At 40.8% G+C, this 269,638-nt stretch overlaps 3 protein-coding genes across 4 annotated transcripts; 1 reads left to right on the top strand and 2 right to left on the bottom strand.

The window, feature by feature from the left end:
• Window positions 1-48,782: 48,782 nt before the first annotated feature.
• On the top strand, window positions 48,783-91,308 carry LOC115373173 (uncharacterized). The gene is made up of 8 exons (XM_030071452.1): window positions 48,783-49,107; window positions 62,486-63,303; window positions 74,134-74,295; window positions 79,689-79,857; window positions 83,793-83,932; window positions 85,841-85,962; window positions 88,395-88,499; window positions 89,755-91,308. The coding sequence occupies exons 1-7, from the start codon at window positions 49,029-49,031 to the stop codon at window positions 88,489-88,491; spliced, it is 1,587 nt and encodes a 528-aa protein (XP_029927312.1). The 5' UTR covers window positions 48,783-49,028; the 3' UTR covers window positions 88,492-88,499; window positions 89,755-91,308.
• Window positions 91,309-99,218: 7,910 nt separating this feature from the next.
• prkg2l (protein kinase cGMP-dependent 2, like) lies at window positions 99,219-126,020 on the bottom strand. 2 transcript variants are annotated; one of them, XM_030070622.1, is made up of 20 exons: window positions 125,915-125,996; window positions 125,177-125,195; window positions 124,558-124,926; window positions 122,118-122,284; window positions 121,026-121,139; window positions 118,660-118,765; window positions 117,543-117,606; window positions 117,329-117,406; window positions 117,145-117,239; window positions 116,460-116,528; window positions 114,407-114,505; window positions 108,351-108,498; window positions 107,581-107,717; window positions 104,278-104,367; window positions 103,188-103,329; window positions 102,944-103,107; window positions 102,596-102,718; window positions 101,347-101,409; window positions 99,620-99,686; window positions 99,219-99,314 (listed from the first exon to the last, which is right to left on the bottom strand). In XM_030070622.1, exons 1-20 carry the CDS (start codon window positions 125,994-125,996, stop codon window positions 99,219-99,221), a joined length of 2,292 nt encoding a protein of 763 aa, XP_029926482.1. The 2 variants fall into 2 exon arrangements, with proteins under 2 accessions (XP_029926482.1, XP_029926481.1); XM_030070621.1 differs by lacking the exon at window positions 125,177-125,195 and having other exon boundaries at window positions 125,899-126,020.
• Window positions 126,021-136,175: 10,155 nt separating this feature from the next.
• col13a1 (collagen, type XIII, alpha 1) lies at window positions 136,176-255,162 on the bottom strand. Its single transcript, XM_030069933.1, is given in 39 exon segments — window positions 136,176-136,599; window positions 136,727-136,765; window positions 142,163-142,249; window positions 146,463-146,498; window positions 147,358-147,411; window positions 147,505-147,558; window positions 151,258-151,344; window positions 151,504-151,530; window positions 152,027-152,077; window positions 152,206-152,247; window positions 153,208-153,342; window positions 153,931-153,975; window positions 154,403-154,456; window positions 154,586-154,609; window positions 154,714-154,722; window positions 154,724-154,771; window positions 154,930-154,965; window positions 155,128-155,154; window positions 155,336-155,422; window positions 163,549-163,575; window positions 166,156-166,200; window positions 166,799-166,825; window positions 167,467-167,483; window positions 167,564-167,615; window positions 169,130-169,222; window positions 172,572-172,613; window positions 175,415-175,441; window positions 176,305-176,331; window positions 176,441-176,467; window positions 178,678-178,704; window positions 178,997-179,023; window positions 179,663-179,698; window positions 182,270-182,320; window positions 185,423-185,449; window positions 188,226-188,261; window positions 193,905-193,931; window positions 199,104-199,111; window positions 247,437-247,506; window positions 254,477-255,162. Coding segments are annotated over 39 exon segments (1,947 nt in total). The 5' UTR covers window positions 254,786-255,162; the 3' UTR covers window positions 136,176-136,596.
• Window positions 255,163-269,638: the final 14,476 nt, after the last annotated feature.

The following is a 269,638-nucleotide window of genomic DNA, read 5'->3' as shown; positions in this document are numbered from 1 at the left end:
AAAAAAAAAAAAAAAAAGCTCTGATTACAGTGAAATGGCTGCTATAGGGCCAACATCACCACATGAATCAAATGTGGCTCAATTGAATCCACAAGAGTCTCAGCTTTCCAGTCAAAGCCAGTTGATGCAGCTCCAACACTGTTTAGGCCCCAGTCTGCACAAACACACCATTTTACAACAGGCCACAAGAACACATGTGGGACTGCAGGCTTTGGGGCCCAAACTGCATGGGATTAGCAGAAGGTGGGCATGTCTGCAAAGTGGAGAGCCGTGCTGCCCAGAGAACCCATTTTCATTCAGACATCTAGAGGTCAGAGGTCAAGGGACCTTGCTGGAAATGCCAGATTTTCCCTCACAAAAATTTAGTCTAACTTTGGAACAATATTTAATCCTCTTGCTTACAATCTAGCATGACATGCTTGGTACCAACAAATTCCTCTCATAGGAGGCCAATATCTTACTTTAAATCAATTCAGTTATGAAAACAATTGAAAAATCTTAAAAAAAAAATAAAAAATCCCGATGCATAAGTAAATTCTTTCTTCTTCTTCTTCTTCTTCTTCTCTTCTTCTTCTTCTTCTTCTTCTTCTTCTTCTTCTTCTTCTTCTTCTTATTATTATTATTATTTTACCACACCTAATATATACTATGAAATATATATAAAATATATATACATACTATAATAATATATACTATACAAATATAAAACATAAAAAATATAAAACATTAACATTAAAACATGTTATGAGTGAAAATGAATTAATATGTCCCTGGTAATGAAAAATAACATATTGTTCAGTTATCCCATTCTTTTGTGCCTGGCTGTATGTTAATTATTTCCCATTCAAACACAAGCTGCAGTGGCTCAGTGAGAGCCTGACAAGCCTGTTAGCTGTGTTCTGTGAAACAGCAAAGGCTGCATGATGTTGCCTCATCACTTGTAGAAAACACTAGCAGATGGGATAGGCTTAATCAAGACTAATCGCCACTTTCACGTATTGCAACCCTAAAAAGCAACTCTAAATCAACATTTAACCTCACAAACACTGTTATTATGATGTTAATTACCTCTGGGGATCTGAACTTTGACATGTAATCAATATAATCTGTCAGCTAAAAGCCAAAGCGTTGCATTACCTGGGGGAAAACTGATGTGCTTCACAGCTTGTAGCCTGCTGCTGAAGTTTGACTGGTGAGTTTTCCACCTGGCCGTCCTGTGCTCTGGTCAATAAATCCTAAACAAGGACACAGCACATCAAAAACACATCATGTACAGATTAATCTATAATGCATTTAAAGTTCATTACTTTTTATCTGTAGAAGTTGATGCCATGATATGGGTCACTGATGCACGATACCACAGAAATCACAAGTTTGGACAGACCTGATTGAATTTATTCTTCTCACTCTCTTTAAGACATCGTGTTCAAAAGCTGTATGTTGAAATGCTTGAAATTAGTTTCTTAGATGACACCAATGTGGCCGAGAAGGACATTTTTTGTCTCACAAATGTCATAAGTGTAACTTCTGCTGTGGGCCACCTACTCTCTTCTCATTGGCCATCTGAGTCATCTTCTCTGTACTATAATCAATCCCTGTGGCCTTCTCAGTCGCTAAAACCAAAGACTCTCTATACCAGTGGTCCCCAAACTACGGCCCGCGGGCCGGATACGGCCCGCCTCCACATTTGGCCCGGCCCCCTGAACAATACCAGAGACCCATTATGATTTTTTTTTTCAGTCTGGCCACGCGATCAAGACTAATACACGCATAGAACGTGACAAGCCTACTGGAACCTACAAAAGGATTATAAGGAAGGAACACAGGAACTTAGAGAGACTGCTCATATGAGTCATTTAAGCAGTGGCGGTTCTGCCTATGTTGCCGCTCTAGGCGAAATTACTGGCTTGCGCCCTTTCATGTTACTAATCCAACCCCCCCCGCCCCCGCGGCACCAGTCGGGCGCGGCACCGGGGCAGCATCAGTCGGCATCAGGCGAGCCGGCACTGGCCGGCATTAAGCCGCTCACCTGTCAGATCCGGCAGACCAGACCGGCCCGCCTGATGCCGACTGATGGTACCCCGGTGCCACGGCATGTGCGAGTCAGTATGGTAGTCTAGAAAACTGGCGATTTTTTTTCTCGTGCGCCCCCAAGTAGATTGCGCCCTGGCCCACACTGTCCATAGCAAAAACCGTCCCTGCATTTAAGTAAGAGATTCTGCTCTGACAACTAAGCTGAACTTTTACCTGTTAAGATTGTGCACGGCACAACAGAAAGTTAATGTTCCATGGACTTTTTTTTCTGTGAAGAACCCAGAGAGGGTTATTTGGTTATTATTTATTTCATAAATAGTGCTATTTATTTCCTGACTTTTTTTCTGTGAAGAACCCAGAGAGGGTTATTTGATTTTTATTGATTTCATAAATAGTGTAATTTATTTCATTAGTAGTGTTATTATTTATTTCCTGACTTTTTTTTTCTGTGAAGATCCCGGAAAGGGTTATTAATATTTGGTTAAGTGTGGCTTTCTGGAAAACATTAAATGTTTACGTTTAGGCACCCCTGTGATCGTCACACTTTTTCTGTTACAAACTGACCCCGGCCCCCCATCAGAGAAGGGAAAAGTTATATGGCCCTCACAGGAAAAAGTTTGGGGACCCCTGCTCTATACAGAAGAAGCTGCAGTACAAGCTGCTCCAGTGGTAAGAAATGGTATCACCTCCAGTCTCCCAAGTAGGAACTAGAAATTGAACACGTTTAAAAAAAGCCAAGGATATTGCACTGTTGAACAGATAAATGATTGCACAATTAAGTAGTTAAATAATTAATGGCAGTGATGACACTCTGGGCTAATCCCATTTCTTATTTTCACCCCTACCCCTACCCCTCTTTTTCGAGTGCCACTTGCCCCTTGCAACAAGGTTACAAGGGGTAGGGGTTGAAATACTCCCCTATGAAATGGGATAACTCTTCATCCACGGAAACGTCATCATTAGTCATCAGTGCCATCTTTTTGCGGTTGTCTATAGTGAATCAGAAGAATGTAAGATGTCTCCGCTGTGTGCCGTGCCGCCGATAAGAACGCCCCTCAGCCGTTGTAAAATCACTGTAACCCACGGCTTCTCGGGGCTTATTGTTTATATTCGACGCCTGGGAGCGTCAGTGAATCAGCTTGAGGTATGAATGATAGACCGTAAACAAGTTTGTTGTAGTTAGCCCAACGTTAGCCCAAACCCATCAAGAGCACTGATGAAACTCAACTACATGGCACAAATTCTCCATGCTCTCTGTGAGCATCAGAGCCACAAGAACCATCAGAATGGCAAAGATCAGAAGAGTAATCTGTCTTTACTTTTTGATGCACCTTTTTTTATTATTATTTCCAAATTTCTGGTTAAAAGAATCTAGGCTGAACTCTCTGCTCTCCTCCTTTCCAGACAAAAAGTTATTGTTTCTAAAAAAGTACTCACTAACTTTCTGAGTGCATTTCAAATGAGCTACTTTTTACTTTTACTTCTGTAGATTTTTACAGCAGAGCATTCATTTCTACTTCAGTAAAATATCATCACACTAACAATAAAAACTAACACTTGAGTAGCAGTTTGTGGTTGTCTTTCCATCACTGTTTAAAAGTAACCAAATGTGTGCAGACAGGCTGTGGACCTGATGGGCCTGAGCCAATGTCCCAAATCAACAAGCTGTTTCTGACTGTGATGTGAGTCGCCTGTTGTGTCCTCAAGCAAACCAGCTGGGCATAACAGAACTGCTGCTTCTGCTATTTTGTGTTGGCCTGCTCAAAGTGTACATACCACCAGAAAAAATAAAAGCAATCTCTGTAACAGACATACACTCACCTGTGGCCTTGGTCTCAAAAAGTGGTGATGAACTGAGAAACAGCAGCAGCTCTGTGACCAAATGTTTCCCGACTGAACACCTTACAGACAGAGCTGGGCATTTATATTACACAACAGCATGGTGAATGAGGAAGTGAAACCTAACGGACTCCTCTGAATGGCTCTTTGCTACGAGGGATGGGAGCCAAGCCCAAATTCCACTTCTTGCCTGACGACAGTTCCAAGGCTCATCCGGTTGCAAGAACTCCACTCCTTCTCTAAAAGGAAAGTGTAGGCCAGCGGAATTCAAGTTCAAAGTGTCTTTATCCATCATTTTGTCATTTTATTATTTACAGCGATGTGTACAAACATTTCCAACATAAGAAAGAAGGACAACTGGGTCTCTGAAGTTCCTTTCAGGTTTACATACAAAATTTCTTAAATTTCGAAATTTCTAATCTCTCACCATTTTTTTTTTTTTTTTTTTTTGTGATAAACCCAATATTTATGGTGTCAGTTTTAGTCTCCCCCAGCAAAAAACTCAGTCAAGCCAGACAACATGTGCTACGGCTAAATGAAAATATTTGTTCAATAATAAACCTGTATTCTGGCCTCCACTTTTAAATAATTATATTTATCTAGAAAAACATATTTTATCGAGTATAATATATATAATATTATATATATTATATAATATACAACATCATAACTTCACATTATTTGGCTTTTAACTTTCTTTCCTACAGGTGAAGCATTTAACTTGAACAGCTGCTGAACTGATTTGGTTTTGTATTACATACTTGACATGTCTGTGCATGCATGTGTGTGTATATATATATATATATATCTATATATATATATATGTATATATATATATATATATATATATATATAATACACATATATATTATATCTGTTGTAAATTCTCTAGGTCTGTTTGTCTAAATAAAACAAAAAAGTAAAAATCTTGAACTCAGTTCTTTAAATATCAGGCCTTGTGAAATTATTATTTGATTTAGAAAATGAACTAAGAATGAATGAAACTTATAACATGATCAACTGATTAATCACAACATGATTTGCTTTGAGGTTATTTAACTTATAAAATGGACTGAAAATGAATTTTTTAACCTAGTTATTTAACCTAAAGACAAATTATGATTAACTGAATAATTCAACATGTAGCAGTGACATACAGTAGATACAGTGTTATAATTGGTCATATAGTTCAATATGTCTTGTATTATCCAATGTATTATATAGTTCAGGACAGCTTGAACCGCTAGCAGAGGACAGATAAGCAGGAAACAGATGTACTTTCTCTATCTTGTTAGTTCGGTCTGCTGCATTAGATACACGCCCAGTCAGACGTCGCGCTACACTTTTTCGTTGTCTGTCATTTTGACTGACAGGGTCATAAAAATCCCGTCATAATCTATTTGTACCAGTCACTTTAATTTTTAAATGATAAGGACATATTCAATAGCATTCATTTTCATTCATTTTTAATTAATATTCAGCTCCAAAGTTAGCTGAACAGAAATCCAAACCATATCTTTTTAAAGAAACTTCTGCCCACTCAACTGCCGCGACGTTTGAATGCGGCAAATTTCATCATATAACATATATATATTATTTGAAATATTAACTATCTATTGCCATTCCAAGCTCATCGCCATTTATTCTTATTAAACCCTGCAATTAAACTAAATCCGCCTTGATTATTTTGCTTTCTATGGTTGTAGAATTGTCAGAATTGTGTAATGACTGAGTGATTTCGCACACCATCGGAAAGCTCCGGTTCTCTGCTCTCAGAAACCGTCTCATTTTTTTCGGTCGCACCATGGTTCAGGACTCTTCTGTGATTGGACGGTTGAAGTGTCAGTAGTCCTAAGGAGTTACCGTAATGGCACTGTATATAGGCGCAAAGCTCCGTTTCTCCGGTTTTCAGACGTTTTTTTTAAGTTTCTGTGTGTCATAAACGGTCTAGGAGATAAAGATATGTAGAGTAGGCATGCCGAATCCGTCGGCGCGACATCATCGGTTTAAGAGACATCTTTGCTGTCTTCCCCGAGCTTCATGAACCTGCGGTCTATCCTGTGGGCTGCAGTGCGTCACTGAAAGCTGACGAGGCTCACTTTGGACGGTACTGGAGCGCCTCACTGTCAACACCCAAGTCCCGCCCCCGCCCCTACTTCTGATTGGCTAGGAGGCCTATGTTAGTGTGTTGAGAACGAAAGCTGCGCTTCTATTGGATCCAGAGATATGTCTGTTAGATAAAGCTGGGCGAACCCAGATTTTTTTTCGCAGTCACACCGGTAAGCCGGAGAACTGCACTGCACCGGACTGCTATCAGCTCTGTCATTGCCACCAAGTGGTCAGGGGTGTGAACTGCAATCTGTCAAAATGACAGATGGCCTTCAGATTTTCCGTCACCGTTTAAAAAAACCGTCAATGACGGAAAATATTCGGTTAAGCGACCTCTGCGCCCAGTCAACATTCACCACACTCACACATTCTAGGAACAAGGCGTGGACAGTGGTTGGCCTGTCCCTGTCCTGGTAACTGGCCAGTTATTCTTGGTTTGTCTAGGTCCAACCTCTGTACGGGGCAGGCCCAGCCCAAGAAGATAAATGTGCATGATTTCCTAATATCGGTGCTCATTTTTTTGACAGAGATCCTGCGACAGCTCTGTCACTCTGAGCCCAGCGCTGCCTTACTTATATGTGACCAAATAAATTTTATCTGAGAGCTGAAGATTGACTGCGGTTTGTTCTTGGGCTTTCAACCAAAGAATCGGGAGCTAATAACAGTAAATGCAAAGGGCAGGGCAGGAACAGCGGTGCACAAACAGAAAGTCGTCTGTAGAGCAGACCGTTCCATTTCAGAGACGCTACGTTCAGCCCTCTTGGTCAACCAAGGACCTGGCCTCTGTAGACTGTGTTCTTGTAACAAAATTAAGGTGTTACTGAACTATAAGATTTTGATTCCCGGCCCACCACACAATGAGAAGCACGGATGTATGTTTAAATAAATAAGTTTTTTTTTATTATTTCTAGAAAGACACTTTAAAATGCAGTTGCTATTGCTGAATTAATATTAAAAACAGTCAGTTCAATGAAATATGCTGTCCAGTCCCAGTCAAGGCAGCCACTTCAACAACAAAGTTTAGGATACCAAACAGTCCAGTTCAGTTTGATGCTCTGGTTTTCCTTAGCGCCCTGGTTGTCAGCCGGAAGGCGTCCAGCAGGGCTCATACACTGCAGTCCGATCCACTGATCCAGTGCCAGGACGCAGCCTGCCGCTGTAGGACGAGAAGAGTAGAATCAGCGCCCAGCTGCCCCGCTGCCGGCAAGATCTTGGCCTCTAAGTTTAGCCACTTCCCTTCAAATGATAATGTAATGCCCATCAATCCAATCATGCCACCACAGCTGCTGCCTGCCGTCACCCGGCCGGACACCCTCAACACACAGGAAAAAATTAACTCAGCACACACTCTGCTCATACAGAGGGACTCCTAGAAGCGCAAGTCCAGTCATGACTAGGGTTGGGTATTGGTTGGGTTTATCCGATACCGGTGCCTAATCGGTATTCTTTAAACGGATCCGGTGCTTAAACGGTTCTCGAACCGGTACTCAAAAAAAAAGAAAACGCACACGCTTTGTCAAAAAACAACCGTTTATTTCCAGGGCCAATTGGACCACATATTAACTTAAATATTTAAACATATAAATACAAGTAGCTAGTGTTGCAAAAGGGGTGGAAGGTTTCCGGTAAATTTCCGGAAAGTTTCTCTGAAATTCCCATGGGAAGTTCGCTCTGGAATATTGGAAATTTTCAGAAGATTTTTCCAATTTTTCCAAAAATTCCCGGGAAAATTCGGCTCGGGAATTTTGGGTTTTTTTTTTTCTTGTCATCAATTTGAATGAGGTTTTTTAAAACGTTTCCATGGAAATTTAAGCTTTTAAGAAATTAAGAAATTTCATTTTTGTTGTTGTTAACTTAAGGTGAATGGGGCAAAATAAACAATAATCAATAAAATGAATGTCAACATCAATATCACCATTTTGGAAATGGAAACCCTAATGTCCTGAACTCAGGACTCACCTCTAAAGACCACAATGCCAGCATACTGTAAAATCATCATCCCCATACCCAAGTGTGTGAAATAAAACTTAATATAAAACTTATAATATAAACAGTCAACTTTGCATTTTGGTGGAAACAAATATGTTGCATGATTCAATGCAAATTCAACTGTCCACCATGATTCACATATGCAAATAATTTCGAGCACATTTGATCATCATCAATCAGTAGCCTATACTCCACTAGGCTACAGCACTTCCACTGAGACAGACGATCATCACATCAGCATCACGATTCAATTTCCTGCATTTCTATGCATTTAATGGGTAGTTTGAACCACTTCATATGCACACCTTAACAATAGTGCTGCACACAGTCCTATGCCTGAATTAATAGCCTACACCTCTTACTAACGCTGTATAACTGCTGGTCGTTACATTAATATCCTACAACAGAACAGACATAGGATTATATAAAGAGAAACGGGTGATACCATTAATATCTTATTTATTTACATAAACGCCCCGATGGATCAGGTTAATTTTATTTGAACAACAGATTTCCCGAGCATTTATATGGGCTTTGCAAACTTCAATTCACATGATAAAAATTAATCCATGGACCACCAAAGTAACGTTTGACTGTTTAATTAAATCAACTTAAAATTACTCCAGTAATTGCTCCAGTAATTGCTCCAGTACGGTACAGGCACTCATGAACGAGCACATACACGGTCACGCACGCAGTGTGCAAACGTGGATACAACATACATCATGCCGTCCTGCTTCCGCAAATTGTTTATTGCGCGCAGTGCGATTAACTGCGAATCGCAGCATTGCACAATCAATAATCAGCTGATAATAATCAACCAGATCCGTCAGACCTGACCTGGGTGCCACACACTCCGTGCGGTGCTGGCCGGCACCGAGCAGGCACCGCTCCGCCAAATTTCACTATGTTCCAGCCAGGGGAGCTGATGTCACCACCAGGGGAGTTGTGCTCCCTTTTGCTCCCCCTTATTTCGCACACTGGTTATGCCAATATTCACGACAGTTGAGTCAGCTGGGGAAAATTCCCAAAAATTCCTGGAAATACATTAATGTAACATGTTTGCATGCATATCTGCTTATAACAACCAAAATGTTTATTATGTATATGTATATGACCGGGTGAATGCAGTGAATATAATTCCCGAAAATTCCCCCCAAATTCCTGTTAATTCCCGTTAATTTCCGAAAATTCCCATGGAAATTTTCCAACTTCCAACTTCCAATTTCCAACTTTGAAAATTCCGGAAATTTTGCAACACTACAAGTAGCATATGGAAATAATAAACTCGTGCCATTTTTGCGCAGCCGCGGGGGAGGTGGGATTACAGTCGGGCTGCACGGCCTGGTCGGGAATGTCTCGCGGCCCGGTACCGGTTCGCGGACCGGTGGTTGGGGACCACTGATGTAGATCAAACAGGGTGCATTGTTCGGCTTTTAAATGAACTCCATGTGTCGCCAGATATATCATTAAATTCGACGTGTTACCTCCATTGCATGTGTGGCGGCACTAACCCAGTGGTGCAGGAGGGTAATGCAGCCTGGGCCTGACTCCTCCCTTGTCTCAGCCCCATTAATTAGAGCCAGGAAATATAAGGCACCTGTTGGCCTTTGTTCTTTTCTTGCCTGCTTCATGCCCTGTCCCTCCTGTGGCTGCAAGTTTGTTTGCACAGGTACAGTATGTGCCTGACATAGTTTTTGTGGATTCATTACCTGTATGTTACACCATCTTAATTTAACATGTTAAATTGTTGAATGTGTGATGTGTTGGCTGACCAGGTTCGAGGAGATTTCCCTCCTGCTCTCTGCCCCCCACCCCATTTAAAGCATAGACCTCAAGGTGGTGAGTAGGGTTCCTCCTCACGATTTCAGCAAATGGTCAAGTGAGCTGAGTTAACTGTGGTTTCCCCCCTCTTAGGTCCTCCTGCCATGTTGACTACTGCTGCTTTGCCTTTTTGTCTTAGCTCCTTTTTTTCTTTTCATTTACTGTTTTGCTTCACTTTATTTGTGTATTAATTTGTCTTTGTTATGCCCAAATGCGTTGTCATTTATTTGCCCATTTATTTCGCAGCTGGGATACTTGGTTATTTGTTTTGAATTGCTTTTCTGTGAGTTCTTTATTTTAGGAGTGGAGTGCCATATTGCTGAGAGGCTAGGCACCTGTGGTGAGGTCCCTTCACTTTTGTGTGTGAGTAGTTGCACTCGGACACCATAGACTGCACCATTGTTTTGTGTGAGGATTGCTGTGTTTGCTGTGCTGCTGTGTTGCTGTGCCCACTGGTGAGTAGCGGTAGCACCCCTAGGCACCCCTCTGTGTAGTCTGCCTCTGAATAAGTGGCCTCTGCTCAGTTTTCTACCCTTTGGTTTCCTTTAAGTTGGGCTGAGTTTTAGCTTTTGAAATTGTCTTTTGGAATTTATATTCAGGCCTTTTTTGTATCTAATGTAATAAAGTAATTTATCAATTGTCATTTGTGGTGCTGTTTTTACTATTTTTCCCTTTTCTGCAGCTCCAGCCCCTGCCTTTTGCTTTGATTATTTTGCTTTTCAATTAACGTTCTTTACATTATGACTACTTGCCTCTGCCTCCTAATTGGGAACGAACCTGAGTGTCCTACAGTATTAACTGGGGTGAAATTCCCCAGGTGGCGTTGTCTGGCTTTCTATTTTTCCCTTATTGCCATAATAACGTCTAACATCCCAACCTACCCTCGTACTTTTGCCACACATGACATTGCTTTAAGGCATCTGTTGCATGTTGCAGAGTCTGCATCCTCCTTAGACGTGAAATGTAGCCAAACCTTGGAGTGTTTGCCTTCGGCATCTTTATTGATCCTCTCACTATCAGTTCTGATCAACAAGTGTGTGGAGTAGCGGCACTGACGTCACGTTCAACAACCGCAAGTTGACGTCAGACCACCAAGGGGCGGCGCCGAAATTTTCGTTCTTATTCGGTCTCGTTACTACCGTTTACATCCGAACCGGTGCCTATTGGCACCGCGTTTCGGTACCAACCCTAGTCGCAACCCGAGGAGACAGAAGCAACCCATCCACACAGTTCAGCTCCTGCAGGTATCTGGCGTTTCAGTTATATGGAGTGGGAGGAACAACCGGTGATTGCAATCACTGATGCGATGAGGTTCAGGTGTGTCCAATTGAACCTGACTGCAGTCCGCAGATTGGGGTTGGGCTAAATGTGGGCGGAGCTAAACGTTTGACTCCGTGAGGTGACTACAGTTAGCAGGTCGGAGTTGGGCTAAATGTGGGCGGAGCTAAATGTTTGACTCCGCCTGGGCGCCATCTGGTTAGGTATTAGGGAATCTATTAGGAAGCACTGGCACGTGTACTAATATGTTCTTTTCTCTTTTTTTACAGGTAACCTCGACCATCAAGGAGCTTACAGGTAAGTACTTAGTGTTTTCATTTTTCTTTTTTTCTTTTAGGGTTGAATATATGGATGGAGAGGGAGAGGAGCGGATGGATCCCTGGGAGGTAATAAGGTAGGTGTTTATTTTCTTTGTATAGAGTAGAAAAGAGAGACTAGAAGGCCAACTGTGTTCCTGAGTCCAGAAGAACAACAAGTAAAACAGGTAAGTGTAAAAAAGGTAAGAAAGGTAAGAATAATAAAATATAAGTGCTAAAATCCATACAGAATAATACAAGAAAAATATAAATATAGAACATAGAATAAAAGAATAAAAAGGTCGGGAAACAGTAAATTGGCTATAGTCTCATGTATCCTTATTCTCTCTCATTAAGGCCCATGGGATAAAAAGTGTTTAATTTGTGCATCCATTTCCTTTCCTCCCACAGTCTCTTCCTCAACGTCCAGTGGGCCCCCTTCTCCAAACCCACTATTTGGAGATTTTCCTGACCATGAAGCCGGAAATGTGTATAAAGTGTAGTGGGTTTAATTGGTTTTGGGTTAGGTGCAGGTGCTGTTTGAGCCTATCCCTCAATGTGTTTTTTGTTTGTCCAATGTATAACTGATGACAGTGTTTGCATACAATGGAATAAATGAGGTTTTTTGTTTCTAGGCTGAAATCCTGCGAGATGGGGGCCTGCCGGTTGGTGAGTGGATTTTTAATTATTTTTAATTTCATAAAATGGGACAATAATCTGTCCTTGTTTGTTTTGGGGAGTGCTGCTCTGACTAAGACATTCTGTAGATTTTTGTTTTTGCGATATGCCGCTATTAGATGGTGGTCCTGAAAAGCGGGTTCCACCCTCTGGAGTTCCTGAAATTGATCCTGGACTGTTCTACGCAGGGTAAGGGCTGTGGTGAGTACATCATTACAAGGGGAATCGCATTGTATTATGGGGTTCCCCTGGGGCATCCACATTTAATTGCAAACCTCTGTTTTAATGTTTCTCAGGAAAGTCCGGCTATATCCCCTGCTCCTCAGAGCTGAAAAAAGGGTGAGTGTAGCCTTTTCCACATCCAGCTCCTCCGTGCATATCCTCCTGAATCGGAGGAGTTGGGATTTGATAATCCCTTTAAAAGTGTGGCGCGGATGGTAAGAGGTCTTATGCAATAGAGCATGTGTATCCGTTGGTTTAAAATGTACTCGTGTGCCCAGGCCTCGTGTGCCATCAGCTTTGAGTCTGATGTATACCTCTGTGTCTAAAAACGTGATCTTTTCTTTTTGCAGATCGTGTTTTAAAGATATGGAGGCATGGTGAGTATTCAGTTCATAAATACAGCAAAATCCTTTTCAGAATGTGTCCAGATACCAAAAATGTCGTCTAAATATCGCAGGTAAATCAAAGGCTTTTTGGGGCATTTAGGGAAGGCTGTGCGCTCCCATTCAGCCATATAAATGTTGGCATAAGCCGGGGCAAATTTTTTGCCCATGGCTGTCCCATGCACCTGAAGGTAGCACTTCTCATTGAAAATGAAGTCATTACAGGTAAGTCCCAAGCGTAAGAGTTCCATTAACCATGTCTGGTCTTTTAGGGTCCGGGAATTGAGACAGAAGCTGTTTAACTGCAGCCAGGCCCTGCTCAGTATCAATATTGGTATATAGGGCCTCCACATCCACTGAAAAAATGAAGGAATCCTGGGGGAGGGTAATTGATTTTAATGTCTCCACAAAAGCTATAGGTGTCCTTCACATAGGAGGGGTGTTTTTGAGACAGAGGATTTAAAAAGAAATCAATATTCAGCCACCTGGCATGATTCACTCCCGCAGTCGGATACTATGGGCCTTCCCGCCGGCACCCGATGGGGCACTGTCCATGAGGCCGGATCCTTATGGATTTTTGGCAGTAGATAAAACTGCCTTTGTCTGGGAGGGTCATCTCCATACAGGTAAGTACGTTGTTTTGCTGTAATATATTTCTTTTGATATAAGTGTCTATAATTCCTCTTATTTTCTCCTGCGTTTTCATGTAGATTGGGGTGTCCAGGGGGAGGTAATGATGTCTCTTCTGCAGCTGTCTAGCCTTCCAGTATGTAATCTGCCTTGTCTAAAATACAAATTTTAGACCCTTTATCGGCTGGTTTTATGATTATATCCTGGTTGTCTTTCAGCTGTTTCAAGGCTTGTCTCTCCTCCCTGCTGAGGTTGCTTTTAGGGAACCTAAAGTTTGTGGTATTTTCCAGCGCTGTCCTGTTTTGGGCCATAAAAAGCCTGAGGGGCTCCGAAACCTCCTCCTCCCCGGCTCCCACGTAGAGGCCAGTGTAAATGGTTGTCTGTCTGATCTTTCCTTGTATTGAAAATGTTCAATTAATTTGAGGCGGCGATGAAACCAGTGTAGATCCCTCTGCAAATGCTGTTTGTCCACTTTGGTGGGTGTAGGAATGAAGAGGAGCCCTTTTTCCAGGACGGAGGCCTCCTCCACTGTCAACCTAAAAGTGAGTGACAAATTCAGGATATGCTCTGCGACGGAGAGGGGGTGACCGTTTGTCTTCCCCCCTCCTTAGTTTAACTGAGCCGTCCACGAATCCAGCATGAGAGTGGCTGTCGCTGTCGTCCAATTGTACTCTGTCCTTTTGCAGAGCAAAATCTTGCCTCCGGGATGCCTTTCCAATACACTGGTAAGTATTATTGCAAAAATGATATTCACTTGTGTGGCCAGATCTTTAACTATGTGAGTCTGGTTGGTTGGAGACCTGAATTAAAGGGATGAATATCTCTGCATGGGGAATGCCCTTTTTGCCTGTTTTACCATAGATCTAAAATTTTTTTCAATTGTCAGGATCTTTTGGGTGCTGAGACAATTTGTTCAAACCCACGGAAACCACTAGTTTCTGGACCTCTAGATATGGGGAAAGTTTAGAAAAAATGTTCGTCATATGATCCACCTTTGCCCCCGGGAAGCTATCAATCTGGAGGGTCTCCATCTGGTAGGTGGAAATGCGGGCCAGATTGGAGTCCCCTACTATAAGAATGGGTTTCCCAAGGGGTTAATTCCCAATCCATATTTTTTCTAATGTATTTAATGTCTGTGGGGCCGTTGAGGGGAAGTTCCTGGGGTAGTAGGTGTTTCCAGGACCGTCTCTGAAGGCTCCACCCCCAATTGCTCCCTTATATTTTCAGGTGTGGCATTGGGTCCCGGCTCGGGTGTGGGCGGGGCCAACGAGGGCAGGTCCTGGGAAAAGACCACCACATTGGTCCTTCGGGGAGGTGAGTGCTTCTCCTCCACAGCCTCATTCATACTATTTTCCCTACTAGATTCACTAAACTCTATTTCAAAATTGCAGGTCACGTGATGTGTGTATGGGGGGACCCCAAGGGGGCCCTCGTCACCCTGTGGGGCGTGGACTTGAACTGGGATCTCCAATACTCTTCCAGGGTGTGAAATCCGGTCCAGGGCCCCGTCCAAGTCACGGGCCGGAACTTGGCCCTGGTTAGGGTTAGGGCCTGGGAGGGGGGCTGGTTAGGGTGAGGGCCTGGGGAAGGAGGTGGGTTAGGGTTAGGAGGGGGGGGGGGGTTAGGGTTAGGAAGGGGAGTGAGGTTAGGGTTAGGGATGGGGGAAAGGGGGTGGTTAAGGTTAGGGATGGGGGGGAGGTTAGGGTTAGGAGTAAGGATGAGGGTAGGGTTAGGGATTAGGTTGGGGTTGGGGGTCAAGGTCGGGTCCATGATGTGATCTCCCAAGTTGCTCGGAGAAACTGATGCGGCTCCAAGGGCAAACTGAGACCCGGTCCAGGGAATAGATTTTCCCCTCCAGGTGGAGGAAAGTGTGGGGCTCCCAAAGGGGGGAACTCCATCTCCCCAAGAGAGGGGCCGACGCCCCTGTCGAGGTCTCAGGCTGTAACATCGAGGTAAGTGTAGTGATGGTATCTGGCTGTAGCCTTTTCCTATATCTAGCTTTTCCATAAGCAATTGCTTTCTCCATAGCGATCCGGTCAAACACTGGTAGGGTGTGTATTAGATTTGCCAGCACACCATCGTAATGTTGGCGTAATATCTGTAGGTTCTTATACAGCCAATCATCTGTGTTACAGGCCACTTTTTGTAGTGTGACCGGATTGGGTGAAGCGGGTTTGATGAAGGTTGTGAGTTTTTAGCCTGTTTCATCATCCCTATAGGAGCGATGCCCGTGGTCTCGGCCCGAGAGACAACCTGAGAGTGGTGAATTGCCTGCAATAATTTGAAATAAAGTTTTTCCGTTTTAAACGGGTTTGTATTGTGGTCCTGGCCATTTATTGTGTCTTTTTCTTTCCTTCTAGGTGGTCCATGAGACTGTGGATTCCGACGTAGGTAAGTATATTGATTATGGTACTCCATATTCCTTCCAGGGGCCACAAAAGTGTAAAAAAGATACAAAAAATAGAATTCCCTATCTAAAATACAACAAGGAACAAAATGGAGGGGGGGGGGGGGGGGGGGGGGGGGGGGAAGTTGGAAAAGGTCTTTTCAATAAATAAGGGGTGTCTTTCATACCATATAGGGGGAGCCAGCCTCCAGTCTCAAAATAGTGCAATCCTGATACAACTTTCTCTCTATAAAATGATCTGTATTTCCCTCTATATTGTTTGAATGTGTACAGGTGTCTACAGCTGCCTGGACCAGAGTCCGAATGGCCGCAGTGTAGGGCTTGTGGCACTTCAGGTAAGTAAATCAATCAACCAAATCACACACAAGGTCAAAATGACCCCCACATGCCAATCAAGAAATTCTGATAGGAAACAAACACACAGCAAAAATAGGTGCAGCCCACAGCAAACCAGTTGTATAAATATATATATATATATGGGGATTTGTGCATATAGGGGCTTCCTGACATGCTAAGGAGGCCAAGTGCTAAGTATTAAGAGCTGTAAGTGCTTTTAAAGCTCTGAGAGCCAGACCCCCACCCTTAGAGGGGGGGGGGCCTATGACAGCTAGGGCAACCTGATCACATGTATGTTTAGGGGAAAAAAGTAACAAAGGCCCAGGGGTTCCAGGTGGAAAAAACCACCAAAAAACACAAAAGATAAAAAAAGGCCTAAGGTCGAACCACTTTAGGTTCTAGATGCGAAAGTCGTATGTAAAATAAAAGACACCCAAATCGGGTTTTTTTAAAAAATAAAAGGGTTAAAAAGAAGTTTTAAAAGAGAAAGAGCTCCTAACGTTTCGGCAGCACTCTGCCTTCTTCAGAGGAGAGAAACGTTTGACTCCGTGAGGTGACTACAGTTAGCAGGTCGGAGTGGGCTAAATGTGGGCGGAGCTAAATGTTGACTCCGCCTGGGGGCCATTGGTTAGGGTTAAGGTTAGGGTTAGGGTTAGGTGAAGGGTTAAGGTTGGGTTAGGGGAACAATACATGTGATATTCATGCACACTCCATCTCAATTTCGGTAGTACGAGCAGCTTTGGTTGTGAGTTTTCGCGTGAAAAGGCCCTGACCACGTCCGTTACTGAACTGCCAAAACCCTGAAGAACAACCCGCCTTGACTGAGGTTCAGGGTTAGTGTGAAACCATGTGGCCAAACCTGGCGCCCGGGTACTGGATTCAGGAACTGTCAGTTCCTGTTAAGTTTAGGTTTAGGGTTCGGGTGAGGTGTAATTTAAAAAGGTTAAGGAGGTTAAGTTTAGGTGTAATCTCTAGGAGGTTAAGTTTAGGTTTAAGGTTAGGGTGAGGTATAATTTAAAGGTTAAGGTTAGAGTTAGGTTAAGTTTAGGTATAAATTCTAAGAGGTTAAGTTTAGGTCAGGGTAAGGGTGAGGTGTATTTAAAAAGGTTAAGGGGTTAAGTTTAGGTATAAACCCTAGGAGGTTAAGTTTAGGTTTCGTGTTAGGATGAGGTGTAAAAAAAAAAAAAATTTAGAGAGTATGTATAGAAATAGGGAAGAAGGGAAGAAGGAGATTTGTGTGCTGGACTCCCGGTACTGGGCCTCCAGACCTTCTCCTGTTTCCTCCTCTTTCCTTGTTGGTCTTTTCTCCTTTTTCCTAAGGGGGAGGTTTTGGGTTTTGGATTTTGTTTCCTTTGTGTGTGGTTGGTCTTGGACTCCGGTACTGGGCTTCCAGATTCTCCTTGTGTTTTTTTTTGTTGTTTTATTTAACGGTATTTTTCATTTAATCCCCTGGGTAGATTGTGTCCAGTTTCGTATCCATTCTTTTTCTGCTCTTTTTCTCTGTTGTATTGTCCAGTTAGGGTTAGCAACCTCTTACGGTCACTTGAGCAAGTGGGCGGAGTCAAATGTTTAGCTCCACCCACGTAAAGACACTCCTCGATCTGCGGACTGCAGTAGGGCTTACTCGGTGTGTCCGTCTGCAGCAAGCGCCTTTGTTTACGGTTTATGATCACAGGTAAACCAGGGGCCTATTTCATGAAACCTAGATTAGGCTTTAAGCCTGGATTTAGCAGCTATCCTGTTAATTTAGCCAGGATTAGGGATTAATGGGTTTCATGAAAGGTGGATTATCTTGCGAGATTAACCTGGCCAGTAAACCTGGCTATAATGAGCCTGAACTCGGTTTCATGAAAGTAATCCCACCTTAATTACCATGGAAACTTAGCCTAAGCCTTAGCCTGCTCCGGACCAGGCTAGAAGTCAAGCTTAAATTAATCCAGTGCCTGTTGTTCAACTTTGTGAAATTACTATTAGTCATGACTCCAATCGTAAACCAATGACTTTGTTAATTCAACACCTGTTAGTATATGGACTAATTTCAAATTATGCTACATTCAAATAAAATGAAAATAAAAGCATTAAGATATAATCAATTTAATTATATTACTCTAACAGTGTGTGACCATGAATCATAGTTGTTTCACAATGGCTCATGTGATATAATCATTGTCACTCTCAGTCTCTCATAATTATGGAAATACACATTTAATTGGTATTGCCATGCAATCGGGACATTGCACGGCACTGCAGATAGATAGAGTGATAGAGCGCATATAATAGGCCTATAGCATTGGAGATTAGTAGGTTGACAACTGCTTAGCCTATATATTTATGGACTAAATAATAATAATATAAATAGGCTAATATATATATTTTTGGACGACTTATGCATTAAGTTTGTCGCCAACACTTTGCCACGCTGTCTCCCTTGCTTTAATTGCTTTTACGTTTTTTTTTTTTTTTTCGCTTTTATTAGATCAAAGTCAAGCCAAGTACATGAATTATAAAGGCAACACACATTTTTCAGTAGAGACGTTGCTGTAAATACACTTAAGTATAAAAATAACAAAAAAGAAACAATGATTTACAGTGAACAACAAATAACAATGTGGAGAAAGGAACGAAAAAAACAAAAAACTTCAGGGTCTGTAAATGTGAGATGTCTAAGTAATTTCTGATTTGTGATTTTTGAGTTTTAAACAGTAGTTAAATGTGATTTAATTTTTTTATTAAAAATAAAAGTTTATGCATAAAGATTATGTTGTAGTTTTTTATTTATTAAGAAGGTATAAGATAAACAACTGTGGCATTTTTCCATCGTACATAAATCAAAGATATAGGGGAAAAAGGTAAGGAAATATAAAATCAATGTTAGTGCAGAATCCCAAAGTACTTCAGTAAAAGGCAAGAGCAGATTAAAGCAGATAGCAAATAGGTAGGCTACAACGAAAGAAATGAAAAATAAATGAATTAATAAATAAATAAATATAAAATAAGTGAATATAGATTTCATTGCCTTTACGGTTAATAACCTCCTTTACTTCCTCATATGCTTGTATTAGGCGCTGAGTCTCATCCAGACTGATGACGCAGCCCTCTGCTTCGCTTTGATTGGTCACGTTCAAGGAATCTACGATCGACCGGCATGGTCTTTTGAAGGGAGGCGTGATCGCGCACCAGCCTGGCTTTCACAATCCAGACTCGCTAAAGCTCCTTCTCAGCCTGACTTGGCTTTAGTGGAACGGAATAAACCAGGCTGTGCGGGGCAGGCTTTAGCAAGCCTGGATTTGGCTTATATCCTGGCTTATTTAATCCACCTTTCGTGAAATAGGCCCCCAGGCTGTGCGGGGCAGGCTTTAGTAAGCCTAGATTTGGCTTATATCCTGGTTTATTTAATTCACCCTTCGTGGAATAGGCCCTAGTCCAACACTTCCACAACACACGATGATAATAGCGCACAGCAACAATAAATAATCAATCTTTGTCCATCGCTTTGCAGCGCACAGCAATCAAACCATAATAAACAAATCATTTAATATGAGGTTACCTAGGGCCTATTTCACGAAAGGTGGATTAAATAAGCCAGGGATATAAGCCATATCTAGGCCCTCTAAAGCCTGCCCCGCACAGCCTGGTTTATTCCGTTCCACTAAAGCCAAGTCAGGCTGAGAAGGAGCAACTTTAGCGAGTCACGATTGCATGGCAATACCAATTAAATGTGTATTTCCATAATTATGAGAGACTGAGAGTGACAATGATTATATCACATGAGCCACTGTGAAACAACTATGATTCATGGTCACACACTTTAAGAGTAATATAATTAAATTGATTATATCTTAATGCTTTTATTTTAATTTTATTTGAATGTATAATCATTTGAAATTAGTCCATATACTAACAGGTGTTGACTTAACAAAGTCATTGGTTTACGATTGGAGTCATTGATTAATAGTAATTTGACAAAGGTGAACAACAGGGCACTGGATTAATTTAAGCTTGACTTCTAGCCTGGTCCGGAGCAGACTAAGGTTTAGGCTAAGTTTCCATGGTAATTAAGGTGGGATTACTTTCATGAAACCGAGTTCAGGCTCATTATAACCAGGTTTACTGGCCAGGTTAATCTCGCAAGATAATCCACTTTTCATGAAACCCATTAATAACTAATCCTGGCTAGACTAAGACAGGATAGCTGCTAAATCCAGGCTTAAAGCCTAATCCACCTTTCGTGAAATAGGCCCCTGATCATACGAATAAAACCCAAAAGGCAGTGTTATTCTTTTAAGCTTAGTGCAGGCACTGACTTTTGATTTTTATTATATCATTCATGGGCTGACATTTGATAGTTTTTGCAAAGATGAAGGTGTTTAGTAATTACAGGCCTAAACATCAATGCTGCACCCAAGCAGAACGAGCAGCGGTCCAGTCAGACCCCCTGTGCTTTAATCCTGACACCGTCCTGACCCATAACTTTTCCAGTGAAAAGCTGATTAGTTTGTAAAAACACAGACTGTGTATCTGACACTTGTTTCAGCAGGCTCTGGGTTCAGTTTGTCTTGTTTTATATTTACCTCGTCTGTAATTTCTGACACACATCAGAGCACAATCAAACTCAAATTCATTTTTCCACCGCAGCACAGAACCTGAAACTCTCAAACCCGCAGGAATAATTAATGTGAATTTGAACCGTTGAACTGTCTTTGTTACAATTGGCCTTATAGTTCAATGTGTCTTGTATTATCCAATGTATTATATAGTTCAGGACAGCTTGACCGCTAGCAGAGGACGATAAAGCAGGAAACAGATGTACTTTCTCTATTGTTAGTTCGGTCTGCTGCATTAGATACACGCCAAGTCAACATTCACACACAAGCATCACACATTCTAGGAACGAGGCGTGGACAGTGGTTGGCCTGTCCATGTCCGGGTAACTGGCCAGTTATTCTCGGTTGTGTCTAGGTCCAACCTCTGTACGGGGCAGGCCCAGCCCAAGAACATAAATGTGCATGATTTCCTAATATCGGTGCTCATTTTCTGACAGATCCTGCGACAGCTCTGTCACTCTGAGCCCAGCGCTGCCTTACTTTATATGTGACCAAATAAATATTTTATCTGAGAGCTGAAGATTGACTGCGGTTTGTTCTTGGGCTTTCAACCAAAGAATCGGGTGCTAACATCATGAGTTTTTATTTTTGAGTTTTTATTTTTTATTTTTTTTTTTTTCATTTTTGCTTTCAACTCAGTGTAGTTTCAGTTAGTTTAGTTTGTCTTGTTTGAAGATGTTTAGTTTAGTCTGACATTTGATAGTTTTTGCAAAGATGAAGGTGTTTAGTAATTACAGGCCTAAACATCAACGCTGCACCCGAGCAGAACGAGCAGCGGTCCAATCAGACCCCCTGTGCTTTAATCCTGACACCATCCTGACCCATAACCTTTACAGTGAAAAGCTGATTAGTTTGTAAAAACACAGACACATGCGTTTTCTTTTTCATGACTTTTTTCATGACTATTTACATTGTAGATTCTAACAGAAGGAATCAAAACTATGAATGAACACATGTGGAGTTATGTACTTAACAAAAAAAAGGTGAAATAACTGAAAACATGTTTTATATTCTAGTTTCTTCAAAATAGCCACCCTTTGCTCTGATTACTGCTTTGCACACTCTTGGCATTCTCTCCATGAGCTTCAAGAGGTAGTCACCTGAAATGGTTTTCCAACAGTCTTGAAGGAGTTCCCAGAGGTGTTTAGCACTTGTTGGCCCCTTTGCCTTCACTCTGCGGTCCAGCTCACCCCAAACCATCTGGATTGGGTTCAGGTCCGGTGACTGTGGAGGCCAGGTCATCTGCCGCAGCACTCCATCACTCTCCTTCTTGGTCAAATAGCCCTTACACAGCCTGGAGGTGTGTTTGGGCTCATTGTCCTGTTGAAAAATAAATGATCGTCCAACTAAACGCAAACCGGATGGGATGGCATGTCGCTGCAGGATGCTGTGGTAGCCATGCTGGTTCAGTGTGCCTTCACTTTTGAATAAATCCCCAACAGTGTCACCAGCAAAACACCCCCACACCATCACACCTCCTCCTCCATGCTTCACAGTGGGAACCAGGCATGGAATCCATCCGTTCACCTTTTCTGCATCTCACAAAGACACTGTGTATATATATATATATATGTATATATATATATATATATATATATATATATATATATATATATATATATATATATATATATATATATATATATATATATATATATATATATATGTACAGTACAGGCCAAAAGTTTGGACACATCTTCTCATTCAATGCGTTTTCTTTATTTTCATGGCTATTTACATTGTAGATTCTCACTGAAGGAATCAAAACTATGAATGAACACATGTGGAGTTATGTACTTAACAAAAAAATGTGAAATAACTGAAAACATGTTTTATATTCTAGTTTCTTCAAAACAGCCACCCTTTGCTGATTACTGCTTTGCACACTCTTGGCATTCTCTCGATGAGCTTCAAGAGGTTGTCACCTGAAATGGTTTTCACTTCACAGGTGTGCCTTATCAGGGTTAATTAGTGGAATTTCTTGCTTTATCAATGGGGTTGGGACCATCAGTTGTGTTGTGCAGAAGTCAGGTTACTACACAGCTGACAGCCCTATTGGACAACTGTTAAAATTCATATTATGGCAAGAACCAATCAGCTAACTAAAGAAAAACGAGTGGCCATCATTACTTTAAGAAATGAAGGTCAGTCAGTCCGGAAAATTGCAAAAACTTTAAATGTGTCCCCAAATGGAGTCGCAAAAACCATCAAGCGCTACAACGAAACTGGCGCACATGAGGACCGACCCAGGAAAGGAAGACCAAGAGTCACCTCTGCTTCTGAGGACATCCGAGTCACCAGCCTCAGAAATGGCAAGTTAACAGCAGCTCAGATCAGAGACCAGATAAATGCCACACAGAGTTCTAGCAGCAGACCCATCTCTAGAACAACTGTTAACAGGAGACTGCGCCAATCAGGCCTTCATGGTTAAATAGCTGCTAGGAAACCACTGCTAAGGAGAGGCAACAAGCAGAAGAGATTTGTTTGGGCCAAGAAACACAAGGAATCAGTAGGAAGGAACCAGTGGAAATCTGTGCTTTGGTCTGATGAGTCCAAATTTGAGATCTTTGGTTCCAATATATATATATATATATATATATATATATATATATATATATACCTACTTTGATGGACTGTAGTAGAAATAGAACAGTGAGCAAAGAAATTTGGTTAGATGATTATTGCCTTTAATAGCATTATTTAAAACATATGAACATGTCCAAAGACATGCAGTTTAGGTGAATTGGAGATACTAAATTGCCCCTTGGTGTGAATGTGTGTGACTGTCATTGTTTGTCTGTCTGCCCTGCGATGGACTGGTGACCTGTCCAGGGTGTTTCCCAGCCTTCCGCCCAGTGAGCGCTGGGATAGGCTCCAGCAGCCCCCTGAGACCCTTGTGAGGATAAGCGGTTTGGAAAATGAATGAATGAATGAATGAACATGCTGAGGGCTCAATACTGTACAGCAAGTTTCAAAGGAGCGTAAGAGAGAAAGAGGGAGGTGGTACAGTAGTGCCAGACAGCCCCCACCACACCAAATTTTTTTTGTCGTAACAAACATATAAAAAAAACCTGTTGGGAACAAAATCATCAATTACTAAATGAATAGTTAAACATTACATTACACTGCCATCTACTGATAAAACCAAGGAAATGCAATCTTCCAAGTCCACAGCAAATGGCCCATTGACCATAATTTATTCCAGGATACTGTCACCGGTGTAATGTAAACAGTATGCACCCTGTCTCCCATATTGAGGAATGCTGAGGACCTTAACTGTAAGCTTGTGCGTAATAGGTTGCATTAGTTACAACTTTAATAAGGGCTTTTTTCTATGCATCTTACATGTGTTCCACAACACATTTTTTTTACAGAGTTGACCACAAGGTGGAAGAATTTAACAAGAAACGGCATAGTTGAAAGCTGTCTGAAAACCCCATGAACTACACCACTGAATCTTTATTGTAATTTAAAAAATCACAAAATGTCATTCTCACCATATCAAGTGGTTCAAATCAGTATTGGTAACAAGAGCAAATCTCTGCCAAGGGCTTTACATCAGAGCACCACTGCTCTAATCTGTTGTTATTACAAGACCAGGACTAGAGCAGTCAGTCGATCGATAGAAAGAGACATTATGACCTTGAACAAGTTTTTGTTTTTGTTTCTTCATAAAACCATTTTATTGTAGTGCTCTCTTCCATTCACCTGTGAACTGAGTTGTCTTCATGCCTTGACCTATAAGCTTTGGGAAAGACTTCAGTTCAATTTCCCGAATATGGACTGACACTTTCCTCTATGTTATGGTAACTGGCATTTAATTTTAAATATATAATGTTTTTGACAGAAATCAACTGATTTTGCTCAGTTATCAAAGGGGTAAATGTCATAAATGTGCAAGGCACTGTCATTGTCAGGACATCAAATACTGATGTTTTGTCACACCCGTCTGCATCTGATACTGACACCAGAGGGTGCGACACACCAGGCTGCTTCACTTTTACCATGTGTTGGTCACATGGTTGGATTTAGGCATAAACACCACTTGGTTAAGGTTAGGGAAAGGTTAGGTTAAGCAACAAAACCTGAAAACTGCACACGTTCTTGGTCACGCAGGGATGGGCTTGCTCAAAGACCATTCCTGCGTGGTTCTAAAAACGGGAATTGAACCTGCATACTGCTTGGAGGTTGTGTGCCTTATACGCTCACTAACCATGCCTTGTAATCCTGCCAACCACTCCAACCACCTGCCTACCCTGACTTTCAGTCTTTACACCACGTCACCATCCCCTGCATCTCATACTTACACCAAAGGGCACCACTGGCTTCTAATGGGTGCCTTATGCATCTGTATCAAACGTCAAAGGGTTCTCTCTTTGGTATCAGTTGCTGAGATTTGACAGGGCTCCTAGCCACATACTGATTTTCACAACCTTACTAAAGACTAAAAGAAGCGTGTCTTTCAGTCTTTCATATTAACAGTGTTTTCACCACCCACGCCTTCGAGCAGAGACAAACATGCTTTCTTGTTTGACTCTTAGACAATAGCAGTACTGTATTTGGGTGAAGTCGTGGTCATGTGGCTCAGCTCTACAATATATCCTTCTGGAGCATCACAGCTATCTGTCTTACACAACAAAGACCATCTATAAATGACATTAATACTCTTCCTTCACACATGGCATCCCAGGTGTGTTGGCCCTTAAAAAGTCTTAAAATATCCAACATTTATTTTTACAAAAGAGATTAAACTGAATTATATTTGAATTAATGGGGTCTTAATTCCAGCCCAACATCTTATGTGATTTACCCATCAATCTCTTTTATTCAGATTAGTCAAGTCAAGTCCCTAAATGTACTGAACTTTATAATCACCCATCATATTTACTGGAAGAGAGAAATCCTACAAAAACTATGGCGAAAAAAATAATGGGTCATTTTAAGAGACACTTACAACACTTATAGTAACTTATAACAGTTCATAGAATCATCTAGTTAATAATACTTACCTACTGCTTACATCTGCACTAAACCAAATATCTAATACTGACCTGACATGCTTATGTGAAAAAGAAGAAGATGATTTGTCCAAAAAAGACAGGAAAAAATCTTAAATTTCATTCAATTTTGTCTTAAAAAGGCTTTAAATTAGACTCTTGTTACTTGTTAAACACCCTGAGTTTGTATTAACATAATTTAGTTTCCTGTGTATGTAAAAATCATTGAATCCAGAATAAGAGATTTGAAGTCAGGATGTTTTAATGTGTCAAAAGCCTGAAGCTGAGCTGATCATATTTTTCTTTTCTTTCTTTTCTTTTTTTGAGTACAGAGTAGGCCTGGCTTTAAACTGCTGAGTCTACAGCAAGATGGAGGCAGGTACAGATTCTTTACCAGATATGTTGTCCATCCTGGTGCAGGAGCATGTCGCTGATAGGCTCTGGACTTCAGCTCAGCCGTCCTGCTCCAACCTAATTTTCTCCACTTTCCTCCATCAGGCTACTGAAAATCAACAAAGGAAACAGATTTTCCAGGTCAAGAGTCTACACATCTTTATAGCCTGGCTATGTGCACGCACGCACGCACGCACACACACACACACACACACACAAACACAAGACCTAGCCTGGTTCTACAGAACATACACAATATAAATGTTCATGCCTGTATGGTTTACAAGACAAAAACGGCTGAATGGTTGATGTATTACTTCCATAAATACAGGTGGACATGTGTATTCAAGGCACTCATACCTATGTACACTCAGTATATGGGGATAATAAAAAGGGTCATGTTATAGAGTATACACAGCATACACTTTATACACTATAAAGTGGTGGAAAGAAACATTGGACCTCGTGGTGTGATTTACCTATTTATCTTAAGTTTCTGCTGAATAGGCCACAGATGTTTGTTTCCCCAAGAGACCATAATGGGAATAAGTCATAGGGCTTCAGGGCTTCAAAAAAAAAAAAAAAATCTTGATGGGGGAACTTCACCTCCACTGAGATTATTATTTTTTGATATGTTTTTTGATGAGTGTTTTTTCCTGCTTATTACACAGCTTGTATAGTGGTCTACATACCAGTGTAATTTCTTTGTAATAAAAGCAAAGAAATTACGATAAAACCTTTTTTCAAGGGTGGGCAGATTTCAAGGCTGCAGAAGTAGGTAAGTTAGCCTACGACATGCAGGCAGCTAGCTAGGAGAGTGCGCAGTCTGCAGAGCATGGAGCTGTGCAGTCAGGGTGTGTCCATGTCCACTTTTGCTATTTTAACGGTGGAAAAAAGGCTGGCTGCTCAAGGCGCCTGGTTCAAAAGGGTTGCACTGAGTCTCTTCATTAGTCATAGGTGTGTTTTGGGTGTAACATGCAATAAACCAATCAGAGTGCTGCCTCCCATTCCCTTTAAAAGCCAGGTGCGCTGACACCTTGGTGGACTGCTATTAAAATAGCGCATAAGAAAGAAGGCTTCTCGCAAAGGAGACAGATTTCCTGACTTCTCTCTGTGTACACAGCTAGCTTGCTGACCCACAACACACAGCAGCAAGACTCCCTGTGGTGAAGCACATTAATGTGGAATGAACAGGTACAGTGATCTTATGGGAGAATAACCTTTACAGCACAATGCTTCAGGTGATCAATTAAGTATTCAGTATAATATTAAATAAGATATTTGTAGATTGAGCTGTACAGTTTTAATGAAACCGTCAAATGAACTAAATAAATAACTAATCAATCAGCCAGCACCAACATCAACATCAACATCAACATCAACACAACCAAACATAAAATCCAAGAATAATTTTTCAAAAAATATTGTAATGATTGTATTTTAATATTGGATACTGATTTTAACTGATCCTAGATATTCAGAGTAGATACTCATCATACAAACATTGTAGCCGTTACAGATGACGACAGATGTCATGTCAGCTTTAATTTTTGTGCTCTATTAACAGGATTACATATACTCAGAAAGGTCTGCTGCTTGTGCTCGTGAAGTGATTTGTGCTCGAGTACTTAAAGGGATATTTCACCCATTTTGAAAATGTTATGAAAAATGATATTATTAAAATGATATTACTTCACTTCCCTCTAGGTGTTATGTAGGGTAGTAGTGATGAGTGGTTGGATATGCTAATGTAGTGTAAGTTCCTCTCTGATCTCAACTGGGCAGCAGAGATTTTGCTCGAGTCTTTCAAGCTTGCAATGAAACTAGACTCTCTCTGTCTTAAAGGGATAGTTCACCCATTTTGAAAACCATGATCTTTTTCTAACCTTAACCAAGTTGTTAGAAACTGCAAACTTATTGCCCTTTATCTTCACAAGGGAAAACCAAGTGTTGGTCCAGTGTATTGCTGGAGTACCTCCTACTTTATAATTAGAGGCCTGGAGAAGGACCTCCCTCTTTTCTTTGTCTCCTGATAGTGTTTGTAGGTGTTTTCCGTGTGTCTTTTGAGTAACCTTCAATGTAAGTAGCACTTCCTTTTTAATTTATGGGCATTATTATGTCTCTAAGAATTGGCATGAAGTCGTTTCGATCTAAATTGTTATGTGATATTATTATGATGAAGTACATGTTTGGCCAAGTATTATTTGAAACACTTACGGTACTGTAATTTGCAGATATTTAAGATAATTTAAAGGCTGAATTTGTTATTTGTTTGGGAAAAATCGGATAATTTGTTTTTACGCTATGATTAGAACTGGGGCATTCATCAGGGCAATAAACATCAACACTGACAACATAAAATAAACTGGACATCTGCGTGCTGCCCTTGTTTCCTGGTGGTTTGTGGCTCCAGTCCGAACCTTAAATCCATAACACAAGTAGTTTTGGTGGCTAACGAGCTCATGTTTGTCAGCTAAAGATGTAGCATAGACACTCTTGTGGGTCTTATTAGAGGGCAGGAACAATCAACCTATGTGGCCGTATGGACTGGAGGACTGTTTAGAGTGCTGGACACTGGCTGGAGGCTGCAAATGCTAACTGTTAGCCTCCTGCCATTGAGGTGGACTTCCCCCCAGCTAATACTCTTAAAAAGAACTGGCTAAACTACTCAGTAATGATAACAGGAAGACAGCATCTCTTCTGTCCTACATAACAGCTAGGGAGGAAATGAAAAAAATCACATTTTTCGAATGAGTTAAGGATCCCTTTAAAGAGCTAACCAAAGAAGAGTTTCACTAAAATGGCTTTCCATGGAGAATTTTTGTGTGCCTATCTATCTATCTATCTATCTATCTATCTATCTATCTATCTATCTATCCAGACGATAAAGATATATTTTATGTTTTCCTATTTCTCATATTGCTGTTGTGACATGGAGAAACAAAGCCAAAATCTTTGCATGAAATCAGCAGGAAAGAAAGGAAATGAAGGGAAATCAAGGTCCTGGTCTTCTCAATGAGCCTTTGAATGATCCTGCTGTTGGCTGAGGAGAGAAGCATGCCCAGGTTATCACTGGGGTTATCACTGAGACTGTGCTGCATGTAAACATATGGAAATGACCCATTAACCCACTTCCTCCATCCAAGCTGCTTCTGCTGTTTTCTTTGTAGATTAAAGTGACAACTTCTCTGGCATCTGTATTGTGAAAAGACTCCATTAGCTAAGTTCAGAGATGAAGTGGAGGCTAAGCCACCTCCTTTTCTTTTGTGGAGGAGTATTAGTTGCCCTATAGACTGATGCAAATCTTGTATAAATCAGCTAAAATTTAATTAACCTTAGTATGAAACAGTATGTATAATGGATGTCAAATATTACAAAGTAGGCCTAGGAAAAAATGATGAGGAAAGTAGCAAGATACTAGTAAAATATATAAGAAAATGAGCTGAATTAAACAAGAAGGCAAAACAGCAAAAAAAAAAAAAAAAAAAATCACGAAAACAAAACTGTTAATTGTTATATCGATGTAGTTCAATTTAATTACAAGAGAATAACCACAGAATTATCTACTATTTTGTAAAAAAAAAAAAAAAAAAAAGAAAAGAAAGAAAAGAAAAAGAAGAAGAGGAAGAAGACACTTGTAAGAAAAAAAAAACAAGAATATTACAAAAAAACAAAAATGAAAGCCTCATTGTTCATGCCTGTTCATCTTGTTGGAGCAGAAATCCAAGACAACAATATACAAGAAGTGACTTGTCTGGTGCTTTGTTGTGGACACATCAAGGTTTGTCGGCTCTGGTCATAAATCCCCAGGCTGACACAGAGCTGCTGCCACACACACGGGCTAAGAACAGGCCTCCAGAGTCTGACACTGACAAGCTCCAATGACAGGGCAGAGTGTTCGTGTGGCCGAGGACTGATTCACCATGCAGTGGAATGAGCTGAGGCTGTATGATAAAATGCTGCATAAGAGAAAAGCCACAAATAATAAAAACAGCTCTTTATCTTAAAAAAAAAAAAAAATACAGGCATTGCATCCTCCAAAAAATTCAGATTACTCATATTTTTCAGTAATGTTTTTTGCAAGAGTAGGTGTTGCGTGTTGCATGTGGAAGTGAGTGGATTAAGGCAGTTATTTTTCAGAGTGTTAGCTGGGGGGAAGTCCTTCTCAGTGGCAGGAGGCTAACAGTTAGCATTTGGAGCGTCCAGCCAGTATCCAGCACTCACATAACTTATTTATCTATATATCAGGTCAGGCAGTGTACTGAGCCTGTTGTTATTTTGTTACTGTATTTTATTTTCGCTATTCTCAATTTCTATTTCCCTTTTTATTGACTGTTTTTATTGTTTTAAATTGTCTCTTGTTGCTTTTAATGTCTCTGTAAAGCACTTTGAATTACCTTGTGTTGAATTGTGCTATACAAATAAACTTGCCTTGCCTTGCCTTGCCTATCAATACATGGGTGAACTATCCATTTAATAGTGAATGGTTGAGATACACTGGTGGGATAGAAGGTCAGACAAAATAATTCTTCTGCCTTGCAAGGAGTTTGACCTGAAGAGTGGACTGGAGGAAAGTCCTTAATGGTGAATTTTACATTTTTATTATTTATTTTAATATTTTCAAGGACCTTCAAAATAATATGTTTCAGATTGTTGAAGAGTCACATTCCTTGGGTGCAACTTTGACTGAGGAGGAAAACTGTATCTGTGTAATAAGTTGTTATCACTGTAGAAGCCTGGCAAGGTGATCATCACTTGTGGCAGTCGCAGGTTAAGAATGCAAGAATGTCAAAGAGACAAAGGAGAAACATCATGAGCCACAAAACCTGCTGGAATCACACGGGTTTGACTGATATGGGTGAGAAGTGGACAACACTGTGCCACGCCTCACGTTGAATACAAGGCCATCACTGGTGAACTGTTACACTGGCCTAATCTCAATGTATAATGCAACAAAGGAGCCAGAAATTACAGTCAAGACAGCAGTGGATTGTGTTATAAACACAGTAGCTCCTGGTGCTATCAGCGCTGCATTCTTAAAAAACCCTAACTGACACTCTTGTAAACATGATGAGGCCAAATTATAGGTTAAGAATGTGGGAGGTTTTCCAACACAGGAAGTTTTCCACGTAACAGACTAAGTTAATAAATTCATTCTTATCATGTATACTGCTTACACAGTGGAACTAATCTCCCTAATGTGAAATCAAGTTGAACATGACTCCCGGAGTTCACGCAAAGGGCAGGACTGGATCTAAACTGGAACTGGTTTCTTCAATCTGTGATCGTTTTAGGGGACTAAAATCATAAAATAATGCATCATTGTCAAAAGAATGTAAGCTACCTGAGGTTTCGGTAAATATGAAACATGTTATTCCACTTGACACACTACTATGTAATAAAGGAATAGCTATTAGGCAGGGCCTGATGGAGCCACTGTCTCGTCCTGAATGCTTGACTCCCCATGAGCAGCAGCAGCCACCATCATCACATTTCAGCAGTCCTTTCTCTTTAACCTGCTTTTGTAGATTTATCTTTTCATACACTGATTTATGGAATCAGATTGGTGCCAAAAAGATCAATCAAAACTTCCTCAGTGTCAAGCAAAAACAGAGCTTTGAGATAGAAAAAAAAAACACCGAAGTAAAAAATGTCATCTCAAAAGTAAAACTTAGAACTTATTTACTAATTTATTATTGTCCTTACATTTTTAATAATACATCCTTTAATTTCCAACTCCCCCTGCTTCGTCCAAAATTCATTAACTTATCTTTTAATGTCCCTTTAAGAGAATGTCTCCTACAATTAAACTGATACCACTAATTATGAAGTAATATGATTAATTCTGAATTTAGGTTATTAAGATTGATGTGACAGAGTGGGTAAACTGCACACCACAAAAAAAGTACGGCACAGTGATTTACACTTTGGTTTACCCACCACAATATTCCTGGTTATGATCATAGAAATAGAAATGGGAAATCATTCCATTTCTGTGGTTATTACACAGAGTTATGAATTCACTTAGCCAGGGCTGCTTGTGAAAAGTGAAAAAAAACAAACAAACATATTGTATACAGCAGTCTATGTGTCACATATAAGTAATTCCAAACAACCTACTAGAGCACGTGCAAGAAAGAACAGGACAAGACATCTGCAGGAATAAGTTGGCATAGGATTTGTTCTGGATTGGTGACTCTGTCAATCATCTGGAAAGATGCCAGGGGAAAACAATGCAAGCACTATAAGCTCTTTAGTCATCACGTCTGACAAAAGTTTCAGCACACCTGATACTGTATGTTTGCTTTGCCCCGACACCATTGTAAGAGGCACAAAGCTCAGTTTATTAAAAGCAGCTGGAATGCCTTATGATAACAGAGACAGTAATTGAGTTACTGAGGTCACTGTGCATTTGGAAATAGACGGACACCTCCCCTCCTAACCCCCTCGCTGACCTCATTCCTGTAAATTCCATGCAAACATGTTGGAGTCATGTCAGCGCCTCAAAATAGTGCAAAATGACTGCTTTCATTAGGGCTGGGACAAAAATACAAATAAGCAGTCTTGCGAGTAAAGATGATGACATGTCACAATGACTCAGTGAGGCACGATGAGCTCAACAACCATGCTGGCTCAGCCATGCATTTTGAAGGTTAGTACAAATATCAGTAGACTTGTATTGAAGCTGCCAGTATGTTATATTTTATTTAAAGATTGGCTGTGTTGAAATTTGACAATTTTTATGCCTAAAAAATGGAACAATAGATTCCTATTGTCAGGGTTGAAAAGTTTTTGAAACAACATAAACATCATTATGGGACATTAATGCTCTGTTCTGACACCTAGACAATAGAAATCATTTTAGGGTTAGCGTTCTTTGCCAAAATAGTTCACCACTTTTAAAAAAATTGCTATTATTTCTGCTAAAAACAGCTGGAATGTAAAGTTGTGGCTAGCTTCCTCTTTTCCTCCTGCACCTGCCAGCCACCGTAGTGTCAGAAGACCAACAGCTCTACTGTAAATGTTTTTTGCTCCATTTCAGGCTGTAAATTCTGCTACACACCATCAAACTATTTTTTTATTGTGTCATAACTCTGCCTTCATGAGGCTCATCCTGCGGCCTACACTCAGTCCCTGCTGGATCCTTGTGCCATACATGGTTTGTCAGTGTGCCGTCAGTCCAGTCTGTTATGCCTGTCGAGTCTGCTGGTTAGATGTTTCCCTGCCCGTCTCACATTGTGTTTCCTCCGCCTTAGTTGCCAGTTCAAGCCCCCCTGTCTGCTCACGCTCCCAAGAAACCATCCTGCTGGACCGGACCCCTCACTACCACACCTCAGTACTCCCACTCCATTCTGTCACAGCTTTACAGTAAAGCTACTAGGCTTGTCCTTACCTCCTGCCTCAGTGTCTGCATTTGGGTTCAGCCAGCAATCATGTCACTGTTAGCTGGGGGGAAGTCCACCTCAATGGCAGGAGGCTAACAGTTAGCATTTGGAGCATCCAGCCAGTATCCAGCAACAATGAGAGGAAGAGAGCACCACTACTGTCCTACATAATAGGTAGGTGGGGAAGTGAAATGATATCACATTTTTCAAAACGGGTGAACTATTTCTTTAAAGCAAGCTTGGCACACATGGCATGCATTTTTGCCTTTAAATGAATAATCATACAAAAGATTTTTGCCCAATAGAACAAAAATTAGAATAGAATAGAATAGAACAATAGAATTTCACACCAGATTTCCCAGACCTTAGCCAGAGGTGAATGGTAATAAAAGTCCACAATGACCAAACACTATATCAACCTAGCCCCTGTTACAACCACCACTGCCACCGAGTGAAAAACCTCCAATACAGTGTGAAGGAACTGCCCTAATTGAGTTTGGAAAGAAAATACAAAGATGCTTGGAAATGAAGATGACTGGTTACGACGAGGGAGTTGAATGGGACAAATCAAAACATTTTAACAACCTTCCAGTCTGATCCTCCCTCCACCAGTAGCAAATTGCCCTAAATGGGGTTATTCTTAGGCTAGTCGGCTGTCAGAGCCTTTTATGTCCATCCAGTAATTGTCAGAGAGCACTCCCGAGGAAATCACTCGTACTCTAGTTGGCAGATAGGATCACGGATGTTGCCTCTTTCCCTTTGCCCTCTAAACGTGAGAAGGAAAAGCACTAGAACAACAAAACGTTAGCCATGATGAAACCCTCAGATGTCTCTGTGTATTTGTATGGATTACACAGAGCGTTTGAGGGAAGTGGGTGGGGTACAGCGCTGTGAGTGTGTTTATGTATGTGGGGGTTTTAGAATTAGACTAATATAAAGTTTTGGGCCGATATTGATGATACCGGCCATATGAAAATCCTCCCTTTTTAAAATGCAGTCTGTAAAACTTGCAGCCAATCCTGAAAGAGACATTTTCAAGTCGGAAATTTTGGGAAATGTTTGGAATTACATTTTTTGGATCAGATTTGATGATATTTTATGTCACCTCTGAAAACAAAATGAAAGACACTGATCTATTTTGTCTAAGGAACTGACAGACAGAAACTTCAACCAAATTTGTCAACCTCCACTAAACCAATCAGAATCAAGGAGGCATTCCTGGGTTTACTGTGGGAAAAATGGCGGCAAACGGAACGGGTATGATCCCATTGTTCCCAACACATCCACAGGATTACAAAAACAAAGATAAAATAGAAAAAGCTTGGCATAATATTGCAGCGATTCATCCCCAAATGAACCCATTGGACAGCCCCTGTAGACTTACTGCTCAGATCTGATTTCAGGTGTTGGTTTTCCATTCCTCCCCAAGCAACGCTGACATCAAATGTGACTTCCAGGAAGATCAGGAAACAACAAGCATGGAACACAGTGGCCCGAGAGTTCAGTATAGTACAACATCACATGAAAATAGACAAAACACAAGCAAATTAAGAACACATCTTCATCAATTTGACAGCACAATACAGAAATACAACACAGTACAGAAACATGCAGCAATTATACCAAAGAGAAGTGTTTCCAGATGACAGTTAGAAATGATGAACATGACTGGTTGCTGTAAACAGTGACCAAAGTAGTTTCTTAACCCTGAAAATGAATTCTCAATTGAAGAAGAATGTTGATAGCAGCTAAAAACACTGGCAGGCTAATGTTAACGTTGGCTAGCTACTGGCTAGCTCTGTTCAGGGTGTCAGTCTCTGTGGATATGTAAATATGTATGTATATCAACTCATTGTCATGTTCAAGAAACCAGTTTGAGATGATCTGAGTTTTGTGACATGGCACATTATCCTGCTGGAAGTAGCCATCAGAGGATGACACACTGTGGGCAGAAGAGGATGGACGAGGTCAGCAGCAGCACTCCAGGCTGTTGGTACTAAGGCCGCGTTCAGACTGCAGCGAATCTGATTTAAATCAGATTCCTTCTCAAATCTGATTTTTAGGGCTGACTGTCCACACTGTTTTTAGCAAGTGTCCAAATCAGATCTGACTCTGTTCAGACTGGGTCACATCATTGACTGATCTGACAGGTTGCTGTAGCAACGACGTTGGGGCGGAGGCGTCATCCAGCGCATGTAGTGTAGAGTAGAGTGACGTCACGGACAGTCAAAACCGATCTGAGTGTTTGGAGCTGTTCAGACTCAGACGCATCTGTCCAAATGTGATCTGAAACTACCTCCCGAATGTGGTTTCGATCAGATTTGCAAAAATCGGATTTCGATTTGTGATTGACTGTTCAGACTACAAAAGAGCCATCCAGTTTCAATCTGGATGGGCTAAAAATCAGATTTAGGCTGGTAGTCTGAACCTAACCCTAACCCAAGTCCCAACTCTGTCCCTACTCTGTCCCACACCATCACAACACCAGCAGCAGCCTGAACCGCTGATCCAAAGCAGGACAGATCTACGCTGTCATGTGGTTTACACCAAATCCTGTCCCCACCATCCGAGTGTCACAGCAGAAATCGAGACTGATCAGACCGGGCAGTGTTTTCCAGTCTTCTCTTGTCCGGTTCTGGTGTTCTCAGTTTCCTGTTGTGAGCTGACAGGAGGTCTTCTGCTGCTGCAGCCCGTCTGCTCCAGGTCGTCATGTTGAGCCTTCAGAGATGATCTTCTGCCACCTCAGTGGCCTCTTCAGTTCCTGTGCCTTTCTATCAGCTCCAACCAGTCTGGCCATCCTCCTGTGACCTCTGGCATCAACAAGGCAGTTTGGACCAGAGAACTGTCGCTCACTGGTATTTTCTCTTTTCGTGTGTATGCAGATATGTATTAATATACATTGTATATATATACAATTTCCCTGCCACTGCTTGTTCCATATGACCCAACTCTATGAAATTGTGATTGGGGGAACAAAATGACTTGGACGGGTGGAGTTTGTGATTGCGAATGTATCACAGACTGTCACAAATCAAACTACAGCACAATGCTCTCTCCTGCGATGGAAAAACGGTTAGAAAAAACAAGCCTATAATGGAATGAATCACTTTCACAATCCAACCCAGATGTGCCTGTATTATTTTATCAGCTCCAGAGGTATTAATTCAAGAGAACACAGCCCTTTGCAGAGACACATGGTTTTCCTATCCTCAAATCTTCTCCCCGACTAATAATTTCAGCAGCCAGGCCAAGACACACAGCCTCTGAGTCGTCTCCAAACAAGACGGACTTGGTGATCTCTCTGAAGTCGAGGTTCTCAGGAACATGATGAACTCTGACAATATATGGAACCTCAACCCTGGATGGCTCACTCACGACCAGCCAAGTCATACATCATTTACTTAAACCAATTTTGCCGTGAACAACACCCTCGTTTTATCTCAGGGCCTGAGCTGATATAAAGGGTGGAGATGCACAGTGAAAGCACACCCTCGCTAAAATGGAAACAGCAGTATGATGCCTTCACTGACAGGAGGTTTGGAAAAGTGAGCAGCTACTTGTTGTATTTGTGAATGCTCATGTTGCAGATGCTCTGGAAGGTCACCTCATCAACACTCATCAATTTTATACATTTTGAACTTGCAGTAAGGCATGGGTAGTGATGCATTACATGAGTAAAATTTTTTATTACTTATTACTCTTCCTCAAGTCATTTTTGCTACTTGTAATCTACTCTTTTGCTCATTACATTTGACCAACTAGGTTGCATCACTGTTGTTTCCCCCTTTGTGATGTTTTAAGGCCGACAAGACGAACGGTTTTAGAATGCTGCAGAGAAAAGTTGCAGCGTCTCAGCTAGAATCAAGCTGCTTAATCACGTAGCTGTTTCTCATGTGGTCAGTGGCAGGTGTCTGGTTTTACAGTGTGTTATAGTGTGTGTCTGGACGTTAGATGCAAGGTCCGACTGCAGAATCTCCCTCTTGTAAATTTCTGATAATACGGCATTCACAGTGCATCCTGAGGGACGTTACTACTTTTGAAGAGGAAGAAACCACATTTCCTCCACGGGGAACACCAAACAAGAGGTGTGTTCATTTTGCTGAGTTTGAAAACAATAAACGCCATGTTGGTGAAGGGGGGTGAAAACCTGCAGCCTCTCGGCCCTCCATGGCACATGTCTGGGCACCCCTGCTGTAGGCTGTGACGTTTCAAGTGACTAGCATAAATAATACAGTGGTGGAAAAAAGTTTTCGGACACCCCATGCATTTGTGAAATATTGCATTAAGAATCACTCTTAGGTCTTCAAGTACAATTTCCTTTAGTACAGTCACTAGCCAAAATACTAAACAAATCCTAAAAAACCCATTAAAAACTTAAAATGATTGGTTCCATAAAAATACAGAAGAAATTTTGAGTATTGGGTCATTTTGGTACCAGTGATGAAGGTCGTTCTTTTTATTAAAAGACACAATTTTGTTGTCAAGCTTGGTGTCTATATAAAGCCAGCACATTTGAAAGTTCTTCAGACACAAAAATGGCTAAAACAAGGAACCTAACGCAGGAAACACGCCTGAAGATAAAGATTCTCAGCCACCAGATAGCCAGGAAGTGCAGATGCAGTCCTTCAGCAGTTGGATCCACTCTGCAGAAATACAGACGAACCAACAGCTTGGAAGACAAACCAAGATCTGGGCGTCCAAAGGTTTCTTCAGCAAGAAATGACCGCATCCTGATCCTGCATGTACAGGCAAAACCACCGAATGACATCACAGTAGCTTCAGCAGCAGTGGTCAAACCAAACTGGTGTCCACTGTTCCACCCGCACTGTACGTGGCCGACTTTTAGATCATGGCTTAAGGTCCTACAAGGCTATCAAGAAGCCCCTGATCAAGTAGAGACAGAGGCTAGCCCGGCGTCGTCGGGCCCAGGCACACAAGAACTGGAGAACCAGGAAACTGGAAGAAATTCTGTGGTCAGAAGAATTTGTCAAGAATTTAGTTTTGTTAGTTTTTCTTGTAAACAATAAACAACAAATATAATTTGTATTTGTTTGTGTCTGTCTAATGCAGCCACACCTTTGAAACACAAAAAAGATTTTTTCCACAAATATTTCATGATAATATTTGAGATTGTGCTAGGGTGTCCGAAAACTTTTTTCCACCACTGTATGTTGTTTCTGAAAAAGACGTTTGAGTTTAACATGGCTCAGAACTTTGCTGCTCCTTTCCTGGAATCTGTTGCCTTTGGAGCTGCTGCTGTTAAAAACAAACTTACTCACACACCGCTGCATGATGGGACGCCGGGTCACGCAGGTTCACACATGCATGAGAGGGACATGCTTTCCACCTGCTCGGCGAGTGCAGTAGCCTCTACAACTTTTCCCAACCCATGTGGTGGGACGATGCCATCTGCTTCCTTGGATTTCTGTTGAAGATTGATTTTCTCTTGTTTTCTTGCCTGTTCGGTCATGGTGGCTTTGCTGATCGTGCTTGCTTCCAGGTTCTACACATCACTTCCTGTGAGGACTTTGCCCCAGAAACCTATCCAGATGTGAGGTTTTCCCCCCAGCCAAAGCGAGGGGATTTTTAATTGACTTACATTCATTCTCTCCGGCTTTTCCCTCCTGTCAGCCACAACCGACTTATGCCTTAACCCTAACCCAAACCTTGGCTTCTAAAGCAAAATGACCAGCCAAAATGAAAAGGATCCCTTTGCTTTAATGGGGAAAAAATTGCCTACCAGTCACCTTAGCCTAAAACCCCTCATAAACTAGCTTTCAGAATTGTACTATATCATTTGGCAGTACAAAGTAGCAAAATGGTCTTGTAATTACGTGCATGTGTTTATGGACATATATTTATATGGACACGCTGTAGATTATTACTTCCCCATGAAATGACCTCACATGACTTCTACTTCCTGTAAAACAGAGCATCTTAAACATGGTGACATCATCCTTAACTAGTGGCTATAACTTAAACGTTCAACCATAAAACCCTCACAAATCTTTAAACATCCTCTCTTATCCGACTTCATCCCTTCAATAAAAACTGTGTTTCTCTCCCAAACTGAGATCCTGCTGGTTTGCACTTACGAATCATCCTTCCCTGCACCGTGTCCCACCCAAACTTCCTGTTTCAGCAGGAAATACATAGAATCAAGAAAGTAACCCTGCGTTCCAAATCGCATACTTATACTTTTTACTTTTAGTATGTACTGCAGCTGCCCTTACGAAGTATGTAGTTTAGTATGTATTGGGACATACTAATTATTTTTTTCCCTACTAAATAGTATGGTAGTATGAGTATTGGAACGCAGGGTAAGAGTCCATTTCATCCGGTCTTTAGAAGTTTAATTAAAATTCAGAGAAGAATATCTTATTTTATTTCTTGTCTTGCCACAAAATGTACACTTTATTAATCCCACAAGGGGAAATTCCAATTTAAGTTACATCCCGTCCAAGAGACACCAAAAGACATGACAAATACAGGGTTACAGGATCAGGAGAAAAAGGAGCATTTCTATCTCTTGTTTTTACATTAATTCATTCTCAGTATCAAGGAGAGGTTGGGAGGCAAGAAAAGGCGTTTGCCTCCAAATGAGCTCTGTAAAAGCCATAACTCCTCTTGACTGACATCTGAAGTTGCAGGTGGTCATCACTGAGAAACACTGCGTCGTATCTTTCTTTCTTTAAACTCTCCCAGTGCCCTCGGTTACCCCGGCTCCTGCTCTCTGTCTAGCTCACAGTGGCTCACGTTGCATCACATTGTCCTGACAAGCTACTCAGATAAGACAGTTTGAGCGCTCCTTTACTCAAAAAACAACACTTATAGGGCGAAGTTCACCCATGCTGATAAATTTGATATTATTTCACTCCCTCCAGCTGTTGTGTAGGACAGTAGTGGTGCTAGCTTCCTCTCATTGTTACTGAGTGCTGGATACTGGCTGGATGCTCCAAACCATCGCTATTGAGATGGACCTCTCCCACTAACCATTCGTAAAAATAATCATAAAAATAATGTAGAGGCTTTTTTTTGTCTTGCCTAGTGCAGATTTAATGACTGCTGTCACACAGTAACATCAGTGTGGAACGAGGAATCTGTAGCTATCTTGGGACATTTTGTTACGAAACAGCAACATTTCTCAGGATATAGTTTTTTTTTTTTTTTGAGCTATGTTGGAAGGAGACCATTCAAGGCGATACAATAATCAGGAGGTGTGGATTTCAGGAACTTTTTCTTTGTATATTTTACAAATCAGTTTCATGCTGCGCAGCATATATCTCCAGCTTTACATAACTGTAAAACACAAGCGCATTCGGGCCGCGGGTTTAGCCAAAAGTAACAGAAAAAGCAGGTACAACCCCACTGGAGACAGAGGAGTGCTCTGTGAGACGCCTGGGTGTTTTTAATACTTGAGTCAACCTGATCCTCGTGATGTAATGCGCTTCAATCAAAGCAGCCTGAGAAAACAATGACTGCATGTGTCTTCCCTGCCCAAACCTGCAAACTGTTGATCTCCTCCATTGTGAACTAGCCTTCGATGCCTCTTCCAAGCGCCGATGACATTCCTTAGATGACAGAGATGACTTATATGAAACTCCATATGACAATTCAAATTCCTGAGCACTCATTTGTATGTTAACACCTCAGGATTTATGGAAACTCTGTACATCTCTGATGCGAGAGGCAGTGCAAGGTATATTGATCTTGAGGTTAAATCAATAAAATCTCCTTATCTCTGGTACTGAAGTTCACCTGGGCTACAAATACAATGTACATATGATATACTGCAGGTATGCTATGAGGAACATTTGTGTTTCTTCATACTCTCATTTTCCTCATCTGTTATACAGTATATTACATATATCCTGATAAGTTTCTTTTTTAGCCTTTGAAAACATTATATATCAAATGAACAAAACAAACAAACAAAAAACACTGTTTTTTCCCATTACAATATTTACGTGCACCACATTTTAGTGAATGCTACTTATTTTATGCTATTTCAAACCCCTTAAGATGGCAAAGCAACTATCAGTATCTGAAGTGACTGCTCTTATTCACATCCAACATCAACAAAACCATATTGTCAATAAAAAAAAAAAGTCAACTCTATATCAGTGCAAACAAACTGTGGTTACCCTGAACAAAGTCATATTTGTGTTGGCACAGACGCTCGTATTTACATCCCATTATCCGACTTGTGACTATGTCCCCAGCTGGGACCAGAGACACTCTGTGTTTTCATGTGTTAGCGGTATCACAGAAAAGAGATGTCAGGGACATGGGAACGACTGGCTTCCTGCTCTCTCATCAGGACAGTTTCTCCAAGACAAGACTGTAGGTGTGATTTGTCCCAACATCCCAAAGTTTAGAAGGGATAGATGTGAAGGCTGTTGTAAACCCCAAATTTTAGCTGGACATCATTATATCATGCCACAAGTTGTTGGTACTATTTATTCTTAAAGGGCAGGTTTGGCACATTTCAACTCAGCCAATGTTAATATATTGATTCCCATCATTTCTAATCATACACTGCAAAAACTCACTGCTGTCTTTATCTCAGGAAAAAAAAGTCTTGGAATTATCCACTTAAAGTTGCAAATTGTGATTTCTCATGGGCTTTTATTTAATATTTATGATAGAACATTGCATTGTTTGTATATAAACCATTCTTCTGCAAGCTCAGCTAAGCTACAGTTCTCTAGTTTGTTCTCTGTGGACGCTTTGCAAATGTTTGGGAGGTACTGTGGCATTCCAAAGCAAGTCAGTGTAGTTGTTCAAAATTTGTTCTGAACAAATATAAAAATGAAATAGACATGGGGCGAGAGTGCTGTGGGTTTATAGACATTTATAGCTGGTTTTGAGAAGCTTAAAGTAAGGATCCTTAAACAATGGTATTTGCTTGACCATGTGAGTTTAACCCTCCTATTCTGTTCATTTTGGGCTAACACTCATGAGGTTCCCGGTCACATGTGACCGGTAACATTGTATTTGATTTTAAATCCACTATGATACATATTATCACCTAATGTTGTGTTAGATCTTTTTATTAACTTCTGCTCTTGTGAAATGACAAGTTTTGAACTTCTATTTGCTATGTGTGTGCTGTAGGCCTAATTTACCTGAGATCATACCATTCGTTTTTTTAGGGAAAAAAACATTATATAGATATTATTTTGACTATAACAAATACTCAGATGAAACATATTGTAGTATTTATCACAGAGTACTTCATTTCAATGTTTTCCAAGGACACTGTTTTGAACCATTTCAATTTTCTAAATAGTGGCAAAAAAATAGCATCTTTTGTGTTCCCGTCAGCATTGACCACTATGATTTAGTTAGTCATCCTCATGACATTTTCACATGGAAGCTGACCTGTAAAGCCTCTGCCTCCTGTAAAGCCTGTACTGGCTCCTCCCCTGCTGGTCACTGTTAGGTCAAAGATGTAATCCAGAGCCTCACAGTATTTATCCTATAGCGCCACCTGACAGGTGTTGGCAGTTCCCGTGGTAGGTTCCCGTGGGGGTTGCCATGGAAGCCAAAAAGGGGCAAAGTTGTGAGTATCTGTGTGTGGCTGTGTCCATGTGTGTTTGTGTGTGTCTGTGTGTGTGTGCCTGCGCAAAGACACCTACATGTTGGGGTGGGAAAGAAGTGTGAGAGATACTTTCCCCTGGGTGTTGCCATGGAAGCCAGAAAGGGGTATAAGGTGTGTGTGTGTGTGGTGTGTGTGTGTGTGTGTGTGTGTGTGTGTGTGTGTGTTGTGTGTGCCTGCTCAAAGACACCTACATGTTGGGGTGTGGGAAAGAAGTGTGAGAGATACTTTCCCTGGGTGTTGCATGGAAGCCAGAAAGGGTATAAGGTGTGTGCGTGTGTGGTGTGTGTGTGTGTGTGCCTGCTCAAAGACACCTACATGTTGGGGTGTGGGAAAGAAGTGTGAGAGATATTTTCCCTGGGGGTTGCCATGGAAGCCACAAAAGGGGTATAAGGTGTGTGTGCGTGTGTGTGTGTGTGTGTGTGTGTGTGTGTGGTGTGTGTGTGTGTGCCTGCTCAAAGACACCTACATGTTGGGGTGTGGGAAAGAAGTGTGAGAGATACTTTCCCCTGGGTGTTGCCATGGAAGCCAGAAAGGGTTATAAGATGTGTGTGTGCGTGTGTGTGTGTGTGTGTGTGTGTGTGCGTGTGTGTGTGTGTGTATGATAAATCATCATGCTGCGCCCTCTTCTTCGCAGTGGTATAATGTCACCCGGCTGGAGAATTAGCGCTACCTATTGCTGACCTCGATGAACCAACTCCAAATATTCACATTTTATTTTGCCGATTTTCTGAAAATTCGGTTAAAATTTGCGATATATTTGGATGGAAAACCGATTAGTGTGCCACACTGTAGGTTGAATATGGGAGTGGGAGTGGTGACAAAGTGGTAGTGCTACACCAGAAAATAGATCCTTGTTTTTGGATACCAGCTGGTTGAAGAGAGCAATGACTTTAACTTAAACTGTTGCTGTTGTGCATCTTTCAGAACAAATTGTCAGCGCTGTGTTGCCACTCAAAATGGTGTCAGTTCACTTTGGAGCAGTGCACTCCCAGACAAGCTCCTGTACTTGCAACAAGGAAGAATTTAATGCACCAAACTTGGTGGATGCATTATGTTCACATGGAGCAACAAATACCACCATATGGGTGAGAATCCAATAATCACTTAGTAATACTGGACTGCGTTGTTTTCAAGTCAACCTCCAGGCAGAGAAAGGTTTGTTTATCATTAACTGTGTTGTCTGCCATTTTGAGGTGACATATGGGTATTTGGATATTTTGGAATTCAGGCTGAGCTTTCAGATCTATGTCATTTTGAGGTGGAGTTCCAGCTTAGTCAGATTTCACCTTGTTCCATATTCAGTGCTATGTAGGACCATAAATGATGGAATCAGCATTTTAATATGGCCTAAATACTACCTATCCTATAACACTCACCATGCTGCCAATGCTGTTTGAATTTGTGAATGACTAAAAGATCCAATATCTGTACAAATATCATATTCAAGGAAGCAATACTCATTATGTATATCCTCTTTAACTGACAGCTCCCTGACAGTGTTAGACCCCTAGTATTCACTGGCATGGATTTAATAAGAAATTTCCTTTCAAACAAAAGTGACAAATACACATTTTTCCATATGTTAGGTGTATTAAGCCTGCTGTGTTTCTGACTCATGTGAATAGAAAAAAACACATTCACATTCCCTCTAGTGTTTTGAGCTTGCTGTGAATAGCAGCTTCCTGCGGCTGAATAAGTGGAGGGATGCAGCCTCTAAATGGCTGAATATTAGTAGAACAGGGTAGAGCTTGGCGGTTGGGGGGTGGGGTGGGGGGGGGTGGGGGTGGGGGGGGTGGGGGGGGGGGGGGGAGTCTCAGGTTCAATCCCAGCTCCCTGCCCTGCTGAAGTGTCTTGGAGCAAGACACTGAACCCCTGCCTGCTTGCTCTCTAGATCAAAGCACCAGCTAAATACAAACCTGTGCAATGTGCCACATGAATGACCCCTGCTGCTGTTAGAGTAGAGGTGTGACATATTCTTTATCTAGCCTTTGTCACTTTATCAGTCCTAACCCCCCTTCCACACGCACACACACACACACCCACACACACACACCAACAATTTATCACCAACAATTTACCACCAAAACGCTCAAACAAGCTGATGCAATGAGCAAAGCCTGGATTTCTTGTGAAAAGCGTGAGCTGATGACTGGCAAGATGCTACGTGAAGGACAAACACACACACGGGTTACAGTAAACCTTTACACACAACCCCTGAGCAAAACGCTATAAAAGCATTTTGCTTGTTTTGGCAAGTTGCCATGCACGTTCGGATTCATATTGAGAGAGAGAGAGAGAGAGAGAGAGAGAGAGAGAGAGAGAGAGAGAGAGAGAGAGAGAGAGAGCACTCATTGTGACTGAGCTGTGGCCACTGTGTGGGTGTGTCTGAATTCCATTACCTTGCTTTGTTTTTCCAGTTAGCAAAGGAAAAACATGAGAAAGACTTGCTGGAGAAAAAAGCCAAGTAGGATGATATCCAATAAAGGGTCAATATTTGGGAGTAATTTGACCATTAAATAACATCAGCAACAGAAGTGCACACAGGAAAGTCCTCCAGTGTCTATCCTGTTATTGCTGATTTCAGTGGCGTGGAAGTATATTCTGATCATGGGAAAATCTGACAGTTTTTATTCATTTTTAAGTTGATTTTCAGGCTGTGTGTGATATCTAAAATCAAGAGTCATAGGCAATAAAATATGCCACTGCAGATTGTGAAATCTTTATCAAGGCGGGCCGGATCATCTGATGCATGCTTCTGTGGTATTTCCTGGCTTGTGAGACTTAATAATGAAAGACAGCATTGCTCACTCCTCTCCACCCCTCTCTCTGCACTGAGGACTAGATGTGTTTTCAATGATACTGCAGCAGCTGAACACACGAGGTGGATGGTCCTTCCCATACACTGCTTTCTATGCCGCTGGGTGGAGATGGAAAAACTGGTCAATCCTCAAGTGATGCTCAGTTTCTGCCTGGGATTTAGTGGAGGGTAAACCCACCTGAACTCACCACCCCACCAATACCACTACCATTTGAGGCTGACAGGTATCTAGGATTTCAATTCATGTAATATGCCATACACTATACTGTATAAGGCATAGGAGGATCGGTGATTTTACCACTAGCATTGCCAATTTGCAGTCAGTTGATAGGTGTTTTGAATTATTGCAAAAAAAACGTCTCCCCATGACTTTCCATGGAGCTGCTCTCAGTACAAACATGCATTTATAAAGAGATTCTCAAAATCATGCATAGAGATTGCAGTTTAAACTAGATTTACTCCCAGAATACCCACAAATCTGATGTCTTTTTATTAAGGAGCTCAATATCAGGAATCATCCCTCTCAGAGAAAAAAAAAAAAATAGTATTCCAGTATTAGGCTATGTGTTGCTGTTCCAGTGACGATTGTTTGGAGGTGTCAGTGTTGATTAGGGAGTCATTTGTCCACTCATAGTAGTGCTGATGTGGTTTTGGGACAGCTGCTGAAAACTAAGTGTTAAAGTAAATATGATGGCTGTGGTAGAGAGTCTGGCATGGGGTAGGGGAATGTATGGGAACTCATTTCCAAAAGATACCAAGACTTATCCCAAAGGTGCTTCAATAGTTACCCAAAAGTACCCCAATGTATCTGAACATGCCCCAACGGTGACCCAAAGAGCCCCCGAAGGACTTAGTACCCCAGAAGTACCGCCAAATGCAAAAAAATGTAGGATATGTAGGAGTTAGAGAACTCATTTTTTTATACAAGCAACATACACATCTCTGCTACAAATGAACACTTTAACTTTGTTTCTAGAACCTACCATTTCCGTGGAATTTCACCCTAAGTGGAAGAAGAGAAATGTTACAATTAACCCCACCTGTGGGGTTAATTGTAACGAAGCGAGTCTTAGTTGTAACACTTATAGAAAGGTTTGGTTTAACACAGTTTAATACAATTCATCTACATTCTACTGGGGGATACTGATTGTGTAGGCCATCAGTGGCGTAGTGGAGTCCCCCCCCCCCGCGGTGCAGGGGGCCCCCCGGGGTGAGGGGCCCTCAATATTAGTGTAACTTTGCAAATTTCGCAGTTAAAAATGCACTGGAAATGGCTCCAAAAGCATGAAATATCAGCTTTTTACACACTTTTTTCTGAGGGGGTGTGGAGGTTCAAGCTTGCAGGGTGGGCCCCGAAAACTCAGGTATGCCACTGTGGGCTATCTATCAATAATAATGACGGACTGATGACGAATTAATGACGAAAAAAATACTTTTATTCTATATATATATATATTAATATATATATATATATATATATATACTTTTTTTTTTTTTTTTTTTTTTTTTTTTTTTTTTAAGGAACAGTCATAATATTGACTATTGCTCTTATCAGGAACACAGTCACTAAACTCCCTCTCTCTCCAGAGGTCATGGCCCCAATCTGGCGTTTTCCTCTTGGAAACTGGAAAGTGAATGAGAGTGATAATTGTAATTAGTATTTATATTTATGTATTCTGGACCTTTATCTTGAATTGTATTTATATGTAGGTATGTATCTATATATCTATATAATATATATATATATAGTATATTTATTTATTTAGACTCCTCCATGATGACAGAGGCTCAACGTTATATCCAACACACCACATGCTCCACCTTGTGCGCACCACGCGCGTGCACGGACGCACGCACGCACAGCTACACTAGTAGCTACGTTACTCTATGTTAGGACAAATATGCAGTTGTTTATTGCGGCTTAGTTGTAACACTGCGTTACAACCAACCCCACTGTGTAGTCACTGGTCTCAAACCTGTCTAGCACTCACTATGAGTTAGATAAATGTTTTGAATCAGTGCTATGTTTTAGGCAACATGATGCTTAATACGTTGATGTAAGATTGGATTCGGTAATGCACACACATAGTTCAGTAGTCAAAAAATTATAAGGGTAAAGAAATTCACTTACATGGTGGTAAAACACACTTGTGCACATATCTCCTCCAAAATGCAGCCAATTCCCCCCAAAATTCGCGCTGGCCTCTCTTATGATTATGTGATGAAATAACCAGAAGCACTTGCCGGTTGACCTTGTGCAACTACCTTAAAAGTCCGTGTTAAAACTAACCCCGCGTTAGGTTTAACCCCGCGCTCCCCTACCCCAAAATGCTCAAACAGTTAGGGTTCCGAAGATACCCCGGAGTACCCCATAACTCTCAGCTACCCAAAAGGACCCCAATTGCTCTAACAGTTACCCCAAAAGTATTCAAAAGTGCCCCAAACTGCTTGAACACTTTAGAGTAACACTTGGAGCACTTAGACGTACTTTCAGATGATTCGTAGGAGCCACATGCGGAGTATTTTTTTGTATTTTCTACATTAACATTGTCATTTTTTTGCTGTGGTAGTGGTTGTTTTCACCAAAGGGAAATCATAGTTTGCCATCCTCCTTACATGCCTTAACATCCAGGTGGCTGCTTCACTGTCCGTCTGCGTCCCCTCCTTTGCCTTTATCTCTTCCCTGCTCAGCTGTGGTCTCTCCTCCTTCCCCTCACATGCGCCTCCAGGCTGAGCTCAAATCTCAGCCAGTCCTCTTCTAGGGCTTTTCCCTCCCCCTTCTCTCTGCCCCCCCATCCCTCCTCCTCCTTCTCCTTCTCCTTTCCTCTCCAATCCCTCCTCTTCTTATGACAGTGAATGCTGCCCGTGGAGCCCGGCCCCCTTTACTCTCCTCAGCTGGAGGAATCAGATACATTCACACACACTCTCTCTGTCTCTCACATACTCACACATGCACACACTTCAAGGCAGCAGTCCCTAAACAGAGCGGCAGGCAAGGAAACAGGCATCATGACCCTATTTGAGGACACCGTCTACGCTGTCATGTCCAACTTTAGCGTCTACCACTGAAAAAGCTCAATCGACAACGGAATGAGGAGCCTCTAAGGAAGGTTTTTTTTTTTGTTTTTTTTTTTTCCTTTTTCCTCCACAAAGGTCTAAATTAACTTTCCCGAACACAAGGGATTTTTTTTTTATCACCACCATGAGTGTGAAGAAGAAAAAGGCAGCTCTGGTCTTCAGCTGGCAGAAGTCTCTCTCCATCCTGGCTCCTTGGAGGAAAGGTAAAGTCACCCTTTTCTGTCTCTGTTCACGGTGGCGTCTTGTCCTGAACAGCCTGTCCTTATCACTAACTTGTAATTAAAGCGTCTGCTGGGGTGGCTGTGAGATGAGACAGAGCTATCATTTGGGTCCTCAGGTGTTTTATTTTTAACACATCAAGCGCTCTCTTGGAAGCCCCCCAAATCTTTCATCAGCAGACAAATCCTCTCATCACATCCTATAGGTGGTAAACAGCCGTTTATTTGCTCGGCATCTGCAGGGCATTTGTCTCAGCAAACAGAGGGCTGATTGGCGGTGTGTGTGCCTCTCTGTTGCGCTGACAGACTGACAGTTTGTCTGATCGGTGGATAAATCTTGCGGAGAACACCGACTTGTTTTGCTGTGAATCTGCAGGTGCACTCATGAGAAGTGCAGGTTGGCGCATATGGCTCCAATTCGCCTCTTCACAGTCTATTCAGTACGAGCTTAATTGGGTTCCCAGACAGCAGATTTTACTTTGTTGCTAAAGGGCAATAAAGTGAGCCATGCAAACATTCGGCAGTCAACGTTTTAAGACCTTATTCTCCATCTGCTGCGAGTGCTGATGATGAAATTTTAACCAGGATTTTTATTTTACGGCCTGGTACAAATTGCACTGAAAAAGCAGTTTAATGAAAACCAAGGTTTGTAAAAAAAAAAAAAAAAAAAAAAACTTCACAGGAGGATTCTGTGCTGTGGTTACCGCTAAGAAACAGAGCAGTTATTTACATACACCCTCCTTCAAGCGTCTACTGTAACAGGAGAGCAAGACAGCCTATCAGCTTACAAAGGATAAGGACAGAAGGGTGATTTCATACAACAATGCAATTCAAAGCCTTGACTAATTGTCATACAGTGGCGGTGCTATCTTGTATTCTGCTTGACAACAATAGCCAGGAAAAGCCTAATGTTAAATCAGGTAATGGTAAATACAGTGTCGTAAGGCTCAGTCTAGAAAAATAGGCTTTAATGTGAAGTTAAATTACAGGCGTGTCGCAAAAATTAATGTTATCACAGGCATATAATGTAATAACTTGCCATAATTTCATCCGTCGTCTATCAAAATACCTCATAAATGTTTTAGAACACCATCATGCACATTTCTGATAATGCGATTTGTAATTATTACGATACCAGTTAGAAGACATTACATGACATTATCTTTTGTGTTTATTACATTATCACTCTTGTATATACCCTTTCATTTCAGAATTTATGGGTCCAGTTCAGGGGTTATTGAAGTGGGCTCCATGGGTATCCCTGGAGGGGTTTCCAGGGGGTCCTCAGTGAAATAAGGAGTAGTTTAATTTAACTATAATTTCACGCTCTATTAATTGTTACCATAGAAAATGAAAAAACATGCATGGGTGATCATTTTAACATTATGTTTTCATCTCTTCACTTTGAACCTGTATGCCAGTGTTCAAGTGGGACATCACAACAAATGAATAGTGAACTCAAAGCAGTGTATCTCCAGGGTCTTAAGGTGAAAACCACTTGAAATCGAGTTGTACGAAGTCAACCTGTGGGGTTCGGAATGCGCAAGAGTCCGAAAACCTGTGGTCTAGTTGAGGAGTGCGGGTATGTTTGAATTTCAAAGCTATACATAAGAGAGTCATTCACATTCTCATGTCTCCTCTATAATCCTTGGCTTCAGGTTCCTCTGCATTCCACGTAGCCTTGGTCAGATATCAGTGTCAGCTTATGTACAGTACGCCCCTCCACACCTGCCGCGCAGCAAATCCTCCAGCCACTTTGTTATGGGAGGGATGATAAATCTGCTCATTGTTGTGGCTGCGAAGGAGCCCCTTAGCCCCGCTTGACAGCAGTCACGTTGTTCTCCACCATACTCGGAGTGGGAAGAAGAGGGCCATTGTATAGATAACACTTACATTGTGTACAGTACAGCGGGGAGCAGTTTTCTATCGGCGTGCTCTTGTGTATCCTTGTTGTTATTCGATCGCCGTTTAGGTTTCAGGAGGTTGTCTGGGGAACTGAGCTGGGATGAAATAACACCAAACTCTCCCTGGTAAAGGGAGAGAACAATGGGAAAAAAAAACATTGCGGGATGAAACTCAATGTTCTTTACTTGATGAGACCGCAGAAAACCATGAAAAGGGGCTAGAAAAGTGTGAGAAATGACCCCGCCTTGCTCGATAACCAGATTTTCTCTTTAAACAAATTGTGACTAATACCCAGAAATATGCAATACTGAGCTAAGGTTCAGTGGAATTCGGTGATAGACAGGATTACCTTGTGGATTACGATGATCAGATGTGATTCAGACACCAGGAATTTTGACGTGAGGAGATATGATATGTATCATATGTATACAAGAGGGAAAAATATTTCGCTCTCTGTCTGACCTGACCTGGAAAACTGTGATAATGATGTTGCTGCTAGTGTGCTTTGGCTCGCCTGCATCATTTTTAACCCCTAGAATTCCTTTGAATGGTTTTTAATTTTTTTTTTTTTTTTACTTTTATTTTTTGGCTAAATATTTTGATCAGTTTTTTGTATTTCCTGGTAATTTTCTGGTATTTATATGATTAAATGATCAAATATTGAATGATCATAATTATATTTTTTTTGTTATTTATTTATTTATTAGTGATCTATCTATCCATATTGGCAAATTTCACACTTTTCCCATATTTTAATGGTAGCCTAATTGTTTTTGCAAATTTTTTTTTTTTTTTTTTTTTTTACTTTTTCGCAAATTTTCGGACAACTTCCTTGTTATTTTCATTTATTTATTTATTTATCTATCTATCTATTTAATTCGTAATGTGGAGGTAATTTTCCTGTATTTTTTTTTTTAAAAAGAATAATTTCTTGAGAAATGAAGTGAATTTGCCTGGATTTCAAAGGATTAAAGGTAGGCAATTTCATAGCTTAATCATGCTATTTTGGTTAATGAGGGTGGCATTCCAAGGGTGCTGTCACACCTGCAGTTTGTTTCCTTGGATCTGAGTCACAGTGGAAAGGCTTCATTTGGCGGCATTTTTCTATCTGGTTAGTTCACACTGACGTTGCCCAATTACTAGCAAACTAGGTCTTGTAAACAAAGTCCTGTTGACTCTCAAGTAGCTTTGTTTCACTGCACAGAGTTTTGGCTAACGTCTCTGATGTTCATGCCCCCCAGCAACATGTGAGGAGACAGCAGAATGGGAGCACAGTCTGCGCTTCATTTTGCTATGCTAGACCTTTCCAAAAGGACCTGCAGGCTGTCTGATGCCGCCAACTTTCTCCTTGTGCGGACAACCCCTGCATTTTGGGGTCATTTGAAAGGCACTGTCCGAACAAACAAGATGCCTGTAAAAAACCTACCCTGCAGGTGCTGGGTATTTGCAGTGTCTAGCTGAAAACAGTTGTAGGCAACAGGCTCCTTTTGGCCATATGTGCTTTATTTGGAGGGGTGGGAAGTCAAACTGCAAACTGTCAGAGGAAATTAGCCCCAAGGAGTCTTGACTTAAGTTACAGCGCTCCTGCAACATTCTTGCCTTATCCTAATGGTGTCTGATAGGAGGGACTGGAGTTGGGGCCCCATGTTAACTCACGTTGATAAAGGAAGGGAGTCTGGGAAGCATCCTTGGGTTGATGACGCCACGGTCAAGGAAGAGTGTGGAAACAGAGTGAAGATGCCAGTCAGGCGATGTGTGAGAGACGTATTGCTTTTCCTGGGTTTTGGGGGACGGGGACGGGGGAGAGCTTGGAGACTGGGAGAAGGTGCACAGCGGTATGTCCCACCTCATCACACATCTGGTCTGTGTCACCTGAGCTGTCCTGGCACCTTAGGGCACGAGAAAATGATGCTGCTTTGTTTCGCAGTCTTTGCAGAGCCTGTAAGTGCTGGTTGTGGGGATTTAATGTATAGGTCATTGGTGTCAGTTTTGGGCATGTGCTCAACAGTAATAAGATAAAATAACTACTTTTTGCTATGAATTTGTAACAGCATCCATTAACCATATCATTAAATTTACACCTAACCTGGCGAAAAATGCCCTTATCCACATAGAAGATCATTAAAAAAAAGGGTATTCACTGCATGTAATCACTTTAGCCACCACTCCAGTGTTGGCAAGTCCTGGTAGTCTTAATTATTCTCTAATCATTTCTACCAGATATTTTAGCTGGAAGCCAACTGGTGTTTTATCATACAATTCCACATTTTTTGGACTGCTGAGAAACTGAATTAGCGTGAGAAATACCGAAATATGGTTAGGGATCACTGGGCCACCTCTTTGCCACCATTCAAAATTTTCTGCTGGGGTCTCAGAGAACCAGTGGTCTGTCTTGACCAATGACCACCCAGAGTGCTAACAGAGAGCTGACATACCCATAATCCACTGTGGCCATAAAAATAGCCGGCTTGTCACGACCCTGTTTACAACCGCCTCCGCTCAAGATCTAAGGGGCCAACCTGAGCCAACAGTTTGGCCCCAAGGCTTAACACATGCCTCGGCTCCAGCGCCTCAGGACCTCCCAAAACCTGTCTTTTGCATTAAGACACGGCCAGGTGACACACACACCTGCTGCGGAGATGACGCCTAGATTGGAAAATGCAGAGTAAAGGCTGGTCTTTTTTTTTTTTTTTTTTACAGATCTAAAAATCTAGTGAGGACTGGATAACAGGTGCTGATGCTCAGAAATGGAAGAAAAAAAACACTCCACATACGAAGATCAAATGCAAAGGTTCTGTTTGATCGCAAATCTGAACAAGAAAGTGAACAAGTGCAAGCCCAACATGAAATATAGGTGCTCATGAAGGGTTAAAAATCTGGGTTTCAGATTTTGTCTTCCTTCCATTTGTCAGTTCAGCCGCTTTGTGCATCCATTTTCTTGTCATGTTCCACATATAAATCATATTTGTTGTTGGGAACCCGACCATGAAGGAGAAAGCAGGGCTGGAATGTGGAGGTCTGCATGCAGGTAGCAAATCCTCCAGGGCAGTTTTTTATGCACAAGGTTGACACAAGGCACACACACCGACACTGACCACGTAGAACTCCCTTTTATCCCCAGAACAGACTGATTTTTTCAAGAGTTAGACTCAACAAAGTACTGGGATGCTCCTCAGGGATCCATGGTGAACTGATATCGTCACTCAGTTCCCTTTTTTTTGATAGTACTTTCCATTCCGCCTTAGCCTAAAGAGCTCTGGTTTCAAAGGCCTGAGATCTGAATTGAACTACAGTCATTGTTTTTTTTTCCTTATTCCAAAAAAAGACAATATTCCTACTAAGCTGTTTACATGGCGTAATGAAAATGAATACTGCACTATATTCCTGTTTACATGCTGCAGTGCATACTCAACCATGCGAACACAGCCTCCCTTGTTCAACCACTTTATTGCCAAAGGTAGGTGTTGCAATATTTGCACATATTCCAAAACCTGTTGATATCCAAATCTTCTGTAATGTTTAAAAGTAGGTGTGTTTCTCCATCCGACCAGAAATGTGGGCTATTCTTTTGTGAGTGCATCTTGAACCCAGCTTTGCAAGCTGTTGGCTAGTTTCAGAATTTCCCTGGTTGGGATCAATAAAGTATATTCTATCTATCTATCTATCTATCTATCTATTGATGTGTTTAGAATGTACAGAAATGACAGCCTCGTGTTGCGGATTGAGGCAAAAACCCCAGATGAGACTCACTATTGGAATGTGCTGTATGCATGACCAAAGAATGCTCCTAAAACCCAAATAATATCACTATATACCACATTTTAAATCGAAAATGCCACATTAGGAAAAGGCCTTATTAGGAATATCTAAACAGAATATGCTGTTTACATGATCCATATCAAATTCAGAATATTGTCATATTCAGAATAATAGTGGAAAATTGCTGTGGCATGTAAACGTACTGATTGCCATGTTCCTGGAAGCATATGACAAAGGCAAGACTACTACTGGGATTAAGTGGCCTAAGTTGAGCCAAGAACACCCATCTGCCCCAAGTTTTTGCAACTAAGGGTTGTGTGTTCTGAGTCGTCCTTCTGCACATCAGTGTGGCGCTGAGCTGCTGTTTGCATACTTGGGCCCACCTGTTAGCTTGAACAAATTTTGCTCTTCACAGCCGTTCAGCTGGCTGGCTGTGTTTTGTTTGTGGCACTGTGCTTGGATAGAATGTTAATAGACACTAGTGTTGACAATCCGAGGACGGCTGTTTCTGAGATGTGCCTGGTACTGACAAACATACCACAAGTCTTTGAAACAAGGTCACTTGATTTCTTTCCAAAACATTACCTATTTAAAATCAAATCAAATAATAAACAACCTCAAAAAAGTCAAAAATTGTATGAAAGAAATCAAAGATGAAAATAAATGGGTTTCAGTATCACACATCTTGCCCAGTCTAACATTTAGTATAAGAGTGACTGAACTTCTTGACCCTGCCTATGTGCTTTACGCCTATGCTTTATTTATATGTGACTCACTGCCTCGAGGAGTGAGCTGTTTGCACAAACAGATTTAATGCAGTGCCCAGTGAGTGCGTGTTTGCATGCGTGTCTTCACTCTAAGCACCCACTGGTCTCTGTTAACCCCACGATGCAGGCTATGTTTTCCCTCTGTGAGGGAGTGTGGGCCTTCCAGGCAGCTTAAGGCTTTGTTCTCACAGTGCAGAGCCAAGCTGCAGGCATCTGACAGGGCAGCAGGGCAATCCACCGACTTTACTAAAACACTCCCAGTCCTGAAAACACTGAGGAAATACTTTGGCTCACTCAAACTACAATACTAGCAGTGCATGGAATGTGAAATTAATATAATGGGAAGTGGCTAAAGGTCATTTTTAGACAGAAAGGAGGCTTAGGATGAGTCCGGGGGCTGGGGGTGGGGGTGGGGGTTGGGATAGACTCTCAGTAATTATATGTTGTGGGGTTTAGTCAGGCATAGAGACTGGAAATAGGCTGACTCAGCCGGTGTAGACAATTACAGGATAGAATATCTGTTTGTGTTTTTGGGATGGATGAGGACAGCTGGATCAGGCTGACACCTGTACGGCTGATGGTGATTGCATGGAAGGGATTGCAGGGAGGGACGGAGATTGTATCACAATAGCGAGAAGTCAGATTACACGGCTGAGTTGGCGAAGTGACTTCAGCGTGTAATTAAAGTCAACCTAGTCTCCTTCTATTGTCTGCTTACAATTCATAGGCGCAGGCAGTCATTGAAAAAAAAAAACAAAAAAACAAAAGTGGAAGACTAGATAAGCCAGTGTGGAATGGAGAGGGGAGTGAAAACTGACGGCTGAAGTCCAGTCCCCCAAGAGACAATCTGTTGTTATTCTGCTTGTGCTGCACCTGATCTGTAACAGTTCCAGATTTTTCACATTCCCTTCAGTTTCCACGTTCCTGGTTTGTGGAACAAAATTCTTGGGGTGTTGTGTCACTGGAAATAGATCGGCTTCCTCTTAATGGTGTTAATTGAGAAAAGATGACCTGGACTTCGAGACACGGTTAAAATGGCTTCTACAGACTTACAGCACATGGCAGCCTTCCTCCCAGCAACCAAATCAGAACAGACAGTTTGGTTTGATATGAGTCAAGGAAGTTAAGCTATGAAGGATTAGAGTCCAGTTTCAGCTAATTTCATTAGCTCATAGTCAGTCGTGACATGAAGTGTGAATGAAAACTGAACGAAAATTAACAAAATGAAAAAAACAAACAAAAACAAACCAAATGACACCTTCTGTCAAACTGAAGATTCTCAAAGTCTTATTGATTATAAAATGGCATAAATATCTGAAAAGAATCACTTCCATACACACAGTAAAATAATGGTTCTAAAATGTTTCTATGAAAGACTGTGGTCCCACGAACAACCAAACAACAAAAAACATTTGAAAAAATGTTCTTAAGGGAACTTTTTTGGTGAAAGTTCTTGAAACTTTAACTAATCCAAAAGTTATGATTCTTCAGAGAACTTTTTGAAAGTGTCATTGACGATTCCTGAGTTGATGAAGAATCACAGTCTGAAAGGGTCCGTTTGCAATCAGAAATAGTTCTCCATAGCACCAGTTGACACCTTTAATTTTCCTTTAAGAAGTGAGACTTAACTGTTAATGTACCTTTTCCTCTTCTGTGTTCTTGGAAGAGCCATTGCTGCTTCCTTAAAGACCTGTTTTTGTATGCCTCTTTCAGGCACCTTGGAACCGTTTAAGTAATGTTAATGTTAAGAATGAGCACGTTTACATGCACACCTTATTCCTGTATTAACCCGGAATATTCGCAATATTCCGGTTGCGCACGTGTCATGTAAACACGCACCGAACCCGATTAAGGTCATATTCCGGTTGGAGAGAATTCCCGAATAAGCCCCCTGGAATATTCCTGTTCCAACCGGAATATTGGGGCATGTAACCACCTTAGTCGGAAAACTCCCCGAACCGGAATATTCAGTCACGACTGCGCATGCTCGATTCTGTAGCGTCTTTGTTGCTATGGTTACCTGCAAGCGGGGGAAAACGGCAGGGCGAACAGCAGCAAGAGCCAGGAGACTGCAGGTCCGCCTTCAGCTAATGAAAGACTTAAATATCACGGAGGATATCGATGGGGAAAACATAGAAATAGCGACAGAAGAAAAAGAAGAAGAAGAAGACAAGGAAGAAGACTTCTTCGTCTGTTTTTTCCGGCAGACCAGACGCCTATACGCGTACTGCTGCCCCCTGCAGGCTGAGTGTCGCATTACGTCAGAGAGTGGAATACGCCGAAACACGGGGGCATGCCAAGTAACATGTAAACGGAATATTCCAGTTGCCGCGGCGCAGTTACCTTAGCCGGAATATTGAGCCGAACCGGAATATGGTGTGCATGTAAACGTACTCAATGATGGTCTGGAGGGGTCTTTGTGGAACCAGAAAAAGCTTTCCTATGGCATCACTCTGAAGAACTATTCTGAGTTCCAGTTGGCACCTATGTTTTTCTGAATGTAAAGGGTTATTGCCTGAGTTTATAACTTCCCTGCTAAAGTTACTGCAGGCAAAAGTAGGTATGATGGACCAAAAAAAAAACAAAAAAACAACTCCTATCCATTTCATATCCGGTTAAGACTGCCACTGACCTACATTTTGTTGTTAGTATTTTCCTCCAACACACGCATCTGTTATATTCATACTCCTGGCAAGGGTACTTGCCAGTATATTACATTACTGAGATTCCAGGGTGCCTGGTGAGTTGCTGTTTGATCTCTTTGGTAAGGAAAGTCAGGTCTCCAGGTTGTTAATTGAAAATCTCAGCGGATTTAGGATGCAGATTGCCCTCTATTCATAAAAAATGACCCCTCATTCTCAGTGTCCCATAACTGGGTCATGGTAAGATGCTCACTACAGCTTCATTTTGATCTGTGGTTAACAGCAGGATACTTTCAGATGTCAACAACTTTAAAGTGCAGTTAATGACACCATAAAGTGAAACAGCCATAAATAATCTGCCATGTAATTTTACAGTTTACTTGCCTGCAAGTCTAGCTTAGTTTGCACTAATGCTGGTAAGACAGGAAGGAATCTAGTTCAGCATAGTCAATCATAATATTTAATGGTGCTTATGCCACAACAAGTCAAAAAGCCTAATGGGGCCTTTTTAATTGACACCAGAAAGGGTAGTCCATTGCTGAAAACCTGGTAAAGTGTTTGCCATTAAATACATTTATCTGTAAAAAGTAAATAGATATTTCTACATAATATTTTTGTGTTTTCATGCCTGACTCCATTGGGCTTTATAACCTACTTTAGCTGCAGTGTACCAAAACGTTAAAAATGTTTAAATTACTATGCAATTGTTTTTGTGCTGTAGGTTATCAGTGTTTTTCTTTAACCCCTTAATTCTTTTATCTGCAGCCACTGTGTGAAATACAGCAGTTCACATTACACTGACACTGATAACACACCTCAATACACACTAACTTGATACAGCCAATTATGAGATTATCAGGTCCTACTGCTGGAGGTGGAGTACATGGGCTTATGTTCTACAAAAATTTGATAGAGGCAGACCTGCTCTGGGGGCAGAGATAATCTCACTGGTTGAGTTAAACCTCAGTGGGGCAAACCAAAAGAACCACCACTTTTTCAAGAACAAGTAGCACATACACTGATGGCCAATTCCAGAAACCATACTGATAGCCAGTTGACATGAAATCATGAAATTATAAATTAATCAGCACATTTGGCTGCAAAACATTGCCAGCAACTGAATGATTTCTGTCATTGTGATATGGTTTTTGTAGTTAATTAAAAAAAAAAAAAAATAACATGGGAAATTCAAGATGAAACAATGAGAGACAATGCTGATACATGGAGCATGGCTTGCAGTGTTTCTCTCTGAGTTTCACAACTGCTGTTTATATGGCTCAGTCAGCAAAGCCTTTACATCATATTGAGGCTCTGAGTGGCTTCAGAGGCATTGCTCAAGAGACAGAAAAGAATGACTCTGGCCACCTTAGCTATAAACACGCATTTTGTCATTCACTGGATGTAGTGAGGGCATTGGGAAGAACAATGGAGCCTTAACGGTGACAAAGTTGCTCTGTTACTCAAGCCACTGTGGAAAAGGTTGAATGCACAATACATTTTCCCCAGCATTCAGCAAAAACAGGAAATGGTTTCTCTAGCCTCTGCAGAAAAAGAGGTTTTTTTTTTTTTTTTTTTTTTTTTAGAACAGACCGCTTAAGTTGAACCATTTGGGCTTTTTCCTCCATATGTAGCATCAGCGGCATGAGACAACCCCTTAACAACACAGTGTCATCACATCCAAGCATAAAAGAAAATAAAGAAGTAGTAGTGTCTGGATGCAATGATGGATTGCAATCTTACAAAATGACACCTGCAAATTGATTTAATTTTTTTTTAAATTAAAAATGCTGCTTTTTAGCTGCATTTTTCCTCAGCAGAAATAATAGCTTCTCTCTTGACCAAAACTGATCTTCATCACATGCGCTGCTTAATATGGACTCATGACCTGGGTTCTACAATAGTCTGCAGTTTTATCTTTGGTAAGCATAAGTGCTTTCAAAACGGTGTATGTGCGTATACTTTGAGCTTTTGCAAAAATGTTGAAGTCTTTGAAATTGCCTTGCACCACTCTGGGAAAACAGATGGCTTGTTTAGAATGGGAAGAGACCTGGTCCAAAACCTTTAGAGGCTGATATGACCCAATCAGCTGCCCTGCTATCAGTGTTTTGGCAGAGCTGCTTTTCTATCCACCACCAGTGTTATCACAGCAGCCTTTTTTTTTTTTTTTTTTGGTGGGAAAACATGGGTGTGCCACTGTTTTGATGAGTGTTATTGACCTTGAAATCAAAACAAGAGATTTTGTCTGGGAAGAGTCTGCTGTACACAAACAGGAGATTATACATCACGACAGGTGATTTGATTTATTTGCAATCACATCAATAGCAAGCACTGTTTGATTTGTATTGGTCCCAATCAAAGATAGACTGGACCCAATCACTGGATGGCAACTTGATAAACAGTTGTATAAAGTTGCATCAAAGTGGTTTGATCTAACTGGTCCTGGTTGCACTATTTCCGTCCAATCAGATGGTGGGAGCTGACATCCTGTCCATGTTTCTTGCTAATTACTTCTGAATCATTCATCATTCAGTCCCTGCCTCCACCCTTCCAATCACAACATCCCTCTGCCTCTTTTAAACCATGGGGAAGGAATGCCACGGTGATTGTCCATGTACATCAGCGCCCCAACCACAGCTCTTTCACACTCTGCTTTCCCTTTGCTTTGCCAACTATCAATATCCAAAAGACTTTTCACGTCCATTCAAATTCTCCCAACATGCTTTTCAGAAAATTCCCCTCAAAGGACTCCCCTTTTCTAAAGTTCCCCTCAGGAGAGGATAAAAGCGTCGGATTTACAACTTCAAAGAACTTTTAATCTCATATTTGCCTTGGCAAGATCTCCAATTCACCCGGCAGGAAGTCGCCAAACCTCCTCTATTGTTGAGGTGTGATCTAACAGTCAGGAATTATATTATTCCAAAAAGCCTGTGCTTAGCCAGTGTTTAATTTGCAGCATTAGACTACACAAATAAAACAACCCAAGCTTAATCAGAACCCCAGCATGCCCCAAAGGGAAAGAGAGAAAACCATCAGCAGTTTGTTCTCTTGAAATTTAAAAGTTTGGGAAAGAAAAGAATCTTTGATTGACAGCGAGACATATCAAATTGCCTATGGAGAGAAAGCGGAGAGGACACATATGACTGCTCCCTGTAATAGTATTAACTGGAGCTCCAGATTAAAGCTGGACAGTCAGGTAGGGGACACTGACAGAATGTATGGGTCCTGTGTTATTTGAGTTGAAGAATGCAGGACTGTATAAAAACAACTTCTCAGGTTCCGCTCATGCATATTCTGCTGTGACTACATGTATATTTTGACAGTGCATCCATGACCTTCATGGTCAAAGGGACTGAACATAAAACTGTGAGTTCCTTTGAACAAAAACACCATCATCCCACTTGTGCACTGCGTAATGGCATAGTTGAAATACCTGAGCTGCTACAGTCCTCAGTTTTGGTCTTAAAGGACCATAACAGTGATTCTGCATGTTTAATATCCACAAAATAGATATACTGTACTTCAAGTTTCTGCTGATCTTTTGATCTTTTCCTCAAGCATTCATACTGTAGAACTCCATTCATCCATTCCTTCCACTAAGATATGGAAATGAACTTTCAAGATCACACACTTTCTTCACACCAGTATTCCAGCACAGTAATAAAGTTGTCCGCATTATTTTTCCTAAAAGCAGCAGCACTGTTGTGTTTTGATTGGGCAGAGAGAAGAGTCTCTCTGCAGTAAAATAGTTCCCATTGAAATGTTTGCTTTACACAGCCAGTGGTTTATGAATGGTGATGACTTTGTCGGCCGCAGAAGTAGAACATTATAAGATGTTTCAACCAAAAACTCACATTTAAAACTGAATGATTTTGATTATATGTTGTGAAATCTTGAGCACCCCTGCATGATTTGCAAAATGGTTTGTTGCGATGTAAAATGTGGCTAAATTGTAGTAAATGGGTCAAAGATTCAAAATCACTGGTATGGTCCTTTAACTTTTCCTACTTGTAGGAAACATAACCTTGAAATTAATGGTGTTAATATATCAAACAGATATGATTTAATATGGCAGTTTTTTAAATGCCTTCAGTCTAATAAATAATCTCTGCCTCTCTGGCAGGCATAAGCAACACTTGAACTCTGGCTTGAGCTCAGGTATTTCAAGAGCTTTCATTTCACTTGAGGTAATTAAGAAAAATGTGACTGTTGCAGAAATATTACAAACTGACAGCCCTGGTGAAGTACACAAAAATCTAAGTAATTTTATATTTTTTTCTCTGCCTTTCACAGGGAAAGGGGACATGGTGGTGGACAGTGAGGTTGTCCTAACCAAAATGAAGCTCTTCAACAACTTTCACGAGACGCTCCTGATGGCCGACGATTCTGCGTCCACCATCTCCATGGTGTCGGTTTCTGAGCAGGACATCTCAGAGCCTGTCAAAGCCTCCAAGGTGAATTCCAACGTTGACAACATGTCTGGACAGCCTCTGATGGAGTCAAGCTCAGACTACCTGTCAGCCATCTTCTCGGACTCTCAGCTGCCCAGGCTGTACAAATTTGAGTCAGAGGACTCTGGAGTGGAGCTGCCCAGTGGAGCCAACTCACCGTCCACCCCAACAGGCTCTGAACAGAGCTTTGTGGTTCACAGCCGAGAGTCCTCCTGTGACTCCTGCAACTTGAACTCTGATCCTACCATTATGCCTGAGACACTAATCACACATGAACAGAGCTCTGAGATCAAACAGGCCTCAGCGGATAGCACTCTGATTGCAACTGTGGACACTCAGGAGAATGTTCCTTTAACATCAGAGGAACTCAGCTCCTCAGTTAAGAGGGTAGACTTGCACATAACTGAGGATATGGATATGGACCATTGCAGAGCTTTTGGAAGCCAAACTGAAAAAGATGAAGAGAAGTCTGAGCAGCTTGAGGAGAGTAATGATGTGACTGAAAGGGTCTACTCCGAAGATACGAGGCCTAGGAGCCAGTCCTCAACTGAAGCCTGTGATGACATGACAGGCCATGAGTTTGAGCAGAGGCCTTTAAGGAAGAGCACCACGAGTGACAGTCTTGAGGAGTACATGGAGGAATGCTGTAGGCTCAGTGAGGTAAGAGGAACATCATATCCAATCCCGTTTACTTCAAAATTTTCATATCCAACATATCAGCACTCAGGAACACAGATACTGCCTAAATGGGATAGTTGCCCATTTCTTGTAAAGTGATGTGAAGTCCACCTCAGTGGCAGGAGGCTAACAGTTAGCATTTGGAGCATCAAGTCAGTATCCAGCACTCAGTAACAATGACAGGAAGACAGAGCCACTACTGTCCTACAGAACAGCTGGGGGGAAGTGAAGTAATATCACATTTTCCAAAATGGGTAAACATTGACTTTTGATCATCAATCAAATCATAGATGTAGTCATGTTGAATTTAACATTAAGTGTAATTCTAATTACTGATACAAATTCTAATTCTAATTCAAGGTAATTCAGGAACAATAATACCAAAAAGTGCTATTTAGCTCCAACACCATACTGAAAAATCTAATTGTTAGCATCATAGTGCTTAAAATGATTGTTGAATAAGAATTATTACACAGTGTTATTTAGGTTTCCTCCAGACTTAAGAAAAGCCCTTTTGGGTGAACACACTAGTTTACATCCTCTGTTATTTTCGCTCTAATTTTAAACCCTTCCCAGCCTCTGTGTCACCAAGTAATTATCTCACTACAAGTTAAATAAGGATCTCTGAGTCAATATATTTTCCTGAGTGTGTCTCAGAGTGTACTTAAAAGTGGAGATCCTTCTTTTTGTGGATATTCTCTCTTTGACCTTTTGCTTTGACCTCTTCCTGTCCCACAGGCGTGACAAAAAGCAACTATATTCATTCATAAGGACCCGCAGTGGCGTGTTTTCTATTGAGAGCTTGCCAATAAGGCCTGCGGTTTCATTCATGCTACAGCACAAAAAGGAGGCATCTCTTTTTCATGTCCAGAATGAGAATACAAAGTGTGCTCTACTAGGAGAGCACCTGACAGCTGTGGAGGCTGCAAAGTCATAATCACCTATTTGATATCCTGAAAACATCATAGTCAAGCCTCAAGTCTGTCTTTCATTACATGCAGCTATTAGGCTGGGAATTTGATACAGCCTTAAGTTTTTTCCACATGAATGCCTGGTGTTGTTTTAGATTTCAGGGGGAGAAATAGTTTAGTTTTATTGGGTAAATCATACTAACAAAATGGCTAATACACCTTACAAGCACTGATGTGGCTCCCAGAAAGAAAAAACAATTTTAAGAGATTTACAAAGAGTAAATTCCCTGATTTGTAACACTGTTCTATTTGATCGCCATTTTGAATCAGTTTGAAGTGAGGGAGATGAAGGGCGAAACTATTAAACTTGTGTGTGTCAAAAAAGCATGAACCTTTTCAAAGTAAGGATGATATCCCACATTCTAAGCTGTAGGTTTGAAAACACACAAATGAAGGTGTTAGCCCAGGGCTACGTGTGGTTTTAGACAGGTGAGAACACCAATTCTGTTGCAGACAACACAAACAAATCGTATTTCTCATGAAAGGCTGGGATATGGTCCAAGTCCAAGAGAACCACAGTACACTTTATTACAAGTGAGAACATGATCTGACCTAATTACAGTAGTGCAACCAAGATGCTAATGCTGTGAAAATAATGGACAAACATTATAACAATGAGGTGAAAGCCTCTGTAGAAATATGGTCTGGTGACAACATTTCATGATATTTTTTGAAACATAAAAATACATAGCTCCACAGTTTGACGTTGTTGCTCCACTGTTCCAATCCTGTAATTAATATGTGCTGTTGTCTGCAGCTGACTTTCAGAGTTTTCTCGTAAAATTTCTATCCAATAGATCAATGAGCTCTTTGATCACACGCCACGTGTTTACGGATTTTGGTTTGCTCAAAGAGCCACATGAATATTAACCAGAGCTAATGAAAAATACACCAAAGCAGAAACTTCATGCCTAAATCAGACCAAAGCAAGCAATCTGAGCAAGCAAACTAAGGCAAAAAAAGATATCAGTCAGTCAATGAACCAATCAATCCACATTTAGTTGTGATACCCAAGAGACATCCAAAGCAACAGTACAGATTTGATAGATTCTTTAACCTTACATCACAGCATTCGAGGTGGTCAGGCTCCTCAAACAAATGCGAGGCTGTACTTCAAAGCTTCTGATATCTCAACACATCCTTCCCATCTCTCCCTCAAAGACCTTTCACAACAATGTCAAGTTCAAAGGCCTTGCTAAAGACAAGGCTTTTATTATTGCCGGCCGGCAGATCATACAAAGTGAAACATGCGAGCCAGCTACATGCGGGCAGAGGTGGTAATGGGGAGAGGGCATGCGTTACAGTGTAGAGCAGCTTTCTCATGGGCCCGCATGTCATGCAGCACCTGTTCATCTGCGCTGAGTGACTGTGAAGATTTCTGTGGTGATACTGTCGCCGACTGCTGGCCCCTCTCTCATCTGGGCCCTCCCTGTTTTCCAAGTTCCAAACTTGGCGGCCTACCTGGACGCATCAAACAGGTGTCAAATAGCTCAAATTACTCACATATTTATCTAGATAAAGGCCCTTTGATAGGTCCTTGGGGCCCCTGTGAAGTGATGGCGGGTGGCAGAGGTTTTTAGGGGGCCCACCATAGCTGGGTTTAGGGGTACAGTGCTGACAGGCAATTAGGTGCTATGGCCCTCACAGTCATCATCTTAGCTTGTCACCACAGCTAATAATATAATTCCTTTGGCTGTTAAATGGGACTCAGTAGTCCAGGGAAGAGACATTTGGGAAAGGACCTTTTTCTCCTGCCTCAAATTTGTGAACATCGAGGACTCTTTGTCTCTTTTTTCTCTGCAACTCTTTTCCTCTTTCTCAACGTGGAGTACAGTTTTTGACAGCAAGATGTACACAAGGTGGTGCAGTACCCGGTTTGCCTCTGTTACTATGACAAGAAAATGCAAACACTGTCAGTAGGCATAAAATACAACATGGGGGAATTCCATCATCGTTGCAGGCCTCAAGCTTCAGATGCGGAGGTGTAGTCAGTGATTTCATAGCAACTGCATTTCTAACATCAGGGAGAAACGCTGATCATATGGACCTGTTTAGCTGCGTGTCTGATCTCACACTCGGCATCCATACTGGGGAAACCACCGGGAATTCAAAGCATACTTTCCTCATCAGCATTACAGTGTGAAATATGGCGCAATTAAAACACAAAGCCTGGATGCTGGCTGTCTCTGGTTTACTTGAATTCCTCAGCTGGAGAACATAAATAGCATTAATGTGCATCAACTATGCCTCTTGAAGAGATTATTCAATTTGGTTGGCGTTTGAAGTGCTTTATCTGGCGGACACCACAGGACAGTTTTCATGGTTGAAGCCTGCTGGAGAATTAAAAAACATCAGAGAAACTGTCTTTCAAGTGACTATAGTGTTAATTTTGTTGATTAAAACTAGGACTTAAAATATTTGTTAACTTACTTCTTCCTGGATGAAAACAAGGATAAAACTATCCAAAAATTAACCTTTGTTAACAAAAAGGAACCCGCAGTGAGGAAATATAATTGTGTTTCCGTCAGCAAATAAGAAACAACAGAAACAAAAATGCCAGATACAGATGAATTAAAACACAGCTTCTGACCTCAGTTGGGAGGAGAAGAGATATATAGGTAAACTTTACTTTTAATATGACAGTATAAAAAGCTAGCTGAATTTAAAAAAAAAAAAAAAAAAATCATACAAGAATATAATAATGAAAGTAGATCAGTCTATGAGTAAAGGTAACTAAACACTAGATTTAGAATAAAACTTTTGACTAAAACCACCTGAAGTTTTTGTTGACAAAAGCTGGACTAAAATTATCAGATAATGTCACAGAATCTACAATGCATTTAAATCAAAAGACTAAATATAGACTGTTGTCCCATTTGGACAGGGGATTAGTTTTACAGGGGACGTCGGGTAATTTGGTATATCAAAGGTCTTGGCTATTTTGCAGAGGACCTTATTGATTCTTTCAGAGAAAATGACCCTTTTCCACCTTTCGTCACAAACGTGCAACTAACGTGCCTTTGCCAGTGCTGACTGCTCTGACACTCTGTTGTTATGGACGTATCAAAAAAGTCTCACTGATTGAACTGGCAGAGGTAGCCAAACAAAACCAACAAGTTATACTGCCTGTTGGGAGTCTGTCTTGACAAAAATGAAGAATGTGAATGTGAAGAATGAATGTGAAGAGAGCCCGATCCTGCAAGTTGTTTTGATGGATGGCTGTACTGACGGTTTCAGGTAGCTGCGCCCAGCTCTTTAATATTGGGAAGAGATTCTAATCCTGGGTGCATGAAATCACAGACTGTGTGTCGGTAATTAAAACGCGAGCGTCGCTTTGAAAACTAATAGCATCCAAGTAGGGCTCATGTGCGATGTGTCAGAAGAGGGAAACTGGAAACACAGCATGCCTCAGTCACCGCTGACCCACTTCTCTGTTCACGTTACCATCCCAAAACACCTTTCATGTCCAAGCGAAGGCAAGGCAAACGAACTAATCCAGGCACGTACCGTTCCTCCCTGAGTGCTTTGAAAGATATAGGAGCTCTATCTTCCCCTCACTCCACAGATTGTGTTGAAAAAAAAAATGGGGTCAGGATGGGAGAACCAGCATATGTGAACTGCTCGTACCTTTTCCCCCTATCTGGATTCACAACCCACATCTGGTGCCTCATTCCTTTCCAACACTGTCATGTTTAGGAAAGTATTTTGGATGCAGCCGAGATGATGGAAACATCATCAAGTGAGGGCCAGAAGAGGCCTCAGTTTTCCACAGTGATCTTGGGTGTTATTGCTTTATCAGGCTCATATTTACAATGATTTGGTATGATAAGGGAGAAAAATGCAATGATAAAGCCTTAGTGAAGGAATTCACAACTGTTTTTGATATTGCCTCATTTTTCACAGCATGGCTTCTTTATTTATTTTGAGAAAACATCCTCGTTAATGGCCATGGTAAATAAATTGCTCTGTCTCACATGCTCACAACTCCCACTATCACATTCCAAAGGATATGATAAAAGCAACAAGAGAATGGGAAAATCGAGACGCCATTAAGTTTTTACTACTAAAAGTCAGTCTTTGTAAAATGGTGGTAGTCTTACATCACGCATTATACAGTGTGCTCCACTGTTAGCATGGAGCTACTGATCAGGACTATGTTGAGTGATATAAATAGGATGCAGGAGCTAATGATGTAGCAGGGCACACACGGATGACTTTGATATTTTTTTCATTATTAAAAGGGATTGAAAACAGTACAACATGCACACATTGTTAACTTCTTAACTGATATCCCCAACAACTATGACCATTTAAAAAGTCGTAGTTGCACCTTATGCTTTGAGGCAGCTTTTATTAATCAATGGTGGAAAGAGGACTACAATTGGCATGTAGAAGTACTGTCACTCTGCTGATACACTATATTACCAAAAGTATTCGCTCACCTGCCTTTACTCATACTATGAACTGAAGTGCCATCCCATTCCTAACCCATAGAGTTCAATATGATGTCGGTCCACCTTTTGCAGCTATTACAGCTTCAACTCTTCTGGGAAGACTGTCCACAAGGTTGAGGAGAGTGTTTATAGGAATTTTTGACCATTCTTCCAAAAGCGCATTGGTGAGGTCACACACTGATGTTGGTCGAGAAGGCCTGGCTCTCAGTCTCCGCTCTAATTCATCCCAAAGGTGTTCTATCGGGTTCAGGTCAGGACTCTGTGCAGGCCAGTCAAGTTCATCCACACCAGACTCTGTCATCCATGTCTTTATGGACCTTGCTTTGTGCACTGGTGCACAGTCATGTTGGAAGAGGAAGGGGCCCGCTCCAAACTGTTCCCACAAGGTTGGGAGCATGGAATTGTCCAAAATGTTTTGGTATCCTGAAGCATTCAAAGTTCCTTTCACTGGAACTAAGGGGCCAAGCCCAGCTCCTGAAAAACAACCCCACACCATAATTCCTCCTCCACCAAATTTCACAGTCGGCACAATGCAGTCTGAAATGTACCGTTCTCCTGGCAACCTCCAAACCCAGACTCGTCCATCAGATTGCCAGATGGAAAAGTGTGATTCATCACTCCAGAGAACGCGTCTCCACTGCTTTAGAGGCCAGTGGCGGCGTGCTTTACACCATTGCATCCGACGCTTTGCATTGCACTTGGTGATGTGTGGCTTGGCTGCAGCTGCTCGGCCATGGAAACCCATTCCATGAAGCTCTCTGCGTACTGTACTTGGGCTAATCTGAAGGTCACATGAAGTTTGTAGCTCTGTAGCAATTGACTGTGCAGAAAGTCGGCGACCTCTTTGCACTATGCGCTTCAGCATCCGCTGACCCCTCTCCGTCACTTTACGTGGCCTACCACTTCATGGCTGAGTTGCTGTTGTTCCCAAACGCTTCCATTTTGTTATAATAGAGCTGACAGTTGACTGTGGAATATTTAGGAGCGAGGAAATTTCACGACTGGATTTGTTGCACAGGTGGCATCCTATGACAGTTCCACGCTGGAATTCACTGAGCTCCTGAGAGCGGCCCATTCTTTCACAAATGTCTTGTTTCACAGTCTGCATGCCTGAGTGCTTGATTTTATACACCTGTGGCCAGGCCAAGTGATTAGGACACCTGATTCTGATCATTTGAATGGGTGAGCGAATACTTTTGGTAATATAGTGTATTTGACTGCAGTAGAAGTAGAAGTACTGTTCCTCTGCTGGTATCTGACTGCAGTAGAAGTAGAAGTAGCACAGTAAAAATCTACTGCAGTAAAAGTCCAAAGTGTCTCATTTAAAATGTGCTGGGAGTAGAAGTGACTCAGCTCCTTTTTCTAAACAGTAACTGTGTTAGCTGGGATCTTTTCCATGCAGTTAGAAAAGGAGGAGAGAACACGCTGCAAACTACATGCTTTTAAAGGGGCATTACACTCAACTGAAGTGAGGACCCTCTAGACTCAGCTGACACATGTGGAATAAGCACATAATTATTATGGTTGAGTCTACATGGTTCTCATCACCAGACCAACTCATTTATATTTTCCCCATTTTTTCCCATGCTTTTCCCCATTTTTTGCCAGCTGAAAAATGTTCATAGTAAAAAAAAAAAAAAAAAAAAACGCAAATAAAATAATAACAAACCAACAAAGAAGAGGCAGGTTCCTCTTCTCATCTTTGCTGACGGAGCTTTTATTGTGAAAGGTTCCACAATCTGTCATTGGTCATTTGTTCTCTGTAATGGATCGGATTTAAAATCGTGTGAAGCACAACACTCAAGAAAAAAAGTGCTTCAGTTAAAGTGAAATTATTGACTTAAAAAAATACTTTAAAAAGTACAAGTACACAGAAAAGCCATTTAACTAAGGAGAAATAAACTGATGGAAAGGACTTCCCCATCCCCTTTATGGATGAGTTAACAAATGAGCTAATCTCCCAGCAGCTTTCTGTAGTCTTTGTGTGAGACACATAGTCTTTCTCTTCTCTGTCCCTAAAACCATTCCCACACATAACACATTGTTGTCCCTTGACTCACAGGGACAGAGGAAATGCAGAGGAAGGCACGCAGGGTGTGTGTGTGTTTGTGTCTGTTTGCCTTTTTCAAAATTGGTTTTTGCACGTAAATAGGGGGTATTCCTGGATCCCAATCACTCTTTCCGTCCCTGGATCCCTCATCATGATCTCTGGGGGCCATGGATAAGATCAGCCCATAGCCTGCTAACATAACCGTCCTGGCCGGGAAGGCCTCTAATTACAGGCTGTCTCATATACCCCTCCCCATGACCGACTAGCCCAAATGAAGAGAGGGTCATATCCGGGATGGAATACCCCTCCTTATCTTAATAAGCCACCGGTAAACTAGTCCAGATCTAGTCGCTGGAGACTGATGATTCACCAGGTGAGGAACCCCACGTGCTAGAAATTTGATCTTAAGTTATGGTCCATGTGGTCCCCCACCTCAGATGATGTGACACAGTTTGACTGAGCTCATATGTATTACAGTTATCAAGAATGCCTTCAGCCATTATTATTCCTGGCCTAGATCCAGTGGAGAGTTTTAATGTCCCATGATCGAAATGCATTTGCAAAGGCCTGTCTTTCTTGCAGTTGCTGTTGTTGATTGAAAATTAACACAAATTACATCCTAGAGATATGGAATAAATAATCTGTGTTTAGTTCAGAAATGGAGCAAGTTTGGGGTCTTTTTGCTCAATGAAGTTCAACATTTCTAGACATATTTCTAAGAATAGTTGCCCAGTTAGAAGTAACTGAACTTATGACAAGGTTTGTTTTGATTTACAGTAGAGGCTAATTAACTTCAAATGTATTATGAATGAAAGTGTGAAAGAAAGCACTGGGCTGTAAAAGCTGTCATGTGGGAACTGGTTCAAGGTCAAGCTCATGTGTGAACCACAGAGGGCTTCTCCATCAGAGGAAATGAGTGATGTCAGTCTTCCACTCTGTTATGGCTTGTGTCCCATTGTTTGGCCAGCATTTTCATCCCAGGTCCCAGTTCCCTGACTGGAGTTTCACCGTCAGCAGCATGGGAAAGGGGCTTTGGAGGGGCGGGAAAAGACCCCGACCTGAGCTCACATCCTGCTTTTGTTGGGACACTTTTAGGAATGTTGACTATTATATAAATATTTGCTCAAAATTTCCTTTTCGTACTTCTGAAAAATGTGAACATCTGCGCCTCCTGGGCAAGCGGTGGCACGCCACAGCAAACAGATGCACACACACACACACACACACACACACACACACACACACACACACACACACACACACACACACACACACACACACACTGAGTTCTAAACTCTGGTTCCGAAGCCACTTCAACTTTGTTTTACACAGTTGCAAATATTTTATCTAAATCCAAAATGACTGCAACAACACTCCTCTCAGTACCATAGATCATGTATCTTTGTGTTGAAATACCTTCATTGCAGAGTCAGATTCAGTAGGAAGACTTGTGACGCTGTGGGCACTCCTGATATATTCCACAGTTTTGTTACTGCATTTTGGATACAAAGGTTAACTGAAAAAGATCCTGTGTGGACTCTAAATGTTACATTTTTCTCCAAAATATAATAATAAAACTGTGGAATACATTATGAGGGGCCATAGTGTTGTGAATAGTGGGGGGAATCACTGGGAAACAGGTGATACAATACTTTCAGGATATTTTACAGGCAGTTCTGCAATATGCAATGTATTGTAAAATCAGCTATTACACATTACAATATCTGTAACCAAAGAGGAAAAAATACCCTGGAAAATACAAAATATTTTTCTAGTAAGCATTAATCAGCCGTTTCTTTCAGCGTTTTAATCTGCACACTGACCGCAACATGAACATGACAGAACAGCTGCAGTTTAAATAACCTAAAGCAGGAAACAAATAACGTCTGTAGGAAGTAATATGTGCACCTGTGCAAATGAATTTGAAAACTCAGATATCCATATTGCCACAAGTAAATTGATAACGCATCACAAGAGGAAGCACATTTTGCATTGGTCCAGCCATCTGATCAACTTTTTTTGATACTCAGCACTTAAACAAAAGATGGGTAGATGTCTTTTCTGCCATGGGAACATGGCCAATAAGACTCAAAATAATTAATCAAATACAGCAACTACAACTAAATACTCATACAATGATCCTGATCATTAACTTGACCTCCTGATGAGGTCAAGTTAACTGCGTCACCCATAATGCTTTTTATTTCATATGCCTTCTGGACAAGTTAGCATGAATTTATTGAGAGACAAGCTGCCTGTGGCAATGGAATTCTTTTGCATGTTTTCATGTGGATTTGAAGCAGTAAAACTGACTTGAAGTTATGTGGTTCACATACAGCAGTGCTTTGGAAGCTGTAAAATATCCTGATAAGAACAGTCCAGCGTGTTAATGTGCAGAACACAGTAGATCATTCCTGACAGGTTACATCACCTGACATAAGAGTTCTGGTGGTTTTTTAACCTGTGTTTACCCAAAGATGACTAAGCATCTTTTCCAACATGCAATAAACCCCCTGCCTTATATTTACATATTTGTAGTGGCCTGCTTTTGGCCCTGGAGCAGCTGTACTGCAGTGTCTGCAGATCAAGCTGGGGACTGATGATTGTCAGTAGAGGAGAAGAGACTGCTGCTCTCAGTTCAGACAGAATGAAATGTCTCCATTGAATGATGGGTGCGATAAAAAAGAACAAAAAAAAAAACATACCACACAACAAATACAACAACGTACAAAGACATACAAAAAATGGCAGTCAAGTTTTCAGGAACAGAGGTATAGTCATCTGACATTTAAACTATTGGGGTAAAGGCAAAAAAATGTACAAATATGTTCAATAACTAGGGTTTCAGTTTATACTAATGCTCCTTGGTGCGTCAGGCTTATATATAGTTGGAAAGAGTCACTTACATGTAACCAAGTTACATACAAGTAATTCATGTGAACTTCCTTAAATATTTACAAGCACTTAAAATTGATAATTATTTGTAAATTGTTAACATAGAGTTATGATCATATTTGTAAGTAGGTGGAATATGTACCTGTTGGAATGATAATCTTCTAAATATCTATTAATGCCGTGTATGTTATTTGTTAAGGTGCTTTATTATACGCGTTTTATTGTTGTATGATGACTTAAATGTTTCAGAGCCTTCTCCACCCTGACCAGATAACATTTTGGCATAACATTGAATTTATTTTAATGTCGGACATGCTTTGCCAAGAAAACCAGCTTTCAAAACCCGTGTGGTTTGAAAGCCAACTCAAAGGAGAACATATGACTGCTGATTTGTGGCTGTTTATTGTCTTGACTAACTTGACTAACCTTCTCGGTTGTCCAGGTCCAGCAGGCGAGCTCCAACCCGCTGGGCTCAGGCCTGGGCTACCTGGAGCACATCTGCCAGCTCATCGAGAAGATCGGCCAGCTTCAGGAGGCCAACCTCCGGCTGCAGAGGCACATCTGTGGCCTGCAGAAGGACAGCAGGATGACCAAGACCAAAGAGGTGTGTGACGGCTAAAATAGCATCTCTCTCTATCTCTCTCACCCCCTCCCCCACCCCCCTCTCTCTCTCTCTCATGTGGGTGGGTCTGCCTTTAGAGCAGTCACGCAGTGGTACTACCAGCTTGCCAGGGAAAAGACAACAGCAGCAACATGAACAGGCTATGGGATACTGCAGATAAAAAGGAGAAAATACACCATAAAATCACAGTAATAACATCAAGAGACTGGTCCCAATTCCCAGAATAAGCCTTCATAGCAAGGAATATAAACTTTGAAAAGAAAATATATTCATAATGTTCAGCCAAAACGTAAAGACAAAGTACCAGTAATCCGTCTAATACAATACTGAACCAGGTTCTGCCAGAGACAATACAGACCGAGCAACTGAGGAGCGTGAACACTCTCATAAACTAAAAGGAATTTTCACACACTTTTCCACTTCAACGGAGCTTTGGTTATTAAATGTGCTTATTTTGTTGCTGAAGAACATGTGCAAAACATCTATTATTATACATTGGTTTTGTATAAGCACTGCGACAAATTGAGCTTTCTTGAGAGACTGTATGTCCATTATCTTGTTCCTCAGATTTTCTGCTGAGGGGGTTTGACTTTCTGTCGCTGGCGGTCTTTTCTTTGTCTGTCCAGCCATCCACGTTTCTTATCACTGCTCATGCTAACTATCCAGTTCTTCTTCTATTCATCCCAAAGAAACACATTATTCCCTGCGTGTCAGAGGGTTTTCCTTGGAAAACCTACCAGCCAGCAGGTGTTCAGCACTGCAAATGGGAAAGCTGTCATGAACCTGGCAGAGGCCGAATCTCTTTTGAGTTGGAAAGAAAAGCAAATGTCACGAATGTAGACTAGCTATTTATTCAAAAAAAGGGCAACAATTCATCAAAGTGCACCTGTTAATTAGATAAAAAATGAAATGCAGTTTTTATTAAGAACCTATATCCATTTCTGTCTGAAGTCTTGATAGCACTTTAGAGGACTCGATGGACTTAGAGTAAATAAAGTGCTATCTTCTGCCAACGAGTTGTATTCATTTGTCCTATTACAAATTATTAGGATGGATCAAAATGCTGTTAAAACTGTCTTCGCAGAGAAATAGATACATATTACTACGACCCAGATTTTGATAGTGTAGACAAACTCTGGGCCACAATCGTCTGACCCATTTTCTTTGGCAGAGAACAATACCATTTAGTAAAACTGAAGTAATAAACACAAAGAGAATGCTTTATAGCCCTCTAAAATTAAAAACACGTCCAAAGAACTCTATTTTTAGAATCACATTCACCCACTACACCGGGAAATGCTGCTTGTTGAGTATGCAAAAGTATCGTCAGCAGGGAATTCCAGCACATTTAGCTTTATTATGGTAGCTGGTATTCCAGTAAGTGCTCATAAAAGTGGTTAAAGTTGTCACAGTTAACAATGTGCGTAGGCTATGAAAAAACATCCAGCTTTCTTCAATCACTGATCTCAAACAGGATGACTACCTCGAGTGTTATCGCACTGCTGCAAAGAAAACACTAGTGATGTGATTTCGTAATGTTTTGTCAGAACTCTTGTTTTCTATGCCAGCGTAGTGCCAGGGTAAACCTGTGGGAGGGATTTTCAGCATGTGTGAAAAACAAAAACAAAACTTGATGGTGTTCATGGCTCAAAAGACAAAGTCCAACTTGGGCATTGGGTGCCATCACCTTGGACTCTGCTTTGTCAGTCTTGAGACATTCTACAGGCATCTCTAAATAAGAAGAATGCCATTTTCTTGTTCAAGACCTTGCTGCAATACAGGAAGAGGCTGGGGTGGGGTGGGTTCACAAAGCCTGGATTGAAACTAGTGCTGTAGGTTTGGGCCCGGGGGCCGGAAAAGCTTTCCACTGGAGCAATGGGTGAACCCAGCAGGAATCCAGGACTTCAAAGCCTTCAAAGACACCGAGAACACGAGAGAGCCAGAAAGACAGAAAGAGAGAAGAAAAGGAAGGCTTGATTTCATTCATTTCATTTACATAACGGCCTTTATGAAGTTTATCACTCCTTGTAAGCTTACAGGTTTAAGAAATATTTCCACAGTCACAGCAGGGGGACACTTGGGAGTTGAAAGTACCCAAATCCTGACTCTTGAGGGACGGACCACACCGGCTGCTCTCCCAGGCATTTCGTTCCTTTCCCCCCCTGCTGTCACGTCCTCAATGGCAAAGCCACAAGTGGAGACAAGAGATGACACATCAAAAGCGGGATAGCCCAGCCGGGACAATGTCTGAGGTCTCTGAATGGGCCACACTGACAGCCAGGGCTCCCCGTGCCCCTGACAATGCTGCTCCACCACGAGCACAGCTGGACACACGGATGGCAGAGGACAGACAATAAGCAGTTGCCACCGACTGTATGAGGACCCCCCGTCTACCCACCCCTTCCCCCATTTGTTTTAGAGCTGTCTAATCGTTAGACCACCCGGATGATTCATTTCAATACCATGGATATTAAAAGCAGGGTCAGACCAAGTGAGGCTAAACTGATAAACTGATGAGGCCAAAAGTGAACTCTTAAATATGAAATATGATTTTTAAAAATAGTTTTCATTGATTCTGATAGGTAAGTATTGGCACATAATATTCCATAGTGGCAGACTTAATCCAAAAATAGCTGTGTCAGTGAAAGGGTCAAATTCCATACACTCCAGGAGAGTGTAAATATCCCAGGTTAGGGAAAATTAGAATATACAGTTACTGATGCACTATGGAAACATGTCTTGTTTATCATACACCAGGTGTGGATAAAAGAATATTACATTTTGAGCAACATATTTTTCCCAATATGTAATATTCTTCTTCTTCTTCTTCTTCTTCTTCTTCTTCTTCTTCTTCTTCTTCTTCTTCTTCTTCTTCTTCTTCTTCTTCTTCTTCTTCCCACTTTTGCAAATGCACTATTCTCAAAATTCACCTTGTTTTTCCACCTCCCCCTCTTGCTCTTCTTCTCTTCATCTTCTCATTTGTCTCTTTCACACCCTTCAGTTACTTGGGGACAGGAAGGAGTGGACAGGACATTCCATAGTATTTGTATTCCCCTGAGTGGATGCATAATACCTCTAACTGGCCTATCCCACACTGAGAGGTCAAGGGTCTTTGCTGTAGCGTGGGCACCCCCTCTGAGGCCCTAAATGTGGGCTGCACCTCCTCATGAGGGCTAAGTACACACATGGGCTGGGCCATAATCGGGTTTAGACCTACAGTATATACTATTGCTCAGCATAGTGTATCCTATAGTGTTAGTATGCAGTGCTAGAGCCAAATATCTTCATGGAACATATGGATTATGTCTGTATTCTCATCATGTAATGGCTAAATTTACCAATAGGACAGTTTTTAAGAGCCGTTAACCCACTTAAAAATAAATTCATGTTTCAGGGTTTCATCAGAGATTTTTAATGTCCAATGAGGTTCTAAAGGCTGTTTCAAAGGGTTTTCCATCCAAACACAACACTAAATGATATACATATATATATATATATATTTTAATTCTATTCTGTTTTATTAGTACACAGTATGGGCTATTGGCAGCTGCAGTTAAAAAATATTGGTGTCATCACTGGCCACCAGCAAGGTGTGTGGCCACAGTCAAGCTGGTCAGGGGCTTTGGGAAGAGGTTTTAGAAAAACAAAAACAGCGTGGCAGAGCAAGACTTCAGCTCCTCTCTTCATCGTGCTACACATACCCATGATTTTCTGGAAATATAAACGACCCGTGGTTATGTAACAGAGATGAGAGAGCTGGGGCTTTTGTGTAAATACTGGAGAGGGAAAATTTGTGTATGTGTCTTTGTGTCTTTGTGCATGTGTGTGTGTGTGTGTGTGTGTGTGCAGGCTCACGTGTTGTTTTAGAGGCCGCTTTGCACCTTGCCTGCACTGTAGGTGAAAGGTAACTCCAGAGCAGGGAAGGAGATTATTTTGCAAAAAAAAAAATCAGGAAATGACTTCACCTAATGAGCCACTTGGGTTGCATGTGGAAGCCACACAGGTGGGGTGTGTGTGCATATGAGTGTGTGTATGCACGTGTGTGTTACCCGCTAGTCCATGCTTGAATGTGACAAAAGTTCCTCTTTCAGGCCACACTGTAAATATGATTCCACACAATGAAGCAGGAAAAAACACATCTCATCCCCTGGCTTTCATCTCATCCGCATTACGTTACTGTTGCACATCATGCGTAGTTTGAACTATTATGGGATTTTACGTGGAAGTTGTGCGGCAGTTTCCTTTCAGCTGGGATGAGCGGATGTGGACTTCAATCGGACCTGAAGTGACTCAGTCATTTTTATTGTTCTCTTTCTTTTAGTCCAGGTTCAACTTAAAATACAGAAAGAATAGCCAAAAGATGAACACACACGTGCATAATCTCACTTAATGCAGTGAAAGTCTATAAAAAAAACAACAAAGCAACTCAAGTTTAAAGCACTTAAACACAATCACAACCCAAATATCACAGGTTTTAAACAAACATGGCTGTGACGCTGCCTAGATATGCACAGGGATCATAATACATTGCCTCTGCATCTTTACCAGATGTAGGAGGGCCCTTGCTCCATGGGAGATAAACAGTACAAAGGTCAAGTCTGAATTAAAATATACCTGTAATATTCAAGCCCATATAATTCCTGAGTTGACTTTATTCACACAATGTGAAAATACCACGAGTGAGTGAGTGCTTCAGCCAATCAGCAACTTTATGCCAGCGTTAGATGCTGTCAGTAACTGCTCTTTCACTCACACCACATAAAAATCAGGCCATGACACAAGTTCATTATGGATTTTCAAAAGTCAGTACTGATATTTTCATATGAAAACTCTCCAAAAATTCTTTCATTTATTCTCCCTTTTTTGCTGATTATTATATGTTTTCTCTCTTGTTCTGGTGTGAAAAATACTACTACTAATAATAGTAGTAGTACTAATAGTAGTAGTAGTAGTAGTGGTACTAATGATAAATAAAGAATAATATTCTTGCTAGGGTGGAAAAACCTTTGCAACAATATTTAGATCATGGTACACTAAAACCCTCCATTGAAATCAATACCACTAACACCACTACTCCAGATTATTAATATTATCATAACAAAAACAACTAGTTTTCATCTATGCATGGGATCTGATCAAAAGTTTTATCAGAATCAGTTACCAGCCGGTTGTAGTGTTGATAAATTTTATAATATATATGTCCATAAAAACACTCCATCTTATCCATCACTGAATTGCCAGTGAAAAAAGCCAATAGCAATTGATAATAACATCAGATCAGCAGAAATATATGTCAAGTCATTTCTAAAAACAAATTGTCCGGCCTGCCTGAGGTGAAATGTCAGAAAGCTCATGTGTTGTGTGTTCCCTCCCAGGACTTTTTCCAGCAGCACTGCAGTTGTGGTGCAGCCAGCCTGGCCTTCCACGACGCGCTGAAGAGACACTCCCGAAGTGAGTTTCTGTCATCCAGCGGGACGCTCTCTGACCTGTCCACCATCCCCGAGGTCACCCGCCATCAGCCACCCATCATCTCACCCAGGAGAGGTAACTACTGCTCGCTTGCTGCCATCTTTGGTTATTCGACATCTCAGTCAGTGTGTACTATGACCCTAACCTCGATTCAAACACGGTCATCAGCACCTTATTGACGATGACTCGGTTTACCCTCATGACCACCAGCATTTCAGATTTGCAGAGGTGTGTTCTCTTCTTTCCACTGGAGCTTCCTATGGATAAATCATAGCCATAAAAAAAAATCAAAAAATGGTGAAAACAGGAAGCGCAACAGGACCAAACAGTTCACAATAAACAACAGGGAAAACTTCATTTTTTATTGCAAAGAGGTACATTATCGCTGAAGCATAAGTACATTCATGACCACAGTCAATATTAATAAATGTACATCCTCAAAAAACAATATACACTCGGATGAGAAACGTGGCACATAATCAATAAAACAAAGCCTCTGCACAAAGAACACAACATGCAGCCCAGAACTCAAAAGAAAACACTGTGGCCCCTTTGGTTGAATACTTTCTCCAGAAAACACCCAACTACGATGACCCTCATTTCTGGGCCACTGAAAATGGTCAGCCGGTCCTGGAAAAGTCTCCTCCGCTGGGATGCTGGCTGCTCCTACAGCAGGAAGCACGGTGGAAACATCTCTGAGATACTGTTAAACCCCAGGGACTGAATGAGGAGCAGGACTTATCATGAGGAAAAACCTTTAACAGGGAAAAAACCTGTCGACTGTTTGGGTTTGGAGAGAGAGAGAGAGAGAGAGAAAAAAATACTTATATATGTATACATACATTATATATGTGCTTTAGCTTTTAAAGACTGTTGCTTCATTGATGTTTTTCATTTATTTTCTCATTCAGTTTTTGGTCTATCCAACCCCACTTTTTGTCTATTCACCTCTTTTTTTCCAAGGAAGATCTGTCTGGTGGAAAGATGCCACATTTGTTGTCTGTCTACATACATATTGACTGAGGTCATGAATACACTTATACTTAAGTAAAAACATACTTTTTTTTTGCAAAAAAAAAAAAGTGTTGTTAAATGTAGTGATTCAGTCTTATGTTAGCCATACCTTTTTTCATATTTCACCATTTAGAGATTTCAAGATAATCTGTTTAATGCGATGGAGGCGCGTTGGGAAAGACTTTTCAGGTTTTTCAGCTTCAGGTTCTAACAATGTTTCAAGTTCTACCTCAATTAGTAGTCATTTATTGTGAAAATATAACATACAGCAGCGGTTACTGAGACCTTCCCATATTAACCTGACTATTTCATTACGAGCAGGATCAGCACTTAATAACCGGCTCTCGTGGGACACACACATTCACATATTAATGTTTAAGCATCAATGTTTGTCCAGTTCTTTCCTGAAATGGATCTAATAGGTTTGTTTTAAAAAAGCTTTAGCAGGACTTCAGTTTCACAACCTGACCCTGCGGCGACCCCCAGGTGTGTTTTCCAGCTTCAACGCTTTCCTTGTCATCATACGCCATTCCAGGCGATGTTAGTCACTCGGCAACGCAGTCATCTTCCTAAATGTTATTACTGTTGTGTTTTCGGAGCGGCTCACGTTGCCTGAGGTGGTGGTGGCTGACAGTTTGGTGGTCCCAGGGGGAAGATGAAATTATTACTCGAGTGGGACAAGGGGGGAATTCCTGGCATCCTGCTCATGACGGGAACATATAATGTCCCGTGGACTCTGGAATGTCTTGTTCCTTCCTGTGATGGGCAGGAAACTGGATCTGGAGAAGAGGTTGAAGTCAGGAGAGATGGGGGTCCGGCAGAGGCCCTGCAAAGTGATCGCTCTCCCAATGCTAAGGTCCAACTCAAGATCTTAGAATCACGCTCTCTTGACAGCTTCTCAACTTTTCAGTAGCAACATTTACAGAAACCTGTGGATTACAACCACGTAAAGAGAAGACAGAGAGTATTTATATTCTGGTTTCTGTGTGTGGAGTTGTTGGGAGTTGTTGCTTTCGGTAAAAATAAGGAGGCTCTCCAAAGCAAAAAACACAGATGACACAGAGCATATGAATGAACAACACTCCCTTACATGGCTGAAGCGTATTAAAGGAATAGTTTAATTTAATGCTATTTCCCTTCCCCCCAGCTGTTCTGTAGGACAGTAGTGGTGCTCTCTTCCTCTCATTGTTGCTGAGTGCTGGATACTGGCTGGATGCTCCACATGTTAACTTCTAGCCCCTTGATATTAGCATTAACCCCTTACTGCCTGAATTAATTTACAGTTATTTAAAAACAATAAATTGTTTATGTTTTTGCCTTCAAGCAGATGCTAAATTATTGGCGGTAGAGTGCTTCCGATACAATTCTTGGTATGTGTGAAATATGCATCAACAGCATCAGTGGGATACATGCACCACCTCGACTGCATTAAGACTGGAAGTGGTTTGAGGCGAATTCACGACAGTAGTATACAAGGGGTTAAAGGAATAATTCACTTGAAACTGGGCTGTCTATGTAGTGGAAAGGCACAAATATTTTTGAAATTGCTGTTATCATAACCAGTGGTATTCACGTTGGCTCAAAAGTTAGAAAACCTACAACAACCAGAGCGCAGCAGGCAGATAGCACCGCAATGTGCTGAGCTAGTCCTCAATGGGAATCATAAAAATCATATATTATATGTTTTCACGCTGTAACATTACCGTGTTAGTAACAGAACACTGTCGCTATTGCACTTACACTATGCTCAGAGGTCCATTTCGCCCCACTGACTAAAAAACATGCGGAAGTACAATGTGTAGTTTAATAGAGGCGACAGATGACGGACCTTTGCTGGCAAATGAGCGGCGAGCTCTGGTGCAGGCAACATGGAAGGACGCTAAACATTATTCATTTGCTGTTTGAAATTTGGCAAAGTATTCCCTTGACTAACATTCTTAAAAATAACTTAAAAATAACTAAAAAATAACTGCTTTAACATTTATAACCAAAGTTTGAGTTTAATGATGTGTAGAAGAATTTTTATTGCCCAGTATAAAATGCCAGTTGTATGAAAAAAAAAAAAAAAAAAAAAAAAAAGGTTGAGCACTGGAGGCCTTTGCTTTTTGTTTTTAGTGCAAACTGGTGGCATCCTCCATCTGCTTTTTCACGAATGCACCTCTACCTCAGGACAAATGCTGCTAGGCTGTTCAACAACACGAATGATACCTATTGGGGACCTGACCCACAGTTCACTGCAAAATAATTCACCTGGTTCAACTTAAAAACTTAAGTGCAATTGCTGCCTTAAAAATGTGAGTAAACACAACTTGAAGATATGTTTTGTTTCAACTCAAAAGATTAAGTTATACAAATTTTAAACTAATGATCATTTGTTATTAAAAACTGATTTCCACAATATTGCAACTCATAATTTCAAGTTGAGATACCTTTAAACTGTTTTTATACAAATTACCATTTCATGTTACTTTACTCAGATTTTAATGCAGCAATTGAACTGAAGTTTTCAAGTTAAGTGGACTAAGGTTTGTAATTGTTATTCCTATTCTTGACAAATAATAGTAAGTTTGCCAGTTTCCTTAAACTTCACACTGAATCAACTTACAACTCATCTGCTCAAAAACATAACATTAATATGAACAACACATTTTTACAGGCTCTACTTACAGCCTTCATCTCATCTCCTTCAAATACACATTCACCTGATGATTGATGAGATGCATGCCTAAAGGCCAATGTAAATTAAAACTTTATCACAACACCAGTAAAAATGTCAGAGTGAGACTGTTTGTATTCATGTTAACAAGAATTTTTCAACAGAACATTGAACAAGAAAGCAATGAGTAAGAAAGTAATAACCAGCCAGTCAAAGTGAACTGCTTTATTTCCTGAGACTGTGCTGTACAAGGTTTGTACAAGTTCATTAAACGTTCACAAAACATCCAGTATGACACATTGTAACTGCCTCTCTCGGTCTCTGTGTTCTCCTGCTGCAGATGTGAGGAGTGAAGGTTTATGCCAGCCACTGACTCCAGTACCACTGTGGAGGAGAGGGCTGAACCGGAGGAGTTACACTGAGGGGGAGGTCCGCTTCCTTGGTGACAGCACCGAAGGGCTCTCCATCCCCCAGCGAAGGGTGAGTCATGTTCACATGTTACTAATCTCAAAAAGGCCTGCTGTAAATGAAATGTCAACCAAAAAGAGGAAATTTGACACTCACCCATTAAGATACTCTCCCTCCCAAAGCCAAACAGCTTTCGGTTTTGATCACTAATGTACTCCCTGGTATATGTTTATCACATTCACGGCAAATTTGATCAAATACTCTGATTGTCTGGCATTATTCATTGTTAATTACATAGTCAGAGTATAGCTAGGTGTTAAAAAGTGAGAGATTTGCTAGTAAGAGCAAGGTAGACCAACACTTGTGTGTACATTTATGCAGCAAATTGCAACTCTTTATGTTTAAAATTCATATTTTTTGAAATCCACTTCCTGGTCTGTGGAAAAAGAGCATTGCATTCATGTGCTTTATAACTCAGACACAGAAAGGCTGCAGTCATGAGCTTAATAAGTTAACAAACGTTAGTCGACACTGTTAGGTTTTTCACTGTCTAAACAAAACAGTCATAGCAGAATATAGTGCATTGGGGACTAAACATATCAAACATGACTTTATGTTTGAACTTTTACGCTGCGGTTCACTGAGGTTTTATCAGAACACATTTATTGCCATTCACAGACGTGAGCTGACATTTTGAATTGTCAATCTCGGCCAATTCGAGTTACATGTAGAATCCCGGTTGTTGTACCACTTGGCGGGCTGCTCATGTGCACCTCCTGCTGGGAAACTGGAATGTGTTGCAGTAATCCTGACACCACATGAACAGGGCATGAGGCAGGAGAGAGCGAGAAGGAGACCGACCTCTGTGACGACAAGCCTTGGGTTGTGCTTTCTGTCAGGCATGGAATTTGATATGTGGCATTTAAAACATTTTCTGAATTTCACAACTGACTTTGTGTCTTATCAAAGACTTTCATTCTTATCTGGGAAAAATTTACTTTTGCGCAAACTGTACTGCAAACATTACATGCTGCTTTGGACAACAAGAAATGGATGATATGTCCTTCAGTTTAAAGAAAAATGGCCCAGCAGAGCCAACAAGGACCCACTCAGGTGGTTCTGACAAATGGAAATCAACACCACTGCTGTTCTGGCTGAACTGAATTCATTGCACTGGGTCTTTAAGACTCTCCCCATCCCTACCCTTGACCCAACACACACACACACACACACACACACACACACACTGCACTGACTCACTTAAAGCTGCTCAGTACCTACATCCTCTGACTGCCATCCAAATGGCAAAAAGTAACACAGAAGATATTGTTGTTGTCAGGGAAAAACCCTCCAAAACATCAGCTTTTTTGAATTTTGTATTTTGCTATTTGTGAATTTCGTATTTTGCTATTTTGCACTTATTTTAACTTATTTTAACTTATTTTATCTCATATCTATTTCAACACCAATGTGAATTGCTGTCTGAGTGGAAGTGTGGTTATTGTTTTTATGTTTTGATGAGATACTGGATCTATCTATCTATCTATCTATCTATCTATCTATCTATCTATCTGCCTACCTACCTACCTACCTACCTACCTACCAAGAAAGCAAGCCATGTATTGGCATGACCAACATATATTTTTGAGTATATCCAAAGGGTTTTGAAAGTTCCTCATTGGCATTGTTGAATTAAAGGACCATCCTTCAGGTGAAGTTAAAACAAGAAAATCACATGAATTGGATTTAGGATTAGGATTTCACAAAATTAAATTAGGAACACTATATTTTGTAAAGAATTAACTGTTAGCCACAGATTATTCTCTCATGTATTGATGTGATGTTCTTTTCAATGCTGATTAATTTAAGACATAAGCTTTAAATTTTCACTGATGTCAGAGGAGAAGCTCAGTATTTGGTAAATTATTATTATCATTCGATTATTATTAGATGACCATTCTTTGCTTTCTTTGTGGACAGCTGAGTGAAAATTACACATGGGGCCGAGTCAAAGACCTGGTGAAGAAGACTAAGCTGAGAAACCAGGGCAGGCTGGGACTGACCTCCACCTCGCTGAAGATGTCCTGTCCGCAGCTCTACAGGTGAGCAAACTGCACTACTCAATACAGTATACGACCGCTTTCACTGTTTTAACCACAAAAAAAAAAAAAAAAAAAAAAACTGGCCTGTGGACTAAAATAGTTCCCACCTTTTCAGTTGGTCTTTCATTTGTCCACAATGTGTGAGACATCCTGTGAGAAATGATGCATCTCTTACTGATCAGAGCCCACAGTTTACATTGTCCTTTTTGTAGATGGTCCTTCATGGACCCATGTCTCTACGTTCCATGTCACACATTCAAAGCTCATTGTTAAAGCAATAGAACATGAAAGGCCGTGTGTTATAGTAAATAAAATCATGGCTGTGATCTGGTCACAGGCACAAGCTGAAGGCGATCATCATAGCTGCTGAGTATTCTATTGCTTTTATCTCAAATGAAACACTGAATTAAAGTTTGGATAACCATTTTTAATGCTCCGCCAAAAAATATAGCTTCCAAAGCTAAAACTTGTTTAGCAACATATACCAGTCTGATGTTCAGACATGCAACTTTACATCTTTCACCGCCTGAATGAAACGTTATGAATGTAACATTTGCTGAAAACTGCATGGCTACATGCAGCTACATTAGTCATGGTTTCCCTTTTTAATTTTTAAATGTTTTTTGCTCAATAGCAAAGACATTCCTTGGTTGGTTTTGAAAACAGACCTGGGATAAATTGATGGCTGAGCTGGCCAGTGTCTTTCCTAGGTTTGCAGTATTTCCAATCAGGCCCATAAATTGTATGTTTTTCTACATTCCTATATACAGCCCATCTTTGTTGTACAATCTGAAAAGATTAGGCCTGAACAATAATGTATTCCTTGGTCATTTCCTTGCACGTCACCGCTCAACAATTCAAGGTTATAACTGAATGCTGGAACATGACCAATTCACACATCTACACTTTAGCAAAGCCATTATTTCTTTCATCATCATTGGTTAGTTTGCCTGTTACTGCTCCATGACCTCACACAAGAAAATTACACTCCTTCCTGAAAACTACTGTGTCTTTTCTCAGAAAGAGGAGTTTGATGTCTTTGGCAGCTTGTTGAAATGTGTTTCTTCTCTAAAATAACCAGATTCTTGCCTGTTTAAAAGGAAAAAAAAGATTAACTGCACTTCATCATCATCCATTTTAAATGGATGTCTTGCTTACATCTTTATTATCATTTTAACATAACACTTTAAAAAAACAGACACTTACAACAAAGTCTGCTAGTTCTTCTCAAACAGACACATTTTCTATCTGAATATTTTTATCCAAATGAAAAATATTGAAAAAATCAAACCCTGTTTTTGAGCTCTCAGAAATTAAACCACTTTTGGCAGGTGTCTTTTCTTGCATATACACGGGACAAAATATAATATTATCAATGGGTTACACTGCCCTAACCCTAACCCTAACCCTAACCATTCCTAAAGACCATTAAGAAAAATATTAATGAAGATGTTAATTGCTGTAAAAGTAATACATCATGTTGCTGAAATGGAAAGACATCATCCATCAGAGTCTGGTCACGCTGGTCTAAACAGTGTGAGGAAATGACAAGTTAAAAATCTCTAATCTCTTTCCAAACTCTTTAAAGAAACCCAGATTTTTCTGTCCTCGCCCATACACTGTCTGTGTTTGTGGTGGATGTTGGTGTCTGGTACTTCTGGGCAGAGCTTCAAAGCCACTGCAAAGGAGCTGCTGCTGACCACCCTCATTTGTTGAACAAAACAAAACAAAACTGTCTGAAAGTGAAGGAATGTCAGTTGTTTTACTCCAATGAATTCAATTTAGCATGAGTGCAGAGCAGAGGGAGAAAAAAAGGACTTTGCGGTTATTTTGTGGTGGACAGCGTTGACAACTTTGGTGACTTTGGGCGATGAGCAAACTGTGACAGGTTCCTGGCAAATGCAGTCAGACCTACTCCCTCCATTTTTGTTGGGCAGACAGGCATGTCTCTAGACGAGTTGCGGTATTCCTTTGTTTGAGAGGTTGTAGTACATAGGAATCTGGTGGGAGGTTGCTGGAAAGAACAGTTCTCTCTCTGGCCCTTCAGCATTTTCTTCTATCCCGACTGGGGCTTGGCACCGACCCAGATGGCCAGAGGAGGGGGTTGGACGGTCAGGCCTGAGGTATGCCTGGAGGAGTAGAAGAATTCCCCCAGGGATTTAAACTGCGGTCTGGAGAGATATGGCTGCTGTCCAGGATTCATTAGAAGGAACACTGCCTTCCAGCAGACAAAATCACGCTGGCCTGCCACAGTGGTTATGTCAGCCCAAGATAGAATGACAATAAATGCACTCTCAAACTCTTTTTCTCGACTGGCTATGCTGCTTTGATGCACAATGATCAAAGGGAACCCCTGAAACACAGACTGTCTCCCTGAAACACTGTAGAAGCCCAGTAGCTGTAGCAATAATGGTGTTTCTTATCCTCCACAGGCCTGATCTGGGACCAGTAGAACTTCCTGCCAGAAACAGGAACTCTATGATCGCCTTAGGCCACCAGAGCAAACTGGACTTCCCTTGGCTACAATAACCACAAAGGTAGAGTAATTTTGCTGACCTGTGCCATAAACTGAGGGGTGTTATGACACCCAACATCTATTAAGACTGTGTAAGCTGAATTAAAGCTATGTAGTTAGAACAGAGAACCTGGTACAAGCCGGTGTATTACTTCATTTAAAATAGTTCCTGTGTAATTAAAACAGTGGAAATGGAGTATAGGCTTGTCTGTTACTTGGAGAGTAAAATGTTTCCTTTTGTTTGCCATAAAGCAACAGCCTTTGTGCTGGAAAGCAGTCCGGCAGATTTCCCACCCAACCCAGCCAAAATAACAACAAAAAGCTGTTTAATTTCCTCAAAAAATGGGGAGTGGGACTTATGTGTTGTCTTACCATCACATGGATTAGCAATACAGTGGTCCCTCGTTAATTGCAGGAGTTACATTCTAAAAATAACCCGCAATAGGCGAAATCCGCGAAGTAGTCAGCTTTATTTTTTACAATTATTCTAGATGTTTTAAGGCTGTAAAAGCCCTCACTACACACTTTATACACTTTTCTCAGACAGGCATTAACATTTTCTCACTTTTCTCTCTTGTTTAAACACTCTCAAAGTTCAAACCTTTGTAGAAAAATAAGTCCAGAAAAAAAAAAAAAACATGCAAAATTGCACTAAAAAAATCAGCGAAACTGCGAGGCCGCGAAAGGTGAACCGCGTTATAGCGAGGGACAACTGTATAAATAGCCCTATGTCACTGCATGGCACCAGTACATGCAAACTAACAGATGAAGAAAAGAGCAGCACTCCCGTCATGTGACATTATCAAAACTCATTTGCATACAAAAATGAGAATGGGAAATTCATTCACAGTTAGTCAACATAAACATATTCACACTTATGCAGTTTTTACAATGTTTTGTGACTCATATACCGGCCAACAACAGAATCGATTTATACAATAGTGATCTGCACAACTAGAGAGCAACAGCGTGCCTCACTTAGAGCTGTACTTGGCTTTTGAAAACCAAATAAATACCAAAGTGCTGTTGTGATAAATTGTCTGTCTTTATTGCCTCAAAATATTGCCTTCTTATTAAGGTTTCCATCAAACTTGGGATGTCCGCCCCCTCCGCATGAGACAGACTCGTGCATGAAAAGTTCAGTGCGGAGGTGGAGAGCATTTCAGTGCGACACTGTGATTTACCTCACGTTTATCTGCCGAGCTTCTTCACAAAGGTGAAGAGGCAGCACTTTTTCGAGAGTCTGCCCACACTGAGTGTCTCTGTCTGCTACACAGATATGATCCAGATGGCCTCGCCCGGGAAGAGGAGGACGACACCGTCAAGTTGCACAGAGACTCAAGACTGGAAGAGAAATGGCAGTGAATGACCGCAGATGGTGCGAAAAAGAATGAAGAAAAAGAAAGGATCAACGCGGAGGACTCTTAAAAACGTTCTAATTTGAGGGATGATGTTGCACGTGAGGGAATATTTACTGTAAATTGCAGTGTACATGGAAATTATCCTAAGTCTGATGTTTTTCTTGTTGTTTTTTTTTTTTCAGTGATGCTGATGTTATAAAATTAAGATGGTGACGGCTACTACACAGTATCCAAAACGAGACATTTTTAGAACTGCATTACACATGGTAGCCGTTTTGTTTTGTGCCTTAGATATTGTAATATTCATTCACCTGGTAAAATTGCCTTTATTTTAATATTCATGATTTTTTTTTTTTTTTATACAATTTACACCAGAACAGGTTTCCATTAGAGTGCTGCAAAGTGTAGATAAAACTACACTGACCCAACTAATGTGAAACATGCACATATTTCATACCTGTACCATTACAGGTATGTGTTATCTTGTTAATGTGTTAATGTACTATACACAAGTGGAGGACTGGATTGTACAGTGCCCGTGTGCATGTGTGTGTGTGTGTGTGTGTGTGTATGTTGTGGAACTCAAGTGCATGTTGAGTGCCTGTGGAGTAAGTGTGTTTAACAGTGGAGGAGACAGGCCCTGGTGAATTCCAGTGTTTATGGTTAATACATCATGTTAACGTATGAGTTTAAGATGACACGTCAGATAGCGAGCGCTGCCTCACCGCAGGCTGCCGTCTGATCTTACATAACGTTGGACATACTTCTAATATGTTATCATTTTTCTCCAGATATGAAATTCTCGGCCATCAGTCAAACAGTAGGCTGCCGTAACATTTTCTTTTTTAATTTTCCACCCATAAATGCTGATGATAGGAGGCCGCTGGGAAACATTCATCTTTTGATATTACTAGCAGGTATATTTCACGGCTGAGACGTGCTTTAATGCACACATGTGGAGCAAAGCTTGCGCCTGACAAGTTAAGCATTAAGATTTTTTTTTTCTTGCACACGTTGCATCACTGACATTCTCTTGTCTCACTGCAGACAAGATGCAGGAATCATGAGTTATAATAATCCAGAGAGCGGAGGCTGAGCACCACTCGGTTCAAATTAAAGTAATAATCTACAAAGTTTTCATATGAATGCATCTTTTGATGCTCTCTGTTACTGGCTAATATTTAACATTCATTCAGTTTACAGCCAGTTCATGAAAGCTTTTCCACTTGCTATTTTCTCCATTCACTTCCACAGCAAAACAGCCCCCAAAATAATAGTTTTAGCAGACTAACATGTGTGAAAAAAGGGAATTATGTCAATATAAAAAAACACAAGTTCTGGTACCCATTTTTTTTAATATATATATATAGGCTAATTACAATTATTTGTTACAGTACTGTCATTTCTACATGGTGCTAGGTACCTGCAGATGCTACCTGCTGGATATACTTTCCAGTTCAGATGAGAAAAATGACAAAAAAGAGCTGTTTTATCTCCCCAAAAATGGCCACTGGGACTTGCTGTTCTTTATATTGGTATAAACTTGCCGATATGAATACACTACTGTGCATCAGCAGACCTCTGGTCCACAGGATGAGATGTATTTGACATTTCTGGTTTGTTTGGAATAGATGGAAGAGGAGATGGCTAGTTAGCAGGAGCAGTGATGGCCACCGTGGCTGAACAGACAAAGAACAAAAGTCACTCCCCACCTCAATGTTGTGCTTTAGCACTCCAGACGGAGACAAAAGACAATTCCCCAGTGTCACTTTAAAGGGCCTCTTCTCCACCAAGCTTATGTAATTCTATTTTCACACAGAGATGACACTGTTGAGAGTCCAGAGAGCTTTCAGTTGCTTGTGTTAAAGCAACAGATCAGCAGCAGCTGCTCTTCTCCAAGCCGAGCCAAGATGCTAAGACAAGATGCTTCCAGTTTACAAGGCATTAATCCCATGAACAAACTAAATATAGTGATATTTTACTGGTATTATGAGAATAGTACAATACCAAGCGGTACTTGTGCTATCACAATGTACTCCAAAATAATCATAACAATGTAGTTATACTGTACTATAGAGTTCTTCCTTACCGCTGAATACTCAAAACTAAAAGGGATATATGTTTGATTTTTAAAGGCAATAAGATTTTTTTTTTTTTTTTTTTTTTTAATGTAAATTACAACTGATGTTTTTCAGTATGGGATTTTACTGTTTGACATAAGACACCAGTATCTGTGTATGTATTTTGTATTTCAGTATGCATATTGCATCATTATTCAAATTTATTTTTCAAAATAAAGTTGAATCAACGTCAGTTGATGTTTATGTCAGGTATGATTTTGTTATTGCTGTTGATTTTGATTCTATCATTCAGTTGATAACAGGCACTACTGTGCTGATACCATGTGTAGCATCTGACTTGAACTTCCAAGCACGGAGAAACCTTTGAAACCTGGGCCAAGTCACTTCTTTATGCTCAAAATCATTGTATATTTCAAATTAAATCACAATAAAATTACATAAAAATATGCAAAAAATCTGAAAAAATACATGAAAAACTTGCCATGAAAATGCCACATTACAAAAAATAATGATAATAATTCTAAATAAACTACAAGAAAATTACTATTAAATTAAAAAAAAAGCCCCATAAAATGTAAATACAATTAAAGTTAAGGGTAATAAAACCTCCTAATTAAAAAAAATAGGGGACCAAAAGGGAAATCAGATGACCATGTAAAGAGGAGGAAGAAGCTGTGACATGTTAAAATTTATAAAATAAACCCATTTTTCCTTCAGTAACACCTAGTTTAGGTGTACTGGCGACATGATGCACCCCTGGAAAGAGATTTATAATTCCCCCAAAGCCAGCAAACCATTAGTGCCCCCTGAGTCGCTCCACTGGTGCATTTTACTGACACTCTTATCTTGAAAGATGTAGTGAGAGCACAAGGTCAGCCACCGCTGAGCACTGATTCAGACTGGGGGACATTATAGTTACATAAAATCCTCCCACACCACACTGGAATGATTTCCCTGGTCAGACATCTGATATAATGATAACACACACACACATACCCACCAGCTGCGTTCAGGGAGAAAAAGCCATTATATCAGAGGTGGAGCACGCGGACAGGTTCGTAGCAGGACAACATCATCATCAGCCCACAACCCATGACACAGAAAAGCCCCTGTCATAAAGGTAAGAGCATTATTAAAAACGGTATTGCATTAAACTATTGTTACCACCACCGCTTCCACTCCTAATAATATTCATCCCAGAGATTCACTGTTATCATTAATATTTAGTGGTGGTCAAACATGCACTTTGGCCCTCCTTGTGCTTCATTCTATGTCTGCTTGCAGTCTTGTGTTACTGTATCATAACCATATTGACATCTTGTGGTGGCTACCTGTAATGCATTCAATGCACGTGACTTTACCCTTACTGCCCTGTGTCCAGGTTATGGTTCAAATGGATGCTTTTGTTTGTTTGTCTTTTTCAACACTATATGTGATCAACTGATCAAGGCGTATTGGGGCCATTGTAGGGGGATAAAAAAAAATTATGGAGCTGGGGGAGGGAGGGTAATATTCTGAGGGGAAAAAAAATCACAATATTATCATCAGGATCTGAACTTTGAAGAGACATTGCTGTGACTTGGGCCTATTTCTAATAAAATAAGAAAAACAAATTTCCAAGGTGTTTTTCTTATAAATTTACCACTTTAATCTAGATCTAGAATTTTTTTCTTATTCTCTGTCATTTTTTCCTTAAAATGGCTGTTATACACCATCATATAACTTCTACTCACTTAAACATGAGCCAGGACTCATCACAGTCATGCTTTTTGTATCCCTTAATGGATCTTTTGTTATCAACCAGAATCCTGCCAAACTCCAAAAATGAAATAAAACATGCATCACATTTAATTTAGGAATGCTACAGTATTAGGCATATGACTATTTAATTGTCAGGAAAGTACAGTAAGAATGCATCATGGTTCATTTGGTTTAGGAACCCTGAGAAACTCAAAGATCAGGCAAAAATCTTTTTATTCGGAGGCATGTGCTTTGCCTTCAAAGTTAGTTAGGTAGAAGTTAGAATGTTAGGGGAAAAAAACATTTTTTTGTCACAACACATGCATATTCTGTATTTGCAGGTTGTGACACTACATCAGACTTGCACTGAGTGAAAGACTCAATTTTATAAGAATTTACCTGGAATTCAGTGGCACATGTTTAGGGTCTTTGGAAACCTCAGGATCTCCAACTGAATTTAAAATAAAATTCTGTGGGTCTGAACAAAGTTGTGCCGTGCAGCGATGGACTGGCACAGTTGTAGAGGGTAAAGTTGTATTGAGCTGGCGCCACTAGTGCAAGAAAAGCTCTGTTCTGTTTTCTCGGTGCTGTTGGAGATGTGAGGGCTGCACACAGTTTGCTGTTGGGATTTTGTTGCATTCTCACACCTTAAACAATGAACTCATAAAATATGCCAAAGCAGCGCTGCAGCCGGCATCTAGGTAGTGAGTCAGGGGAAGCAGTGTTATGGAGGGAATATTTCTGGTCTCCACGATACAGTTCACATTACCAATGTTTTGTGCTGAATTATGTTCACACATAACTTCATATAATTTTATTTGCCCTCACTATATTGCTTTCTTTGTACCATCTGTCTGTTAAATAGGTCTAAATGTAATGTTTTTCAGAAAATATAATTGATTCATGTTTCTGTTGAAGCATGATGTGGTCAGCACTACATCACTGAATAGAGCATGTTAAAACCTTGCTGAGATAGCACTGATGTAATAAATTTAACAGCATTGCTCTCCCTTCCCTCTTGGCGGGCCTCTGTGATTCCTGGGTAATTTGCCAGCTTTTCAACATGAGTTTTTCCCATACCATACCAAAAGCCCTCAGTACTCTGGGAATGACAAATAACAGTCAAACAAACACTCCTGCTATGGCAGAATTCCAACTTTGGACAGACTGAACATTTATTGTTCGCTTTGGGGGGAAAATAAGAGAGCGTATTGTTTGCCAGAATCCACCTCCAGAGGAATTCAGGAACAAATGTGTGAGATGCATAGAAATTTCAGAACATAATTTGTACACCCACTGGGCTATTACACCCACTATAGCACATTGCAAGCAGTGTGAGGCTAAAGGATAAAGGGTTCATTCAGTGATGGAAAAGAAATCAGTTACTACAGACCAAATTTGACCAAGATAAAAAATCTGATAAATTGGCATGGGTATTATTGATAGCTCATGTAGCTTAATCACACAAGGCTGAGGAGTGACTTTGTGTTAAAATGAACAAATCCAGTTAGAGAGTCTCTCTCAAGAGGTTTGATTCTTACTCTGGCACTACAGGAGACAGGATATGCATGCATTATATCATAGGTTGTTATATGTATAAAGAATACACACGTTTAATAGATTACCCCACTGGTCAACTTAACAATTCAGCGATGAAAACATAGATGGCAAAGCCAACCCTGCGACCCTGGTAGATCTCTGGCTCCAGAGCTCCTTGCTAACACTTCATCCTACACTAAAGTCCCTTTCACACGTGGCAACCTTTAATATCGCCCTGTTAACTCTACTGGCAGTACTACAGTGGTTGTTTACAGTGGCTGTTCCCCTGCTCACACTTTAGTATCTGTAAGATGTTCATGTACAATGTGTTAATTCATGTCAGCACAGTCCTGGAATGGTGATGATGATGCATTTAGTGCATGCAGTTGAAGATGCTGCTGAGGTCCTTTGGCTGGGTGCCAAGTTTCTCCTGCTTTTATTCATGTGCATAAAAGTCTCCCTGTGTCTCAGTGTGAAAATTTTAAAGAACAAAACAAAACAAACAACTAAATGCAGCCAAGGGCAAGGTCCAACTGAAATATGCCACCAGAGCCTCTTGTAAATATGCTTTAACCAGGAATCTTATGACTACTGGGGGAAACTGCAGTATCAGCTTTTCCATAATATTAACCCTGGCTTCTGTTGAAATGATCTGGGCCTAGAAAATAAGCAAAATATTTCTGGGTGAAGCTGAAGGTGTGAAAGGAACGAGCTGTGTGATAGTAGGCTCCATGCTAACACTTTAATGTAGGCCAGCACATGTGCTGTAGACACACAGCCTTAGTACAAATGACTTTATATATCTATATAAAAAATGGAAGTCAATGACCAAATTCCCCATGAATGTAAGTGCTTGTAATATGATACTATAAATCATATATTAAACACACACACGCATGCACGCACACACACACACACAAACACACACACACACACACACACACACACACACATACATATACATATAATTCCAACTACACAAGTAACTACATAGAACATAAACTCTAAAAGTCCTTTGTTATAACCTACCCATTCTGGTGGCATTTATTTATTTATTTATTTTTTCAGGGGGTATTTTCTGTGTACTGCCACTACTACTACTGCTACTAGTACTAGTTTTTACACAATTAGTACAAATATTGACAGAAAAAAAAAGTTTTTTCCTGTAAAAAGCAAAGCTATCTCAGCATCTCTTTTCAGTATTATATCAAATTGTAGCACATTTTATTCTGCAAAATTTCAGAAAATAGGTGAAACGCACCTTTACACTTGTGTATGCAGTGAAGTAACTAATAAACATGATTTGATTTCAACATTTAAAATCAAATGAGTGACCAGACTGACATCTCAGTGGTCACTTTTGCATGGCTTGAATGCAGTCACAAGGGGGCACCATTGCTTTCCAGGAAAAAAAAATAAATAAATAAAGGGAAAAAAGCAGTACAACCAACAAACAAACAAACAAAAACAGCTGCACAGTTGGATCAGATTTTTAAAATCATTATGAAAATTATTTTTATTGTGGGTTTCAGAGGAGGGTTTTAGTGTCTTGTGGTCTGAATGCTGTTTAAAAGACTGACACTGACAGGAACAAAATTGGGTTGAGGTAACACTGAATACTTTTTGTGGGGTTTTGTCTCTACCAATACTACTACTACTACTCATTTCAATTGATTTTAATGTCACTATGACTACACATGTAAAAACTGATGATTTATTGTGTAAAGAATTCTCAGCATCAAATTTTGGTATTAGGTTGTATACTAACATATTTGATTATATATTTGGCAGTACATTAGGGTATATTTAAACTGTTACACTGAAATGACCAAAAAAATCAAAAACAGGAAGACGTCATTTTTGCATGGCTAATCTTAAGCGTATTTTCAAATGTGAGCCAAAGTGTTCCTATCTTAAACATCGGCAATAGGTCAATTTAGCACTTGAAGTCAATCAATCCTTTGCGTTGATTAAAGTCTATTTCTGTTGCCCGGCAACAATGCATGGAGTAGCTCTTCAACACCTGACTCATCCAGGAAGAGAGTTTAGTCTGTGTTACAGAGAGATTTAAAGGCAAGTACCACAAAGCCAGTGGCATGTGGGAGGCCAGGGGAGACACACGCACACACACACACACACACACACACACACACAATGGCCACTAGAATATCCAATATGCCCTTACTGGATTTTCAATATGATTTGTCTAACTGCATCTTCTCAATTTTGGAATTCTTCTACAACACCTTAGATATTGGTCTGTATGTACAAGCTCATGTTTTCAAACCAATAATCTCTCAGTTAGAACTAACTAGTCTGAGCATGTTGGAAGTTGCCTATAGCTGGTATTTTATTCAGTGTCTTTAAATATGACCATTTTCATGCCAAAATAGTCATATTTTATTCTTGCCAGGTGGAGAGGTCTGTCAATTTAGGATTTAGGCCATCAGGGGACACTAAAACTCTCTACTGAAACCCAGATTAATAAAGTCGTTAGCAGCCCTTTAAGGTTGGCTCACCCACCACCTCACCTCTATACATCACTGCCTTAATGGATAGGATTGGTATTGTTCAGCCCTGGATGTGTGAAAATCTCAATTCCTATCATTTGTAATGATGCATCACTGCTAGCTCTAGTGAGGAGTCACTCTGACACTCTGCTTCTTGCTAGCCTTCAGCACAGTCCAACACGGCAACCAAATTCCTTTTAGCATTTCTCATAACACATTGCCTTCTATACATTCCCACTTACTTCTTTTACTTTTCTTCTTTTATTTCTAATTCCACTGATTCATGGTGTTGACGTAGGAATTAGATGCTAGAGGAAAATTTCTTCTTGTAAGCTTTCATTCATCCCAAGTGGACAGCATGAATGCCATGCTGTCACAGGTCAAAATTTACAAGGCAGATGCTCCAAAGTCAAAGGTCAACTAAACGCAGCATTAGCTAAGTTCATTAGTTGTGTGGATGTATACGAAGCAATGTTTTATTGTAATTGCTAAATAGGATTATTTTACCAATCTAATGTTCAGCCAAAAGAAGCGAGGGCTGGCAAAGCGCTTCAGTCAGATATGGAGCTAATGCAGTCAGATTTGGACTTCCTCACATCAGCTCTGCTACTACAAGCCTCCAAAGTGGACATTTTTGGTAAGTGAGCTCTTCAGCAATGTTAGCTGTAAAGTTACACAGTGGGGTCGCCTAGGGCCAGGAACACCAACCTGTGCACTTCCTAGATCGACTACAAGAAAGCCTACGACTCAGTGCCACACACATGGATACTGGAATGCTTGAAGCTGTACAACATCAACGGGACCCTAAGAGCCTTCATCAAGAACTCGATGTGGATGTAGAGGACAACTCTAGATGTAGAGGCTAACTCAAAGCCAATTGCACAAGTTAGCATCAAGTGCGGCATATACCAAGGAGATCCTCTGTCCCCTCTGCAATCCCTTTAAAGTTTTTTGACAGGCTTAAAATAATTGCCATATTGGACTGTGTTGGAGGACAGCAAAAAGCTGCAGCAGGGTGGTCAGTCTCTCCTCACTCAAGCCGACAGTGAGGTTAAATATATTTTTAATAAATATAAATGTGTAAACAGCCATACCAATAAAGTCACCTTACTGAATTAATGAGGATTCTGATTTCCATGTGAGAACTAGCTGGAACAAGCACGGAATCACATCCTTGGTTATATCTCATTGGAATGCGAGTAGCAGCATCCAGGCATCATATGGTACTTTGAGGAGACGTAAGCAGGATCACAGCACATGAATTTAAAATGAAAAAAGACCTGTACAGATATAAATAGCAACGGCATACTTATTAGCATACCTGTAAACAGAATCTGCAACAGGTGTCCAAAGTTGCATTGAGGAAATGCAAAAAAAAACAGAGAAAGTTTCAAATGGTTTTAGCATCAGTGAGCCACATCTCCAGCCTGGGGTTCAGGATCAGATGATCATCTGATGATCCGTTGTTGCTGTTCAGATCCAGTGCGGTTTGGAAGGTTGCTTGGCGGCCTCAGAAGTCCTTATCCCAGCCAGACAGCTCGTCTGGCGGCTCCTCAACATCAGGAGGGAACATGTCAAAATGACTGTGGTCCATCGGCCCCTTCACCTGCAGAAATAATAATGACAAATCAAAATGCTGCTACTGCTACTACTGCTAGTACTACTACTACTATGACCGCTAACATAATAATATTAGTAAAAAAAAAAAAAATCGCTGCAACTATTACTAGAACTGTATTAATACTATGACAACTACTACTGCTTCTATTAATAGGCTACTCTTACCACTATGAACATGAGAAATTTGAAAATTTCATGCTATCAGATTTTCCATACTACATAGGCTGCCTTCTCCAGTGTTTACTTTGCTCAGCTCATACAGTACATGATGGTATTGTTAGTTGACTTCACCTCTCTCCTCAGCGGGGACAGGAGCTTCTGATGCCTCAGACCCTCCCAGTTGAAGCCCTGGAACCACCTACAAGAAATCACAAATTGCTGTCGTTTTTTACTATAACTCCCACAATTCTTCGATGGCATATTAAGGCTATTGTGGGGAGAAAAAAATCATGGAGCTCAGTGGGTAATATTCTGAGAAAAAAAAAAATTGAGATTAGACCCTAACCCTAACTAACAAATTTATGAGAAAAACTCAAAAATTCTGCGATTATAAAGTCACAAATTTATGAGAAAATTTTTTTTTTTTTTTTTTTTTTTTTTGTTAAGGAAGCACATGGCTTAACTTTGTGAGGCTGGATTGGCCACACAATGCAGATGCTGCTGCTGGCCGTGTCTCAGGCCTGCAGCTGATCACCTCATCAAATTCTGCTTTGACATGGGATTTAGTAATAAGGAAATCCTGCTGATTTCAGCCCAGAATCACAATCTTATCATCAGCATCTGGACAATTTTTTTTGTTTTGTTTTTCTCACAAATTTGTGACTTAATAATCTCAGAATTTTTGAGCTTTTTGTCATAAATGTGTGAGTTTATTCTTGTAAAATTACCCAGCGTCATTTATCTTTAGCTTGATCATCATGTAGTTGCGAGTCGACTCTGTTAAATGGGTTTTGAAAGGGTTTTATGAACCAAAAGAGCCAGAGAATTAGTTTCAATCTGCAGAGGAACCATGCAATCCTTCAACTGAAATAAAAAGATTAAAATCACCCAAATTGGTTCGACACTGAAAATGTTTATGCATATTAACTGAAGCTAAAACTGGTGATTGCCTGAGGAGAAAAATAAGAAATATAAGAAGAAATATAAGATGAAAGGTTAATTCTTGAATTTCAAGTAGGCATTAATGATATCATATGCAAAAAAAAAAAAAAAAAAAAATGAATACACACAAAAATGAAATGCGGAATATCTAATAAGTGATCGCTAATTAAAATACTAAGATATTTGCAACATTTGCATATGAGAACTAATGAGTAAGGTAATATGTAATAATATGAAGAAAACAAACGTGTTGATGAATGATACAGCCTCATCGCCAACATTTACAAACTAGCCCTACTTCAGCAGTTCAGCACTAAGCCAAAAGCAAAGTTACAAAGTTGCTGCCTGGCCTGCTCAAAGCCCCTCTCTCTCTCTTTCCAGCCTCTTGTGTCTCTCTCCGCTGAGGCACTTAGAAAGATGACAGCTCCTCATTTTGTAGAAGGTTAACTGTTCCTCTGTGGGAGCTGCTGCATATTAAGTGATGCAAGCTGAGCATAGTGGCTGCTCCTGCCCCCTGCCTGTTGTAATGTAATACTGCAGACAGGGGAGGGGAGAGGAGCAAGGAGCTGTTGTATCTGAATGATGTGCTGAACCTCTCAAAGTAGGTTTCTGCTGCAGAACTACCTTTTTCCCCAATCAGCAACTCTCTGTGTAAATCTGACATGACTTGAAGACAACAGTATGCATGAATAACTCCTAGCTTAGTGTTTGGAATTGACTGGGGATGTAATTAAATGAGGCATGCAGTTGAAGAGCTGAGGCAACTAAAGTAAGCATGTGGGTTTTAAAATGAATGTGAGAAGGGAAAATAGTCTAATCTCTTTGTGGCTGTTTTTTACATTTGAAAGTAAGCTAAAATGTGCAAAATGTTTGTTTTCATAAAAGGGAGAAAGATTTCATGCAGGTAATAAACATACTTGTGCTTCTTGATGTCAATGATGCCATTTTTCTTATTTCCAAGCCTCTCCACAGGGTTGAGCCTGAGGGGAAAGAGGGGTGTGCATGCTTTTTAAATGTTTGTTAGAACATCTACAGTGAAAAAACAAAACAAAACAAAACAAAACAAAAAAAAATACCAATGTTCCCCCAAGTCAGCTAATTCATAATGGTCTAAACTCCTGACTTTAAGTTTGAGTTTGTCAGTTTAGGGACATCAAAGTGTATACACCATGCAATGATAAAAGTTGTTCTGAAGGACATTGGTGATGATTTTTTTTTTTTTTTGCAAGGATGACAAAGTGATTTTTTTTTTTTTTTTTTTTTTTTTTTACATCTTGAATGATCATTTTGTCTTATTGGTAAAGGTTAGGGCTAGATTAAGGGCAGGGTTAAAATTGGGATTAGGCATAAACTGATTATGGCTAATATTTAAAAAAGGCTGTAGAGAATGAATTTAAGTCAATAAGGTCATGCCTTCGCCATCCTAGGAAAAATAAATTGCATAAGGGATTCACATCTCAAAGAAACAGCAATTTTATCACATTCAGCTTTGCGGCAGCCCTTGTCGTTGCCATGGTTAATGTAAACACCCACATCAAGCACAAGCTAATCGAGCCCAGAGGATCCTGTTTAAAATGCATGAATTAGATTTTACCTTTATCAGTTCCACAGTGTTGAGTAAGACAACAGTTGTCTTGCCTAGGCTTGTGTGGGCTGCAACGTTGTTGTTGTTGAACTCTTGCCCCTAACTTACATGATCTGTCATCACTATCCAAGTTATGAGGCTATGTAAAATCTGTGTGGCTATCTGTAATTGGCTGATAGTTTTACACTGATGGTGGTGAATTGATGTAATGCCGCTAGCATTTCAAGTTTTCCCATTGATAACTGTTCTAACCCTACCACCTACACCCTAAACCTAACCCTAACAGTAACTCTCAGCCCTAACGGAACATGGGGCTGATAATGGGCTGACCCATGGGCTCAAACACAGAGGTGGCTTATGAAAGTGGATATAATTCAGTCAGTCATTGAGGTCCTTGTGTCTGCTATAACATCACTGCAAGACAATCATCCAGTAATTATTTTGAATCATACTGCCTGGTTCTTTGCCATCAAACCAATTACAGAGGGATTCACTGCGTTGCTCTGATTAGCTCTGTTGAAATTTGCTGCCATTCAATCGAATAATCCTGGAGCCTGAGCAAGATTTATAATTCAACGTACTTGCAGAGTCTCCTGATAAGGTCGTCCGGACGCTTTCCTATTCTCTTTGGAAAATCCACCTTCTCAATGCCGTGCAGGACCATGGTGTAGATCTTTATAGGGTCTGAGCCAGCAAAGGGTGGGCTGGTGAGAGAACAGGTTATGATTTATCTGGCATATTCAAAAGGAAAAGCATTAAATCAAGGTAACACATAACACAAAAACACACACACAAAAAAGAAATGAAATGAAGGCAAAAGACTTTGAACAGCTACCGCTCATAGCCACAGGGAATAGTCAGCTGCAGAATTTCCGAGATGCTCTGGAATGCAAATCACACCACGAAAGCTTTCCACATTAAAAACCTACTTGCCAGTCAGTAGCTCAAAAATGAGGATGCCCAGGGACCAGCAATCAGCGCCAAAATCATGTCCTTTGTTCATAATGACTTCTGGGGCCACATACTCCGGAGTCCCGCAGAAGGTCCAGGTCTTCTTCCCTAGGCCAATCCTCTTAGCAAAGCCAAAATCTGCCTGAGGAAAGAGACACCACAACTCAAACGACATCACACACCACTAAATAGCACACTGTGACACCCAAACAATTCCCTTACCATTTTGACGTAACCTTTAGCATCCAATAAGAGGTTTTCAGGTTTTAGGTCTCTATAGACGATGCCCCTGGTGTGGAGGTAATCAAAGGCCTCTAAGACACAGCCAGTACAAAATCTGGCTGTGGGCTCATCAAAGAAACTCCTAGTAGGTAAGGAAAGATCCAGAGAATCAAGTATTAAATAAAGACAGAAGAATAAAGAATAAAGTATTCATTATAGCATCTTGAGTACTGGATCAATGTCAAGAAAGTGCCAAATCCCTTGGTTTGTCATGCTCAATATCAAGCATAAATTCACTTGACACATGGCCTTCCACCAATTAAAGCTGCACTAGGCAAGATTTTTATGTAGCATGCTGCATTTGTCTGAAAGTCTGAAATGTGAGAATTCCTGGTTCCTTGTCACATCAGCATGGCGGTGCACACAGTACTTCATAAAACTGCCTTCACTCTTGAACTGGGCATGTGTGACTATTGCACAGATATTATGTTTATTAAAAAGACAGTTGACCATTGCAATGTCACTGTAGAAACCTATGCTCCTGTTAATCCTTCTTTGCTCTATCTATCTATCGAGTGCATGTGCCGACCTGAGTGGCAGCAAGTCTGAGTAGTTCCAAGTAATATGCTTGTCAAATTGGAACAATTATCATGAAAACATTATTTTGTAGCAAGGATCCATGTTTTTCAACAAAAAAGCATGTGAATGCATTTAGGTCGGAGGTCAGGAATACTGATTCTGAACATTCTGACTTCCAGGCACAATCAAATGCAACAAAGGTCCAGCTGTCTTTTCAGTCTAAAGCACAGAATGGTGTCCCCAGATCCTTTCTCCCTTCCAATTTTATCAGGTGGTGGACAATCAAAACTTTTCTCCATAGGAAAGAGTTCTGTTCACAGATAGCTGGACCCCCACGACAATGCAGCACATTTAGTTTACTGGTGTCATCTTATAGGAAATTAGGTCTTTGACATTCAGGCAATTACCTCTTTCTGCCAGTGTGTGAAATTGCCTAATCACCATGCCAGTTTTCTAGATATTTGCAGTTCTTGTAATGGTGTTATCACAGAGCGAAAGGACCTACACTCACATGTCCCGTAGCACACTCCACAGCTCCCCACCGAGACACACTTCCAGCAGCATGTAGACAAACTTAGCATCCCGAAATGTTCTGAACAGCCTGCAGCAGAGACACAGACATCCAAGAGATTCTTCAGTAACATCTTAAGTGCACTGTGTTGCTTTCCAAACAAATTACAACCCCGTCAGCAACAATGAAATCATCAGTATAATCATCAAAGTAGATTAAGGTTAACATAGTGATTAACTACACCAAATCCCCTTGAGGATTCTACCATCTAAATGTTTGGGTATAATGTTCATCATGCTCTGCATATAATAATTATAATGCGCTAACAATGTGCTTATGATGCCCTATTGCCTTGTAAAGCATTATGAGCATCAGTTCAAGTAAATTCTTTGACTGCAGCCTGTCAGTAACAAAGATGATTACATATAGTAATTACACTTGGTAAAACCCTTGGTGAGGCCTTTTTAAACTCTACCTCTTGAACTGTGCTCTTACTTTCCAGGGAAAAATTGAGGCTAAGCTTGCTAAACATTATTGGAAGTGATGTAAGAAAAAGTCATAGAGGACAGATGGTAGTGAAAGCAAGGGGAGCATGAACATCACATTTTGGCTGAACTTCTCCCTGGATTGACAGTCAACAGCACTTCTCACTCAGGCTTTTGTCTTTGAAAGTCACAGGACAGACAAATCAAATACTTAGCAGCATTCTCTCAACAGGCTCCTTAGCAACTCCACTAGGAAAGCCAACACATAGACCAGGGCCCCACTTTTCTTTTCTCTCAACAGAATATACCAAGTTTACAGAGCTGCCACAGAGCAGGGAGGTCACACTTAAAGCATCAATGGAGGAAAGCAGTGAGCAAAGAAATACAGCAAAACTAAATGTTGATGCTTTTTCTTTATTGTAGATTGTCTGCATTCACCATCTGTTTGTGACCTCAGCCTCAGGATAGAGGCTGCTTCAATGGTTCAGCTCATCAACATGAGTTATAAAACACCGTCTGACACTGAGTTGAACCTTCTGCCTTTACTTTATTGTTTTAAGTGGCAATGTAAAAATCTGACAATGCTCAAATATGAACATGCTGTCAGCATTTGTGCACAGAGGGCAATGGGAAATTAGATACAGCAAAAAAATCACTGTGCAGCGCATGAATACATGGTTGCCTGCCAGGCATAGCTCCAAAGCTAAACTTTGCTAAATCAGTTGTATAAATTTATAGTAGAATCCACAAAAAATTTAATTTCTGCAACAGTGTCATCTTACTTTACATAATGTTTGTCACCTCCTATAACGTAATGTATGTGTTTGTTCACACAGTGAATACTAAAATGTTAGCATGGAGCCTTCTGTGAGTCAACATAGTGTATGCTAAAGGTCTAGCAGGGAGATTATCAGACAACATAGTGAAGCCAAAGAGTTCTCAAAGGCACTTGAATAAAGAACATTTTTTTATTTGTTTGTTTTTTGTTGGATTTTTGCCCCACCCACATGTCTGGCAAGAGTCAGCCATCTGTCCCAGGTTCTTACCCTGACCTTAACCGCACTAAACCTTGCCTAACCTTAACCACCGCCTACATCAGAACATACACATTTCTAGCCTAATGCTTAAACCATTTCTAACTGCATGCCCAATTCTGATTTGTCCAACTAGTTTGGTGGGCCACACTCCCACCAGGCTTATGGGTGGGAGAAACAATAATTCAAGCCCCACTGTCATTCAACATAGAGAATGTTCAAATGGGAGCACACAGCACCTGGAGCAAATGATTCATCAGACAGGGACACATTTTGATGGATGTGTTCTCATCATTTAATCCATAAGTTGATTCCCATCTCAGAAACTTACTGTATTTCTTTCTCTATTGTATGAACTTAAATTAAATGTTTTAGTTCAACTTTTTTTTAGGGTGACATGGTTACAAAAAAGGATGTGTTGATTTCCAGTGAACATTATGTATTTGCTATCACATTTAAAATATACAGTATTCATTTACACGGATATCAATTAAAATCTCTTTTCTGCATCTTCTATGTCTCATTGTCCCTGCTGTTCTTTTATCCTCTCCCTGGAAACAATGGGAGGACCCACTCTGCATACATTTGCAGATATGGCTCATATTGTGTCCTGTTGCATAATCCGGAATTCACAAATAAGACACAAACACTGCTGAATTAAATCTACAATGATTCCTCAGGAAATGATGTTGTTTTTCTTTTATGGTAATTGCATTATGTCGAGTCTAATCTACCATGTCCTTCCACAACATCACTGTCTAGATCACAAGGTCAAAGTCCCCCACCACTCAGAAATGTGTTTTTCTTATGTTTCTGTCCCCTAAAATGTCTGACCTTGACTACACTGACTTATATCTGTGCAACGTTTGTCTCTAGAGAGCTGTTTTCACACTCCTCTGCTGAAGGTGGAGGTGTGTGTGTTCACCGCTGCAATCTGAGATGGCTGGATTTGCTACGTCACAAATCCCACAGCACCGTCAGCTGACAGGGCGACGCCTGGCATGTAAATTAGCAGCAGCTCTGCCGTCAGTGTATTCACAGCTTTCTCACACCAGTGTTTTATTTTCCAAAAAAAAGAAGACCAACGTGAAAAGGCTGCTGCAATATTAACTAATAAAATGAAACAATATTTTTTTTCATGGCTAGATTTTCAAATATGGCATGATTTTTGTGATTTACGTTTTGTGAACACAGCTTTCGTACCAGAAGGCAGCGAGGTGGGCAGAGACTACTTGCATACTCATAGATCCGTGCATTTTGAAAGAGGGCAAGAATTAGTCATATTTCAGCCATTTTAAGGTAGTAAGGGATTTTTTAAAATATGTCGTATTGATTATTAGAGATAATTTTTCAGGGGATTAATAAATGGCTGAATGGGGACTTTAACTGGTGTCTCTTTCACATAGTGGACAATTTCATAAAGATACTTGAAGGAATTATCCACCCTTAGATCATCTCACTGTACAAGTATCTTTTTTCTTTTTCTTTTTTTTTTTTTTTTTGGTGTTCAGTTCTTCAAAGGAGTTTTTGATGAGTTTTTTGGTCTACCCACTGTGTCTACTTCCACTTCAGTTAGTGATTTCCCACTGCTGAATGCCTGTCTCTCCTTATTCAAAATGCAATATGGCTTCATTACATTCTCATCTATTGAGGTTACCGTCAGTGGAGTAAACTGGCACTCTGTCTCTTCCACAAGAGATTTCTCCCTGCATGACTGTGGAGCATTGGGGCAGATGGAGTTAACACCAACACCCAGCGTTTATCATTGTCAACGTGACTCGCACCTGACTATAAACTGTGAGTTGGTTTGCTGAAGGATGTTCTTCTCAGAGTAGATGTGTTCCTGTTGTCTGGTGTCCACAATGTGTTTCTTCTTGACGCACTTAAGAGCAAATGTGATGCTCTCATCCTTCAGCTTTACCTGAGACACAGGGAAGAGCTCAATGAGCAGAGCAAGGCACTAGTAAGCAGCGATAGGATTAGATTCCTTTTGGGCCACACATACTAGCAACGAACGCACTCATGGTGCCGTAAAGAATCCAAAACACTTAAATATTCCAAAAATCACTAGTAGGACTGTCTGAGCTACCCATGGAACTTTGAATTACCACGTTTCCTAGATTATCAAACTGTGAGCAGATCAAGTAAAAAATACTTAAAACCCAGGCACAATGCATATAAGATGCATGGAAGACCTAATCACCAAAACCAGATTCAGAAGTGGCCAGAGAGATGTGACTACTTTAAAGTACAGCTCTGCAACAATTTCATTAAAAAAAAAAAAATGCTGTATTGCTGTAGCTATGTTGTAGGTGTTGAATCCAACTACCTGCCAACAAAGCACTAATATGGCATATATATCCAAACTGACTTATTTGGAATTCCACCAGAGTTTTCACCAAGATATGTCCACTTGGTTTAAGTTAACGTTCCTGTTGGGTGAGGGTTCACGGGCAGGAAGCCCAGACACCACTGTAGCTACTAAGGCGCTGATGCAGAAGTATAAATAGGCCATCACAGAATTACAGATTTACAGATTTGGTATTCTTCTCACCAGCTCCACTCGTCCAAATCCTCCCATGCCCAGTGTGGCTACGACCTCAAGCTCCTGAAAAGGTTGGTGTGAAGGCAAAAGCGCTGTCCTTTCCCTCAGCTTCCTCAGCTCCTGGGCATCTGCAGAATCAATCTGTGGGGACTGCGGTCTGGGTGAGGAGAGACCACAATGTGAAGAGAATATTTATCGGCAGGGGCATCAGTCTACTAAATTCTGAGTCTGTGGTAATCAATCATGCGCCATCATGACCAGAGGTCTGCAAGATTTCATTCCAAACAAACACTACAGCAGGATTTTTAGTGGTTAGCACATACTCAGTCAGATTTCATTGATTTGTGATTTCTCTTTTGCACTGCAAATATGATTAGACAGAGCAATATGGTGGTGGGATACATAACCATCCAGTGCTCACTGGGGATAACATCATCACACATGGACGTGTTATGGATCTGTGAGTGGTGCCTATAAGTCCCTGCCGATGCCTTCCCTGGGAGCTTCGTTCCACAACAGCGTCTACCTGATGCCTGTGTACACGCCCACCTTCAGGCGCCTTGAATGCACAGAAAAATCTGTTAAGACCTGGAATGACAACGGCATCTCATCTCTGCAGGCTTGCTTTGAGTGTACCGACTGGCAGTGCTTTTTTGATGCCTGCCAGGAGATCGATGAATTATGTGACATTGTGTCCTCATATTTCTTTTTGCGTGGTGTTGGTTATACCAACTAAAAAGGTTGTTGTGTATCCAAACAATAAACCATGGATAACCAAAGAGCTTAAATCTGTCATCAACAAAAAGAAAAAAAAACCTTCTATACTGGAGATCTTTGTGAGTTGAAGGCTGTCAATAGAGAAGTCAAGAATGAAATAGTTACGCCAAAATGAATTACAAAAGGAAAATCAAAATACAGTACAGTGAAGGTGATCTTAGAGCAGCCTGGAGTGGAATTTAGTGTATGGCTTCTATCAACCAGCCTCCACATGAGTCCAGCAACCTTATTAAGGTCAAAGGAGTGGATGAGGCTGACTTACCAAATACTTCTAACTCATTTTTCTCTGGTTCTGTCCCACATGCTTCTCACTTGAAGAAATCCTTGGCACCCGAGAATGACATTACAATATCCAAAGAATATGTCACAGCTCTATTTAAGAAAACAAACATAAAGAAAGCTGCTGGCCCTGACAGGATCTGTGGGCGCAATCTCTGCTATTGCGCCAATCAGTTAGGTGGAGTATTTTCTGACCTCTTTCAGTTGTGCACCAACAGCTGTAGCTACCCACTGTCTGGAAAAAATCTACTTTAATTCCCACTCCAAAATCCAAAAATACGAAGGAATTAAATGACTTTAGGCCAGGGGTCTCAGACTCGCGGCCCGCGGGCCAACTGCGGCCCCCGGGACGATAATTTGCGGCCCCCGTCTTAATATGAAAGATTAATGTTAGTGCGGCCCGCAAGATTGATATGAATGACACTTGTTGTGTGCGGATCTGAACAAACCAATCACGGTGAGGTATATGGTTCTGGAAGGCGGGACATCGGCCGGGCTGTCCAGTGCCTCGCTCACTCATTCATTCATTCCTCTAGTCAGCTGGGCGGAGGAAAAGCCGTGAAGCCGCTGACTCCGCTCGGCGCCCACAGTCCTCCGCTGCTCTCAGCTCAGAAATAAAGGAGGCGCTGTGATCTGTGATGCCACTCCAAAAATCAGTGGACTTTGACCTGCAGGGTCTCAAAGGCCAAAATCCACCCTCTGTCCCCCCGCAGCACAATAGAGGCACAGTGGGGAGGGAGATTTGTGAGATTTAACGTGTTTGGATCACACCGTTAGTGTTCAGTGTTTACTGGTCAGTGCGCGTTTGTTTTGTGCGTCTTTCTGCGGTCCGTCTCTACGCCAACTTTCTGCCTAGCAACTACAATAGAATTTTGTGATTAGCTGACGTAGTGTGCTTTCGACCAAAAGGAAAGGAGCGTATTTCGGTTGTTTTCTTGTCAGAATCCATGTATTACCGAGTCCTGTACAACACACGCTCCATAAAAAAAGACGCACCAAACGTGCGATAAAGTACGGCGTTTATTATTTGTCGTAACTCTGGTTTTACTTGGCCGATCGACACAATTCAAAGACTGGTAGATAGTTTGAAGTCCGCAGATTCGACACAGATTGAGGGCGTTTTCACACCTGAAAGTCCGAACCAAGGTCCGAACCAAACTCCGTAATTCTATTACATTGTAACACATTTGGTCCGGTTGGTTTGGTTTCACACTGCAAATGGAGTAACGGACTTTACAAGACAAACATACAGGGGAAATTTATTCTTCTCATTAGAGGACGCATCAACTCCCCATGCACTTCCGCGGCTCATTTTGCTTTGGTTACGCTGAGTTGTTGGGCTGGCCGGCATCTGACATCAGTATTACTTCCTGTTTACAGAAAATGAATGGAGCAAGCCAGAGCCGGCTTTGGGCATAGGCGGTATAGGCAGGCCTAGGGCGCCATCTGTTGGAGGGGCGCCGCTAGCGGCCGGAGGGGCGCCGGCAGCGGTTGTTTACCGGAGGGATACCCGCAGGATTTTATCGGTGTCATAGGTAGAGTCGTCGGCGACATAGGTAAAGCCGGCATTGGAGCGAGCCATCTTTTTCCCGTTCTAATATTTTTGTTGGTATATTGCTACCAGCAGCATCAAGCAATACATCAGAGTAACTGCTATTCGCAAGATGAGCCTCCTCATCATGCGAAAACTTTATCGAGAGGAGGAGAAAACGGCATACAGTCCTGCGAGTTATGGCAATGTGTATTCCGGAGAGAAGGTGAGTGTGGGAATATTTTTTAAAGAGATGAGCTGTCAGTAGTGATGTACCGGTATTAACTTGTCTTTATAGTGCTATACATTTTACCGTGCGACACTTTTCATTCAGCATAATAACGGACACGAGTCGACTAACGTTGCGCCTTGCGTGTCACAGCAACGTTTAAGGTTAGCAGCTAAAGTTAGCATGCCGTCAGAGATGCATAACCATGGTAACTTTACTGATGAGCATCTTCAAGCCCTACTGAGGGTCTCCACTGCTTCCTCCCTCAAGCCAAATGTGGCTAGGCTATGTGAGAAGAAGCGCTGCCAGGTCTCTAGCAGCAAGAAGTAGGCAAGAGAAGCCATGTTCAGAACAGTTCGGGCTCTAGTTTCCCGGCGCAGCGCAGGGTGGCGCAGTGAGGCGAACCCCGCGCAGAGCTAGTTTCGACCGGCGAAGCGGCAGAGGCGGACAGTGTCCAAGTTTCGCAGGCGGAGGTTCGCCGAGATGGGAGTGGCGGCGCAGCGGGGGAGGTGCTGACAGATTCGGCTTGGCGCAGTGACAGTTTCGTGCCAAAAGGCTTCGCCGAGGTGCGCCAAAAGCTCGCTATCTGAAACCACGTCTACTTTCAGCAAGGCGGAGCGGGGCTGGCGCAGTGGAAGTTTGGCTGCCTGGCGCACATCACCAAAACCTCACGATCAGCATAAACGGTGCCAATCTTCTTTGATCTGACATCAGTTGTGACGGGACAGTTGATATGGAGATATATGTATGTGCTGATTGTGATCGTAGCATTGAATAGTGTTTTTTTTTTGGTATTTATTGCATTATTCATGTGTCTGACATTCCGGAAGCCTGCCTGTGAGGTTTTGGTGACGTGTCCGCACTGCTCGCCGGTCTCCGCTCCGCGCCTGTCTCCTGAGCTCCGCTCCGCCTGCGGCAGTAGACCTCCATGTCAGCTGTGTAAACTTTCATTACGCATTCACTCAGCGCATTTTAAAGGCAAGGACAGGGGCTCATTTGATTGGCTACATGTGAATCGGCTGTGTCAAACCCACTCCACGCCTTCTCTCCTCCCTTGCGCCGGTAGGAGGGACGGCGGAGTACTTGCGCCACTGAGACCGGCGTGCCAAACTTGGAAAATCCGCCTGGCCACACCCAGTTGGCGAAGCGCATCTGCGCTACGCCCCCGCCTCGCCAGGTCTGCGAAACTAGAGCCCTTCATGTTCAATGTTCCATTCATGTTCAGAAAGTTAAAGTTTAAAGAACTGTTAATACAGACATTTGAAACTGAATAAAAGTAATTAGTTTTCTCTAGTCAGCCAGTCAGTCAATATGTGGTTTCTTCAGTCATCTGTATCTGCTGTATGATCATTATTATTATTTCATTTATTTATTACTGATTGATTTTTTTTATTCATTTTTTAATTTATTTATTTAATTCATTATTTTGTGTTAAAAATAAAGATATTTGAGAACATTGGAATGTTTTATCAGCGCTTTTCTTGTGGAAATCCTGATGCGGCCCAGCCTCACCCAGACTCTGCCTCCAGTGGCCCCCAGGTAAATTGAGTTTGAGACCCCTGCTTTAGGCCTATTGCTCTTACATCACTAGTAATGAAGAACCTTGAAAAAATTTTAAAGGATGAAGTTGCCTCCCTGGTCGAAGATAAACTTGATCCTTTACAGTTTGCCTACCAAGCAGGCAAAGGAGTAGATGATGCTAAACTCTGTATTTTAGACAGTGTATACAAGCATCTCGAAAAACCCGAATCCTCTGCTAGAATCTTATTTGCTGACTTCTCTTCAGCATTTAATAAGATGCAACCCCACTTACTGGTCGAACGCCTTGCTTCTGATTTTAATCTACCTGACCAGCTCTTACCACTGATTTTAAACTTTTTATCTGACAGACCACAGCAGGTTTTAACAAACAGCGTGATGTCTGATATCCTGGTGTCTAACACAGGCTCACCTCAGGGTTGTGTCCTCTCCCCCCTTCTTTTTATTTTGTACACAGAGAGTTGCAGGTCCACAAAAGAGCGTAGCTATCTGGTGAAATTCTCTGATGATACAGCACTCTTAACGCTTCTCAGCTCTTGTTATATTCTTGTTTTACTCATGTGAGTGGCTGTATTCATGTCATGTGTTAATATGCATCAAGGATGCATTTTTGTTATGTTGTGACTGTGGCTGTGTCCGGCACTTTTTCCTGCCCAAACTAAATTTCCCTTGAGGGACAATAAAGTTCATCTGATCTGATCTGATTCAGAGCCTGATCACTGTTGTGCCCTCACAGACTTTGTAAAATGGTGTGATGACAACTTCTTGGATCTGAATGTGTCAAAAACTAAGGAAATCATTATTGATTTTAGGAAGAGTACTGCCGAACCTGAAGCCAGTATGATCCACAACAAAGAGGTGGAGATTGTGGACAATTACAAATATCTTGGCACAGTGTTTGACTCACACTTGAAGTTTGACTCAAACACAGAGACAATTGTCACACGTGCTCAACAGAGGATCCACTTACTGCGCAAACTGAACTCTTTTAATGTCTGTAACACCAAGCTGTGTGTCTTCTACTGCTCTTTTAACCTTTTCTTTTATATGCTGGTACAATGGGCTAACAGTGAAGGACAGGAACAGCTTAAATAATATCGTCAAAGTCTGCTCCAAAATTATTGGAGTCCAGCAGAGAGACCTGCGGTCAATCCGGGAGGAACGGGTGGCAAAGAAAAGAAAAGACATAATCTGCCAACCCAACCATGTCCTGTCCAGTGAATTCACTATATTGTCCTCAGGCCACCGCTTTAAAGCTCCCCTGACAAAAACAAACTGCTACTCCATGTCCTTCAGCCCCTCTGCCATTAGGCTGCTAAACGCCAACTTTTTTCTTCAGTGGCGGTTCTGCCTATGTTGCCGCCCTCGGCGAAATTACTGGCTTGCGCCCTTCCATGTTAGTACTCCTACCGGCCGCGGCACCAGGTGGGCTGGCCACTCACCTTTCAGATCCGGCTGGGTGGGCACGGTAGGCCTACCGGCCAGTGCCACAGCCAGCCCGCCTGATGCAGGCCAGTGGCTTTTTTATTCAAACAAGATTTTGTCCATATAAAAAGTAATATAACATAACCGCAATACTTGAATGAATTGATTTTGTCCCCACGCCTGTTGAATGTATTTGTTAATTTTAACTGATGCTAACTGAAAAGGCTGAGGTGGTGTTTTAGCTGTATGTGTGTATGAATTGCAGTCTGTATGGTATTCACTCACAGAGCATGTCTCCTCTCATCACTGCGGGAAAGCTCCTCCACATATTGTTTAAGGTACGCCTGGAGCTCCTCATAGGTTCCCACCATCTGGTTGAAGTTGCTGGAGAGAGGGAGCAATATGAAAGACAAGGGACAATCTCACTTCACTGTGTACATGCTGTGGTTTGCCACGTACAGTAGTAGGAAAGGTAGCTGGCAGAAATACAAAAGGATTTAAAGGTTCCAGATGTTGTCAGTTTGGTCACTGTATTGCACCCTCTGGTGGCAACAGCTGTTTGGGTTTCTAAGGATATGACTTGACTGTCATAACAGAACTGAGGATAAGTGGTTAAACTATGTGTTGTTTTTGACTGACTGGGAACTTCAGATTTCCTCACTGATACATGTGATCGATTTTGCGTTTAGAAAGTGTCAGCTTCTTTGCTAGCTAACTGCACTTGGCAATCTGGGACTCATTTTGAGACATGCTTGTGATGAGGGGTTATACAAATAAAACTGATTTGCACGCTAACTAATATATCTACTAAAAACTAATGCTAGTTGAGGCTAACAGTTGTATGTTAAAAGTGTCCAGTGCAGTTTAGTGACCTCTAGTGGTGGTATAGTGCACACCTGGAAAAATGAGTCCTTGTTTTCTTTACCTCCAGCATACCATGAGCATGACAGTGACATATTACACATGCAAATGGAAACACTGCAACTTTCAAAATATTTCAAAATAAGGTTTTGCAAATGTCCTTTGGGATAGGAATTCAACCTTAGACGTCGGAACTAGGGATGTGGGGGGTGCGGCCAGACCCCCTCCCATCCGCCCCCTATCCCGCTCTCCCCCCACACCCTATCAGCCTCCCTACCCACCATAGGCGCGGGAAGTGTTTTTCTGCAACGGCAAGCTGGCAGCTTGGCAGCTTGTGTCATTTGCTTTCTTTCGGTCCACGAGACATTCCAGACCGCGCACGAATGGCAGCGGAATGATATCGCATAGTGCCCGCACCCGCTGGCAAAAATTAGTTCCCGCATCCATGCATTCAACATGTTTATTAGGCCTCAAGGATACAAACAATGTGTTTGGGTGAGAAATTTTGGATGCGAACCAAGCGTTTACAAGTGTTTACAAGCACAACAACATTGGGTACCCTTTACCTTAATTAACAGCTTTGCTAAATTAGCCTGCTGGGTAAAAGCTTGCTGGCTTAAAAAGCTAAAAATGAATGAATAAATAAATAAAAAGATGTTTACGTTAACTGAGATAACTGTATAGCTTTTTCATAGCAGCCATTTTGACATGAAATAGCAGGGTAAAGCCAGGTGCTACTGCTGCCATTACTGATGGCCCTGTTCCCCTAGCAGAGACTTCCCACTGAGCCAACATGAACAGCACCAGGATCCTGGCTCTGTTACACCTAAATGGAATGGAACCGTAATTAACATTATTAGTGACACCTGTGTTTACCCTGCTGTTTCATGTCAAAATTATTGTTATAATTTCATTATTCTTATTTATTAGCAGGAATCAACAGTTGGTTGAACTTGAAAGTGCATTACCTTCAATAATAATTTTATTATTTTCATCTCACTTTCGAGGATTTTTTAAATTCCAAGGTAATGCACTCTATAGTTGCTATATCTGTGTTATTCTCATTTCCAGCCCTTGAGGAATGTTTTGTTGACTCATTATCATACTACTATCATTAGAATAATTTCTTTATTCTTGTTTCATTTTGGAGGAATTTTTAAATTCCAATGGTTAGCCTAGAGTGTTTATCAGGTTTATTGTCAGCTGTGCGGCTCTATTGAGTTTCAGCTGGCTCTTATTTTGGAACACGGAATTCCACAGTTGGTTGAATGTTTGTTTTTTTGCCACACTTCTGTTCATTTCTCAGCTGAATAGTTTGAGAAGCTTGTTTGACGATGTTGTGGGAGCAGTTCCAAAAATGAATCAGCTGTGTTAGCTGATGCACTGTCTGAGGTGCCTGTGTCCATATTTCCATTCGGAACATGGTGAATACTGGTCCAGCCCTAGAACAGCCATGTGGGCATGCACAGCTACTCACTCTCTGTCCACCACCAAGCACTGTGTGTCGTTCTCATTGCAGATGATGTTGGCTGAGCGTACGTCCTCACTGTAGAGACACATGTAGGTTACATTCAAACAAATGCAGCGAAACCAACATAGACCCATACACCCTCTATAGCTACATGATAAGACCATTGTTCCACTGCGTGATAAAGCTGGTCTTTGTCACAAACTGGGTGGGAAACTTTTCCACCCAGTTTGTTAGCATACTTTTCCCTGGGGAAGTATGCTAATCTCTCAGCTAGAGGCCTGTAAAATGAATGGTCATTTGTGTTCATTGCTGAGGGAAGATCAGTTCAGTTGGGCTGAATCTGGAAGCTAAAAACTTGATGTCTCCTTGTCCATTCAGTGAATCACAGCCTGTTAATGATGTCTTGCTTGAGGGATTTGCTGTGAAGGGCTCCTTTATTTATTATTTCTTTATGTGACCCATGACATTGTAGTCAAAAATAACTCAGAAAATAAGATATAAATAAAAAAATATTGACAAATAGAGCAGTGAAGATAATAATCAAGCCTAGAGCTTATTTATTTGATTCTCCTTTGTTGTTGTGATGCAAAATAATCTGGTAAATCAGCTGTTTTTGAACGGTCCTACTCTCCAACATCTTGCCTTATACTGGGATTATTCTATGTCTTGTCTATATTTTGTCAGTTTGTACCTGATGAGGGCTTTCTCTCCAAAGTAGTCTCCGACCCCAAGGATTTTGATTTCCTGTGGTTCAGTAAAGCCCTCTGTGGTCTGAGTGACTGATACCTGCAGCCAGACAGCATCACAATCAGCACAGCAAGAACTCCTTCCTTTGTTGAGAAAAATCCATGAACCAATTGTCAAGACAGTCTTACCTCTCCTTTTGCGATAATGAAAAAAGTGTTCCCCTCTTCACCCTCTCGAATGATATATTCCCCTTTATCAAAGTAGTCCTACAAAAGACAGGGTTATTCTTTCTCTTGCAAACCCAAAAGCAATTTGAAAGTATTTAATTGTAAAATAGGTACTGTATAGATTTGTATTCGTAAAAGAAATGCGCAGAAAAAAAAGTGATTTGCGCAGACTTACAACTTCAAGACAGTCAACAATCTTGGCCAGTTTCTCCTCAGGTAGTTCTCTGAGTAAAGACACACTATCAGAGAAATAAATGCATTAAATACATATTCATTAGGGCTGCAACAACTCATAATGTAATAGCTGACAGATATTATGAAAAAAAGGTTAAAATGTAATAATAAATGAAAATAATAAAACCAAATTATTACATGACTTGGTGTGTATTTCTTAAAGAAACACTCCAACATTTTGGGCAAAATAGCTTTTTTTCCAACTTCCCCAGAATGAGAGAAGATGTTGGATACCATTTTCACCTCTGCACCGGTTCAGTTCCTATGGGTAGTATTTCATGTTAGCTTAGCATAAAGACTTGAAGTCTATGGGAGTCATTAGCCTAGCTTGGTTTTTTTTACAAATACACAGCACATTGTGTAACTAAGACAGCTTCAGTTTTCCTGTAAGGTTTTTTTCATGCAGCCATGCTAATGACTCCCACAGACTTCAAGTCTTTATGCTAAGCTAAAAGGAAATGCTAACCAAAAGACCTGAACCACTGGACATACAGAGGTATTAAAACCTTTAAAGATGTGTAGCATGTAACTGATATGCTGACACTGACTTACAATAACTAATAATGAATGTGTCAATATAATGGGTGAACTGTCATTTTAGGCTATACTTCAAAATTCACTTTCTTTTTTTTTTTAATTTTTTGAGGGTTTTTTGTAGATTTTTTGGAATTTTTCTTATTTTGTTTTGGTAATTTTTTATGCCATTTTTTTGGTAATTTTCTTATAATTTTATTTAAAATATTGTTGTTGTTTCTTCATTTTCTGCCCTTTTTTCTATTTATTTAATTTAGGATACTTTTGTCTTGTGGTTTAATTTTAAGGTATAATGTATCTGAAAGAAATCATGTGAATTTTCTCTACAGGTTAAATTAGGTAAAACTGTTTGTTACATCCCATAGGTTTGTATGGAAAGCGGGTCAAGGAAAAGATATGGAAGCAGAAAGCTAAGATCTCTTACAGCCAACAACTGACTGCAGGTTGGACTTTGTGTTCAAGTGAAGAAACTCTGGTCTCTGTACAGTTGAGACTGTCAGATCATATTGGTATAGGCTTTGTACCTGCGTAGGAAGCTGAAGTACTCTTCATGTCTGGCCTGGGTGGTCCGCATCATGATAGTCTGGAAGGTCTGACGGTCCAGTGCCCAGATGTGAGCCTGGGACACAGCTGGATGAGAGCAGAACCATTAACACCCCATTATGGCTGTGTGCCACATTACATTATCATGTTGATAGAGAATGGTGAAAGATCCTTATGAATAAGCTTGCTCATGTCATAGGTCATATCAGTGTATTTGGAGCTGATATTGGCCCATTATTGAAAATTAAATTTCTACTACCAATATGAAAGATATCATGCTGCTTGAAATATTAATATAACTGACCAATATACTGTATACTGGCTGTCTATGAGAAAACATAAACCTGAACTGATTCTAATGAGACATTTTGATCAAATTCCACTCATCTATGCATGATTAGTATTGTTAGTACTACTAATAGTAGTTGTAATAGTATCTTAGTAATCATGACATTGTTCTGGGTGTCAGAGGAGGCCTTTAGTGTCTCATGGTCTAAATGCTACTGCTGAGGATTTTCCATCCTGGCAAGACTTTCAAACAAACAACTGTTTTTGGGGAAATACTCAACCAGCAGGTAGCCTGGGATCTCCCAGCACTTTGTGACTTTGAGAGCTAAAGACGCCATGAGCAGGAGAAAAAATTGATAACGAAAACCACGTTTCAACACAAATGGGACACTTCTTATCTGTTTGCATAGTTCAAAGGTAGATTACAGTGTATGGTGTTCTTGCAGACTATCAGTGATGAAAGAATATTATTTTAACCTTATTATAATCTTAATCAGGTAAGGTAATCAGCCTTGCAGTATAAAATAATGTCGTCTGCATAAAGGTGGACCTTGCAGGTTTGCAAAAACAAGACTGTAGCATTTATATAAATAGTTAAAAGAACTGGTCCTACAACTGAACCTTGTGGGACACCTTTTGTTATTGGTGGAAACTCTGATTTAACATTGACCACTTTGTATTAACATTACCCACTTTAATAACATAAAAATAAAAAGCTGTTGTCTAATGGAGAGACAGTGAAAGTAAATGTGTGGCTGTGGGTAAGCTGCCTTGCCAGTCATTGGGCTAGTCTATAAATGCAAAGATAACCATTTACAGTATATATGGAATTTGCCAGAGTAGCATTTAAGATGAGCTATGACTGATGAGTAGATTTAATAGCCTCCTTTGTGGATTCTCATCTGCTTATGTACGATACAGCAGCTGATCTCTCCCACACACTGCTATGGTTGTCAAACACACTGCATGATGTGTTCTTGGGAGCTAATGTATGTGTACAGGGGCGTTGCTAGGCCCGAAAGACATTAGGGGCTTAGCCCAGTGAATCACTGGGTGTTTCCGACAACCTTATTGCGATATGTACTATAATACAGAAGCTATCATATGATCCAAAACTGAGAGACAGAGCTCAGTGCTCTGAGGAAGACACAGCATTTGCCACAACATCAGCCTCTTCAGCAAAGAATTAACTTTATGCTCCTCTTTAATATCATGAGCACTTCTAATTAAGATCACTCCTATAGCTCAGTGTGTTTCCTAGTCCAGTACAGTCATTTCAGTACTTACTGCCCACATTTCTGCACACAAAAATTTCTACCCACAATTCATTTTGAGGTGGATTAGGCTAAAAAAAAAAGAATTGTCCCTATACTTTTGAGCAGACTGGCTCAATACAGTCAGTAGGACATTGCCTTATTATGTACATGAAACACAGAATGTTAGTACATACATCATATATTGCTCATTCTTCTAAAAAAACAAGTACAAGGCCTAAATATGTAATTCCCTCTTTAGAGTTAAATCATTCCTCAATATCATCATCTTCATCTTGCTATTTAAATAAAAGGTTTTAGGTGGATGCACACACACACACGCACACACACACACACACACACACACACACACCCTCTCCCATGCAACCCCCACGGGTCCCTGATCTGCCGGCTCAGTGGACTCTACCTCTGTGGGTGGAATAGATTTTTTAAAACAAATAGGGTGCTATCATTTTTATAAATATGAAAAGAACATACATCCCTCCTTTTTGTGCCTCCAACAAGACGCAAAATAGAGACATGAGAAGACTGTGCCAGTGGGACTGCTTGTATTGTTCTTTTGTGCACCATTTTACACCCCCCTCTCACAGAAGCACCACTCTGTTACACTAAAATACCAACTTTTTCCAAACAAAAGAAACAATCAGGGCTGGTATTAAAACATCCAGAGCTGGAGCCCCGGATGCCCAGGCCTAACTATGCCACTGTAATGTCTACAATCTTAGTCGTGTGAGACAGTAGGAAGCCAGACATCTATGATAGTAGATGGGGCCACTGGAACTCACCTTTCACAGTAGCTGTGCGTTTACAGTTGTACAGTATGGCCAGTTCTCCAAACGCCGTCCCAGGACGCATCTCCCCCAGCAGCTTCCCATTCTGACTGACCTCCAGCAAACCCTCTGCCAAATGGGGAAACAGAAGTTACACACGCAAAACAAATATTTCCTTATGTTTTAAAAGACTATGATGGCATTATGAAGGCAAAGCGATCACGTTGTATTCTCAGTGTTAAAGTGTCAGGACGAGACAAGCAGATAGTGGCTGGGTTGCACCAACAAGGATTAACTGAATCTAAAATTAGTTCTAGTCATAGTAAAATCAGCAAAATCAGGTCTACAAGTCAATCCAGCATCACCAATCTGACCTTTAAATATTTCATAGTAATTTTTTGCCAGCTTTCCGGGAGAGTTCAGTACTAACATTTATTAATTTTCTGGTACTTTTATTACAAATTTTCTGGTAGTTTTTTTTTTTAGTAATTATGTATTTATTTGCTAATCATCATTTCTTGTAATTTTTTTTTTACCAATTTCCTGCTTATTGTTGGGTAATTTCTTTCTTTTTTTGTGCTAATTTTCTAGTAATGTTTAGTGATAACATTTACAAATTTTCTAGAACGTGTATTACAAATTTTCTGGTAGTTTTTTTTTTTTTTTTTTTTTTTTTTTTTTTTGAACATTTTTAGTCATTTAATTGCCAGTTACTGTTTTCTGTCCATTTTCTCATGACTACCAATTCCCTGCAATTTTTTGGGTTGTTTCATGTTAATTTGCAGATTTTTTTTCAAAGAAATCAAGTGAATTTGTTCAGGTTTCCAAGGGCTGAAAGTCACACCCTTAAACCTCAAGTTTATGTTAATAGTTAGTGCTATATCATAGTGTAAAGTGGAGTATGCAGTTTTGGTGCAGCAGGATGAAAGTTAATCTTGTTTAATCTAAGTTTGGAGTAAAATTTAATCTGAGGTTGAAAGAGAGGTTTAAAGAGAATCCCTCTTCATGTTAAAGTTTGGTGCAGCAGAACTGACTGGTTAGCTGTGATCTGACTTGGTTTAAAAATGAATCCTTATTGGTGCTACCCAGCAGGTGTGGAGATCCAACCTGCAAGAACGTAGAGATAGTTTCCCGGTTCACCCTCCTGGATGACGAGCTGGCCCTCGGTGTAAACCCTCTCGTACATGCAGTCCACCATCTCCCTCATGTGCTGCGGCTCCAGCTTCTTCAGAAAGTCATTGTTCATGATGGCATCGTTGATGAGCTTCTTGGTACTGCGGGGGGGAGTGAAGACAAACAGTGCCAAAAAGTCACTTCAACTCTGACGGTCAAAGGTCTGTTGCGCTAAGAAATCAATGTTCCCTCAGTGCTTAGAATCAGAGCTGGAGAGCAAGCTAGGGCATTGTTTTGGCTGTTTATTTGTGTTATGAGGTGCTTCATTGCATATGAATGCTTCATAACACTACTTATGAGGTAATGGGAGGAGGTATCCATATGCTCTGAGGTTTCCTATTAAAGAAATCAGCCATTACACTGTTATCACACACAGTAGATGTAATGCCCATACTTAGGGTTGAAACCTCATTATTTCTTTTTCTTCTTCCTCTTCTTCTTCTTCTTGTTAGGGGCTGGTCAGCTCTTTTGCCAGTCTCTCTTAAGATTAAGTACACTTTATTAATCCCACTAAGGGGAAATTCCAATTTGAGTTACATCCCGTCCAAGAGACACCAAAAGACATGACAATACAGGGTTACAGGATCAGGAGAACTTCGGGTCAGCCACCTTGCGTGGCGCCCCTTACATTAGATGAGAAAGGAGGACATTAGGGAAGGAGAGGGGGGAACAAATTTTTCTTGTATTTGAATGTGATTTTTCTGCCTTTCTTTCTTTCCAGACAGACAGACAGACACACACACACACACACACACACACACACGCATATATACAAACACACACACACATATACAATATACACACACACATGTATACACACACATACACACACATAATGATGTGTGTATGTGTGTGTGTGTCTAATGAAATATGTTGCTTGTCACATAATAAAATATGTTGCTTCTACCCTTCCAAGTCTTGTTTGTATAAAGAAATTTCAGACTGCAAAAGAAATAATAAGGCTAAGCTTACAGAATTATGAAGCTTCATAGATTGCCTCCTTAGTACTGACATTTATTTTCAATAGTGGATGTGATAACAACCCTCTAGAACACTGTGAGTGCCAGATGGCTCACAGTGCTGAACACCGATATGTTTTTCACCAGATCTGCTTGCTGAACCAACAAAATCTTGCAAATGTGTTCTTGGGTCCAATCCACAGAATTAATCTCCACAGTTACTCTCAATTCAGCTTGCAGATTTCCCTGTGTGTGTCCCTGATTACCACATCACACAGATGATGTGCCAGTCCATTAACCAAAAAAGGAGCCTGCTGAATGGGCCTGAGAGTAGTGGACAGGGGAGGCAGCATGGGCTGTGTAATTGAATCCTGTAATGGTCCAGCCCAAGCGTCTCAATCCTCCATGGCCTTTTGTTTCCTCTCACATGCCCTCCTATTATCTTGCAATGCTAATACAAGCTCTCAGATCTGCAAACACTGGTCTTGGAGGTGGTGTGGGAGTGGTATGGAGTGTGTGTGTGTGTGTGTGTGTGTGTGTGTGTGTGTGGTTGGGGGGTGGGCGGTATAAATGCTTTGCCAGAATTGCTTTTTCATCCTCTTGCCAGAGCTGTTTCCTCCAAGAAAATAGCTTTGGCAAGCTGATAGAAAAGGCACTTCTGTTTCCTTTGGAGGACTACCCTCAATAGGACGCACGAGACAAACCCTTTAATCAGAATATTTAGAAAAGGAAAGAGGTTTTCACATTTCTATAGCTTCACGATTACCATTAACCTGTGTGGAGTGTAACCTGTGGTGCAAAACCGACACAAAACAGAAATTCTGACAAGTGAATTTGGCTGATGTCCACACACACTGTAATGCCATAATAATATTATTACAGTGGCAATGAAATGAATCTGTTTATTTCCATTAACCATTTTTTTTGTAAATAAAATGTCTTTTCTTGATGTTTTCCTGTTTGAATTGGAAAGTAGATCCGGCAGTTAGCGCCTGCTGAACGTAACCTTGTGCCAGGAAGAGACCTGATATTTCCACAAATTATTGTAATTACACAAAAAAATTGGTACCAGGACTTGTTTTTCATATTGCTTGTTTATGTGCTACACGATTACTTTGAGAGCTGTTTCGCCAAACTGTGGAAGTGAATGGAGAGATAGAAATCCAGTGCCCAGGGGAGCTAATGAGGAGATTTCTCCACCATAACCCTTACAGTCAACTTTGCATTAACTGTTGTGAAAAGGCCTCATCTGAACGTAACCCATAAGCCATTTAATTTGAGCAAAATTACTTTCACTTGTTAAACATCATAAACATTATTCATAATTGTTATTCTTATCATAGCCATATATCAGAAAGCAAAATCATGAAATTTGAATGATATAGTGCCTTTGACACATTTCTTGAGTAACTTACTGGGAGTCTTTGCGAACAGAGGCCCTCTCCGTGGACATGTGTGGGGATCTAAATGCTCCACAGAAGTTGTCGGAGGTGGGCTCGGCAGAGACGCCCTCCTTGGCTTTGAGCCTGCGGTGCACCTCCACAGCCACCCTGTGAAAGCGGCTCGGACCCTGGTTGATGACGCTGAGCAGGCGGTGGCTGTGGTGGCCTGGCGCAGGCGGCGAGCGGCCCAGGTTGTTGTTGTAGCCGATGGCATCTTGGAGCTTGTCGATCTGAGAGATCTTGACCTCCAGCTCCCTCTGGAGATGCTGCAGCTGAAGCTCTTGGGCACGAAACTCTTGGTTCCGGCGTGCCAACTCCTCCTCGAGATGGGCGATCCGTAACCTGAGAATCCCAATCAGCTAAATCAGTGGCCACATTTAACCCTCCTTCAGTTATTCATTCATTTTCAAAACCACTTATCTGTAAGGGTTGTGGGGGGTGCTGGAGCCTATCCCAGCCTATCCCAGCCCACCTTCACCCTCCTGTTACCTTCAAATTTACTATCTTTTTTTTTTTTTTTTTTCATTTGGGGTCAATTTGTAATGGAAATGGAGATTCTAATAATTGTTAGCCAAGTTTATGTGTCAGGTACTTTATGTGTCTTGCTGACTCTTGTTGACTTGTTGTGGTTGTGTTAGGTGAGGGCCCTAAAGCAGACAAGATTTTTTTTTTTTTTTTTTAACATTATAAATGTTATAATCATGCACACAGATGATTGATGTTGATGTTGCTGCAATGCCAACTGTTTATCGATACGATACATAAAGTACACACATTGCAAAAAATCCCTACATTAACAAGTCATGTAATCTCATATTCAGAGTTGAAATCTTGTTTTTCTTCAAAGAAGGTAAAAAATCTGCCACTGGGATGAGATAATCCCACTTTTTTCCATTGCTGCTCAACTGCTTTCCAGAATTTTCTTGAACCAAATGTCATTTTCTTGATCTGTGTGATGAACTGCCTTATTTTGCCATGTTTCAGCATATTTATACTTGTTCCCAGAAAAAAAATCCTGGAACCAGTGAAACTGTGTTGGAAACAAGTGGGATTGTCTCTGGTTTGAAGAAAAACACTGTTTGAACATTTAATTTGAGACTAAATGATTTTTTTGCTGACTAAAACAAAGCAAAGCCTCTCGCAGAGGCAAGTTCTTGGCATTGTAAAAATGTTGGAGGCACTCTGATGTTGGTGAAAAGCAGTTGAGCAGTTGATGTTACTGCCCTGTTGTATGTTTACCCTGCCACTGTTTAGACCCAGAGCAGCACTCTCCTGTCTTATTCTGTGTACCCATCCAGCAGGTTAATGTCGGACCTCAGGGGCTCGGTGCCCCAGTTGGGGGGTTCTCCATGGGTGGAGGCCAGGCAGCTGTTCTCCTCAGCCCGTGGGGCTTTTATCGAACCGTTGCCCATGGCCAGGCGTTGGCTGGCCACCATAGGAACGGTCCTTAGGTCAAACTCAGCCCAGGTACTGTCTGAGAGGTTGCTGTGCCGCTGGGCAAGGTGCCCTGTCTTCCTCGACGCCCCCGTTGATGTCTTGAATGCTACAAATGTTCAAAAAGGAATCATCTAATTGTATGACTGCTGAACTGCCTGAGGCTGTGCAAGCAAATCAAAATTTGATCACAGTCAGCTCAGTGCATATGGCTAAATAAATATTACATATTATAACTGATATTTATGCAAATGCAGTTACTTCTGTCATCGCCTGCTCTTGTCGCTGTGGCGGTAGCTCATTAGGAATTACCATGAACAAATTATAGTCTCAAAACATTAAGCACTTTCTGGAACATATAGCTCTCCCTTCTCACACACCACACAAGTCCATACATCAAGAAAAACAATCTGTTTTTTTTTTTTGTTTGTTTTTTTACTTACAGTGTGATTGAAGAGACCGTTCAGATCAGCAGTCCTGATGCTGTGAAACACTGATATTATATGCACAGCTGCTCCGTTTAGATCCTCCTTGTCCTCAGACACAGTGCCAGTCGTCTGTGCTGAGAGGGGCTGTTGAATCATTTGAGTCACCAAGAGGAGGGTCTGCTGACAGTGTGACAGGATCTGGCAACCCCTGGTGGCCTCAAGCTGTCTGACAAATACAGTTTCCCCTGCAAGGAGATGTATATGCACATGTATATGTGTGTGTGTTCGTAAGTATATGTTTGTGTATACATGTTGACGTGTGTGTGTGTGTGTGTGTGTGTGTGTGTGTGTGTGTGTGTATATATTTAGATAGATACATACATACATACATACATACATACATATATATGTATACATATAGGGTTAAAAGATGCATAGTACTTATATTACTGGTTTTCATATAAGTCAACACTTATATGTATACTTACACAAAGGTATCCAGTTAAAAAAAAAAAAAAAAAAGACTTCCACCCAGTTGAAAATGTATGTTTTTATTCTGATTCAGTGACAATCATTTGAAACTTTTATTTGAACAGTGAATCTGCCATGGCAATTAGTGACAAAAGCTGCCGTTTTATGGATTATAAAAAGTAAAAATTATCCTTTTTTCTTTTCTTTGTTTTTTCTTTTTTTTTTTTTTTTTGGAAAATACAAACAATACCATTACCTCATAAACATTCACCTCTGATACCACACAAAAACATGACTCGACTGTGGTTTGCATTAATACCTCACTTGTCCTTGTGGACGGAACTCACATTGAATCTGGGGAAACAAACTTTACACTGTACATCTCAATTCAATGTTGCACTAGCACTTACCTTCAGAAATCTGCAACCATGGAGGAAAACATTAAAGGTCGCACAACTGACAGATTTCCTCATGCTGCACAGTGCTAGCATCAAAGGCATATCATAGACTTTATTACCAATATAGGGGAAAATGTGGATAATAAATGTAAAATAGTGCTTCATAAAGGCTAAACAATATCAGCATGCAAATTCATTTATATAATGCCCTTCTTATCCATTCTCAGATACTGTAGTAATACAGATTGGCAAACAAAAAATGTTACACTTCTTGATTTCTACTCTGAACCTATTAAAATAATGCAAGCTAAATGTGTTTACCTTCTCAACAGTGTCATTTTTTTCCTACTAAATCTGCTTTACTTTCCAAATGAAAATACAGATAATGATGACCTAAAGAACAGAACACTACTTCAAGAGCACTACTTGTGAGGCATAAATATATTGTAAGCAGTGGGGATGCACGATAATATTGGTACATCATATCTATCGGCTGATATCATCTTTCAAATGAAATATTGGCATTGGCCCAAATTAAAATGCCTGCTGATGAGACATGCCACTATGTGAAATAGGCCAGTTAGCCATTATTGTCTCTGCGGTCAGGATTGGCTCAGGCAGAGCATCATCCAAGTCTGTTTAAGTCTTTATCGATACAATCTACAGTTTGAAAGAAAATCTTCTATAAAAATAAATATGGCATGTTTTACATAACCTAAGTTGAAGAAATTTTCTTATTTTGCCCAGTGAATGTGTACATTTTGAAAATCAATGTACTTTCTGTCTGCGTCTGCTAGCGGCCCATCAGCAAAGTAGGCATAATAAAATGTTAATTCCACTACAGGAGAGACTTGAAATTCTCTGCAGTCAGGTGGAAAAAATCTGTGCACATATCAGCATCAGCTTCAGTAATCGCTCAAAAGATATGGAGAATATCAGCATATTGGATATTGGCAAAAAACCCAATATCCTGCATCCTTATTAAGCAGCATATAATTGGCAAACAGACCTTTTGCGTTGACTATTTTCCATCTGCTTACAAAAAAGACATGAATTATGACATGCACTTGAAAACATCATGAGCTGTGCAAGTGTAGCTGTCAGGCTGCTCGTGAATGTTTATGCACAACATGTGCATTTTTGCATCCAGTGTTAGAGCTTGAGACTACAGCACACTGCCATTGTCCTTTATAATGCCTCTGTAACGCCTTACAACCAGCTCACGTAAAGTGAAGAATGCATGGAGCACACACCGGCATCAACAAATCTGTAATGCTGACCAGCTGTTGTACAATTCCAGCTTTACATTTGATACACAACCAAGAAGATCGGTGCACTCTTCATATAAAATGAGATGACTGATGGTTGTGTTTGGATTCAGGGTTTGAAGTGCTAGCCACCAGACAGATGCCGCTAAATGTTGCCAGGATGTGTGTCAGCCTGTGTTCAGCCATCCTAGTCTTTTCTACAAGCTACTTCAGCTGCTGAAAATACTTTTTCTGGATAAGGTTCGCAAGCCATGGTAGCCAGTCAACCAAAAGTTAGTTAAACAAAGTTTAAAACATGTTCTTAATCCAAAGTATGTCAAGATGCCTGTTCAAAAAAGTAAAACAAGATATATATACTGCATATTTACAAGGGGCCAAGAGCATCTACGTGCTTTGTCTGGACAATAAAAAAAACCAAAACAGATATCTGTTTTAGTTTAGAGCATGTTACATGAAGAGTACACTGACATCGGAAGTTAACACAGTAACAGCACTATTGTTTCAAGACACAAAAGCTGTGCCATCTGGAAAATGTTTAACAAACCAAGTACAAAACTCAGGTGACAGTTTGGGTTAGTTCCATCTTTGTGCAAAATACAAAGGTGATGATCACAGCAGAAATACCAACAACCTTTCAAAGACGACCATCAAGTAAAATGTCTGCTGAATGCCAAGATGCATGACAAGGAATATGTCGCTGCAATTGATGTAATAACTTTTGAAACATGATAATAATAATAATATTCCCATGTGGCATATCGTATATTACTGAAAGAAGAATTCAGTTTTGTTTTCTTTTGTTTTTGACATTGATATTTAAGTCACTGTGTTGTCAGCATAATTTAGTTATTAAATACCACTGGTGCGTAAAAGTTACTAAATCTACAGGCTTCATCTTTTGAATGAATCAGAGCAAAACAAAGAGAATACACTTTAAGCATTGAACCACTTGCATTTCCACGTGTGTACAGTTGAAAAAGCTTCAATAAACAACTTTCAATTTCAAACTACTCCGCGGTGCATTTTGGCAAGGCAATGAAAAGCGTATAGAAATAGAATTATTGAACTCCTCCAACGTCATCCAAATGCCAGATGAATGAAGACCTAACACAGAAAACAAATCAAATACTGGAAAATAATAAAGTAAAATAAAATAGAAAAACAACAATAACAACAAAATAAAACAAAATAAAATAAAATAAAATAAAATAAATACTGTTTTGAGCCAGGTTTGTTTACAAGGCGGTTGTCAGTATGACATAAGGAATGCTTCTGTTCATTGAAGTTGCAATGAAACAGGAAAGTTTGTGTGTAACATACCTATAAAGGGCATCACTTTTTTTGTATACAAGACAGATGTACATGTACAGTAAATATTCAGATTTTAGCTTTCCCTAAAAATCCATCAATAGTCAGTGACAAAGTAATAAATTATTTTAAATGTACCTTTTACTGCTGCCATATTATTTTGAGTCAAAAAAATATACAAATATGTATATGCGCTATACAGATATGAGCCAAATGAGCAGAAGTGAAAATTTTCAAATCCATTATCTATTTAAATGACAAAACCTGTTAAATTTGGGGTGAACAAGAGATTACAGAAAATTAGAAATGTAACACTGAGACCTCCGAATAACTGCAGCTTAAATCTGCAGTTAACCAAATAAAGATACACACGTCTCATGTTGGATATTTCTGAACACTGCCCATGTACCATTTTGATGCTCAGTCTGTATGCTAAATCATGTTTTCATGAAAGTAATCTATATACAAAGAGAGAGTACTTTTATACATAGCAAGTTGTTTTATATTGTACAATACTTACAATTACAGCATCGATTTGTGGTGCTCTCTAACACCCAAGCACAAGAAAGTAAATAAAATGTAATATGAGACCAGGCATGTATGAATGATGGTGTAATGCTGGCTTTAAAGTACTTCCTTAGCAGCACAAATAGAATTTAATAGCTGCAGGCAAAGGGATTTTTGAAAAGGCAGTGAGTTAGATAAAATCAACAAGGAATCATCAAGAGCTTTTCTCCTTGCTTTTGGCTTTTTGTGGAAACGCATCAACACGGAGAGATGGCATCTACCTGCTCTGTGAGCTGCTCTGAATTCTTAAATCACAGTTAACAGTATCGATGTCAGATAAAACTCAGGAAACTGCATGTGGTAAAGTGACCATGCCTCACTTTTCACATGGTGAGAGAAACAGAGAAACAGCCTAAAGTGTACAAACTCAAAGAAAACTCGTTGGTTTCTCACTGTGGCTGCAATGGCTTTCTGGGTCAAAGAGAACGTCAACGAAGAACTAAAAAGGATGGCAGGTATCATGTGCTTTTCAGTCTTACTGAAGTCATTTAGTTCACTGCTGCCACTGGAGCCTCCAAAATCTTACTGGCCCTGTGTCCAGTCTCTTGGGAAATCCTTGAAATCACAACCCCAGGGTTGGGTAAAAACTCAAAGATATCTCCAAATGTCTTCAAGTTTCCTCTCTGCAGCTTTGGGTGAGGCATCGTCCAGAGGGCCTCCACTTGCCTTATTTCTTGGCCAGTTGGAAAGGATGCTGACCCTTTGAAACATAGATTCAATACTGCTTAGCCAGTTCAAACTCAGGAGCAGAAAGTATTAGCATTCTTCTTAGATTAAAGGTGAGATATAACTGGTTTGGGATGTTTAGGGCATTTGAGGAATTACTTTGCCATTTAGTGTTGTGATTGTAGTTTTGTATTTCCTTTCCTTTCCCAGAATGCCTTTGGACACCCTTTAGAGCTTGAGCTTGCCTTCGATGTACATTTTAGGACATCCTCAGACCTTAGACCTTAGACCTTAGACAAAATGGCATCATTCCTTAGACTTAAAGTCCTCAAGTCTCAGGAAAACTTTGTCAAGTCAAAGGTTTAGAGCAGACTCAGACCAGACTCTTAAAGAAGGGTCATATTGTTATGCGGCTGGTAATTATAGGCAAATTAGATGCCTCACCTGTGATGATATAGTACGTGACATTTTAAGAAACTCATTTTCCATCTTTGTATATAGTGAGAGAACCCACATATGAGCACTGTCTCTATCACATTCTTATACAACTAAACTGCATTCTCAATGCATTTCCGGAGAATGTATTTTTGTTGTGGATTAAGTTTGTTTGTAATATATTACAAGAGCGTTTGTTAATCCCTTGAATTTTTAAGACTGCATCAGGAGACAGGTGGGGTGGCTGATGGGTCAGACAACTGAATTTCACCAAAGCGACGAGAGTTCAAGTTCAGGGCAAACATTGTTACATGATCATAGCCTTGTGTTTTTTTTTTTTTTTTTTTTTAATGCCTAAACCTAACCTTTCCCTAATCTTAACCAAATGGTCTTTATGCCTAAACCTAACCTTTTCCTGACATTAAACAAGTGGTTTTGGTGGCTAAAGTAATAAAAATGGCTTAACAAAACTGCAACAAAACCCATTTACACCGAAACATAAATAAGAATGCTGTTTAGTCGTATGGGAACATAATTTTTGGGAGACACACAAAGTTGTCTGCTTTACACATGGATAGGCTTCCAGCTGTATGCATATGACTCTTGATGGTGTCATTTTATACTTCAGTGTTATTTATTATTACAGAAAGCAAGTATTCATTTTATATCAGCAGCAGAATGAACTGCATCAGGTAGGCTAGATATGGGCTATATCTATATTCTATGTGTGTAGTGGCTCCAGTGTTGGCTGGAAAGAAATAAACATACAAACCTATTTAAACAGTTTTTTTTTTGTTTGTTTTTTTTTTTTTCATGGTTTACCCGGTTTTTCCAGTATTTCCCGGTCCATCCACCATTTCTGCTGTCATGGAACGTCATGACCATCACAGCTCAGAGACTTGACAGCATGGATTTTTCCCAGTTTCCATCTGGTAATTACGAGTTCAAGTTGTCCTTCATGTGCTTGTAAACGTGTAAATATGGTAAATATGAAGGACTTGATGTCCACTTCATCTATACCTTAGACCTGACTAAGTTTTTTTTTTCTGCCTTTCAATCTGAGTAATACCACAGTTGGTCTGAGGTCTGAGAATGTCAAAAATGTACACCGTATGGTTCCTTGCATCCTGATGGATGAAATATGTAAGGGATGATTAATAAGTAGGTGTGTGCTGACCTCTGTGATGTGCCTTAAACGCGTTTAATTCATGCCTATGGTTTTAACACACACCTGCTGGCCAATCAGAAAAGAACATTCATCCAGATCATGGCATAATCGAAAAAAATACTAATTCAAATCTATTTAACACTATGGGTTTACCATCCTTGTAAATAAAAAATATTACCTCCATTTAAGAATTTGGTGTTTTAGCATCTCAAGAATGAATATTGTCCAGACAAAATAACTCCAAACAGCTCACCTCAGGCAATTCATTCAGTTCATGCGGTGAAGCAAACAAAACAGTTCAACTTCAAATCAAACACAGGGGTTAGCAAATCATGACAGGCAAGTGGCAAGACAGTTTTAGGATTAAGTTTTACGTGTGGAGGCAGGGAAATATAATTTTTCACCAGAACATGTAATTCTGAACTGATCCAAATCTCCATGTGTGTAATTTTTTTCTGTGTGTGTGCCAGTGCCAGTAACAGTCCTGGCTTCTCTTACCCACTGTAACAGTCCCAGGAGAAATGAGCTCAGGTAAAACTAGACCCACCAGAGCTGTCGCTGTCCACCCCTAATGTGGCTGGACAATATGGGTGTCGCTTTCTTTACTTTCTTGTGTTAACTGTTACTTAATGCATATTGTCCTATAAAGCAATCCACTGTGTATTTTTAGCTATTAAAGCTTCAACACAGCAAAGTTAGACAAAGCAGCTTCTCACGCTGGCAGCCCCAAATAGCAATGAATGCTTAACGTTTGGATTCTGAAGACTTTAACAGCCTTCTTTAGTCTCAGCTCATCACCCCTTGCATGGGCATTTCCTACCTGTGTCCTACCAGCAGGAAACATGTGCTGCTCTGCCCACCAGGGGCTCAAACGTTCAGCTAGGCTTCATCTCTGGTGACAAAGGACTGACTTTTATCAGCAATTGGTGCTCTTAATTGGTATTAATTCAACTCCTACTCTATTCAACTCTTACTCTACTACAGCTGAGACTTCATGTTTTTTTCGCTTTCCTCAATTTATTCTAGATTTTTCTGTTAAATTTTATATTAATATATAATGGTATTTGTCTTTTATGCATTGACCATAGCCTTGGGAAGTCACTTGTAATGTCAGTGGCCTTTCTGGGGCATGAATGGCCATTCTACCTTCCCAGACCAAAGCTGACCCTTCTATACTTTCTTGGTCTATGCTTACTGTTGATAATGTTGTTGAAGAAGATCTGTTTTCTCTAGTATACCACCCATGAAATGTCGTGCCGCTTTTATCCTGAAGAAGGTAGTTTTTGCCGAAACATTGATCTTTAGGAAATAACTACCTCTGCATCAGAGTTAAGAGAGTGTAGCTCCCCTCTCCTCCTTCACATTTCTAGTCAAACCCAGACAGTGATGTGGCTGCAGGTACTTTGCCAGCTACTAAAAATACCTGCTGCCAACCTGCCTGAAGGTTTCAACCCCAAGAAAGAAGTACTGCAGACGTCTTCTGCCTTCTGCGATTTATTGTTAAATTACTCTTTAATCTTGCCTAAAGCAGCTTTAAATGGCTGTATCATACACTTTGCTGACTGAAGTTTAGTATTCCAATATTTATTCAGCAGCAGGGCCACAGCTACTGGAAAACTGCCACCTCTGCTAGTAGAACAGGAAGGAATGAAAATGATCGTACAAAATTTTTGCTAAACCAAAGGTATAGTTAAGCCAATAATGATACTGATGGATTGTATGATATAATCATTCAAATGAATAATGATTTATGTCTGGAATTCAAAATGACTGCATTCCCACAGTATTACAGAGCAGGTATGAATCAATATTTTTGAAGACAAAACAAGCCTTAGAAATGTATGTTTAATTCTGATTGTCATTTTTGAACACAATCAACATTTGGAACATTTCAAATCACGTCTGGACATGTCTATCACATCCTTGTGTATTTACCATCAATAATCAAGGCGAACTAGTGGCTGAGGCAAAAGTTAACATGAGGTGCTCGACAGCAACAGGACAAGGTGAATATTTTATTGATGGCAAGGATCCAACAATCTCATGTGGCAATAACAAATCTAGGCAGAGCAAAACACAAAAGCTTTTTTTTTTTTTTTTTTCAAAGAGCAGCATATAATGGATCACGCTCCACTCTGGTCCCTCCTCATCCATTTCTTGAACACTGATTCACTTTGTAACACAGTTAAAAGTTAATGAGGTTAGCTTAAAGAGCACAGCTACTCCATATAAAAAGACTTGTGGATTAGACTCTCTGTACTTCTTGATAAAAAAAAAAGGAGAAAGGTCTTCATTGTCCAAGCACATTACAGCTTTCTTCATATCAATACAAACGGATGAGGCAATGTTGCAGCAGCATGCCTTACGGTGAGCAGCATATTTCCATCCAACAAAATGTTTCATGGGGTGGATACGGTGCCACAGATTAGAGGATGAACAAACAAACAAACAAACAAACAAATCTACCAGCACTATAGTTAAAGAGAGCCTGATAGTCAACAAAGCAGGAGGTGGCTGCCTTTAACAATTGGAAACACTATTTACATGAACTTGAGCACACTGAGACCAGAAGGGTTATACTTGACAAGAAGCTAAAACGTAGAGATGATGGTTTGTGGCTGTACAACTAAAGGCTTATTTTTTCAGTTGCTCTCATGCCTTGTCTTCAAAGCTTCATATGGTTAGGCGATCTTAGCTGAAAGGCTTCTCCCGTGATACAGATGTTTGCTTTCAAGATGTTAACCGCACGTGGTGATTGTCTGAAATGCTTCACTCCATGTGAAAAGTGAAAACCAAACCCCAGAGACTGATTTAAGGCTGTCCCCTTAAGACTGATTAAGCAATTAGGGTCTATGATTTTGTTGCATATGTATTTCCTAGAAAGCCATACCCTGTACAGACATGACAGTTTCCTTTCACACCAGTGTGATGGAACTAGTTGGTTAAAGGGATAGTTAACCCATTTAAAAAAAAAAAAAAAGTGAAATAATATCACATTTGTCAAAATGGGTGACCTGTTCCTTTAATGATGATAACTAGTTACAGAGACGGTATGTGCTGAATTCCTTTGGAACTAATGTTGTTTGTCTCAAAAGGCACTCAGGCTACATCAGTGTCTTATCTGACTGGTTAAAACAACAATTTCTGTTAGGGTTTAACCAATAACTAACTTTGCCAATATTTGCTTATATGATATATTCATCTATTTATATATGTATTAATATATTGATATTATATATTAAAAAAAAACAAAAAAAAAAAACATTCCAAGAATATTGGCACTGGTGACAGCCTTAAGTGTGATGACATCTCTGAGGCTTGTATGTATGGAGCGTATGGAGCAAAGTGCAGAATTCAGCAGTGCTTTCTGTCACTGTTAGATGTGTAACATCAACACTCATCGATAGGCACTGATATAATTGCAGTGCAGTAAAAAAAAAAAAAAAACTGCATTTTTTTTGTTGTTGTGTAAAACATCTTATCACACAGAGGAGAGTTCAACTAAGAATTTCAAAAGGCTAACACTTCATCTTTCCAGCCCCACATATCAGTGCAGCATGGTCTATTACAACAGAACAAAACAATTTGGTACAATAAGTTAATAGGCAATATCCACTTCACATTATGCACAAATATCATGCATATGTAGCCACATTATAATTTTTCCTTATTCAACCATATTAAAATGCATAGATATAAAAATCCAATACATAAACATTATCATAAGTATTAAAAATAAACAATCTGTACAAAAATCTTGCGATATCTTTTTAGGATTTTCTAACTTTTTTCCAAGTATAACAGAGCAGGTAAAAAGTAAAAAAATAAATATTCTATGTACAATCACACATGCCATTCCAAAATTATCGTCACTGCAAGGAGAGAGCAAAAGGCAAAACACAAATTGTTAGTTTCAAGCAATGTCCTTGGTGAAGTTAGCATGGCTGTGCTACTACAATGATGAGTGACTGAAACACAACATCAAACTGTCAAACTTACTTTATTCCAACAGCCTGGTACAGGTAAGCCATCGTCACCCTGGAGCGAGAAAGACAACATGTGAGGAGGAGAGACAGTGAATGCTGCAGAAAACAACAAGGCAATCATGCAAGCCTGAAGCAAAATACAGCGCAGACAACAGCTCAGTAAACATTAGTATTCTCCGTACCGTCATGTTTCTCACTGAGAATTATTAACTTGTTAGTATAACTGCTGTAAAGAACTGAGACCTTCAGCAAAAGATTGTCAGCCTCTACAAAGCATTTTACCCTCATGTTTCATCATTGGTGGAAATCGGCTGGATACTGGCTGGATGCTCCAAATGTCCACCATTAGCTTGCTGCTACTGAGGTGGCCTTCCTCCCGCCAACATTCTTCAAAATGACCACCCTCATCCACTCAATTTGTTGTATTCAGAAAGTTTGTTTAATTGTGTGTAGCATAATTTTTATAGCCTGACCATTTGAAACAAAACTATTATCAACAGTAGAACTACAATATATTCTCAAAAGTACTGGACCACACCTCTAAACTCAGCTGTTTCATTCAGTCCTGTTGCCACAGGTGTATAAAATCCAGCAGCTAGCCATGCAGTGGTGAAGTGAGTTCCAGTGTGCTGCTGTAATAGTAATGTAATAGGAGGCCACCACTGCAACAAGTCAGCTGGTGAAGTTTCTTCCATCCTAGATATTCCACCATCAGCTGGAAGTGGGATTATTGCAAAGTGTTTAGTTTAGGAACCACAGCGACTTAGCCGCCAGGGGGCAGCACCATGTGAAGTTACAGAGCGGGGTGTAAAGCACGCCGCCACTGGACTGGACTGGAGCGGTGGAAACGTGTTTTGTGGAGCGACCAATCACATTTCTTTATCTGGCGGTCTGATGGAGGAGTCTTGGTTTGGGGAATGCCAGGAGAACGTTCCCTGCCTGAGCGCATTGTGCTGACTGTGCAGTTTGCTGGAGGACGGATAACACTATGGGTTGGTTTTTCTGGGCTCGGCCTCGGCCCCTCAGTTCCACTGAAGGGAAATCTTAATGCTTCAGCTCATCGAGACATTTTGGACAATTCTCTGCTTCCAGCTCTGTGGGACCAGTTTGGGGAAGGAAGGCCCGTTCCTGTCCCAGCATGACTGAGCCCCAGTGCACAGAGCAGCTCCATAAAGGCGTGGCCAGCTGAGTCTGATGTGGAGGAACTTGAGCGGCCCACATAGAGCCCCGACCTCAACCCCATCCAACACCTTAAGGATGAACTCGAACAGAAACAGGCCTTCTGGTCCAGCATCAGTGTCTGACGTCACAAATGCTCTTCTGGATAAATGGGCAAAAATTCCCACAGACACGCTCCAAAGAAAGCCTTCCCAGAAGAGTAGAAGCTGCTGAAGCTGCAAAGGGGGACCAACTCTGGATTTAGAATGGGATGCCAGAACAGCTCCTGTAGGTGTAATGTGGAGGTGGCCCAAAACTTTTGTCCATATAGTGTAATTTCTTGTGCAGTCTTATCTCTCTGTGCTGGTCCTCAGTTACAAAGTTGGCTGGCAGGAGCCTGAAAGGTTCGTGATATGGGTGATAGAGGGGGGAAAAAAGCTATACATGGGGCCCTATCTTGTGCCACCCGCTATCCGCTGCCACTACCTGCTACCCGCAAATTGCGGATTTAGGAGCTTCCGCTATCCCTAAACGGTATCTTGCGCCACCCGCTACCTGCTATCCGTTATGCCGACTGCATCATTTGCGCCTGGAGGTGTGTCCGTGGGCGTGTTTCATGCGCTATCCCTAAAGTTGCTATCTTGCCCACACACTTTAGGGAAAGCGGATAGCAGGTGGTCAGGACCACCCGCTATCCGCTTTCCCTAAAGTGTTTGGGCTGTTAGGAGAGCGCTCCCAGGCGGCTTCAATGTGCGCCCTGACGGAGCCTCACCACACACACGGTCGGACTGATACTGGGACGCTGCCGGAATGGACTGAGTATATTACTCATATAGACTGTTTAGAGGAAAGACTGTTTTAATTGGACACTTACGCCAGCACGTTTTATTGTTTTATCATAAGCCAGCAGCTGTGCTATATTTTTATTATTATTTTAATATTTTATTTGCCCAATCTACCTTGTCAATAAATTAGTTTACACATAGTTCCCCCTCTGCCTCTTGTGTGTGGTGTGTGACCCGGGGATTTTACTCAATCAGTACAACCTTGTGACACGTCCACTTGGACACATGTGGCTCCACCTCCCAAATTAACTCGCCTATAATATAATATATAATATGTATATAAAGCCACCTTGCTTTAGCCTCAGTAGAAGCCCTGAGAAAATCTACCTCCCTCTCTCCATCGCGGGTTTAGGATTTAGGATTTAGGAAAGCGCATCCTGCCCTTAAAGGCAATGGCACCTGGCACACTGATTGGTTTAACTGGTGTAACGCCCAAAACACACCTATGCATAATATAGCGGGTAGCGGAGGTGTTTTGCGGATAGCGGGAGGTGCACAAGATAGCAATTTTACGGGGGAACGCCTCTTCCTAAATCCTAAATCCGCAAATAGCGGGTTTAGGGAGTCTGGCGCAAGATAGGGCCCATGGTGTACAAAGACAGCATTATGAATATTATGCCATTGTCCAAATACTTATGGGCCTAACTGTACGTGTGTTCAATGAAGAAAACAAATGATAGCAAACTCAGACTATCTTGTTTTGTCTCTGTGGTACCTACTGCTCCTCTGGTGCAAAGTGATACTAGAAGGGCTGAAGTTACGGGATCTTTCTGGATGCTGATGGCAGGAAAAATATATTTTTGTACAGTAATTTGAGCAAAACTATTGTCCATGTGCTCTTTAGTATGGGAAAATGACATTTGTCACTGTTAAACCTTGTGGAGTGGATTCACGCAGTTATTCTTAAGAATGTTAGCTGGGGGGAAGTCCACCTCAATGGCAGGAGGCTAACAGTTAGCATTTGGAGCATCCAGCCAGTATCCAGCACTCAGTAACAATGACAGGAAGGGGGGAATAATGTCACATTTTTAAACATGGGTGAACTAGCTTTTTAACACTGCATAAGCACAAGCACTAACAACATGATATACAGGCTACCAGTCATCTCCATCATGCTCTCATTTCTTTACAGTGATTATACCAACTTAGTACAGTTAAATTGACAATGATAAGTGGGCATTTAAAAATGGCACATGGTGTACAGTTAAATATGAAAGTAAAATATATTTTATACTGATCATCATTTTCTTTTTACCAGCTGTATTAGCCATGCCGGGGCTACCCACCAATATCAAAATCAAACCTCTTCTATTACCTACAGGATAAATATGAAACTGAACTGTAATGTAATGAGGCTAATGTAAAGGCACTGGCTTGCTTTGTTAAAATGATCCCTCTCTCTTGTTACTGTACTTTTCACAGCTTGTGGTATTCATTTGCCTCAGATAGAAGGGAAGAGATTGCATAATTGGTGCTCCATGCAAGAGATAGCAAAGGAAACGAGAGTTGTCAAGTAAGGCTCTTAGTACAGTTGAAATAAAAAAAGAAAAACTCTTTCAATTGGGATTTTTTTTTTTTTAGCTGTTATTGGTAATATTAGATTATGTCGATACAACAGCATGCAAGTGAGATAGCAAAAGTATAGTAACATATACAAGTGTTGTTAATGGTTTTGGTCAACAGTTATTAGGTTGTGTTAAATGCATAATTCTCCTCAAATTATTAAGAAACATTTTTCAGGATAGAAATGCAGAATTTAAGAGACATACTACTGGGTGGGTTAAACCTATGATTAATTACAGTAAGTACAAATTAACCTCCATGCAAACACACTAGGTTCTGTCACCATACAGTGCAACATTTGAGAGGGCATAGTTAGGGGTGTGGTTAGGGAATGCTAAAGGCATGCTGGGAAATGGGGGAGGGAGAGAGAGCACCATACCACAGGGCAAGGGGCATCCAGCCCATCCAGGCCTGGCAAGCCCGGTTCACCTTTCTCCCCTTTAAAGCCTCGGAATCCCTGTTTGTGAAATCAACCATTTAAATTTCTGTGTTTGACACCACTTAAGCAGCAGTGGAGTGTTAAACATCCGCTGCTTGTTTGGAGGAGGATCTGCTGGATATCCGCTGGTAGATTGGATGCAGGTTGGCCTAAACATGCAGGCAACCTGGGACTGACAGGAACTGGGCTCACTGAGATGAAGTGGCAAGCCTGACAAAGGTCTAGGAAATGACAGTGAAATGTTTCCTTGACAACGCGTTAGGCATTCGTTAACCGTGCGACTGGCACTGGGCTCAGAAATGTTGTTAGACCTTGTAGGCAATATTGCAACTCAACCTCAGAATGTATAAACCTTGGAGAAGGGCAGGTCGTACCAAAGGTTTGAAGACATGAGAATGTGAGGTTGTGGAATGTGCTCAATGGGCTTCATGTTTGTCTTCAACCCGCTCAGTCTGCTTTAAAGGGCCATACCAGTGATTTTGCATGTTCAATGTAATATCAACAGAATGTTTCTCAATATATAAATACTTCACGTTTCTGCCAATCTTTTCCCAGAGAAAGCAGTCTTATTTCAAAACTCCAATATCATTTTTCCTACCTTTCAGTAGCTAGATTTAGTTGGTTTCCATTCATTCCACTATGATATGAAAATGAACCTGCAATGACTTCAAACTTTCTTCACACCAGTATTCCATCACCATAATAAACACAGCTGATTATCAGTGCTATGGTTTATGAATGGTGATGACTTTGTTAGCCACAGAACCACAACATTATAAGGTGGGTCTTTCAACTAAAAATTTAAATTTGATTATATGTTTTGAAATCTATAGTACCCTCCATGATTTGCAAAATGGTTTGTTGCACTGTATAATATGGGTAAATTGGAAATGGGCCAAACATTCATAATCACTGGCATGGCCCTTTAAGATAAGAAGGTCTGTAAGACAAAGCTGCAGAGCTGTAGAAGGGAGGGTGAAACTCAATGACAAAACCATTTATAGTTTTGGCGTCTGCTGCTACTCATCAGCAGTGGCTGCCTGGTTCCTGTCCATCTCAGTCCTGCAAAAAAGAGGTTATTTTCCTCAAAGAGAGTTGTGGTCTGTGGTCCACTGGTGGAATTTCACCCACGCATCATCCACCTGACAGATCAATTTTCACAACAGTTTTCATTTGTTGTTTCGCTACCTTTTTTGAAAAAAATTCATCATCTTAAATTTGTCATTTCATCATTTGTAATAATTGCTACATGGCCTCATTTCCCTACTTGGACACTTGGACCAGACTCTTCTTTGAGGTTTATTCGAAGCACCGAACATCAGGGGCAAAAAGAAGCCAACTTCAGAATACAAAACCCTCAGTGGGAGCACATGAGGTTATACTGTATTCTAAGGTAGTACTCCTTCCCTCTGCCTCCTGGTTACACATTGGACCACTGACATACCAACGGACAGGGGGCATCTAATCCAGGTGCTCCTTGGTCTCCCTTATCCCCTTTGGCCCCCCTGTTGCCTTTCTTGCCCCTCTCTCCCTGCAAACAACAGTGCATTAAAAAACAAAGACAAACTTTAGTCCTCCTGGTCATTTGGCCACACAGTAAGCAAGTATGTTTGTTTTTTGTAAAAGCATTCTTAGAAATTTGGTGTTCTAATTCAGGAATAATGTGTTGGATTTGCTTTTTGGTGTTTTCAAAAGACAATGTGATTTTCTAATTTAGTAGAAGGGAAGGGTAAGTAGAGGGAGTTAGGGAAAAGGGATTTGAGCCAGTGAAATTGGTGAGTGGGTTTCATCAAAGCATCTTCACGTGAATTACCAAGAAACCGCTTTGGAGATCTTTGGAAAGTATGAAAACTTTCAAATACACATTTGATATTTTGGTGATTTTTATCATGGCATCTAATATGAACACAATCAATGGAGGGTCGCAATATAAAAGCAATATCCAAGAGTGGCAGCTCATGCATTAGTTTACCTCATGGAATTCTAAGTAGTATAAGGTGGTCTTGCAGATCAGCTGCTCAATTAATAAAAGGTCAAATTCTTCATTCCCCATGAAAGACACTGTGCAATATGTGCCAAATGGGGCAATAAATAAATAAAAATCTGTGTGATCCTGAATCTATTCAGTCTTCATGTTGGATGATCTATTAATAGAAGCCTTGCATGACATGACCATATATTATATGAGGAATATTAAGCATTGCCAATGGAAAAATGCTGACATTGATCACACATCCACTTATTACAAGAAGCTAGTTCTACATTTATTGGCCACAACCTTTTGGAATGGGCTGCAAAGTGAAATATGAAGTGCTAATTTTAACATATATCTTTATAGCTTGAAAATGAAAATAAGTAAAACCTGACCTAGTATGACCATAATTTTACATGAACACCCGCTCACCAAGGTCAAAGGCTGGGAAGGGATGGGAGTAAGATAACAGAGTTTATTCTTAAGGACTAAGTATAGGTAGGATAATATACTGGCTAAGTTATATGCAATGTTCTCCCAACTTTGTGTTTAAGATCACCTGCACAACCACTATCTTACACTGTGATCAGATGTTTTTTTTTTGTTGTTGTTGGTTTTTTTTTTGTCTCCTGCTCAAGTGCAAAGCTCAGCTGGGAGCGTTGCTAATAACAGAGCATGGCTGCGTTCAGACCAAATCCGGCAATGGTGGTAAAACACTGGTCCTCCCATTCTTTTGCACGAGGGTGGTGCTTTTAGGCTGCAGGAAAGTGTTCTGCATGGGGGTCAGCAAAAAAAATGCAGCAGCCGTCTGGCAATAAGTTGAACGCTAAACAACTTTGGCTGGAACGCAACCCAACATCACGTTGCATGACCAATCACGTAAGTTGGCGGTAATGGTGATTTAGAGAAAGAACGAAGAGGGGGAGTGGCGGTAGCAAAAACAAATCAATGAATCGGAGAAAAAAAAAAACATTATTTTGTGATTATTTTATCTTGTTTATGTTCTAGAGCATAAATACACATGCCCACACCTCCACACAACCCTGCAGAAAGGTGCAGCATTGCCATATTAGCAAGCTCTGAAAGAGTGCCAGGAATGTTACATCATTCTGGCTGCTATGATATCTCTCTAGGGAGAACACAGCACTGGGATTTTATCATTGGCTCTATCCCAAACAGGTCTCTCCCCACATGCACTACTGCCTGAAAAGGAGGAAGGCTGGTGACCGTGGAGACACCAGTGTCATTCACCACCTGAAGCAGAAAGCAGTTGTCACCATGGCTACAGATGGACAATCTTCTCACCACACAGTCCATGATTTTAAGGGGATGAGAAACCCCAAAAATTGGGATTTTAGTATTTTGTACAATTCTTCCACTATTGTCATTATCCACCAAGTTTTCAGAGTTCCTGAAAGTCAATAATTGTAATAAAATGAACCCTGGTAAGACCAACAAACTAGAGAAAATATGTCTTGTTGGCACAGATGCTGCAACAACATGATAGCAAATGTTTTCCTAGTTAACACGACTATAGAGTTCACTTCCACTTGTAGTAATGGAGCTGAAGTGAGAAAGTCCATCACTTATGCCATTGCGATAGAAGCCTTTGCTAGCCCTCGCATCTTCGTTGTCTTTTGATATTATCCTCGGTGTGCCGTGCTAACGAGCTAACAATTAACTGGCACTGTTGTATGCTGAAGCTATTGTAGCACAGGACATAGGGTGCAGTTGAAGAGCCAATTAAAAGGGGGTCATGTTGTGATTGGATTGGTCCATTCTTGCGTATGAAAGAAGCTTTTAATGCCTCCTTAGCAAAACTTCGACGGGACTTCAGCTTCTCAGTTTCATGTTTTCTACACCCAATGTTAACAGTACTACTACTAAAAAAAAAAAAAAAAAAAATTAAATCCCTTTAAATGTCATTGCATGATGTTTAAAGTCAACTGAACTGGCTGTGTGGCAGAACCGACTGTACATTTACATGATGTTTCCTACATCCTTCTGCACAATCACTTCTATGTAGTGAGAGTGGAATGTTGTGAGTCGGCATCAATGGGTATTCACTCTCAGACGTTTTTTTTTTTTTAGTCCACTTCCAATTCCCAATAAACTGGTTTCGGACAGCCTACAACATAGTGAACCCTCCCTGTGAATGTGCAAATGCAAGTGGAGTGGACAGGCTGAGTGTGTAAGGGGTGGAATGACACTCAGCCATCTAGTCCAACAGCTCTGCCCAGGTCAAGAGCTGATTCTTCTTCGTAGTGATAGGATTTCGACACTGCTGTGTTTACCAGCACGAGTTAAAAGTCTTGATGGTCCTCAATATGTGATGTGCAAGGCATCTCTCCTGTGCTAAAATGTGACCATAACTTTATCAACATTGCAGCAGCTTTGGGAGAGCATTGCTTGCCAGCTAGGTAAGGGAAGGGGTGGTGGGTTTGAAGGGAGAGGGGGTGGGTGGGGTATAGGGAGGCTTGCAAGGAGAAGGTCAGTAGTAGTAGGAAGAGAAAAGAAGAGGTGTAAAAGGAGGATGATTAACCCAGGACTACATTAGAGTGCAGGAGAAGGAGGAGCAGGAGGCCAAGGTTTGTGAGAGGGAGAGAGGGCAACCCCGGCAATAAAAAGAGCCACGGGCCACAGAACAAGGTGGAGGGAAGGAAAAGGGGATAGGAAGACCTGCGGAAACAAAGGAAGACAGGACAAAGAGTAAAAACAGCAACACTGTCCCATAGCTAGATCTGCAACACCTTCAGCTGGAGAGTCGCTAATGAAAGCGTGTCAAATGCGTTCACTTTATCAGCAGCAGCTGTTCTCTCGCTGAACGGCTTGGCCAGTGGAGATGCGGGCACTAGCTGAGCAGCCACTGCAAATCTTTTGACTTTTGACTTGACTCCAGCTGAATGTGTTCAGAGAGCTAATGAAATGCCAAGACTTCAAAGATGGGAGTTGGAATATTAAAACAGTCACAGGTTAATGGGAAGGAAACAGACATTCTCTTAGAGGAAGGGTATATGTGGACATTAAAAACAGATTCTCTGATCTATTAAGAACCTGTAGATAAAGCACATTACAGTATTTCACAATGTCATTTTGCTATTTTACCATTTACTGTAATCCCAAGAAAGACCCCACAGAAAACGTTTAACACATCTTAAAAACTAACGTTAGCTAGTTTCTTTGACATAATTTTGCTGTTTATTATGAAAAATTATGCTTCAGTATCATTTGATGACCCTGAAGAAACAAAAGAAGAAAAAACAGCAACGGCAAAACAAAGCCATATGCCTCCGAAAGGCAAAAGACATCTTGATATGAATTATTCACAGTCACAAAAAAATAAACAAAGCCAACGATGAGAGTCATCTGGCTTTCTTATTATGCATGATATCAAAGAGAACATCTGATTTGACTGGGTTATTGATATTCACATTTTGAATTCAGATTTCCTACTTAAGTGTTTCTTTGAACCCACAGTGACTCCGCTCAAATGGCCTTATATGGCCCTATTAGGTGGTTGCAACACTAATTGCAGGAGGTAAATAATGCAGTGGATGTAACTACCAGCCTGGGCTATTTCAGCATGACTCACAAAGACTTATAAAGCCTTCAGTGAAGCTGCTTTAATGTATTTGTGAAACATGAAAGAGTGGCAGTCTTTCTGTATCCTGCAGATGGTATGTAATGTGTTCCAGAATCATGTCCCCTGGTCTGATTTATGTACATATTCTAACAGGCCGTAACAAGCAAAGAGGTATGGGTGTTATCTTACCCGGTTGCCTTTGATTCCTTGTGGTCCTACTAAACCCTGAAAAACAAAATTACAAATAACATGAATGTCTGTTATTGTTGTTATTATTATTGTTGTTGTTGATGTTGTTACTACTATTTCTAGTATTGTACTATGTTCTGCTATGTTCTCTTTTCTCCTACTGCCTCCTTTTCTTTTCTCCTTTCTTTTATTCTACTTCCTTGGGTGGGCTTTAAAGCCAAACTGAACTTTGGTAGAGTGTTGGGTTGTCTAGTTCCCTGGCTGTGATGTGAGTCCACGTGGTGATGAAATATCCTCATTAGGTGCTCTGTGCTCCACTGGGCTGATAATCCACAACACTGGATTTCTGTTTCTGCACTCGCGTTCACAGCAAAACAGCTCCCAAAAGTTTCAGCACATAATGGAACACCAGCAAAATGAATTATGCCAATGTGACAAAGCAACAAGTCCTGGTTCCTTTTTTGTGTAATTAGAATTATCTGTGAAAGTACTAGCTGGTACAAGGCCAGTACACAGAGATGCAACAGACACTAATGCCAGATCTACTTGACCATTCAGAAATAAGTTTGCCATGCTATGGAACTGAATGGAGAGATACAAATGTATTATTCTGGATTAGCAGCCCAGGAGAGAACAGAGCAACTACTGAGGAAACGTCCCTATTTGAATAACTATACAACCCAACACTCTACCAAAGTTCAGTTTGGTAGATGTTAGAAGCTTTTTCATTGTGATAAGAATAAAATTCTCGGATACACACTGAATGTTTACAATTGAAGGGGAATTTCATGCATGAAAATGGTCATATTTTAAGTTGTGAACAGGCTGTTTTAGATGAGAGAAAAAGAGGATACCTGTTGTAATTAATTATTAAAAATTAAATAAAAAAACTTACAGGGATGCCTTGAGGCCCAATTGGTCCTGGTACGCCTGTGTCTCCCTTTACACCCTGAAGTGACACAAAATAATCAAAAATGTATATTCCTTTCAAGTCATGTGTCATGTAATAATCGTTTTATAAATATTACACACAAACACTCACTCTCTCTCCCTTTGGTCCTGCTGGTCCTGGCACACCCGCTGGTCCTATTAGACCCTTTAAAAGAAGAAAAATCTCTTCAGTCAGCAGAACTCACTACACAACAGGATGGCACTACAGAAAATTAGCATCAAATGTCTACCATCAGTAGATCAACAAGCATTCTGATGTCACAAAAACTACTTGTCAGTCCCCATTGTGTCTCCTGATCTTGAGGTTTTGCAAAAAAAAAAAAAAAAAAAAAAAAAACAGAAAAAAGAAAAAAAGAGCTTTAGATTTGGGATAGAATGTATTTTTTGTCTGGATAGCTGTGACAAAAACACCCAAAGCTTGTTGAGCTACTGACTAAACCATTAAAAAAGGAAGGAAAAATTAATTAAATATAATAGAGTTCTGCTGCAGCTCTCTTTCGCTGTAGTAGTCAGGAGTTGAGAGGAAGACCTTGCATCTCAGGCATATCCAGTATGTACATTGCTGTATGGAATACAACAGGAGGCAACCATATTGTTCACCTGTGCTGTATTACATGTCAACATGCAGCATGGGCACCTCTGCATGCTCCTTTTGGGCAGCTCTTAACAATGGCAGCTTTGCAATCCACTGCTTGTACAGGATTGTGAGGCAGGAGGCTGTTTAGGCATGATTGAGGATTGAGGATTTACACTGTCATAGCCTCCAACATGAGACAAGACACAAATTTAAAGTAGCACTAGGGAACTTTCCACTTTGGTGGCCCCAGTTGGTGGTGGGAGATAATCATTTGTAGCTATTTCTCTGCACAGTTCCTATGTAGAAAAATAGCTGAAGATTTCCCACCAGTGTCCATACATTTAGACTGGGAGGGTGTTTTTAAATAAAAATCTTATCTACGGGAGCCATAGTGGCTCTGGGGGAATCGGGTTGCTTGTGATGAATAAGAATAGAGCAACTGGTGGTGTGTGTAAATATAATGAAACTGAAAATTTCAATGCTATGATGTGTTGAGAATTTCAACACTGTGATGTGTTGAAATTGTCAGCTAAAATGTGTGATATGACAAATATGTACAAAATCAACCATTACTGGGCAATGGGGCATGTATCGAATTTGTATCTATAGAGATGGCATGTTTGCTGGCAGAGAATAATTCATTACCAAATCAAACAGGTTGGCGAAAGTCAATGTCCACACCCTAATTGCATCCTCAAAGCACAATGCTAAACACCACCGCTCTCTGCACTGAACTAGTGTAGGAAAGAAGAGACAAGACAAGCATGGGAAGCAGAAAGCAAGCAGACATGACAGGACACTGGTGCAGACAAGACAGACTGGCAAGCAAGCTGTAGCAGGGGCGGGAACTGGAGGAAGAGGAGGAGGAAGAGGAGGGAGGTTTGGGGGGGCTGGAAGAGGACTTGCGCCACTCACCACTGGACCTGGTCTGCCGTCTAACCCATGAGCCCCCTGTATAGCGTTGTACACAGTTAGAGCACAGATGATGGAGAGATGGTGGGAGGAGGAAGAGGTGGAGGGAGGAAGTGAGGGAGAAGGATTGGGATGGGGGAGTGGGGTGAGTGAAGCAGTGACTCAAGTGACTCCAAAAACACATTCAGAGGTTGATGAATGAAGGGTGGTGGTGGTGGTGGTGGTGGTGGTGGTGGTGGTGAAGTGAGTGAAAGTAATTGTCAGTAACTCCTTTGACTGGTAATAGTAGATTATTAGGACTTAAAGTCTACAGCCATATTGTTGCTCATATTTACTGCAGCAGAGACATAAAGCACATACACTCAGCCCACACAGGGGCTCCTGCTAGGTTAATGCTGTTTTCTTGAGGTGTCTTCATTCTGACTGTAATGCTATAATGATACATCAAGACCAAATTCTTCTTTATGGATGCATCAGCTGCAAGGGTGGAAGCAGCAAATTATGATTTTAATTCACTGTTACTGTAAATGTGTATTTACATGCTTCAGAATAGTTTTAAAGTCAGTACTCTTTCTTTTCCATTAGAAAGTTTTGACAGAAGTATTGCACTTTCTTTCATTTTAAAGGTCATACAAATTGTGCTGACTCTGTTGCATCAGAAACTGGCCGACAGCAAACAGCATCAAGCCTATGCTAGTGGGTGGAAGAAAAGCTACGATAATAACATAAATGCACAAATGTGCAATACTATCTTTGTTAAAATTGGCAAAAATGCCATCCAAAATAGAATAGTATTAAATAGTTTGTGTTATCATAGTTGCATTTTAGCTAGCTGATACTGAATAATTGAGATAGACATTTCCAGCTTCTTTTAGCTACATATTGAACATGAAGGCACTCAGTAGGGGGTGTTTGGAAACTATAGCCCTCTCCCCTTGACTTCTGGTAATGGTGTTGTCATAGGACATGCCCCTTTCTGCAGGTTACTGTGGAAAGGTCATTGGTTATTGGTCACTGTCCCCTGAGACCAACTGGCCAAAAAAGTTTATCAGTTCCTCACTGGCCCTTGACTGACCTTCCCACCAAATTTTGTGAAAATCCATCCAGTACTTTTTGAGTTATCCTGCTAATGCTGCCAATGGACAGAAATACAGACTGATGGACAGATGAAGAGACAGACAGATTCAGTATAGTTAAAGTAATTTTACATGATATGTTGATACTCTTTCCACCCCTGTTCAGCTGATGCAAATAATAGCAAGTTATGGTATTAAAAAAATGTAACATAATGCAAAACATGATTGAAATTCTACTTACACAAAGAGGAGTTACTGTACAATTTATGATATGATAAAAATCACTGTTGTCATGTGAAAACCTTGTTGCCCCAATTTCATTTAACTTCCATATTAAAAAGTCTATAAACTTTGGTCTTGTGCAATCTTTTCAAAGCACTTGGGATAAACTCATCAATGCATCATCAACAAATCTTGGGCTGTTTTTCATCCTATACATCCATATACATTTGACATTTTGGAGACACAAGGTTTTTACTTTGACAGTGATGATAAAGTACAGTATAGATTAATTGTTTTTGTCCCAGAATGTAAACCCAGGGTAGAGAATAGAAACCAAAAGTGATAGGCACCATTCATTACATGAATTACAAAATATCATTTAAGAGAAATACAAACCTTAGCGTTTTGAAAAGCACAAAATCATCCCAATGTAAAATAGCCAAAATCCCCCCCCAAAAATTGTAAATTCCAACTGTACCACAATATAATAACATAATAGGAATACAATGATATTCAATAAAATGTAGACTAGGTGTAATATATATAGATTTGTAGCTGTCATGTTAGTTATGACTTGCTTGACAAATTCCACCCATCCATGCAACATTTTAACAAGATCATGACAACATGAAAGCAACCACTGAGCCACAAAAGCATCCTTTGAGAATTATACCTTGAATCAAAGCCACATCATATAACATGACAGTTAACCATGAAACATAAGTGCCTGGTCAACAATACATCTAAAGCAGGGTTAAACAGGGTTGAGCAGGGTTGAACAGGGTTGAACAGGACCTGCATTAGCTTTTGAAGTTAGTTAAATTCATTAAGGCCAAAAGATTCCAAAGGGTAAGAGGAATTCAGTGTTTTTTGTGTTTTGTTGCTGTCAGGGTGGAAAAGGCTGTGACGCAGCATTTAGACTATCATGGGACGCTAAAACTCTCCAGTGAAAGCCATTCAAATGAGTTTCTTTTAAGTGGCTTAGAAGTGGCTTAGATAAAACTAAAAATGTGTCAAAATGTCTCTACAGAAAGGAAAGTTTGTCAACTGTACTTACAGGGAGTCCAAGGTGGCCTCTGTCTCCTTTATCGCCTTTCTGACCGGTGGCTCCCTTTTCTCCTCTGATTCCTATGCCTGGCTCTCCCTGGAATGAAGACAAAATCAAATCTTCAATGTTCCAAAAAAGAGACTCATTCTTTCATGGCATATCTATGAAGTGGTGTAGACTGACCGTGTACTATACTGTATAGCTAAATGAAAATGTAACAAAATGAGGATATTGTTCAATGTAACGTAATCTCACCTTAGGCCCTGAATGTCCTTGAGGTCCCTGAAGGAAACAAATTTGGGTATCAGTCAACTATCTGACACACTCCTCACAAAAATGTCAAATAACAACCATGACTGGATTAACTGTGTAGGACTGCTATGGCCTTGACACTGGTTTATGCTTGCCATGTGGCCAAATGAACAGAAGTTCTTTAAGAACATGGATGTCCTGTGGTATTCATGCTTCTCACATTTCTCACGATGACCACCACCTGAAATCTCCAGTACTTAAATCATACTGTAGGAAAAGTCAGCCCTCTGCATCCTCCAGCAACAAAAAAATACTCATCTGAAGCAGTACCTATTTGTTCAGTCAATTCTCGACTGACACGTATTTACTAAACTACATAATAAATAGGTATGTTTCAAATCACAGGTAACTTCTATTATTTTGATTGCATGTACTCTCTTACATCAGTTCCAGCATGAAGCATGAACCAGCTATTAGTGTTAGCTTAGAGTTTAGGGACAACCAACATCAAAGATAAATTACTCACTGCTGGGCCAACTGGTCCTTGGGGTCCGGGAGGCCCTGGAGGACCATAGATCTAAACACACATACAAACAGAAATGGCAGGTTACACTTAAGCAAATTCATGTATGATTACTTCAACTCATGCTCTGATTCTTCAAGAAGGGCACAATCAAGACCAGTGGGTTAATGACAGAACCTTACCATTTCTGACCTTCCTCCCTCCCCAGACTCGCCTTTAGGACCCTGGAACAATAGATAGAAAAGGACACAAAAGGACCCAAAGTTGACAACATGTACTCTCACCAGAGAAATTATTAAGTGAATGAAACATTAAGCAATGGCTCTACTGCAAACAACAATGGAAGTGAATACACAATGTATTCTATAGTTTCCCCTTTGTCAGGTCAGACATTGCACACAGGATGATGTCTGAGGGGCACCATTGCGTACCATCGCGCCTGGTAATCCGATAGGGCCAGGGGCCCCTGTAGCCCCCTTTTCACCCGTAGGGCCATCTAAACCCTACAGAACAAGGAAGGGGGAGATAAGCATTACCATAATAGCAGAGTTTCAACTCAGGGATTGATGCGTTTTACGATAATCTTCACGTTAGAATCACAGCAAAATTTAGAGGTAGAGAGCTTTGTCTTTTGTCAAATGTAAATGTCAAAGCCTTATGGAATTTGCACAAATCTTTTAATAACTTTTATGTCAGTCTTTAGATAACATTTTCTTGAGCCACAACCAATTTCTTCTTAGCTGCAATGAAAAACTCTGGTCAGGGACGCAATGTTGCCCATCCTACCTCAATAAGTTACATTAAGATGCACAGTATGAATGACAGAATAAAGGTAAACTTTCAAGGTTAATAATTCATATATAACTGGCACAAATGCAGATAAACTGCATTAACAGTACATAGTGTAGGTTCTCTAAGTAACACCAGGCTACAAATAGCATGGGTTCTTGTATGGGGGCACATTTGGGATCCAAGCCATGGTGAATTAAAAGTTAAAGTTACTGTCATTGCTGGGGTCCCTTCCAACCTAGTGAGTCTCTAATTAGATAATAAGAGGGCATCCGTACAAGCCAAGGCCTTCCCTTCCCGCTAGATAATGACAGATCTGGGATTCAGGCTTTGGTGTGGGAAGCCCCAAGTGGTGGTGTGATGTGGTGTAGTGTGTGCTTAACCCAGTCACTCACAGGTGATCCAGATGGGCCCATGTCTCCCTTGTCTCCCTTGGGTCCTGGGAAGCCCATGAGACCACCCTCCCCTCGGGGACCTTCAGGACCAGCTGGGCCTGGGGGACCAGGTTCTCCGGGCTTCCCTCGCGGCCCCTGAAAACAGGCACAATCATAGTAATTGCTAATTCTTGCCTCAATACTTACACAAACCTCAACAAGTGATATTTCATTATTTTGTTATATACCAAAGATCTAATGTTGTTGAGTCCCACTGTCTCTTGACAGAGGCACTGGAACCAGGTCCAGTACTCACTGCTGAGATTATACTGTTAAAGAAAAACTAAACCCCAAACCCAAATCTCTGTGAAGCCTGACCTCTAATGGTGAAAAGTAGGGTGTCTGGTCTTTTGGGCCTGTGATGTCATCACCTGTTGCTCTCTATGGGTGGTGACAGCATCTGCCACCAAAGACCAGCCACCCTACTTTTCACTATAGGAGGTCAGGCTTCACAGACATTTGGGTTTGGGGTTCAGTTTCTCTTTAAATTTGAACTTCTCCACCCACAGCGCCAGAAGTAACTAGTATACATGACACCAGAATTGAATATGAGCAAATACGACGCATCATTAGCACTTCAGTTAGGTGGGAATGGGACACTGTCTGTCACAACCTCACTTTGTGATATAGGTTGATGTCTAACAAATGCCTTGGTGCATTACAAAAGTATTGACAGTGTCTTACCTTCTCTCCATCATGTCCTGGAGGTCCTGGTAGGCCAACTTCACCCTGGGGTAATACACAAAAAATGCTTTTATAAGAACAAAAAGGTGCAATATATTACATTTTCTCATCTAGATTAACAGAAATCAGAACATATGGCTTTTTCTCATTTAGAGTATCCTAAATCAAAATGTCAACATGAGCAAAAACGGCTATTACTGTAACAACTAAATATGAAACAGTTTTTAAAAAACACCCTAATAAGTACTTCCAAAATGAGTTTTTGCCAGGAATCTATCTGAAACCAAAACATAGGATCTGATATAACCCTTGGGACATGGCAGAACAAGGATGAACAGGTATGTAGGTGATGGTCAAGCCACCCAGACTGTTTACCACGAGTTTTAGTTTTAGGCCGATATAAATTGTTATTTTTTGCAATTTTATTAACATACAGTAAGTAGCATCATCAGCATACTTAAATGTTTCCTACCTTGGTGCCAGGGACCCCAGGAGGCCCTGGAGGTCCAGGTAAACCAGGTGGGCCCTAGAGTGCACAAAGGAACAATCACATTGACTCAACAGAAAAAAAGCCAAAACAAAAAACAAACAAGCAAAAAAACAAATAAAAAACCTGTGTTTGTGTATGCCATGGTAAAACCTGGAAAGTACTTACCATCTGGGGTATATTCCGAATATCCTGCAGAAACATATTAAGTTCAAGTTATTTTAAAATTATGATTATATAATTGTGATTGCTGATCAGAAATCTAAGAAAAAATACCCTCATGAGGGGAGACATACATTTTCGTTTGTTGTGGATTTCTGACTTTCCTGGCTCGCCTGTTGGGCCTGGAGGACCCTATACAGTGAAATATCACATATCACATTATCACATCACATTTGATATTCTCGTCATCAAGAAAATTACACTGTATATGTAAACTGGACATCTACCATATTAAACAAGTCAATTTTTTACACTAATTTGAAGCACTTCCATCATGAGTCTGGACTTACCCTTGGTCCTGCTGGGCCCTCAGGGCCTACTTCCCCCTAGAGGTTCAAAGAGTTGAAAGAAGTCAGAGCAGTTAGATTTCCCTTTACATACAGAAGATAGAGATAGTATTTGGAGAGCAAGCAACTCCAAAATGTCCCCTTCAAAAGGCAATGGGATAACACTTTTCATAATGTTCTCAAAATGTTGTTGCTTCTTACCTTGTTTCCCTGGTCACCTTTGTCACCCTGCAAAAGAAAGATAAATTTACATAATGATGGCTAAAGCTGGATATAATATATACCACTGCTGATGGATGCAGTGAATATCTATCCACAAACTAATCCCAGAACTTGATATAAAGGGTATGACTATGATGGTTACTGGAAAGGGTATCTCCATTATCCAATCTACAGTATATTCTGCTACCTTTGGTCCCATCAGGCCTGGCAGTCCTGGTGAGCCGGGTTCTCCTTTGATTCCTTGGCCTGCAATGCTTGGCTCTCCCTTTTCACCCTGCAATGCATACAGAACACAGTGTTAATTCAGTGGTGGATAAAACATAGTCCTTTAACCAGACAAGAGCATTTTCAAACAGGATTTGACTGATTTTGGTATTTGAAGGCTGTTTCATCTAGAACTGTATTTAAGTAACAGTGGAAAAAAAAAAAACTCATTTAGACCACCATGAGGCATTAAAACTGTCAATTAAAATGCTTTTTAATAAAACTGTAGTAGGATTCATAGCTCCTTAAGGCAGGGTAACACAATTAGCCCATTCAAAACTCTGAGAAATATGCCTACCTTTAAATCAAGAAACTGCAAATAACATTGGACAAATCAATGAATAAAAAAACCTCAATGAATCAATAAAACTAAAAAAGAAGCTGCAGTTAGTGACGAACCTAGCCCTAATTTACCCTACTCCTAAGGTCATTATCTTTCGGAACATACATACAATATAATGGGTCACACACACATCAAAATGGGTTGAAGAACAAACACCATGGTTACACTTTTTTTTTTCAATGTGACATGCTGAGATGGCCTGGCTCACATTGAGTTCAGATCTCAGTGAGCTGTGAATAGCATGTGGACAGCAATCTGGGCAAATTATCAATACATATAGTGGAATATATCTGTGTAGGAATATCTCCGATGGCTGTCCGATCAAACAGATCGCATTAAAATGTCATGTCTGGACACACATGTGGACACAGGTGAGCTCTGATCTAGCACATCTGATCCCAAAATCACACTGAAAAGACAAATGTAACCATGGACAAACATTTACATGAATGCACATTGTTAAGTGTGCAAAGACTAACAACAAAAGGATGCCCTTCATGTCTTGATTCTTTCACCTGCATCTAGCACAAACAATGAACAGCATCTCTTCACATCCCCACAGATCACAGCACATCCTTCAGAGAGGAAGAATGTCTTCCCCACGATCCATCGTCCTGTGATCCAATAGGCCTCAGAAGTCAGACATAATGTTGACTGAAAACCTCTGGCCAAATATGGAACTCTGAATCCAGTGCATTTTCACATGATCATCCCTGTCACAGTATGATGGCCTTAAGATGGCCTTTTTTATCTGCATGATTGTTTCTTTATAGAGACTGGATCCACTGACGTCTGCTGCTGCTTTTCAAAATAATGGTTTTGCTAACAAAAAGCTAATAGTGTGGCACACATTAAATACATAGTTGGCTGTTTTGTGACTGATTTTATGTAATAAATTTACAACAAGAACCATTCTTGCTCACTGATGAGTCATAAAAATACCTGGTAGCTAACCAGCTAGCTACTATGTTCATTTTTTTGTCAGATCTGTTCTCTTTGTACAATGACAACAAGTATTAAGGCAGGGAGGATGACTACAATTTGCAACAGGTCATCAAAGATGGCTTATAACTTAGCCGTTAGCAATCTGTTTTGTTCTTTATTTTTAAATTAGACCAATTGTGTTCAGGTTATAATGTCCAAATCTCATGAGTTATGTTGAAGGGATTAGGAAAATCCCATTCATTTCTCCCATAGACAATCGACATTTTGATGCAGAAGTCTCAGTCTCAATACTAACAAGGCAGAGACAAATGATGACATGACTTCTGAGGCATAAGGTAGAGGGAATGTATGAGTGTTGTTAGTAACTGATGATTGTCATGATAGACAAATGGCAGTGGACAGAAGACTGCAGAAGTTGGTATTACATTACAAAATTAAATAGTACCCAGTCATTAAGGCTAGCTAATTATATCATGGTGAAAACACTTCAGACCAATGCTGACCTGAACAAGCTCATAGCAGGAAAAGTTAAAGAAGCAAGTCCAGACAAATCTGCAGCTTTGGCAAGTCATAAAGACAAACAGCGACGTGACAAATGGCTGACTTTACAGAGGTCTAGTGACTAAAGAAACTTGGATGACTAACAGGTGGACAGCCAAACGATTACAATGTCCATTCCATGCCAGGCCTACCCTGTAGCCCCTCTTGCCAGGAGTGCCATGGGTACCTGGGATGCCAGCTTGGCCCTTTCCAGTGGAAGGAAGACTGAAGTTAACAATGTGTGGAATTAACTATTTGCGTTATGACTACCATGCACACACATTGAAAAGCTATTTTACCTTTCGCCCGGGAGCACCTGGAAAGCCTGGTTCTCCCTATGATGGCCAAGATGATGCAAAAGACAAAGATAGCAGGGAGAAGGAGGAAAGAAAGCAGTCAGAAAGTGAAAAGAGGGAGTATATTGCAGAGTAAAAATAGGGATAAAAGTCTGAATAGTGTTCCAGTATCAATTTAAAAAAAAAAAATAAAATAAAAAAATGCAGAAACAGCAAGCAGCATGCACTATTTATGTAAGTATATCATGAAGTTTAGATGAAAAACTGTCACTGATTAGTGTCTGTCATGTGCCAGCCACAAGATAATTAACCCTGTGAAATTGGTTGTTATAAATAGTAAGGAAAACACACTTGAGTTATTTAATTCATCTGTGTGTTTGCTCCCCTCTTCAATTGGCCAGATTAGCAAGTGGATGATCTAAAGATGATGTACAGTCACAGCTGTGACCACAGACATACAGATACAGGCACAAACTCTCTGGTGGGGGGAGCTTCAATGCAGTTCTTACAATCCTGTTTCTCCCCCTGGAATAGGTATGGTATGGACTGGTTGTCTGTTGAACTATCACGTCTCAGAGATATAGATAGAAGGCAGCAGTCAATATTCAAGTATTCCCATGTATGTCCATTTTGAGATGATTCACTTGGTCAGCTTTACTGCCTGAAATACTAGATCAAGTCTTAAAGAGGTAGTCTACCACTGAATCTGCATCAAAACTGTCCTTTTGCTTTGGAAAGATCATATGAAACAACGTGTGTTTTTGGCCTAAAGCTTTTACTAAGTACATTTCAAAAGGATAGTTCACCCATTTTGTTCTGTAGGACAGTAGTGGTGTTAACGTCCTCTTATTTGCTAACTGTTAGCCTCCTGCCATTCAGGTGGACATTCTTAAAAATGGCAGACCTAATCCACTTAAACTGTTAAATAAACAAAGTTTGAGTTTTCATGCTGTTAGCAGCATTTTAACAGGCTCACCAAAGAAAATTGCAATTTTTTCCCTATTAAAGATGACATTTTTCAAAACGGTTGAACTATCTCTTTCATGTAGTTATAGTTATACACACTGTTACAATTTATGCAGTGCAGTTCAACTGTCCTCCCTGCAGGAGAGTTTGCACTTCTGAATGAAGTATTGGGATTAGGGAATGCTCCATTCAGCAGCATTTAAAGGGAAACAGGATTCCAACAGGCTCCACCAGCTAAGCATTTATCAGACACAACAAGAATAAAGAAGTGGCTTTTTTGTGCTTTCCAATCAAATCATGTCTGGCAACACAACAGAATACACTGACTACCTTTAATCCTTGTATACCAGCCATTCCAATTTCTCCCTAAAAGGATCATCAACAGTTCTGGATTATGAACAGCTTGTAAACAGCTTTGATCTGATGTCATGCTTTGTTATTGTGCGTAACAAGCAGTTAGGACTGTCAGAATGCACCCAAGCTCAAACTAAACAAAGAGAATAAAGAAAGCCCTGGGAGGCAGCATTCATTTCATCAAAGCAGGCATTTTTTTGTATGGTCATATCAGGTTGCTTACTCAACCTGTCAGCTCTGCATGCAACTTTAAAAAGGTAAAAGGTGGAAAGCAAAAACAAAAGCACACGCTAATCTCTCTCCCACAGCTCCTTCACATTCAACTTCCCTTGAAGCAATCTGATCACAAAACGTATTTCAGTATATATGTATGTAATATAAATATATTTCAATAAAATGTAGTCTAACAGAAGATCCCAGAAATGTCATCTAAATGTAAAAATCAGAAACTACCACAAATCAGGATGTATCAAAGTCATTAATACAACTGCCAAGTTAGCAACAGAACAAAACTACCATGGTCTTTTCTTTACAAAACACTATCTTGAGACAGAGCTGTCTAAAAATCTGAAACTTGTCGGTACTGGCCTCAAAAAATGTCGTTCCATCCCTAACTGAGGGGGATCTGTTTGTGTGGTGGCGAGGGGCTTGTATTCATGCCCTTCTGTCAGGTGGAGATAGACGGGACTATGTCAGGATAGAGTGTCCGATAGTGTACATCGGTTTGTGGGCAGATGAAAGCATTGCTAGACCCCCTTATCCCCTGTTTCCCCCAAGAGGACACTAGTGGTGACGGCTGTAATCACATGGAAGGGTCCACCAGAGAGACCCTCCCTGACAACCAGCCTCCACCAGAACAGGAAACAGCGACCAGGCTGCTTTGATCTATGTCTCTCCTCCAATCAGGTTCTAGCACCCAAAACTCTGTCCTGCATCTGCTTCTGTGTTCATATCTTCTCCTCTATTCCTCTGTTTCTCTGTGCCTGTGATGCCCAGTGGGTGTACATTAATCTCTTCACTGAAATAATACCGACATGGGAGGAAATGCACCAGCAGGTTACCCAGTCAGCACCGTCCATATCCGATATGATGGGTATAATGCAGTTTATTGATCTATCTACACGATATTTGCTGTAAAATTGATCAATACCAAAATGGTTGTCAGCAGATAGCCCCTTAACCTGAATGCAAGTATTCATCAATACTCTATGTTACGATGGAGAGTTTTTGCGTCTCATTGTGTAAATGATGTTTTAGAGCATTTTCATCCATGTCAAGAACAAAATTATGGGGGTTTCAAATTGGTTATAATTGAGGATATTAAATTCAAGAATTCAAGATACTTTATTGTCATTGCACTGGTAAACAATACAATGAAATTTCATTTGGCACAAAAAGCAATCCATATAGCAGCTTATGTGTGATCCTAGAAAGTGCTAAGTTAATAATAATTAAATATCAACAGCAATTATCAGTGACTTCAGTTACAAAACAAGAACAAGAAAAAAAAAGTATTTTTCAATTTGAACACTATACTGTATATATTGTAACACTATAGTTCATTAATGAGCTATAGTCAATTCTTGACATAAACGTTAGGTAATTAAATTTATTTGATGTTATTTACTTGACTTATTTTTTCTTTGTCCACTATCAGGGGTCAAGTCAGAGGGTGGTTGTTGAAAACCTGTAGGCCTTTAAAGCCCTCTGAGATGGTAAACAGTGATTTGGGGCACTAAATAAATGCAAACTTTAACATAATTTGAATGATTAGGTTCAGAGTGACTATCTTAGAATGTGAGATTCACAATTTTCGAGCAAGTCTAAGTAGCGCAAGTACATACAGATCTGCGGCCACTGTGAACAATAATCGGACAAGGTGGGTGATGGGAGAAAATAATTGCTGTCTTCCCCTGCGCTCATAATGTCTTCTCCTGCTGGGTTGCTTATTGCCTCTCTCATTTTTCTGACAGGCGAAAGGCAGGAAGGCCTGTTTGTCCTATCTACAAAGTGCCAGTTTTGGCAAAACTGATTTCCTTAGCCACCCCTTCTTCCCCCATTCTACATTCTTCTATGTCATGAATCACACTGATTTTCTAGCATCCTCTTTTTCTTCCCACAGAGCCTGCAGTTTTAACCTCAAGGGAAATAAAATCAAAGCTGCTAGAGGTAGTCATACATCCGCCATTGCTGCCCAGTAGTGATCCACGCTGCAGTAATAGTGGAGTACATTTCCCTAAGACAGAGGAAGAGGAGACAAGGTTCACTTGCTAGTCTTGTCTGCTTCCTCCAAGGCTAGACGTGGGACTGCCGCCTGCTGGGAGCTTTGGAATTGAAGTGGTTGAGTTTGCAGAATAGTTGTGCTTTGTGGTCGGCACCATGTAGATATTAATTGTTATGACTTACGCCACAAAAACCTCTACCTGTTCCCTTTTATTTCAGTCTGGCAGAAGGAACCACCAGCCAGTTCTCTGGGATTATTTATAGAACAGATCTCCCATGGGTTGATGGGAGCCTCAAATCCTTAGGTGACCATATCGTAACTTAGAAGGATCGGCCTGCAAAAGCACTTTCTCGTTATTATAAAACAGTAAAAGCCTTTCCAGCTCACTGTTTCCTGTGGACACCACTGAATATGTGCTTCCCTTGAAGCCCCCCCTCCCCCATCCCTCCTTTTGACTTTCTCTTCCTCTTTCACCAATCTGTCCATCTGTGGGGCTTGATGGGGAAAACACTCACATGGTTGTTGCTACTACTGCCAGCACTACGGGAGTGTTGCCATGGTTACAAATCAGCTGGGACTCTTGGATGCTGGAGTCAGTCAGGTAAGGAGTACAACATTTAGAGAAATGTCTTCACTCTTTTATTTAGACATGCATCAAGGGACATTATTCAATAACTAACCCAACCCTATACCTAGAGATATGTCCTGATTAAGGTTGGACCAACACAGGTTAATATCTGTTGGGAGGTTGGTTGCCAGGAAGCTTGACACCAACTGAAGCTGCTGATTTGATCATTTTAATACCAAAAAAAAAAAACTAACAATATTGAGTGTTTCTTCACAGTTTTTGTCACTAATAATGTGGAAAAAGCCTCTGAAACACCATTATGGGAAAGTAAAATATTAATGATTAATTTAAGGGCCGGCTTTTGATTCAGCTCAATATATCTGTAAAACAATACAGTGCAACCCTATGTACTGATATACATCCAGATATGCCTGCCCTCGAATCAGAATCAGAATCAGAATCAGGAATACTTTACTGATCCCCAAGGGTATATTAGTTGAATTCAAGAAGAATGTGAAGGATTTCACTTGTTTGTGTTCAGTGCCAGACCAAAGCTCCAATTTTCATAATGGAAAAAAAATGCTTCTCAATGTTAACCAAGCACATTCAAATGATTAGTTGAAAAGAAACAAACACAATACAAACTTCTGAAGTACAATTTAGTCGAGAGATTCAACTGAAACCAAGTTAAAACTGTCTAGGCTCCTGCAGCGACATCTGTAATCTTGCCATGCACACAACCGTCCAAAAGCCTCAGAATGCCACACACAGCTCCACTCTTGACTTTAACTCTACCTTCTCTCCTTTCTCTCCAGGGAAACCTTTCATTCCTTCATTTCCCTATAGAATGAATGCATCACTTCAGACATCAGCTCACGAATGCAAGCACACCTTTTCAGCCAAGGGGAAAATCAAAAGACTAGCGATGGCTCAAGGGAAAAATGGAGTATTCCTTCTAGACATGGACCTGAAAGAAAGTGACATAAATCTCCACTTTTTTTAGAGATGACATCAGGGCCTTCTATCATGTTGGTCCCTGGATGTAAGAGACAGGTGAGGGTCTTTTGGTGGAAATGTATATTCCATCAAACAGTGACCAGTGGGGGTTTTAAAACAGGGCAGGTCTGGGGCGTTTTTTGAAGTGTGCTGATATCTCGTCCAGACCTGGTGACTGAGCTGACCGGCTGTTTATGTACATTGCAAAGATAAAAGACAAGGAGGTCTGAGGTTTATTCAAGATAACGGACACAGCGTGCCAGGATCAGAAATGTTTTCAATGGGAGGGTTAGTCAGGTTGCAATGACAGACTAAACTGCCCATTCACAAAAGTGACAAGTACAAGTAGGGGCTGTATTGTACTTGGGCATGAAATAAGAAAAAAACACTCAAAACCAAGCTCTCGTTTCAAAAGAAAGCAGCATTTCATGTGAACTCAGAATGTGCAAAGTGAACCAGCTTTAGTTTAGACCAGAGGTTTTCACAGTGGAGTCCAGGGACCCCCAGGGGTCCTCAGCAAAATGAGGAATAGTTTAATTTCACTATAATTTAAGAGCATTTAAATTCAAGAAATCTGATGGCAGGCTCCAAGTGTGTGACGGCTTATTGAGAGTCAACTTGGGGGTCCAGAACATGAAAAAGTTTGAAAATTCCTGGTTTAGACTACAACACACCAGTTGTACAAAACATTAAGATCGCCTTTCCATGGAGCAAACTTCCATCATTCCTCTTCTACGTATTAAAGGATGTGCATGCAGCGAAGGTGACAGGTTAAACAGGGGTGTTAAACATAGCTAAAACAGACATGATGCCACAGTGGATGGCACCTCATATTAGCAATGCGCTCCTGATACTTTGTGTTCTTAGTGTATATTGAGAATACGCAACCAGTAAATGATCTTACCTTAATTCCTTGGTCTCCTTTCAGTCCCTGTGAAGCAAAGCAGTCATGAATTACCTCGTTTTCCTAATAAATACTAATGGCATGGTAAACAAGCAGGTTCATAAAATAACTGACAGCAATTACAACAGTCCACTAGATGGAGCAGTAGACCCTATAAGCATTACAAGGGGGAGTCATGAGAGCGCTAGTCTTGGTCAAACAATCCTAGTTTGTTCATTTATCAGTACAGGCCCTGATACTTCAAAAAAAACTGCAATTATTCCTGCAAATCTGCCTAGAAATGTGAGGGAAAAGAAAAGTGCAGCTAAAAATCTCAGGTGTTTTTGTGCCATCTCACCTCTTAGGCACTTGAATAATCTTAGTATGCACAATATCACCTGGGCCTTTTTGAATCAATATTCTCTGTCCTCCTAGTAACCTACAGCAAAATGCACTGATATCCTCCTAAACCCCGCAGCAGATACAGAGGCTTCTGGTGTGATTTCATTGGAAAGCAAAGAGAGGTGGAAGAATGGCTGAAGTTTACAAGGCAATAATCTGAACAGAAGCTAAGAGCGACAAGGTTCGTCCAGCGGGCCCAACCTCAGAAACGCTGTGCTATAAACCACAGAGGGACCCCACCTCCCCTCCACCAAAAAAAAAAGAAGACAAAGATATGGATCCTGCAGCTTAAATCTGAATTTTTATCTGGCCTCAGGCAATAATCATTTTCATAGGGGATCGTATCATGGATATATACTGTGGTTTTGTTGTGACAGCAGCAGCCGAACGGTTTGATGTGACCCAGATGGCCAAGACGTTTAGCTTCACCCTCGTGGAGTGGGGTGCATGGGGAATATGAGGAAGTAATGAATGTGTGGAAGTAATGAATTACATATACTCTGATGACTCTAATAAAGTAGCTTGTTGTGCACTTGTGCTTTTTAGAGGAGATTTGAAGTCAAGTATTTTGTGACTGATGCACTGTGTATTTTAAATCTCTGTCTGTGAAATGTTGTAGACTCTCTCTGAGCATTCCATGGGTGAACTAGCTTTTTAACACTGAGGAACACAAGCACTAACAACATGAGATAAAGGCTCATGTTGTCATGCTCTCAATTCTTTAAAGTAATTATACCAACTTATCACAGTTAATTTGAAACTGATAAGGTGACATTTAAAAATGACACATGTACAGGGTGACCCAAAAAAAACGGGAACTTTTTAACAATCCAATAAAACCAAGAGTGATGGAAGAAAAATATTTTATTCATAGTAATTGGAACCTTAAAACATGCCATTTAAGAAACAATGATGGAATATTCATTTTTTAAAAATTGTGCTGCCACTTGCTCATGTCTGCCAATACACACTTCAAAGATTCCCGTTTTTTTGGGTCACCCTGTAGTATGGTTAAATATGACAGTAAAATATATTTTATATTGATAATTCTTTTCTTTTTACCAGCCTTATTAGTCATGCCGGTGCTACCCACCCATACCAAAATCAAACCTGTTGTCTGCACGATAAATATGAAACTGAACTCTCCTTGCTTTGTTCAAAAGGATCCCTCTCTCATTTTACTGCACTTTGTGGTATTCTTTGTGCAATAACATCACATGTTTCAAAATGGGTGATCTACCCCTTTAAATGACATATTATTTAGTGTTTGAGCAGATCATTAAATCACTTCTGTGTAAGTAAAATGTCAGCACAGTGACAGAGCGTTTACTTGAGCAGTATATCATTGCTGTCCTTCTACCCCACATGCACTGTATACGAGAGTCTCCTCCATCCCAACATGTCCCTTCTGGTCCTCTCTTTATCCTGGAACTTGGAGGCTTCACTCTTTTACTGCTCCCCTTTGTTTTCTATTTTCAATCTCCATTCCCTCCCCTCTTGTTTCACATTTATGACACCTCCTCTGCTGCCATGTACTGTACAATGCCCTATCACTCGCCCTCTCTCTTCCTTTTGCTCTGTGTCTGGTCATGCTGTATGATGGCTCGGATTAGTGTAGAACAGTTGCTCAATGTGTGCGAGTGTGTGTGTGCCTGTGTGCCCTCCAAAGGAAGTCAGCTAAGCCATGGAAAAGTGGAGAAGGACAGGCACGTGGACAGTTTAGCGGGCATAGCTCTCTTTGCCCTCCACAAGTCTTCAAAGCCAATGTTAGATCCCCTAAGCTGCCACTGGGACTGTGTGTGTGTGCATGTATGTGTGTGTGTGTGTGTGTAAGCACTGTTTTCATCCGTGTTTATTCAATACTAAAGGGATGACTGCACAATACCAGCTTGTGACTATGACCCAGCAAATATTTTGAAGTTGAATAGATGATGAAATCCCCTATAAATATAGCGCCAAAATGAAAGTTGAGTTCGCATTCATAGTCCTCCACAGATACTCTTTGTAATAAGGATCTCTACATATTTACATTTATATGAACATCTTTCTGATATCAGTTCAATACAGTTTCCCAATGTGCTGTCATATTATATGAGATTTTTTTTTTTTTAATTTGAAGTTGAACTTGGATATCCCCTGAAGCTACAGATGCTTCAGTTTAGAATATACATGGGAATAGTGAAGAAAAGAATGAGAAAGCTTAAAACAGCCTGTCAACTAGCATACCTTTGGACCTTCAGGACCTTCAGGACCAGCATCGCCTCGATCACCCTGTGGAGGAAGAGAAAGAGAAATATGAACAGAAAGAAACACTGAAAGGAAAAATGGTGATCGTTGAAGAGCTGGCTGACAGCGAACAGACAACGACTGGACACAACACAAGCAACAGAAGAAATGATATGTGGGAACCATCTTCTCCTGTTGTTGTCCACAACTTATTTATATATCTACCAACTTACTATCTCTTTGATGTCTTGTTTCTTTCTAAAATGCCAGGATACTGAAATACAGACAACTGCTTTATTGCTGAACATGGTAAAATTATGTTTTTCAGAAAAACCATGGCAACAAAAAATGAAATATTGCTTCCTTCTGCTTCTGCATTAATCCCAGCAGGTACTTGAAAGCAGATGGCTACATAAAACTCATTTTTTTCTCCACCACTACAGGAGAAAATAGATGGTTATTGCTTTCCCTTCACAGTGAAATATCCATCAATTACCTAGTGGACAATTTGTGTACTGTGGATTGGAATAGTGCCTTGCCAATCAGTGTAGTATGACAAATGACAAATCACATGCTATTTCAACTGAATACATTGACCATATTTATTCAGAAGTGGAACAATGCAAAGAGATCAAGAACTCACCTTTTGTCCAGGCATGCCTGGCTCACCCTGTATAAACAGAACATAGTATTTTTTGGTTATTATGAATTAATAGCAAATTATAACATGTGCATCATCTCTGGTAATACATTACATGCTCAGATCCATGGAAAACCAGGTGGTGTATTACTTGGTTTAAGAATCCAAGCTCGTGTTTTCCACCCAGATGGCTCTTGTCATGGTGCAGCCTGGTTGAGGGAAGCTATTGCTCATGCTAAGGCCCATCAAAATCAAAAAAACAGAGCGGGCTTTCAAGTCCCTGCTGTGATATGCACTTATTTTTTATGGTGTGGGCCGTCTTACAGGACTCTGCGCCTGTCTATGACCTGACAATCCAAATTCCTCCTCTTAAATAATCTGCTACAATTAATGCATTGGGGGGAAATACTCTAGTGCCACCCAAAACAAACACGGGGAAGTGTAATGTAGTGTTTCTTTTGTGTAGGCGGGATTAGGTATGAACTTTAGAGCAGCTGCAGGGAGAAAACGTGGAAAAAACACTTGACTTGGTCCGATCCTTTTCATGTGGGTAGTTTCATTTGGGAGAGATTGTTTGTCCATAATAAATCAGAAGTTATTATGAGAAGCCACAGTGATGTTGATCTTTTGTTTTTTGTCATTATGGTGCTCATATAAGAAAAATTGTTTACCTTCATTCCTGGTAAAGCTGCAGAAAGGACGAAGAAATCACAATTAATGTAATACCAAACATTTTTTCACTAATGAGAAAATGAAGGAAAAACAAACCAGAGCTCACCCTTGGGTCTTTTCCTGGTTTGCCCGGTTCACCAGGCTTACCCTGTGATACATAAAATAAATAAATACATGCAGTATAGTAAGTGTTGCTCCAACAGACAGGAGTGTACCACTAATTGAGAACAGATACTGTGGATTCAACCTGCTGTCAAAAGTCATTTTATCCATTTCTAACCCTGCCAGAGCCTAAGCACTAAGGAGTAGACAGTTCAAGAGTGGGTCTATGTCACTGTATGATCACTGCATGATCACTGGGTAATGAAGTCCATGTTCAAAAATTCAAAGCTTCATCTCTTGCTGTCACTTGGGCCCACCAAAGTTTTAAGTTGGTCCAGATTCGTACTACCTGCCAGCAAACCACTGGGATCCACAGGGACAAATAACACATATCAGTTGGACTTGGATTAGTTCTGGAATGGCTGAGATATGGACAACAGACTGTTCAGGTTTTTAATGGTATCACTGAGCAAACATGTGACTCAACTGGCTCATTTCCAGTCCAGGCCAATTTAGCGCATTATTCTTGTCAGGTTTTTTTTTGTTGTTTTTTTATTTTTATGTTGTCTTCCTAGGGAATATTTCACCCCAAACTGAAAATTCCATTGTCACTCCATGTTGGTCAGACTAGTTTGTACATGTAGTGAAAATAGACTGCTGCCACACCACCTGTGAACTAGATGCTCAAAAAACCAAAAAACAATTTGGCAATCCTAGCATGTAGAGTTGGAAGATACATTAATTATTTGTCACACCAAAGTGTTTTGGTGGTTAGCCTTCTGTTTAACAATCTTGCTCATTTAGAAGTTGTACTGTAACCATAGGAAGAAGGAAATTATTCAGTACAGTGTTGCAGGACTTCATAAAGTTCTCGTTGCCCAGGCTGAAAGAAGGAGCTGGCCTCTTGGAATGATCTTAACATGACCGTAACATGATTGAATCAAACGTCTGTCATCCAAGTGCTTTATAGCCAAACAGTTACACTGTCAGTCCAGAAGGCCTATGTTTATCTCATTAAGTGCAGAGGCAACTGTAACTTCTTGAAAGTTAACAGGTTATGCTGCATGTTATTTAGTTGTTGTTTAGAGAACCTTATCGCAGAAAAATAATTTATGCTGTTTTTGGATGTCTAATCAACTGTTTCTATACTGTTTGATAGATGGATAGATGGTCTGGCAGTTGTACAAACTTCCATGGAAATTCCACATCCATGGATCAGGAAGTATTAGCGATGGATCATAATTATTGAATTTTCAAATCAGAAAAGTGTAAAAAATCTAATCGTTTATGAGACTATAATCTCCTCTGAATAAAAAAAATCTTGTTTTTACCAGCACCTGATAGGAATGAAAAAGACTGCATTCTCATGTGTGGCTTGTTCAGTTTGGCTCATTTCCACCAGACAAGGGGGGTAGTTCTCCATGAATACTGAATAGCATCTTTAGCTGAAATGCCAATCCCTAATACTATGATATAACAACATTTTCATTTTGGGGTGAACTGCTGTTTTAATGTTAATTTGCAATCACAGGGATGGTCTGTAACTGTGGTGGGACTCACCGGTGGGCCACTAGCTCCATTCAGGCCAGGGGTCCCAGGGGGGCCGGGGGGGCCCGGAGGTCCTGGTGGGCCCTGCGCTCCAGGCTCGCCCTGCTGAGAGACCTGGAGTTACAACCTGCCATGCTGGAGCAAGCCTCAGCACATCAACCATGCCAGCACAACAACCTCACACTACACTGCACATACTGGAAAAGTGGGGTAGCACAGAGGAATGTTAGGCAAGGAGCAAGACAAGCGGTTATAATGGTTTCTTTTCACCAAGTACCTTTGTTTGGAGAGCGTGGCACTGTGAACAGGATAACTTTGACAAAGTCTTTAGGTTCAGTATATTGGGCCAAATAGAATAAAGGTATTCTAAAACATTTATGGAATGCCTTGAGTCTGTCTTTTTCCATGTGATGACCAGAGGACATGTTTATCCATATAACATCCAGCCGTATGATCTTTAACATCAGAAGCCAAGATGCATTACTACCTCCTCTCTTCTCATCGTTTTTCCAAGGTTAACCCTAAAAATTTCTATTTGAGCTCACTGAGCTCAACAATCCTATGAACAGGAGTCCACTGTAGTCTGTAGTACGGTACTGTATAATTTATCAGCGTCTTTATCTGACAGTGATCTTCCCTCCAGCTTCTTGAAACAACCTCACCACCAACTAATCTCTTTGTGTGGTTATTCTGCAGACTGTCCACTGACAGCCAGAGCCCAGGAAATTATTTAAAACCAAAGCCAAGACTAAACAAAATCAAATAAAGTAAATTTACAATGAGTGCAGGATATGAAGAGAATAAATACACTTCAGCTGAAATAAGCCTGCCCGCCTGAATGTATTGCCTCTTTGTTTCCCTCTAAAATCATCCCTGCAACTCATAAAAGCAATGTGGTCATCATGATCTATTATGGTTTATCATGTATAGAGTAGCTTCTTGTAAAAATGTCTCCGTCTGGAAATACTGTCATTGTCATTTTTTGTTGAAAGAACAACTTTACATGGCGCTGCATTTCATCCACTACTCCACTGCACAGGATTTATTTGCACATGTGGTCCAACTTAGAGAACTTCGCAAAACACAAAGCACTGGCCTCTATTCAAACACTCCGTAATCACCGTGTTACTGTATGAGAACGCACATTTACAGTAGCTCAGACCCAGGAAGCGCTGCCAAGTCTGGCACCGGGTCGATTCTGAGATAATCCGGAACATATCCATCCGTATTAGATCCATATTTTATCATTTCCCCCATACTACAGAATGTGTCCAGCTATGATTTATGTCCCTGGATGCACGTCGGTTAAATGAGCAAATTCCACTGAGGTAAACTCTACACCAGATTGGTTCCACACAGCGCCTTTACAAACTAGAGCCAGCCTAGCCAGGTGTGGTGTTCCCTCTTAGGGTATTTCACTTGAGTTTCACTAATATGGGTTTTTGAAGGCTGATAGCATTATCTGTGGGTTGTAGCTCTTGCTGCTATTTTGTGCTTTTGTTCAATATCTCTAAATTTGACCATTTCCATGTAAAAATAAAATTCCCCAAAATTACTAGTAATCAGTTTCCCCCAGAACTATACTCTTAGAAGAGTGGAAAAGCCTCTGAAACAGCATTTAGATCTCAATGGGGCAATAAAACTCCACTGAAACCCAAGATAAGAAAAAAATAGCCATGCATACTTGTGTGGAATCCAATAAAAATGTCATATAAGAATCAGTTCGGGTTAATATGTTCCTGTAGACAACAAGTGGAATATTGAGCAACTCTATATCAAGCAAATTTCATCGCATCCATCACATCAGACATGGACTGGGATGACCGGGCCACTTTTGGTTTTTCATTTAAGTCAAGTATCAGCCCTGTATCTCTCTAAGTCTAACCTTTGTTTCCACTTTACCACTGTGCATGGCACTGTTCTCCAAACAAGGTATTCTGTCCTGGCACAGAGTAGACTGCACACCTGCGGTAAACAAGACTGAAGGCGGATGCCAACTGGGCCAACCTGTGCCAGGGTGCCAGCTGATCCACATGGCAGGACCACTGAGGCTCCTCAAGAAAACCTTTTTGTCATGTGTGCAACAAAACGCTGGATAATGTAAAAATTGCCATGTCTATCTGAATGAATAAAAAAATATAAACATGACCACGTCTTAATTTGTGGGTTCCTGTAATAATACATGCACACCAACATTGTGATTTATTTCCTGATTGCATTCAGTGGAAGTTATTACATTGTATGGCTAAAACCTATTTAAAAAATACCACAGTATCCATATAACCTAAATATTTGGTTTTGACTTAATTTTCAACCCATTTAGACTGACACTGTATCTTATTTCAATTTTGTAACAACAATTATTACATTATCACAGCAGTTCTTACATTATCAGTTGCATGTTTCAGTTTGGACAGAGGTCCAATCTGGCTTCTTGGCCATTTTATTCTCTGTTTTGGCATATGGATGAGCTATAAAGTGAACACTGTTTGTATAATCTAAGATGCATATTTATTTTTACTTTATGACTAGCCAGCCCCTCAGATTACTAATGTAAGTACTATTTTATTACCATTATGTTAAAATGAAAGCGAGCTCTATACAGCAACTTAAAGCATACTGAGTGGCGGTTTACTACAAAGTTTAGACAATTTAAAAACATCATTGATTAATCATGAATTTATCCCTAGAAGCAGCAGTTTTTGTCTTGTCAGGCCAGCGAAAAATGGGTTAAGTAGAGCGTGGCGGTGGAGAAGGAGGGTTTGGCGATGGTCGACGGAGGTTGGCATCCACAGGGCAGAAAGAGGGGCAAGTAAGGGGGCAGAGAGATTTGTACCTTGAGGCGCTTTAGGATTAGAGGGCTTATTGAGGGCATGTTGCGCACGGTGATGGGCAACATCTGCCGGGGGGGTCACAAAGCACAGGTGGCCAGCGGTGCAAAAAGGTCACAGGGCAAAGGTCACCAGGAGGCCAGGGAAAGGAAACAGGGAAGAACCAGAAGAAGGAGGGATGAAGGGATGAGGGATATGGAAGGAGGAGAGAAATAGAAAACAACAAGAGAGTGAAAAGCAAGGAACTGGCAAGGCAAAGGAGAGAAGAAAAGGAGTAAAGGTTGAAGAAAGGAAAGAGATAAACAAACAAAGAGAGGCACTTGCACTGCAAACTAGGGGTCAGGTGTGGGTGGTAAAGGGGAAAGTTGATGTACCATGATACTCTTATTTCAAAAGAAAGCATGCAAATTTCTTTGATACGGGAGGTATCCACTTGTAGCGAATCAGTAAACATCCACCCCTGTCTGACTCATGATTTGTCTGCACTCGGCTTGGTTTGGTATCAACTTCCCACAACAACAACAAGCCAGACCCCGAGATTGCAGCTGAGCAGAGATCAGATGGGCGTCAGTCTTGCCACAAAGAGAGTACAGCAGTACAGCACAGTACACATCCAGACTTACTGTGGCCAACTGTCCAACACAGGGCTGTACAATACGCCGCTTCTGTTGAGATGACCAGCATTGTCAGATACAAGTTTAGGAGAAGGGGGCGGTAAAGGTGTCATCCCACTGTTGTCGTCATTTTCATTGACATAAAGTAGAACCAAGCTGCATGCAACTTGCCTACTTTTAACATACAGTACATATTTCCATATTTCACTTTGATTTTTCATGAACCTCAAAGCAGAGAGTATCACCAACAAAATGCCTTCACACATCAAATCCCAATGGAGGCAGTCTCTATCACTTCCCCTTCAAGGTGTTTCCAGCTTTTTCTGCTTTTTTCATCATGTCATCAGTCACCCTCTGCATAAATAACACCTGAATGGCAATTCAACAGTTTATGACTCTGAACTGTTTAACAATAAAGATCATGTGTCAGCTATGGAAATATATACAGCATGTGATATATAAGTAAAGGGTAGGGAACACAGTAAAAGTAGGCAAGTGCGCTGCTTTCTCCCTCACCATTTCCAGCTGTCCACCACAGTTGCTAACATGATGAAAATGAGCTATATTACTCCCAACGCCAGGCAGATAGTGATGCAAAATTATGACTAAGGAACCAAGTACCTTAGTTCAACATTAATTAAATCATGATTTTTTTTTCCTTCTTAACCCTTGGAAACCTCAACAATTTCACTTGATTTCAAAAAATGACCAGAAAAAAATAACCTCATTAAGTAGAAAAAAACTATAAAATTGCCACAAAATTACCCAACACTCAAAAGTTCAAAAAAATTACCATTAAATGACAAAAAAATATTTTAGAAAGCAAACAAGCAATATATTTACCTAAAACAATATAACAGTATATTATATTTATATAAACTACAAGAAAATTGGCAATAAATATTACTTGTTAAATATTAATTAATTTATTAAAATTCTGAATATTACAAATGAATATTACAAGAGTATTATCATAAAAGCACTTAGAAACTTGAAAAATAATTACAAGAAAACTGCCAAAAACTTGAAAAAAAATAAATGTTTTTTAAAAATGTAAAAATTCACAAAAAAAAAAAAAAAAAAACCCTCCACAGGTTTCAATGGGTTAAAAAGTCTGTAGAAATGCTGACCTAAACCAATGACCTGAAAGCCTCTTCACCATATGTCCATTCTACTATGATTTTTCTTTTCTTTTTTTTTGGGTGGAGAGCAGAGGACTGAGGAGTGCCCGGGCACTCGTTAGCTCTCTTTGCGGCACGACTGGTTGACACCACTGTCGGGGGTATCGGGGTGTTTGGGGGCCACCCACAAACCTTAAACATCAGAGCCTGACTGGAGCGCAAGGCAGCCAGGGTTTTCAGAGGAAGATCCTGCACAAAGAGGCCCTACACATCAGGGAAATGGTCAGTTCAGTCAACGGAGGTGATATGGTTAATTGAAGGAATGATTATCCAAAACTACAAAATTGGTAAACCATGATACTTTTAATATTAAACTAGCGTAAAGCAAACTCTGCCTTTGAGATTATATGTCACACTGACCGAAATGCCAATGACCCATGACATATACGCACAATATGTATGCACAGAAGTCACACCAGCATGCAAAAAATAGTTGTTTATACCACTGGCTTTGTCCTGGAAGGCAAACTCCTAAAGTGCTGAGACCCCCCTCTCAAAAACAACAGCCCCCTTGGGTCTCAGTTGTGGACTTGAGTTGAACCACCATACTGGTAAGAGACCTCCCACACAGGATGCTGCCGGGGGCTCCAAAAAGTGTATGAAAACATGCACAGAGCATGTTGGGGGGTGGGAGGGTCATAAAAGACTGTGGAGTTTCAATGCTACGACAGTTCCCAGCAGCATATCACAGATTGAAGACTTTAAATGCTCATGAAAGGCATCTGACGTTGATCCCATACACGTACACCCTTTGAAAACTGACCATATTAACTTGGTTTCTTTCAGAAACTTGAGGAAAAAAATACAAAAAAACCCACTAAACTGACTAAACAAACAAACAAACAAACAAGCAGGTGAATTTTGGTCTGAGGAAAAAGAAAAAGAAAAAAGAAAAGCCCACCCACAGCCTGGTGGATTTCAAATAGTTAAATTCTACCCCCCAAATCCTCACTGGTCCTGCTTTCTCTTGTTTATCTAGCTTAAAGCATTTGCTATCTGGAGATGTGTATCACAGCACGATGCATTATCAAGAGCCGCTCATAAAAACCATTCCAACATGCTCTGTGCTATTATTCGGAGAGGCTCTGTAACGAGGTAGTGAAGGTCTACGCAAGAAACAAAACATCTTTGATCGTCTTAACAGGAGCAGCTAACATAACGGGAAGCTTGAATTACGCTGGAAATGGGCTTAGCTATCTGAAAAATCCCCCTGTACACGGGAGACTCTTATTCTTGGCACCCCCACACACGGGACCTTATCACGTCCGACTGTATGCTCCAACAGGCGGCCGGTAATTGCCTTGTTTTCTCTCAAACGGCCAACCCCAGAGACGCCAGGCCGACGTTCTTGCAAAGCTCTGCATATGCTACCCATCAGAGCCATTTGTCTGTCTAGACCTAGCTTCTATTTTCTCCTCTTCCAGCTTCTCTTTTCTACTCCATTATTGCAAAACACTCATTACTATGCACGCGTCTTGACCTGTCAAAGATGCGTTATTCACTAAAAGAGGAAAGAACAGTGTTGGTTATATGAATATTACTGTATGCACAAACCAGTGAACAACGAAAGAGGAAAAAGTTGCATAATTACAACAAATAATCACAACAACATTGGGAATAAACACTGATGAATAAGGCAGAAAGTTCATTTGCAAGAGGACATTTTCTTACCCGGTGTGTATAGTCACCACAGACACCCTAAAGAGAATAAAACAGTGGATTAGGGAAAGGGCGACCACATAATTGTGTAGTCTTGCTAACAATTTCGATGGTGAGTACTTAAAATCAGGGCTTGGACGCTAGCCTTTAGGCAAATGCTAATGCTGTTAATTAATTGAATTGTTCCAATTTACCACAGTTTGCATGTGACAGCAAGTCTATTAAAGGACCATCCAAGTGGTTTTCAGTGTTTGGGCTGTTCACAACAATTTACCCAAATTTTACATTGCAACACACCATTTTGCAAATCATGTGGAGGTGCTAAAGCTTTCGCAACATTTCATCAAAATCCCTCCATTTTTAAAATCTGAATTGTTGGTTGAAACATAGAACTTATAATGCTCTGCCTCTGCAGCTAACACAGTTGTCACCATTCACAAACCACAGAACTGATGATTAGCTGTGTAAAAAACATTTTCTGGCAGGGGGAGCATTTCACTATGCCCAATTTCAAGTCATCAAAACCCAACAGTGCTGCTGCTTTTAGGAAAACTAATGTGAACGTCTTTATTACAGTGATGGAATACTGGAGTGAAGAAAATGTCGAGTCTCTGAAAGTTCATTTTCATATCATGGAATTAATGGAAGCCAGTGGCCAGAGTTCTAAAATATGACTACTTACTTCAGGAAAAGATAAGCAGAAATATGAAGTACACACATTTTGCAGACACTATGCTAAACATGCAGAATCAGTTGGATGGTCCTTTACACAAGAAAAAAGGCTTTACATAAAAGTTTAAGTGGCTGGTGAATTTCAAAATCTGTTAGCTGTTGTGGTCAACTTAAGGAAAATTATTTTTCATAGCCATAGTTGTTATACTAGATTGTAAATTTTGTCTCACCTTCTCTCCTTTAGGACCTGGTTCCCCCTTGAAGGAAAAAACAGACAAGGAAATAAATGAGCAGTCATACAGAATATAGGTACAAAAAAGTAACAAAAATTGATGTCAGTAATGACAGGAGATTTCTGAAACTTACTGGGACTCCTTTAGGACCCCGCTGACCCTGAAAGTCAGTAAACACAGAATGACCAATCAGTCTTGAATCTGATTAATTTGGATAACACAAAGAATTGAACAGGACTAAGCTCTGATTCCCATGATCAAATGAGAAAAAAACATGTCAAGAAATCAATCAACCTGATGAGCTCTCGGGAACAGAAGTCTATTCTAGTTACTTTTATGGATGCAGCCATTCAGTTTGACTTCCCATCAGGCCCTGGGGTGTGCCTGTCTAAGTAGCTGTCAAAGCTTAAGGACTGGCTGATTAATGAACTCAGGGAAAGGGCCCAGTTGGACAGATCCAGCTCAGCCCCATGCTGCTGACCCCACAGGCACATCAGCTCCAAAGCCACTTTGTGCAGGGACGGCATCCCTATACATTTACCAGAAGACCCCTCAAAGCCCTTTTCAATACTCCTTGACATTCGTCAGGAAAAGAGGGAAAAAAACTTGAGCTCATTATAGGACCATTAATCAACACTGAACTTTATTTCAGCAATGTCCAACCCCACTTAGCCTCCTGGAAATCTGGCCATTTATACTGGCGTGGAGTTTCTTGAAGCTGGACACAGCAGGCGCAAGTCTCCCTCAAAAAACAAACCCTGAAATGATGACTTCCCCTGGCTTGACCAAGAGTAATGGTTTTCAAACAGATGCGAGGGGAAAAAAAGACATCAGTGGGTGTGATAAAATCCAGAGCATCAACCAAGGCGAGACAATGTCAGAATGACTAGCAATACAGCATCATCCAAGAAGAACAGAGAAGCGCTCCCTCCACACCCCCTCACCTCTTTTTTGTGTGTATGTTCATTGAAGTTAAAAAAAAAAAAAAAAAAAAAAAGTCCAAAGCCCGTTATCCAAATCTGTGAGAAAAACTGGCAATAAAAGTATTTTTGGTGCTTTTATCAGTCGTTGTGTCTCACTCTGAAGCTGCTCTGGGAGTCTTTATGATTGATATGAGCCACTAAAGGGACCATACCAGTGGTTGTGAATGTTTGGCCCATTTACTATAATGTAGCTACATTTAACATTGCAACAAACCATTTTGCAAATCACACTAAGGATTTCACAACATCAATATCAAAATCCCTCAATTTTTACATTTGAATTTTTCTGTTTGACACCCACTTTATAATGCTCTGCTTCTGCAACTAACAAAGTCATCAACATTCATAAACCACACAACTGATAACTGACAGTGTAAAACAAATGTTTCCCTGGGGGTTATTTTTCACCAGAGAGCCCGATTTCAAGTCATCAGAACACAACAATGCTGCTGCTTTTAGGAAAACTAATATGAACAGCTTTATTATGGTGATGAAATACTGGTGTGAAGAAAGTTTGAAGTTCATTTTCATATTGTAGTGGATGAATGGAAAACAATGGCAGGACAAAAGGGAGGGAAAATGATATCAGTGTTCTAAAATATGACTGCTGGCTTTGGGAAAAGATTAGCAGAGACGTGAGGCTATTGTGCTAAGCATGCAGAAATCGCTGGTATGGTCCTTTAGGGTGTCTGGGAAGTGGGGGAACCCATGTCTTTTCTTTGGCTCCACATGGGTCGAAAGTGAGCCAGAGTAACTCATCTTCAGATCATTAGTTATGAATGAGATTGAAATGGATGAATTTAAAAACTTAATGTTGCTTTGAACAGGGCCTGCAGCGCTGTGTTCACTGCATGTGTGAGAAAGCATGGCGCCATTTGTTGAGAATAAATGGTAATGTTGAAGAAAATGCAAAAGGATGAAGCCTTAAGGGCCATCTCCAGCCAGTATACACACTGACTAAAATCCCTTTGTGGCCATCTCTGTTAGGCTGCATTTTATTGGCTAACCCTGACTGAAATCCAGAATCTAGACAACAGTTTCCATCTGACGCTTCCTGTCTACTAAATATGGCCTAGCATTCTCCTTGTCACTACGAGTTGCCCACTACTATCCCCTTACTGTCTTGCAGAAATCAGGCTGCTGCTCTGTTTTCCTAGTACCTATGTGTGGCTCGACTCAGGGAACGAGGATAAACAACCAGCTAATGTGATACCTTAACAGCAAAACAAGGTTTACACAGTGTTTTCTTATTTAAGTTGGCTTGTTTATGCTAATTGCACGTAATATGACCAAAACCCATATCCGATCGTTCGTTTTTGTAGGCTCAAACGTGCCCCTGTGTGTAGATGGTACAACTGCAGAAAAGTGTTTGTGAGGGAATGCTTACCATGTCTCCTTTCAGGCCGTTCTGTCCCTGCGTGAACACGAAAGAGTGCATATGGTAAAATAATCAAATCTATCTAAACAGATACCTGGACTTGATTTCCTTGGAAAAACTTCTTAGAAACATCAATAACACATTTAACTCCACCCTATAATAACAGTAATGACACTAATAGAGATTTTATTACAATAATGACCATAATCATTCTTAAGTTAATTATGCTCATTATCATCATAAGGTGCTGGGTTCTGGCAACTAAAAAGTACACAGTTGCTCAGTTATTTAACATTTTGTCAGGAACTGGGAAGGGGGGGGGACTCACAGGCTTGCCATCCAACCCAATTGGACCCTAGGATAGAAGAGAAGAGGGAGGCATTAAAGAAAGCACAGAAAATCGGAAGTTGTGTAACAAATCTTATAGTAACCATGTTCGACTTCACATCACTGAGGTCCGTTGGAGAACTGGCTGTGCACAAATTAAATAAATAAATACCAATGAAGAGAGAAAAAGAGAGAGATGCCAGAACAAAAGATTGTTGTCACATTTCTGTAACATTATAAGCATTGTTTAAAATTTTGTATCACAAGCAAATATGGCTAGAGTATCACTAGCCAAAATGGTTTTCTCCAAATAAATGAGATCCACTGCATCCATTCCAATAACTACATTAATCATATTAATTTTCTGGCTGGAACTTATGTAGCACATGTAAATATAGAACCATGTAAAATTTAATCTAAATAAATAAATAAAATTACAGTACATTATCTCAGCTATACAGCAATGTACAGCACAGTGCTTTAAGTTTCCCTGTCAAGTTACATACAGTATGTCATAGATACGACTTAATTTCAGTATTTATTTTCTATAAAATATAATTCATTTTAATGGGGTGTATATTCACACAGCATCAGCATTTATTTTTGATCTGATATTTGGCCTTTCACAGGAAAAAGTTTGGGTATCTCTGATTTAGCCATGACTTACTGGAAAGCCTGGAAATCCTCTTGTTCCTGGTTGTCCCTGGGGAGAAAATGAATGAATGAATGAATGAACAGTTTATTTGGTCAGTCCAAACATTATAACAAAGACTCATTTCTTATCACTACAATTACTTCAAACAAACAAAAAAATGTCGTAAGGATTCGACCAAAAGGGTAAGGCTGAAGCAGAGCTTTTAGGGAGCCTACCCTTTCACCTAAGGCAGTTTTATACATGGTCATGTGCATTTTTCAAAAGAAGAAAGAAAAGAAGAGAAAAGACAAAGCACTAGAAAAATGCAACAGTACTCAAACTGATGACACTTTAGATATCAGAAAAGCCAATAGGCACATTAAAGTCCCTCCAGACATTAAAGTCATTGCAGACATTGATTCTTATATTTCTCTAATGTATACCTTTTGAACATCCTTTTAAACTGGGAAATGTGTGTGCTTTCTTTGATGTTTTCAGGTAGATTATTCCACAACCTCACCCCATTTACCGATATGCACATGCTTTTGAGCATTGCTCTTGCATTAGATTGCATCAAGTTTCCTCTCCTTCTTAGGTTATACTCACTTTCTCTATCTCTAAACCATCTTTGAACATTTGTTGGGAGTAATTGGGAAACAGGATCAGCGCATGTTTATGTCCTTTTGGAGGACTGGCATGGAATCTGCTGAAAGAGGGTACAATTCCATGCCCCCATCCATCCCTTGCAGTACAGCCTTTAGGCAATCCTGTAATTGCCTTCGACAGAGGAAGTGATATTGTAGACTATGGGGAGTGCCCTCAGCATGGGCTGTGGAGAGGTGAGAAAAGTGACCCTTCCAAACAGGACAAAAAAAAAGATGTTGTAATGTAACACTGAAAAAAGGCCGCAACAAAGGATGCCACTTTTCCAGTCTAATCGAGATTGACTGTGCTGTGGAGGGAAGGTGAATAAGCCCAATGAGTGCATGTCAATAACAATTAGCCAAAAGCTCTGATAAAAATGAGGTGTGTTTGAGCTGTGGATATTCAACCCTGCTTCTGAGACTGGTGCAGGCCATTCAATATCCTGGGGAAAAAGAGTGAAGGGGGTAATAAAGACAAACAGAAGGAAAATTACAAGGAAGAGGTGAATGTGGCTAATGAAACAGATTGTATGTCTGGGACCAGAGGTAGCTTTTGGAAGCACTGGGAGTTTCCTCCCCCAGGGATGTTCTAAATACTGAGGAAAGCAGCAGTGGGATGTGGTTTTGTTGTATTTTACACAACATGGCTTCATTATAAGTATTTTAAACAGGCCTTATAAAGGATGTGGAACACTGACAGAGCATTACAGAGCGATAAAACGCCTTTTGCACGGAATGCAAATGGGCTAAAAAAAATCACATTTCCTAAGAACATAATTTCTCCTCAAAACGTTTGTATTTATAGACTTAGAGAGTCTGAGAAATATAAATATGGGACAATATGTCATTATGCATGCTTTATAAATTTTCTTGTGCCAGTCTCAGAAAAGTACAGCTTGGATCTACTCCACAGTCAAGCTGTCGTGGAAAACTTTTTTTGCAATGGAAAACCTCCGCTTTCTCATTCGTCCAACTCCGTGAAATGACAATGTGGCAAAGCAGCCGAAGCACTTGGCTTGCCTAGGCTGTCATTTCCTCTCTCTTCCTCTACACCTCTTCGTTAAATTAACTCCCTTGTTCCATCAAAGGTCAAGGCTGGAGTCTCTTAAGTCGATGTCACCTGCTGTGGTAAACTATCTTGTAAGTGCTTCTGACTGACTGACCGTCTGTATTCAGGACTTGGCTCCTACTGCGAGGAACTTCCTCCACGGCCTGCTATTCATTAGAAATGCCTATTACTTTCCAGGAAGAGTGGGCACACACACAGGTATATATTGTAATAATCATCAATTTGAAAAACAGATGTCTGTTCCTCTTAAGTGGCCAGACTGCTGGCTATGCCATCACACTGCTCTGAAATCTGGACTGGAACAAAAGGAAAGGGGTGTCTTCAAAAAGATTTGAGAAAAAGGATATTAAACATTTCTGCTATTTGAAGACAAGAAGAAAAAAGACACAATCGGCACTGAAGAGAGAGTCAAGCTGATTTCGCCTTGAAAACATCAGGATTTCAAAAGCAGCTATTAGGGCCTGTTGTCTGGATATCTTTCTCTGCCCCAGGTTGGACTGGGATGGAGTTCCTAATCTTGCTTCCTAATCAAACAAGCATGACTAAAGATCCAATTTACAGCCAATGCACAGTTCCAGGACTCTTGAACAGTGCTGATATTTCCGCACAAAAGTGTAATTAGGTAGCATTATTCTATCATTTGTGACACAGAATTTTGGATAAGAAACATTTGGCTAACATTTGGAGTCATGAGCACCGTAACCCATGAGCTTGGAAGAACAAACCCCTCCAATTGTCCGGTTTAATCAGCAGAACTGTAAAGTCATGCTGTTAGTGTTTGAGATGCTGATGCGTTAAGCAGAAGTGGACTGAAATAGTAGCTAATAAAAAACCAATGGCTTGCAAATGCAGCTGGGCCGTACAGAGAGTGGTGGTAAAAGATAAGACTGAGGTTTATTAGGTGTAGGGAGAGGTGAAGACACTTACAGGAGGTCCTCTTGGTCCAATGATAGACAACCCTGGCTCTCCTGGTGCTCCCTGTGGACAGATAGAAAGACAGTGAGAAGCCATAACAAAGAGATAAGAACAAGAGGGGATATTGTTTGCTTTCCTAGTGACCTCTGTGGACCTTGTTGCAGAAATTCAGCTCACTTTTGGTTTGGTTTTTGTTTGTTTTTCCAAGGATAAATGGTGAGGGGTGGAAAAAGATGGGGGAGAATACATACATAACATCTGTTAGAAATACTGTGTTTCTAGTTCCAACACATATACACTTTCCTTAAGCCAACCATGGTACTAGGTGAACATGCATGGAAGTGTAAATGTTCAACTTTCCTATCACATTCAGCCCAGTCAAAGGGGATCTGATTTCAGGACTACACTTTATAACTCAGCCATGTGGCTCCAATGATCAGCAGGACTGCTGTGCAAACAGTGGAGAGCCTATGGACTCTGGCTTTGGCACAAAATTGGTGATTTGCACCATGACAGCCATGGTCTGTGTAGCCCTATGGGCCCTCCCAGCACAATTCCACAAACCAGTGGTCCAACTCAGGTTTCCAGCACTTTCCCTAATTAACTTCTTTCCCCCTAAAGGAAACTATATCACAAGGGCATAATGATTCAAGCCATCCATCAAAGACAATGATGATTCTAAATGTTTCTGAACAAATGCATGCTTAACCCTCTACTGCACACATTTTGGTTTTTCATTTGGGAAAAAAAGATTCTACTATACTTTTAAGAATCTTTTTTGGACCCCTAATATCATGTCAGTGATAATTTTGTTTTATTTGTTTTTTTCCTTGTTGCCCTAAGGCAACAAAACACAGAGGACAATGACGTATTTCCATAACATTTATTTATTGAAATTTTCCATGAATAAGGTTCATTCACTATCTAAAGGAACAGGCCAGAATAAGCATCTTCCCTTCCTGTCAAATAATACATCAGCACCTCACTGGGTTGTTCTCAAACATGTCATTAAACACTGCTATGTGTTCAAAATTAAAATGAATCATTTTTTGGGGCTTATGTGCAAAAAAAGGCTTTCTGTTGCCTTAAAGACATGCTGTGCAGTCGCGGGTTAAGGAGAATTTGTTCTTTCCATTTGTTCTCACACTCGGTTTGATGGTTTGATGATGGATATACCACACAGGGGCCAAGAGGCAAAGATAATATCCAGTTTACAGTTATTCTGTTCATCAGCTAGAGGTGTAGTAGGTCTTGACAGGTGAAGATCTACAGACCCTGTGAACAGAGATTAGATTTCTTTGGTTGTAAAGGGTCAAGGTAACAACGCGGGATCAGAATCACTGACTAAATCCAGGACCCACCCAAAACAAACCCTCTCACATTCAACCAAGTGCTGTGAAACAGCAAGCAGACAAAGCTACGTAGATTCAATTTCCTCCAAAATGAAATCTTCTCTACCCTATAAAGAACAGAGTGGCCATCTGCTGTGGTTCCTTTGCTCTTTTTTTGTGAAACCAATCTATCATTTCATTTTGTTTTTTTTCCCTTAACCCTGGTTCTGTTTGCCAGTCACTTGCCCCAAACACCCTGCCACAAAACCCACAGAACCAATTTGTTTTAAGAGTTCAGTGTTCTGGAAAAGCTCGTCTTCACTTATTCTGTTTGTGCCTGGCTCTCTGTCCTTATCCTGGGGATGATGCTTCCTTTTCGGAGATGATCTACAGCCAAGTCTGCTCTGTTTAACTCCTGTATTTCTTCATCCTCTCTTTCCTGGCAGCTACTGAGAGAGACTAACCACACATGGAAGAAACCCTGGTCGAATATTACCTTATGCTTCCTTAAAATGGTGCTGAGAAATAAGAAAAGGAAGCCAATGGATTATCTTGGATGCAAATCTGTTGTGCGCTCCAAAAAGCCACCACTGAATTGTCTGGTTCTCCGCTTACTGTCTTGGTGGTCAAATGACTATTTCTGCTTTCTCACAAGTCTACCCATAGATCAAAAAGCCAAAAGTACTTTTGTTTTGGCTTGACTGAGAGGCCATATTAAAGTTGCTTGGCTGGCAAGCTCACTTGTTATTGCAGTGTGACAATGAAGAATGCGATGCATGCTTCCCATTTCGTCGCACGTTTAGCCTTGCACACCACAAATCACATTGTGTTTGATGAAAGTGACTCTGCAAAGCTGCTGTTTCTGGCTTCGATATATACGACAGAACAAGATGAAATGATTGTTTTTGCAAATGTGGTGAGTCAGGATTGAAGAGGTCACAAATACTAGAGACACATTTCTTTACAGCATGTCAGAGTGCAATGTGTCCACACAGACTTTGGAGTACGAATGAGCACAGAGGGCTCTTGATGCCCTTGTATCCTATCGGAAGATGCAATAACAGTGGACATACTGCCATAATTTGTGGGAGATATTGGAGCCTACAAAAACTTCCCAAATGTCCTGCTTGGAATTACCAGTAGGAGGCTGACATGAATGATTTTTCCCAGTCAGCAGCTCGTATTTACGGTAAATCTGACATGATGTGAACCTGGCATGAAATGGAACTAAGATGTAACTATTGCACAACACACCAGCAGCAAAATTTATTCTTCAGCATATATCATTCTATTCATGCTATGGTCCCTTCAAGAATCTTCTCATGTACTCTGCTGTGGTCTCCATAAATGTCTGTCTACTTTCTTTGGGGAGTCTTAAATTAGAACTTTCAGACTCTTATGTGACAAATCTTTACTATTGTGTTTCATAGTGTTAGAAACTCAGGTAATCCAACCAGGGTGGGAAACCGTTTGCAGAATGTGACCCTCGCGCCCTTTTAAAAATACAGACCTAGGTCCCTGATATAAATCAAATACTACCTGTATACACTATACAGTGCACAGGTCTGCACTTCTAACCATCAGCACCGCCACCCACTAAGTCAGCTCTTAGCAATGTCTCAAGTGACACCCTATTTATATTTCAATGCACTTTGACCTACTCATCCTACCCCGGCCGATGCAAGCATACTGGGCTGACCATAGACTGACCAAAGTAACGAAAATACCCCAAGCCAGGACAACACATTTATCTTTTGACCCTGCCTCGCTTTCTACTGTATATTTTAGAAAACATCAGGTGGCTCCTCCTAATGCCAGATGTTCCTAAACTTACCTTTTCCCCTGCTTGTCCTTTTAAGCCCTGGGATCAGTCACAGCAGACACAGTCGCATGCAAAGAGGTGTGAAGGGAGGAGAGAAACAAAAGAGAGAGGAACTGGTGTTAGAGACATGGAGAGGGCTTGAGGCATGCAGCATCTTGGTCAATAGGGAGGAGGTGGCGGCATAGGAACTAAGTGTGTAATCAGGGAGGCTGTGTGTAAGCTAAAGGGTGCTTAGAGTGGCATCAAGACAGACTTTTTCTGCAGAGACCTTGGAAGAGGCAAAAATTCTGGAGCAAAAGGATAAGCCATTAAAAACATAACTACCTTTGAGATGATGTTTGACTGAGGAAAACAGTTCTATGCTGAAATATCCATCTGAGTACATCGGCCTTTCATTAAAAACAGATTATCAGAAAGCCATTTTTGTCCACTTTGAATAACAAGGATATGATTCCATTTTCATTGGAGAATTGATCAGTACTAAATGGGTTCTCTATGGACACCTTGAACCTGAATTCACTCTATTGCAACAAATGGACTGGTTGCACAAGTATTTGCACAAGTATTTTTTAAAATTGTTTTTTGACTTTTTTTTTTTTTTCCAGAATGAAAATGTTAAAAATTTAAAAAATCTTGGATATCAAACTATCAGCTACTGGCAGATCTAAATCCAAAATTTCCACTATAGGAGCTGGTCTTCAAAAAGCCCTAAAAGTCAAGCTTGAGTTTGAAATATTGACTGCTGTGCTTTGGTCTCCCGCTGCGAACAGCCTACAGTTGTGGTGAGAGGACTTTGAAAGCCAGAGCAGTACTGAAACCACAGTGTCACATGTTTGAAAAGCTAAGTTTTATCCATATGTTGCAGAGCTGAAAATGCTATGAAATGCGGCCATATGCATAAGATGGGGCAATATATATATATATATATATACCATAAATCTTATGTGTATCAATGAAAAACTTCTGTTAACATTGCCAAGGAGACATACATTATAATTTTCCCCAAGTCTCAAAAAATAAAAGCCATTAAACATATAGGAATGCGTAGGATTAAAAAAAAGTTAATCAGACTGATAATAGACGATGTTAGCATTCTATTATCAATCAGAGCTTTGATATTTGGCCTGAAAACATTTAAATAAATGACTTTACAAAGAGAGTGAAGAATAAGGAAGGGATTGGGATTGACAGAATGTTGACTTGACACAAAAACTACACGTACTGCGGAGATGCATATTTCAACAAGCTGGCATGTTTAAAATCAGCTAGCAATAATTCTAAATTTGCTATTAAATGTCTTCAAATGTAACGTCTGTTATAAAAACAGTATAATTCAATTATGGACAAAATCATTACCTGAAATTCATCATTCAGTATAACTAATTGGATGTCTTTTTGGAAAGACATCCATCCACACAATTTTTCATATTTGAAGCTATGAATGTCTACATGAAAGTGTTTTTTTCATGAAGTCACATAAGCTGCATTTACATGGACCATAATATTCCACTAATAGTTCGAATAATAGTTCAATCAGAATAAAATTGCCTCATGTAACCATCTCAATCAGAGGAGACGGGCCTAGTCAGAAAAAATTTTCGATTGGGTTGAAAAGGCTGGTGTAATACTTTGATAATCCATTCCATAGAAAAATATTAACACCTAATAACCATGTAACCACTTAATCAGACAGTTGCTCTCTGGCTGCAATAAAGATATTCTTTCTGTGCATGTTTTCCCCACAAGGGGGAACATTAAGTGACATAACAAGTTTCCGGGAGGGACAGAAAAATGGTGGCAGCAAAACACTTCTGGTGTGTGGTTGATACACCTTTGTTGTTGCAAAGATTGAATCTTTAATGGATTGTTGAACGCTTCCATGGTGCTCTAAACCACGAGTTGTTCAAAGAAGTGTTTGAAAAGATGAACGAAGACGGAATTCACCAAACCATCCACCAAATCAAAAACTGCTGGAAAAGTTTGAAGGCTGCCTGTTATACGGCTAGAAGTCAGAACCAGCCAGTTTTCATTTTTACAGTCTCATGGACAACGTGATTGAAGAGCAACCACTCAGCCTATATTATATTTATATTTCTGGCAGATTAGATGCTTTCCAGCAGATTTCCCATTTTGCACAGGTCAAAAAGATCTATTCTTTTTAAATGCTTGTGACATGTGAACACACATTTTATTGGATCACTTTAGTTCTCATCCATGTAAACAGTAAAGCTGGAATCTCTAATCAGGGTGATTTAAATAGGGTTGAAGAAATATTATCCATGTAACTGCAGCTGTTGTCAACAATACCATGCAAACATGCCATACTACTGTTTAAACCATCAACTAATAAAAAGCTGACTTGTGACAATAAGTCAACTGTGGGACAATGATACTCATATTCCAGATCTTTATATCACTAGCAGAGCGATAGCAAAGTTGTAGACTTATTATTATACATGGAGTCAATGATAGGTTTAAAGGGATAGTTCACCCATGTTTAAAAATTTGATATTATATCAGATAGCATTCGGAGCATCCAGTCAGTATCCAGCACTCAGTAACAGTGAGAGGAAGAGAGCACCACTACTGTACTAAATAATATATAATAGTAAGTGAAATAATATCAAACTTTTCAAAATGGGTGAACTAAATTAATCCTAAGCATGACAATGGTAGCCTGTGTTTTCATGCCCTTTCTCTGAAGTAATCACTAAAATTGACATGCTACTAATCATTTTGGTTTTGGCCGGTGATCAGGTTGTAGAGATCTACATATTTCTATGGTGCACTGAATGCACAAACCCAAATCACTCACCATTCTTCCAGGAATTCCCATACTTCCTTTGTCACCCTATTAACCAACGCAAAGTCAAAAGCACAGGGTCAACAATAAGTTAGACTACAAATGATAAACTTAAAGGGATACCTTGACATTTTGACATTTTACTGGTACTACAGGTATGCTGAAGCTTCTACATTTGTCTTTTCACTGTATTGGGTTTAGTAGCATTGTTAGGAGTTATCATTTAAATGATTGGATACTGTTGTCAAGTGCTTTGACAAAGTAATACTAATATCACTTAAACAGTGGTAATTGGTTCAGAAAGACAGAAAAAAAAAAACATTTAAAAAAATGTCATTGTATCCATTTAAGGAATATCATAATTTAAGCACTGTATAGAGGGCTAAGTTAGTTCATCATGCCATGCCTGATTTTGAAAACAGCCCAACACTGAACAATGATGGATTCAGCTACTTTGATGCAGTCATGCCCAACCCCAGACTATTAGTCATACTGCTACTAGTACTACTATTACTTCTACTATTACAACTACTAGTAAGGATAGTTGTCATTTTTTACACTAAAGATGCTCAACCACTTTTCCCAACTTATGGTACAATCTCAACATAAAATATACAAATATACTTCTCTCTTGAAGCCATGTCAGTTGGAAACAGCTGGCCATGATATGAAACTCCTGTCTGAGACAGATTAGGACTAAAGGCCACATCGTGTTCCAGACTGGCCTGCCTTCCTTCCCGAGTCCTACTTGTACAGCATCTTTTTTCAACCTATTCCAAATACCTATGAACTCTCATCATGTTCAAATGACTTATTACACCAAGGTGTCCGTTCTTAAAGCCTTTAAATGCACTCCAGTCGAACCCTTCCTATCCAGCAGAGGGGCTGCTTCTGGCTGAGGATCACGGGTATGTTTTGGTGATGACAGCTGTTTGAAGACTCACTCTTGTGGCGGGTCATGTAAAAGGGGAGCGAGTAGCAGGGAGTCAGGTGGTTAGATGAATTTGCAAAGTTGTAACTGCAGGTCATGGCCAGCTCTATAAGCTATTACAATGATTGCCTGTGGGAGCTTACATCTTTGAGCAAAAGAAACACTGCAAGCCTGTGAAAAGACATCTAGGGGCTTGTGGGGTGCACACTCCCAATGACCAGTTGGATTGGAGGAGCACACATAATAACTGATTGGAATTAGGAAACATGCACTTGATGACTAGTTGGATTTGAACAACACACTCTACCTGAGTTCTAATGCCACCAAATCTCTCAAAAACACAATCTCTGATGCTAGGACACAAATAAACCAAACATAGACATGGAACATCTCACTGGTTGTTTCTGGTCTCAGTTTAGAATTGAATGGTTGACCAGTTCACACTACATGGATGTCAAGACGCACCAATATTAAAAAGTAAAAATCTGTGTTTGAAATAACTGCAACTGTCTTGAATGAACGGGAAGATAAGAGGTTCAAGAATTTAATCCTGACGTACTACAGGCCCTATTTTCATGCCAGTGCAGGACCAACTACTATGACCTTGTATTGGTAAAGTGACAATATTACTGGGTAAAAGCTGTTTTATTCCTGCCCTTTCATTCATACTGTGGCTCTCCATATCACTTGGGTCAACAGAGGTGAAGAAACAGACTAAAGAGGGGTGTCAATATAAATATGATGGCACATCAAAAATTACACTTGTAACTTTACCCTTCAGACCATGTCTTGGCATACATTGGCATTCTGTGCTACTTTAGTGGCTTTAGCTGGCTATCACAAACTCCTTTTTAGGTATGTTATGTTTTCCTGTTTCACTTTGATGTAAAGTGGGTCTTCAACCCAACATTAACTGAATGCTAAATTTTAATTACTTAACGACTGTTTTACCAAAATACAGACATGCAAAAAAAGATTTTCCCAATCATCTTCAGTGCAGTCTATTCCACAAGATGGTTTATGTTTTATTTGGGGAGGTTTCTGGTCTGCTTCAATCTTCCCTGTCTCCTGTCACAATAAAGCCCCTCGCCCCCAACGGCTGTGGATTATCTATATCTATATATATATATATATCACTGTTTTTGTAAAAAGCTGTTGCAGCAGACTTTTTGTTATGTAAATGTTGACAGCTTGAGCTTCACAAGTAAATACCCATATGGCCCAATTGTACTGGGATGCTGGGAGACAGGGAAGTTTGCAGCAGGCAGACTGGCAATTTCACCAAATGAGGCTGATTTGGAAAAACATGAGTAAGTGGAAAAATAACTTTCTTGTATTTTGGGTGAACTGTTCCTTTAAGCAAAACCCAGTCCAGACAACTCAAAAAAAGAAGAAAAAAAAAGAAAAAAAACAGAAGCAGGAATCATCTTATATGGTATTTGTTAGTCCTGTTCAATTGGATGTATTGGATGGATCAGTAGACTTCACTGGATGCAATCTGTGCTAGATTGGTGATAGATCTGCTGGAATCCCCAATATTAACATAGGCAATTCTGAACAACCTTTAAATAGTGTTGCCATTAAGAGACTGGCTAAAGCCCTGTCCAAGGTCCTGATCTGCACCAAGGCCATGGAAGAATCTGGAAACACCAAGATTGTTTCTGTCCAGAGTTGTGGGGCTTCATAAGGTGCCTGGAAGGGCTGGAGTGATTGTTTCCTGTAACCACAAAGTACAACCCTCTCTGGAGATATTTTTCCAAGCCTAAGATGAATCGCCTGTGATGCAGAACTTCATACAGCACAAAGTCGTTTTTGTTTTGTACCACATTCCGGGAGATCACGCGTGATAAGGGGATTGTTTCTACACTAGTCCTCACAGTGGATCGCTGCAATGCCCCTACTGTCAAAACCTATTGTCAAACATAAGCAATGGGTAGGCTGTTTTTATACACACACACACACACACACACACACACACACACACACACACACACACACAGTCCCTGTCATTCTCTGGTCTGTTTTTAAGAGTTATTAGAGCTTCAGTAGTCTCAAATTCACTGGTGTCTGAGCAGACAGCTGACTGCCTGTTCACAAACGCACACACACACACACACACACACACACACACACACACACACACACACACACACACACACACACACACACACACACACACACACACACACACACACACACACACAGCCCTCAGCTGACAAACACAACCCACACACCTCCACTCCAGTCAAAAGGATTTATGCATGCCCTTAGTAGTGCAACGTTTCAGTGTCTCAGGCGTATTTACAGCCTTAATGAGACTCAGCTGGACCCTAGGCTCAGGCCCAACACACACACACACACACACACACACACATACCACTGACCGCAGTCACACCAGCCCCTACTCACCACCAATAAAGTACTACTGCTGAAATAGACACACAATCAGACCACATTTGCTGCTGTATGTTTATGGGGCTGCATAGCTATGGGAAGACATCTGATGGTCTTGTGCAGGTTTAATAGCTGTATATTAAATACATGAATGGCTTTTAAGGTAATTGGGGATGGTTATTATTTTTTAGGTTGTAAGTCAATAGCTAAGGGGTTAGTGTGAATTACATGAACATTGCACAATGTGGTGAGCCTGGTCCACCTGCATGTGGTGAATTATAGGGCAAAGACACTGTGTGCATGTCTGTGTAATGTGAGGAGGGGAAAATGTGTTTACAATCCATCCATCATACAGTTGGGGTTTGCTCCTTTGTTCAAAAAGACCTTCAATATCACATCCTAAAATAACCACATTCTATGGAAATACTGCGAACTGATTTTAAATTCACACAGGTCCTCTTTCCAAAAACCACATCCTTCCGCCCTCATTCACTCACGGACCACTCGTGAATTAATTTCCCGCGATTTGACAGGTATAATCAATCACTGGACGGAATCTCATCCTTACTTTGACATGACCTGTCAGTGAATATCTTTGGACCAAAAGGGGAAAAAATGTCATACTGTTTTATAGGCTTCTTTCACAAGTGAGCTCATCAAAACCAAAAAGGGTGGGGGAGGTTTCACCTGTTGCCATGATGCAGATTGTGTGGGTTTGTTAAGGATGACTGGGTGAGAAGAAAGGGAAGAAGATAGTGTTAGAAGGAATACGGGAGAAAGGGGCAGCAGTGGGTAGCAAACACAGCAGCGGAGTGATTTGCTCATGAATATTATGTTAGCATTATTAGCAAACAATGGAAAAGGATGACTGATTTTTTAGACAATCCAGGTAACAAATGCTGTTGTGACTGCTTTGTCAAAGTCTTAAAGCTCTATATTATCTTGCTGTTGCATCGACATCTCTGAACTGAGAAGTAATCACAGTGAAAGAACAAACTAAGTCAATTCAAAGCAAAATTTCCCTTTGTTAGAGTGTTGGGTTGTATATTAACCTGGGTCTGATATGAGTTCACATGTTCTCATTAGTTGCCCTGTGCTGCCCTGGGCTGCTAAGCCACAATACTGGATTTATAGCACTTCAATGACACGGCAAAATAGGTCTCAAAATCACCCTTGAAGCCCCATGAAATAGACTGTTATTATTAATTTTATGTATTTCCTGTTGAAACAGGAAGTTTGGGCGGGACATGGTGCAGGGAAGCATCATTCACAAGTGCAAACCAATAGAATCTCAGTTTGGCAAAGAAACACAAATTTATGTGCAGGGACGGGTGGATTGAGAGAGGATGTTCAAAGATTTGTTCAAGTTTTATTGGTTGAAATTTTAATTGACACCCACTAGTGCAGGATGATGTCACTGTTTAAGATGCTCTCTTTCACAGGAAGTAGCAGTCATGTGAGGTCATTTCATGGGGGCTTTAATGGCACATAAACAAATGCAAACACAGCAGATTATGCTAAAACAAGGACAACAAATTCCGGTACCCATTTTTTGGAGGAAATTACATGTCTCTTTTCTTGTTATTTTCTTCTTTGAATTGGAAAGTAGATCCGGCAGGTAGCATCTGCAGGACATTTCTGCATAGTAACCTTGTGCCAAGAGGAAACAACCGGATAGTATTTTCACAAATAATCAAAATTGCAACAAAAAAACAGGTACCAGGACTTGTTGTTTTTTATACTGACACAGTCCACTTTGTCTTTGTTTATGTGCTAAAAGTGTTATTCTGAGAGCAGTTTTGCTATAGAAGTGAATGGAGAGATAGAATACAGTATTGTGGATCGGCAGCCCAGAGGAGCACAGAGCAACTAAAGAGGAGATTTCACCACCATGTGGACTCGCTTCACATCCATGTAACTACATAACCCAACACTCTACCACAGTTCAATTTTGCTTAACTTTTATTTCCCTGTGTGATTAAATTTCATTTGAATTCTGCAGCACTAGCACAGTGTGGGACAAAGCCCAGTTCAACATCAACCAAAACAAGCACAACATTTTCTTCTGGCATGGTAAAAAAAAAATCCAATAAAAAATGATATCAAAGACATTTAAGTCCAGATTTCATTTTGGCACTATATTTACAACACTGCTTCATGCTGTCCTGTAAAGAGTTATCCAGCATAAAAATGTCTGCTGGGTTATATTTAATTTCACAATAATCCTGGTCTTTCTGATGCAAAGTCCCACAAAATAAAACTTCTCAGTAGAGAGCAAGCACAGAGAGATCTATAAGGAAATATTCTCAATCCACGCATGCAAATAGACAGAGAAAGAGACATGACACAAGTTAAAAGACAGTTACCGGAAAGCCTGCTCGTCCAGGAGGACCCTGAAAAAGGGGTGAGAAAAGATTGGTACAAAAAAGACGGCGTAAACTTACAATATTGCAGAAAGAGTTCTCATCACCACAGATACCCAACACTGACCCAGGCCAGAATAAAATGCTGAGGGGAGATTTGAAAACTCCTGCAGTCAGGTAGCTAAGTTCCCTTTCTTGCAGGGCAGTTTCGCATTCTTTGCATGTAGACATTTTATTTTGGCCTTGGGGGTTCAGTGAAAACAGGCAGGCGCTAGAGAAAACAGCATTCCACAACTAAAGACATGAGAGACAACATTTCAATCAGTTCCTTCAGCAGATTGCTAAATATTGCTAATGCAGTAACATGCCTCTTTAAATCAAGTCAAATGTGCCTGGCAAACAGCTGTCATTACAGTAAAGTACATTTCAAATGACCTTTCTCAACATTTATGAACATACCATTTCATCACTTCAGTAGAAGACACATGCAAACATACGTACTAGCATGCAACAGTTTGCATTTGTTTGCTTGGAAATTTCACTTTATGTGCAGAGAAGACTCTGAACATTGAGACTGTCAGCTGACCTCACCCTGTCTCAGCCGCCTTCCTAAAGTGAACACGACCACATTTCAGCACAGGGACTTCCACCAAAAACAAAGTAAGTCGGAGGTAGACCTGCTAGCTTTCAATTACGGCCATGTTCCAGGAGCAAGAGGGACGGCATTGTCAAAAGTCAAGTGTGCTTTCTTTTCACCGGGGCAAGCGGAACACAGAATCAATGGTTCTTGTGCGAGCAGTTCTTTGGTAAAGGATGTCACATCAATTGCTTGCAAGTCCAAACAGGAACTCTTGACATTTTCCTAAATTCCACCAAAGCATTGATGGTTCACTGAGGACTATGATAACTGTTTGGAGGAGTTCCTGCTCTTGAATGCTGGCATGTCATCACTATTCCTCCTTAAGGAGTCCTCAGGGAGTGTTGCTAGCACTTCTCAGTGTGTGCGTGGGTGAGTGCTGGCTGACAGCAAGAGAGGGGAAGTCATTATCCTTACATCAGTAATCCTGGAGGGAACAGACATAATCACACCACTCATCTCCCATGGTGCTTTGATCCACAATGCCATGCAGACAGTTCATATTTTACAATAACTATAACCTTATTTTGATTGTTACCTACATATCTGGGGCAACCTGTGCACTGATGAAAGCATCAGCAGTACGAAGCATAAAGCTAAAAACATGACCAAAGGTGCACTCAAAAGTGAGTATCCAAAGTAACCTTTATGGTTCATGTGCCAAAGGCAGGTGCTGGTAAAATTGATGATTGATGACCAAAATTTGAGTGGTTTTAATCACTGAAATTTCATTTTTTAGTCAAATTTTACTGAATGATTTTTCATGTCTCTCTGTAAATTCCTCGTTAAATTGTTGACCATGCATAAAGTGTGTATAAAATGAACTTTATACGTAGATCGATCTACATTCCTCATTATAGCGTCGTGTGTGTTGTATCAAGCACGGATTGCCAATATCTGTTCCTTAATAAATTGAGGCCAAGAGTCATGTTTCCATTCCTGTATTTGTGGCATTTCCATCTCTTTTTTATTTGTTGACAAAAATGTTTTTTTTTTAATCACAAAAGGTTCATTTTTTATTAGATTTTGTCTCATCTTCATCCTGGAAAAAGTGTTGTTGAGAAATACTTTTAATCATAGTTTTAGCCAACAAAATGACTGGCACTGGCACTGTGTGAAACATCTACTAAAGAAATAAGACTTAGATTTAGATTTTTGTTTCAAACTGGGTCACTCATTTGTCTAATAGATTTTTTGTCTTCAGTAACGTTAGGCTAGTTGCCATTTGGACAGTGGATAAACAGATGCTACCATTTTCTCAGGCAATCACAAAAGTTTTTTGGATGTGTTGATTTGAGGTCAGCGGAGACAAAGTTTGAGAACAAGCAAAGACCAAAGACTGACTCACCTAAAAAAAAAAAAAGTTCCCAGCCAGTGTGACGGATGACCAACCACTTATGAAATTTTTGCTGCATTTGGTGCTTGATATTTTCGTGGCTTTTAATTAAAGACCTTGCACTCATCCATATGATAATAATTTCCATGCACTGAGTCAGACCCTCGGGGTTCTGGGTAAGTGAAGCAAGTGGCTACTGTTTGGCTAGCCAGATTGAGTAGTATTTCTGGAAAAGCACCATGGCAGTCAGAGGGCAGTGGAGGAAGGTGTATTGCCAGGTGCTGAGTGTGAACATACTACACATGGGTGCCTTCCCTTTGGCTTCAGGGTCTCCAGGGGCCGTCTGCAAGGGGCAGGGGTTACCTACCGCCGGAAGGGGCCCTTCATTGGAATTACACGGTAACCCTCCAACATGTGGCTCCCATTTGGCAAAGTGCCATTGAATGAAGGAGAATGGGGGGGAGGTATTCTAAAGCCCCCTGGGCCCCCACCACTTAATAAGGAGCAAGTAGAGATATATGGGAGAAAGGTATGACTTACTGTACCTCCATTTGGATTGGTGTCATTTTACCCAGCAACTGACTTTGTACGGCAGCAAATAAGCAATGTAAGGGAGTGACTGAACCTGAGCATGAAGATTAGCAATTAATCTTCAGCGGATATGCATTCTCCTTTTGTAGCTAAAATATATGCTCGTAATCCCTGTATAATGGCAGTGGTAAATTGTGGTTACATGTGTTGAGCTTGTGAAGCACCCCTTTTGCCAGTCCTGTTTAGTTTCATTGGAGTCAGCGGGTCTTTTCTCATCACCCCTGATTATTATAAAGTGTGTGCATGCACGTGGCCAAAGCAAGGGCCAAGACAGCCAAGCCCCTGTGATGTGACCTACGAGCAATGAGGGTCCATTATGTTTTCCAAAGGACAATGAGTTTACAAGAGAACAGAAAAGCACCAATTTTACATTTTTCATTTTACAGCTGCAGTCACACAGATAATTGAGTTATCTTAATTTTTTCATGTCAAGGTCTTAGTAATTAATACAAATAGCCCAGTTGGAAAAATTAGAGCTAGCATACTACAACAGGTTTACCAGGCCATATTTCTCTCCACATCAGATAGCAAAAAGAGGTGAAATTGTTTTATGTACACTACTCTCCTGCTCCCTTTAAATTTTGCCTGAATATGATCTTGAAAGCCACTTCTCAGTAGAGACAAAAAGTGTTCCAAAAGTGTGGAGTCTGTCAACCCATCTCTGAACTATCCATCATTGCGCTGGCCCTGAGCGAGGCCAAAACCCTCACCCTTCTCCTGCATCAGGATCCAGCTGTCACATCTGCACTCAATTTTTGCGTCCTGCCCAGGTGCTCCATACAGCTTGCCTTCTCTAAGGCTACATTCATACTGCAGCCTACACTGTTACTTCTGAATATCTGCTCATATCTCATTATTTTGGGTGACTGCTGATATCGACTCTGGGATGCAACCCACATCTGATACCAAAATGAACTTTTGACATCAATGTCAAACAAAATCATAATGAAGTCCTCACTTCTGTTTTTGCACATATGCTGCTCTGCTTGTTTAGCACACATTTCAAAAACGGTTAAGTATGTGCCTTTGAGTTCTGGTTGAATCAAGGCGTCTCCCCAAGTTGAGTATTTGGCTTTCCTCTTGTTGTCTCTCATTGTCCTCATGCTGATGGTGAATCAGCCAAACTGCTATGGACACTTTCCACTGTAATGTGAATGTAGTCTATGGCCCCCTGAGGGTGAGCACTAGATCTCATTGGTTCAGCTGTATATGCAAGGACGGGATTCTAAGACATAGGCGTTGGGCATGAGACAGGCCGAAAGAGGAGAGAGGTGGAATCTGAGCACGTCTTGGAGTTCACTGTGCTTAAGTCCAGAGGAGATGAAAGTGTATGAGAGTGGAAAATCTGCCTCTTTGGCTGACATCATGTACCTTAAAATCCTCCTCCGTAGGAACTATCTTTCATATTTTCCAGGGAGGGACATTTGGCAGAAGTGCTCATAAAATTCACATGTCTGTACAAATGTTGAATTCATACTGCTTTTCAGGCCACTGGTTCCCAAGCGTTTGCCACCAAGGCCCAAGAGCCTGCAGGTTTGCATTACAACCAAACAAGGTACCTCCTATTTGCACCTTAACACTTTAAACCTGAGAAGGGAAACTAATCATTAAAATTAGCTAGTATTGTGTTTGGATGGTGTCTTGATGGCACGGAGTTCAGAGGCACTATGAGCAGTGAATGCATACCAGCATTAGTCCAGGCACTTAAAATGTTCATTCCAAATGTAAATGACTGGTAGATTTAAAACAACATTGAACTTTGGCAGAGTGTTGGGTTGTAGAGTTCTATGGATGGGATATGAGTCCACATGGTAAAATATGCTCCATGCTCCCCTGGGCTGCTGATCCACAATCTGTGTTTCTATTGCTTCATTCACTTCCATATGGTGGGAAACCAGTGCCTACATAACACTTTTTGCAAATGTTGCAAAAGTGGATTATGCCAATATAAAGACCAAAATGTCCCAGTGCTCATTTCTAAGGAAATTAAATGGCTCTTTGCTTGTTATACAAGTATTTGAATTGAAAAGTAGGTCCGGCAGGTAGCGTCTGCAGGAAACATGCATTGTAAACTTGTGTTTTTTATATTGGCATAATGTGCGTTGTTCATATTCATATATATGTTAACCGTGTTATTTTGGGAGCTGTTTTTCTGCACTACCTGCGTGAATGGAGAGATAGAAATACAATATTGTGGATTATCAGCCCAGGGGAGCACACAAGCAACTAATGAGGATATTTCGCCACCATGTAAACTCAAATAAAGCCCAGGTAACTATACAACCCGACGCTCTACCAGAGTTCATTTTGCTTTAGGTTGTCTGTAATAGTCACAGCCTGTGTGGACAATATGAGGCCTTCATAACTACACAGCATATGGAGAAATCCATAAACCATGTATGCAAAAAATGTGCAATGTAAATACAGAATATGTGAATGACCGTTTATAAATAAACGTTGTGCACACAACACACATCGATTCAAAAAGGGTGCGTCCATGCAAGGCAAAACTCTGGCATACAACAAGTTTGACTGTATGCTCCACCTCAGAGATAATATGTCCCCTTCACATCCAAATGCAAAAAAGTAATAGCCACTTTACCCTACACAGGTCACATAAGGCCTCTTGTGTACTTACTGGAGGTCCTGCAAGAGAAACAGAGAGAAAGAAAAGAACAGTCAGTCTTATTTATTAAAAAAAAAAAACATATCAATGATTTATTTGTTTCCAGAATGAAATAATCTGTTTTTAATCTGTTCATTATCTGGAAAGCACGTCATTCCCACATGTTTTGATCAGTTCATAGTGCAATAAATATTGTGAAGTAACTTGAACATGTCTGAGAAAGATTCAACCTTAAAAATATAATGCTTCAGGGTCTTTACAGCACTGTGGAACTGATTTCACAAGAGCAACAAGAAAATGTGCACTCTGAAAATCTTAAATATTACAAATTAAGCAATTTTCAAGATTGAGTATGGCTCACTGATGTGTTCAACCTGTCTATTTCCATAATCAACAAAACACATGAGATTATTCTGCAGGCAGACATAGCCAAGCCAGGCCAGGCTTTCAAAGACATGTCACATTAGGTCATCGAAGCATAAACCAAAGTATCAGTTTCAGGGGCCTCGCCTTAATGCAGCGGATCATTGTGCATCTGAAAACTTCTGTGTGTAGTCTCTTGGGACTGCCACAGTGAGCCTGGAGAGTTTAGAACATTTCACTACCCTGGCAGCTTTGGAAATAGTTTGCCTACTAATCGATCTTGGGATTGATGGAAGGAGAGTCAGAGTGAGGGAGACCCAAGATGACACAACACCGTCTGGAGCCTGAGCTGGGAATGAACAGAGGACCAGCATTGTTCTGGTAAGAATTTCCTCCACACCCAGTCAAGATTAATGCAAAACACTCGGCAAAAGCAGCACAACCTTTTTTTCCACTCCAGCAATACAGTCCAATTTCCAATAACAGCAGGGATTAGACCAATATATCAGTTTGCTGATATTGTCGCAGACATTGGCCTTTTATTTTTTTAAAAATAAATAAATAAATCAGTAGATTAGTAATCATTACCTCAATAAACTAGTGGGTGGAACTGTCCACTTGGAATATGATGGATATGATGCATTTTAATTAATTACATTGTTATTGTATATTTATCAATATTACACTGGTTGTCAATGGGAAGTCCGTCAACATGGCAGAGTTTTAGGATATATGCCCCCACCCCTCCCACCCTCTACTCTCTCCAAAAATGGCCTTTTTAATAGACTCAGCTGTCCAAATCATGTAGACTCATTGGGTAGCTAGGTTTAATAAGGGCTCAGGACAGAGAAACCTTATGAAAAGGCTACTCTGATAGGTTGTAGAGGTTAGGCCAGCCTTTACAACTCTCATCAGAAACTTATGGCGGTGGGCGGATGGTGGTGGTGGGCAGATGGCCAGACTCAGTGCAGAACTCAGCCTAGTAAAAGAGACCTCTCACAAAAAATAAAAAAAAAAAAGAATCTGCTTCCCCTTGACCTTTCACAAGCACAATCAGAAAGCCCCCAGTCATCCGACAAAATCAATTACGGCTGAATCGAGACAGGGGTCAGTAAAGATGCCATTACGTCAATCACACCCAGGTGAGCAAAATCACTAATGACAAATCTCTTCCCAGAAATGTCAAACTGAATCCCCTGCATTATCTTCCGAACAGGTTTATTTTGTCTGCTTCTTAGACTGGTCAATCCCAGCGTAAGAGCCTCCTGTCAGATCAATTTGTTCACTGTGTCCTCTCATTAAACAAAAACCAGTTGGAGTAAGGAAATGTTAACAGTTATGGGCAAAGAACAGGAGAGTTTTACAGGGGACATAAATTTAAAAGTGTGTGAATAATGGCAGTCGGCACATAATCAGTTCAGGGCTAAATGAACTGGAGACTGACAGGGAACTGCTTGGTAAGGACAAGAAAGAAGTAGGGCTTCAGAGCTATACCACAAAAATGAGGGTAAGACTGGCATTAGTCAAAAGCTTTGTTATAAATTACTTTTTAATTACTTTTATTCTGTGGCACCTTTTAGAGGTGCCACAGAATAAAAGACTATGAAACAAAGTCTTTAAAAGAGTCGGCTTTACCCCAATGACTTGCAAAAACTGACAAGAGGGAGCACAGAACGTCTGGTCCCTCCCACAGCCCAAAAGACCAGCCTGACATGAGCAATAACATCCAGAGGTAAAGCACGATGCGGTCAGGGGTGACAAATTTTCCCCCTCTGGACCAGGCCATTATTCTCTCCTTTCCTGTTTTTTGTGGTGTGGTTTTTCTAGTAATTTGAGGAGGCATTTTTCTCAGCCTGTGCTGACTGGGCAAGTGCTTTTTTCATCACGGACCTGGGTAGAAGCAAAAGTCAAACCAAAAACTGTTACCCGCAGGTGATGTCTGGTTGCATTAGAGCAACTGGGTGTAGGGTATCCCTTGATGATGCTTTTTGCTTCACTTCACTTCACAGACTCCCAATCTCAAATGTTCTACTCACTATGAAAGAAAAAATTCACAATGTGACTGATGTTATCACCAGTAAACGCCCCTCGAGCCAGGGCTGTAGTCCTCAATCCAGTCTCAGTGTTGAGAACACTTTTCAAAGGTTTCTTCCTCCACCTTGTCTTGGCAACTAAAATTAAACTGACTCAGGTTTTCCCTCCCCAAAAAAAATTAAAAATTGAATTTTTACAAATTGCGTTGAGTACAAGAGGGGTACTATGAGCTGGGTTTGGTGACCTGGTAATTCTGGCTGGAAAAAGACAAGTCTGTTAAAAAAACTGACAGCTCCTTCTATTCCCTTTATTAGGAGTTAGATCCTACAAGCCTAAGGTCAAACCTATACTGAAATATGTACGCATGTTGTTTATCAGCCAATGAAACCGCCTGATCAATCAATGTGATTTTTCTTCCATGAATAATCTTTTTAAAAATAAATTGAGGGAGGCTTTGTGTACAGGCAAGTACTATGGGCAAGAATAGCTGACTAACTGGCAGAGAAGTTAACAAAATTGACCACTGGCAAAAGTTATGACACCAATAAGGCTGGCATTGATACACAGAGGACAAATTACATAAATTAAAAAAACTGTAACTTATTCAGTTACACAAATTTCCTCGTTCAACTTCCATGTCAGCAACAGACATCTGTCCAAAACACTGCTCTTACTAGTTAGCTGTAGTTGTTGTGTAAACCTTGCTGCAAAAATACAAACCATTTCAACTTTATGCAACCAGTTTCAACTTTACAGTTAACTCCATGAGATGATACACTGCCCTCAAAAGTTGCTGACAACGAGGTCGCATGAAAAAGTTTCACATGTCACATCAGCCTCAGTCTTGTCTTTGTCTCAGTCTTCTCTGCATCAGGTCTTGACTTAAACTGTCCAGATTTGATCTTGAAAATGACTTGGACTCGACAAGGGTGGTCTTGACTAGCCTTGCCTAAAACACTCATACCCTCCAGATTTTTCTTTGCTTGTGTTGTTACACTAGGTCAATATATGTAATAGTACTATAAACAGCTGCCATTCGGTATCATCAGTCCTACCTGGTTCCCCATTGCGACCTCTCTTTCCCCTCGACCCAGGAGGCCCTGGTTGAGAAACAACCAGCAGTTAGTGATAGCTCGCTATAAAGCAGTTTCTCTTTGCCCAGGTATGGCCCATCAGGTTAGGAACATCACATGGCATCAAACTAGACTCTAAACTTCAGTGGCACTCTGTGCTACTGATTGCAATCTGTGGATACTTTGTGTGAAGCTCAGGAAATGGGAAGGGATATTGCCAGTTTCTAAAACTAGATTTACAACTATTCTGTATGTTAATGTGCTATCCAGCCACATTACAAACAGCCAAAATCCAATAGCTTGTGAGAACTCAGTTAAAGCTCAGTTACTGGTTGGTGGAGAGAAGAACTGGTAATGTTCCAGTTATTCTTGCCATTGTGAGCCAGTCTCTAAAGCGTAAGCTTAAACCTCTCCTTCATGCAAGTATGGAGAAAGCAAGCATGGAAGCAACATTCCTGCTGCATTCTGGACCTGCCATCACATCCTGTTGGCTGGATCCACTCACAGGACATCTATAGACCACCTTGATCCAAAGGCACTTTGGAAGGCTTGAGGGAAGGGGGTTCAAATATAGCCCGTGTAGTGGCGCCTGACAAGGGGCCGCTGAAGCAAAAGCTTTACACGAAATGAGGAGTGGGCAGCACATGAAACACAATTTGCACACACACACAAACACACAAAAACACACACACATAAAAAGGGAAGTTGTTGGACTGCATTGATATCATGTATGCCGAGCCTTCTCCTCCATTGGGCTTAATGGTGTCCAAGTATCGCTAACACCTGTTGTTCCTGCTTATGTAAGGGCATTGGTTAGAAGTGGCCGGAAATGGAGATCTAATGTTGCATGCCAACATGCAAACACATGGGCGGGTCCCACTTTACTGCTCCCATTAGAGACAGTCATTTACGCAGCACTGACTCACATGTATTAAATGTCCGATGTGCTCGGAAACCTTGCTTAGCATATAAGATACAGTATAAGAAAACCATGTCATCTACCCTCTGTGCCCAAATGCTCTACTTGATACAAGTGACAGTACCAATAGAGCATAGTGTTTCAACTATGATCATTCCAAACTTTAAAACAAACGCTAGCCATAACCCCTTTATTTTCAGCTCACTTGACCTTTCGTGTTGCAGAGAGTACGCTGCTCTGGTGGGCAGGTGGGTTACCATCTTGAGACTATCCCTGTCCATGGATATAGATCCAGGAATAACCCATGGAATTTCAGCACTGAAAATACCCAAATCCAAAACCCACCACAACCCCCCTTTCCTGCCCAGTCTCTCAGATTCCCTGCTTCTCCAATTGCTCTTGTAAACACAGCAGTGGTGGTGCAAATGTGTTGGCTGTCAGGCTTCCGTTTGGTGAGCGCCACAGAGAGATTTGAGGAAATATTCTGTGTTGGGAGACCAGTGGAAGATGCAGCATGTACAACGAACCTTGCCAAAAATGTATCAAAGCAGGTTTTAGCCCACCTTGTTAAATAAATGCGAAGTCCCAATGGCCATGTCATGCTCCATGTTTGTAAGCTGACAGGAAAACAGTGAAAACAGTATTGAAGCTCATGCTGAAAGAGCCTAAAATCTCTAAAATATTAAAAAGATATCTCCATGTAATGCCATTTCTATCTCCACATAGTATTATTTCTGTTAGCTCTCTGGTGAAGGAGCCCCTTTAGAGAGGATCCCTGGAGCACTTTAGTCAAATGTTTTTACTTTGGACCATTATGGTGCTTTATGGCAGTGGTTCCCAAGCCAGTCCTCAAGGATCCCCTTTCCTGCGGGTTTTTGTTTCAGCTCTACTCTTTCACACCTGATCCATTTAAGGGCTTCATGCTGATTGGCTGAAACAGATCTACCTGAACATGGTGTGCATGAAGGTGCGAGGGCCTTAATTGAGTCAGGTGTGCAAGACTAGCGATGGAACAAAAACCTGCAGGACGGGGGGATCTTGAGGACTGGCTTGGGAACCGCTGTTTTATGGCACTGACCATAAAAGAAGAAAAAAGAAAAAAAAACATGAAATGCTATATCTTTTAACACTGCATTCCTTGCAAAAAATGTTGAGAAACACATTAGGTTTTTATTCTGATTTACCATTTTCTTTGTTCTAATAAATTTGAATTCTCTAGTCATTCCAGTAGCATCTGGAATAACTACCCTAAAGATAAAACCCTTGAAGAGCCTTCCTTTTTCTGTTTAGAGTTGCAAAGCTGGTAACCAAGGCGTTGAGAGTTATCCACTAGAGGGTTTTTTTGCAGGACCAGTAGGGGACACTCCATGCTTTAGTCTATGGGGACTCTGAAGCCTTGGTACACTGATTGTAAACACTGCTTTGTAAGACAGCTTTAATTTGAACTTTGGGAGGAAGTATTCCACAGTGTTCTGAATCAAAGCATCACCTTTAGCACCATCAGTTTATGCCTTTCACTGAAGAGATTTTTCACTGTCAAAACGTTGGAGTGACTAAGGAATAATTTTTTGATGCATGGACAATGTCTTGTGAAGCACACAGTGCCTAAATGCTACGTTTACATGTATTGTTAACCTGATTTTCTCACCATACATTATTTTGAATTGTTTAACCACTGAAACATCATGGCCCAGTATTTGGAATTTCTACAGGATGTGTATATGTTGTGAAATAAAAATTTATTTATATACACTGTACCCATAGATCTTTTTCATCACAAACAACAAAGAAGAAAATGCCAGATTTGGCATTGGTCAATAAAAAATAAATGCAATATGCCAATCTTATTGGAGCTTAAACTCCACTTTCAGGTAAAGAGTTTCATTTCAAGTGACAGAAGAATGCCACTTTTGGCAGAGAATGTTCAAGCATTCACACATGGCAATCATAAATTGCATGACTCTCAAGCTGTACAATTTAAATTCTTATTTTTTTCTTTTTTTTTGAGAGTAAAGGAATACTTTTAAATAACAGTCGATTAGTCGGTTTTGCTGTGTAAATTCACTTTCACACTTCAAGGATTTTCAGCTGCAGTTGTGCAAACAGTAGAGGGGATTTACTATGGGGTGTGTATCTGTCGAAGGACAAGAAAGACTGAACTTTTGCACTTGTGTCACAGGGAGGGAAAATTACTCCACCCCTTATTGAGATCTGGAAAAATCATTTTTCAAATTTTATGCCTTTTCACTATTGTTGCATATAACCCCCCTCACACATTAAGATCCTCAGTTTCCACATAAAAAATACAGATACGCATACAGATACTTCTGAGGAGGCGAGCGAAGTCAGCTGACTCCTTTGAAAAAAATGAAATACTTTGGTCCGTTCTATGCTCCTGTACTGTCACTGCATCCACAGGGAACTAATAAACGCTAACAACGGTCATATTGGGTTCCAAGCCCTCCACAAAAATATCAGATCTGGACAAACCAACAGTTCATCAAACACCCCATCCCCTGCTCATTTCCAACCTGTCCTGGGAAGAGAGAGGCCTCATGAAAAAGATTGAATGTCCTGAACAGTAGAGAGCTAACCAGTGGGAGCCAGCACAAAGGCCCTCATTCTTCATCCTCATCCTCGTCATATACCCATATACAAGGCAGTTGACCCATTCCTAAGCAGGCCTTGTAGCTTTGTCGCTCTGTTAAACGTGAAGTCATGGCTTTAAAGCTGCCTGTGATTTCTTTGGCTCATGCTAGGCTGATGTCATGCGATGAGAAAATGTCAAATGTGAAGGCATGGGAGGGGAGCTCTTCTTTATGAAAAGATGCTTTCTAATACTGCTGAAAAGCCACTTTGAAACTCTAGGGGTGATATTGCTTTGGCTGTCTGACAGAAGGTGGATACTTCTTGGACACGTGAGTGGAGCACAAGCCTACACATCCATTCAGATTTCCTATATGCCATTTATTTTGTAGATGCTGGTTCATGGCCAAGGGCTGGAGTTTCCTATGTGGAGTTTTGCTTATTTAGCCTCCGTGGGATGTGATGCTATGGGTAAAGAGCCCAGGCTGTGGAGCCAATATGCTTTAGGGTTGGGAGGGGCGGCAACATGCAGTATTCTCTATTTAAATGTCCATGTGCAGGTTGTAAAAGGCGTTTTCACTTAAGACCACTGAAGAATTATACAGGATATGTGATGCATCAGCACAAATGCAACCCAAAGAACCTGCCATTACCATGCATTATACACATAACATTACATTTCATTAAATCCCCCTATTCAGTTTCATTTAGTGCCATTCCTGTCAATCCTGGAATGGGGGAAATGACTGAGTAGCTGTTTTACTCTCTATGCCAAATCCTTTGGTAGGGAGACTGGAATATTTTCCAACAACCCTTGGACCACAAAAAAACAACGCCACTAAGCCTGGGATTAAATAATTACACAGTGGCTCTTACAGCCGATCACCACAAAGACGACATTGTACTTGTGCCAAAAAAGCCACTATTAACCTGACTTAACCATTATTCTCCAAAATTGCTCTCAGGAGGGGGAAAAGGCACGCATTAAAAAACTTCAACAGTTCCACTCCAGTCGGGACAGAAGGAAAGCTTCCTAATGCGACCCATTGAAGTTAGCAGTCTAAAGCGGAGGGTGCATAAATCTTGCCTTTGTTTTCCCATCCACTGCACTATGCTCTATTTGAATCACAGACTTTACAGCAAGAATCGACCTGTGGCTGCAGCACAATTCAAACTCACAGTTGCAGGTCTACGCCAGCTCCAGAGAGGCTCTATGTGAATGTACTCTTAAGGGTAAGGAAGTTAACCTTTCCAGTTCGAGGCTGTGAGTCATGTGCTGCATGTGCAGGACTGGTATCTGTGGATTAGCTTGTTGAGTGATGAAAGACATACTATATTTACTACGTACTGTATACAGTGGGGTCTAAAAACCTACAGTATACAGCGGACCCACTGTATAGTGAATATCCTCCACATCATGTTCCCACACAACAAACACTTCACTTGGTGCACTGGAAACTAATAAAGCTCAGGGTCTGTTATTAAGAAATTAGGCTAAACAGCGGTGCCCGGGGATACTAGGTTACATTTCCCTGACTTGCTAATTCACCTAACCACTAGAAATGCACAGTCAGGGCCTTTTTGCAGCAGGCCAGCACTTTTAATGAGCCTTTAGCCGTGGCTCCTCTTTCATTGACTTAATGGTGGGGTTGCATTCAGACACACTGAAGGATTATTCAGGTTGACATTGGTTTTGCTTTTGTGCATGGTGAACTGTTGTTAGACCTTTAGGGCAGGGATTAACAGGACACAAAAGATCTGTGGCAAGAGAAGAAATCTGTTTGAGTTTACGGCAAGAGAAGGTGGTGTTTTAGGAAAAAAAAAAAGACAGGTCAGCTGATTTGAAGGATCGGACCTCACCTTCAAACAAAAGCAGAAAAAAACTAGATGGCACTCAGTAAAGCACGTACTACGCATTTCCACATGTTGGATATTCAAGGACGTTAATCATGCCCACCATCAAACTAAATTCGGCAAATCAGTGTGAAAAGTGAATCAGTTCTTCCTTGGCCCAGTTTTCATAGCTTTTAGAGACATCCTGCCAGCAAACAAACAAACAGACACACAAATGGAACGGGGTGAAAACAACCCTGTCCACTGGTGGAGCTAAAGAGCAAAATTATTGAATTTTAATTAATTTATTAATTGCCCGATTAATTAAAAATGAGCTCTCAATAGGTAATTCAGGTTACCTCGAACTATTAAGTCATAGATCAGGAGGATGACTTTTAAACCTTTGAAACCTGAGCAAATTCACTTGGTTTCTTTCATAACCACAGGGAAAAAGGGGGAAATTAGCCAAACAAAAAAAAAAAAAAAAAAAGTATTGGAACATTAATGAAAAAAAAATACCAGAATTTTTTTTTTTTTTTTTTTTTTTTTTTTTTAAAGCTAAATAAAAATTACAAGAACTCTATATTTATAATTCTCAGATGTATATATTTATAGGTTTAATCAGTGATACTGGCTCAACATCAGATTTCTCATGCCTGAGGCTGGATGCTGCCTCAGACGCCTTTAACACCTGCCAGGTCCAGATGCCAAAGATAATACTGAAATAATATTGACCTGCACTTCACTATTAATGATAGCATGTGTATAAAGTCAGAGCCACAAAGGAAGCCCGGTCGTTGCCGACCCAAGTCAGCCCCTGTTCACTGAGTTCAGATTGCCTCCATCTGATCGCAGACAAGACGCAGGACCAGCAGATTTAAGAAGTCATTTGTCCCTGCTGGTCTTTTGAATTACATCCATATGTCATTTTGTGTTTTTTTGTGTGAATTGTTTGTGTGTTGATTGTTGATGATGATTGTATTTACTGCTGGCTCTGCAACAAATTGCCCCTCAGGGATAATAAAGAATACCTTGACCTTGAAAGGAAAGTAGCAAAAGGCATTGTAATAAATACATGAATAAATAAATAAATAAATAAATAAATAAATACACAAGGTCAAAATGTGTAGGTTTCCAATGACAGAGCCACCGGAAAAGGCTTCTTCTCAACGCCTTCGGTGAGGATGCGCCCACCTCCCACGCTGTAACCCAAGAGGGGCCCCTGTGCTGTTAAATAACCTTCAGAAGTCCACAGGCCTCTGTCATGAAAACCAATATGTCATCCAGCCTGCACTTCCTTTGCTGTATGTCACCAGCTAAAGGAAACAGCATAGCTTTGGGAAGCCGGACGGCAGACAGAGACAGAGAGCAGCACGTGGAACCAGAGATAGCGGTCGCAATTCATCCACTTGAGTTTTAAACTCGTCAGGAATTATTCAAATGTATCCTGTGGGCTTTGGACCGGTTCCCTAAAAGGTCTGGGTAGGGAGGATGTATGTCTGAGGTGGGAGTTGAAGTGAAAGCTTGATTGTTGGCGAAGTTTTAACAGGCAGTGATTGTGCCAGAGGAAGATATCTTCTGTGTTCTCCATGGATGGGGATTTGGCTCGGATGCAATGGCACGCAAAGCTTTAGCAGCAAATTAATAAAGCAAACAAGCCCATGACAGATGATAGGGAAGCTATGTCGAGTGTCTTTCTTGATTTCCTATTGTCTGATTCGATAATTACTCTTGGATTATTTTCCATGCCTCCTCTCCCAATAAATAAACAATCTAGTCATCGCCTCATCTCTCAACGACAGAAATACACAGTGACTGGGCTCGTTTTTCTGTCAATGAAAAGCAAATAAAAGACTGAACAGTTAAACCATTGAGGGACTTTAAAAGTTGTGCATGTGGGCCCTTCACAGCATGAGGTTCAGGACAGTTCACATGCAGGGCAGCAGCAGAAAGTAGGAAACAAAAAGTTCCTTATATGATATAGGTGGACACTTTTAACATGTCAACCAAAAGTGATTCGTTTTTTTTTTTTTTTTTTTTTTTTTTAATCTGAAGCTGCTGATAGCCAGTATTATGTGGGGATATAGTCAATGTCGTTAAAATTTAAGTGTATTATGTAAACATAGAAAACTGTTGTTATTATTAAATATCTTTTGAATTAAACAAAACAAAGAGAATACTGAAAAAGCAAACACTATTAAAAAAATCTTAATGAACAGATAAATCCATACAAGAGCTAGAGAGTAACATGTTTCATATCGGAGAGGAAAGACATGGACATACCGACATCCTATATTCAAAAAAGGCAGATATTAGTCTGATATATCATAAACCGAAAAATCTGTCTAACCCTAATTAACAGCATATTATCCTTTTGAAACCTTAGCAGAAAGAGTTCCTTTGGGGTGTTCAAAGCACCTACAGATTATTCCTCACGGGAACAAATATGAGGATATGTGAGATCACTTGGTCAATACATTTCCAAACTTTCCACTGTGTAGCGGCCTGACCTTAAACCTTGCTGCTTTTGTTGTGTGCATGACAGCACTATTTTCAATAGCTTATAGAAAGCAGCCTCTAATAATAGACCAGGCACGTGCACAGCACCCAGCTTGTTACACTGTAAGCATTATCTTGGCGCCACTCTCTTCCATTGAGCAGCACATTAACAAGAGACAGTGGTCGTCATGGGAGGAAAACCCCACCTCTTTCTGACCCGCAAGCACATTATTTAGCCCAGACAAATGGCATCTTGGTGAAGGTTAAAACAACAAATTCACCACAAATGTAAGTCTGTGGAGTGTTTTATGTCTGGGTTAAGACAACAGCGGATGCATTGTGCGAGCTCACACGCTTGCCCTTTCTCCATCCTTTGAGGCCAAAACTTGACGATTTTGCTGAGAGAGTGATCTGAGACATTATCTAGATGGTGTTGCTGTTTTTTGGGGCTGGTAAATGAATTATTGGCGGAGTCTTGCGAAAACAGTCCTATGAAAACAAACAAGGAGAAGTGCAGTGAGTACATTATATCAACAGGTAGCCACGAGATATCGGATTTCGGCGTGCATTTATAACAAGGCCTCGCATGTTTTTGTCACAAATCAGTGGTGTTGGCGCCACATAATACTGACGTTTCCTCTCATTTCATAAAGAGTTATGAGAGAGCAAAATGAAACGGGAGTTGATACTCCGTCCTAGCCAGGGCCTTGTTTATTGAGCTTACATAATGGATTTTTACGCACCTCGGACAAATTTAGTGCAACTGTGAGCTCCAGGAATTTTTATGAGCCAACATTTTTCAACTTGTGACTCCAATTCTCAGTGTTATTTGGCGTGGGGCAGCTGACATACATCATAATTTTCTGAAAAATGTAATCACAGCATGGATTTTACATGGCAATTAGTCGCTTTCCTGACACCCTGCGGTCTTAAAACAACCAAAACAGACTGGCTCGCTCTCCTCAGGTTCCCCGTTTGTAGACCGTTCTGTCATCTTTCAGCAGTGAGTGAAGCAAACGCTTTGAGCTCCGCTTTGTCACATTGCTAATGTGAAATATCACAGACGTCAAATCTCCCTATGGACCACCGGCTTGGAGGCTCATTCTCCACTTCAATTCATAACTCAGTCCTCTGCCAAGTTCAAGAATGAGGTGGTGTGCGGATTTAAAGAGACGATTCATTCTTAAATTGAGTTACCAGGCAGAAGTATCTTGCCACACTACGCCATGCGAGCTATTAAAACAGAAGCTCAGACAGAGAGTGAGATTGCTGAAATAAATGGAAGGGAACTCTATGCTTTTACCATGTGTGCTGCTGGAGTTTGGCATTTGGCCAGCCTCACACTGCACACTAACTCCTAGTGTTAAGAAGAGGGCTCTCGCTCTAATGGCTCTTGCCTGTTGGGCTAATTACAAAAGCAGAACCACCAGCATGCACATCCCAAGTCTTACGTGTTAAAGGGGACTAAAGGGGTCTGGCTCTAATCAGAAGTGGAACAAACCTGAATTGTACTAACACAGAAAGAAAAGAGAATAGAAAGAAACACATAAGAAATGAAAATATTTGACCACCTCTCGAGATTTTATCTGGAAAACCTTTGATATTTGAGTAGAGAAGACTCTTGGTGGTAATAATGCCTGTTGTGATTGTGTAGAAAGGTAGGTAAGGTAGAAATCACAAACTTAAAAGTAATCCACAGCCAAGCGCCTGCCCATGCTCAAATTATGAACATTTGGCCACCGATGTGCAATCGAGGCCTTGAAGTGTTTCTGTAGCTCATGAAACTGAAAGATGAGCTCGAGGTTCAACTTAAGCCCCCCGACCCGCTCAGTCTGATGGTAGGACCACAGCAAAGCTTGGATTTCAGCTTCTCTGGAATAACATCCTGGCCACAAACCAACCCACCCCCTGCCACCTTCTTCCCAACGCCCGAGCCCTTCTGAAACTCTACATCAAGCAAGAGGCTGACAAACACAGAATTTCTGAAGACTGACACTGATGTTTTTGGATTGAAGCCACTTGCCTGGTATTCTGTGCTCATAATAAACATCTTCAATAACTTTATCTCCATGGCCCAAAAATACCAAGTGTTCAGTGTCTACCCAGCTTTTCATTCTTGGCAGGTGGGGGAAACCTCTTACACAACACGCAGGTTATGGGATACTAAACCTCTCCTTTGAAACACTAATACAGGTTTTGGAAAGCCAATACCAATACTGACATTTTTGGATCAAAGATGCTTACAGCCGACAGTTAGTGCTGATACCTGAGATCTTTCAGTTTTACCATTTTTGAGTCAAAAGTATGTTACCATGGCAGGATGGAAAGCCGTCTGAAACAGCACTAAGAAGAAGAAGAAGAAGAAGAAGAAGAAAAGCATGCATACATGGGGATGAAAATGTCTCATTTGAATCAGTTTATGTTAAGGGATTTTTGCCCCCAGGCAGGTGGTTTTGCTCAGTTATTGGTATTGATGCTCATTTTTAATAGAAGACCAGTATAGGCCTGATCTACCGGTCTAAGCTCTCACCACAGCTCACCATGACTACGAGGACTGCTACAGTCACTTAAGCATCTATGAGTGTGACTTGTCCACAGCTGAGAAAGGGCCTCCATCGTCATAAGTTAGCGAGTAGTTTGTCACTAGCAGGGACACCTGAATGTCACAAGGCCAGGCTCAGGCTGGGAGCTGTCAGCACTGGCATTACTCAGCTGGTCCAGTCCAAAACAAATGAATCAGGAGCACTTTGAAACAGGATGGGTGCAAACAATCAATTCCAAATAGCACCGAGGAATTCTTTAGGCTATTTATCTTGATGTGTAACCTGACACCCACATTTAGTGGAAGTAACAGAAGTGAAAAGACGGATGATCAAAAATGTGTAAACACATTTAATTCCCAGAAAAATCATGTCCTCTGGCGGCAAATGGGCTAATTCAGGTCAGTCAGTTCAGGGTGAGATTCCTCACCCCTCTGTGCTTTTGGGTGTTGTAACTCACCCTCTGGCGGCCATATTGGAGGTCTTCAGCTCAGGCAACAGTAACATGTAACTGCTGTTTACTTTTAAAAATGTTCGACTCGGCTGTCTCAGCAGAATGCCAGATTTGTGTTTAGGCAATGTCAACTTGCTAGCTAGCAAACCACACTCTCTGCTGAGCTGGTCATCACTGTGTGACTGGAAACACGCTGCACACAGGCCGCCATGTTTAGGAGAAGCTGGAGGCTAGCATTAGCAATGACTAGTGGCCACAGGTTAACATGAAATAGGTTACTTTGCTAAACTGACACGCTTCTCAAGTGGTGGTAATTCCGCTGATTGAAACAATTTTTCCATGACAAAAGCCATGATAAATTATCATGACATTTTCATCAACAAATAAAAACGAGACAAAAATTCCACAAACTGACAAAGGAAAAGACAGCGCTTTACCTCAGTTTGGAGGGGAAAAGACATACGAGCAAACTTTACTTTTTATATTAAGCAGAGAACATTAACAAAAGCTAAATAAAAAATACAAAAAGCGACCATGAGGACTGCAGGTCAATCTATGTTTTAAGGTCTCTACCAAACAATTTAATGAGTTATTTACAGAGAAAAAAGTCTTAACAATGAGTCAGTAGAGTTAAACTAACACATAGTTTTCTTCGACTAAAACCACTGTCACAAAAACTCAGATAAAAGTATCACAATTCAAATGACTGAAAATGAAAATGCATTTGAGGCAAAAGACACACTAGAATTAAATCACAAGGAAAACATGGAAAACCAATCTGCAGTATAACTACATTCATTTTGTTGCCTGATAATGTCATCAGTTTCCATATCAATATCTTGGCTCCAGTCTCCACTCTTAACAGAGAAATCACTTTGTCTTTCATCTGTTAGCTTGCCTAGATTGCCATACAGTGATATATGGTGATATACAGGGCTAAATCTTTTATGATCATACACATACTCTGGTGTTTTCAAATAAATCACATTGTTGTGTAAGCAGTTCCTCTATGTATGTATGTAATACATTATAAGCTGTGTTTGCTATCATTACTGTACTCTCCATAGAGGAAATGATGGCAGCTGATCAACTAGGGAGCCTGAGAGCTGAAAGCACATCTAAATAAACTGATCATTAATTAGCTCTATATGTCATCACCATGTGTGAATGTGCTGTGGGACTTATCTGTATTACTTTACATGACAGTAGTGTATCCTTGCCAGACATACTATAAATGAGGATTTCAGCAACACGGGAGAGCACTGTAGTTCCTGTGGCAAATTTTCAAGACAGTGCCCACTGAATTGTCTACTAGCTCTCTTTCTCAAAATAAACTGCAATGGCCGATGAGGGATGGCATGTCCACTGCAAAGACAAACAAAAGTGAAAAGCCAAATCACATGTAGGGATCGGGTTTCGCACAGAGCAGCCCCAAATGAGAAAAACAGTCCTGGCCGCAAAAGCGGCAGTTTACCTCCAGCTTGGTGGAGTTATGTCTGACATGACATTCTTGCATTCCTTCATCTCACCGCTGCCAACCCTTTCCCCTCTCCCACTTTTCTGTCCTCCTCTCCTCAGCCAGAACAGGATCTGCCACCAAAATACTGGGGCAAAACCAAAAATAATCCAATGTGGACCATGCACATGAGCCCTGGAAACATGAGTGGTGATGCATTTTGACCTGTGCCGCTTACTTAAAGGACCACAGCAGTGATTTTGAATGTCTACTGTATGATTTGACTTTACTATATGACTTTACCCATTTACTACAATTTACCCACATTTTACATTGCAACAAATCAGCTTGCAAATCATGCCGGGATACTTAAGATTTCACAACAAAATCAAAATCCCTTAACATTCAAATCTGTTTTTTGGTTAAAACAGCCACCTTACAAAATCTATCTATCTATCTATCTATCTATCTATCTATCTATCTATCTATCTACCTACCTACCTACCTACTTAAAATTTGATGCAGTAATTTCAAGTCCTCAAACCCCAACAGTGCTGCAGCTTTTAGAAAAACGAATGTGGATGACTTTCTTTTCTTTCTTTTCTTTATTACAGTGATGGAATACTGGAGTGAAGAAAGTTTGAAGTCTGAAAGTTCATTTTCATATCAATGTGGAATGAATGGAAACCAACGGCTGGAGAAAAATGATATCGGAGTTCGACTGCTCACACTGGGAAAAGATTAGCAGAAAAGTGAAGTATAGATATTATGTAGACATCAGGCTGAGCATGCAAAAACCACTGGGATGGTCTTTTAAGGATAAGAACAGACATTTTTTTGCCATAATCCAACCACATTTCAATACAACAGCAGGAATCTGAGCGTGCAGATACTGTTAATGCTTTGTGGTGCTGGATGAAATGTCCAAAATTTACAAAGAGTCAAGGGCCAGGCCAGTATATGCTGCCAACATTGGCCTTTTATGTGAAAAAAAAAAAAAGATCTGTCCAGTTAATGTGCTCCACCTCTGACATGATGGATGTGAAGCAATTTGATTGATCACATATTTACTGTATAAAGGTTCTAATCAATATTGCACTGCAGCCTTCCACTGCAAACAATAGCAATGACTGGAACGTTCAATCCAATAATATTGGCAGCCGACTTCAAAACACCATAATGATGGAACATTAACATATAAAAAAGCAGTTCCCATGATCTACTCCATCAAGACAAATATCCAGGCGTGTTTCATTTTCTGCAATCTCTCCTACTCTTAATGTTTTTATTGTACTCTTCCATCTTCTCTGAGTTTTCATGAGTATCTCTCTGTCTCTCTCTCTCTCTCTCTCTCTCTCTCTCTCACACACACACACACACACACACACACACACACACAGACATAAACACATCACCCCTCTGTGTCTGTTTCCAGATGTCATCCAGCTATCTACATAGACAGGTCTACTGCGTGATCTTCGTGGGATTTCCTACGCATCTGCGTATCAGATCTGCAGAAAGGCCAGGCTAAGGCCACACACACACACACACACACACACACACACACAAACACACACACACAAGGGTGCACGCACACATACGCACATGATGGAGATGGAACTGCAGACCTCTGCATACCATTCTAACCCTAAACCAAACTACGCTCCAAACCTGAGCTAAAGCTACTGTTTGAAAGAGACGGTGCCACTGGCTCTTGAAACTGACTTTGGTAGAGTGTCGGGCTGTATAGTTTTCTTATATGAGTCCCCATGGTGGTTAACTATCCTCATTAGCTGTTCTGTGCTCAAACGTGCTGCTAATCCAAAATACTGTATTTGTGTCTCTCCATTCACTTCCACAATGCAGCAAAACTGGTCCTAAAATAACTCCTTCAGCAAATAAATGAATGTGGACAAAATGGACTGTGCCAATACATGAAACCCAAGTCCCAGTGCTCACTTTTTGAGGAAGTTACATGACTCTTTACTTGTTATTTTCCTATTTGAATTGGAAAGTAGATCTGGCAAGTAGTGTCCACAGGAACCTTTCACATAGTAACCCTGCACCATGAATAAACAACTTGACAGTAGTTTTTAATTTTAATTTTTTAAATTCTCAGGAAAAAATGGGTACCGGGGCTTGCTATTTTTTTATGTTGGCATAATGCACTTTGTTTGCTTTAATTTATGTGCTGAAAGTAATATTTTGGAAGTGAATGACGAGATAGAAATGGATACAGTACAGTGGATCAGCAGCCAGATATTTCACCACCATGTGGACTCATATCACATCCAAGGAGCTAAACAACCCAACACTTTATCAAAGTTCAGCTTTGCTTTGCTGCAGAGCCTAAATAAACCACCCATTGTTGTCAAAACAGTTACCAAAATTCCCTTAATATAACTTCTAATGTGCCATAAGACCATATTGTGAAAATTTGGTAAGTTTTATGGTGAATGTGGCCTCCTTTTTGCACACACTGCTGTCTGTCAGATGCTTGCTAGGATCTCACGGTTCTGAAAAGGTCATTAATCACAGACCTAGCTAGCAAGTGGCATTTACTTTCTATGCATGGTACAGAAAGCAGGCCAACTCTCCATATGATTCAAAATGAGCTGCACCAAAATGAGTTGCACCATGGGAGAGGAAAGTGTAAAGTTTTCAGGAGAGCTCAAACACAAATGCACATCTGCATGCGTAAAAAAAGGCGATGTATATTGTTTGTGCGTGCAGTGTTATGATGTTCAAAAGTGGATCTGTTAAGAGGCTGTCTAAACCACTTCTTCACAAGTATTTCTGCCATGGAAACACACACATACACAAAGAGAGGGCCCCTTGACGTTGCAAAGACCATAATAAACTCTTAGTGCTTATTGACCTCCAAGGACAAACTGGCTCAAAGCACAGACACATGCACACACACAAACACTCCAAAATCATTATTCTACATCGCCAAACAAGGAACAGGCGTTATTTGTCTCCAATTCCATTACAAAAAAAGGGGGATGTGGATTCTTTCACAATCCACAACAGAAATTAACCGTGTCGCCCCCTCACAACACTTCCCCAGCCACAGAACTTGCTCCAGGGCATTCCAAAATCCATGTGCGTGCGTGCGTGCATGTGTGTGTGTGTGTGTGTGTGTGTGTGTGGGGTGAGGCAACTCTTCAGAGAAAACACAAAAACACCCCCCCACCCCTTCCTTTCCTTCTCCAGAGCTTGGACAAACGCCACTCACAAGTCACAGGGATCAAACTTGAGACCGCTGCAGCCCCGGGCTAAGCTTCTTTATAAAAAGGAATCTGCCTTCACTTAGGAGGAAAAAACTTGGGATTCCCATGTGAAAAAACTTGGTCAGCCTGTGCACAGGGGGAACTGGGTGTTCAAATTCAGTTTTGGGTTGATAAAACATCTTGAAGTCAATGGGTAATTCGAAGGTCAGTTTTACTGTCAGTTTTCCACATTTGAGCAATTGATTATCCGGTCTTGTCTACTGTACTTTTAGCCTTGTTATAAAAACATGACATCATCCGTGCGCATGCCAAAGTGCATCCAATCAGGACTCCCCTGTTTTATCATCAAATACAATTAGGAAAATTGTGAGCTGTGATCAGGACAGCCGCTCATCGGAGCTCAGCTGTCACTCATAGAGGTGGAAAGAAGTGTTTTGATGGGAAAACAGTATGTGTGTGTGTGACTGTGTGTGTGCCTATACATGTGTGTGCTTATGTCTGAACGTGTGGGTGAGACCTGGAGGTGGTCACTGGTCATGCACTTCCAGGAACTGCAGACTTCAAAGTTTGAAAAACACGGACCTCAGGCCTGCCTCAAAATCCAATAAAAAATCCTGAATTGCTGCTGGCTCCTTGGGGTGATCGTTTAAAAAAATCCAAGGGTTTCCGGACGAGGGAAGCTCTGGGATCTGAGCGCTGGACCTCCCTCTGAAGACCGCTGCTGAGTGTGGACTATGTTGGCTCAGATCAGCCATCTGCTGTTCAATTGTTACCTGCGGAACAAAACTGGACCCCGTGTGCAACAGTGGCCATTGTGTTCCCCTGCATGTCCGATCGGCCAAGTAGAACCCCTGAACAAACATCAGCGCGGCGGCCAGCCTGCCTCTGGTCACACGGCTCGGCCACTGACGCGGTGCTGCGGGCAGGGAAGTCTGCGGCGTCCATTTTAACTCGCTGGAGCGAGACTGAGCCGCCGTGGCTACACAGTGGTTGTCCAAACCCCTTTTAGCAGTGTCAGGCCTCATAATCTGGGATATCCATGTCATCACGCGTGAACAGTCACAGGAGGGTCAACCGTGACAGCAAACACTGGGGCCACTGCAGATGAGAAGTCCATATTCAAAGCTCTGATTCAAAGAATTTATAGGAGCAGTTGAGGTTAAGGGTCTCCTGTCTCCTGTTATGTTGTAGGGATCCTGGTTTTATGCTTTACTCTGACAGAAACTGTTCAAGAACTAAACCATGGCAAACAACCAATTAATAACATCAGCTGGATTTGGAGAAATGCATTCATAATGACCTTATCTTTATATAAATTTCAAGGTAAGTACAACAATTAACGTTAGTTAACGTTAGTTAATGTCGTAATGGTTAATTAACTGTTAGTTAATGATTATTATGGCATTTACTAATGTTAATAATATCTACAATAACCCTTAAATAAGATATAAATTAATACCTTAGCATGAACAGCATTAGTACATGATTCTTAGACACATTAGTTAACGGTTAGTTAACTGTTACTTAATGTTTATTACCTGTTACTTAATGTTTATTACAGCATTAACTAACGTTAATTGTTGTACTCTTATTGTAAAGTGTTACAATTTCATCTACTAACACTGCAAAAATAGCCACCTCAACAAGTAATTTATTGTCATCTCATTAGGGTTAAAACCTTGGTTTTCCTCAAAGTAAAAAAAAAAAAATCTGAAAAAATCTGGTATGAGGTCATCTTGTTTGTTTCTGGTGCAGTTTTATTTATTTATTTATTTATTTTTATAAATATCAGCCACTAGTATCAAAATTATGATGCTTTATTAAAGAAAATTCTGCACTGGAAAGCATATGAGACTAAATGGATATTTTCTGCAGTGATGTATACTATGAATCCTATTCTGCCTAAACAGGTGGTGAACTCTGTTATGCTTCAAATAAAAAGGAGGACAAACTGGGTTTATGTGGGTTTACCCTCCACTACATCCCTGCATCTATCAATTCTGCTCCAAGCTATTTAACACAAGCCAGTAAGGTAATAACATAATATAATGAAATACGCAGAGCTAAATGCATTCATGTCATTGTGGCTGCATTCATGGGAACAAGCCATGCTATGAAGTCATGATCTATCAGAGATGACTGACTGCAAGGATACAGAAAACCTGGAAAATAAATGTGGAAGACTCACTTCCTATGTGCTTTGCTTCCAAGAGGACAGGATGTGAGGACGGCTTGGGTTGGGAACCTGGATCGTCCTGTGACTGGCCTCCTGAGCTTATGCTTGATGACAACATCCTGGCCCCGCTCAAGGGTTTAACGAAGAACTTCCTGGTTGAAGGAGCGGGAGCAGCTAATGATCTACCGGGGACACGTGCATGACTTCGGCGTCTACGCTCTCATCTGCTAACGAGCCTGTCCTCTAAAAACTCAGTGTATTCCCGTGAGTGATGTTACCGGCTACAGCAGACAGTGACTGAAGCACACAAACAAACACAGACACACACATGACGCTGAGATGAACCTGTTGCCAAACACAGGTGGTTGCGTTTCTCCAGTCTCTCTAGAGTCCGTTCCACTCCAGTAGCACGGACACCCTGTGAACCGTGGCCAAACATTTCCGACAGGCCGCAAATTACCCAGCCAAGCCTTAAAACAAAAGGCCTTGGGAGCGCTGCAGGGCAGACGGCCGCCAAAATGGTGCTGCAGTATGATGTGAGGTACAATTTGTCTCGGTTTGAGGAGGATGACGGCTCTAAGGGCTTGGCAACAGCATAAGAAAAAAAAAACAGGATAAGATAAAATTTGGACTGGGCTGGACAGCTCAGCGAGCGGCAGCAGCAGCTTCTCTGCATCTCTGTAGTCGCACAAACGAGTGAAGCAGGCGGCAGATGGGCTTTTCATTTTGCTGAGCACTGAAATAAAATTTCAAGGCATTCTTCAACAACGTGTCAGACAGCATTCTTTATCCTCCTGAACATTGTACCTTGTGTGTTTATTGAGTCAGTTTGTATTGAGTTTGTATAGAGCTGTATGGTTCCCTAGGCGTTATATGGACAAGTGAAATATCCTGGTGAAAAATGGCTGGTGAAATATCCTTAAAGATCCTTACTATCCTTAGTAATACAGAAAACTGCACTTGTATCTTGTATGCCGCCTTTATTCCTTACGCCCCTAAGCTTTGGAACACACTACCTTTAGACATCAGGGAAGCCAGCTCACTAGACATCTTTAAAAGAAGATTAAAGACCCACCTTTTCGCTCTAGCCTTTAACTAGCTCCTATTTTATTCCACACTGTTGTCTTTTATTGTTTTATTTGCATCTTTTGTTTTATTTCAAATTTGATTTCGATTTTTAGCCTTTTCTTTTTCATTCCACCCTGTGCTGTGTTTTATTCTTTTTCATGTTTTATTTAATGTGTTTTCAAATGTTCTTCTTTTTATTGTGAAGCACTTTGAGCTGCAATTCTTGTATGAAAGGTGCTATACAAATAAAGTTTTATTATTATTATTATTATTATTATTATTATTATTATCTCTCTGTTCACTTCCATAGTGCTGCAAAACCAGTCCCAAAACAACACATTCAGCTCATAAACAATATGAATAAAGTGAATTATGTCAAAAGAAAAAAAAAAAGAAAAAAAAAAAAAAAACAAGTCCTAGTACCCACAGTTTGAGTAAATTAAATGGCTGTTTTCTTCTTATTTCCCTATTTAACTTGAAAAGTAGATCCAGCTGGTAGAGTGTGCAGGAAACCTTGGCATAGTAACCCTGCACCATGAGGAAGCGACCTGATAATACTTTCATAAGTAACTGTAATTAGATGGAAAAAAATGGGTACGAGGACATGTTGTTTTTCATTTTGGCATAATCTGCTTTGTTAGCAGCCCAGAGGAGCGCAGAGCGGCTAATGAGGATATTTCACCACTGTGCGGACTTGCATCACATCCAAGTGACTATACGACACAACAAACTCTATGAGAGTTTGATTTTGTCATAACTTGACAATGGAAACCTGGTTTCTCTGTTAATTGCCCCTCACCCAACACCCCCATCCCTGAGGTGGGAAATGTTCTCGCGCCCTGCCCATCTGGATTAGCCCTCAGTCATCGCTTCCCTGCTGAGCTGATGTTGACAGAGGGTAACAGTAAAGAGGGGAGGACTTATGACACAGCACACACACACACACACACACACATATTCACAGAAACACATTCACATTTCTCTCTCTGGTCTCCCTCTTTGTCTTTCCCTCTGTCTTTCTTTCTCTCTCACACACACTGAGGGCGGATTAATCCTTGAATACGATGAAGGGGCCTTGACAAGCTTAGAGCGCGTTGCCGACCAGCCCACCATCACCACCTCCGAGAGCATTCACGCTGCTTCTGAAAGCCTGTCTCAACCTCTCTGTCTCTCTCTGTCTCTCTCTCTCTCACACACACACACACACAGCATGCTGGGGGGATATACTACAGTAAATGATGATATCAGGTTTTGTTGGTGTGCGGCTCGGGCTGCCAGCTTTTTATCTGCGCAGCCTTTGCAGCTCAGCGTGGAGGCCCTCAGTCTTGGCAGGATAACACCAGAGGGAGGGGTGGGTGGATCGGCCTTGTCAAGTATGCAGAAAAGACTGTCAATTCCACCGGTGTCGCTGGCGGGGTGCTGGCCTGCGTTTGGGTTTTCAACGCAAAAAACTACTTTGAGGCGTAATTTGTCATGCTGACTGACAAAACCGAGTCCGCTGTGGCTGGTGGACTGAAGAGTTACAATAGGGTCAAAGACAGGATCACATCATCCCATTATAAAGTCTTAACAATGATTTCTTATTGCCTGTTTATGGTTTTTGTTTTTTTCTTTTTTACTTGTGCTGTTTTGCAACTGTACTTTTGAAAAAAATTCTACATTATACTACGTCCTGACGGTGATGCTTAACAGTTGGCCTAAGAATGGCCCTCCAAATGAGCTAAAAAAAGCAACCATTAGGTGAAATGACTGTACTCAAATGTTCTTTGAGAGTCAAAACCTCTGCAGTCTCGCTTTGAAGTACTCCGCTGCTCTTAGCTTCCCCCAGTTTGTCAAGCCTTATGAAACACGCTGGGTTTCACTGCATCCCCCCAGGTCTTTCCTATCACTGAGATTAAAGGGCAGCTCTGACAGTGTAATTGGGAGTGACCAGGTGACTCCTTTTTCCTGTGTCCAGTCTGGGAGAACTTTCCTGTTTAAACTAGGGCCTGACCCACAAGGCTTTTAAAAGGACAGTATTGATACATGTGAATTTAAACTACCAAGAACTGAGAACTTTGTGCTGATATTCAATATTTGATCTCTAAATTTGACCCTTTTCACACCCAAGTGTTTCAAGTGTTTCAGTGTTTCTGGGATTTTGATCTTGGCAGGGTGCAAAAGCCTCGGAAACAGTATTAAGAATATAATATCAGCATCAACAATGCATTCATGTACGCCTGTGTAGAATGTGGAAGTGCCATTTACTGTTTCAACAATAACAGAACAAGTACATGTATATAATGAGTCATTCATTCATCTGTTTTTGATTACCGCTAATTTTCATTCTCATTAATCAGTAAAATTATTACACAAGCATCAATCAATCATTAACATCTCTAAAAACTTATGTACTTTCCTTAGACAGCCATGCACTATCAATCAATATTCTACAACTAAAAAGCTGCTGTTGCAGTTGATCATGCCCACCACACACCCTCTTTTGGCTATCTTCCCTCCAAATTTTGTGCAAATCCATTCATAACCTTTTGAGATACCCCGCCAGGAAACAGACAAACAGAATTCCCTAATTCACACACATCACAAACACACACATAGCTGAGGTGCCCTTGAGCGAGGTGCTGAGCCTCCAGACTGCTCGGGAAGCCCATGACAGAGGCATCAATGTGTACAACTGTAAGAACAGTGAAGCAGCATGGTGCATGGCCAACTTTCCCTGGACAAACAGAGGTTAAAAAAAGAGAGAGAGAGAGCACACTGCCAAACACTTAGAAACACACTTGCCTGACGACCCACTGAGGGGCCGTTCAGCCCAGCAGCGAGAGAGCTGCCGTCACTGTCACCTCGTCGCTGCCTCCTCCAGCACTGTAAATAACCTTGTTTATCTTGGGCACATCAAACGGCTGGTTAACGGCTAGATGAGCAAACCAACTGTCTAGCACCCCCACCCCGCCGTACCCCCGCAACCCCCCCCCGCATGCCAATCGGTCACCTCCTTTTGCTCTTTCTCTCTACTCTCCCTGTCCCCTCCCTCTCTCAGCGCACAGGGCTCCTCACAGCTGGGGAAGTCATTGTGCAGAGAAGCGTGGTGTCATCATCATACACACACAACCTGGGGGTGAACCAGCAACAGGCTTGACCTCTGACCTGGAAAGATAAGAGGCCCATCAACCAGAGATACCTGGCCAGATAAGCTCCATTCACTGCCACTTACAAAGCAGCCCAGTCAGCTTAGATGCACCAAGACAACCAAGTCAATTTGTCTCTTTGTGGTCTGCTTCCATTTCTCAGAACTCTCATGCTGCGTGTTCCATCCTTTCACTGAATGACTGAATGTTTTAAGTTAATATCTGAATTTCATTTTTTATATTAATCACTTTATTTATAGCTTCTGTGTTATGACATCTCTGTCATTTTAACCCTTTAAAACCTAGATGAAAGGTTTTATATCACCCTCTCTACTGGTTCACTTTATTTATTTTTATGTTATATATTTTGCTATATATATTGGTCATTTCTTGTTTTTATTATTTTATTTGATGTAGTTTTTTTTATCTAATGTTTGGGGTAATAATCTACAATTTTTTTTTTTGTCATTTTCCAGTAATGTTAGTGTGAATTTGATTAGGTTTCAATGGTTAAATGCTTGTTTCATGAGCTTCAAAAACACAACAAATCTGGCACTGATCCAGTATCACTGATCAAATGTTTAAATATGCAATTTTAGTAAGTATAAAAATAGTCTGGTATCTTTTTTTATAGCTAATTTGTGATTCACCATTTTCCCCATGTTTTTGAAGGAAATGAATAAGTTTTAAAAGGGTTAAATTGTTTATATGGTGAAGCTGAAGCCAAATGACCACATTAATGGACTACTGCTCCTGTTCTATTCTAGTCTAATAAAATGAGCTGACAAACTCTTTCACCAAAATATTATAAAACTCCACCAACATACAGTATATGTGAAAATATCTGTAAAAACATTAGGCTATGTGATCACAAGACAGCACAACACTGAGAAAGTGTAGCTGAGAAAGATGTTTTAAATTCACTTGCAAAGTTTTTTAAAGCTAATCTGAAAATACCTTTCTTGAAGTGGTGCTCATTCTTATCATTATTATTGTTATTATTGTTATTATTGTTGTTGTTATCAGCATTATGAGAAATTGTGAACATGACATAATAAACACAATGTGCAAAAAAAAACTAGGGGGTTATATACTGTAAAATGGCATGTTACATTGTAAGTGTAACCGCTTTAAGTTGGGGCAAGTATAGTGTAAAATAATACAAAAGATAAGGACGAGAACAGAACCTAGACTGACAGATTAATAACATATGCTCTAGCATGCAAAAGCGTTTTTTTTATTGAAACGGGTAAGTTATTATAACCTTATTATGGCACAAATTGCTTTAGACAAGTCCTCCAACATGGCGCTTTTAAAAGTCGCCCCCAGTCTGGCAGACATTTTCTCCTTCTTTTCAAGTGGATTTGATGGCAGGACTCTCGGAAGGCTCCAGTCTGTTAACAGGCCCGTAGTCTGACTGACACACTGCCAAGCAAACACTAAACTATTCTTAGCTGGGGGGTGAGGGGGTTTACGGAAACTGCATTTGATAAGTGTGTGTTAAAGTTTACTAAAAGTTAAAGTCTGCTGTGTGAGCGCGGCTGGAGAAGTGCTTAAGCTTACTTCAGCCTCACTCTTGGATGATATGCTTTCCCAGACCTGGCCTATGGAGGAACCTTTTTTTTTTCAGCATTTCATATTGGTTGCTTTTGAGTTTGTGACCAGGCAAAGCGAAAGATAGATGGATGAACTGGCACGTGGAGGATCACAACAGAGGTGGCCTTTCCAAGACCTGCTAATGATGGATTGACAAGACGATTCACTCTGTAAGGACCTGAGTGAACTCTCTGTCTCCAGCAGTTCTTGGGCCGAACCTGCACAGTGACTGGAGTGTCACATAACAATGTAATCTGAGCAATCTGATAGCCTCCCTCACTTCTCACTTCTTCACAATAAAACTTTCCGAGGCTCGGTTCCCGCCACTCAGGCTTTTAGCGTCTTGCTGGCTACTTCAGCTCTGGTAAACCCATAGAGCTCTGCTACATTCTTCAACTCACCTCAGAGACCTGACGCACTAACGTCTTTACAAGACAACAAGAAGCAAAGAAGTAGCTCCTACGTGGGAGCACAGCACATTCTTGTGCTACTGAGAGGAATCTCAGACACTTTGGATCCACATCCAAGTCCAAACAGCAACAAAGCCTCAGTTGAAGATAGAGGATTTGATTATTTCTGTAGAAAAGACGGTGGGATAATGTATTTTGCAAACTGTTGCAGAGGCATAAACGTAATTACCAACGATTATCTTGAAATGTAACCTGCTCTTCAATCTTTCCCAATCTTTCCAAATCCCAATAACAAAAGCTGTCCTTAACAGCACTGTACCAGCAGGAGGAAACACACTCTTAGGTTACTCCATTCATCAACTCTGTTTGTTATCGTAACATCATAAAGTCACCGTGTGAGATATATCTGAGTGCTTTTCCTTCCTCTTGTTCATCCAAGAGAAACCTCCAAACAGTTAATAAGTCAAGAGCAGTGGTGATAAAGGTATTACAGAAAAAGCTCATATCTATTAGAAATTTGACATTGTGATATTTCAATGCCAGTGTTGTTGTTTCCAAAGAGGAAATATTAAGGTTGCTCCAGGAGGTTGACAGAAAGGCCAAATCAATGACATTTGTGCAACATTGGCTTGCCACTTTATTTGATCTATTTTAGCTGCACAAGACAGCTATTTCATCCTTGCTGAACTCAAGATTTAAAAGTCTACATCAGAGGAGCAGCCGATCCCCACTGACATGTCGTAGACTCACCCTACTCACCCATATGAAATTCTATAAAATCTTCCTCACACATGAAGAGACAAAAGCAAGCTTAGTAGTGAAATTCAAAAGCGTCTGGGAAATGAAGCCCTCAACCTCTCACTACCAGCTGGGACCCCCAAGGTGCAAAATTGTTCAATGAATCTTTAACCTATAGAAAGACCGGAGGGACTATGAATCAGTGTGCATCAGTTCATCCGGAGGATATCTTCCAAACGGATGCTCGGATTGCCAATTAATTTGGCGGGAAGGTTGATCATGGGCCAAGGAAGAAATAACTACCTATTTATAGCCCTTAACCAAAAGGGGGCGTGGCAGACGCAGGTCATATCACAAAAAGGCTCACAACTTCTGACTGAGGGCTGTCTCAGGGTCAGTGTCAGCCAAAAGAATTCACGATAACTTTACTGTGATATCTACAGAAAATGTTAGAAAAAAATAATGTTATCAGTCAAATCCATTTTTAACTTTTTTTTACTGTGTGTTTTATCTTACTCCTGGCAAATGTATTACACTCAGAATACGAGTATAGGGAACAGGAGAGAATCTGTAACCATGTCATGTATGTGTGTGTGTGTGTGTGTGTGTGTGTGTGCCAGTATATCACAACACCCCTATTCTGAAAGGATTCACATACCATGTCAAAACTTGGAGCGAGTATGTCCTGAATAACTGTTCAGGCCGTTCAGTTGAAAAAGGGGGTGTGGCAGTGGGCATGACCTACCACAAGTGGGCGTGACCTACCATAAGACGTCACCAAACTTCCCAGCAGATTAGCGTGACACCACAAAAGTCTGGCATAAGGTGTGTCCTAAGCTAAAGAACAACATATCAACTTCTCACACTGGTTGGACCACACCCACTTCCTCACCAGCCACGCCTACTTCCGTTTTTTTTTTTTTTTCAATTTTCTCTGACTTGTCATGTAGCTACTGACAAGATGGTTGAGATACAGTCACACTCACTTCTGCCTGTGCCCTCTATGGCCCTCTATGTGCCCTCCTCTGGACCAGGGCTCTTAGTGAAAAAGCCCAAAGCAGCTGTACGGGGCAAAGGGGAGCAGTGGGGGTGGACACTGTTATGGGAGGGTGCAGAGGTGGCCACAGGAGCAGCAGGGGGTGAAGTGAGTTTGAGTGTGTGTGAGTCAGTGAATAAGTGAATGTGAGAATGTGTATCAAGATGGTACATGCCAGTACATGGTACATGGCTTCATATGAAAATTGTCATCATTTTCACATAGCAAACAGAGTGAGATTGAAGGTTAGACATATTTCTTGTTAGGATGTAAGAGATTTGTAGTTTCCACCAAGGAATTTCAAAAACCAAACCAAAACCAAACATTTGAAGTTGCTGTGTTTTTCTGTCACAATTTCTGGACTAAAAATGTCAATATACTGAGGAGTTAAACACACAACTGATGAAAAATCACCCTGTAATCTCTGAATGATATTATTTTGTTTTATTATCTTCTGCTGAGATGGGTAATAGTTGCATTACATGCATGACTGAACTTGATTTTAGAGAGAGAGAGAGAGAGACAGAGACAAAGACGCTGTATGACAAAGTGTGCACTGTGCTGAGAAAACAGTGGGTGAGTACGTATCTGCCTCTTACGTCCCTGACTAAAAACAATCCATCACAGATCTCAGGTATACCCAGGGGTGGACTGGCCATCGGGCACACCGGGCATTTGCCCGGTGGGCCGATGTGCTAAGGGGGCCGACAGTCCCCCGACACTTTTTTTTTTTGTATTATTATTATTATTGAAATAGCTGACCGTAAGATCAGTAGATCAGCGGCCGATTGACACTGGGCTGGCCCAATCACATTGCTAAACAACCCCTTTTGCGTAGTTTGGTCCCGCCTGCATAATGATTTCGACAAATAAAGTCATTGCAAGAGTTTGTTTACTCAGCACCGGGCCGGCCCCTGAGACACGCTGCTCTGCGGCCCATTGGTTATTCTTCTTCACTGACACGGGGCTGGCCCAATCATATCACGAGCCTGTGGCTCGGTGCGCCAGTGTGCAGTGCAACGCGGGTCGAACGTTATCTCATAGGATCTACTGAGATGGAGAGGAAACGCAAAAGTGGCGCAGAGAAACTGCGAGAAAAAAAGCGGTTGTCAATTTTCAAACCGATCAGACTTTTTCGCTTTTTCGTAATTTATCAACATGAATGAAGAACAAGCCCAAACAATGCCAGAGGAACACAATTCCCGATGGTAGAGCGGATAGTGCCCCCGTCTGCCATGCAGGAGATCTTCGGTTCAATTCCCCACCCGAACAAAAGTCGGGTTTTACTTTATTACCTCACTTTGTTGTTAACCATGAGAGTGAAGTGATTCTTATCATTCTGCCTGTCACTGGCTAGATGACACACACAGTGGCATTTAGGGTTTCTGTAATTTTCATTTCTGTACTCTTTTTGTGAATTTGTAACCCAGGTGCTAAATTATTATTATCATTATTATTATTATTATTATTATTATTATTATTATTATTATTATTTTGCCTTGTTTTGTTTTGTTTTGTTTTTGTTGTTGTTGTTGTTTTGTTTTTTTTGTTTGTTTGTTTTTTTGCCTTTTTTAATGCCTTGTTCTAACTTTATGGGGAGATATATATACCAATCTAATCAGATTCAGATTTAAAGGATTTGTGTGGTATACTTTGTCGCCATGACCTTCCTATGTGCAGTTTGGGCTCATTCTCCATTCATGCTGATAGGCACCTGCACTTACTGATCTGGAATAGATGCCCAAAAGGTGTTGGCCAGTTGTGGCCTGTTCAATAGAATAAAAAATTTCAATTCCTATTCATCTATTGTATTTTATTGTTCCACTATAGTACTATAGGCCAGTATGATTGGGGCAGCCAAGTCATTTGACATATTTGAACAATTTTTTAAAAAGTAACGTAATAGTTACTTTTCCTGGTAATTAATTACTTTTTAGTAGAAGTAACTAGTAACTATAATTAATTACTTTTTCAAAGTAACGTGCCCAACACTGCTGATGACAGCTAACTAATTGCATGGCATTATGGTTTTAAAGAGTTGCACAGTTGTTATACACATTTAAGAGAGCAAAAAGACCGGAAAGGTGTGCGTTATCAAATGTGGTGGGCCGGTCTGGTCCAAAATGCCCGGGCCGATTTTTTGTCCCAGTCCGCCCCTGGGTATACCCATTCCCAGATTAATATTATCATGGGTAATTTTAGGGCTAGAGTGAGTGGGTTTGGATGGGTTACAGGCGGAGTGGGGCGGGGGAGTGGGGGTCAGAGGTCAAAGCGACCCCTAGCAGTCTCGGGTGCCTGTAACAGATCCCCCTCCCCTGGCCTGGCAGCATTTCTTTGGCGTATTTTTCTGACATGACGCTTTTCATCCTCGCCTCCCACTCACCAGCTCCCCAACCCCCTGAACCCCTCCATCAATAGGCAGCACTAATAGCTCTGCAAAAGCCCTGCATCCTCACAGGGGCTCCTTGTATAGGCTAGTGATCGGCGGGTGGGGGGCTGGAGGGGGCGGCGGCGGGAGTGGGGGTTGGGTTTGGATTTGGCGGTTGGAGTTGATGGGGGAGGTTGATCAATACCAGTGACTCAGTGATGACTTGGGCAGGTGCTGAGGTTTCAGAGCTTTCGAAACTCACTTCCTGGCCCGTGCTCTGTTTTGGAATCCAAACTTCCCGCCCATTCCCATTGGAATTTGAAGATGCTGCCAATCCGCCGTTTCAAGTGTGATCAAGTTGCATATCATGTGTGGCTGGTGACGTAGCTCACTGTGCTCTGTCAATACTGCGTGAGTACTTGCATAACCTCTATGTCGCATGTCAACCTGCATTATGATTATTATGATGTGCTTCTAATATGTTTTTACAAAATTGTTGTTAATTTAGTCGTTGTCTTTTTGACCCATGTTTTTGAAAGAAATCAAATGAATGTGCTCAGGTTTCAAAGGGTTAAAAGCTTGTGAGAGGCCTTAGAAGATTAGAAAAAAATACAATAATTAAAAAAAAGTTAAAGTGTAAATAAAATTATTAGAAAATTAACAGTATCTTTTTGATTTAGCAAAGCACCCTTGATATTTGCACTAACAATGCATTGAAAACGTTCATTATGGCCTCATTTTTCATGGCAGGTGCACTTAATCAGTAGAATTAGGGAACCTCTGTCTTCACAAAAAAAAAAGGAAGGCAATTTGCACTGGAAAATTTGCTGTACAAATGAAAAATTGGTAGATTTGCATTTATTAAAAATGTTACATGAAAATATTACTGTGAGTAGTAGCTGTAGTCACATCATTAGGTTCATAAATCTATGCTATTCCCAGATGCAAGCTCTTTTGCTTTCACAGTCGCAGTGAGGACAGTGATCTCAGAGCTATGAATGAGCAAGACTCATGCAAGTCAAATCAGGTCACTATAGTTCGTGCAAGTTCAGTTATGAGAAACAAAATCCAGTAATTAAACGTTCATATTTTTCAAGACGGCTTTTCTGCCAGCCAGAATCACAATCTAAGGGCAAATCGCCTGTGTAAAACGGCCATGTGCGTCACAGATCCTGTGGCTTATGGCTCACATGAAAAGTCAACTGAGCTTCAGTGGAAATGGAATAAGCCAAGCCCTGAGGCTGATCGGCCAAATCAGTGCCTGTCCAACACAAAAGGTAACCCATCCATGGGTGAAGCCTTTCATACCTCGGACATCTGGAAAAGTCCTTGTTTGGTATAGAGGCGGCATGAAAGTGGACGTTTTCATCCAGAAAGAGTGATCTGTGCATTGATTTGGCCTTCAAAAGAGACTGATATTGGAGACTTATTTAAAACACACTGGACTCCTCTCTGATGCAGCCACCATTTCCTATACTTTTGGGCATTCCTCTTGTTAAAACCATTGGAAAACCATTTGCCTCTATGAATTTATAGAAAACCATGCATATAAACAAGCCTAAAATGGATACAAAGGATACAAAAAATGCGTGACCACTTCAATTCCAGATTGAAAAAACCTGGTTAAACATGAAAAAAAACTGTGAAAAGGCTGTGGCTGCTACTTAACTGATTAAATGTACAACAGTGGGTAGTGTTTGGTTAAAGATGTGATTGGAGTAGGACCAGAAACAAAGAGCTGAATGAGTTCCAGAAAACCAAGAGGATATCACCTGTCTGGGCAGGAGCTCACTGTCTTACTGTGAGCTACCAGCTTTAAGAGAATACAGCTTTTTAGGACCTGAACATTCGACCCATGTTTGGCACCGTTCCTTTTCCCAAAGTCCAGGTTGTAGGTTTCAGTTTTCCGCATTCCTCGACTCTTTTTTCAAAGCCAAACACGGCATGTGTACGGCTTTTCCAGAAGCCAACTGCGGAGCATCTCTGCAGAGAGAAATCCACAGTCGACAGCAAAACAGAGCCTGAAACTGCTGATAGGCAAACTGCTGGATTAATATAAACAGCACACAGTCACCTTCTACTCCTGCACAAGCCTGGGATTATATCCATTTGATTACTAGGTTAGAGACGTGCCAGAAACTGGTTCAAAACAGAAACATCTCATGAAAAACTGCTCTGCAGTCCTAAGCAGAGGGGGAACATCCATCAAAGTCATGATAGCAAATAAACTCTTTCCTCCCCCATTGACTGTTGATGTTACAGCTGGAGAGAAACTGACAAACAGTGAAGTCTTGGAGGACAGTTTCTAGTGAAGTCAACTTTTTTTTTCAGTTGAGCATAATATTATTCAAGGTTCCAGTCTTCCAGCCAATCAGACTGTGATCCAAAGCAGATGGCCCGTGTCATCAACCCCATTACTTGCCAGGGATACAAACTTACAAACAGTGCCCTTATTAACATTCAGCATCCAAGTGCATGCATTTGGTACTGTAACATAATATACAGCATCTGCAGCTTTCAAAAAGCCACATTCAAGGCTTTCTGGGCTTTTCAGGAGTTTTAAAAAAATTGGAATTCGACTTAAAACCAATTTCAGCAAACAAAATAAACATTAAATTTAGCCAAGGTTTAGCAAAATTTAGTTAGCAAATTATTTCCAACTGGACACTGCTAATGACAGCCAGCAGAACTGTCAGTGGTTATTATCAGAAAAAGGACCTCAGGAAATGTAATGTTTAAGGACTTGATGTCAAACACGTTTGGTATTTTAAAGCAAATCTGAACCTTGCTAGAGTGTTGGGTTGTCTAGTTCCCTGGCTGTGATGTGAGTCCACATGGTGCTGAAATCTCCTCATTAATTGCTCTGTGCTCCACTGGGCTGCTAATCCACAATACTGGATTTATGTCTCTCCATTCACTTCCATAGTACTGCAAGTCGGGTCTCAAAATAACACTTTTAGCACATAATCACAAGCAAACAAAGCAGATTATTACCTCATTGATTCCATTCACATCTTTTGATGAAACGACAGTATTAATGCAATGACTTATTTAATCTGCTTTACTTTCCAACTGTACATCAACTAATATCACTGAATGTAAAGAATATGTCAGTACCCAAGTGATTTGACAGCTGCATCAAAATTAAACTCACTATTGAAAAAAAGCCTGCATAACATCGCCAAACAACTAAGACACCAGGTCACTGAATGTAGGACACTTGCATTTTGATCGAGATCAAGTCTTTTGCAGACTTTTGAGGCACTGCTTAAAGATGTCAATACACGACACCCTCTGCATCCAGTCACACAGGCCATATGTGGAAGAGGCCAGAGTGCACGTGCGTGCCTCCCCTTTGGCCAAGTCTTTCATGTACCCCTAATTACAACTGAACTCTAAAGGTGATAGGTGACCTTTTGCAAATGAGCTACTGCAATTTTAACTACTGTTCCCTTTGCCCTCCTGCAGCCAGTGGGAGACAGAAAGAAAAAAAATAACTGATTTTTTTTTCCTTCCTTATTTGAAAAATGCCCATGAAACGTGCTGTTGTTGGCAGGCAGCCCAGGTCTGTTAACATAAGAGCGTGCTCCCTGTGGGTTTGCTAAATCGCTCTGATACCCACAGGATGTCTGGAGCAAAGCAATAGAGGCCTTGCAGACTGTATGCCAAACTGGGCGTTGTGTGTGTGTGTGTGTGTGTGTGTGTGTGTGTGTGTGTGTGTGTGTGTGTGTTGAGGGGGGGTCTAAGTCTCAAAGCTGGGGGGCCGCACACTTACATGACATCTTGTATCAAGTTTTAGCCCCATGTTTCCTGTAAACAGCCATTATTGAATAAATGTATCTTAATGACTCACATTACCTTAACAGAACTGATGTGGCAAAGTCCCATTCTGTACAGTAGACGCATGCCAAAGGAAGAAAACTAACAGCAGGTCACTATCGCTGTGTTTCCCCCCAACCCGTCAAGACAATTTTAACAAATCTTGCCAAAAACAGAATTTGAATTTGTGAATAAATCAGCTTCCTGGGGGTGTCAGCGAACTTCCAGGAGAAAAACAGTTGTCAGCAATTATTAGCATTGGTCAAAAAAGCCCAGGCCACTTTGGTTTCACTCTGAAATGTCTGTAAAATGTCTGGAAACTATTTACAATTTATTTCTCAAAATGTCTGAGAAGTAAAATTAAATCATTCATTGCTAACAAAACTATTTATTCTGTGTGTTTCAATCACTTCTTGCTTGATCAACAACCAACAAGCTGAAAAATGTCTTGATTCCATTTCCATTTGGCTGTTCTAATTTCATACATGGTGATTACTTACAAAAATAATTTGGATATCAAGTCCTACTAACATCAAACCAAGCAATTTCAACATGGATTTCCAAATGCAACAATTGTTTAATTAGCTGAAATATATCAACATCAAAACCGAGAAGTTTTGTTGAATGAGCACACTGACTCTCACCCGGTCTTCGCATGGGGTTGATCCAGAGGCAACTGAAGCCAAAAACATCTGGCTTGTCAAGCTGATTAGGACACAATTATTTTTCTAAGTCAGCAGCAGCTCAGTGGTTTAAGATATTCTGGTTGTGGTCTTGAGCCCTGTTGTGACCGCAGGAACTTACCCCAGGGACTAGGAACCTTTTCAGGCACTGCATTTCCATTGCTGGGACCAGGATCTAAATTACGTTCCGGACACATTTTTTTTTCCCCCCAAAAGTCCCTGCTCGGGTGGCAATGTGTTCCAAAAGTGCAGGATGCTGAACATTTCTGATTGTGTACTCACAACATTTTGTTTGAAAGCAGGTGGTACTTTGTTCATTATGTTTCAAGGAATCAACGTGGAGCTACAGAGGAAATCACAGGGACTTATGCACTGAAGACAAAGTGCAGGCCTTACTGAGCATTATCTGCGCTTTTCTCCTTCCCATGTAAAACAGTCGTTTTTTCATACGTCATCAGATTTATTTGCCTAATCTTCACGGTTCTTTAGACCGCAGCGGAAACACAGACAACGGTCTGCAGGAACCTTTTAGTTTCTTGAAAAGTAGTCCCTGGAACTACCAAAGACTTTTGGTGGAAACATGGCTTTCCGCAATGCTTCATGCACTCAAAACTTGTATCCACTTCAGTGAGAACTGGATGATATGACTATATGCTGTGATAGAAAATTTGTCCATTTTTTAGGTGTGTTTTGTTTTGTTTAAACTATTTTCACAAATAGTCCTCGTATTTGCTGGTGTCACAGTAGTTGTGTGAAATTGCAAGCGTGATATCCACACAGGGACTAATTAACACCTCAAAAAGCCCGAAATGTGTCAGTGTGAGCAGTCTACCAGCAATGTGTGGAATTCAGCAAACACGTTTCACTTGTGAGCTGAGAAATCAAGTTAAACAGTTGCAGATTTGTGATCGGCGAGCATTCATACGCTAGCTCAGCAAGCATGATCAAAACCTGTAAGCTCCAGTTGTTTTGTTGGGAACCTCTGAAAAATGTCAGTACCATCTGGAAAAGCACTCAGACTAACATCTGACTTTGAAAATGTAGCTTCGATATGTGTTTGGAGGTTGTCGTCCAAGGTAAATAATGAATGCTTTACCCTCACATCGTTTTACAACATTCAACTCCTCTGATGCATGTTTATGAAGCAGCTTTCAGCCAAATTTTCATCCTAAGCTGCAAAAAATTGAGCTTGGGTTTCATGCTTGATTGATCCAGATGTTGAAAACAAGGGAAACAGGTCCCATTTACTATCCCATTTAAACATTCGATTCTCAGAACATAAGGTACAGTTTTTATGATCCCTTTTCACAACTCCCCCTTTGTTTATTTCGTAGTAGTAATTTAGTAGCAACGTCACCAGCCAGTGTAATGTCAGTGCATCTGCTCAGTCTGCACCTTCAGTATCCATGTCCAATCTGGCATCAAAATTTGCATGCACGATCTGCTGCTGCTCTCCAAATGTTCAAACACAACAAAGAGGTAACAAATAATTTCTAACTCCTCGGGGGTCGGATCGCAGCAACACAGTATTGCACCACACCAAGTCAGCTAGACTCCATTTGGAAGCTCTTTCTCTCATAAGAGGCAGCTGAGCCGTAATTGTTGTGCGGGTGCACTAAGGGAAGGTCAGATCCAATTACATCTAATTTCACCTTGCCGTATTCACTATCATGCTTTTATTTGTAACAGCAGAGATGGGTGCTCGTTTGCGGTCGGCTCTTGCTGAATGACTATGCATTTCCTAAATCCTGTTCCCATTCAAATGTGCTGAATGGGCCAGCCTGAAACAAGATACAATGAGCCCTGCATTGCAGAAGACGTAATTAACAAGTGCCTAAAACACTGAGGTTCTTTGAATAAGCAAAAGATTCAGCTCTTACGTGCAGTGTCACGCTCATAATCAACACCGCTCGCACGCAACAAACGCTCAACGAGCACGCAGACTCAACGCTGAAGACAGGGGGCGGGAAGGTAAGCAGCCGCGACGGCGTTTCGTCAGAGCGCTGCGTTTCAGAGTTGGCTGTGAACACTTTCCAAACAAGATGCTAACAAGTTTAGGATGTGAGCGTGTGCTGAGTGTGTGTTGTATTTGAGCGGGAACAGTGGTAGAGAGCAGAGATCAGGTGGCTGAAAGCTTGGGACGTTTTTCATGAGGAAACCAGATGGTCCACTTTCCTCCTTCACCTACTGGAGTTCTGTGCCGCTCACCTCCTCGGACTCTCGAGCTCTACCGAGACTGCTGTTACATTCTTCATTTGAAACCCAAAAGATTTTACATGCTTTCATATTCATATATTATAATATATTAAAGTAACATTTCACTGATCCAGAGCAGCAGCTATGGCATTGTCAGGTTTTTACCAATGCCAATATTTAATTGGCCAATTAATTGGGCCAATATCCATTGCTGTTGTTAAAGTCCCCATGAAATGACCTCATGACTTCTACTTCCTGTAAAACAGAGCATCTTAAACAGTGACATCATCCTGCACTAGTGGGTGTAAAATTGCAACCAATTAAACCATCATGAATCTTTAAACATCCTCTCTCATCCACCTGTTTCTCTCCCAAACTGAGATCCTGTTGGTTTGCACTTGTCAATGATCCCTCCCTGTCCAAACTTCCTGTTTCAACAGGAACTACATCAAATCAAGAAAGAAGGAGCCCATTTCATGAGGTCTTCAGTTTGAAACAGTTTAGTGTGTGACGGCTGGAGCAACATTTCTGTGGTGTTCTGATTGGACCGCTCCACTCTAACGTGTGAAAGTAGTTTGTAATCCCCAGTAAAACCTCAAAAAGACTGCGCAAAAAGTCTCTGGCAGTGTCATGAAGTTTTCAACAGAGAGAGTAAGCAACCAATACAGATCACTTTGTCCTCACTATAGTCCCAATAAAAATGCTATTATCCTTTTATCCTGTTATCCTTGCTTTGAAAGGAGGCAAAGACACAGGTGAATGACTTTAAGTGAATTAGACAGTTACAGATGGTGAGCTGTACTGTTTGTCCACAGGTGTACTGGGGGTTTTGGTTTGATCAATAAGGGGCCAGTACCCAGTTTAGCATATATCTTCTTGACACTAGCCCTCCCATAGCACAAAATGACCACAACATTATAATATCATTGATATTGTTGTTGCAAGTGCTCTGATAGAATTAATAAATTATTTTTATATATCATACTGCCAATATTGATGTACTTTTTCCACTTTTGTTCTTCCTTTGTCTATCAGTCTCACAATCCTCAAATCCCTCCTCTCTTCCCTCTCCCTCCCCATGCCGAGAGCTCTCCTCCAAGTATGGCTACACACTGGCAGCTGCGCTGTAAACTTATCACGAGTGAAGAAAGAGGATCTGCCAGACTCTCTTCCTGTCAGCAGAGATGTCAAGGTGAACTTGGGGGACTCCTTAAATAACCGGCTCCACGACCCCTGGACCCTCCAAACCCCCCTCGGCCGCAAAGATTAGAGGAAGCCTCTTGTTTACAAGGGCATCACAGGGGTCTTTTTTAGCTGCAACTGTATCGACATGAAAAAAAAAAGAGCGCGGGCTCTGGATTACCTGGTGGGATAGCATTAGTTTAATTTAGCAAGGAGGGGAGATGGTGAAGATGTATGTGTACTGGTGTTATGGTGATTTACTGTGCCAGTAAAATAGATATGGTCTAGTCACTGTCACCCACCTTTTATGTAACTGATATGATGGATATGATGTTGTTTGATCGATTACATATATATTGCAGAACTGACCGATACTCCTCTGTCATCCTTAATCTTAATCTGATTTTCTAAAGTGAAACTCTGATCCAAGCCCCAACAAGTGCACTTAAAAAAGGTTTTATCATCCTGTGTTTCAGGGGATGATTCCAGCATTCTGTGGCTGTTTCAGTGACTTGACTAAAGATATGAAGTAATTGTCAAATAATGTCAGCTATTAGCTCTTGCAATCCAGAGGTATCAATATGTCTTCAAAAACCCACACTGATCAAACATTAATTAAAATGTTAGGGATCACTCTCTCTCCCTTCCTGCCTCTCTTTACCTCTCTCACCCCTCATTTCTCTCTTACACACACACACATACACACATGCACACTTAAGCCTCCAGCTATCTTTGATCCAAGGCTGTAGGCAGCAGTGGTCTGTCAGCAGTCAGACTAGTGGGAATGCTCTGAGTGCCGGAGATCCAGTTGCCCCGCAGTTGCACCGTCACTCCGCCAGCCATATTGGCACCGGAGCTTCTTGGACAAGGGCTTGTACCTTGGGGCAATAACAAAGGCACAATGCCTGAGCATAGCACAGTCTACACAGGCTGTCCTCTGATCCTAAGTAGTGTCCAATTTAGATCTGATGGACATAAGCACAGCTAAGCTCTTTTAGTGTCACGAATAGAGCGTTCTGATACCAAGGGTTTTTTTAAACTGCTCTGTGAAAGGACCTAGTATATATTTTATATTTAACATTATCGTCATTTTCATGATAGAATGTAGAAAAAATGTAATAAATAAGACCTGGTACCCATTTTTTTGAGGAAACTTAACAACTCTTTTCTTACGATTTTCCTGTTTGAATTGAAAAGTAGATCCGGCAGGTGGCGTCCACAGGAAACTTCCACGTAATAACCTTGCACCAAGATGAAAGGACCTAGTACTTTCACAAATAGTTACAATTACACTAAAACAATTTGTACTGGGACTTGTTTTTATATTGGCATAATCTAAAAGTGTTATTTTGGAATCTGTTTCTCATGCAGAAGATCGCCCACCAGTGAGGACACCTAACCACAACATTTAGTTGGGGAAATAGGGTGAATGGAGCCTTCATCTGTTTTAGGACAGGTGGATTTTCACACTGAAATTTTGGCTCCTGCGATTTTAACATGAACCTGAATCTGTGAAACATTGAATGGAAACCACAATAACACCATTTTTGTGCCATATCTAACATACAGGCGACCAGTACATTCTGACCAATAAATCATTCTGTATATCTGTTGACACACCCACACACAACCTAGATATTGTGTCTGTGTGTGAGAGTGTGTGTGTGTGTGTGTGTGTGTATGGGTGGGTGGGTACTAGAGGCCTGAATGGGGTGAGGGCTAAGCTATGCCAACCATGCCAGGCTGCCAGGTTGGGCGGCAGGGCAGGGAGGAGTGGGGGGGCGGGGTGGGGTCAGATTACATGCCTCTATTCTCTGGTCATGGCTTCCCCTGGGAACCCAGCCAGGTAAACTGTCAAAGCCCACTTCCTCCCTCAGCGGCGGCAGGCTTAGAAGGCCTTCACCCCCCCAAGTCCTTCTGCCCTCTTTCCTGCTGGACCCCCCATCTCCCCTGTTTTTACCCAACACTAATCCACCCTTATAACCCTGCCCTATTCCAAGCCCATGTGGGGCGGAGGGTTTCGCATAGGCCAATCCTCTGAAGTGGCAGACTAGCAGTGCCAATGACAGACTATTCCCAAGATAGAACTGTGGCAATGTACATAAAAAATATTCAGGGACAAACAAACATAGATAAGAAACGTATTAAAAAATGAGGGTGAGGGTTAAACTTCAGTCATTTGATTGGACCTCAAAAAACAAAACAAAACAAAAAAACAACTTTATGATGAAGATACTCAGTACGGTTCTCTTTTTTTAAACTATTGTTTCAAAAAAGAGCTGCTGCTTTGGCCTGGGAAATGAAAAATAAATAAATTTATGCATATGCTTGTTTACAGAGTCTCCGGTTTCCAAAAATAAATTTAAAAAAATTCATGAGTAGCAACTTTTAAACAATTTTGAAAGCAATAAAGGGAATTTCATTTAGCTTTCAGAGAGTTAACAGTCCATAGGAACATTTTGGATTACTGCATCTTTCATTTGCACAATCGCACTTTTTTTTAAAAAAAAAAATTTCTTATTCTTTTTGTTCTTATTGTTTTATTTATTTATCTCTGTGTCAATTCCCACTGTTTTACTTTTTAGCATTGCACATTTTATCTTGTTTCTACTGTAGTTTTCTTTTATTGCTACTTGATTTTAGTTGTGTCTCTATTTATTGCATGAATCTTGGCGCCACTGAAAATGAGGGTTCTCCCTCAATGTGCTTCCATCTCTAGCCAAAAAACTGCCAATCAGCATCTGTTGAGTCAAGTCAATTCTCCCACTTCCAAACCTCACATAACCGCCATGTTCTCTTCCCCTACTTTGACCAACTTCCACTCATGTGGCTTGTTTAAACAAACACGACCTGAGCTTTGTTTTCTTCACTTGTAATAGTTTGTGGTTTTTGTCATTTTGCCATTGTGCAGTCACTCTCTCCGCATGACATGGCGCAATGTTCTAAATAAAAAAACATAAAGATTGTTTATGACAGTCCAGGATGGGGCCCATAAACACTTGCACATGCACTTTAGTGGCCATTAATCACTGAGTGTAATGTATACACACTGCATCCTCAGTCCTGAAGCACACATGAGCCTTAACAATAGTCCAATATCACATGAGCACAAACATCGAAACACAGGCAGTCCTCACTCTGTTTATGTGACCAGGACATGAACTTCCTCACCCTCTGGTGGTAACTGGATAAATCTAACACTGGTAACACTTAAAGGTGCAGTGCAAGAGATTTTTTCCTGCCCCATAGCACAAAGTGACCATAACGTAGGCTATAGTATGGGTGGCTGATTGTTATTTTTGCCAACAGTTACATCACCATAAAAGCCTCGTTTTCAAGCCAGGAATGACAAAGCAGTATTTTTAGTTGATGCTTAGCATGGTGAGACTACAGGTTTCTGTTCTGATCTGTGGTCTCATCAGTTCATTTACTCCTGTGTGCTGAGGAAATGTGACTTTTACTTGTCAAACACAGGCCACAAGGGGGGCGATGCTGCTGCAGTTCCTACAGGTCACCAATAGAGGTCAAGAGAGCTCATAGATTGCTTAACGCCACTTTAAGAGAAACATAATTTCCATATATTTCTCCTAAATTTTAATTTATTCATGTCTTCATTTAAAAAGTTAAGTCTAACAATCAGGGGGGTGAAACCCTAAAAAAAAACAAAAAAAAAAAACAATTTGTTGCTCATCTACCACACATTACAAAGCCTGCAGTACTTGCGGTACCCAAAATAAGATGCAAGCCGGCTGCATGCCTCCAAAAATATGTAACTATGACTCCTCCCTGGTTGAGACCTAAAAGTGTGCTGGCCAATTTAACAACACATCTGAAAAAGCAAGCCTTTGTTAGCAAGGAAAACAAAGGCTCCTAAACCTCGAGACTCTGTGGAATATTCATATCCAAGATTTTGTTGTTGTTGTTGTTGTATTGCTGCTGGCACCATGACTGACACATACACTCATCTACACCATGTTTAGATGAACAGTATGATTAACTTATAAAGTATAAGTAAAAATACTAAGTAAAATCTCTAAAAAAGTTAAAAAAAAAAAAAAAAAAAAAAAAAAAGCTGCTTTGGCCTGGGAAATGAAAAATAAATAAATTTATGCATATGCTTGTTTAGAGAGTCCCCGGTTTCCAAAAATAAATTTAAAAAATTCATGAGTAGCAACTTTTAAACAATTTTGAAACCAATAAAGGGAATTTCATTTAGCGAGAGTTAACAGTCCATAGGAACATTTTGGATTACTGCATCTTTCATTTGCACAATCACACTTTTTAAAAATGTTCTTATTATTTTTGTTCTTATTGTTTTATTTATTTATCTCAGTGTCAATTCCCACTCTTTTACTTTTTAGCTAGGATTAGACTGACCATTTATTAAAAATGTGATCAGTTACTAAAACCTGAATCACTTATGATAGGACCTTTTTCATATTCTAAGTGTGCATAAATGTATGTGTTTACTATGGCCTGGATCCTGTTTCAGTATACATTTTGAAACAAAGTACTAAGCATTGTGTTTGTTTTTTTGTTTTTTGGCATAAATATCAGCACTTCATATCAGCTATCAGCAGTTAATATCTTCATCACTCTCCTTGCCCCCAAAGCCCCCAAAGCAGGGTTACATAAACACACACATCCATACAGCCATTACAGCACACCCAGGCTGTTGATATGAGCCCACTTAGCCATAAGCAACATGTCTGGTGATTCATTTCCATCCACTTAACTCTGGCTAACAGCATTTACGTTCCGTATATTTTTAGGCCTATTGCAGCACTCCATGGTCATGATAAACATTTGAAAGACAACAGACTTTGCGGCAGGCAGCAGCGAGACCTGAAATGCCTCGCATACTGCCGCTCTACTTTTAGCATCTCCACAAAGTTCATTTTTCACAGGCTGCTCACAAACATGTCAAGCTCCGAATAATATGCAGTGTCCTTCACGTTAAAACGCACGGACGCCCGCACTCAAACACACGCTCGCACAAACACGCACCGGGTGAAAGTCAAAAGAGCAAAGTGACTGCAAGTGCGGAAAATGTATTTTTACTTCACTCAAAATAGGGATAAATATGACTGTTTTACACAGCCTTTTTTTTTTTTTTTTTTTTTTTTTGCTTTGAATGGAAAAGCTTTCATGAGCCAGTTGACATGCATAGGCTGACTCAGTATTGTGTTAAAGCAATCCGAGACAGAAAGTTGCAGAACAGACATCAAATTGAAATGAAAATATTGTGGATTATGACTTTAAAAGACAGTTTGCAGTTGATTGCTGTATCTATAAATGAACTTTCCAGTTTCTTAATCATCAGTTTCTTGAGTGAATTATCTTCTTCTTTCCTTGCGTCTTCCGTCATTATCCCGCTTCATCAAACTCATGTTTCTATTTAATCAAACAGCATGAGTCACAGTCTCTCGTCTTTAAATCTAGACCTTGTGCCTCCGTGCGTGTCCATCTGGCCTGGCACTGCAAATAATCAAAAGCATGGCAGCCATGTGAACAGGGTGTACAGTCTGTGCTGACTGGCAGGGGCCAGGTGGGCACTGGGACGGCGCCGTATAGCAGTCTATACATATACACATCCCACAATGCACTGCAACAAAACAGACAGGATAGGGCCCCTCAAAGAGACAACAGTCATGTCAACCTGCACGCCAAGCGGGGGGAGGTATGCTCACACACACACACACACACTGTGGTCAGAGCACAGGAGCTGGAGGAGTCCTCTCTATCAAATCAGGCCATTTTTATATAGTGTTAATGTAGTTACCATTGGTAGTATTGGGCTAGTGTGTGTGTGTGTGTGCGTGTGTGTGTGAGTGTGTTTAAGTAGGTTAAAGTAGTCGTTTCCAGATCTTTGCCCTGATGAGTACTGATGAGTACAGGTGGGTATGGCTGATTATGGCTGTATTTGAGGGGGTGTCCATTAACTGCTCATCCACTCGCTGTGCATCTTCCTCAGCTAAAGCTGACTTAAACGCCACAGGCTGCAGCAGTGAGTGAAATGTATTTTTGACATGGCACGAGTTTTGACACCCAAGGGATTGTGCAACACCACACATTCATGCACACATATTCAAATGTTTACAATTCTTTTATAATTTCTGCTTTTAGGCTGTAACCAACACATCTGCACATTTCTCAACCAGCCAACCCCTGACAACAGACTATTATTAAGCAATTATCCTAATGCATTGTCATCCACACTGTTCTGATGCACTCTCAGCTAACTTATACTTGCTACAATTTTCCAAACTGCTCTCAATGAGTTCCATGCCATTGGTCCGACGGTCCATTATTCCCAAACCCCAATAGTCTGAAAAATGTCCCATTGGAGGGAGAGCCCTAGTGCGATGGCCCATTATCCTGAAAACAAACATTACTCTGAAAGTCCACTGCTCCAAGTTTAGTGACTTTCGGTGTTATTTTGAGCTTTGCATCCCTGCCGAGAAATGCATCCACCCCTGTTTACCCTAACCTTCCCCTGAGGAAACCCCTGCCTAAACTTAACCAACTTTAAGAGTTTCAGAGCAATTTGTTTTCAGAATAACAGGCTGTCAGACTAGTCGGATATTTTTTCGGACTATGAATAAATACACAAATCTAACAGACCAACAAGCACAATTGCACCAGAGTTTCCTGTGTGTGCACATTTACAGTGCTTTTTGAGAGGCTGAAAGCAAGAGCCACAAGTTTGGCACAAAAGCTGGCAATGTTTGTAACAGGTGTCCACATTTCAATATGGCCTGGATTGAAAAATACGGAGCACATCCTTTCATTGCTGTGGGATCCAGAGAGTCACACGAAGCTGTAAAAGCCGCGGACCATCTGGAAGGGCTGGAGTTGAAAGGCTTCCACACCTGCGGGACCGGAGGAGCTCCTCTGAAGCTGCCACTAAAGCGTCACCTTAACAGGCGTTCACGGGCCGTCGCACAGACACTTACCACGACGTTCGAGCACTAACATCCTATTGACAAGGCCAATTAGCACTAATGTGTGGTGGCTGGCACCTCCCCTTGTTCTCACAGGGCATGGGAGGCAGACACATACACACACACACACTCAAGCAGTAACAAAAATACCATGCTTTAACCTAGATTATATTTCTGAGCTTTCAGGTTGTTTTAGTCATGATTTCTCTGAATTGAATTATGATTTTGTTAGTGTGTGTTTTATGGCTGTTTACATTGGATTGGTCGTAGGTTTCTTGAAAAACAAGACTAAATATGCAATACATACACAATACCAGAAAGAGGAAGCAGGCTAGTACATGTACGCACGCACGCGCACACACACACACACACACACACACACACAACCTCCCCTATTTAATTACTTAATAACTACCAAGTGGGGGCTGCAGCGAACAAACAGGTGGTTTTAGACTGATGGAGCTTCTCTGACAGTCTGATGCTGGTCGAAAGTAACATCTCAGCTGCTTTAGCGCACTGTGTTGAAAATTTGACCCAATTATTGATTGAAGCCATTCATTTCCTTATGTCTGCCAGAATGTTTACAACAATCTAATTTTGTCAGACACGGCCAACTGATCCAAGAAAGGCAATTTCTATTTCTTTCTGAGTCTATGCCACAAAGTAATTTGACCCACTGAGAGGTGGAGAGAAAAATAAAATAATAGTAATACTCTTTCTGTAGTGATGCTATAGCTGCTTTGTAAAAATGTCTTAGAGGCAATACATATATGGAAATGTTGAAGAATGAACTAAATAATGTGACCTGTTTATTCTAGATGGAAGAGACTATTTTTTGATAATATCCTATAGCAGGTACCTCTTTGAATGCGCTTTTTCCTATTTTTTGAGCACGAAATGAAAAGTATTCATTGTAGTATAGAAAAGTAGTGATGTTTTGTTGTAGGCAGTATGCTGCCATGGGAATGACACCAGTACATCATGTGAGGTGTGATGTGGCTTGTTATCCAGGGATGCCTTGACGATGCCACCTCGTCACGCCAGCTTGCATCATGAACCAATGTGACACAAAATGGCCTCCACTGCCAGCTGAGCTCGAAATACACCTCCACTTGTCATCATGTCTGTAGCAAGCTGAAGGGCACAAGTGCAGAACACGGGCAACAGTTGGCATGTACAGTATTAAATGCAACAGATAGTTGTATACCACTAAAACCAACAAGGGCCCTTTCATTGACCCTGATTCACAAAAGGTACACTCAGACCACAGTGCACTGTCACCAAAATGGCTGAATCTGAAAAAAATCAAGCCCCTTTGCTCCTATCATGGTCATGCATAGGTGATATAAATGATACGGAGATCTCATTAGTTATTAATAGTTATGTTGGGGAGGCCATGCAAATCCATTCTGATCTTTCAAGTCTTATCACCCCACCCAACACACCACTTCGACCAAAGATCGTCACTGTGACACCTTAAGTTGTTTGTATTCCTGATGCTGATGTCACCCACTTAGACAATAAAAGCCGGCAGATACACGCTCCACAGTCATCTGTTACCAAGCCCAACCAGCTTTCAGTCATAAAAGTGTCATTACACGGCAGGGGCGTCATAAAGAGGCTGCATGGAGATAACCTGGTGCAAACTGGCCCCTCTCATCTCCTGCTTATCGCAATGCGGTCGCACACTGCTTCCATTGATGAACAAAGCACAAGGAATGGCAAAAGTTATTGGTATAGCGTCTAGAAAAAGCAATTAATGACGTCTTGTCACAGCAACAAGTCCAAACACTGCAACTCAGGGATACATGCATGTTTTTAGAGAGCATTATGGCCTTGATTGTGATTTCACCAGCTGGGTAACACCATGAGGACAGGGTCTTATGTTCACAGACTGATCTCTCACCCATTGGCAGGGATTTCCCTAGGCTCCCCACCCACATCTGCCAACTGTGGGAAAGTGAAGAAGGACATGGGGAGGAAGGACATGGATGGAGAGTTGGAAGCTTACCTGGTGGACACAAGCAGTTGTGCGGAGCTTCCCTAACTTCTCGTGTCTTCGGTAGTCGTGCCGCAAGCTTCTGCATGGGAAAAAGGGTGAAAAAGAAAGGAATGTTAAAAGGTGTTGAGATTACACTGCAAGTGCTGTTTCTGTACACACTGAATGGCCTGATATACCCAACAGGTAATGTCTGTAGTTCAAAAAGCATGGATTGCTTCTCTACAAGAAGAAATGTAACTTCTAATTAGGGCTCAACCATTCTGAATTTTTTGAGAGCCAATATCAGTACTGATATTTTTCAACTGAAGTTGCTCATAGCCACAGCATAAAGTTAATCAATTTAACCCTCACTGTCATTCTAAATTCCGTCAAAATTAAAGCGTTCAGGCAAAGAACCATCTAAGTCATTTGTATTTTTTGAACAACCACCGAAACTTGGAATTGCACCTGAATGTGACACGTCTTCTTAAAGTATGCAACCCCTATTGTTTTTAACTGACTGTATACAACTCACACCACAGCTTACAGTTTGACGAGATCAGAAAACATCCCTGATCTGAAAAGTTAAACCAGACACAGTGAGTATGCCTCTTCGTCTCAGGGCCACAAGTCACCTTTGAGTCTTTATCAAGGTATGAAAATGTGACAGTTGACCTCATTAGATCAACAAAAGGCTGCTTGTGATTCGACCCTGGACAGAACACAAAAACATTCGAGTACATTCCCCACAGCATAGCAGTCAGTCCCATTGGTGGTGGTTACTAGCAGAGGAATGCCAGTGCTGGCTGTTTAGAGCCCTGCAACAGGTGCTGAAGGGGATGTTATGAAGGCACTGTCATTCTAAGCATTGGTTCAGTATTCTCAGTACTGCCTGTTACCACAGTGTGCCTGTTATCCCAACGTGTGGGATGATGGCCATGGATCAAACCATGAGTCCGCAAGTGAAAATGCATCATTACTCAAAGACATTTTTCCTGTAAGTGGTCCGTAGGAAGCACTAACGGCAAAAAACTTCCACCGTGGATATGAATCACCACAGAGCAACATGCTGTAACTGAACTGCACACCGGCTGGAAAAGAGAAACCGACTGTTGATAGAAGCTTTGTGAACATCTAAAAATTAATGTAGGCCCTACAGTCCTTCCGTGAGTATATTATTCCATAAGGATACGGATAAGCTACCACGGTCACATCAGACCTGCCAGACACTCTTAAAAATCCGACTGACTCAAAATAACCAGGGATTTAAGAGTCAAGTGCTCTCGTCATTCAATATGAAAAGTCTCATGCGGAAACAATCGTAGGACTTCAATCTCGAGCATTTTTCCCTTCACCCACTTTATATTATTCATGGATAGTTCCAGGAATTTATTTGGTTGATCCTGGCAGGCCCTTCTCACAACTGGAGAAGTCTTCAGTAAGAGAAATCGTAGCCAGAGCTCTCCGTGGCTGAACCTGAAGCAACGTAACAACTGAAAGAGATGTATAAGAGGACATTCCCTTGACTAAAATGGAGATAATCCAGAGTATGGATTCACATGAACTGCAGCAGTCAATTATGGCACTAAAAGCTGAACGGAGCCACATCAAAGGTCACAGCTGACATCCAGAGGCCTTTTAACTGTGGTGAAAAGTAAAGTCTGCCAGATGGAACAAAATGTAATGACCAGATTTCAAAAGACTGTCATTAGCTTTATTTAGACCCTGTGCTCATATATTTTCATTTTCCTCTGGTCTAATACTAATATTATTTAATTGGATGGTCTTTGGTGAAACTCATTTATTGATGCTATTAGCAGAGTACATGATATATTTAGGATATCATTATATGCCCCGGTAAATTAACCATCTCAAAGAAGATGTCTGATAGCAGGCAGATTGGATATAAGTTACAAAAACTGCTCACAGGCAGAATTCATTTGAACGGCCAGAGCCAAAGAACAGAAGTTTCTCAGAGCCAAGGCTGTTAACTGGCCAACTTGAATGGCAGCAAAGGATCTTTGTTCAAAATCTAAATATAAAACATAAATGGCAATGACTTCTTTTTGTCATTCATCCATGACCAAGGCATTCATGATCTTGGAAGAGGACCAGGACAGAGAACCAGAGAATGAGAAAACCTTGACAAATTCTCAGTTAGTAGCAAGATTGCTATGCTTTAAAATATTAGCTGCCCCCAATTTCACACCTTTATCATTTAACTTAAGGCTAACATGCCTCAGCCAAAAAAAAAAAAAAAAACTGATTATTTGCCTCCCTCCACTGACATTTAACTCAATAAACATTATTTCTGACTAACATAATGGTTCTAAAATGGTTCTTTAAAAGACTGTGTGGTTCCACGGAGAACCATTGACTTGCCTACTAAAGAACCACTTTATTTGGTTGGTTGTTTGTTTATTCATTTCTTTATTTCTTTATTTATTTTAATTAAACAACTGGCTCTACCAAAAACTATTTTGAACTTTTTTAATGGGTTTTCGAAGCCCAAGTAAAAATACTTTTTGGGCATCCTTTGAAATAAAAAAAGAAGAAGAAGAAGAATCTATAGCAGTGGTTTGTTATAGAACTGTGCTCTGAAAGGTTCTTTGTAGGATCAGAATTGATTCTCCAACACCACCACTATGGAGGACTATTTTTGGTTCCCATTGGGACCTTTATTTTTCCTTTAAGAAATGAGATTTAACTTCTGTGACTTTTCTCTTGGCTCTTCTTTGAGGAACCACTACTGGCTCTCCAAATACTCTTGTTATGTCTCTTTAAGGTGCCTTTGAACCTTTTAGAAAAAGAACCATGGTCTAAAAGGCTCTTGGTGGAACAAACAAGGTTCTCCAATGGCATCACTCTGGGGAACCTAGAGCGATTTGGGTCCAGCTGGTCCCAGTGTTTCTCTGTGGGCACAGCAGCTCTGTCTCTGGGAAATGTTTGTGGCACTAAAACTCCAATCTGCATGTCTGCATGCTATCAGGCATCTTCTCTGTGATGGTTCACATAGCAAAGGCAGTGATATCATATACAGTGATATCCTGTACTCCAATTATGATGCATTGTGAGTGCATGCATAGCAGATAGGGTGTTTAGTCCTTTTGGGCAGGGGGGAAGGGAGCTGTGGGGAGGGATGAGGCGCTAAAACCGAGGGGGGTGATGGGGCTCTGCCTGCCCACTTTAAATGGTAACCTGATGCCAGACTTTTTGATCTGGTTTTAACATTCTATTTTCAAAGGATGACAAAACCTTTTACTATTCCGTAGTCGGATTAATAATAAGACCTACACTGCTGTCCATAGTGCCCCTGTTACGGTGCTTTTTCAGCCTCATCTCTCAGTTCTGTCTTAGCTCGATCTTTCCTATCACACATGATGGGATTTTGAGGCCTCTTGCAGTTCTGGTGTGAATCTTTAACTGTATTTGACTCCACCTGATTTATCTAACAGAGGTGCAGTTAGCACTTAAGTATCATCAATCACATGGCCCTAAAGCATTTAGTGCTGCGTCATTAGGCGTCCTATTGATTCTGTTCTTCTCGGTGTTTGCTTACATGCATCATTAAAGAAATGTACTTGTGTCTGCCTGTCATCTCAAGGATACTAGAGGCTAGATGCTGTAAAACTGAGAATGAAGTACTTGACGAATTCCAACAGTGCTAAATTTAGACTTGAGTGCTTACACAAAACATCTACAATCCTCAACATACTAGCCTAATGTATTAACATTGTACTGAGCTCTCAACGAGGCCACTGATTCTCAGCGCTGCTATTTGGATGTGTGTGTGTGTATGTGTGTGTGTGTGTGTGTGTGTCTGTGTGTGTGCGCTTAGTGCTCACTAACTGTGTGCTGACAAAAGGCAGAGGTGGCTTGGGTGCTTCTAGTGGAGTGCGCTGTTTACATAAGGCTGTCTGATTACCAAACCGGGCATTTATACTCCCAAAGACATACGCACAGATCTCATAAATGTATGTATGTGTATAGAAAAATATTTATGCATATGTTAGTACAGAGAGTAAAGTCATCTCCGCATTGCTTGAGCTTTTTCTAGATGCTGCCAAAACACAGCAGAGGGATGGTCCACGAAATATTCAGTTTGCCCAGTGAACGACACATGACAGGGATGCTACATGTGACATTCACTCCATATCTTTGACATCCTATGTACTATGTGTATATTTGTGTTTGTACTGTGCATTTGTGTGTATCTGTGTGTGGGTTTACAGCCATCAGCGATGGTGTGGCTGCACCTCAGCACCACATATACTTTATAGTGTATTGGGTGACAGGTCAGCAGGGAGCCAAGTGAGGAAACCAGGGCAGGGGAAGACTGTATTTCTCACTTTTCCACACCTCAAAACCTGGCCAGCGCCTCACAGCGAGCCTCTGCTCTGAGCACCAGGCTCCTGCCAGGCCTGCGGAGAGCGCTTTGTGTCCAACTGTAAATGTCTTTTTCTCAACTTGGACACCTGTTCAGATTTTAGCCTCCCAGTCTGAGGTAGTGCAAGCCGTCAGCTCCAGTATGCTTACATTTCTGGCTTAAAATAAAAAAATGGGTGAAGGAATACTTTTCTGAATAGGCTAAACCATCAATGTTGCAAACTGTCAATGGGACAGAGGTGAGGATATGATTTTACTCCACAGCTTAAGGGGTGGCAGACTGTAAAACCTGCAGCAAGACCTGTCTAACTCTGCTTTAAGAAGCCACCTAAAACAATTTAATTTATCTGGATTTTGATGGAGAAGGTTATCTTCCCATGATGGTCTAAATGTTGTTTCTACCCTCACAACAACACAAATCTGAAGGCACCTCTGGCTCTTTGGAACGATTCAGTCCAGAAATACTGGTAATAGTACTGGCCTTAAAAAAAACACATCAGTGGAATTCTAGCATTGGTACTGCAGTAGAATAAACAATTGTAAAATGAGCCAACAAAACAAAAGCCACAGAGGTTTCAAGACAGATAAAGAAATCCTTTCTGTGACTGAGAAAAAAATATGTTGTAAATATTACTCAGTAGGTACAGGAATCCGTCTTGACTGATTGGAAAAGAGAGGTGGCTAATTTCTGCCACTGAAGCAGGGCACATTTTCCTTTGCCGTTTTTGAAGGAGACAGTCAGGGCGGTGGATTCTGTACAGTGTTGTGTGAAACAGATGGCTCTCTCTACAAATGGACACATCTGTGGTCGTGTCACATTAATAATGACTATTTATATACACACACTTAAACAAAGAGGCGAGCTGCATCGCCTAAGGCCAGTTCGGAGATGAAGAGGGGGGAATTCTCCTCACTGGGCCCCCCTGAGAAGCTACACACAGTCAGACAGTCACTGAAACAAGGCGTCTTCATACCTTTACGTATTAATTTGTGCAAATACCTGGAATGCATTGTCCCTTGTTTGCGACACAAACCTGAGTATTTTCTTTTTTTGGATAATCGCATCTTCTCCCCTCTCTTTTTTCATATTACTTCAAAGATCAAAACAGAAAAACTGGGAGCTGCTTTTTTTTTTTTTTTTAAGATTATTTTTTTTGGCGTTTCTACTTTATTTGACAGTCACAGTACAGACAGACAGGAAAGGCAGGGGAGAGAGAGGGAATGATATGGCAAAGGGCCTGAGGTTGGATTCAAACCCAGGACGCTAGGATCAGGACTCAGCCTTGGTACGTGGTATGTGCGCCTATCCTGTGAGCGACCGGGGCGGCCCGACTGCTTTTTAATCTTAAACTGTCCTATCGAAGGCTCACAAATTTTTTCAATTTTAATCAGAGTTGATATTTCAGTGACAATTACTAGGAGGTGTCAGTGATGATTAGAGAGTTGTTTGTCCAGTCAAAGAGCTCATGGTCTTGGCCAGTTGCTCAAAATGATCTGAAGTGTTGAAGTAACTCTTTTTGGGTGTGTGTGGACTGATAGAAACACTGGTATAGTGTTGATTTTTACATTGGCAAGTTAGTGCCAGTTCAGTTCACCAAAACTCAAGTTCTGACACATTCTCTGCATAGGTCCTTTACAACAAAACTTCCAAATCCAGGAGGCAGCGATCTTTTGTTATAACGAAAGATCAAATTGGGACGCTAAATAAGATAAGCTTAAGTGCCACACCTTCCTGAGCACCCACTGGTGTGCTTTTGCCTCCCCCATAGGCGCATTTATGATGGGCTGAGTGAAAGTGGTGGGGAGTGGGGGGGTGGGGGTGATAAAAGTTAGGCCAAAGCAAACAGGGCAAGGGAAAACAGAGGCCCTGCGGGACTTCAATCACACTGCAAGAGCTTGTTAGTGTAGCTGTGGAAGTGGTCAATTAAAGGGCAACACCGGGGCGTCTTTAAAAACAACAGATGTGAAAGGCCGGGGCCAGTCGCTCAGGTTGTGCCTCTTCAGGGATGTGCAGATGATACAATAAACACATGTTACACATTCCTTTGCAAGATAGGGCTCTGATTAGATTATTTCCCTGTGCAAGAACATTACTGCTTTCTTTTTTAACATCTGCATGCAGTAAACAATCAATTGATAAACAGTATCAGTTATATCAGAGGATCCCAAACATTTTACATCACAAACCCCCAAAATACCTGCAGCCAGATTTTGTTCAAAGGAAATAGGTTTGGAGAAAATAAAAGTTGGTGCAGCAAAACTATAGTAAAAGTAGAATCACAGCAAATTACAAAACAAATCAAAAGGGACATCCATTTTATACATTCCCTCCTTGCTTTAACTTCCAGAAAACGTCATATTGGTTAAATGAATCTATGAGGGTCAGGACCCCTCAAAGACCCCTGGTTGACCCCGGTTTGAAAATCACAAATAGCAGGACAGAAATGCCTCATACAACCACCATCCCAAGAGGACAACTGGATCTACCTGGCATCCTAAACTGCAGCCTGTTGGAATGAGCACTAACATCAGGGAGAGCATCAGACAGACAAATTAGGCGTCCAACGAATGAGGAAAAACTGGCCAGCTTAATTTTTTTTTTTTTTTTTTTTTTTTTGTGCAAATTTCTGTGTTAAACTGAGGGAAGCATCCTGGTTTCAAAAGGTGTCAGTGAAAGCGCTCACCTCCTCCACGAGCTGGTCCAGTCGTCCCAAGATAACGGGCTCCACCTGCTCCAGAGACAACATCCACGCGGAGAGCTGCGAGTCCCGCTGCTGCTCCAGATTTACTATCCTGGACTGCAACTCCGACGTCCGCACAAAAACCAGAACACAAACTCCAAGGGACAGGAGAGATAATGCTATGCAAATTGTTATGCCAGACAATTCTCTCCAGTTTCTCCACAGCGGCTTTTTGCAAGGGAGCTGCTGCTCACCGCAAGTCCTCCCCGCACTCGGCTTACCAGTGACTCCCCACTTCTGACCCTCTTCCATTTTTCACTCTTCTATTCGGGTGTTATCCGCCGCGAAATCCCAATATTCATCAAGAGGAGAAAGGTGAAGAGTAAAGGAGTAGAAATTCTAACTTTTTTTGAATGGGGGGGACTTCTTCTTGCCTTGAGGGCAAAGTTTTACAGATGTCCTCTTCTTCTTCCAAATGTCTCCAGCCTTCAGATGAGCGTCTAGGTTATATCAAAGTCAGAACACGAGACATTCTGTTGATTTTCAATCAGTCAGTCAGTCATGTTCCCACGATTCGCACGGGGAGCCTTTATTCCTTGGCGTTGCGCTCCGGTTGTCCCATTTGCTGCCTCTCCTCAGAGCGCTGCTTCTCTCTGCGGCAGGTCAGCCGTCAGTGCGCCCAGCTGAAACCCGAGCCACCTTCTCTGCTCTGCGCACGACTGGATGCCGCGGCTCTTTTGCTCCACGGTGGAGTGCATGCTCCTCCTATGAGCGGCTTTAGGTTAAATGTTGGGGCGGGATTCACGGCGGCGTCGCTGCCCCCCCTCCCTCCCCCCTTTGATCCGCGCGCTTGGCGAGGGATATTTTTAGGTGGCAGCCAGGACGGCCAGTCCCTCAGCACCGACACCGACGGCCTGCTGTCAGCCAAACAACCTATCGCCCTCTGCCTCTCCCCGCTCTGTGCAGAGGCTCTGCTTGCACTGAGTGCTCCGATAATGAGAAAGAAATGATGCACTGCCAGAGGTCAGTAACATACAGGTGTAAGCTGCCGCATGGCCTCTGGTACCTGCAGCACAGGTGGAGATCAGTCAGCAGGCCAGCAACCAACAACATTCACAACATTTAACCTGTATCTATTTTATATTACTGTAGTTTATGCTTTGGATTTACCTCATAAACCTACTGTATGTTAGCAAAAAGACGTAAAGTAACTATTTCTTGTATACAAAATTCATTAATTCATCATCTTTGCTTATTTATTTGAGAGTGAGATTTCTTTTTCAGTGGTGCCAGGATCCCTGCTGAAAAAACAGCTTAATTCCAGCTGGTCTATGGTATAGCTGGTCTAAGGTGTGTTTTGGACACAGTTAAGCTGGTCAATTGCATTAAACAAATATAAAAACAGGTTTAATAACCAACCCAGCTGGCATTCAACCGACATTCAACATTGAAATATAATTTAAAACATGTCAGTTGTTGTTTCTACATTGAAACAATGTTGAAATAATATATAAAGCTAACAATTGCGGAACCGTTGACAATCTATCACTAAATCAACGTTAAAATTTACACAAGATCTGTATGTTGATTCAACCTATTGGCCTCTTCCATGTTCTATCCTGAAATTATCATTACCCAGCTGGCATTTTAACATTTATTCAACACTGAATCAACATCATAACTCATGGGTGAATCAATGTTGAATTTGGTTTTGATTTTGCAAAGCGAATCAACGTTGATATTGTGATGTTGTTTCAATGTCTTACGTTTCAACATGAGTGAACTAATGTTGAAGACACAACAGTGAATTAATAATGAATTAAGTGTTGATTTTGCAAAGCAAATCAACGTTGGTATTGTGATGTTTCAATGTCTTAAGACATTGAAACTTGTGATGTTAATTCTTAATTCAGTATTAGAGATGTACATATGTTGGGTACATATGTGGACGTGTATATATAGGCTACGTGTATATATAGGCTACGCGTGTGTGTGTGTGTGTGTGTGTGTGTGTGTGTGTGCGTGTGACAAAATATAGAGATTTAGATAGAGTTATAGAGACAATCCAAAACAAACCAAACACAAACTGAAATTGTGACCCAAAAATCACAATACAAACTGAGCCGTGGGTTTATGTACATATGTATTTGCCCCTCTGTAGGCTGCTCAGTTTTTGTGGGGCTTAAAAATGAAACCTTTCCCAGCTCTGTGTTCACATGATGAGACTTTAGAACCACACACTCTTGTGAGTCCGTATGCCACTTTGAGGACTTGTGATTCAAAAGACAAGTCAGGTAATCGGGTAACCTTTTCAGTGATGCTATGCGGATACATGATATACAGTGTTGTTCCCCTCTCCACGCTAAAGATGTCCGCTCTACTCTCAGGTGACAGCGATGTGATCTAAAGTAAACAGCAGTAAACTCTAATTTCTGGGAATAAAAAGGTGAGTAAAGTGGGTTTATCTCCACTATATCCCCGGCTTTGCATGACCAAAACAATAACTTCCTCGCTAAGTCTGTGTTCCAGTGAGTTAAGTGAGCTTTAGTTTCAATGAATGACCTGGCTCGCCACACCAAACTGTGTGATACACTCACCCCGAAATACATGTGATGTCATGTAGGCCTGCTGCCGACAGAAACCTTTAATCGGCCGCTCCCTGTCAGAGATAAGAGATCCTCTGGGTCAGTGTTCAAAGCAGTTAAGGATAAATCAATCAGCATTCACAGCAAGAGCTCAGTCGCTTGGCTGTGGCCGTCTGAAAGCAGTTGGGCTCATGATGTTATCACTTGTCCCCACAAACCCTGAACACCAGCAGAAACTCTGGACAGCACAGGCTGATCTATCACACCAATACTGTCTTCCTTCAAAATATCGGTTATAAATCTTAGATGCATATTGTATGAACTGTGTTCTAATAACTCAGGCAGTAATATATGTCAGAGTTTCCCTGCCATTGAATGCATGAAGTGAGTCATTTGCCCTGCCTGCTAAACCTTTACAGAATTTCAGATTTTTATTTTTTTTTATAGCATTTTGCTTCATTTATTATTTTTTTTATTTGATTTTTCTTTATTTATTGCATGAAAAATGGTTCAGAAGAATCATTTGAAACCTGAATGAAATCCCTTTTTTATCTTTTGAAAAATATTTCTAAAACTAGCTACTTGGACTGAGGAACATGTATTTTTATGTATGTATGTATGTATGTATGTATGTATGTGTGAATTTATTTATTTATTTACTTATTTATTTATTTATGGTGAGGAAGCAGCCTCTCTCAATTTTAAATGCTTTTTAAAACTGCTACGTTTTTATTTATACAAAATTTGTAAGTTTTTTACATTTTAAAATTTTCTTTATATCTATTTAATATTTTTGTTTCATTTTTGCAAGTTTTTCTTCTGCTTTTTATTACTTTTGCCCCGTAAAAAGAAAAACCTTTTTTTTATGTTGTAATTTTTTTTAGACAAGGATACACTGTCCACACAAAAAAAAGAAATAAAGGAAATAAATTAACAAAAATGAGTAAAAAAAAAAAAAAAAAAAAAAAAAAAAAGCCCTGTGTATGGGCTTGTGGGGGCCACAGGGTTAAAGATACTGAACACAAGCACTGAGTATGGTTTATATGAGAATGTCAGCATGTACATCACCTAGTTCAGCTGAATGCAGGTAAAAGCTAATACTTCTCCTTGATTAACAAGGCAACTTCAGGCTACAGAAACAAGGGGGAAGCATGCATCAGAGGCGAGCCGCACTGGCTGGACAAGCTAGTGCAGGTGATGTGTGACATGTGGGACCTCAGCCTGGCCTCAGAGCTGCCAGAGCTCAGGTCACGTCTAAAGCCGGAAACTGAATTCCTTCCCTCCCTGGTTGCCCAGTCGTCAGAGGGTACCGGCCGGTCAGGAGGAGAAGACAAACAGCCCTCCCTCTTTGATTAGTTTGCTGGTGCTGTTTCACCCTCAGTCAAATAACAGTGTTTAGGTCAGCTCTAGTAGCCTTTGAAGTGCTTGTCTCCCACCCCATTAAAACCACAGGCTCAGTGCAGGCTGGATTCTGTTTGTGCCACTCTTTGTTGAGCTATGCCTGCTCTGTGTGTGTGTGTGTGTGTGTGTGTGTGTTTGTGTTCACAAGATTTAAACCGATACATTGAGTCCATACTGGCCTTTAATCAAAAATTATTTATTGCCCTGGCGGTGTCATCCGTCCTCTGATATGATGGATATGATTTTGCGTGTTGATTGCATAATACTACACTGGCTGATTATGTATTGTTTAACCTGAGCTGAATCCACTGATTGTTCCATCCTTCTTACATTTCAGTGGAGGGTGACTTCTTTATCAAGTGACAAAATTTGTAGTTACAATCCAAAAAATATCAATATTGGTCTATAAAAACCCATAATGGGCAAACCCTAGTAACATGCTTCTATGTTTACTACAAATCTCATCCCAAAACATTTGATAGGTTGATGGTTATTATCAGTCTAGTGCAAAGATTTCCATTAATTTAACTATTCAGATTGTCCATCTCTGATATGATACAGTTTGACTGATAAAATACTTATTGTAGAATTGATTAATATGACACTGGTGTCTACGGAAAGACCTTAATCGTCTTTGCATCAACATGTTTTATAATCATTATTATTATTACTACTACTGTTTTTTTTTTTTTTTTCACCATAACAAAAATAAAATTCTGAATACTGAATGGCTTTAAAATTTGGTTGCTTGGAATGATTATATATGATACTGAAAATTTTTGTTTTTTTACAGCTTAATTATAGTTTGAGCTGTCATCTCCAGGACCTTCTGCACATAACAGCCATTGGGCCAGAGAGTGCATTACCATTCACCATTTAAAAAAGCATGTTAAATTTATTGCATCCAACCAGCATCCAGCTCCATGTTGATTAGTCCACAAAATTGAGGGGCACACCACTTTTTAATAACGCCAGCATTTTGTGTTTGCCGCTGTGCAGCAACTCCAGCTGTAGCGTTGCCATAAGATGACTCGATGGCCACTGAAATTAAGATGGTCGACCTCAAGTGGTGGCTGGTCTAATTGCGTTTTACAAAACCCACATGGGTGGTTTCGATTATGGTAAGCGTTTTGGGCCGCCACAGAAGGGTTTTAAAAAGCTAATAGAGAATTTCCTGTCTTGTGTCTTCGCGCTGTAATTGTAGTCAGACCAAGAGATGGTCCTTCGACTGTCAGCCACATCTTAGAACGTCGTGCTCCTACCAACGTTTACGACGATGGGTGGATGGAGCCGGAATCACTATGTAATGAACCCATGTGCTGCAAGCCCTTGTAATTACAATGTAGCGCTGTGTGGCCAGCTGGCTTTGTGATTCTCCAAGCAGAAAAACACACTTTGAAAATGATCCTCAGAAAGAAAGGTACATTTATTGCAATCATGGGATTAAATCAAATTAGAAGTGACTCATCCTGCTGCTGTAACAGCTGTGATAGAGATCGTAGCTGCAAAATGATTCAGCAATGAGTTCCCCACTTGTTTTGATGTAAATCAGAGCAGTTAATGCTCCAGTCTGACTTGCATCAATTTGACCTTCATGGACCTATTTACATTCAGTCTGCTACCATCTCATTCGTGGTTTTCCTAGTCCATAAACATGCTGTAGTATTACAAGCGTAGTTCATCAAGTACAGCGAAATGGCTTACATCTGAAGCACCCATTGAGATTCAGTGCGAAGTTCAAAATACTCCTTAGAGGGCAGCAGCACCAAAGTCCATCAGTCAGCATAGGGCGTGCTAGAATATTCGCATGGGGCCTATTGACATTTTATAGTGTATGCTAAAAGCTCATTTATACTCAGCGTTAAATACAGATACGAATTTAAAAATGCAGATACGATTTTAAAAATTTATATTGTTAGAGGAAATCATTCTCTGCCCACATGTCATGATGTGTTTAATGACCTCACAGACCACCGCCATCTACAACCTCCCCCTCCTCCACCATCGCCACGTTTGTTGTCAGAAATTTTAGACTCCGAGCTGCCCCCTAGTGGATTTATTGCTTAACATCTATGCCGACGTAAAAGACGCAAGGAAGTATGTGGGCAGTGACAGTTACATTGTTTCATACGGACGTGTTTATTTTTGTACATAAAGGGAGCATACATGAGCCTTCAGCGTTAGCATGCAATCTGCTATCACTCAGTTTACCTCAGAGTTGAAACGGAGCACGAAAAGCTTGGTGTTTTGCTTTAATGTTTCTGAATAATATTGAAATCACAGTGTCCTAAATCAGAATCAGGTCAGTTTGATACACTTAGGAGTCATGCTGTGTTCAAGATGTCCTGGGAACTGGGAGAAATCCCAGGCCCCATCAGGAAAAGCACTCTCATATTTTCCTTCCAGTGGGAAAGGGGGAACTTGGATTTGATTTCTGAACCCCACATTCACCGAGACAGCAAACGATGTCAAAGCAAGTTCCTGGCTACAAAAAAATCTTCTGTTGGAGCAAATACAGACGCTTTTGGTTTCTTTTATGAAGGACTTGTTTAAATTGTCGGGGGATTAGTATGTCATGCCACAACATGTTGGTGATGGGTCACTTGTTTGGATCGTGGGAGATGTCATGGTGCCTACCACAAAAGATTACAGACAAACACGGTTCAGTGACACAAAAAACAGATTCTGAATACTGCACAAGCACTAACACAATTAAGGAACCAACATGCTGCAATCTACAACAACAGCGAGGCAGAGGAAACAAAGGATGAACTAAAGATATGCATGTCAGGAGCACATTTTAGAGGTCCCTTCTCCACTGTGGCAATCAGTTACAGGGTTTCCATCCACCTATTTTTATTTGCATTTTCAGAAATTGCGAAAAAAATTCACAATTCGAAATTTGAAAAACGGCTGAAAATTCGCAAAAAAGTTTTCACGCTTGGAGGGGGTGGATTTCTCAGCGTATCGATAAAAGAAAATGTGACTTTTTGCTGTGGAAACAGGTTTTGCGAATAAACGATGACTGGACCGGATACCACGTCACACTTCTACGCTACATTTTATTATTAGTTATTGTTATTATTATTATTAGTCTCTTATTCCTTATTTAGGATGGTTCGGTACGAAGTTAACGCTGCCAAAATTGTAACCAGACTTCTCCCGACAAGTTCAACAGAATCTGTCCATGATCAGCTGTTGAGTGTCAGCTGAGTGTTTGTTGTTGTTCGGTGGACACAGACGCTATCTTATGGCGCCATCTCACGGCGCACTCTTCTCCAAATAAAACTAATGGAAACAGGCATAAATTTGCATTTTCTTTTGCGCATTTTGACAAAATTCACTCAAAAATTTCGATATATTTGGATGGAAACCCACCTATCGGTGGACCAGTTAGTCAGAAAACCTTCTGGCAGGTGAAAACTGTAAACAAACACACACACTGCAATATTTTATTTGATTGCTCATTTTTCATTTTGTGCGCCAACATTTTTAAATGTTAAGTGTGGGGTCAAGCGTTTATAACTTATAGCAACCAACGAACATGATAAAAATGACCTTCTGCTTTCTCTGTCCTTATCAGTGTTGTTTGGTTCACTCACTACTCCTTCATTTTCAGTTTCAGCAGCAGAAATCAGCAGTATAAGTTGTGTTCGCTTGCAAGGGGGTATGTTTGTTCTTTTATTTTCCCAGGTAGAGCTCTCAAATGCTCCCGGTGGGACCTGGGAGGTTTAAACTGGGCACTTCCCAGCTCCCAGGATGCCTTGAGTGTTTCTTTCCCCATGACTGACTTTCCCTTAGCTAACTGACTTACATTCATTCTCCACATCCTTTCCGTTTAATCTTAGCCATACCACCTAACCCTATACCCTAACCTTAGCCAATAAGCCAAAATGACCACTCAAAATGAAAAAAAAAAAAAATACTTCACCATCTTTGGAAAAAAAAAAAAAGTATGTGTACTATGTGTTATAGTGTGGGAGTTACAACATTTCTGAAGACATGCATGCAGTGGTTGCAGGCTAAGGTGCAAATACGCACACGCACACACACACACACACACACACACACACACACACAAACACACACACACACACTCACAGACACACACACAGAAAGGGAGAGTGTAGCCCAGTGGCAAAATACAACTGATAACAAGCCCTCATAAAACATTCCTGTTATCCAAGATTTGATTTTGCATTGCATTTGATTGTGTGTTTGTGTGTGTGTGTGTGCGCGCGTGCATGCGCACATGCGTGGGTATGTGTGTTTTGTCTAGACAGGATTTGTCTGTAGCCAATTATCTACCCCCACCTACAAGTAACAGAGAGAGAGAACCAAAGAGAAGGTGAAAGATGGCACAATAAGTCTTCATCCCTCTTCTCCGCCCCTGACTGGTCATCTTCCCAGTGTTTGAAGGTCGGGGAGATTTAGCTGCTCCTTAATGGATGTGTCTGTGAGAGCCACTCAGGGGTGGTAATGAGTACCACCTAAGCCAGGGAGTCATGGATGTTTCCAGCCTAATGAAAACATATTGAAGCCCCTGTCAAGCTGGCAGTCCACTAGAAACAGGCCTGTCACCTGATGTGGGTCCACACGCTCCACAATCAGTGACCTTTGAGGATCCTCCATTGTAGCCTCAGCAAAATGAGAGTTTAAATGCTCGTGAAAGGCATCTAACGGCACTTTGCTTATTTTGGCACAGGAAGGATCAATACTTGATTCTTTGATTTTTTTTTTTTTTTTTTGCAACTTGTAGTCTGAATAATGCTGGCCCCTCATGACAGGATAAGCAGGCAGATTATATCCTGACAATTGAATGAGCATTCCTGATTTGAAGCTGGTCTCAGTTGATTATCTGCCCAAATAATCTTGTAGAGTGAGGGGTTTGCAGATACGATTTTTACAGTACTGACTGCATTGTCCAATAGTGAATATCAAGCATGTTTGATATTTATGATTGGACCAGACACACCTTATGTTTCCCAGACGAGATGGACAGTAGAAAAGGAGGACAGACTTGTGGAATTATAGCAACAGTAGGGGAGAGTGGGGTAAATAGTGCCAATTTTTACTTTAAGTGCCTTTAAAGCGAGGGGATTACAGTAATGCCTCCAACTAAAATATGCACATATAGTTTAGGATGTTGTGCATCCCTGGGAACAATCACTTTGGATTTTATATAAACTGTTTGAGAAATATAGCTTTCGAAAAAAAAGTGGTTTTGTGGCACAACTTGCCCCCAGTGCAGGGTAAATTGTGCCATTAGAGAGAATACACTGGGGTAAATTGTGCCATTGATAATTTAAGTAAAACAGATTATTTTAATCTCACAAATGATAATGCTATATAAAAGCAAAACAAATTCAATACAAAATTATTTATTTCACATTTATTTATTATTTTAACAAGATCACAGGCCACTTTTCTATAACAAGGTCTAGCGCCACATGAACACATACCCAGAACAAAATAAAACTTCCAAAATGAGCACCTGCAAATCATCTGAATCTGAATCTGAATAGTTTTAGTGATCAAAGGTAAGAAGACAATGTACAATAACAATAAAATACAATAAAGTAATATATAGTGTATAATCACAAGTTGTGCTATTGGCACAATTTACCCCAGGCCCTTTGGCACAAATTACCCTAAGCCCACCATTTTGAAAAAAATGCCTCCCCCAGCTGTTTTGAGCTAACATCATGCTAACTGTATAGACTCATGGTGTAGCTTACTAAAGTACTAAAACCTGTGTGAACTGTTTTCAAAGTTTTCTATAATTGTTCAAACACAGCAATCAAAAAACCTTGATCATAGAAAATTTACTTTGGAGGGCAAAAAAATGTTTTTTGAACTAAAATGTGCTTTTCTCTCAAGCCATGTGTCTCCCTTCTTTGCAGGATGAGTGAAATGGATGCCTCTTCAAAAATATGTGGTCACATGACCAACTTCTTCTATGGTTTTCTAGATAACAGGGGTGGCACTACTTGCCCCTTGGCACAAATTACCCCACTCTCCCCTATGCATCCTGCCTCGTGCAAGATGCACCACAACAGGACAAACAAGCAACGATTTGCCAGAAATGTAGCTTTGGGATGAAACAGGTGAGTTAAAATGCTAATGCTAACACAAAGTAGCTGCAAACATTTAGTGTGTAACTGTTAACATAGCTCCACCTTATGTGTGGCAGAGAGAAAATAAACATTCTTGTAAAGCATGTATTCAAAATGTGTGAAGCATGTATTAAAAATGATCATACCATATGAAAATCCAACCTGTGTCTACAGCGTAATTGTTTATCCAGGCTGCTAGAGGGAATATATGATGCTTGTACTGTATCACAAGTGTGACCTCTCGTTTGTTTAAATGAACTCTGACGGTGAACCCTGAACTGAGCCTGCAGGGGAGGCTCTCTGTGCTTTGTAATGGATGCTGCCATCATCCTGTGTGGATGGGCGAGGCTGCTTTCCTGCGGCAGAGGCACAATCTGTCTGGAGCTTCGGGACAGAGGGGGAAACATCTCAAGGTCAGAGGGATGTTCACAGCCCCGGAGGCGAAATAGCGCTAATCACCTGCAGAGCCTTGTCCTGTTAAAGTGGACACATGTGTCCATGCTGGCGTGCTAAGTCCATTATAGATCACAGGGAAGGACAGGCAGCCAGGAGAACATTTGTCTTTGATTGGACCACCACGACTGCCGCACAATAAATCACTGAAAACTTTGATTCCAATGCTGGCGATTTCTCCCTTATAATTAGCTTCATAAGTTAGGTTTAATTAGGGGAGTGACATTCTGTTACATTAGTAAGAACTTTAGCAAGTGTGGAGGGATATTTTCTGCTGCAAACTGGCAAAACTAAATATATAGGCCTCCCTCATAATCACAAGACAACTTTGCCAACTTTGATAAAGTAGATTTGATCAGTGAGACTAATGTGGCTTGGATGTAGAGGTAGTACACCCACCCAAATTAACTTTACCCACCTTTTTAGGATTATGAAAATTTTCAATTCACTTGATACATTCAAACATGATCAGAAAATGAACCAAAAAATGAGAAGAAATTAAAGAAATTGACAAATTAAAAAAACAAAATTAACAAAAAAAAACTGTTATATGTGTAACTTGTCTATCTACCTATCTCTGTATATGTGTATATGTATATTTAAATACATAGATAGATACTGTAGATATCAATAGGTGTGAATAAATAAGACAGAAAAAGACCAGGGTTGTCTGAAAAAAAAAAAAAATGCTCATTGCAGCCGAGAAAAGAATGAATGCACTCTTGAATGACATTTTCACACATGGAGGAAGAGTGTCTGGGTTCCCTTTTTTCACACAAGTGAGGGCTTTTCTGACAATAGAGTAGCTGCTGCTGATTTCGGTGGCTGTGTGCCTCGTGATGATCACTGACTGGACGTCAAAGTTACCAACTTTTTTTTCTGCTACCACATCACTGCTGAAACCGGCAAGGCTGTTTTTGAAGTCCTGCATGAAACATTGGCTGAACGGGCCGCAAAGACAGCATCAATCCGTCTTTCTTCCATTAATTCGCCTCTAATCAGTGTAAATGAAACCAAATAAGGACAGGAACTGTTCAAGGCCTCGCAGAACACAAAGCACCTTCCAGAAAACTTCAAGTGGATTCTCATCTTTTCCTCCATCTGGTTTACCACAGTATCAAGCAGCTGCGGCTTTTAAATATCAAAATTACAACCTGTCTCTTTCTGCACTATGTTATTACTCAGTGGGACAGTCACGGGCTACACTTGTTCAAAGGGGCGCACAGTTCTGGATGGACTCTAATGAGGCCATGCTTGTGCAACTCTTTCAGGGCTTGTGTCCCTCACTTGGGGTCTCAATCACTTCAGCGTCTTCTTCCTCACTTGCTGTCTCCAGTCTGCACTCTGGATTTGAGGTGAGTCCAATCCATGCGACTAGGATTCAGCGGTTTGAGTCCTCACCCCAGGCCTCTGGCGGTTTGTGTGGTTTTCTCACTCTTCTATAATTAGCCGGTTGCTCCACCCTCAATGTTATTTTCTTTTCGGATATTAAAGTATTGCTGACATCCATGTCAAAAAAATTATAGGCTCTCATCTGCACTTATGGTCAGGTCATTTAGTCTTTCAGTGAGCTGGACACTTGCCCCTTTCAGCTCCACATCCTTCAGACTGGAGGCACCTGCCAGACCTTGGGCAGCTCTACCAGACTGCAAACTCCAAATCTGGTTTCACATTGGCGCTCCTCTGCACTGACCAAACTGAGGACAGAGCATGGATTTCCATTGTATTTTGATTTGCACTGCATGACTTTTTTTTCTTTGTTTACCACTGCTGCACATTTCAGACTGAAAGCTGAGAATTTAGCAAGAGGTTGTTGGCTTTATACATCATATGAGAAATGGTCAGAACCACCAGAAGCAGAGTCACATGGAATCTGGCAGCAAAACGGAACACTGCCTCCAGTAGACTTGTAACTACTGTAACTGGATGGCTAGTTAACTATGTAAAATAGTAAGCAAATATTAATATGTAATACAAATGGAAACACACAAGCAATAAATACTTACTTAGGACCATACCAATTACTTTCAAAGTTTGGCCCATTTACTACAGTACCCATATTTTACATCGCTACAAAACATTTTTCAAATCATGGCATACTAAAGATTTCACAACATATAATCAAAAGCCCTACATTTTCAAATGTGATTTTTTTTTTGGTTGAAACAGCCACCTTATATGGTTCTGCTTCTGCAACTAACAAAGTCATCACCATTCATAAACCACAGATTTGATCACTGGTTGTGTAAGGCAAGCGTTTAGTGAATGTTTAGTTACGTCTACATTTTGTAGATATTATGTTAAACATGCACCAGTGTGGTCCTTTTCGTGAAGAAATATTGAGGCAAACTCAAATGGGACTCTGGAACGGAGACGAGCACTTGACGATTGCACTTATTGAATCATGGCACTAAAGTTAATGAATACAAAACTACATTAGCCATACAGTGAACCAATCATTTCATGCAAAGTAACGCTGACTGTGAATTTACACAGGCAGATGTCAGTCACACACACTGCGTAGCAACTACAGCATCTGCAGGTACAATCAGTCACTACGTACATTCTCAGAAATCTTACATATTATGTATTAATCAATAAATGTTGCTTTGTGCAGGTTTAGGATGCAAACTACACTGTCTAAGAGCAAATAGGAACTTTGGTAAAGAGTTGGGTTATAGTAAAAAAAACATTAACAAAGCAGATTAGATAAATATAAAAAAAAAAAAAAACAACAAGTCCTGATACCCATTTGTTGAGGAAAGTAAACTGTTTTTTTCTTGTTATTTTCCTGTTTGAATTGGCACATAGCTATAGTAGACACAGTGTATGCTAAAGTGTTAGCATGGAGCCCCAGAGCTGACGACCTGCCAGGGACACACGGATAACTCCGGTGTCTCTGTTCTCATCAGCTAACAGCTGACCTGCGGGACTATCACCCTAAAATTTAACGTGTTCCTTTAAAGGGATGACTCAGCGAGCATGTGGCCTTCTCGCTAAGAAGTAACACATGTACGGCTGAGCACACCAAGTGCTTATTAGATGCTTTCGGTGTCATCCTCCTCCCAGCAACCCCATCTCTCCCACTCCCTCCCTCCATCCTTTTTCTTGTATCCTTTTTGCTTTGAGTCTGGTAAGGTTAATAACTTGTAAGGGATGACAAATTAGAACCAGCTAGCCTGAGGTTTTGCTGTAGAAAGTGGGGAGTAGTCAAACGCAGATGTGGAGCAACAACCTCTTTAATGATGAAAGAAAAACAAGCCGAGGGAAAACCATTGGGAGGGTGGCTGGTCGCTGGAGCTCCATTTGCACTGAAACGCTGGAACAGGAGCACTCAGCGGATCATCCATTCGCTGTCAAAGTGTGTCATTGAATTACACAGCTGATTTGCCTAGTTGCATATGATATACTTCTTATTTCCATGGTATAGTGTTCGTCCTCAAAACAAACCTCAGCTGTTCGCTGCATAATTGGGCCCATGACTCTTGCCTGGGCTTTGGTCAGTCACTGGGTGTTAAAAAGGCAGTTTGCGCCTATTAGGCTACTACACAAATACTTTTTGACGTCTTGGATTTCTGTTGATATGTGGAACGTGGTGATTTATGGACATTTTGCTCTTTATGGAGAAGGTTTCTCAGTCATGTATTTAATTGATTCTCACATTTCCACTCGTGTAAATAAAACTCTTAGCCAAGCCGAGGTCCTTTTAGGCCTCATCCATTCAGATTCTTCATGTCAATCTTGTCATATGTTCTCCAGTGTTGTTTTTTGTAGTTTTATTAATATACTGCGATCTCCTTGGCTGTTGCTATTGCTCTGGATAACTATTTCAGTGAGTTTGATGCACTGGCAAGTCAAGCTTTAATTTACCCAAGTGAAACAAGTTTTTTGAAACAACCCTGCAAGGAAAATGAAATGAAAACAGGACCATTCACTTATCATATATCATTGCTAACATTAATAAGAAGTTACTATGGAGGATATTTCTGAGCTCCCTGAAAAGCAGGAATTGGATTTCTAAATAACCCACAACCGCATGGTTTAATTAGAGTCGACCACAACGGTGAGTGAGGTCATTGGATGAAGTTTATTTTTGGAGATCCAGACATGATGAAAAATGCTGCTTCAGCACCAGGTCCTGCTCACTGGGGTTTGCCACTACTTTTGTTTGGTCATGCCTGCTGGCTGCCGACTATGTGCTCAGATGCTAGTCAGCAGACTGATTTAGAAGTTGGGGTTTGGCCTGCTCAGAACCTGGGTCTGAACCAGCACAGCTAAGATGATCCAGATCCAACCACACACGCTCGGTCTGTGGCTGGTCAAGACAGTCAGGCCTTGAAAAAGATTGAGGCCATCTGTGTTGCATTGCAAATGGTTTGTTGTTTGTGCTGCAAGTGTTCCTGGAGACACTTCATGTTAGTTTATGTGTGTGCTGATCGCAGAGGCCCTTTGGTATGGCAGAGTCTTGTCAAACAAGGCAGACTTTGTCTTCCAAACAATCTGTAGGTGAGCGTTTCTAGAGTTTTTTCAGCGAACAGTGGGAGACGCTGCTCCCATTGGCTATGTAACACTTAACCATTTGAAACTCACCAGTGTGTGCAGGCTTATAT

The sequence above is a fragment of the Myripristis murdjan genome, chromosome 15, assembly GCF_902150065.1.
Source record: "Myripristis murdjan chromosome 15, fMyrMur1.1, whole genome shotgun sequence".
NCBI lineage: Eukaryota > Metazoa > Chordata > Actinopteri > Holocentriformes > Holocentridae > Myripristis > Myripristis murdjan.
The sequence above is the reverse complement of the archived record's forward strand: the minus strand, read 5'-3'. Positions and strand labels throughout refer to the sequence as shown.

Bases quoted from the DNA above. Each gene is read 5' to 3' on its own strand.
- LOC115373173 (XM_030071452.1), top strand. From the start codon at position 49,029: ATGAGTGTGAAGAAGAAAAAGGCAGCTCTGGTCTTCAGCTGGCAGAAG. The intron at 49,108-62,485 runs GTAAAGTCACCC...TGCCTTTCACAG, and splicing joins CCTGGCTCCTTGGAGGAAAG to GGAAAGGGGACATGGTGGTG. The intron at 79,858-83,792 runs GTAACTACTGCT...CTCCTGCTGCAG, and splicing joins CATCATCTCACCCAGGAGAG to ATGTGAGGAGTGAAGGTTTA.
- prkg2l (XM_030070621.1), bottom strand. From the start codon at position 126,020: ATGGTGGCCAGCCAACGCCTGGCCATGGGCAACGGTTCGATAAAAGCC. The intron at 103,108-103,187 runs GTAAGGGAATTG...CTCTTTCCTCAG, and splicing joins CTAAAGGTTACGTCAAAATG to GCAGATTTTGGCTTTGCTAA. The intron at 99,687-101,346 runs GTATGTTTATTA...GATTTCTTGTAG, and splicing joins ATTGACATCAAGAAGCACAA to GTGGTTCCAGGGCTTCAACT.